This window comes from Urocitellus parryii, chromosome 4 (assembly GCF_045843805.1).
Source record: "Urocitellus parryii isolate mUroPar1 chromosome 4, mUroPar1.hap1, whole genome shotgun sequence".
Classification (NCBI taxonomy): Eukaryota; Metazoa; Chordata; class Mammalia; order Rodentia; family Sciuridae; genus Urocitellus; species Urocitellus parryii.
Window position 1 is genome coordinate 65,267,697 of NC_135534.1, and position 281,845 is coordinate 65,549,541.

At 40.4% G+C, this 281,845-nt stretch overlaps 5 protein-coding genes across 8 annotated transcripts; 2 read left to right on the forward strand and 3 right to left on the reverse strand.

Annotated features, from left to right (window-relative positions):
• Window positions 1–9,770: 9,770 nt before the first annotated feature.
• Window positions 9,771–40,686, reverse strand: Chrdl2 (chordin like 2). The gene is made up of 11 exons (XM_026387339.2): window positions 40,325–40,686; window positions 30,382–30,494; window positions 26,290–26,383; window positions 23,496–23,638; window positions 21,119–21,212; window positions 18,716–18,771; window positions 16,608–16,776; window positions 15,536–15,730; window positions 15,037–15,210; window positions 10,504–10,596; window positions 9,771–9,850 (listed from the first exon to the last, which is right to left on the reverse strand). Exons 1-11 carry the CDS (start codon window positions 40,404–40,406, stop codon window positions 9,771–9,773), a joined length of 1,293 nt encoding a protein of 430 aa, XP_026243124.2. The 5' UTR covers window positions 40,407–40,686.
• Window positions 40,687–58,068: 17,382 nt separating this feature from the next.
• Window positions 58,069–178,690, forward strand: Rnf169 (ring finger protein 169). The gene is made up of 6 exons (XM_026387297.2): window positions 58,069–58,552; window positions 105,252–105,325; window positions 131,807–131,953; window positions 138,896–139,014; window positions 171,341–171,440; window positions 171,872–178,690. The coding sequence occupies exons 1-6, from the start codon at window positions 58,069–58,071 to the stop codon at window positions 173,051–173,053; spliced, it is 2,106 nt and encodes a 701-aa protein (XP_026243082.2). The 3' UTR covers window positions 173,054–178,690.
• Window positions 126,716–128,199, reverse strand: LOC113181689 (protein AF1q-like). Its single transcript, XM_026387302.2, has 2 exons — window positions 128,179–128,199; window positions 126,716–127,101 (listed from the first exon to the last, which is right to left on the reverse strand). The coding sequence occupies exons 1-2, from the start codon at window positions 128,197–128,199 to the stop codon at window positions 126,832–126,834; spliced, it is 291 nt and encodes a 96-aa protein (XP_026243087.1). The 3' UTR covers window positions 126,716–126,831.
• Window positions 178,691–181,744: 3,054 nt separating the features above from the next.
• Xrra1 (X-ray radiation resistance associated 1) lies at window positions 181,745–238,963 on the reverse strand. 4 transcript variants are annotated; one of them, XM_026387351.2, is made up of 17 exons: window positions 238,870–238,963; window positions 233,105–233,289; window positions 229,661–229,708; window positions 227,847–227,919; window positions 224,631–224,728; window positions 219,436–219,569; window positions 205,090–205,218; window positions 204,164–204,381; window positions 197,172–197,212; window positions 193,323–193,448; window positions 190,428–190,521; window positions 189,628–189,743; window positions 186,359–186,700; window positions 183,493–183,691; window positions 182,660–182,775; window positions 182,371–182,476; window positions 181,745–181,998 (listed from the first exon to the last, which is right to left on the reverse strand). In XM_026387351.2, exons 1-17 carry the CDS (start codon window positions 238,961–238,963, stop codon window positions 181,745–181,747), a joined length of 2,373 nt encoding a protein of 790 aa, XP_026243136.1. The 4 variants fall into 4 exon arrangements, with proteins under 4 accessions (XP_026243136.1, XP_077653745.1, XP_026243135.1 ...); XM_077797619.1 differs by having other exon boundaries at window positions 190,473–190,521; window positions 229,637–229,708; XM_026387350.2 differs by having other exon boundaries at window positions 229,637–229,708.
• Window positions 238,964–247,511: 8,548 nt separating this feature from the next.
• On the forward strand, window positions 247,512–270,962 carry Spcs2 (signal peptidase complex subunit 2). Its single transcript, XM_077797621.1, has 5 exons — window positions 247,512–247,632; window positions 261,995–262,078; window positions 262,781–262,940; window positions 265,920–266,055; window positions 270,761–270,962. Exons 1-5 carry the CDS (start codon window positions 247,522–247,524, stop codon window positions 270,945–270,947), a joined length of 678 nt encoding a protein of 225 aa, XP_077653747.1. The 5' UTR covers window positions 247,512–247,521; the 3' UTR covers window positions 270,948–270,962.
• The last annotated feature ends 10,883 nt before the right edge of the window (window positions 270,963–281,845 follow it).

Here is a 281,845-nt window from a genome sequence, read left to right on the forward strand (position 1 = left end):
TCTATTCCTGTCAAAATGCTGGCTACCTTCTATACTGGCTAAGACCTTGGGCTTTGAAATCTGATAAGCCTGATTTGTTGCTCTCATTCCACTATAACCCTAACTGGTGCCTGGATAGCAGCCTGGTAAGACCCTGAAGCAGAGACATGTCCTCAGACTTCTGACCTACAGAAATTGTGAAACAATAAAAGTATTTTAAGATGCTAAATTTGCAGCAATTTGTTACTCAGTATAGAAAACTAATATAAGCAGTATCCACCACATAGGTTTAATCTAGTGAAAATTTAAAGAGGTCACTGAGGTAGTATTGGCCTAGTGCCACTTAAGATGCTCAGTAATGGGGTAGTAATTAACTGTCTTTGTTATTATGTTTAGGATATAGAACTTTACTAAAATATATTTTCAATCATCAGCTTATTGATTTAGCAAGACCATAGAAGGCCAGGCATGGTGGTTTAAGCCTATAATTTCAGTGACTGAGGAGGCAGAGGCAGGAAGATTGCAGGTTCAAGGCTGACCTCAGCCCTTTAGCAAGAGCCTGTCTCAATATTTAAAAAATGAAAGGGATTGAAGACTGTAGCTCTGTGGCAAAGCACCCTTGGATTCAATCCCCAGTACTACAAATAAATAAATAAATAAACCCCAAACTGAAGCAAAACAGGATTCTCAGGCAGCAAACCTAGGTAGATATGAACAAACTTGCCATGGGAATTTGCCCTGCTGGGCCTGTGTCCTTTAGGATGCTCTGAGCGGCAGGTATAGAAAACCTGGCTAATGGTGGCTCTTAGGTTGGGGTTCCCAGGAGAAGTTGAGATGAGGAGTCATGTGAAAGTGATGTGTTGGAAAGTAACACATTTGAAGACAAATCCATAGTAGGGGAGTGGAGGAGAGGGGACGGCAGGAAAAAGGGAAGAAGGCAAGGCAAGAGCATGATTCAGGGCAAGTCCCATAAAGGGGAATTTGGCTCAGTTTTAGAGGTGCACAAAGGACAGTTTAAATTACCCCTCAGTTGTCCACAAGGGAGCTGGGGGATTAATGATTTTGCACTATCAGACACTGGTTAAGGGCCACAGGGGTGGTGGTGGGGTCTGGGGAGTGGGAGCTGTGGATTCCCAGGTTCTTCTGGTTTTCCAGGCTCAAACATGCAAACCAGGTTCCAGCGGTGAGGACAGTTCTTTTACAAGAAGTAGATGCTGGCCTGGATATTGGGAGTGAAATATCCGGCACTGAGAGCCCAAAAATCTGAAAATGGCAAAGGGATGAGAGACACTGGGTGGGTCACTTCTAAAGCTCTTCTATGGTAATATAAGCTATAAGGACATCTTGTTTTCTTTTTTTGTAATTGTATGCTTTATCTATTTTTATATGGTGCCGAGGATTGAACCCAGTGCCTCACATGTGCTAGGCAAGTGCTCTACCACTGAGCCAGAATCACAGCCCCCTTGTTTTCTTAATAAGAAATGTGGAGGTAGACTCCTAGGTTGGTCCAATGGGGCTCATGGATGTCTTTGAAGACTCAGCTCCCTACAGTCTTCCTCAGCATTGTTGGCTTTCATCATTCCTCATGGTCACAATATGGCTACTGCAGCACCATGTCTCACATCCTTAACTAATACCATATGAAACAAGAAGCAAAATTGCTTTTGTGACTCCCTCCTGTGAGGAGGAAAATCTGCCCTCCAGTGGCACTAGATCATATACCTAGCCCTAGGTCATTCACCAACAGAGGAGAATTGGATTACTAGCACTGGCTTAGGTCAGTCATGGTTCACCCCAGGTGCTGAGCATCCATCCAAATTGGGTTCTATTAGAAAAGAGAAAGACAGTGATTGCTGGGTGGGCAGCTAACAGCATCTGCCACAGGGCATCAATTTCCCTCATTTGCAAAACTGGAATATTGATACCTGCATCTGAGATTGCTAGTGAGGATTAAGTGAGATCACCTGCAAAACAGTGATTGTAATTGCTATTCATGAGCTCGCTATTGCATGGTGAGCTTCTTGAAGGTAGGGGTCATGTCTGACTCACCCTGGCTTCTTTTGATTCTAAATAACTCACAAACCCGTCCACTTCTTTATCTCTGTGTCTGTGCCCTAGTCCAGACTCCCACCACATCTGCCATGTCTGACAATGAGCGCTGTGATAATTTACCAAGAGATTGTTCTACTCCCATTTTTTACTCCCTCCCAGCCCTCTCCCACAGAAGCCTGACTGGTCTTTGTAAAGCACAAATCTGACTGAGCCACTCCACTGCTACAAATCCTTCCAGGCTCAAAAATAGGGGAGATATTTAAAGTAACTGCTGGTTTGGAAGAGGCCCTGGGGCATCAGGATAGGCTCTGGGTATTGGCAACCATGCCAGCCCCATTCTGAAAGAATGGAAAAGCTGGCCCCTGCTCCCTCTCCAGGCTTCTTTTTACACACTGTGCCCCTCACCACTGCTCCACTGCCCAAAGCTCTTCTCTTGCCTGGCTGGACTTCTTGCAGGTTCCCAAGATGTCCACACTCCTGCTTGTCGCAGAGCCTCTGGCCATACTGTTTCCTAGAACTGGAACAATATTTCTCTATCCCCTGCCACCTGGGGTAACTTTCCCCAGGGCCATTCCTTAAGGTCTCTACTTGGATGGTCCCTCTTCTAGGAAGATTTCTCTGACTACCTTCTCCCCCAGCTGCCAGCCATGGTTTCTTACAGCCCGCCTGAGACTTCTATCTGGTGCTTGTCACGCTCTTTTGATACTATTTATGTCTCTTTCTCCTTCACCACACTGGGGACTTTTGAGGACACGGCTGGGATGCAGAGAATATTTGCATCACCTGTGCTGGTAGTAGTAGGTGTTGATGGTGGCGGTGGAGAGCAGGACCACCTTTAGACTCAGAAACAGGGACTCCCCATTCACCCATAGCCAGGTCTCTAAAGGGCCCCATGTAGGCCCTCTTCCAGCTGCTCCTCCACCCCTATCAGTAGCACAAGGAGTCCATGAGATCAGGGGAATGCACACCCCCACCTCCTTGTAGAATACACTCAGAATCCCAGAATCCTGAACTTCTCTGTCCAAACAGCCAAATCCAGTTACAGACCTGCACATATTCCTGAGGGATTGTTTACCACTAAAGGGGTCAGGCCAGCTGTGGGTGAAATTCGAATCTGTTCTACTTATTTTTGCTGCATAACAAATTATCCCCAAAATTCAGCACCTTAAAACAACTGTTTAGAATGCTCATGAATTCTGTGTGTCAGGAACTTGGGCAGGGAGGAACAGGATGCTTTATCTCTGCTCCATGATGTCTGGGGTTTCAGCTGGGAAGACTCAATAGCTGGAGACTGAAATCACCTGGAGAAGTTTTTATGTATATGATCTGGTTGTAGCTTCCAATAGCTGGCCTGGAGCTCAGCTAGAGCTGTAACTGGAGCATCTATGTGTGGCCTCTCCAGGTGGCCTGGGCTTCCTCATAGCATGGTAGCCTCAGGTGGTTGGATTTCAAATCTAGCAATGTTGGGTTCCAAAAGCTGATCCTCAGCACCACATAAAAATAAAATAAACAAAGCAGAAGTCGAATTGTTTGTTCTGGTCTAGCATTGGAAGTCACCCAGCCTAATTTCTGCTTCATTCTTCTGGTACCAATGAGTCAAGTCTACCCAGATTTAAGGGAAAAGACATGGGCCACACCTTACAGTGAGGGGAGTATAAAAGCATTTATGGAGGTATTCTAAAACCATCACAGATATGCACACTGGAGTGTCCAGCATGTATATGTATAAGACCCCTCTCAGTACAGGACAGAGCTAGAATAAAAAATAAGAGTGGTAAGCTAAGGGCTGAAAACTCCCTATTCTGCTACCATATTCTGGCAAAGAATTCAGAGAAGTCAGGAAACTTCATATTTGAACATGAACATCAAGGTCATTAAGTAATAAGTTATAATTGTCAAAGTGGGAAGATAGTGATGGGGTTTGTGGCTCTTATTATTCCAGTTTATCCTCAAGATGTCCTCGGAGAAGCCAGCCCTGGTCTTCCCTGCTGCCTGGCGCTATAGGCCCTTCTGCAGTGGAAATTATTCTTTTTGACTTCAATGATTGACTTTTGAGCCTTTCTGCTACTGGACAGTGGGCTTCTTAAACAAGAGAGCAACTGGTGCAAACTGGAATAATAAGAGCAGAAAATAGGGAAAGGCTTTCCAGAAAGAGAGAATAGCCTGTAAAAGGCATGGAAGAAAAGACACATAGGGCTGGGGTTGTGGCTCAGAGGAAAAGCGCTCGCCTAGTATGTGTGAGGCACTGGTTTTGATCCTCAGCACCACATAAAAATAAAATAAAGATATTGTGCCACCTACAACTAAAAAATAATTTTAAAAAAGCACTCAAGTCCAATAAATGGTGCAAATTATAGTCGTAGCAGTCTGAGAACAAGGATCTCTTTGGTGACCATGTGTTTGCTTTACCCACCTTATTTGGGGCACTGCTCTTCCCCACTCCAGTCATATGATAGCACCTAGGGTTATTGATATGTCACCCAAGGAGGACTGATCAGAGTCTCCCACAAGAATATTTCTTCGAGAGGAGGACCCTTCGTATCTGGTCTGCTTGTGAGCTGTGAGGGTACTCAGTAGTGCATGGTGTGTTGTCTACTTCTAAGAAGAGTTGGTTAAAAAGTGCTGACATTCGGGGCAACAGAATTGAGAATGGAGAGAGAACGTTTCTGAGGGTGTCAGAGTCTGATTCCTGTCTTCCCGGAGCCCAGATCCATCCCAACTTGACCAGGTGGTGCAACACACTGGACACTGGGGTGCTACTGGGAGACAAAGCAGGGGATTTGGTTGAATCGGCAACAGGTGAAAGACCAGGAAGGGTCAGGAGAGGGAGCTTGGCATTAACCTGAGGGCAGTGGAAAGTCATGCACAGAGGGCCTTGATGAGGGAGAGACATGGTCAAATCTATGTTTTTGAAAGGTCATTCTAGAGAATAGTCTGGTGGCAGAGGAGCTGGTGAGAAGGCTGGTTTCCTCATCCTTGGGACAGGTGTCATGTGACAGGGGAGGCCCAGACATTCAGTTGCTGTTTGAACTTTCATTTATGTCAGAAGGAGATAAAAGTGAGACCAGGGAGAGAAATTAGACTTCATGTGGCCATTAAACCAGTCTGGAGCTGCGATCCAAAGATCCAGGTTCTCATTCTAGAGGGTCTGAGAAAACATATACATAGAAAGACCTGTACATAGAAACTCCACCACCCTTGCCCCTTCCAATCTGAGCCAACCTCCTACATCAATTCCTGCTCATCTTCCATGAACTGACTGTGAAGGAGAAGGCAGGCAGGGGAGACTTCCAAGGACCAGGGTGAAGGAAGAAGGATTGCTGAGCCAGCCCTAGAAAGAGATGCCATTGTCCTGGTGGGGCCCCAGGCCTTCCCTTACCCCCAGGCCAGCTCCAAACCACAGGCCACGTCCTGTTTCTCAGAAATACTGCCATTTCCCAGAGCCCTGTGTTCTTGGGGGGATGGGAGGACATGGCTTCACAGCTGCTGCAGGAAGAGGAGGAGGAAGCCTCCCCAGGAAACCTGGAGGCCAGGTCTGGCACTGTAATAGGATGATACAGTTTGGGGGTCAGGAGGGTCAAGTGGGAGAGAGGTTCTGAGCCCAGGTGTGCTGCACCTGATTCAGCCCAGGATCTGGCCCCCTCTAGTGCTCTGGGATTTTTAAGGATACTGTATCATAGTCCTCAGTTGGAACCAAACTCCTCCATTTTCTTTTATGTGGTCGCTTTCCCTGAGCCTAATGTCCTCATCTCTATGATATTGTTAACAAGCCCCACCTCACTGGGTTGTCCTTGGGATCAGAAAAGACAATGAATATGAGACTGCTTTGTTTATTAATGGCCATTTATGTGGAAAGGGATGTTACTGGTCACCAGGAAGGATAGTGGATATATGGGACTCCCTGCTGGACCCTTGGGGAGCCCCAGGAGAGGAAGAGCTGGGCAGCCCTGGAGACTACCTCTCCTGTCTCCCCCATCTCTGTCAAGGGAGACAAGTCAGGGTTACACAGCAATTCTGCAGCCAAGAAAAATGGGTTTTAGGGGCTGGGGATGTGGCTCAAGCGGTAGCGTGCTCGCCTGGCATGCGTGCGGTCCGGGTTCGATCCTCAGCACCACATACAAACAAAGAAGTTGTGTCCGCCGAGAACTAAAAAATAAATATTAAAAATTCTCTCTCTCTCTCTCTCTCTCTCTCTCTCTCTCTCTCTCTCTCTCCCTCTCTCTCACTCTCTCTTTAAAAAAAAAAAGAAAAAGAAAAATGGGTTTTAGTTTGTCCTTGAACCTCATCTTCCTCCCTCCTACTTCTGTTTTTTTTTTCTTCTTTTTCTTCTCATCACTGAGACTGGCTTGAATCTCCCATAGAAAACCCTTCTTCCATCTCATGTGCACAGCCAACCACTCTTTTGCCTCTCTCCTTTATAGCCAAATTTATTTTATTATTTATTTGTTTATTTACTCTCTTGCTTGCTTACTTGCTTAGTTTTTGGTACTGGGGATTGAACCCAGGAGAGCTTTACCACTGAGTTACATCCCTAGCCCTTTTTATTTTGAGACAGAGGCTTTGTAAATTGCTGAGTGTCTCCCTAAATTCTGATCCTGGCTTCGAACTTAAAATTCTGATCCTGTCTCAGCCTCCCAATCTTTAATACCAGATTCCTTAAAAGACTTTTCAGTTTCCTCCCCAGATACCACCGCAACCCCACCCGACAAACCCCAGCATCTCCCTGTCAACAATCCTGACATTGCTGATTGCCATGGTCACCAGAGCCCTCTTGTCCTCACAGAGGGCTCTTTAAGACCTCATCTAGCAGACTTCTCGACCTCCATTCCTCCTGCTTTCCCTCTGGCCTTTGCAGTTGTTCCCTTGTTGATGTTTGAAGGCTCTGTCCTTGTCCCCCTTCTCGTTTCATTCTTTAATCACTCCGCTGGCTTTAGTTACCACCACAGGCCAACAGTGACCACCCCCATCTCTGGCCCTGCCTTCTCTCCTGTTCCCTAATATGCCCAAAGAGCTATGGCTGTCTCTGGAGACTCCAGGTGTGCCCAGCTGAAATTTCTGGGTCCTTTTCCCTGTTGTCACCAGGTGAGACTCCAGGAACACATGGACTCCTCCCTCTCCTTCACTCCTACATCCAGTCAGTTGGTCTTCCTCTCTGCCTCCCCATAACCTCCCTCCTACCAGGCCATTGTCATCATCCCTCATTTGGATTCCCACAACTACCTCCTACCTGGTCTCAGCCTCTTTCTCCCAACCTCTAAGCCCCTTCCGGTTTTCTAAACCACACATCCAACCACAATGCTACCCAGGCTCCCCAGTGCTCTAGAATGAAGTCAGAGACTCAGCCAGACAGGCAACCTCACTTCCCTTTGCCCATTGCTTCAAAATTGTCTCACAACAGTGAGCTATTTGTGATTCTCCCTATTTTTCATCTTCCACGGAGTTTTCTCTACATAGGCTATCACCAGCCCTCCTCTCTCTTCATCTTCCTCTTTTTCCTTTTTTTTTTTGGGGGGGGGGACTGGGGATTGAATCAAGGGGTGCTTTACCACTGAGCCACATCCCCAGACCTTTTTCTTTTTTATTTGAGACAAGATCTCAATAAGTTGCTTAGGGTTTCACTGAGGCTGGCCTTGCTCAATTGCTGAGGCTTACCTTGAACTTGGGATCTTCCTGCCTCAGCCTCCCAAGTCACTGGTATTACAGGTGTGCACCCCATCACCTGGCACCCCCACCCCTTTCCCACCTCCTCATCCTTTAGCGCCATCTTGTACTTCCTCAGTTTTGGCAGGGCACTGTACTCCCCACAGTCCCTGCCAACACCACCCTCAGCACTCAGGTGTCACAACACTTTCATCTCCCCCATCTCCTCAGGACTTGGGGCTTCCTCAGGATGGGAAGGGCAATTTTGACCCCTTGCTCTGTGTCAAAGGTTTAGCACAGGGCCTAGGCAGAGTGGCTCAGAAAATGTTTCATGAACAATGGTGTGAGCTTCTTAGATTAACACCACTGTGTTCGAACACTGAGAAAGGCCCAGACTGATTTAAGGAGGGGTTGATGTGCCCCTACAGTGGTGGAACATGGGATTCACAGCATAGGCTTCAGATAAGTGATAAGCCCATTAAAGCAACCAAGATGACAGATTGGCTTGCAACAGCAGGATAACTATACAGGGGAAGCCATTCCTGTCCGGGGACCCTGAGGTAAACACCTCCAAGACCACTCTCTAGCAGAGGGGGAGGGGCCTGGCACCAGGGCAGGGCTGGGGATGGTGTCAGGGAAAGCTTCACTAGAAGAACACATCCAAGCTAGCTTGAAAGAGGACCAAAGGTCACCACGTGAATGGCTGGGCCTTGCAGTTCCTGTGCTACTTTAAATATGGGATGCTCAGAGCCCATTCTGAGTTCCAGGTTAAGCCTGTGTGGGAACAAGGCAGGCTGAAGTAAAGAGTCTTCTTCAGGAGGGACATGCAGAGGCTACGGGGGAAGGAGATAAATGTCTTTTGACTCAGGGGATGAGGGTAAGGCTCTGGTCCTATTTCTCAATTCCCAGTATCTCAAACCAGGGGCCCCAGATCTGGCAAAGGGAGCTTGAGGAAGTTGGACACCCATCCTTGCTCAGTGGGGGTGACATTGGTGGGCTACTTCGATGTCTTTCTGGACCTCAGGAACCCTAGATTGGAGGCCAAGACTACGAGAACAGTTGTCAGGCCCTCTAAGTGGCTGCATAAGTGTCCTCTCCACCTTTTCTCCAGGGCTTTCAACCAGTCCTAGGCAAGGTGTCCAAGGCAGGAAGTTGAGACCAACTGTACCAGAGCCTCTGGTCCTGCTTCAACACTCCAAATGCTTGAGGCACTGGGGAAGACAACGCCTTTCTGAGCCTCCCATTCCTCCTCTCTACAAAGGGGATAAATCCTATACTACTAACCTTAAGGAAATTGTGGACCTTAAAACATTTTTGATATTGCAAGGACTTGTGCATGTGGACAGAATCAATTATTGATCTGTCTTTCGTTATATGTGTTAGTCCTTCTTCTCATGACGCCAAGTTGGCCATCTGACTGCAAAGCCTTGGAACGCCTCAGAGGTGAGAATATTTGGGCTTCTAACACTAGTCCCAGCATGGAGCTGGGGAAGGAGTGCCAGCCTGAGCACAGCCCTGGCTTCCAGTTCTACCTTTGCTACTAACCAGCTCTGTGCCTTCTGGCAAATGCTGCTTACGCTCCTTAAACTCAGTTTTGTCTCTATCAAGGGCCTGAAAATGGTGAGGGCCCCTGACTCCTGGGGAAGGGCTTTGGGGCTCCATTCTCTACACTGCTGGCTAAATGAGTCAGTGCCCCTTCTTGGGCTCAGTGCCACTTAGGTGAGGCCAGGAGGGTTGGGGTGGGGGAAGAAACTGCTCGTAAAAGCAGGAGCTGCTTTAGTGGGGGGCTTGGGGATAGAAGAAGTGCCGGGCAGAGGACAAGGGCACTGTAGCAGACAAGGGCCTGGGCTATGAGGCTGGAGGAACTCTCCCTGGCTCCAGTGGCAATCCACCATGAGGATGAGGACTCCTTTCTGCCCCTTCTGGATTTCACCCCTGTAAAATACGGATAACTGGGCTAACTTGCAGAGCCCTGGAAGAGCACACATGGGACTGGATTAATTGCAGCACACAGGGTTGAGGGGTAATACAAGTTCTTATTTATTAATATATAATAACAAAAATGATAAAGCTCACATCTGCAATTGCTTAGATCTTTGTTATAAGGTCTTGGTCACTTTGTCTGGACTGGCTGTGACCTTCAGTTCTGGAGTCTGGGCTAGGAAGACGTTCCAGTGACCTGTATAGAGGGAGGCAGAAGAGAGAAAAGGGCATATGTGTGAGCACGCGTACAACAGAGGCAGTGACTGGGGACGGGGAAAGCTGAGGGTAGGAGGAGCTGCATAGCTGGGGCTGGAGGATAGAGGTGGCATCCTCATCATAACAGTTTTGGTCCATGACCCAGCCTTCAGACAATGTGTGTTTGGGGACTGGGATGGTTCCTGACTCCTGTTGGTAATACTTGCATCTGTGCCCTGCCCTCCCCTACCCCTACCTGGGCCCATTTTCCTAAAAGTAATGCAGAACAAATTAAGGGTACTAAGGACAGTGAGTAGGAGGGTTTCAATGGGAAATGTTCCAGTAGAGACGGAGTGGGTAGCACCAGGGTTTGGAGGCTTAAACCTCCCTCCTACAGCTCTGTCCTCTCACCCCCACCCCCAACACCAAGACCAAAGCCAGCCAGCTCTGCTTCACCTTCCCTCTCTGGCTTCCAAGTTGAGAAATCTGGCCCAGCCGCCCACTGGATTCCTGTGCTGGGAACTGACGTCTGTGGCTGACACCCCCCCCTTGACAGCCCCTCCTCCTGGCACTAGCAGCCTGGGAACTCCCCAAGAGGTCCTGCCTCCATCCCTGCTCTCCTCTGAGGCCCCATTTCTCAGCCCAAGGTCCCACCTTCCTGGGTGCTGGTGAGCAGCCGGAAGTTCTGTGCCTCTTTCTGGAAGTCTTGCTTCCTGACTTTCTTGATCTGAATCAAGTGGAAGATTCCTGAGGGCAGAGACAAGGGCATGAGCAGGAAAAGCAGGACCTTACCGTCAGTGACTTAGACTTCAAACCAACCCAGCCACCTCCTCCCCTTTCCCCATTCTAATCAGTCACCAAATCCTGTGGAATAAATCTGAATATTTCCATCTGCTCTCCTGTCTCACTGCCATTGTCCTCAGTCAGGCCCCCACTGCCCTGCCCCACTCACTATTCTAGAGCCTAGCTCCTCCCACTGCCCCTCTAACTGTAATCCTAATGGTGGCCATTTAACATGTGTATGGAACCCTGCCATTCCCCTTCCATGACCTTCACTCCACCTTCAAGACAAGGTCCATACTCCATAATCTCTTTTCTCTGCTGACCCTGCTCCTGTCACTAGCACCATCTGCTTTCACACAGCTACCTGGCCACAGTTCCAGAACAGAGAGAGGGAAGGAGGGAGTGGAGGTGGGTGGCTGGCCCATATAGACTGGCCAAGCATTCTTCTGGGCAGAGAATATATGGTAAAGACCAATAGCTGTGCTTACTCAGTCACTAAAGAACTCAGAATGGTAGTACCTTGCATGTGGTCCAGCTCTAAGCAAACACCTGAAGTTCCCTGAGGGGCCTTCCAATGCCAGCCCCTTTACTGGAACACCTTCTCTGCTCCTTCTACTCTCCCATTGCCAGGTGAACTGACCATTTCACCAAGCTTGGCTGTTGTGTCTTCCCTAATCCACCCCTGAGATAGTGAGAACTTCCTCCTTGGGACAACCATAGCATTTGGCTTTTGCCATTGTACCCATTTCTAAGGTGCTACTGTTATGTATAGTCCAATGTCCCTGCCAGACTTCCACTTCTAGAGGGCTTTCCTCTTTGGATCCAGAGCTTGGCCCATATCAGGCATGTAGAATGAATGAATCCCTGGATGGATGGATGGATGGATGGATGGATGGATGGATAGGAGAATGGGTGGATGGATGGATGGGAGGGTGGGTAGAAGGATGGATGGGAGGATGGATGGATGGGAGGATGGGAAGATGGATGGATGGACAGGAGGATAGGAGGATGGATGGATGGATGAGAGAATGGATGGATGGAGAAATGGATGGGATGATGGGAGGATGGATGAATGGATGGATGGATGGATGAGATAAATGGGTGAGAGGATGAACAAATACATATGTGCCCAGGCTAGGTTTTGCTCTGAGGAGGAATGAAGTATGGCTAGATCCCCTGAGGTTTGTAGCTCATGGGGATCTGGCCCCTGGCAACACACATGAGACTAGGCCCTGAGCACAGTGACATCGTACCAGCTGTTACCCACCAAGGCCTCTGGCCAAAAAGAACAGATGTAACCAGCAAGACCTCTGTTAAGCCAGCACCGCCTTCAAGAAAACCAAGAACTAAACAGGTTTATGGGAATCGGAGTGGGACCCCATCAAGGGGAACAGAAAATACTGAGTTTTTGGAACTGAGTTTTAGGAACCAGGAAACTGTCCCCAGTGCCATTTCCACTGACACCTAGCACTGTCCTTGGTACCCCCAGCCCAGAGGCCAAGGACCAGGATATAACTCTAAAAGTGCAGGGCTACATCACAGTTACAAGCATGAGATGAGGAAGGGACTTGTTCCTTACACAGGCCTGCCCCTGGAGAGGGAGTGACAGGAATGAGGGAGAGGGTCCTCACTATAGTCTCTAAAGCATAATGGGAAGACTGGGCTCTTGACCTGGAATCAAGAGCTGGCCTGAGGGCCATGGTAATGTCTCTTGTCCTTTGAAGGACTGTGAAGATTTGAGGGTAACTGGGCCTTGTGGTCCCCAAGGGCAGAACTGGCTTTGGTAGATGAAAGAGGACAGGTTCCATTTATTGTGAAGATGAACTATGCCTGGGCTGAACCATTCACAGTATTGGAACTGAGTCACTTGGGGGCATGTACACACTGGACCAGAGACCATCAGGAGGCTGCAGGGACATTTCTTTCCCAGACAGGGCTTAGGATTGAGATCTCTGAGGTCTTCCCTACCCTGAAGCTCCAGAATATCCAAGGTCCTTTCCCTTAGGCCAGCTCTCTCTTGGGTTCCGGTGCCTGGGGCTGGCCCTCTGTGGGGAGGCCTCACTAGCACAAGTCCCAGCACCCACCTGCCTGCTATTTTCACTCCTCTGTGAGGACAGTGAGTGGTGTCCCCTGACAATAAGCCCTAGGAATGCTCATTTTGACTCTCCTGGTCTGGGACAGGGAAGGACTGAGGAAGCTGATCCAACATTTATGCAGTTCAGGGGTCAGACCATGGCCTGGCATTGGGAAGGTGAAGAGTCCCACACATAGTTCATTTTTTCACTGTGGGGCCTGGTGTGATTGGCAGTGAGCTACAGCCCTGCTGTGCCATCCTGGCACAGCTTAGCCTTCCTCAAGTGGCTCCCTAAAAACATAAAGCACCTCTATGGAGGTGGCACAGGGGACATCAGACCTGGGTTTGAATCCTTGCTTTACTGTTTAAACTGTGTGACTTTGAGCAAGTTGTTTGATTTCTCAGGCTCAGTTTTCTTATCTACAAAATGGGCATTCATACATACCCCTTAGGTTTCTCACGAGGATTAGATGAGGTGCGTGTTACATAGTGCCTGCTACATGCAGGTCACAGAGCACAGGGAATGTGATCGCAGGCTTTGGAGCAGAAGTTTGAGGCTGTCGCTACCATTCTGCCAGCAAAGCACCCCTTTGAAGTCCCTCTCAGCCCCCTACATTGGGGAGGCCCATCTCTGGGAGCCTTTCCTGGCCAGCTCAGCCCCCCCCCCCCCCCCCCGCGACAGCTCTCACTGAACTTGGGTCACTAAGCCATGCATTCCTGAGGACAGAACCTGGGGCTTATTACTTTCCATGGCCCCAGCACCTGCTTGGAGAGTGTGGATTCTGGGGAGGCCTAGAGTAAACATGCAGCCAGCACCAGCCCAGGGACTGACAGAATCTTAAGACTCAAAACAATGGAAAGGACAGACCTCCCAGCCTTGCTCACACACCACTCCTAAGCAGGGCTTGTTCCCTCCCTCCTCTGTAGGAAGGCTCTGGTTATGAGAAAGTTCCTCTCATTGATAGGAATCCTGCCTCTCTGCAATTCTTACCAACCCATGGGTGGGAGGAGGAAACTGACATTTGCAGTATGTTTATAGGTTAGGGGTTATCCTTATATCATTTCATTTAATCTTACAAAACCCCTCTTCCCCGATTAACAGAAGAGAAAACTGAGGTCCAGAGAGGTCGAGTGATTGCCCAAGTTCATACAGCTAAGAAAGAGCAGAATCAGGATTTGAAGTGGCAGAGGTGGGATTCGAACCCAGGTCTGCCTTATTCCAAAGCCCATGCTTGTGGTCTGACCCTTGTGATCACTCAGAACATGGCTGTTCCCTCTGCCTGGGGCAGCCCTTCAGAACCATGAAGCCAGCAGTCCTGGCCCCCTGAGTCTTCTCTTCTCCAGGCTGAACAGCTCCACTTTCTTCGTCCATTCCTCCTACGACAGGGGGCAGAGTAGAGCAGGGAAAGAGCCGCATCTGACGTCACAAGACATGGGCTCTAGCTCCCGTCCTCTACTTACTGGCTGTGTGGCCTTGGGCCAGGTACTTCACCTCTCTGAGCCTCAGTTTCCTCATCTGTAAAATGGGGATAATAATATCTAACTCTCAGGATCGTTGAGGATCAAATGAGATAGTGAATGTGGAAGCACTTTATAAAGTGCGACACACATTGGTTGTCATGGTCATTCATCATTCTTAACATCATTCCCTCTTCCTCTTCCACCCCACTCCCCCGGCCAAACCCATCAGTGGAGAAAAGTAACCTTATCAGTAATTCACACTTAAAGAGTTTAGTTTGAATTGTGGTTTAATGTTTCACTCTACCCAAGAGACTTATGTTTTTTAGGAAAAGCCATAGAAACCAAATGCTCAGCAACCCCCTTATCAGTGAAAACTCCCCCTGATCTTCACTTGGTAATAGGAGCAGCCTATTAAATAGGGCAATTTTCTCACAGAATTCTGACACCAACTTACCTTGAAGTGATAGGATCCACCACTGAGAAAAGGCTGAGTGAAACTAGCCTCAAGGCCTAGTGCTTTGGGGATGCTGTCCTGCCTGGGAAGATCTGCCTCAGGGGCCACTGAAATCCTGCCATTAAACGTCTCTCAGTTCCATCAGGGTAGGTTCCTTGCAAGATGCAATAACCCCTTCCCCCCAGGAGAGGGAGCACTTCAAGGCCTTGGCATCTCAGAGTGAGGGAATTTATCAGAACTGTCAAGAGAATCACAGACCAAGTTGGTCTCCCTGCTTCTTGGAATCAGGGACTCTTACACCTGAGAGGGCATTCAGAAGCACCTGATCAACAAAACACGCCTAAGGCCCCGGGGGGTCTGGAGGACAGGAAGGGGAAAGGCCAGAGGTATCCCCAGCCCAGAGTGAGCTGCTCACCTTTTACCAGCTTCCAGAGGTAGATCTCCACCTGATCAGAGGCTTCGTGCTCAAGGGCAAAGCGATGCAGGGTGTCTGGGCTTGGGGATACTGACGTGTGGACGAGAACCCGGCTGGGTGCTGTGGGACATCTGGTGGAACTGATCTCACTGTGGCTAGGGTCTGCCTTGTCCTCTGGATGAGATAAGGAACTCGTGAAGTATTCAATCAGCAATGGCTATTCTTGAAAGTTCTAAGGTTCTAAGATTTTATGACTTGATGGAGTCCAGACATTATATGAGTTTACATCTTTGTCAGGCACCTGATTCTATTACTGTAACATTTGATCGTTCCATTACGGTCTGACATTTTCCCCTCCTGTGCTCCTACAGTCCATGCGTCTATAAACCCTGCATCCTGTGGCTCTGAGTGTGTGCACCTCCAGGTCTGAGATATTCCAAGTGTCTGTGGCCCTGGGGAGAGTGTCTGTGCCCTCCCTGCTCCCAGCACCTCCTTGTACCTGGGCAAATCTTGCAGCACTTGCCAGCCACTTTCTCAGGGTGATGGCATGGATACTCGGTAGGGCAGGTCACACGCTGGCAGTCCTGGTGGCCATCCTGACAAGTACATAGGATGCAGGGCAGGGGGCCAAAGGAGCGGAAGGCAGGGTGCCACACCTCCCCATGGGAGTATGTCTTCCCTCCATGCACGCAGGCTAGATGAGGACAGGAAGAGTGAAGGGTCAGTGCCCCAGGCCCAGCCAGATTCTCTGGGCAGCAGCAGATGGGATGGGCCCTGGAGGAGCTCCCTCCCCGCAACAGTGTGACCTGCAAAGCACAGGCCAGGGTGTAACACCTGTCCTCTGACACTCCCCCATCTCAGCACCCAGGGCTGAGATGCCCCAGTAGGGGACTAGCTGAAGATGGAGAGCCCTCCCCTAGCTTAGGGAGTAAGGAGAGGGCTGGCCTGGGGGTAGGAGAACTGAGATCAACTTGACACCTGTTGATCGCATGAGCTCTGGCAAGTCCCTTTCCCCTTCCCCACCTCAGAGTCCTATCTGTGCAATGGGCTGGGATTTGGTAGCCACATGGCTCTCCATCACCACCAGTGGGGGATCCCTGCAGTGAGGCCCAGACCCTTATGCAGCCCTGGCTTCCCCGACTCCATCCCGACGGTCTCTCTGCAGCCCAGCTCCCTTCTTCCTTTGTGAAAAATTTCTTCAGCACTGCTTGATATTAATTTATTCATCTTTCTCCCCAGCTAGCCCATGAACCACTTGAGGGCAGAGACCATTCTTCACCTCTCTGTTCTGTCTCTTCCATTTACTAGAAAAGACACGACAGAGACTCAAAAAATATTGCTGTACTGTTCTAGGACTGGTTCTATCTCTGACTCAATGCTGTGCCCTTCAAGGTCCTGTCAAATGGGGGTTAGACCCCTTGACCTCCAAGGGCACTTTCAGTTTTGATATTCTATGAGATTACAAGCTCATGGCCAAGTTGAGTTCGGGGGAACCAGAAGAAGGGGTACAGGAGGTAGCACAGTTGGGTCCCCTGTACCCATCAACAGATTGGAGGAGGGTCCAGCCCCACCTTTCTTATGTTTCTCCTTCAGGACAATCTTGACAGTTGTGCTGCCTGCCTCCTTTGGTCGGAAGTGACGAGGGATGAAGCCCCGAGGGGAGCTGGGGCCAGTGGGGGCTGGGGTGCCAGGGCCTTTCTTTCTCCCGCCATTGCCTGAACATGGATCCTGGGAACGTCTCTGCAAATGGCAAGAAGAACACGGCTCACTCTCTGAGTTCCACAGTCTACTGCTGGGGGAGGAGCCATGGGCAAGGCTGCAGCAAGAGGCCTGAGGGTGAACACCACAGATTTCCCAGTGAAGAGAGGGCATAGGCTCCAGATAGAAAGATCTAGATGGGGTCTAGGATGATCTCAGTGGATCTTTAAAAAACTCTCAGAGCATAGTGATTTGAAAATCCAGTCTCCATCAAACCTTTCCAGGCCTCGTCAGAGCCAGGACCTTGGGGCTGGAGTGAGTAGAAGCTGCTGAGGTTTTGATCTGGGAGACATAACTGACGAAATATGTGGAGAACTTAAGTGAGAAACAGAAAGTGAAGACGGTGTGCAGGCCTAGCAACTCAGGATGCTGAGGCAGGAGGATTGCAAGTTCAAGGCCAGCCTCAGCAACTTAGAAATGCAGCATCTTAGCAAGATTCTGTGTCAAATTTTTATTTAAAAATAAATAAAGTTAAAAGGGCTGGTGATGTAGCTCAGTGGTAAAATGCTCCTGTTCAATCTCCAGTGCAAAAAAAAAAAAAAAAAAGAAAGAAAAGAAAAAAGAAGGTGAGTACATAGTAAGAGTACGAACAAGGAATTTTCTTTTGTGTGAGAAGAGTTAGTTGGTATGAAAAAAGGATGGGCCTCTGAAGATCTCAGTAGGTCCCCAAATCCTATGGGGCAGAAGACTAAGATCAGGCTGCATGCAGAGACAAAAGTCTTCAAGCTCAAAAGTCTTTTCCTGAGCTCAAGAGCCCAAGGTGCTGCCCCTTCAGATCAGATCTGGGCTAGTAATGATTGCAAAGGGTGGGAAGCGAGGGCAGTTTATGGGCTTTGCAGTTCAGTTTGGGAACTGGGAAGCTCCAGGCCATGGGAGAGGAGCAAGTGGACAGGGGACAGAGCCTAGTACTGCCCTCTCCACCCAGAGTCACATCCCTTCTTCTAAAGCCCATTCCTGCCCGTACAGTCTCTGAGTCACTTCTTTCGTAGGCCAGAGACTGAGCTCACAAGAGGTCCCAGTGTAGAAACTGTCCCAGACCCTAGCACAGGCCCAGGTACACAGAAAACTTCCAGGAAATGCTTTTTGAGTGGAATTGAAGTAAGAAGGACTTAGGGAGTCCACTCCCCATGTGGTGACTTGCCCAATTCATCCAGCAAGTCAGTAAGTTGCTGCCCTGGGCCTGGAACTAAGCTTGGGTGGGCTTGAAGTTACACTGCCTCCTAGGGAGAGGATAGAATGGCTCAGGTCCTGTGGCACAGGCCTCCCCTTGAGAAGGTCCAGCCTGTAAAAAGAGGATGACCTGGCAGAGAAGGAGAGGTCATGAGCACTCCTGAGGATCTCTGAGAAGAGGAACCCAGCCTCCAGTGCCCCAGGATTCAGGAGACCCAGGCTGAAAGAGCAGGTGAGATTGTTCCTACTGTAGACCTAGCATAGAGGATCAATGGGAGACTCGAGTCAGTGTCTGGCCCTTTCTTCCACCTCCTTCCTCTCAGAGCAGCAAGAGAGCAGTTCAGCCCATCTTAATTGCAGACTGGACTGGGAAGGGAAAACAGAGAGGTAGATCCCAAAGAACCAGTGTCCCAAGAACTGGATGGGGGGGGGGGCTGACTCAAACCAGAGGTCATTCCCTTAGGAGAACATGTTCCTGGAGGCAGCCTGAGGACAGGCCGGATGGAACAGTGACAAAGAGATCCCCAAGAGGGAAGTAAGGAAGTTTAGGTCCTGCTCCTAGCCTGTGTGGATATCTGTTTTCTCCCAGGCTCCTCCTGGCCCATCAGCCATGATGGGAGTGCAGCGAGAGGAAGCGGGGAGGTGGGGTAGCGGGGAGGTGGCCCAAGGCACTAATGATCCATGAGTCATGTGGACTTAGGCCCAGATACAGCCTCTCTATCCTCCCTACTAGGGTAAGCTACATACTTACCATCCCACTGTGTGTTTGCAAGGGATCCTCTTCAGCTGATGTCTCACCTGCTCCATCTGAAAACTCAAAAGGAAGATAGGTCAGCCTCCAGTTCCTCAGCCCTGCTAGCCGGCCCTGAGGCTTCCACCCACAGACTCTGCCCTTTCCAGAGTCTAGTGCATTTCCACAGCCCCAGCCTACCAGCAGGCTCCTCTGCCCAGGGGTAACTCATCCCACTTTCCATTTCAGCCTTCCCTCATCCTGGATTTCTTCCTTGTTTTCCCCACAATGACCTCCTGGTCACCATTAAGACTGAACTGCTTGACCAGGCCACAGCATCGTGTTCATCTTGGTTTTTTTTTGTTGTTGTTGTTGTTTGTTTGTTTTTTTGTACTAGGGATTAAACCCAGAGGTGCTTAACCACTGAGCTACATCCCCAACTCTTTTTTTATTTTTTTATTTAGAGACAGGGTCTTGCTGAATTGCTTATGGCCTTCCTATGTTGCTGAGGCTAGCCTTGAACTTGTGATCTGCCTGCATCAACCTCCCAAGTCTCTAAATCAGGCACAGTGGTGCCCACTTATAGTCTTACTAGTTGAGAAAATAAGGCAGGAGGGTTCCTTTGAGCCCAGGAGTTCAAGAGTAGCCTAGACAACATAGCAAGATTCTGTCTCAAGAAAATAAAAACAAAACCAAATCACGCGGGGCATGGTGGCACATGCCTGTAATCCCAGCGGCTTGTGAGGCTGAGATGGCAGAATTGCAAGTTCAAAGCAGCCTCAGCAATTTAGGAAGACCCTAAGCAACTCAGTGAGACCCCGTTTCTAAATAAAATATAGGGCTGGGGATGTGGCTAAGTGGTTGAGTGCCTCTGAGTTCAATCCCAGGTACCAAAAAAAAAGACAAATCTCCTCTCTGGGATACTGAGCCATCATGGATGTCCAAGGACCCAGAATCCCACTCCTGTAGCCAGTTTAGCTACAGTGTCCTGGACAGCCACCCCTCTTACCTACAGCTGCACTGAAGTATGAGGCCTTGGTTTTCACCACACACTCCCAGGTCCCAACCCTCCAGCCCCTCGGCCCCTCCAGTTGAACACTGCAGGACCGTCTAGCTTCCACTCCCCTAGGGAACCAGCTCACAGAGCCCTGTGGAGACCCACAGTTTCCTATAGCTCTGAGTGCCATCTCTCTCCTAGGCCGGCCTCTACTGTCTAGCTCCCACTGAGCTTTCCTGCTTCCCAGAATCAGACATTGGAGTTAATATCTGTAGGAAATCACAGGCCAACTCTGTGGGCACAATTGATGCCCAGAGAAGGCAAGAAATTTGTGGCGTTAGCTTCAAGAACCGGGACTACACTTGAGTCACTCCTGGTCCAGTGCAACTTCCAAAATGCCACCATCTGAAGCATTCCCTTGCCCTGAGTGCTGCCTCCTCCAGAAAGTTGTCCTTGACCACCCAGCACACAGGGAACAGCCTGGCTACTTCCTTCTGCTCAAGCCCAGCCTGCCCTTCACGAGCCTGTGTGTGGGCCTCTCTTTCATCCAGAGATTCTACAGCCATGTTCTGAACCCCGGTGAGCCAAATCCTGTGCCCCACCCTGCCACGAGGAAGACAGGAAGAGACATGGTCCCATCCTGGGTTAGTCCTTGCTCTTGTGCCATTTCGCCCCTTTGAGCCTCTTCTGATCTAGGGACATGTCCACTGGCACACTATAGCAGTACCGCTTCTGCTCCAGCCAACAGGTCCTTAACCTAGCAGCACCCCTCCTGTGCCTGCACCTCCTGTTCATGGCCAGTGTCCTGACTTCTTACCTCACTCCACTCCTGCCTGCCACTCCCAGTGCTACCCAGCACCCAGTACCCAGCACCCAGCACCAACACGAATGCATGGCAGGGAAGCATAAAGGAATTCCCCACCCTTGGGGTGAACATTTGACCATGGGTGGATAAATTCTTACCTCTTCCTCTACCACCCCCATAGTTTTCTATCTATCTTTCTTTCCCTTCCTTTCTTTCTTTTTTCCCTGGTGCTGGGGATTGAAACCAGGCCTGTGCATAGGTAGCCACTATGCTATACCCCAGCCCCACCCTGGGCTTTTCTAAGAAGATCACTTAGAACACAAGATCCCCTGGTTTGCCAAGCAGAGGCCAGACCCCAAACGCATCCCTGTGTTACTTCTCTCTCCTGCTCTGCCCCACTCTCCCTTTCCCTGCTTCCGGGGTTGCGATGATAATGTAAATGGCACGTTGGTCTCTGCAATGGGCTCTATTTTCCAGTAGGGGTCCAGGCCAAGCCACCTTTGCCCTGGAGGAATGGTCACCATATGCTGGGTGTACCGGGGGTTCCTCCTAGCTCTGACACTTCATGGTTAGTCCACAGAGGAGGGGCCGGGGTGGCTGGCGGATCTAGGTACAGACTCACCTTTGCAGGCCTGGCAGCAGGAGGCAGGCAGCGGGAGGGGTGCGGGGCAGCCGGGTTCAGGGCAGGTGGCGAGGCCACAGTAGATCTGGCCCTCCTAACACACAGAACAAATGGCCGCTGAAAGGAGCTCTGAAGAGGACCAGCCTAGGAGCTAGGAGAGCCCTGGTCCCTGAGAGCAAATGCGCTGGAGGTCTCCCCTGAGGTGTGGGGAGGAGAGCACGTGGCTCCTGGGCGAGGTCCAGCCAGCTTGGGGTGATGGGCAGGGGGATGTCCCCTGTGCCCTTTCCACTCCCCCCATGGCCCCTGAAGGTGATATCATCTTTTTCTAAAGCCTTTTCACACCTAGTCTTCCCTGGGCTCTCACAGCAACCTGTGGAGTGGGGTTCTCCCCACCCGCAGATGAGAGGACCCCTGAGGAGGGCCTGTTTCATGGAGTCACAGAGACAGTTGGGGCAGAATGGACTGAAGCCCAGCCCTTAGACTTTTCCTACTAAAATCAAGATCTCCTGGCCTGGAACAGGGGCCCCAGCATGGGTGGAGGTCCAGATGAGTGACACCTGGGGCTTATCTTGATCTTACTTAAAAGTCCTTGGCCTCCGACTTTGGTACCAGCCTTGAAAGACAAGACCACAGGGCAAAGGGCCCTCTGAGAGGAAGGAGGCCAAATGACATTGGTGAGGGCTCCTGTTTTCTGGGCTTAATTTTCCCCTTCTGTAAAATGGGGGCACACCCATCTAGGTTGTGGATCAACCAAGGGAATGGTTACAAAAACCAACTGTGAGGCTAATGTTCCCAGAGAAAGTGATGTGACCTGGAGTGCTCCTCCTGCTCCTCCCAATGAGGCTAAGAAGAAAGAATCTCTATCCCTCAGATGAAGCCAGGAATTGAGCCGGTCTCATAAGCAGGGAGGAGAAGAAGTGGGGACTCTAGTATCCAATTAGAATGGACAAAAGTATCACTAGAATGTTCTCACCAGCCTACTACCATCATTTCTGCCTCTTCCCCCACACCTGTACTAATCCAGGCCCTCCTTACACAAGAAGCAATGTGACACAGGGAAAAGAATGTGAGCTTTTTGGAGTGACCTAGCCCTACATCTGCAATATGGCTCTGCCACTTACTAGCTGTGTGACCTTAGGCAAATCACTTGACTGATCTTAGCTCTGGTTTCCTAAAGAATAGGAATAATGAACTGGGGTTGTAGGTTCAATGGTAGAGCATTTGCCTAACACCTTTGAGGCACTGGGTTCAATCCTCAGCACCACATAAAAAAAAAGTTATAAAAAATATATTTTAAAAAATAATAGGAATAGTGATATACTCCTTCTATTTCCTATATAGGTAGATATATATGGCATTTCTATGAGTCTAGTGGTACAATGTCCTACACTACTGAGAGAGGCCCAGGCCACTTGCAAGGTTGTTTCATAGTCACTCCAGGTATTTATAAGTTGTTTGCTCTGCAGCAGCAGATTGGATTCAGACTGATGGGGCTTTCACTGAAGAAATGGGGAGGCAGGCCTGAGAGAAATGACCTGCCCAAAGTCACACAAGGAACCAGGGCAGAACTGGAGCTCAAACCTCATCTCCCCTAGGGAGACTTCCCCTAGAGAGGACAGCACCAAGTCAGACTCCCTCTTAGAGGAACTATGGCTAGAGAAACTGGATGATCAGCTAGCAAGGAGGTCAAAAGAGCAGAGATTTCTCTAGATGCAAAAGAGAGCCCCATCTAGAGGGCTCTGAGCAAGAGGGCAAAGACTTTCTAGGCCAAGCCATTCCAGGCCATTCTCTGTTCTCTGGTAATATTGCCAAGTCCACCCTGCCTATCCCTGACCACAGGCAGGGAGAATTGAAGCAGTTTCAGATTAAATTCCATTTGCTACCATCTGGCCTTCTCTCTGTACCCCAGGACTGATGAACAATCATTCACTCATTCATTCTGCAATTCTCCTAAGCATCTTCTGCATGCCACGTCCTGGGCTGAGAGCAGCAGAGACATAGAAACAAAATGGGTGTGTTCAGGGCTCAGTGGTATAGTGGTTGCTGAGTGTATGTAAGGCCCTGGGTTCCATCCTCAGCACTGCTCCGCCTCCAAAAAAAGTTATATTCCCTCTTCTTAAGGACTATAGTGCCCACTGAGGGAAGCAGAAATGGGCTACTCAGTACCAGTGATCAGTGCTGTAACAGGAAGACTAGGAGGGTGTGGAAGCCCAGAAAGGTCACCTGACTCAGATAAGGCAGGATATTCCAGACCCTGGAGGTTCCCTTCCCTCTAAGCTCTTCCGTTTTAAGACCAGGGAAAAAATGCTTCCCACCCTCATCCATACTGCTGTGCTCTTTCCAGGCCTGGACACCAGAGGGACAGTAAAGGTCTTACGGTACAGCTGCAGAGGACACACTGGTTGGGCAGGCGGGTGGGGAACAGCTCCCGGGCAGTGAAGATCTCTCCATGTTGGTACATGGTCCCGTTGTGCTGGCAGGACTTTGGTGGGGCACGGAGCCCAGAGGGGGTATGAGGTTCTGCAGGTGGGGAGGGTCAGGAGGAAGAAGAAAATGAGGCTTTATGTGGACCTATGATTTTTTGCTAGAATTAAACAGTCCACTCTTCTGAAGATTTTGCATATTATCCTTTCTTGACATTTAAACGGAACCCTGTTGTCTGCCTTCCCAGCCATTCCCCACGTCAGCCCGCTGAGGGGTCCTGCTGACACCTACAGCTGACCACGTTCCTCCCTCACCCTCCACCACAGCCTTGCAGCCCCTCAGCATCTGAGCTGGTCCTGACCAGAGCGAGAAGGAAAGCCCAGAAGCCTCAGCCCCACCGAGGTGCACAGTGCTCACGCAGCAGCTCCTGGTGCCAAGACCTGTTCTAGGTGCCAAGGGCCACAGCTGGGAGGAAAAAAGTCCCCATCCTCAGAGAGCTATGTTCTCAGAGTCAGCTGGAATGATCTCCACTGCCCCTGTAATGGGGTAAACTTCCACCATTCACTGGGGGCCAGGACCCCCACCCCATCACCTGCCAATAAGTCAGTCTTCCTGCTGGGCAGAGGACTGCGCCTAAGACAACTCATTCATTCAAGAACCTTCACCAAGCACCTTCCCTGGACCAGGCACCATGCAAGACATTGGGAATGGAGTGAAGACCAAGATTCCTCCAGATCCTACCATCAGAAGTCCCACAATGTAAATGGGGGAGAGAGACAAGCCACAGGCAACAGAACTGCAGAATGGTGAGGGCTGGGGCTGCTGGAAGGACAGAAATGGCTGCAAAGAGGAGAAAGCTTCCCAAGGGGGCTGATGGCTAAATGGAGTCTTGAAGAACAAGGAGAAGCTAAGCCCAGTGACCCATCCCAGCGACTTGAGAGATGAGGCAGGGTATTGCAAGTTCAAGGCCAGCCAGCCTGGGCAACTTAGTGGGCAACTCAAAATAAAAAAAAAGAAAAAGGGCTAGGGATGTGGCTCAGTGGTCCAATGCCCCTGGGTTCAAGCCTAGTACCAAAAAAATAGAAGAACAAATGGAGCTAAGCAGGTGGAGGGGCAGAGGGTGGGGAGAGGCAGTAAAAAACTTGGAGTAGGGAGGGACCTAGGCCAAGGCACAGAAAAACCCACAGTCAGCCAGGAGAGGTGGGGGCCCTGGAGTCAGCACAGACACAGAAGGGGCATGATGCCCTCAGAGAAGGTGATGCTGAGAGCCTCTGCTCCCTAAGGAACCCGAAGCCAGGGATCTCTGTGACTCATGTTAGGGCCCTCCTGGGCTCCCATTTAGAAAATGGGCACCTCTCCACACGGACCTCCCTGCAGCTCACAGGAGAGCCCAGAATGAGGTCTCCATAGGGAACCCCTTCCTTGTCACCTTCTTGATGTTTCTGAACATTGATTCTCTTCTGAGCATCTCACTGGTCCTTCTAAGTTGGTCTCTCCTAGTCTACTTGGTTGTGCCATTTGTTCTCAAGCCATCTCTCTTCTCTCTTGCCTTTACTTCCTAGTATCCTAGTCTCAGAGGCTCTTAGTCTTAAAGCCATGGAATCACAGACATTTAGCATTAGGACAAATAGAGTCACCTAATTTCAGCATTGGAGGAATCTTGGAGTATAGGCACCAACTCCTTTGCTCCCTCCCAGCCCCAAGAAAGTCATCATGGGGGCTCCCCTACAGGACTACTGTGGTTTTGGATACAATTTGACTGTGTCCCCCAGAGGTTCATGAGCTGGAAGTTTGAGCTTGGGAAATGGCCTGACCTTTAAGAGGTGGGGCCTAGTGGAATCGATTAGGTCATGAGGAGCGTTCTTAGAGGAGAAAAATGTAATTCTCACAGGACCTAGTTAGTTCCTATGAGTGAGTTGTTATTAAGCAAGTCTGCCAGGCAGGCATGGTGGTGCACACCTTTAATCTTAGTAACTTGGAAGGCTGAGGCAGGAGGGTCATAAGTTTAAGGCCAACCTCAACAACTTAGTGAGGCCCTTTGTAACGAAGTGAGACCCTGTCTCAAAATAAAAAAATAAAAAGACCTGGGGATGTGACTCAGTGATAAAGCACCCTAAATTCAATCCCTGGTACCAAACCAATAAATCAACACAGTGAGTCACCTGTGCTCTTGCCTCTGCACACAGTTAAGTCAGTTCTCTGTTTCTATGTTATGTTGTGACCCCATTGAGAGGGACCCCACCAAAAGCCAAACTGAGGAGGCTGCAAGATTTTGGACTTTCAACCTTCAGAACTGTAAGCTAAATAATCTTTTAAGTACTCAGCTTCAGGTATTTTGTTACAGAAACAGAGCCCATATAAGAGCCTTCCAGCCCACGATCACTCGCCGTCACTTCCCACAATGTGTCCACTTCCCCCAACCCTGGCCAGCTAGAGAGAGATTGGAGCCCAAGTGTGCCAGTCAACAGGCCAAGCAAGCCCCTATCTCCTCCAGTTATTTTTTTTACTTTTTCTACCTCCTCCTGCCAGGCACACCTACTTAAGAATGAGAAGTTAGCTGCTACCCCAGCCCTGCATGGGGATCCGTGTTTCCTCCTCTAAGATTCTCTGTTTCTCAGTGCCTTAGTGGGCAGAGACTGCTGCTCTCCTTCCGAGGGCTCTGCTCTGCTGGAAACTGCATCAGGAGTAAGGTGAAGGGCAGTAGGCAGTGAGGATGTTGGTGCAAGGGGAAGAGCGAGGCTACTTACCCACACACCTGGGACAGCACTGCTGTGGCTCCGTCACAGGCTGGGGGCAGTGGACAGGTGGGCAGTGGAGGCGGTAACAACTCACCTGGGCAGTCTAAAGGGGACACAGGGGTCAACCCTGGCTCTGAAGAACCATGCCTCTCTCCTGCACTGGTGGTCCTTTCCCCAAACCTCCACCCCAACTAGGGAACTCTCTGCCTCATTTTAAGCCTGTGACGGGATCAAAACCAATGAACTCCAGTGGGCCCAGTCCCTCCCCACCCCTGCCCACTGTGGGGATCTCACTTGGCCACTCATCCGCATCCCCCTCCCACCCTGGAGAAGGGCAGACCTGCTTGTGAATTTGCCCAGATGTTGTGTCCCTTCATAGTGTGTGAGAAATACAAGTAATAGCCTTGAGTTATTTTGACATTGATCTGGGTGCTTTGACACTGCTATCTTTAACTTAGGGCTTTTAACTCTGACCCTGAGCCTTCCTGTCAAGGGAGGAATGTAACACCTGAGGGCAGGTGACCAGGATGGGGACAAGACTAAATACCTGATGTGGAGAAGACTCAGGGTACTAAGTAAGATTCCATCCCCTGAATCTCCGGAGGTCCAAGAAATCCTGGACAGAGCCTTTGGAGTTAGTTAGCACCAGAGAAGGAGGGACCCAAAGTTCTTTTACTTTTTCAGGTATAGCACATGAGAGAGAATCAGGCAGTGAAACACAAACATACACACACAGAGAGACCAGCAGAAACTGCAAGAAAGGCCACCACCCCTTTTGGAGATTTTTCCAGTTCACTAGGCAGCCTCCCAGCCCCTCCTCAGCCTTCCCACCTCTCACTCTCCCCTCATTACAGGTTCACTGCACTGTGTGGCCAGAAGCCATCAATATCTGTCTCACCTATTCAACCATGAACCCAAAGGAATGATCAGCACAGGGCCTTGCTCTGAGTGCCTACTCAAGTCCCAGTGAACAAATGAGTGAGTGATGGATGAGAGGGGGCACAAGGAGAGGAGGCACAGATGATCTCTCTCAGATGAATAGTAGGCTTTGTTCAAAACTGTGGAGTTGGTAACTTGTTTCCAGGTCCCATATCCTGGTCCTTCCTACTGCCATTTTCTCCGCAGAGGTCCCTGACAGTATTTTCCCCAGAGGCCGCCTCTTGCCCCATGGAAGACCTGAGACAGGTCTTAGCCCCTCTGAGGTCACTGCTGCTCAAGATGGCCAGAGATAATTACCAGGACTGACTAATCTCCATGTTGAGGAGCATCCCTGAGTCCACAGGGACTGCTGAGCTCTAATAGGGGTCTTCCAGAAGCCCAGCACACATGAGTGCTTAATCAACATCAGGAGGGTAAACTGATCCCCTCAGATGACAAACTAGGTGGAGTGTGAAGGACTGTGTGGCCTAAGGAGTTAGAGTGTCTCTGCTGACTGTGGCCTTGGAGGAGCCATGGGTTGGAGATGACCAGCAGCAGGCAGCAGGAAATGAGGTGAAGACAGGCTGGGCAAAGCCTTTTGAGACCAAAAGGAACCTCTCAGATAAGTCACAGCCACTATGTATTGAGTGGCTACTAGGCAGGGACTTTGCATTATACATACATATACATATGCATTCATAGATTATTTCATTTCCTCTCCCGAACAACAAACAGACAGGTAAGTACTACTATTCCCACTTTTGAAATGAGAAGAGTATCCCAGAGGTGAAGTGCCTGAGATCACAGAGCAGGTAAATACCATCGCCAGGGACCCTGCACTGTCCAGGAGCTTGAGCTGCCTAGGGTGGATGGGGCCTAGACTTCCTCAATCAATGTGTGCTACATGTCTATGGGAGCCAGGCCCTCTTCTGAGCACTAGGAACACAGCAGAGTAAGATGACATGCTTTCTGTTCTCACCAAGCTCACATTCTAGCAGTTGGAGTTAGACTAGAAAAATGTAATCAGGTGGGAACAAGAGAATTCCCAATGTTAAAGTTGTGACTTGATAAAGCAGTGTAAAGTTTAGGTGACAAGGTTGACTACTTTAGAAATGGCTGTAAGGGAAGGCCTCATGAGAAGGTAACATTCATGTTAAGAACTGGAAGAGAGAAAGAGCCATTCATGAAATCCAGGGAAGAACATTCTAGGTGGAGCAAATACATGGGAAAGTTTCAAGCCAGTGTTGCTGCCCCAGAGAGAGCAGGCATAAGGTGAAGTTGGAGAATCAGACAGACATGGGATCACACAGAGCTCGCAGCAGAGAGAATTTTATTGTAGGTGCAACAAAAGCCATTGGAGGGTTTTAAGAGTGCAATGACATGATCAATTTCATGTTCATGAAAGATCATTCTAATTGCTGTGTGGATGATGGATTTGGGGAGGTGAACAGAGAGACTGTTAGGAGGCTGGTGTAGCAGCTCAAGTAAGAGATGAAGATGACTTAGGTCAGAGGAAGTGATGGTGGTGGGAAGTGGAGGCACTCCAAACACGTTGGAGATGCCACAGGACTATTTTCGCAACAGTCTTTTGGATTGAAGAAACTGCGTGTGTGAATTCTGGGGAAGGAGAGAGCTCCATTGGATCACAAAACTTGGACTTTGTCAACTGGACCACATGATATGTCTGGAATTTTCTGTTATGGTTTAGTTTTGTTCTCTGGCTACATTTCATAAAATTCTTCTTGAAAAGGTTGACTGGCCTCAGATGTGCTAAGGAAAACCACAGGGAGGCAGCCATAAGGGAGCTGTGTTCCTGTCTGTGTCAACAATCTACCTGAGAAACAGTGGAAGCAAGGGAGAATCAGGAAAAGACCAGTAGGAAGGAGCCCCTGGGTGAATCAGCCGAGGGCTGGCCCACCTGCTCCTTCACCCTGGGTCTCCTCAGGAACTCTTCCTTTTTTTGTCTTACCTAGGAAGGCTCTGCTTTCCACTCTTGATCTGTGCAGGGTTACAGAGGGGCAGACGGCTGGCTCCAGCTAGGAGCTAAGCTACACTTTCCTGCCCAAGCACCAACACCCAGGCAGAGAGCTGGGACATCTGGACTGGGCACCCAGTGACTGAGCCAAAGCCAAGGGTTTTTCAAGCCTCCTAAGCCACTCCCTCATCTCCTACCTTTCCAACCTCACACCTCACCTGAGACTCTGGATCACAAGGGGGTGTCATTTGTTCTACCTAATTGATTTTACAAGGCCCTGTGGAGACACTGGGTTGGTGTTATTATTTGGATGTTAAATATTACCTAGAGGCCCATGGGTTAAAGGATTAGTCCCCAGGGTGGTGTTCTGAGGAGATGCTGTGGACCTGTAGGAGGTGGGGTCTTGTGAGAGGCCCTTAGATCATTTCAAGTATGCCCTTGAAAGGGATTATGGGACTCTGGCTTCTTTCTCCCTTTTGCTTCCTGGCCACACAGTGAGAGGTTTTGCTTTGCCATACATTCTTGCTATGATGTGTTACCTTGCCACAGGCCCAAAGCAATGAGTTGATTTATCATAGACTAGAACTTCCAAAACCACGAGTCAAAACAAGCCTTTTCTCTTTATAAACTGATTATCTCGGTATTTTTTCATAGTGACAGAAAGTTGACGAATACAGTTGGGGTGGGTGAGAGGAGACAAGTGAGAACAAATTTGTGGTCTCTGCTTCAGTTGGCTCAGCCTTTGGCAGGGCATCACACTGGACACCTGTGAGGGTCCAGCAAGACCTGTTCTTGAGGACTCAATTTGGAGGTACAGTAACTGACAGATGCAAATAAACTATGAATAGAAAATAAGTAAAAGGAACAAAGAAACTTGTGTGGGATCCCAGAAGGAAAAACTACTTTCAGGCAGTCGTCATCTGCCCTTTTGGGCAGTCTTGAGGAAAACAAATATTTGGGCCAGTAGAGTTGGGGGAATGCATCCTGGGGCAGGGCAGGAGAGGTGGCTGGAGGGAGTCATATGGGAAAGTAAAGAATGGGAGGGAAGGTCAGAAAGGCTCTGACTTCGGCTGTGTGGGAGGCAGACGATGGCACCAGCACCAGCTGGAAAGAAGCCCCTGACCCACTGTGACCTAGCTCTGGGAGGCACCCAGGGACCTCTACTCCTATGTATTGAGAACTCGGTGTGGGTGGCCAGAGGAACCTACCTCAGAGCAGGTGCAGCGCAGGCAGTACATCAGGCCTTGTGGCTCCAAATAGGGGTGCCAGCTGTCACCAGGGGAGTACTTCTTCCCGTGGAAAAGGCAGAACATGTCTGGGCCTGACAAACCAACAATCGCCATTAGTCCCAGGAGGTACCAGCCCCAAGACCCACCTCATCCTTTCTCCTTCCTAACTTTAGGAACAATGTCATCTGAGCTCCTTCAGATGGTCTCCTCTCTTCAGGCAGAAGAGATCCACTGAAACTGCTCTCCCAGTCAGGGGACCAGAATGTCCGAGTTTGGATCTCATCTTGACCACACATTTGCTATGCGACATCGGTCATGTTTCTGCCCCTCCCTGAGCTTTAACAGTTATCTTACAGGGCAGTGAGGGGATGGAGCAGTAAAAATGCTTTACAGCCAGGTGAGGTGGTGCAGGCCTGTAATCCCAGTCACTCAGGAGGTTGAGGCAGGAGGATGGAAAGTTCAAGTCCAGCCTCAGCTACTTAGCAAGACTCTGGATCAGTGGTAAAGTGCCCCTGGGTTCAATTCTCAGTATTCTCCCCACAAAAAAAAAAAAAAAAAAAAAAAAAAAAGCTTTACATATTTAAGTAGTGGTATAAATGGTAGATGGGTAGTATGTAGTATGAGGCCCAGAGAGGATAAATTATATTACTTAGTGCATCAGAGCAAGTCAGTCATCAAGCAGGGACAAGAGGAGCCTAAGTCTCCTGACTCTCTGTCCAGTGCTCCTTTTGCTCTCACAATAACTGTTTTCCTTTTCCTTTGTCCCCTTCACCTCTCATAACCAATCCACTCCTGCCCCTTCTTTTACCCCTCCCTACCTAGTCCTGGTCAGGCTTCCCCATCCAACACTGTACCCTCTGCTGACCACTCTGCCTCTTGCCCTGTCTCCATCAGCCATCCTCCATGGATGAGCTTCATCCCAAAAGGGATGTTTTCATTCCTTTGAGAAAACTCTCCATTATCCAACGCAAGCTGAGTACCAGCAAAAGCGTGCTGAATTAAATGAAAATGAAAACTAGAGAACAAAAACATTTATTGACTTCTCTGTGTTACACTTTTTCTGTAAGTTAATGATCTCAACATTCTGTCTTGAGAATTAAATAGGATAATACTTGAAAAGTGCTTACTGAGCCCAGTTCCCAATTCTTAGTTGAGTGTTACTCTTATGATTACAGCATTGATCACAAAAATTTTATTTTGGGGCCCTATCTCTAAATAAAATACAAAATAGGGCTGGGGATGTAGCTCAGTGTGAGTGCCCCTGAGTTCAATCCCCGGTAACCTCCCCCCCCCACACACACACACACAAACACAAAACAAGAAATCTGGACTGGAATGATAATATCTATCCTACTGTGGCTTTCTGATAGTTATCTTAATTATGAGAAGGCTAGATTAGAAAATAAATGCTCAGAGAGACAAGTGAAATGCCTGAAGTCCTCCAGCTAGTGGTCTGAACCCAGGGCTCCAGGCTCCAAGCTCCTCTGGGCTCAACCCATCACTTTGGCTTTAACCCAACTCCAGGCCTAAAACTTCACTTGTCTCTGCTGCACCAGCCACCATCCCCCATTCCCTGTTTTTGTCTCCTAAACCTCTGTTGGTCTAGAATCTAGATGTTGCCTTTTATAACTCCCCCTTCCCACTTTATAGTGTCAGAAATGTGGACTCACACTTTCTAAATCACTTCTCTTAGTGTTCAAGCTTAGGAAGTGGCAGAGCATGGCAGCAGCAACTAGTTGGGTGGGGTGGGGCTCATACCGGGCTGCAGGGAATCCCCCTAACCATTGATGGTGGGCTGGAGCACAGGAACAGGAACTCATAGGCCATCTAAACCTAGGAATGTTGTCTCTGTAAGAAGCTGATATAAAGCCAGGTGTGGTGGCACACCTATCATCCCAGTGACTTGGGAGGCTGAGGTAGGTTGGATCACCTCAGCAATGTAGCCAGGCCCTAAGCAACTCAGTGAGACCCAGTCTCTAAATAAAAATATTAAAAAGGGCCAGGGATGTGGCTCAGTGGTTAAGCACCCATGGATTCAATCCTCAGTACAAAAGAAAAAAGAAAGAGAAGCTGATATTGGGCTCCTCACACTGCTCCTGCTCAGTCCTTTTGGGCCTCCTTCCCAGGGCAAAGATTTAAGGCCACTGTCAAGGTGCTTTTGTTTGCTTTAGTGGGCCACCAAAGACCCCAGAAACACATAGCTTAGTTCTCTCCCTACCCCCATACCAGCACCCCACAGTGCAGGGAGTGACCCATTTGCAGATCCCTTTCCCCAGTAAGGCCTAGCTGGCTGTCTGGTCGGCCGTATCAAATGGGCTGTGTTTATCTCTGGGCCTCCACTGGCAGAGGATGGAACACAGGCCCAGCTGGGACGCTGGTCAGAGCCAGCCCAACCCTCCAAGGACTGAATAATGTCTTTCTTCCTCAGTCCCCTCCCCCCACAAGGGAGGGGATGATTGCAACACTGTGGCCACCTTAGGTCTCAGCCCCTTGCTGAAGAAACCCTGTCCTACCTTCCTTGGGGCAGCCCTACAGTCTGGGCCCCTGTGCCAATTGGCACCCCTTCACCACCTGGCCTGCTCAGATGGTGAAGACTGGGAGTGTCTCAGCCAATACTCAGGCCAGGAGGCCCCTTTCCCCACCAAGAGAAGACTGAAAACATGGGGGGCCTGGCAGGAGGCTTCCTGTGGCCAAAGCCCCACCGTGCCATACCCCTTAAGGTGAGAGGCCTAAGAAGGTGACAGTGCCTGGAGCGCTCTTCCTCTGGGGAGGTGAGTGCCCGAGGCCATGCCAAAACCAGATGGGAAGAGGACCTGCAGGCCCAGCACCCTCCATTCCTGAGGCCCTGGCAGCAGCCCCAGTCCTTGCATATGGCTGGTGGAAACAGCTCTAAACTGTACTATGTGACATCCAGGGAAGGGTCTTTCTTCCCTTCTGTGAGCCTGTTTCCTGTCCAAATTAGGGGAGTGGGGTATGATCTTCAAAGGGTTTTTACATAGTTACAAACCCACAATTTCAGATGCAAAGACTCTAAAGTTCTGGGTTTCTAAGATTCAAAATTTGACAATGCCATGTTTCCGAGAGCCTAAATTTCATTAGAACACACAGTTTTTAGAATTGTATGATGCCGTGGTTCTAAGATTTGATCATTCCAAGATTCCATGTTCTTGGAAGTGTTTCCACCTATCTAGGCTCTCAGGGCCTCCAAGGTGGATTAGAGTGAGGTTCTAGGAGCCACTAGAGCCAATCCTGAGTGACACTGTGAAGGAGGCAGTTGGTGACTCCCCTCCCCCTCCCTTCCTATCTACTTGGTTCATACCTCAGGCTTCTCACTGCTATCCTGGCTCTAGGCCTCCCAGCTTCCTCTCTCACCCTCCACCATTTGTCATCCCAGCCATCTATGCTCAGGTCAAGGGTGTCTTCTCTCAAGGATCTTCTGGAGTCAGATAGACCAAGGTTCAAATGATGGATTTAGCTTTTATTTGCAGCCTGAGTTAAGATAAACTAACCATTCCAGGACTGTTTCCACAGCTGTTAAAAGAGACTAGTAATAATCTCTACCTCTTGGGGTTATTATAGAGTTAAATCAGATAATATATGTAATATTCCTAGTGTCTGATACATATTAGATACTCATTTAAATAGTAAGAACAAACAGACAGACAAAAACCAGATCTGGTGCTGTTAATTTCCTTAACAGTGTGTTTTTCAGAGCATAAATATTGTTGAGGTCAAATCTCCCAGGTCCCACAGCCACACCCACCCTCTTTCCTGTGGCTCTCTGCACTCTTCTAGCCAAGTTTTCCTCAACAACACCCCATGCCCACACAAACCTCGGGCTGGGATTCAGAGATCAAAATGGCTTCAAAGGTTGGTGCAGAGAATGAGAAGGCAGGAAGGAGAGGCAGAGGCTCACAAAGGACCGTAGGAACATGGAGGAAAAAGGAAAGCTGTGGAAAAGCCTTACCCTGGAGAGGCATGTGATGAGGTTTGCATTTTAGAATTGTGGTCTATGAGGCAAGCCTGCGGGCAGAGGCTGGGGAGAGGCTAGGCTGTTACAGTCACCTGTTTGAGCTAATGCTGCACCTGGACCTAGGGCCTGGGCCGAAATGGACCCAGTACTAATGGACACAAATACGGATTTGAGGAACATGTCATAGGTACAGGGAAGACGGATAGGATATAGTAGAGAGGGTGAAGGAGCCAGTCAAGAATGAGATGGAGGTTTGGAGCTACCCTGAATCTGATGTCAAGGTGACCCAAAGCATCTCCTTTGCAGAGAACTGTAAGCCAACACAGTAGCCTTTAGCTTCTGGTGGCTGAAAGTGGAGATGAGGGTGGTGCAAGGTGACCACAGTGGTGGCAACTTCTGGGCAAGGATCAGAAAATAAAGCATAGTGAATGTGGGACACTTAACAGAAGAGGCACAGACGAGTGAAGGAGCTGGGTGGAGTGGTGGAGAAAACCCAGCAAGAGGAGGGGAGGCTGAAAACAGGCCACCACAAAAAAATTTTGGCTGCAAAAGCAGGTGGAAGCCTGCACCGTGCAGTTTCCTTGCCTGGAATGAGATTCCCTGTCTCCAGTTTCATCAATTCCTCCTCACCCTTCCAAAGACAGCCACTGTCTCTAGCTGCCCCAACTTTGCCATACCCTGGCTTCTCCTTTGGGACTGGATTCAGTCCTCTGTTAAAATTCTCATTGCGATGAAACAAAAGTACTTGTTAACTGAGTGTGTCTTCCTCACGACACTGTGAGCTTTTTGAAAGAAAGGACCAGATCTCATTTTGTGCTCTGTGCTCAATTAATTAATGAATGAAGAAAGAATGGAGTTAACAGAGAGGGAGCAACTCTGGAAGAGGAGCCAACTGACAGTTCTTAATCCTGGAAACCTCTTTCTTTAACAAGAATTGCATTGTACGGAAGGACAGCCAAGTCCCTCTCAGCACGTTTACCTTGCCACCTAATAGGAATTAGCCTTTGACCTTCCCTTCGGGCTCCCTGCCATTTGACTCCCAAACCACCTGCCAAACCAAAGAACACCATGTACAAAAAGGTCAGGAGCCTGGGGCAGATAAAGGGATAAGAGATTCCATGATCTTCATGAGTAATCCAAACTGTCCCCATCCAAATGTGTCCTGCGATCTGACTTGAAATTCTTGTGCTATGATAAAGGTCTCACAGTGTGTCACTTAAGAGTGGGTAGTGAAGTTGGAAACTCTTTCAAGACAACCAGAAAGAAGCTAGGCTGGAGGTGAGGCTGATTTAAGGCCATGAAAATGCACCAGGAGGGCCTGGGGTGAGAGAAGAGGTCTGGAATCATGGCTGGCCTGTCCCCAGCCTGCAACAACTCAGGAAGCCTGAGTGAGCCAGGCTGCTCAGGAATGTGAGAACGTTTACATCTCTTCCCTCACACCCACGCAGCCATATTTCTCTATTTATTTATAGTCCCCTCTTCACACAAACAAACTTGCTCCCCTCTGAGACATCAGCTCTACTCGGGGCTCTGGCACAGGATGGGGGAAGCCTCTTAAGGGAATCAGAAGAAAAACCTATGTACCTCAGTGTCTGAGCTGTGAAACCTAGAAAAAGGGACCCACTTTTCTGCAACTGACTCCTTTTACCTGGCACACAACAGATGTACAGGACCTCAGAAGGATCTCAGGGAAGACAGTGGTCAAGTCAGGAAAGGCATCTCTGTTACTGATTGCGGGCAGGGCAGGAGTACAACTGTTTGCCTTCTGTTATGCCTTGAATATCCACACTTACATTCATAGAGTTCTAGAAGGTGAGGGGCTGAGCTGACATTCAATTCCTTCATTCTACATATCTATATAGGGGCCTGCCTGAGACCACTTGCTGATTCATACCAGCACAAATTACAAAGCCAGTCGGAAGATCAGGAGATGTTTACAGGAATATCCATCCTCTAAGGGACAGGTAAGAAATGGCTTTAACTTAGAAACAAAAGGACTCAGGCAAGACATAATAAAGATTCTGTATATAAGAATAGACAACAGAAGCTGGGGAACAGCCTTCTTTGGGATGGAGTCCTGTCCAAAGGCAGGGGGATGCCTGAATGATCTCTGAGCTGCACTTCCCAGGAACTCTCCTCTCACGCCGGTTCTTCTTTTTGGGAATCGGAGGGATTCCAAGGCTCTCTCCCAGAGCTGATGCCTTGGCCCGCGGCTAGGGGAACTTGAGAGGCCAGTCCTGAAACAGGTGTAACAGCTGGAGCAACTGCGCAGCTGTCTCTGGCGGGCTCAGAGCCGGCAAGCCAGGGAGTGAGGCAGAGACCTCTACTGGTGGGAGAGAGGAGGTGCAGAATCTCGGAGCAAAAGACCCAGATGGAGTTGCCTAGAGAGCTGGACTTCAGACCTTCACTCAGTGCCCCCCTGCCTCATACCCATCTAGACAGTTGCTTGGGGATGCCACGAAGCTTAACAGAAAGGCAGGACCTCTTCTGGTGGGTGCTGCACTTCTCCCAGTGCCCCAGGCCCTCCGGGCATTGTTTCCTGACATCTAAGGATCTGTGTGTCCACTCCTTCCTGTACCTACACTGCCCCAGCTCCTTCTTCTTTCCAAATGTCAGAGTGGACTCAGAACCAAGGCAATCTTTGGATCTTAGAGACTTAGAATGTTGGGTTGTTAAAGCTGGAATGGTCCTCAGTGATCAGCCACTTCACAGATAGGAAAACTGAGAGACAGATAAAGGCCACTGTGGGAGTCAGTGGAAGAGCCAGGACTGGAGCCCTGAACTGATTCCAAATTTTCCCTCTGCACCACTTCACACCGTGGAGAGCTCCCTTCCTGCCCCAGGCCTGCTTCTAGGGTCTGGGATTCTGAACCAAAGCTTCAATTCCCATCATGCACAAACCCTTGAAGAAAGAATAGAACGGTTGATGTTGTTATGTGGTAACTGACTCTCCTGCACAGCACTGGGTGGAGGGAGGGAAGATAAAATAAGATAAAGCAGAAGCATATCTAAAAGGGACACTTACCAAGGGACAAGCACAAAGGAGGGAAGCCAATGTAGGGAAAAGAACATTGGAAAAGGAGTGAAAAAATAGGTCACTTCTGGGTCCTAGAGGGGATGAAGGACCAGAATAGAGTGGCTAATATTACACATGGCTGTGGCTCAGCCTGGGGTCAATACCAGTGAGTGACAAGGTCAGGGACCCAGCCTATGTAAGGGTTCCAGCCTAAGGTAGAATTGGGATTCAGTCAGTGAGCAGGGTTGGAGGATTGGTGCTCAGCCTGTAGCTGGAGTTAAAACTCAGGCCGGATTGCTTTGGGGCTCAATCTACAGTTGGAAATGGAACCAGAGAGAAAATAATCTTTGCTGAGCAGTCTTCAACTTTAACAGAGGAACACACCAGAAGCCCAGTTCACAGGGCCTGTTCACAGGTCCTCAGCGTTCTGCAGGGCGTGGCCACCTCAGGAGTCTGACACCATTCAGACCTCAGAATTCCCATCTGTTGGCACTACTTCTTAAAACATCTAGAATGTCAGCAGGAGATTCCTGCTACCCACAGCAGGCTTGAGATCTCACTTAAATTAAGATGAGGCCCTTCAGAAGAGACCTTTAAATCAGAGCCTGGGAAATGACTACAGGATGATTTCATAGACAGTCAACACTAGACAACAAGATTCAGAGAAGGGAAGTGATTCGTCCCAATTCACAAGCCAGTAAGTGACAAATCAATCCTCTGTTCTTTAAAAAAAAAGTTGTCGATGGACATTTATTTATTTATATGTGGTGCTGAGAATCGAACCCAGTGCCTCACACACGCTAGGCAAGCACTCTACCACTGAGTCACGACCCCAGCCCCTGTTCTTCTCTTTAAAAAATTCACTGTGCTAGGTTGTGACAAATAATTCCCCCTTTCTGGGCTTCAGTTTAAGTCATTTGATGAGCAGAAGCAGATGAGAAGGCTCTTCCAGCTCCAACACCAAGAAACTTAACACTCCTCCCTGAATGACAGTCCATTTCACCTTAACCCACTGAGTTGGCTCCAAGTCTTTCTCTCTCAAGTCTGGAGCCCTGGATTTACAAGGCTGTAGGGAGATGGAATACTGGCAGGACCTCGGGAGAGGTATGGACTTAAAGGCCAGTGGAGGCACAGAGGAGGGGGAGGCAGAGTGGATCAGGTCACCAGGGAGAGTTTGCTGGAAGAGATGACCAAAGTGAGGCTGTGACAGGCTGACAAGACATAGAATACCAGGAATAGGACATGAACAATCCTGCAGTGATCTGATTCTAGGACATCTTTCCAGTGTAGGCCAAGGGCAATGGCAACTGGAGTAAAACCAAGGGGGCTGAGAATGAGAGGTCAAGTGGAAAGCAGTCAGACAGGGAGGGCCTCCTGGGCTTCTCTTTCAAGGAACAGGCAGGGACAGATAGGTGTTAGGAGGAAATCTGCAGGGTTCAAGGAGGGGAAGGAGACATTTACAGGGGAGTATTTGGACACATTACATCCTTCAATCCTTACCAGGACCCTCAGTTTCCAGGTTTTTATCTCTTTTAAGTGGATGAAGAAATTGGGGCTCAGAGAAATTGTGACTTAGGAAGAGTCACACAACTCTAAGAGGCAGAGCCAGCACTTGAAACCAATACCAAACCCTCTTCATTAGTTGTTTCCAAGGACTTCTGAGTCTCGTGTGCTACTGGCAGGCCAGGGGCATTGGAAAGACATGCAGGCTTTACTTCACGAGCAGAGACAAGACTGAAACAAAATCCAGCAACACGAGTGCCAGAAAGTCACGTGCAAAAGAAAGGCATGGAAAGGAGAGCTGAGAGGTGGAGAAGAAAGAGCATCAGGCTGGGCATTGGGCAACTGGGCTATTAATCCTAGGCTCTGTCCTGTGTGACCTGAAGCAAGGCACTATTCCTCGTTTGCCTTGGTTTCATTATCGGGTATTTCAGGGTCTGTACTAAGCTCCTTCCTCCTCATTAAGCGAATCTTTGCTTTGATTTTGCATACTCACAGCATTCTAAGAGATTGGCAGGGTATGCAGAGGGGGTCCACCAGCCTATTGGGACAGTACCAGAGAGATTATATAACCTGTTTGAAGTTACACTGTTTCATAAGTAGAAAAGTGTGAATTAGGCAACTGATTTTTTTTTTTTTTGAGGAGCTACCATGTACCACCCTTGTGCTAGCTCCTTTACTAATTCCTATAATTTAATCTTCATAACAGTCTTGGAATGTTTTTACTCTCATTCTATAGATTAGAAAACTAAGCTCAGAGAGGTTCCCTCCCTACCTGCCTCACACCCATTGGTATTCAGTGGGGGCTGAGATGATGAAGACCCTGGTCTATTTCACTATGCCCTGCTGCCTCCCAGTGTCACAACTCCTAATCAGGGTCCCTTCCAGACACTGTGGGGCAGGGTTTGGAATTAGAGTTCTGTCTTTGGATGGTTTACTAACTGTAAACTCCAGCAAGTTCCTTCTCTTTGCTCAACCTGTTTGCTCATCTGTAAAATGTAAATGCCACTACCCAGGGCACAGGAGTTTGGGATCAAAAGAGATAAGGGACTAGAAAGGTCATTCTACTTAGTTCTTTCCTTCCAAGGGCAGTACCCTTTGCATCTTCAGCACAGCGGCTTTTTGTAGTCAAACATACCCCACTCTACTAAGTCCCTTTCCCCAAAGCACAGCGTCCTGCCCTCTGGCTCCTGCTGTCAGTCCTCACATCCTCAGGTCCATGGCAGCAGCTCCCTCAGCTCTGACTCTTGTCAACATCCCCTTTCCTCCAGACTCACCAGCCCAGGTCCGCAGAGGAGTCTCCACCCCTCCGGCACAGGTGCTGCCCGAATAGCTGTCACAACAGTTAGGGGTCCCAAATCTTGGTGTTTTCCCGCACATCCCTGGGGCCCCGCATCCCTCCTCGACACTCCCAGGTTCCCACTTCTACTTACGCGCTCGAGCGTGGGAGTCCAAGGGGAACCAGAGCAGCGCGAGTCCTAGCAAGGTGGAGAGGACCCTCACCTGGGGAACCATCCTTCCTTCCCCAGGGTCCGGCCACCCGGCACTGAGCAGGAAGGGGAGCCGGGAGGAAGTGAGATGGGAGGGAAACTGAGGCTCAGGGGCACAAATCACTCTACAGACCCAGAGAGGGCTGCTGCTGGAGGAGAGTCGGGGAAGGGTCTAGAGGAAAAAAGGAGGACAGAAAGGAAGGTCTAAGGCGTGAAGAGGGGAAAGGTGGGCAGAGGACAAGGGGCAAGGAGGGAAAGAGATGGAGAGATACAGGAGGGAAAGGCAATCAAAGATCTGGAGAAGGTGAGAGGGCGAGGAGAAGAAAGAGGGGCGAGGACAGGGGACTGCCGGGAGCGCGGCGCTGGGCGAGGCGCCCGGGACCAGCGGTGTTCTGGGCACGCGGGCTGGAGGCGGCCGGCGCCCCCTGCTCGGTGGGCTGGGGGTCAGGCCTCGGGGGGCCTGGGTCCCGGCGGGGCGGCGGTCCCAGCTGCGGCGGCGGCGCTGCGGCCGTGGGGGAGGCAGAGCGCGGGCGGGCTGTGCACGCCAAGGGCGCCAGGCGCCGTGCTCGGGAGCATTTGTACTTTGCCGCGGGAAGCAGGCTGCCCCGGCCTGGCGCTGGCCTAGCGCTGGCGCCTCCTCTGGGGCACCGCGGGCTCGTGGATTGGCCACTCGAGAAACAGGCCCACTTTCCCCCCTCCTTTCTCGTGCCGGTCTCAGGGACCGACGCTCCAGGCGCCGCGCCGAGTGAGGCGAGGGGGCTGGGGAGGGGGAAGGGGCCACCCGGGCCACGGGTTTTAACCCCTGACTCCCCGCGATGCCCAGAGTGCAGGCGAGCGGAGCCGGTTAGACTTCGGGTGGAACTTTCAGGTGGCAAAGGATGAGATGTCGGGGTCGAGGTGGGGAAGTGTACTAGCTGGAAAGGGAAAGCTCCAGGCAGGGTGCTTAGTGATGCATGCACAGAACTCAGCATCTGGATGGAGTCAGGACACTTGCCATTCTTAATTGAGTTGCATGCCACCTGAGTCCGTTCCCCCAGCTCTAAAATGGGAGTTTTAATTTTTTTTAAATATATTTAATATCTTCCCACAATTGTTGTGAAAATCATGAGATAATGAACGTTGAAGCACTCAAACCTCATTGAGAAGCTGTCATAATTGCAGGTGCTTAGGATTCCAGTTGCTCTCCATCCCTGCCTTTACAAACCCTGTTTGCCATGCCTTGGCTGAAAGGGAGCCCAGTGGAATCCTTTGACTTTTCCCTGGGTCTTTACCTCCCACTCCTAAAACAATATGATCTTTCTTTTGCCTGAGCAGTTGAGGCCCACACATATGTCCCTTAAAGAAATGGCATCCTCAGTTGTTAAAGTTGTCAAAAGTGTTGTCTTTCCCACCAGAAGGTGAGCTCCCTGAGAGCAGAGCTTTACACCAGCCCAGGTTTGTGTACCACGTTTTGTGTGAACTAAGTTAATGAGGACTGAGCTAAAGAAACACCCAAACCCTGTTATGGTTTGAATATGAGATGGCTCTGGAACAGCTCATGTGGTAATTCAGGAATGTTCAGAAGTGAAATGATTAGATTATAGAACTGTAGCCTCATCAGTGGGTTAGTCCAGTTGATGGATTAATAATTTAAATGGATCACTGAGTGGTAACTGTGGGGAGGTAGAGTGTGGCTGGAGGAAGTAGGTCACTAGGGGCATGCCTTTGGAGACAATATTTTATCTCTGGCTCCTCACTCTTCTTTCCTTGTTTCCTGGATGCTATGAACTGGGCAGCTTTCTTTTGCTATAACAATCCATCATGATGTTCTGCCTCATCTCGGGCCTAGAGCAATGGAGTGGGCCAACCATGGACTGAACCTTTGAAATCATGAGTCAAAATAAAAATGTTCTTGTCAGGTATTTTGGTCACAGAAACAAAAAGCCAATACTCTGTAATCAAAAAGGCAAAGTCATTGTCCTGGCTCTATCCCTAACTTGCTGGGCCACTTTAGGTAAATACATCCATCCTTGCTTTTGACTGTGACTTTCTCCCCATCTTCTCTTGCAGAGGCACTGGAGGCTGTGGTGACTGCTAGAGGGAGAACAAATGGGAGGAGAAAGCACTGAAAATGGATTCCTACCAAGGCAGGTTTCCAGGTTCAAACATTTCTGACTGCCTGTCTGTAAAGATACCATCCTGGGCCAGTGTTGGGCTGCCTGTTCCACTGTGCTGCTGGCCACTCATTGCCCAATAGTGAGCAGTAGGAGGAACCAGTGACCCCAGAAATAGCCTTTCCCACTCTCAGAATCAGGGGCAAACATGATATGGCCCCAGTGCCCTTCCACTTGCCTTCTCTCCCCCCCCCCCCCCCCGCCCTCCTGGAATCTGGCCAATCATGTTCTCCCATAAAGGTACAACACTTTAAAAGTGAGAGCTATGTGTGTCATCATATTTCCCTTCTTGCCTTGGCTTTCAGGGAACTCTGAGTTAAATTTAGTGCTTCATGCCTTAGGTGTAAGAGGTGAATTACGATTGGTTTCCCTGCATCCTTCTCATTTCATGTCACAAAGTGTGTCTATCAAATCAACTCTCCTCTCCATCTTCATTATCCCCATAATTAAGACCATCATAATTTCTTCTTTTTTAAAAAAATATTTTTTAGTTATACATGGACACAATACCTTTATTTATTTTTATGTGGTGCTGAGGATTGAACCCAGTGCCTCATGCAGGCTAGGCAAGAGTTCTACCACTGAGCCACAACCCCAGGCTCCCATCATCATTTTTGTTGGACTTTTCCAACAGCCTCTTTTTGAAATTTTTTAATTTTATTTTTTGTAGTTGTACACAATAACTTTATTTTATTTTATTTATTTATTTATTTTTACATGGTGCTGAGGATCAAACCCAGAGCCTTGCATGTGCAAGGTGAATGCTCTATCCCCCAGCACTCCAACAGCCTCTTAATGGGGTCTCCTGCCCTTAGTGTGGGCCCCTCCAGTGTATTTTTCTCACATCTCCCATAAAGAGGTATGCTGATCATTTCTACTACAAATCTGAGTGCATTATTTTCACATTATGGTTTTCCTATCATTTACATATTAAAATTCAACAATTTCAACATTAGATTCAAGACCATACTTATTTTATCTCCTGTCATTGCTGCCTGCTTTATTTACACTTTCACCTACTACTCACCTTCCAAAAGTGGCCATGTATTTTCATGTCTCCATATCTTTGCAAATATTCTCCTTCTGCCTCGACAATATTTTTCTTCCTCTTTCTAGTGAATTCCTCTTATCAAAAGTTAGTTGAGGTGGGCACTGTGGCTCATGCCTGAAATTCCAGTGACTTGGAGGCTAAGGCAGGAGGATCACAAGTTCAAAGCTAGCCTCAACAATTTAGTGAGGCCCGAGTAACTCAGTGAGACCCTGTCTCTAAATAGAATACAAAAAAAGGGCTGGGGATATATATTAGTGATTGAGTGTCCCTGGGTTCAATCCCCAATACCAAAAAAATAAATAAATAGAGTCAGCTGAATCACTTCCCCTCTGAGGCCATCCCTGATTCCTTCAAAGAATAATTTTGAATCCTGTATGTCTCACAACACTTGGTATTGTAGCTACTGGAGTCCAAATATTTAACTGCATTTCTACCCTGCTCTGTGGGAGTGGATGCCTTTTTTTTCATTTGTATCTGTTTTCAGCACTTAGCAAAGTCTCTGACACACAAAGATACTGAATAAATAGTTAGTGTAGGAAGGGCTGAAGACCTCAGTGATTTGAAAAGACATCATTCTTTCATGGGAGTGCCATTAGCACCGCTGTTAACCTCAGTGTTCATCAATAAGAAGCATAAGAAACAAGCTCTTGGCTGGGGACTTAGCACTGAGTGGTTGAGTGCTTATCTAGCTTGTAGGCTGATCCCCAGCATTGCAAAACCAAAACCAAAATACAAGCACTTGAGGAAAATTTCTGGGTCTTCTATAGTAATACTATTGAAGATAGATGTCCATCTATTATTTAATCTCCTTTAGAAAAGGAGATTTGATAAATTCTTCCGAAATCTGCTTAGGAGGGAAATTCATCTACCCATAGTGATTTCTTGCACCAAGAATTCATCAGACTGTACTTGCTTCCTTGCTAGGAATAGCCCATTGCTTCCAAGGCAGCCCATTTCACTGTTGGACAGCTCTGTTGTGAAGTTCTTGATATAAAACTGGAATCTAATTCTCGGTGACCCCCTACATTGTGCCTAGCTCTGCTCTTACAGCTCTGTATAATGCTTGTCTTTTGAAAGCTCTGCAGAGATTTGAAGCAGAGAATCCTTCTTTCATGCTTTAACCTTTACCAGTTCTGGGCCTTGGACCCCAGGCCACATTAAACTTTGTCCTTATATGCTTAGCTCTTTTCCCTTCATGCCTCTGCACATACTGTTCCTTCCTTCCTTCCTTCCTTCCTTCCTTCCTTCCTTCCTTCCTTCCTTCCTTCCTTCCTTCCTTCCTTCCTTTTTTCTTTCTTTTCTTTCTTTTTTTTTTTTTTGATGGGTACTGGGGATAGAATCCAGGGGCACTCTACCACTGAGTGACACCCCCAACCTTTTAAAAAATTTTTTACTTTGACACAGGGTCTCATTAAGTAGCTGAGGCTGCCCTCCAACTTGTGATCTTCCTGCCTTAGCCTTCCAAATAGCTGGGATTACAGGCATGCCCGGTTTACATATTCTGTTTCTTCTGCTTGGGGTGCTCTTCCTGTACCTGCTCTTTTCTGTCTGGTAAGCTTACGTATTTTTCAAAGATCAATGCCATTGATATCTACTTCCTTCATGCAACAATTATTGAGTGGCAATTCTGTGCCAGGCAGTGTGCCAGGTGCTAGGGACACAACAGAGAACAAGACAGATACTGATGTGTAGGGTCCAGGATCTCTTTGAAGTCTCTTTGATCATCTCTGAGTTAGCTTCTCCACACTTCTGTTTCTCTAGTATGGCACTGACCACATTGTGTTATCCACAGGTTTTGTATAACCTGTTTACAGTGAATTCCTTGAGAATATAAACTACTGTTCATCTCATATCTCCCCCAGCCTTCAGCACATATCTTTGCCTATAGTAGCTGCTAAATGAAAGTTATATCCTTATTCCTTCAAAGTCTTCTTACAACATGTTATTTGTGGCTTAAAAGTTTCCTCCTAGGCTGCAGATTGTTTAATTATGTAAAATTAGCCTAGCAGTATGAATCATAGAGATCAGAGTCAAGGAAAGACTTCTCAAACTAGTCCACTTAATTCTATCAATAAAATTCTAAAAGAAGATTTACCACAAGGCAGTAAATATAAGAGACCTACATACTAGAGACTACACTGGTGTTTTTCTGGTAAATGTGTAACAACCAACTCTCTAGTAGAAAAAAAAGTTCTGAAGTTTTTCTTTCTTTCTTTTCTTTTTTTTTTTTTTTGGTACAGAGAATTGAACCCTGGGGCACTTTACCACTGAGATGACATCCCCAGCCCTTTTTTTATTTTTTATTTTGACACAGGGTCTCATTAAGTAGCTGAGATATATCCTCAGTCCTTTTTATATTTTATTTTGAGACAAGGTCTCACTAAGTTGTTGACCTTGAACTTGCAATCTTTCTGCTTCATCCTCCCCGAGTCCCTGGAATTACAGTTTTGTACCACTCACTGCCCCTTGCAAAGCTCTGAATTTTACAGTTGCTATTTTCATGGTGGTATAACCACTCCCACTATGATGAATTGAAACTATTTATGTGACGTCACTGAACAGTTGAGAAGAGATGCGCAGTAGGACACTATTATACAGTATTTCTTCTATATAGACACAAGAGATGTTATAGCCTCCAGGGCATGATAGTAGTAGTGTTTGAGTATTTACTACCTCTGTTTTAAATATAACTTATTTAATTGTAGGTTTTGTAATTTAATTTTTGGTACTAATTGTGTTTAGTCATTAGGTTGCAAAATGTCTGAAAATTTAACACTTGGCTCTCCTGAGCTGACTGTAGCACAGTTGCCCTTCCTAGCTATGGATTTAGCATCCAGAAATTCACTCACTGTGATTCTAAAATATTCAGAAAAAAAAACATTGTCTGGACTGAACATGTACAGACATTTTTTGGTTGTTACTCCCCAAACAATACAGTCAACTATTTACATTGCATTTACATTGTATTAGCTATCATAGGTAATCTAGAGATGACTTAAAGTCTGCATACAGGAGGAGTGTGTGTATTCCTCCTGCCTCAACCTCCTGAGTTATTGGGATTACTGGCATGTACCATCACAGCTGGCTAAATTGGTTCTTTAAAGCTGGGACCAATTTATATGTTATGAGGAAAATCTTATTCAAGGAGCTTATTCAATAATTAATTTGTACAGTGAATAATCCTCATCCTACTCCCAACTTCCCAATCAAGTACATATTTATTCAAAACTCACCATTACTGTATGACATGTTCATTTGAATATCCAGATATTTTGCATTTAGCTGACCTAAGTAAATGTTTGTAGAAGGGATGAATGAATCCTCAACACCCAAATTATGACCAGTGCATTGAGTGCTCAATAAATATCTATGCGAATGAGTGAGTGGATCTTCTTAAAGTGAGGCTCACTTTACTTATCTGTGTGGGATTGGGCGGGTAGGGTGGGGGAGAGGTATCAGGGATTGAACTCAGGGGCACTCACCCACTGAGCCACATCCCCAGCCTTATTTTGTATTTTATTTAGAGACAGGAGTTTCTTAAACTTGAGTTGCTTAAAGCCTTGCTAAGTAAGTGAGGCTGGCTTTGAACTCAAAATCCTCCTGCCTCAGCCTCCGAGCAGCTGAGATATAGGTATGCACCACCAGCCCATCTCTCTATGGTTTTTATGGGACTATGTAAACATTCCTAGGTGGTTTTCCTCCCTCCATGGGATTTCTCTTCCAGGACAATCCAAGTGTGGTCAAGGTTGTGTCAAGGAACCACAGTGGAAGAACACATAAATAGCCCTTAATTTTGAAGAGCCCTTTGAGGAGGGGAATGGGGTGGGGACAAAGGTCTTTAACAGCATCCATGAAGTGGGATTTTCCTACCTTAGTGGGCCAGGTCTTAAGCTCTGCCACCCCCCAGGACCTCCTCTACTGCAGGCATTATCATTAGAACTATGGAGCAGGAACCTTCTGCTCCCACTTTCTCCACACTCAGAGGGACTTTAGAAAAGCAGTTTGTCCTCAGGCTTCTTTCAGTAGGTCTGTAAAGATGTAGCTAGAGTGCCTGATAATGGTACCATATGACTCAGGTCACACAGCCAAAGCGAGACTAAGGAGCCCAAAGGTGAGACTGAGGAGCCATCAGAGTTATCTTTTAAAAATGTAAATATGATAGGGCTGGGGATGTGGCTCAAGTGGTAGTGCGCTCGCCTGGCATGCGTGCGGCCTGGGTTTGATCCTCAGCACTACATACAAAGAAAGATGTTGTATCCTCCAAGAACTAATAAATAAATAAATATTTAAAAATTCTCTCTCTCTCTCTCTTTAAAAAAATGTAAATATGATAAACCTTAAACCTCTGGATGGCAGGTAGAACACCTTCCAGATCTTTCACTACTATTTGTAAATCCCTCCAGGACCTACCCCTTCCTGACCTCCCATTTCAGTTCTCTCTCCCCTGTGCTGCAGCACACTGGCCTTTCTACTATCCCCTTGGATACGCCAAGTCACCCAGTTCCTCTTCACGGGCTTTGCCTTTGCTCTTTATCCTGCTTGGAATACTCCTCCCTCTGCTTTTTCCACAGCTGATACTTCAGTCAACTCAACTGTCACATCTTCAGTGAGGTTTCCTGGTCTAACCTCTCTAACAATGTCTGTCTTCCTGTCATTTTCTGTCATATTGCCTTGTTTTTTCTCCTCTGTGTCATTTTTTATTTGAAGCCTATTTTTTCACTTATATATGATCTCTCTCCCCCATAAGCATGAAAGCTCCATGACAGGCTGGACCTTAATTCATGTTTTTTTTGTTTTTTTTTTTTTTTTGGACTAGAGATTGAACCAGGAACACTTAACCACTGAGCCACATCCCAGACCTTTTTATGTTTTATTTTGACACAGCGTCTCACTAAGTTGCTGAGGCTGACTTCGAACTTAGGATCTTTTCTGCCTCAACCTCCCAAGCTACTGGGATTACAAGTGTGTGCCATTGTGCCCAGCTAGACCTTAATTCTTGATCATTGCTATATCTTTAGCAACTTGAAAAGGAACTAGCACATAGTAGGGGTTTACTGATTGTGTGTGTGTGTGTGTGTGTGTGTGTGTGTGTGTACCTCATGATTTTATTGTCTTCAAAATAAAATGAAAAATGTACCAAGTGTGGTGGCACATGACGTAATCCCATGCTATGGTTATTAATCCATTTGATGGATTAATAATTTGAATGGACTACCTGGGTAGTAACTGTGGGCAGGTGGAGTGTAGGTAGAGTGTAGCTGGAGGAAGTAGCACACTGGTGCATGCCTTCGGGAGGATATTGTGTTTCTGGCTCCTGCTGTCTTTCTCTGCTTCCATGAACTTGCCATGAGTTTGAGCTGTGCTCCCATGATGTGCTCTTCCCCTTGGGCCCAGAGCGATGAAGTCTACCAGCCATAAACTGGCCTTCTGAATCCATGAGCCCAAATTAACTTCTTCTTCTGGAAGTTGTTCTTAGAGAAGTTGTTCTCTATTTGTTCTTAGTTTGATCACAGCAACAAAAAGCTGGCTAACACATCTCATGTATTGGGGAGGCTGAAGCAGTAGGATTGACAGTTCAAGGCCAGCCGGAGCAACTCAGAAAATTCTTAAAAAACAAACAAAAAAGGAGGCTGGGATTGTGACTCAGCAGTAGAGCGCACACCTAGCACGTGCGAGGTCCTGGGTTCGATCCTCAACACAACATAAAAATAAATAAATAAAATGGAGGTATTATGTGCAACTACAACCAAAATATAAATATTTAAAAAAAGGATGGGGGGTGTAACTCTGTGGTAGAGGAGTTCCCTTACATGTGTGAGGTTCAATTCCCAGTACTTGAAAAAATAACTAATAAATTAAAAATTAAATTAAACAAAAAATAAAGCTCAGAATTGGATCACGCATCCCTCTCTCCTTTTATCTCCTCCTAATTCAACATGCGTGCATCTCATGGGCTGGGGATGCAACTCAGTGGTAGAGCATTTGCCTAGCTTTGGGTTTGACTCCCAGCACCACAATAATACAAAACCCAAACAAACAAACAAAACCCCAATGCTTGCATCTCTCAATAGCCAGCCTTACTTCCTAGGTCTGCAGCTGGACTAATGCAACCACGTTTCAGCCCAATCTTCATTGTCCTGAGAAATCAAGTTAGTCTGCCCACCCTAGTCACTCTGCTTCCTGTCATAACTCCAGTCTCTCTGGACACACAGAGAATCCTTGACCTCTTTGTACTGTGTCACTTTGTGAGGCTGGACTTGCCACATTTTTCATGGAAAGTTCAGTGGATTTTAGGAACATTCATCATATATGTGGAAGCAATGCAACAGGAAAAGTGAATTAAAAATAAAATAAACAGAAGGTAGAACACTGATTTGTGTTATATGACTCATATGAGGCTTAAATCCCAGATTCAAGACCATAGTATTTTTCTCATTATTATTACTATCCTCACTTTTTTATTATCATTCCCCACTATCATTCTCAACAACAGTGCTGTTTGCACACGGGAGTACTTAATGCCTATTGAATGATGAATGAAGAGTGAACAACAACTTTACAGTTGATTGCAAACTTGTTTTGTCGTCTTATTTACTCCTCCTCCACCCCCGGAGCAGCTTTTTACACATAGTATGCTCTGGCTGCTCAGACCCAGCCATTTTCGCCCGACACACCATATTCTCATTTCTCTGTGTTGACTTCCTCTGCTGCTACTTCTGTTTAAATTTCCTTTCCCCTTTTTCGATGAGTTCTCATTGACTCAATTCTATATCTATTCAGTAGTTGGTCACTTCCTTTTCTGTGCTTCTATATTGTTTATACTACTATTCACCTCTCCTCTCCTGAACTCACATCTGTATTCCTTCTTAGTAATTGAGCTTTTTGAGTGCAGGGATGGTATATTTTTAAATCTGTGTGTTCAGGAACCATTGCTGAACCTGTCACATAGAAATTTCACAGTGTTTGTTGAAATCTTCCATCTTGTATTGAGCACAGGCTTCCCAAAGAGCAATGTAACAGGTGCTGGAGGGAAGATGTACAGTGTTGATCCCATGTTCTTAAAATCAAATTCGGTAGACAAGTCCTTTCATAGAGAACATATTAAAAACCAGTATATTCAGGCATGTAATCACAGAGACTTGGAAGGCTGAGGCTGGAGGATCGCAAGTTCCAGACCAGCCTCAGGAACTTATCGAGGACCTATACAACTTAGTAAGACCCCATCTCAAAATTTAAAAAAATAAAAAATAAAAGGGCTGGGGATATAGCTCAGTGGTAGAACATCTCTGGGTTCAATTCCCAGTATGTCCTGCCCCATCCTCCCCCTAAAAAAAACTCAGTGTATCCTAGAATTAAATATGAGACAGGAGAAAGCTTAGTGTGTTGGAACATGTATAGAATTGGAGTAGTCAGAAGACTTGGTTTCTAGTTCCTACAACTCACTATATAGCTTTGACAAATTATTTCCCCTATTTAAACCTTAGTTGCTTCCCCCACTCCATCTCTGTAAACAAAGAGGTTTGATCAGAAGCCTCAGAATATTTCTAAAGCTGATTCCAGCCATTCTGAGTTTAGCTCCATGGAAACTGGGTGGAAGAGGCTGTGTAGTCTCTGTTTGCCCCCTAGTGGTCACTAGGTGACATCACAGACTTGGGACATCTGTTCCCAAGGATGGGATAGAGGAGCTCAGAGCCTGGCAAACAAAGAACTGTGGGACAATGACCATTCTAGAACAGAATCAGCCAGATTCCTCACTGATTACTGGTAAATTGGTATAGAATCCTGTCTCCCTCCAGAGCAAAGGAACATGGGAGATTATGCTATTCTCAGCCTTCATTGGAACTCATTTTGTATCTGTTTCTTTCCAAATTAGAGAAGGTCAAGCTCTGAGAGGCTCTTTTGTAGCTCCCCTGATGTTTTCTTTTGAGGCAAATTCTTCATTCTGCTCCATATAATTATCCACCCATTTATTAATGACAAAATGGGGTTTCAATGACTCTCTTTTCTTGGAGTAGGACCATGACTCACTTTTTGCTTGGGGACTTGGTCTGGGCAAAGTGAAGGTAGTAGAAGGATTTCTTGGTGACATTGGGAAAAGAGACAGACTTAAAATAGGACATGTGATTTACACCAGAAAAAGGTGATCAATACGAGCAGACAGAGCTTTGTCTTTTAGATGTTTCACTCTGAAATGCAGTTGGGGAGAGCTGGTTGTCCACTTCCCCTTTTATTCTCTATATCATGAATCTTAAAGAACTTATTTTCCCCCTCTGTATTGGGAATTGAACCTGGGGGCACTTTACTAATAAAATAATAAAAAATCCCCAGTATTTTTTATTTTATTATTAATATTATTTATTCATTTATTTATTTTTAGGTATCAGGGACTAAAGTCAGGGGGCTTAACCACTGAGCCACATCCCCAGCCCCTTTTTTTTAATTTTGAGACAGAGTCTCACTAAGTTGCTGAGGCTGGCCTTGAACTTGTGATCACCCTGTCTTAGCCTTCTGAGTGGCTGGAATTACAGTTAGGCACTACCATGCCTGGCCTTTTAATTTGACTTTGAGACAGGTTCTCACCTAGGTTTGGCCTGAACTTGCAATCCTCCTTCTGACTCAGCCTCCAGAGTAGCTGGGATTATAGGCATATGCCACCACATGCAGCTGCTAAAGGACTTCTTAAAGTCACCTCTATCTACTCTGCTAAAAGAACAACTATACATCATACATATATAGAGTTTTTACTAATCATTTAATTTTTTTTTTAAAAAAAGAACAACTAAATTGAAGAGGTAATTGGTTGCTTGGAATCATTGGCCAGAGTGTACAGGAAGAAGAACACTCTGAGAGAAAGACTGATGGGATGGGAAGGAGATGCAGAGAAAGTGAGACCAGCTGCAATTCTAAGTGGATTTATAGTATCTGAATAGGAAATTCAGAGACATAAAAGAACTATTTTGTGCCATCACTGTGCTTGTTGGTTAAATAGAATTTTGTTTCTATGCACTGTATTTTGAAATTCATTAATGGCATGACTAAGGGGATAATATCCAATCATTCCACATCATTGGGAATGTTCCAAATACCATGTGTAAAGTGGACCCCACCCAAACTGGTTCAGCATCCATACTTTGCCTTCCTTGTTTGCTGCTGAATTCTCAGCAGCTATATTATCCTGTCATTTCATAGGTGCTCAAAAGATATTTGTTGAATGAATGAATGTTAGCTACATCATGCTTTCTCCAATGATATCTTGACTCTATGAGGTGGAATGAAGTTTGATGATTTTTATTCCTCACTGATGATTATAGAATGAACAATTAACCTGATAAAATATAGATAATACTCCCTTGGTCCATATACTGAATCTTTCACTGTTTCCCAAGGTCCCAACTCAGTAAAATCGAGTTAATATTATACCCACCTTGCCGGGCATGATGGTGCATGCCTGTAATCCCAGCAGTTCAGGAGGCTGAAGCAGGAGGATCATGGGTTCAAAGTCAGCCTCAGCAACTTAGTGAGGCCCTAAGTAATTCAGTGAGACCTGTCTCTAAATAAAATACATAAAAGGGCTGGGGATGTGGCTCAGTGGTTAAGCACCCCTGGGTTCAATCCCTGGTATGTATATATGTGTGTATGTGTGTGTGTGTGTGTGTGTGTATACACACACACACATATCCACACACTCACTTTATGGGCTTAAATCATAGGTATATTATTGCTTAGTATGATACCTGTCACATAGTAATTACTCAATAAATTTTCTCCCATTTTCTAGCTTCATAATCCAACCCAATGTTCTAGCACATTGAATTCCTTAATCCCATATAGACCCCAAACTTTTATACATTTGTATCTTATTATTTTCTCTCCACCTGAAATACTTTTCTCTGTCTCTACCTGGTGAATACCTCTTTTTCCTTCAAAACAACTTGAATCTCCCCTCCTCTGTGAAACCTTCTCCCATACCCCCACCTTTGCTCTCAGCTTCTGTAACATCTCATATACATCTGTTATAGCCCTTGAAAGTCTGCTATAGTTACTTATATTTTTGCCTCTCTATTAGCTATGATTTTGAGGAGGCAGAGATCAAGTCTTATTTGTATTCATACAGCATTAGGAAAGGGTCTGGAAGAGGCTGGGAAAATGATGTGAGAATCATGGTTAGAGGGATTCATTTTGCATAAAAGGACAAATTCTTCCTCCGAAACAAAAGGGAAAGAACTGTAGATGTCTGATAGTAAGAATGTAGGAATCATTTTTTTTTATTTTCACTTGTTGACGGGCCTTTATTTTATTTACTTTTATGTGGTGCTGAGAATTAACCCAGTGCCTCACATGTGTTAGACAAGTGCTCTATCACCTTTAAACCCAAAAGGAAGGGGTGAACTCTCAAGGGGAAATCTGGTTTGAGGGAGGAAGACCTCAGGAAGAAGAGGCTACCTGAAGAGATAAGGGGAGTGAAGGAGAAGTGGCACATGGTGTGGTCTGACCCCTTTTCTTCATAGATGTGTGAGGTCTCAGAATGTAGCCAGCAATGCTTGGGCTGGCCAGAAGGGTTCTTGGTCCTGCAAAGAGAAAAAGCCCTTTCCACCTGGAACTAGACTGATTGCCTTGATTCACATCAGATTCTGTCAATTTGGGAGAGAGAAGCTAGAGCCACCAGCTGCAGGGAAGAGAAAAGATTTGCAGTGATGTAGAGGAGAAGTGATGAAGGGTTAGTGGTGGTATGGAACCATGGAGAGCTATTTGGGTAGAGGCACTGTGGGAAGGATGGCAGGGAATTCTGGCAGCAATGCAATTCTCAGAAAGTATGGCAAGGGTAGCAGACTGAAAGCAGTTGGAGGAATCACTGGTACATGTGACTGCACTGCCATTTGTTCTAGTTGGCATCCTGCACTAAAGCGAGTCTGTGAGTCCCACTTCTGGTGGCCTGTGGTACAAGTGGGGCTGAAAAAAAGAGCAACACATGCTATTTGGACTTCTGCTCTAGACTGTTGGCCCAAGCTTCTTGTGTCATTTTATAATATACAAAGCATCCTAACAAGCATTTTCAGATGACACTTCAAAAACAACAAGCCAATATCTTGCTCAGAGTACTGCAATGCAAATGAAGAAACTGTGAATGATTTAAGAAAAAAGTGGGGGCTGAGGGTGTAGCTCAATGGCAGAGCTCCTGCCTAGCATGTTCAAAGCTCTGGGTTCAATCCCCAGTATGGGGATGAGGGATGTAGAGAAGGCATTTACTAAAAGGATACAGAGTTGACAGAAAGCCTGGAGAGTCAGATATGCAATGGGGCAATAATCTAGGAAGGCCCAGGCAGCAGGCAGCAGGCATCACAACCCTATCCTTGCCTCAGGAACAATCTGGCATGCCACCATCACCACGATAGGAATACCACCCCTTACCCCAACCCCCACCTGAGAGTCACTGCTGTTGAACACCTACTGTCTCTGTTGCTATGACAAATTCTAAAATCATCTCTTTTTTTTCTTTTTTCTTTTTGTGGTGCTGGGAATCAAACCCAGGGCCTCATGCAAGTGAGGCAAGCACTCCCTGGGTTATGCTTCTAGCCCTTATTTCTGTGTATCATTTGCTGAAGATTCTATTTGCTGAACATTCAAGAGTGATGGGGTGGGGGGGGTTGTTTCTGAGCCTAGGCCCTGTGTCATGTTCTAGCTGCTGGGAACAGGGAGAGACAGTAGCCCCCTGCTCCAGCTTCCCTCATGGCATCGATACTACATAGAAAGGGGTATTCCCCAAATAGGAAGGAGTTTAGATCTGGTGATAAACAAAACAAAATGTCCACCGTGTCCCATTTTTCCTCTTCTTTCATATTGCTCTTTCTTGGTAGTTCCTTTTTTTTTTTTTTTGCCGATTGTCAATTGTGATCACAATCCCAGGCTCCTAGGTTAAAGCTTTAGACTCATCCTCATCTCCTTTGTTTTCTCATCAGGATTTGCCTTGCTTTCTTACCACTACTGATTTAGTAACATTACTTTAGCAACTGCTAAAGCATAGAGGAATAAGAAATCAGGGGTCAGAATTCTAGAGTGTTAGAGCTCGGATAGACCTTTGAACTTAACAAAGTGGTATTTCAGGGCTGGGGATGTGGCTCAAGTGGTAGCGCACTCGCCTGGCATGTGCGGGTGCTGGGTTCCGTCCTCAACCCCACATAAAAATAAAATATATTGTGTCCATCTAAAACTAAAAAATAAATATTTAAAAAATGGTATTTCATAGGAGTAAGTATTAGAATTTTTATAGCACATCCTGGCCCTCCCCATCTGTTTTTTTGGGTTCAGTCGATCTGAGGTAGGATCTTGGGAGGCTGGGAGAAACAGACAGACAGTGTGTGTGTATTTATGTGTCTGAATTGTTTTAAAGATGAGGAGACTGAGGTAGCTGTTTGAAATCACACCATCAGTTAATGAAAAGGGTCAGAAGCAAGCACAGATCTCCTGGCATCTGGTCTAGTGCTACTCAGGCCTCTTGCTATTCCGTTCTGCAAAAGAAAATTTCCTGGTTTCATTCGTATTGAAGAAAGTATGCTACACTGTCGTGGCTCAGTTCCTCCAACAATAAACAGGTCCTTCAGATTAAGAGGCCCAAGACATCAAGAATGAATAGTCCACATGAAGGGCCTGTGTCTAATGGTTGTCAGCTTGATCTCTGAACCACAGGTCTTCCTTGGTAGAACTGGGGAAAATGTCTTTAAGAACCTTAAGTGGGGAAGAAAGTGAGGAAGTCCCCCAGCCAAGGCCACACTTCTGTGTCTGGCAGGATTGTCTCTGGGCCTTTGTGCACACAATATTTGTTTCAATTATTCACTGACCCTTCTTCAATTCTTGAGTGTCCTTTAGCCATCTGGTTCTCATCATGAGAATCCATCTTTTATTTCTGCTCTCTGACTTTGACCAATCACTTCATTGGACTGATTTACCACCAGCTCTGGGCAATCTCATGGAAACCCAGGGCCTCTGATGCCTTCTATTAATTACATTAAGTTGCTTTTTTTGATTTTGCTCTCTTTACTAAACTTCTGCTTTTCTATAAAGATTCCCAACAGGAAATGCCATTTATATAATGTCTTCCTGCTGCAAAATCTGTGTTAGGGCAAAGAAAGCAAAGAGTGGGAGCTCTGCTGTAGAACTCTATCAGAGGGGAGCCATTTTCCCCATACCCTTTGCATCCAGAAAGGGAACTGACATCAAAGTCTGAGCATCTCACCCTAGCCCAAGCAGGAATGGCATGGTTAGAGCTGGCTTTTAGGAAGCAACTTTTAAGAGCTATGGAGGATGGATTAGAAGAAAGGAAGCTATGGGAAGGGAGTCTATCAATAGAAGCTACTGCAATAATCTAGGGGACAGATGATGATTGGGTAGTGGGAGTGGGATGAAGAGGAGGGAATAGGTGGGAAAATAGTTATTTTAGTGGGAAACTGACAGGACTAAGTAACTAAAAAGATATGGGAGATGAGGATGAAGTTAAAGATGAGAAGGTTTAGAGCTTGAGGACCTGGGAGGATGGGACTTTTAACAGAATGAGGGAAATAAGGGCTGTTTTGAAAGGAGGGTGGAAGACAGTGACATTAGTTTTGTACATGAAGGATGCAGACCTCCAAGTATATTTCCATCAGGCAGCTGAGTATGCAGGGTTGGACTCAGAGTCCGGGCTGCAGATAACAGTTTGTGAATTTCAGGAGAAAGGGGCAAGGTAAACCAGGGGAGTTTGCAGAGTGAGAAGGGGTGGAGTCCTGAGCCTGGAGGAACATTTGCATTTAAGCTGGGGGGGGGGATAAGAAGAGGGAGATAGAGATATATAGAGATTACTCAAGGAAGGAGAGGAGCTAAAGGTGTGTGTGTGTGTGTGTGTGTGTTGGGGGGGGGTGATGGAAAAGTATAGTTTTGCCAGTCAAGGGAGGAGAGTTTAAGGGAAGATGAGATGAGGGCTGACAAGAGGTTGTTACTCTCTGCAATCAGTTACTGAATTGAAGACAATTCAATGGTAGGCCTCATTTTGGTCACAAATCAACATAATCCTTAAGGGAAAGCACAGGCCCTCACATCAAATGAAGTACTAAGGCAGGTTTCTGGATACTTCACAGGCTCCCCACTCACTTTAACCTGTTATCAGGGTATTGAAGAACAAGTGTAATTCCTTCAGAAAGTTTAGAATTTCCAAATAAATCCATTGTCTAGAATTTCCAAATAAATCCCTCCAACTCTCATCCTCATCGAGTTCAGTAGTAGGAAACTGCCAAGATTATGGAAGGCGAGGCTAAAGCCCGGATATATAAAGAATGACTAATAAATATTAATAAGGTATCCCCTCCGACCAACCAGGTCGGGGGAGAACCTTTTCCTGGCCCATTGGAGCCCCGCCCCTCTCATGAATATGCAGATAGCGCTGCCCGCCGCGCATTGCCCCGCCCTCTACTCTTCTCCCTCGCAACGGACTCTCCCTTCAAACGGGAAACAAGATGGCGGCGGCAGGTCCGAGTACTCGGGCCTCTTCCGCGGCGGCAGCGGCGGCTCTAAGTCGGCGGGGCCGGCGGGGCCGCTGTGACGAGATGGCGGCAACGAAGAGTGGGGCCCCGGGTCAGGGATCTGGCCCTGCGTTGTTGGTGTTGCCACCGCCACCGCCGCTGCCGGAGGAGTCGAGCTGCGCCGGGTGCCTGGAGACCCCAGGGGAAGTGGCGGCCCTGCCGTGCGGCCACTCGCTGTGCCGAGGCTGCGCCCAACGCGCCGCCGACGCGGCGGGCCCAGGCTGCCCGCGCTGCCGCGCCCGCGGCCCGGGCTGGGCCCGTCGTCGAGCCCGCGACGACGGCCAGGCCGACGCGGAGGTGCTGGGCGAGCGCGCCCGCCGCGGCCAGCCAGAGCGCTGCCGCCCGCGCCGGGACGGGGGCGCGGCCGCTGCGGGGCCCAGGCAGGAGCAGGAACCTCGCGCCGCGCCCGCGGAGTCAGGTGGAGCTTCCCCTCCTTCCCTAGGGGTCGGGAGAACTGCCCGGCTGTTGTGGCCTGGCCTGGTTAGGGGGTGGTGAGTCCCGGGCCCCACTCGGGCTGCTGTGGAGAGTTCTTATGGAGTTGCAACTGGGCTCTGCCCAGGTGTAGTATGTGTTTCTGAATTTTGAACTTTGGAATGAACTACGGACAAGTTGGATTTAGAGGGGCAGTGAGGAGACCTCGCGTCTTACGTACGTCATAAGTTTGGAGGGAAACAATTCTTGGAACAAGTTAGGGACAGGTTGGAATTAGTGTGTGGAGGGGAGGGGCTCTGGAGAATCGCAGAAGCACTTGGTTTTAGTGGTGGATCAACAGCTTGGGGTCTTGCTGCTTGGAGGGATGTGGGTCTTGGGCCTGAGTTGTTCGGCCAGGGGTGTGGAGTAGCTGGAGTTTAGGGGACAGGTTGAATTTGGGGATGTGAAAGAAGAATTTTAGATTTGAGAGCAGAGTGTGTTGGAGAATAAACCCACGTGCAGTTTTTCATAACATCTCGAAAAGTGCATGCTTAGCACAAGAGCGTGGCGTATAATGAGGGAGTGATAATTGACAGCTATTTATATTTATGCTAATTATAACAATAAGAACCAGTAGTGCTTCACAAAAAAGCTGGGTGGGGTTTAAGGTTTGGAAGTGAAGATTGGTTGGCCGCGGGGCCGCTGCTAATTCTTTAGCAATGTGTGTTTCCTCCTGTTAACCTGGCACTTGGAAAGTTTGTTGCAGGACCCTTGCCTCAACTTCTTTCCTTTCTTATCAATAGCCTACCAATCATTGGTGCTGAGCTTTGAGATAGAACCTGCGCCCCGTTTAAAGCACAAACCAAGATTTGTGTTTAACCTAGGACTCTTTTGGAGACACACCCAGTCAACATATCTACAGCTCTGTTTGATTAAAAAAAATACTTATCAAGGAAGAGAGTTTTCAAGAAACATAAATCAAAAAGGATCAGATATTTGCTCCTTATATGTTAGGAATTTTGCTAAGTATTATTTTAAGTAGGGAAAGGGAAGCATTGTGTATGAAAGAGCAGCCCCTAGAAATTACGGGTTCCTAAAAGCAGTCTGTTTCAGGAACCCGTCAGAAACACCTCCCACGGTTCTAGGAAACCTTGCCTTGATTTCTTGGGTTGAAGGGGATCTACATCTTATATTATTTTATTTTTTTAATATTTATTTTTTAGTTTTCGGCGGACACAACATCTTTGTTTGATGTGGTGCTGAGGATCGAACCGGCCGCATGCATGCCAGGCGAGCGCGCTAACGTTTGAGCCATATCCCCAGCCCTACATCTTATTTTCAATGCTCCTTGTTATTCCTTTTAAATGTTATAACAGCCCTATAAGATAGGTACTTTTATTTCCATTGTATAAATGAAACTGAGGTCCAGAGAAGTTGAGTAACTTACCTAATGATGAAAATTCAGATCCATCTAATTCCTGCTCAATTAATTTGCTTCAGATTTTGAGATTAGGGTCAAAATATAAGATAGTACTTTTTTGGTCTTCTATCAGAACTATTGACTGTGGTATGGTCAAATAGGTTAGATTTTTTTTTTTTTTTTTTTTGGGAGGGGGAGATACCAGGGATTGAACTCAGGGACTTAACCACTGAGCCACATCTCCAGCCCCTTTTTAAATATTTTATTTAGACAGGGTCTCACTAAGCTGCTTAGGTTCTTGCTAAGTTGCTGAGGCTGGCTTTGATTTTGATTTTCCTGCCTCAGCCTCCATAGTCGCTGGGATTGTAGATGTGGGCCACCATGCGGGCAGTTAGAAATTTTTAATTTTATTTTCTAAGCCTGGAAATCACTACAGAAGTATCAGGTCTGAAATTTGAATCACTTAAAGGAAGTATAGTATGGTTTGCTAATTTGTGCAAATTTATTGTCTTTAAAAAATTGTCATAAAGGATTGAAATATATTCCTGAATGAGGTTTGGGGATTATCTTTTAGCTTCAGTGGGTTGCGTGAATATACTGAAGTTCTTCCTATACAGTATCTTTTTTTTTTTTTTTTTAAAGAGAGAGTGAGAGAGGAAGAGAGAGAGAGAGAGAGAGAGAGAGAGAGAGAGAGAGAGAATTTTTTTTTTTTTAATATTTATTTTTTAGTTCTCGGCGGACACAACATCTTTGTTGGTATGTGGTGCTGAGGATCGAACCCGGGCCGCACGCATGCCAGGCGAGCGCGCTACCGCTGAGCCACATCTCCAGCCCCCTATACAGTATCTTTTAAAAAAATTGTTTTTTAGTTGTAGATGGTCACAATACCTTTATTTGATAGGTTTATTTTTATGTCATGCTGAGGATCAAACCCAGTGCTTCACATATGCTAGGCAGGTGCTCCACCACTGAGTTACAACTCCAGCCCTATATAGTATTTTTTTAATTAAAAAATTTAATTTAAAATAATATGCATTCACATGATTCAAATAAAAGTATGAGAAAGTACACAATAAAAGATATCCTCCTACCCCTTACTTCCCACTTCCATCAAAGATTCTTCTTTAATTTTCTACAGAAAATGCAAGAATAACTGATTTTTGTCCCTGTTAGATAAAAGGTTGTATTTACATACTCTGTGAATTGCTTTTTTTGCGTAACAATACATGATGAAAATCTTTACATATCAGTATATAGAAAATGTTTTCATTCTTACAGTGAATGGAATTTCATTGAGTAGATCTAACTTAAGGATCTATTTGTAGACATTTAGGTTGATTCGTACCTTTTGCTGTTATAAATAATTTTTCATAAAATTTTATGTGTTTGCATTTTTATGAGTAGGTCATTTGTAGCTTTCAACTGATTCTCCTAATTTTTAAATGTTGAGTGCTGGGGATATAGCTCGGTAGAGAACTTGCCTCACATGCACAAGGCCATGGGTTCAATCCCCAGCACCACAAATAAATAAATAAATAAAAATTGAGAACTACTGTTTTAATCCAGGTCCCTCATTATATAGAAGGGAAAACTTGTGACACCACAACAGAGAAGAAAGTTACTAATTACAGGTTTTTGTGAGTGGGTAAACAAGGGCTGAAAGAGTAATCCTATAAAAAGGGCTGAAACACAGCTTAATTCACAGTGAAGTTTCATGATGGCTTTTTACAGAGAAAACTACAAGTACCAATTTCCTAAATATTTACATTGCACTTGTATGAATAACAAACAGCAACAGTATAGCAATTTTAGGAATATTCTGAAGTATATAGCTTATTGGTATTTTGGCATAGTTACATCAACTGATAAGGGAAAGTTAGAGCTTTATAATACTGGGAAAAATGAAATTTTGTAGTAAATGCACTGATGTTTATATTGAAATTCTTAATTTTTAAAAATTTTTTGGTACTGGGCATTGAATTTAGGGCTGTTTTATCTCTGAGGTATATCCCCAGATCCCCAGTCCTTTTTTATTTTTTATTTCGAGACAAGTGTCTTGCTGAGTTGTCCAGGCTGGTTTGTAACTTATCATCCTCCTGCCTCAGCCTCTAGTCTCGGGGATCACAGGTGTGTGACATTGTGCCTTGCATTTTTTTTTTTTTTTTTGAAAAAGGTTTCACTGTATTGCCCAAGCTGGTCTTGAACTCCTGGGTTCAAGTGATCCTCCTGCCTCAGCCTCCTGAGTAGCGAAGACTTCAGACATCCACCACTATTACACTTGACTTAATTAAACTTAATTAATTAAACAAACAAGGAAAACTTTATTTTTTTTTTTTTTTTTAACATCCAGTGTTTTGGAATTGGTTTGTCTGGAAAAAGTGCAAGAGTTTGTCCTTGCTGAAAAGTTTGGTTGTGCTGATGATTTTTGTGTTGTGCTAACTTCTTGGTAAGCTTTAAGGTTTTTTTTTTTTTTTTTGGTACCAAGGATTGAACTCAAGGGCATTCAACCACTGAGCCACAACCCCAGTCCTATTTTGTATTTTATTTAGAGAGAGGGTCTCAATGAGTTGCTTAGCACCTCGCTTTTGCTGAGGCTGGCTTTGATCCTCAGGCTCCTGAGCCGTGAGATTACAGGTATGCACCACTGCGCCCAGCAGCTTTAATTTTTTTTTTTTTTTTTGGTAGTTCTGGGGATTGAACCCAAGGCCTTGTACATGCAAAGCAGGCACTTTACCAACTGAGCTATATCCCAGCCCAGCTTTAAGGTTTTGAAACCTTAATGACCCTTGTGTAAATGGTTTATTTCTTAATATGTATGTCAGTTTGATTGTATAGATATAAGTTTTTGTTGATTTATGAAAACATTTTTGTGAAGGCTATGTCAGTGATCATGTCAAAATGTCAAAAAACTTCATCTTCTTTGAGTATCTGCTGCACATCATTATATTGATATATTAAAGTATTTGGACCATCTTGAGCAGTATTCAGTGATGTTACAATGAGTGCTTATTCTGTGCCAGGCACTATACTAGGTCCTTGGGAAACATTATTGAATGAAATATTAAAGATAACTCTCTCATGGAACTTGCATTCTAAATTTAGAGACAGTCCTGATCTATTGATTTTTAAAAACATTTACCACACAGGCATACACAGGTTGATTTTGAATTATACATAACAGCTGCACTGAAGCTTCATTGAAAATGATTCGTGGGTTTAGGACAGTTCTTTTCTTTTACCATAGGTAATGATAGAAAAGCTGGACAAAGCCTGATGAATCTTTTAAATTGACAGTTTGGCGGGGCATGGTTGGTAGTGCATGTTTATAATCACAATAGCTTGGGAGGCTGAGACAGGAGGATTTCAAGTTCAAAGCCAGCCTCCGAAATTTAATGAGGCCTTAAGCAACTCAGTGAGACTCTGTCTCTAAATAAAATATAAAAAAGAGCTGAGAATGTGGCTCAGTGGTTAAGCACCCCTGGGTTCAATCCCTGGTACCAAAAAAAAAAAAAATCGACAGTTTTTTTTCCCCCTACTTCTGTGTCAAAGTACATTTCAAAATGGAATAGATCAAGGGCTCAGTGGTAGAGTGCTGTCTTAGCATGGGGAGGCCCTGGGTTCAATCCTCAGCACCACATAAAAATAAATAAATTAATTAAAGATATTGTGTCAAACTACAATTAAAAAATAAATATTTTTAAAAAATGGAATAGGTTTAAAAAAATTGAATAGTGCCTCATTTATTCTTTTTCTTTAACCTAGCCTCCCTGTTCACTTAGTATTAACATACATTTAAAAAATTTCCTCTTTCTATGTCATGCAGAGAGTTCTGTTTATTACTCAATTGACAGAAAGTGTTTGCTATGTGTGTACCCTAAATTGCATTTAGGACTAATGAATAATGAAACCTTCTGATTGTAGTGTAAAAGGACAGGAATTTCCCTGGTCTGTAAGGATTTGTTTCAAAATGTATAAAATGACTCATCCTTTTATTTTTAATGACACGTATTCTAGAATTTGAGAATGTCCTTATGTATTATACTAATGCTGGAAACATGTGCCTTGTGTTTGCTTATGTTTTTCAAAACTCATGCTTAGATTACCTCACCATATATTTTGTGACTTAGAATAATTAACATTGAAGGAATTGTTCTAGTTTATAGAATTTAGGATTGAACAGTAGGAATTTAAGAGGTGTTTTCTTTTTTAATTGTTGTTTATTCATTCATATTTCCATTCCCTAACTTCCAGTTAATCTTGAATTACCCACCTTGAATTTATATCTGAGTTTTCTTAAATACCTGATATAATATCTATTAGGCAAATTTCATTGCATTAATTTAATGAGCACTTTTGGCATACACTGTTACAAAGATTAGTAAGACATGTCTTAACTAATTTTACTCTTTTATATTTTACTTACTCTTTTTTACTTAGAGACAGGATCTCATGCTGAGTTCCTTAGGACCTCACTAAATTGCTGAGGCTGGCTTTGAACTTGAAATCTTCATTCCTTAGCCTCAGGCATGTGCCAATGTCTGGCTGGTTCCTGTTCTTTAAGACTCTATATTGGGGAAATACACAGTCAGATAATTATGAGTGGTAAATGAAGTAAATACATAATGCTAATGGTATTGTAATGGGTGAATAGTGTAGAGGAAACCTGAGAAAGGCATTTGAACTGCATGTTGAAGAAAGAATAGGGCTTCACTGGGTGAAAGAGAAGGGATGGCTATTTCAAGCATAAAAGCTTTCATAGCCAAAGACAGAAGGCTGTTGTATTCACAAACTGCAAGGAGTTAAATAAAGGTGGAGTATGAGACTGGAGTCGGGAAGAGAGGAGACTACAGAAATTAGATGGTGAAGGGCATTGTGGGTGATGCTAAGAGAATTTTAGACTTTATCCTATATAGAGTATAGAACCCTTAAAGATTTGTAAGTAGTGAATGATATGATCATAATATGCTTGAGAAAGACAGTATTTGTTGGAGAAGGAAAGCTGTGAGTTGAAACTGAAGGGAGGGAGTCTCAGTGGAGTATTTTAGTAGTTCAGGCAAGAGATGAAGAGGGACTAGACTAAAATTGTGGTTGTGGAGATGTTACTTTCAGTCATTTATTGATTTAGTAACCATTTGAGGGCCTTCTTTGTACTTGGCATTTGAGCTACAAACAGATAAAACCATGATTCTATCTCTTAAAGTATAGTTGGAAAGATTGGCATGTAAATGTGCATGTAAAATATAAGTACAATAATATCTGTAATATAAGATATAATTATAGAAAGCAATGTAATATAAATTAATAGAATAGGTTAGCAGAAGGGGGTATGGAGACAGCTCTCTGGGTTCAAATTTCAGCTCTGCCACTTTTAGCTGCATGTTATTGGACATATTGCTTAACTTCTCTGTATCTTGTTTCCTCATTTGGAAGACAGGGATAGTAATAACAGCAAAATTGTAAGGTTGTTGTTAACACTAAGTTGTTACAATGCTTGGCATATAAAGAGCTCAATAAATGTTACTTATTTTTACAAAGGAGAACTCAGATGGGTCAGGTATAATTTCAGTGAAAGACATTTCACCATGAGTGTTCAGTAGGTGGATGAGAGCAGGATAAAGATGAGAGAGAGAAATCAGTACATTTAAAGACAGAAGCAGGGGCTGGGGATGTGGCTCAAGTGGTAAAGCGCTCGCCTGGCATGCGTGGAGCGCTGGGTTTGATCCTCAGCACCACATAAAAATAAAATAGATGTTGTGTCCACTGAAAACTAAAAAATAAGTATTAAAAAATTTTTCTCTCTCTCTCTCAAAAAAATAAAATCTAAAAAAAAAAGCATGAAACAACAAGGAGAGTTCTAGGAATTGTAAATAGGAGTGGTTAGAACATAAGAGTGTGCATGAGAGAGTAGAAGTAAAAGGATTTGCAGGAGCTGGGCAATAGTTGATTTTTAATACTATGCCAGAGACGATCTGTTGAAGAGTTTTACACTTTAGAGAGATCACTTTCACAGGGTTAATGTAACAAATGGATTGGAGAGCAAATTTTATTTGCATGATAAGCTGAAAGTGCCTCTGCTACAAATATCCAGAAAAACTGGATAATATATTAGTCTTTTAAATGCATTCCTGAACTTGCAGGAATGACAGAGTTCTCTCTAGTTCCAGAAACAGAACTAAAATCAAAACTATAAACTATTGAACCCTTGGAGCAGGCTGAAGCACCAGAAGTGAGGGTTTTCTGAATGAGGAGTAATATTCTGGTTTTCTGTTTTTAGGGGTTTGAGTTTTAGCTATGTGTAAAAAGAAACAGATGACTTTTGTACATAAAGCTGGAGAGAGAGAGAGAGGGAGAGTGTGTGTGTGTATTGGGGATTGAACCCAGGGCTTTGCACTTTCTAGGCAAATACTCTATACACTGACCTATGCCCACGACCCTATAAACTAGGATTTGCCTGGGTTCTATGCAAAGAAGAGATGGGGGAAACAAAAAAGTTTTCCTGAGAAATTGAAGCACAAGGTATGTGAGAAATTGCTCGAATTTGAGATCTTAGATATCCTTATGCCAAGAAATTAATATAAAAATTGACTCCACACTATTGACAAACCTGAGTCACCTAGAGAGAGAAAAATAAGACTCTGATGGGTATTCCCATACCTTAACTAAATGGGATTCTTTGCAGAAGAAATAAGTCTAACTGAAGATGAACTTATAATAATAAAAAAAAATGACAGCATGGGAGCAAACAGTTTTATGCCATACATGAGAACAGAAATATCAAGGAGGACTAGGATAGTAGAATTGGCAAATAAGTTAAAAGATAAGTTAAAGATAATTGAAAGATAAGTTAAATTAACATATTTAAGTGACATATTTAGTCACTTAAATATGTTAATTGACATTCCAATGAATGAATAAGATTATGAAATGGGCACTTTTGAAAAATAACTAAACACGAAAACATGAAGTTAAAAAGCTCAGTAAGTAAAAGAGTTTACATAGGAAAAAATCAGTAGGTGGTAAATAATGAGAATAAAAAACAGTAAATTAAAGGAAAATATGAAAGAGAAGCGAAAAGGAATGATCAAGAAGTTCCAACATACAGTATTAATTCCAGGAGGAAGTAGATAAAATGAGGGAGTTATGGAATTTAAAAAGAAGATGGGGGCTGGGGATGTGGCTCAAGTGGTAGCGCGCTCGCCTGGCATGCCTGCCGCCTGGGTTCAATCCTCAGCACCACATACAAAGATACTGTGTCTGCCAAAAACTAAAAAATAAATATTAAAAAAATTCCCTCTTTAAAAAAAAATAAAGAGAAGATGACTTGAGAAATTTTCAGAATTAATAAAAAAAGACCTGAATTTTTAGGTTTAAGACTCAGGAGACCTTAGCAAGAATTTAAAAGTAAGCAAACAGCAGCAGCAACAACAAAAATCCCCACAATTAAATGCATTGTAGTGAAACTACATAATATCAAAGATATTTTTTTTCTTTCCATAATTTTTATTGATGCATTATAGTTGTACATAGTGACCGGATTGTTACATATTTATACATGCACGTGATATAACAATGTAATTTGGCTAACATTACTCCCAGCACTCCTTCCCCCTCCCCCAACAACTGCTGCCTTTCCTTTATTGATCTCCCTTTAACTTTAGTGAGATCTGCCTGCCCATTCTTTCTAATTTCCACATGAGAGAAAATATATGACCCTTGACCTGAGGGTCAAGGCTGATTCTGCTTAACATGATGATTTCAAGTTTTATCCATTTTCTTTCAAATGACATAATTTTTACTTTATGGCTGAGTAAAAACTCCATTGTGTGTATATATACCACATTTTCTTTATCTCTTCATCCATTGATGGGCATCTAGGTTGGTTCCATAGTTTGGCTATATGGAATATAAGCATCGGTATGCATGTGTCACTGTAGTAAGATGATTAATTCTTTAGAATAAATACCTAGGGGTGGTATAGCTGGATCATATGGTGCTTCCATTGATTAGTCTTTTTTTTAACCTGTATTTATTTATTCATGCGGTGCTGGGGATTGAACCCAGTGCCTCATGCACTCTACCACTGAGCCACAACCCCAGCCCTCATGGCTAGTCTTTTGAGGACCCTCCATACTTGAGTTCCATAGTGGTTATTAAATGCATTGTAAATTGTAAATTTCTAATTTACAATCCCACCAACAGTATAAAAGTCTTCCTTTTTCTCTACATCCTCTCCAGTATTTATTATTGTTTGTGTTCTTGATGGCTGCCTTTCTGACTGGTATAAGATGAAATTTCAGTGTAGTTTTGATTTGCATTTTCGTAATTGTCAATGATGTTGAACATTTTTTCATGTATTTATTGGCCATTTGTGTTTTTTTTTTTTGAGAGGTGTTTGTTTAATTCACTTGCCCATTTATTAATTGGGCTATTTGATGTTAAGTTTTTTGAGTTCTTTATATATTCTAAATATTAATCCTCTGTCAGAAGAGTAGATAGTAAAGATTTTCTCCTATTCTGTAGATTCTCTCTTCACATTCCTAATCGTTTCCTTTGCTGTGTAGAAATTTTTTAATTTGATGCCATCCCATTTATTAACTCTTGGCATTATTTCCTGAGCTTTTAGGGGTCCTATTGAGAAAGTTGTTGCCTGTGCCTATATGCTGGAGTGTTGACCCTTTCGTTTTCTAAGAATTTTTGGTCTAATTCCTATGTCTTTGAGTTAATTTTTATTCAGGGTGAGAGATAAAGGTCTAGTTTCATTCTATATATGGGTAATCAGTTTCCTTAGCACCATTTGTTAAAAAGGCTTTTTTTTTTTTCTCCAGTGTTTTTAGCACCATTTGTTAAAAAGGCTGTTTTTTTCTCCAGTGTTTTTGTAGTTATGTGGTTTGTCTCTTGTCTTCTATTCTGTACCTTTGATCTGTTTTTTGCTAGTACCATGCAGTTTTTGTTACTGTAGCTCTGTAGAATTATTTGAAGTCAGGTATTGTGATGCCTCCAGCATTTTTTTGGCTTAGAATTACTTTGGCTATTCTGGATCTTTTCTTTCAAATAGTCTTTTAGGACTTTTTCCTATTTTTGTGAAGAATGTCATTGGTATTTTGATGGGAATTGCATTGAATTTGTATATTGCTTATGTAATTTGGTCATTTAAAAAATATTAAGTCTGCTTATCCATGAACATGGGAGGTCTTTCCATGTTCTTCAGTTTCTTTTTTTTTAGTGTTTTATTGTTTTCATTGTAGAGGTCTTTGACCCCTTGGTTAGATTTATTTCTAGGTGTTGTGGTTTTGTTTTTCTTTTTTTGAGGCTATTGTGAATGAAATTGTTTTCTTGATTTCTTTTTCAGCAGATTCATTGTTGGTATATAGGAAAGCTTTTGCTTTTTGTATGTTGATTTTATAACCTGTTCTAGCAGTGTTTTGGTTTAGGTTTTTTGGATCTTCCGAGTATCAGGCTGGGGAGATAGCTCAGTTGATAGAGTGCTTGCCTTGCATGCACAAGACCCTGGGTTCAATCCCTAGCACCACAAACAAAACAAAACAAAACAACAAGAAAAAACACAAGTACAGCATTATATCTATAAATAGTGATAATTTGACTTCTTCCTTTCCTGTTTTTATCCCTTTTATTTCCTTCTCTTGCCTAATTGCTCTGGATACAATTTTTAATATTCTGTTAAATAGGAGTGGTCAGAGTGGACATCCTTGTCTTTTCTCTATTTTAAAAGACATTCTTTCAGCTTTTTCCCATTTACTATAAAGTTGGCTTTGGATATTTCATATATAGTCTTTATGATGTTGAGGTAGGTTTCTTTTGTCTCTAGTGTCTTCAGTGATTTTATTATGAATGAGTACTGAGTTTTGTTGAAGGCCTTCTCTGCATCTATTGAGATGACTATGTGATTTTTGTCTCTAATTCTATTTATGTGATGGATTACATTTATTGATTTGTGTTTATTAAACTTTCATCTTGTATCTCTGGAATAAAACCAACTTGATCATGGTGTATAGTCTTCTTAATATGTTGTTGAACATGATTTGCTAATATTTTAATTAGGATTTTTGCATCTAAGTTCATCAGGGATATTGGTCTGTAGTTTTCTTTTATTTTTAATATTTATTTTTTAGTTTTACACCGACACAATGTCTTTATTTTTATGTGAGGATTGTGCCTCACACGTGCTCAGTGAACACTCTACCACTGAGCCACAACCCCAGCCCCATTTCTTTCTTTAATGTATTGTTATCTGGTTTTGTTATGACCAAAGATACTTTTTATTTATTTATTTTTATTGGTTTTATTTTTCTAAATACATGACAGCGGAATGCATACAATTCTTATTACACATATATAGAATATATAAAGTATGTTCATTACCAATTCATGTATGTACTTTAGATAATGATATTCATCACATTCCTGCATCATTGCTAACTCCCTGCCCCCTCCCCTGCCCTCCCCTCCTCTGCCCTATCTAGAGTTTATCAATTCCTCCCATTCTCCCTCTCCCTACCCAACTATGAGTAAGTCACCTTATATCAGAGAAAACATTCGCTGTTTGTTGTTTTGGGGATTGGCTAACTTCACTTAGCATTATCTACTCCAGCTGCATCCATTTACCACAAATGCCATGATTTTATTCCTTTTTATTGCTGAGTAATATTCCATTTTGTATATATGCCACATTTTTTAATCCATTCATCTACTGAAGGGCATTTAGGTTGGTTCCACAGTTTAGCTATTGTGAATTGTGCTGCTATAAACATTGATGTGGCTGTGTCCCTGTAGGACCAAAGATACTTTTAAATGCAACTAAATAGGAACAACAATCAGATTGAGAGCAGAGCTCTCTTAATCATAGAGAAATTGATCATAGAGCACAGAAATTGAATACTATCTTCAAAGTGTTGTGAGAAACCTGAATTTCATATTCAGGTACTTAAGTTGTCATTTAAGAGTGAGGGCAAGATAAAAATATTTTTCAGACAAAAATGTAGAAAATTTACTGCACTGTTTCTAAAAGAACTGTTAATACTAAATAATGTCCTGCAGAAGAAACGAAATGTATCCCAGGGGAGAATATAGGATGTAAGTAGTTATTTGGACAAAGAAGTCAGTAGGTAAACTAAGCCAACATTGACTATATAAAGAAAAAATAATTATGACTAATTTGTAAGGGGTTATAACCAAGGTGGAAATAAAATACTAGGCAAGGATAAAATGTAAATGGGGAAGAAAAGTGGTCATTATTAATGGGTTCTAAAGTTCTGTATATAGGTCAGTAAGATAATAGAGATAGTGATTAACTTTAGACTTTAAGGTTAGCTGGATTTAGTGAATGCCTGTGATTCTAGTGATTCAAGAGGCTGAGACAGTGTTGCAATGAGCAAAGGTGCAACTTATACAATAGAAGGTGAGAAATAAAGAATGTCCACACGCTTCTGCCCTTTCCAATGCTTTATTCACTCAAATCACTCAATACAATTTTACCTTATAAGTTCTTAATCAAGAAATTGACAATCCTGAATGCTAGGCACTGCAATAGACACAATCAATTCACAGCAAACAATTCTAGATTAACTCTAAGAACTGTAAACATACTTACTCATGATAGGCTTATGACAGACATTCCCTCTGCATGCTAAGCCCAAGTGTCAGATCAAAAGTCTCAAGCCTTAGACTCCAGCAGATAGATGCACACTCACTCAGACTGTGGTGATCAGATCAGGAACCAAGGCAGGCTTCTCCTGGGATGGAGCTGATGGCTGGCTGAGAAGGCGGTCATAAGGAGAAGTTCTTTTCTTACCAGAGTCAAGAGATTGCTGTAGAGTTTGAGAGCTGTGTGAGAACAACGTAGAGGATCAGGCGGATGAAAAGAATTGGGATTTCAGTCCAGGTCTTCATCAGGCTCTCAGGCTTGTGTAGCAGTGTTGGTTGGTCCATCATTTATACTAAATTTGGGGGCTTCTGACCACCCTTTCAGTCCCTAATAGCTGCTACTGTATTTCTCAGTGATGTCATTTGCCCTGGGGTTAAAGCATCTGGTCTGATTTTCCCATCCTGATTTTTTTGCTTCTCCCCCCTTATGGACAGAGACTCCATTCTGAACTTGTCAGGGTGGGGAGAAGTGACTTGTTTGTGCCTGAGGGCCATATTGGAGGGCCCTGTAGGTGTGCCTGGTGAGACTGCAGGTTTCAAAGTGGAGTTTTTAAAATGGATTTGCTTAGGCTAAGGCCTAAGGCCATCCTTACAGACAGGAGGATTTCAAGTTTGAGGTTAATCGCAACAATTTAGCAAGGCTATGTCTCAAAATAAAACATAAAAGAGGGCTGAGTTCATTGGTAAAAAATCCTTGTGTTCAATCCCCAGTATAGTACTGGGGAAAAAAAAATAGTAGATAACTTGATTTACTCTCTCTCTATAGAACCATATACTATCCAAATTAAGAAGTGTACAAGCAAATGTGGACCATGTAATTTAAACAACACATCATGGTTTTCCAACATGTTACCTTTTTAAGACTCATAATTAGGCATGAAGAAAGTTTCAACAGATATGAAATAGTAATACCAGATGTTCACTTATTTACAATGGTTTGACAAGATTTTTTGACCTTATGATGAAAGTAAAACATATTCAGCGGAAACCATACTTCGAATTTTGATTTTTTTCCAAAGCTAGTGATATGTGTAATGCCAGATTCGTGGGACCCCAATAGACCTCCAGGAGCTGAATCTGATGCAATCACACAAGAGTCTTTATTGCAAGCTCGAGCCTGGACTCACAACCATTCCCGCCTCAGCGGTCCCAGGGAGTGAGTCCCGGTCCTTTATTCAGTAAGATTTTTATAGTTTTGGGGGTATACTCTATGCATCACAACATCACACAGCAAATCATTCCATACCAAGGGAAAGTCAAAACAACAATTCTTAACATTGATTAGCACATTCACTGGCGGGAACAAGTTGGGTAGGGATGATTGGTTAGTACATGAGAGGGATTCCTTTGAACTGATTGGTTTAAACCACGAGTGGTGTACGTGCTAAACTACATGGTTTTCCAACATGTTATCAACCACTGTAAACTACTGGGGGGTCATCTGGCGCCCCAGGTATTTTCCCTGTTTCATGCTGATTGGTGGTTGCTAGGGGGTTGCTATGGGTCTTCACCTAGCCTAACTGAGTGAGGGACACCTGGCACCACAGTTCTCTCCTGTTATTTGCAGACAAACAATTCAGCAGGTAGGGATGTGCTTAGGAGTGCTCTGTGGGTTTTTCCCAGACAAGGGTCACGCCCCCTTCCATAGGACAGGCCTTGAGGTAGAAGCTGGTTTCTCAAAAATGGAGTCACATCAGTTTCTCTTATGCAGTATGATACACTCTTGCAATGCTAGGCAGTGGTAGCAAGCTGCACCTCCCACTCAGCCATGCCATCACAACAGTAAAAAAAAATGGTTACTCTTCAGTGCATTTTGTGGCTGTGATGTTCAGTAGATTAGGTGTATTAAATATATGTTTGACTTATTTTAGCTCACAATGGGTTTATTGAGATACAACCCCATTATAAGTTGAGCAGTTATAGAAACCACATCATCTGATCCCAGTATGATACAATTAGATATTAATAAGTGAAATATAAGCAGTTTCTTTTTCCTCCAATCCATGTTTGGAATTTTTGTTTTTAAAGCCAACTTCGAAGTAACATGTTAAAGAACAAAACCAAGTGGTCAACCAGAGAAGTTAGAAAAGTAACATCAAATTAACCCCAAAGGAAGTAAGAAATAGGAAAGAATTAAGATATGAGCAGAAATCAATGGAATAGAAAACAGAAGAGGATTAACAAGTCCAAAATTGAATTCATTGGAAATATTGATTATATCTAGTAAAATTGAAGAGATACATTCCTTACCCTGCAGCAATTTCATTGATAGATATTTGACCTAGGGAAGCTTGTATGTACGCCCCTCCCAATTGCATATGACAGCACTGAAGTACTGGAAAAAGAAACAGTTGTCCTTGATAGAAGGAATGAACTACAGATCCTAGAATTATTACAATGAGTGAATTAGGTCCTTATGTAATAACATGGATAAGTCTTGAAAAAATGTTAAGTGAAAAAGTTGCCAAAGGATATGTACCACTTTATATCATTTCTATAAATAAAACAGGTACACAAAATACCTGTTTCTTTTTTGGTATTTTTTATTGGTGCTTTATAATTATTTGTAATGGGATTTGTTACATAGGTGTACATGCATTTTCATTTATAAAGGGCTATTGTACTTACCCTTTTACTACTGGTCTCCCTTCTGTTTTCCTGAGACAACTCCCTACCTACTTTTTTCCTTTTTCCCTTCAGTTTCTAAATAGAAAAAACAGGACCTTTCAGTTTCTGAGTTTAGCTTATTTTACTTACCGTAATGCTCTCCAAGTTCCATCTATTTTCCTCCAATGACATAATCTCATTCTCTTCATTGTGTATATATACTAAATTTTCTTTATTGTTCATCAATTTATGGACACTTAGACTGATTCTATAATTTGGCTATTGTGAATTGTGCTGCTATAAACAGGAGTATGCATGTATCATTGCAGAATGCTGACTTTAATTCTTCAGGGTAGACATCAGGGAGTGGTATAGTTGGATCATATGGTGATACCATTCCTAGTCTTTTGAGGAACTTCCATAAAATAATCACAATATGTTAAGAAGTGAAAAATGAAGGGAAAAATCAGCCAACATATTCTTTCAAGGATTTTGATAGTGAAAGGAAGGAAATAGAGTGCTTGAAGGGGGAGGAAAAATACAGTTGTACAGAATCAAGGGCAGAACAAATTTTACTCAGAATTTGGATTTAAGGTACTTTTGGAGAGCCGCATTCCTGGAGTTTGAGCAGAACTTGAAAATATTCAAGTGATAGAAGTTATATTTCTTGAAAGGCAGCAGAATACAACAGACATGAGTATATCAATATGTAAATCAATGGAAGTGTAACTGATGTGATTCTGCAAGCTGTATATGGGGTAAAATGGGAGTTCATAACCCGCTTGAATCAAAATGTGAAATATGATATATCAAGAACTATGTAATGTTTTGAACAACCAACAATAATAGAAAAAGAAGTTATATTTCTTTTTAGCTATATACTGAAGGAACAACAATAACTACAAGTTTGGGTATAAGTTGTCTAGTTTTTCTAGACACTGGAGATAATTATCTTGGTAGAAAGCAGATAATAGATATGAGTTATAATTCACTGCAGAAGGTCAGAACTGGGTCTAAAACTCTTGAAGCTGTCTGAAATTCATTTTAGCTGTAGATATGGAAGATGCACTCCCAAATTGTTAAATGATATGAATACATGGTTATTGGCATCATAACATACCCACCAGTAGCTGTTTGTTGTGGAATAACTACTTGTAGTTCCTGCATGAATAATGTACATGAATATGTTTATTTGCTGTTTTAGATAGCACCTAGATAAATGACTAGAAAGAACCGAATTTTGTTAACAAGTCACTTAAATCAGTAAACTCTAATATTACAATTGTATGTTTCTTTCATCCATTTTTCTGCCTGCTTGGGGACATATTGTCTGCTTTTTTGGTATTTAGCCATATTAACATAAAATTTACTTGTTAGGGAAATGACCACATGTTTGTTTTGATATTACTTAGTGTTGAATGTAGATTCACTACTACCTCAGTCCTGGGGAATGAACCTTGGAGGTACTCCACCACCAAGATACATTCCCAACCCTCTTCTTATGTTTGAGACAAGTTTTTTTTTTTTTTTTTTTTTAAGGGGGATGGGGGTTGGTACTGGGGGTTGAACTCTAGGGCACTTGACCACTGAGCCGCATCCCCAGCATTTTATTTAGAGACATGGTCTCACTGAGTTGCTTAGCACTTCGCTTTTTTTGAGGCTGGCTTTGAACTGATGATCCTCCTGCCTCAGTCTCCTGAGCCGCTGGCATTACTGGCATGTGCCACTGGGCCTGGCTGAGACAGGGTTTTTGCTAAATTTCCCAGACTAGCCTCAAACTTGTGATCTTTCTGCCTTCCTTCCTGTGTAGTGGATTTTGGAGTTTTTATAAAAGTGTCTGAAACTTTTGTAAGCCCCTTGCTTGTTTTTGAGATATTTGCTCTGCCTACTTTCAGCATTATGAAAAATGCTTCTGTAATGTATAAACTAATTTGGAAAACATAAAAAGATTTTTCTGGTCAAATTTTTGTAAATTTATAAAACTCAAAGCTTTATAAATTATTTTCTTACCTAATCTAAGGGAAAGTCTTTTTTTTTTTTCATGGAATTCACTTTTATTTCTTCAAGTCATGTGTTTTAGGGAAGAGAAGTAGATTTGAAGTCAGAAAACCTGGATTTGAATCTCAGCGTTGCTATGATTTTCTGATTGACCCTTTTATTATTGTCATTAGTAATTCAAGATCATAAGTCCAAGGCCAGCCTCAGCAACTTGAGTACCCTGTCTCAAAAATAAAATAGGGCTGGGGGTATAGTTCAGTGGTAGAGTGCCCTGGCATTCAACACAGTGTAGGGGGTGGGGAGGGAAGGAATAGAATACAAATAGTATGATTTGTTTGAGTTTTATGTGTGTGTTTGGGTATAAACTAAGGAATAATATAAAATGTATTTCTTTTTTTTTTAAAGAGAGAGAGAAAGAGAGAGAGAGAGAGAGAGAGAGAGAGAGAGAGAATTTTTTTTAATATATATTTTTTATTTTTTGGCAGACACAACATCTTTGTTTGTATGTGGTGCTGAGGATTGAATCCGGGCCGCATGCATGCCAGGCGAGCGCACTACCGCTTGAGCCACATCCCCAGCCCTAAAATGTATTTCATATTGTGGATTGTGTTCAAAATGTTTGAAAGCTACTAGCTGGCAGTTCATACTATGACATGAGTAAATGTTAATGACAATAGTAATTTTTAAATCTGTAAGGGATATGTACTATCAAATAAAATAGATATGTATTGGTTTGGGAACCAGTTGCACAGATTTTTATAACATTTGCCAATGAAAAATAATTTTTAAAAACAACTTATAAACACTTAAACTGAGCTTTTGTTGAATAGAGGATTTAACCTGAAATGCTAAGACCAGGATGGGATTTGGGGAGGATGGCCTTGATTTCTGTGGTGCTGCAGTACCTGACATATTGTAGATTCTTTTTTTTTTTTTTTCATACTAGGGATTGAACCCAAGTGTGCTCAACCACTGAGCACAGCTCTTTTTCTTTTAATTTTTTTAAAAAATTATTGTTTGACCTTTTTTTTTTTTAACCTTTTTTCCCCCATTTATTTATTTTTATATGGTGCTGAGGATCAAACCCAGGGCCTCGCAAGCGCTAGGTTAGTGCCCTACCGCTGAGCCACAACCCCAGCCCTTTATTTATTTATTTATTTTAATTTTTTTCTTTTAATTTTTATTTTTTATTAGTTGCTTGAGACAATACAATGATCTTGACATATCATACACTTGATTCAAATAGGGTATGAATTCTCATTTTTCCATGTGTATAGATTGCAGGTTCACATTGGTTATACAGCCACATATATACATATGGCAATACTTTAGTGTCTGTTGTATTCTGCTGCCCTCCCTATCCCCACCTCCCCTCCCCTCCCCTTCCCTCCTCTCCCATCACCTCTCTCTACCCAATCTACTGTGACACATTTCTCTCTCTCTCTGTCTTTCTTCCCCCTCACACCATCATGTATGTATTTTGTATAACGATGAGGGTCTCTCCTTCCATCTTCCGTGCAATTCCCCTTCTCCCTCCCTTTCCCTCCTTCCTCTTTTCCTTGTTTCGTGGTAATCTTTTTGTCATGCTCTTCCTCCCTACTCTGTTTTGAGTTACCCCCCTTATATTAGAGAAGACATTCGGCATTTGTTTTTTAGGGATTGGCTAACTTCACTTAGCATAATCTGCTCTAATGCCATCCTTTTCCTTGCAAATGCCATGATCTTGTTATTTTTTAGTGCTGAGTAATATTCCATTGTGTATAAATGCCATATTTCTTTTTTATCAATTCATCTATTGAATTGCATCTAGGTTGGTTCCAAGTCTAGCTATTGTGAATTGTGCTGCTATGAACATTGATGTAGCTGTGTCCCTGTAGTATGCTCTTTTTAGGTCTTTTGGGTATAGGCCAAGAAGGGGAATAGCTGGGTCAAATGGTGGTTCCATTCCCAGCTTTCCAGTGAATCTCCATACTGCCCTCCAAATTGGCTGCTCCAATTTGCAGCCCCACCAGCAATTTATGAGTGTACCTTTTCCCCCACATCTTCTCCAGCACTTGTTGTTGTTTGACTTCATAATGGCTGCCATTCTTACTGGAATGAGATGATATTTTAGAGTAGTTTTAATTTGCATTTTCTCTTGATTGCTAGCGATGGTGAGCATTTTTTCGTGTATTTGTTAATTGATTGTATATCCTCTTCTAAGAAGTGTCTGTTCAGGTCCTTGGCCCATTTGTTGATTGGGTTATTTGTTTTTTTGTTGTTTAACTTTTTGAGTTCTTTGTATACTCTGGATATTAGGGCTCTATCTGAAGTGTGAGGGTAAAAATTTGTTCCCAGGATGTAGGCTCACTATTTATCTCACTTATTATTTCTCTTGCTGAGAAAAAATTTTTTAGTTTGAATATGTCCCATTTGTCGATTCTTGATTTTAACTCTTATGCTATAGGTGTCCTATTAAGGAATTTGGAGCCCGACCCCACGAGATGGAGATTAGGGCCAATTTTTTCTTCTATTAGACGCAGAGTCTCTGGTTTGATTCCTAGATCCTTGATCCATTTTTGAGTTAACTTTTGTGCATGGTGAGAGAAAGGGATTCGATTTCATTTTGTTGCATATGGATTTCCAGTTCTCCCAGCACCAGTTGAAGATGCTTCCTTTCTCCATTGCATGCTTTTAGCACCCTTGTCTAATATAAGGTAGTTGTAATTTTGTGGATTGGTCTCTTGTGTCCTCTATTCTTTACCATTGGTCTACCAGCCTGTTTTGGTGCCAGTACCATGCTGTTTTTGTTACTATTGCTGTGTAGTATAATTTAAGATCTGGTATAGCTATACCACCTGTTTCACTCTTCCTGCTTAGAAGTGCTTTAGCTATTCTAGGTCTCTTATTTTTCCATATTAATTTTATAATTGCTTTTTCTGTTTCTGTGAGGAATGCCATTGGGATTTTTATCAGAATTGTGTTGAATCTGTAGAGTGCTTTTGGTAATATGGCCATTTTAATAATATTAATTCTGCCTATCCATGAGCAAGATATATCTTTCCATCTTCTAAGGTCTTCTTCTATTTCTCTCTTTAGGATTCTATAGTTTTCATTGTATAGATCTTTCACCTCTTTTGTTAAGTTGATTCCCAAGTTTTTTTTTTTTTTTGAGGATATTGTGAATGGGGTAGTTTTTTGAGGATATTGTGAATGGGGTAGTTTTTCTCATTTCCATTTCAGAGGATTTGTCACTGATATACAGGAAAGCCTTTGATTTATATCCTGCCACTTTGCTGAATTCATTTACTAGTTCAAGAAGTTTCTTGGTAGAACTTTTTGGACCTGCTAGGTATAGGATCATATCATCAACAAATTGTGCTAGTTTAAGTTCTTCTTTTCCTATATTTATGCCTTTAATTTCTTTCGTCTAATTGCTCTGGCTAGTGTTTCAAGAACTATGTTGAATAGAAGTGGTGAGAGAGGGAGTCTCTGTCTTGTTCCAGATTTTAGAGGGAATGCCTTCAATTTTTCTCCGTTTAGAATGATGTTGGCCTGAGGCTTAGCGTAGATAGCTTTACAATGTTGAGGTAAGTTCCTGTTATCCCTAGTTTTTCTAGTGTTTTGAACATAAAGGGATGCTGTATTTTGTCGAATGCTTTTTCTGCATCTATCGAGATGATCATATGGTTCTTTAAGTCTAATGATGTGGTGGATTACATTTATTGATTTCCGTATATTGAACCAGCCTTGCATCCTGGGGATGAAACCCACTTGATCATGCTGTACGATCTTTTTGATATGTTTTTGTATCCGATTTGCCAGAATTTTATTGAGGATTTTTGCATCTATGTTCATTAGAGATATTGGTCTGTAGTTTTCTTTCTTTGAAGTGTCTTTGTCTGGTTTAGGAATCAGGGTGATGTTGGCCTCATAGAATGAATTTGGAAGTACTCCCTCTTTTTCTATTTCCTGAAATAGCTTGAAAAGTATTGGTATTAGTTCTTCTTTAAAGGTTTTGTAAAACTCTGCTGTATACCCATCCAGTCCTGGGCTTTTCTTGGTTGGTAGTCTTTTGTGGCTTCTTCTATTTCCTCAATTGATATTGGTCTGTTTAAGTTGTGTATATCCTCCTGGCTCAATCTGGGCAGATCATATGACTTAAGAAATTTATCTATGCCTTCACTATCTTCTATTTTATTGGAGTTTAAGGTTTCAAACTAATTTCTAATAATCTTCTGTATTTCTGTAGTGTCTGTTGTGATATTGCCTTTTTCATCCCGTATGCTAGTAATTTGAGTTCTCTCTCTCCTTCTCTTCGTTAGCATGGCTAAGGGTCTGTCGATCTTATTTATTTTTTCAAAGAACCAACTTTTAGTTTTGTCAATTTTTTCAATTGTTTCTTTTATTTCAATTTCATTGATTTCAGCTCTGATTTTAATTATTTCTTGCCTTCTACTGCGTTTGCTGTTGTTTTGCTCTTCTTTTTCTAGGGCTTTTAGATGAAGTATGAGATGATTTATTTGTTGGTTTTGAGGAATGAATTCCAAGCAATGAATTTTCCTCTTAGAACTGCTTTCATTGTGTCCCATAGATTTCGATATGTTGTGTCTGTGTTTTCATTTAACTCTAAGAATTTTTTAATTTCCTCCTTTATGTCTTCTGTAACCCATTGATCATTCAGTAACATATTGTTCATTCTCCAAGTGATGTAAGGATTTTTTCTTCCTTTAATCGTTGATTTCCAGTTTCATTCCATTATGATCAGATAAAATGCATGGTATTATCTCAACTCCTTTATTATTGCTAAGAGTTGCCTTATGGCATAGTATATGGTCTATATTTGAGAAGGATCCATGTGCTGCTGAGAAAAAAGTATACCCGCTTGATGATAGTTGATATATTCTATATATGTCAGTTAAGTCTAGGTTATTAATTGTGTTATTAAGTTCTATAGTTTCTTTATTCAACTTTTGTTTGGAAGATCTATCCAGTGGTGAGAGAGGTGTGTTAAAGTCACCCATGATTATTGTGTTGTGGTCTATTTGTCTCTTGAACTTTCGAAGAGTTTGCTTGATGAACATAGCTGCATCATTGTTTGGGGCATATATATTAATGATTGTTATATCTTGTTGGTGAATGGTTCCCTTTAGCAGTATGTAGTGTCTTTCTTTGGCTTTTGATTAACTTTGATTAATCCCTTTTGATTAACTTTGGCTTGAAGTCTATTTTATTTGATATGAGAATGGATAACCCTGCTTGCTTCTGAGGTCCATGTGAGTGGTAATATTTTTTCCCAACTTTTCACCCTCAGTCTGTGTAGGTCTTTTCCTGTCAGATGAGTCTCCTGTAGGCAGCATATTGTTGGATATTTTTTTAATCCAGTCTACTAGCCTATGTCTTTTGATTGGTGAGTTTAAGCCATTAACATTTAGGGTTACTATTGAGATAATGGTTTGTACTTCCAGCCATGTTTTTTGTTTGTTTGTTTGTTTGTTTTTTGTTATTCAACTTGATTTGTTTTTCCTCTTTGATTAGTTTTTCTCCTTACTGTACTACTTCCCACTGTTGATTTTCATTTCCTCTTCGTGTAATGTTTTGTCCAAGATGCTTTGCAGAGCCAGTTTTCTAGCTGCGAATTCTTTTATTTTTTGTTTATCATGGAAGGTTTTTATTTCATTGTCAAACCTGAAGCTTAATTTAGCTGGATACAAGATTCTTGGTTGGAACCCCTTATCTTTCAGCGTTTGAAATATGTTGTTCCAGGATCTTCTAGCTTTCAGCATCTGTGTTTAAAGTCAGCTGTTAACCTAATTGGTTTACCCCTAAATGTAATCTGCCTCCTTTCTCTTGTGGCTTTAAAAATTCTCTCCTTGTTCTGTATGTTGGACATTTATAATGTGTCATTATAATGTGTCTTGGCATGGGTCTCTTGTGGTTTTTTACATTCGGCATCCTGTAGGCTTCTAGGATTTGGATTTCTGATTCATTCTTCATGTCTGCAAAGTTTTCTAAAATTATTTCATTGAACAGATTGCTCATTCCTTTGGTTTGGACCTCTATATCTTCCTCTATCCCAATAACTCTTAAATTTGGTCTTTTTATGGTATCCCAGATTTCTTGGATGTTCTGCTTGTGGTTTCTTATCAGCTCTTCTGAGTTGTTTAGGCTCTTTTCGAGATGATATATTTTGTCTTCGTTGTCTGATGTTCTGACTTCTAATTGGTCTACTCTACTGATGATGCTCTCATTTGAATTTTTAATTTGTTTATAATTTCCTTCATTTCCAGAATTTCTGTTTTTTTTATAACCTCTATCTCCCTGTAGAGTTGATCTTTTGCTTCTTTGATTTGTTTATGTAATTCATTGTCAAAGTGAACTTTCATTGACTGCATTTGCTGTCTAATGTCTTCCTTAAGACTCCAGATCATCTGAACCATGGATATCCTGAAATCTTTATCTGACATTCCTTCTACTGCAGATTTTACCTCTTCTAATGTTGACATGTCCTGCATTGTTTGTGGTCCTTTCTTTCCTTGTCTTTTCATATTGCTTACATTTCTTTCCAGCTCTGGTATGACTGTTGTGTTAATATTTTTCCCTCTGTATATTTATATTGCTCTTATATAGTTCCAAAATCTCTCCTTTGTGGAGGAAAATAATGTTAACAGTTCTTAATATCAATAGTACATCATCTATGAGCAAGTTTTCATTATTAATACATTTATAGTTAGACTCTATGTCTACAAATGTTGGTTTCAATTGTTATTTAGAATATAGTCATTAGTTTCATAAGAGGCATACCATTTCTGGTGACATATAGAGAACTTAGGGTCAGGTGTAGGACATAATATTAAGTGGGAAAGGAGTGAGGGTATGGGATTACTCTAACTTAGCAATTTAGAGAAGAACTCTAATGAATAGATAGGGATAATTTACGGAAGAATGTATAACTTCAAATTCCTTTATCTCTATTTAGAACATTACCCTATGTATAAATAGGAAAAGATAGGAGGTTGAAAGTGGGATAGAGGGAGGAAGAAAAAAAAGAAAAAGTAGAAGAAAAGATAAAAAAATAACAAAGACAGAAAGAGAGGGAGAAAGAAAATAAGAAGAAAAAAATAAAATAAAAGGGGGGGGTGAGGTGGGGCCTATGCAATTCCTTTATATTATATTATTCTGGTGATTCAGTCCTTAAGTCTAATTTCATGCAAAGTTCTTGGATTCACATATGTTGAGGTTGTGAGGACCAGAGGGGGAAGGGTAGAGGAGATTGGATGAGAAGAGCGAGAAACAAAAAGAAAGGAAGAAAGAAGTCTCAGAAATCTGTTTTCTTTTCTTGCAGTAGGTGGAGTTGTCTTTTCCTAGCTTGAGTCTCTGCATTCAGGGTGGTGGAGGTAACCAGTGTGAGAGGACTTGAGCTTCTACCTGGAGCCTCCCTTCTCTTAGTCTCTGAGTTGGAAACCAGGTACCTGTACAGTTACTGTTCTGCGTTGATAGCTACAACCCCCAAAAGCTGTGGGAAAACTTTGAGTTATCAAACTGGGGGTGGGGGAGTTGGAAACCCGGTACCTGATCAGCCACAGAACCGCGCTGGTAGCCACACCCACTGATAGATGGAGAGAAAGGTTATCTCAGATGGATTCTGTCTGAGTAGGGTGTTTGGTGATGTGGGGGTGATGGGGTAACCTTGTGCTGTGTCCAGAGCTCGGTCTGGTGACCCGCAAGCAAAGCCTCTGTTCTGCTATGTCTTCTGTTTGCGCTGAGCGAGTGCCGCATGGCTGGGGCTTCCGTCCGCGCTGCGCTGACTGAGGGCTCCAGCCCTTTATTTTTTTATTTTTTATTTTTTTAAAGGTTTATTTATTTATTTAATTTTCGGCGGAAACAACATCTTTGTTTGTATGTGGTGCTGAGGATCGAACCCGGGCCGCACGCATGCCAGGCGAGCGCGCTACCGCTTGAGCCACATCCTCAGCCCTCCAGCCCTTTATTTTTAATTTTAAAAAATATTTTTGGGTACTGGGGCACTCAATTCCAGCCCTGTTTTTTGTATTTTATTTAGAGACAGGGTCTCACTGAGTTGCTTAACATCTTGGTTTTGCTGAGATTGGCTTTGAACTCATGATTCTCCTGCCTCAGCCTCCTGAGCTGCTGGGATTATAGGCATGTGCCACCACACCTGGCTTATTTTTTATTTTGAGACAGAATCTCACTAGGTTGCTTACAGCCTTGCTAAATTGCTGAGGCTGACTTCAATCTGCGATCATCCTGCCTCAGCCTCCCAAGCTGTTGGGATTACAGGCGTGTACTACTATGCTCTGCCCATGTTATAGATTCTTAAATATTTGAAGGAAGGATGAGCTATAAATGACTTTATTATAACCTAAATTCAGAATTTCCCAACTAGTAAATCTTTTTTTTTTTTTAATTTTTTAGTTGTTGATGGACCTTTATTTTATTTATTTGTATGTGGTGCTGAGAATAGAACCCAGTGCTTCACACGTGCTAGGCAAGCGCTCTACCACTGAGTCACAACCCCAACCCCCAATTAGTTTGTTGACTGAGATGCACTGTTTTGTTACAATTTATTTCTCTCATACTACAGGAAGTCCTCTTACATGTGTATCAGCAGAGACAACTTGATTATAATGTTTAGGATAATATAAGATGCTTATTGTACAGTGTAGGCTAAATGTGAAAGAAGGGAGAAGATGGTCATTTCTGCAAATGTATCACCAGGCCAGTTTACTTTTTAAGCTTGCCTCAATATTTCACTTACTGAATTCCCAGTCACAGCGATGTTCTGACATGTTTATAATTTTAGTGAGATCCAAAGAATTGTAAAATACATGCATGATAAATAAGATTTTTTTGTTTAATAATTCAGTATAATAACATTTTGCATTTTAAATAATGGTCTGGAAAGAACACAGGATTGAAAGTTAGTGAATCTGAATTTGAGTCCTGGTTCTACAACTTAGTAAGTGTGTGGCTTTGGATGAGCTGCTTAAACTCTGTGCCTATATTTCTTCGTTTCCTTCCTTCTTTCTTTCTTTTTTTTTTTTTTTTTTGGTACCAGGGATTAAACCCAGGGATGCTTAACCACTGAGCCACATCCCCAGCTTTTTTATATTTTTTTTATTTTAAGACAGGATCTCACTGAGTTACTCAGTGCCTTGCTAAGTTGATGAACCTGGCCTTGAACTTGGAATCCTCTAGCCTCAGCCTCCCTAGCCACTGGGAATACAAATATGCAAAGGCCATATTTTCTAATTTGTTAATATGTGGATAATAGCAACTATGTTGCAGAGTTGTGAGAATTAAATGAGATGATACAGGTAAAGTACTTATAGTGTGAAATGCCTAAGAAATTAGTTCTTATTATATGCATTCATTTTGTACACATTTATGGAGTGCATGTCTCCTGTGCAAAGCACTCTGCTAGGTGATAAGGGGTACAAAGATAAGTAAGTCATGAACTTCTGTGAAAGAATGTTATGAAGTTTATCACCAGGCGCAGTGGTACACCCAGCTACTTGTAAGGCTGAGGCAGGAGGGTCATGAGTTCAAAGCCAGCCTCAGAAATTTAATGAGGCCCTAAGCAATTCAGTGAGACCCTGTCTCTAAATAAAATACAAAAAATGGGCTGGGGGTGTGGCTCTGGCTAAGTATTTTCAATAACTTACATTGGCTAAGTGCCCCTGGGTTCAATCCCTGGTACCAGGAAAATGAACAAACAGCAATGCTTGTTTATGACAATAAGTATGCAAGATGGGTTTATATAAAGCAAATCCAGGATTTAGAGAGGCTTGCTAGTCATTTGGAATTCAATATAGAAAAATTGAACAATAAGGAAAAGCACAGCCAGCCATGGGTGGCGAATACCTGTAATCCCAGCTACTTAAGAGGCTGAGGCAAGAGGATCCCAAGTTTGAGACCAGCCTGGGCAACTTTTAGTGAGACCCTGTCTCAAAAAATAGAAGTGGCTGGGAATTTATACAGCTCAATGGTAGTGCATCCCTGGGTTCAATCCCTAGTACTGCAAAACAAAAGCACAATGAAGTGAAATATTATGTAATATTATCTTACTCCAGAGAACAACCATTGTTAATGATTGTGTTTCCTGTCATACCTTTTTTTTGTGTGTGTGTGTGATACAGGGGATTGCTAGGCAATTCTAGCTCTAAACTCTAGCTCTGAGCTACATCCTCAACTTGCCAGACTTTTAAAATATGCATAAGTATTTAAAATATGTATAAATACTATATATGGCTTTTCAATTATAAAAGTTATTAAAAGAAATGGTTTTACTTTTCTTGTAGGTAGGGTGAGGTTTATGTTTAATATATCACATATGTATTTTGTAGTATCTGAAATTAAATAACTGTAGGTCCCCTATTATTAGGATTCTCTTAAAATGCAGGTACTTCTGACATAGAAATAGATAAACTTGTTCATGTAGAATAAGAAGGATTTATCAGATTGATACATTGTTCTTAAAGGCAGGATAGTTTTGAAGACAGGAGAATTAACATTTATGAAATTTACTTTGTACCCTATGTGCTAGGTTTTATACTAGATTTAATAGACACTTATAGAGTTCTACTACGTGTAAGGCATTAAAGTATGTTCTTTTAAAGGACAGACTTGAAAAGAGTAAGAATGTATAAGAAGGAGGAACATTGAAAGAATAATTATCTTTTGCACTTAATAAGTGTGCTTTAGTCTGTTAGATTACAAATAGTGTTGAGACAGTTGTGATGATTAGAAGCAAAAAACACTTTGTTGATTATTCACACTGATGAAGATAATGCAAAGCTACGAATTTCACCATCTCACTATTCTTTCTTGCTGTTCTTTCACTGGAAGAATTGAATAGTATTATTGTAAAGATAGTTGTATGATAAAGCTGAGCCAACTTATCCCATATTGGTACCTTCAATAGGCTAGCATTATTTTCACTTTAAAAATCCTTAGTTCTGGGGCTGGAGTTGTGGCTCAGTGGTTGACCACTTGTCTCACACTCATGATGCACTGTGTTCAGCACCGCATACAAATAAATAAATATCTTGTGTCCATCTACAACTAAATTTTTTTTAAAAAAATCCTTAGTCCTTAGTTTAAATAAAGAATTCTGTTCACATATGAGATTATAACCATCCATTGAACTCTTTCATGCCTACATATTTTATGTTTACCCTGAAGTAAGGTTAAAATGAAAAGTAGAAACAGTGAATATGTAGATGTCTTCAAAGGAATTTTCTGTAAAGAGGGCAGAGAAATGGCTCTGCAAGGGGACTAGAGCTTAAGAGTGTTTACTTTTAAGATACCTGATATCAACTTGCCGAAAAAGTATGTATTGTATTTGTGTATCATAGAGAGGGAGAAATTGATGGTGCGGCAGAAAGTGGAGAACACTGAGCTAAGTTCTTCAAGAGAAAATGTAATTTGGAACACCAGTGGAGAGAGTGATTATATTCATGAATAGGGATATTTCTCCCATTCTAATGAATTTGTACTTATTGTGCCTCTATTTTTGGACAGTTTTAATTTTGTGGAAGTTTTCTATTTTCTTCCTCCTCCTCTTCCTCTTCTTTTTGTTTGTGTGTTCCTACACACACTGGGGCTTGAACCCAAGGGCACTTCACTCCTGAGCCCCCAAGCCCTTTTTATTATTTTGAGTCAGGTCTCACTAAGTTGCTCAAGCTGGCCTCAAACTTGCAATCCTTCAGTCTCAGCCTCTGGAGTTGCTGGGATTATGGTGTGTACCACCATACACAGTTATATTCATCTTTTAAGACCAAGGTGAAATGTAAGTTATTGAAAATACTTTTTCTCACCCTCATAGGGATTGTTTACTCTTTTACTTGTGCCACGCTTGAGCTTGTGCATCCCTCATTTCATTAGATATCAGTTCATTTTTTCTGTGTCTGTGGCACTACACTGAGGTCCCAGAGGTCAGAGAGTAAGTTTTTGTGAATTTAAGCACTTAATATAGTACCTAGAATGTATTAGACACTTAGTAAATGTTTAATGAAGGAAAGAGATTCCTAAAACTTCTAAAAAAGTTTTTCTTTATATGTCATAATTCCTTTACCATTCTGGTCATCTTTAAACATGCCTCTAAAAAAAGAAAAGCTTTACTGAATTCATCTCTCTCCAGACAACAAATTCTTTAAAAGACTATAGTGCAAAATGGTGCTGGTATTAAAGCAGGCTTTCTCATTGGTTCTCAACAAAATTTCTTTTAAGGACACTGTCTGGCACTGAGATACAGACCTAGAGATCATTCCTGTCTTCAAGTTTAGGGAGTCAGAAACAGATTTAAGTAACTTTAACAATTAAGATAAGTATAAAATGTTGTGAGGGCCTGTAGGAGCCAGTGTAATTCTCTGTGGGTAAGTGGAAAAAAACTTTGCATAGGAGAGGGCATTGAGCAGACTTGTGAAGTATGAACAGGAAATCATATGGTGAAAGGCAGAAAAAGCATTCTGGGAAGAAGTGGCGAATATAGTCAATGGAGATAAGATGTGACATATCTAGGAATAGTGAGGTGTGTGAGGGCTGGGGAGGAAAGGACTGTTAAAGGTGTGTTGAAGATATGGCTGGAGTGGTAGATTGGGTCCTGTTTATAAATCTTGGAGGCATCGGGGAGCCATTAAAATTTATTAAGCAGGAGGGTCATAGGGTCTTGTCTCTTTAGACAGAAGTAGGGCAATAATGTTGAAGATAAAAGGAAAGACAGAGTTTGGGAGATAGGGAGGCCAGGTAAGGTTACCATTTTTTTTTTTTTTAAAGAGAGAGTGAGAGAGGAGAGAGGGGAGAGAGAGAATTTTTAATATCTAATTTATTTAGTTCTCGGCGGACACAACATCTTTGTTGGTATGTGGTGCTGAGGATCGAACCCGGGCCGCACGCATGCGAGGCAAGCGCGCTACCGCTTGAGCTACATCCCCAGCCCCAAGGTTACCATTTAATGGACACAGAAACTGTACCAAATAGTACTGGAGGATTACAGGAGATGAAGAACTCTGTTAGGGTAGGTGTTACTCCCATTTTATGAATGTAGAACCAGTCCTACAAAAGACAAATACTGTTAGGTACATAGCCAGTGGGTAGTAGACTTGAATGCAGTTTGACTGGTTTCAAATACTGCACTCTCTGATTTTTGGTATCATTCTTTCTTATGGACCATTGTAAATGATGCTTTGCTTCAAACAGTAGAAATGAAGTTCAAAGGATTTTGTAACATGTTGGTGATGGATGTGGTGGTAGGGACAGCCACAAGGTTTTTGTCCACGTAGGTAAAAGACCATCAGATCTAAGCCCTTCATCTCAGCAGCATTCTTATACCTCCATTTGATTCTGTGATGTCTTGGATCATGTGTCTCTTGTTGCTTTGGCTGTACTGATCCAGTGCAGATTATCTAACAACAAAGCCTTGATGCTTGGCCATTTTTGGAGTCAACACGACATTTATTTGCTTTGACTCTACTCTTGTGTTATTTGCTTTTGCAAATCCTGTTGATCTTGTCAGTCTTTGCCTTCACTAATTTAGGGATTGGCAAACTATGGCCAGCAGGCTACTAGATCCAGCTTCATCCCATCTTCTAAAAACATTGCTCTCTTTCCCAGCATTGTTCTCTTCCTCCTTTAGATTCTTACTGCAACATTTGTTTTGTAAGATTGATTTGGCAGTCCTTTTATTTGTGAATCTGTCATCTCAATAGTTACTTAAATATATTTTTTTAAAACTTATTATGAAAAACATTGTTATGAATTTGTCTTAGCTAATAAACTACATTATGAACGCTTTGGGGAAAAAGTCTCCTGCCTTGTCTTTGGGTATTTTCTCTTCCCACAACACCTCCTTTCCTAACTGCTCATATTTTCCCTCTGTATTAATCCCTGGTGACTATTTCCATTATTTTTACACACTTACCTATGATGACTTGGTATGTTATCACTATTATTTTGCATTTCTTGCTTTTTGAGTTCTACTATTATATCTTTGTTTCTTTTTCTATTATGTTATTGCCATTTCTATGTTTAATGTTTTTTTCATATTTGAGATTATAAGGCATGTTCAATTTGGCATCTTTCAGTCTAAGTGGCTTCCCATCTTATTAAAGCAATACCTCATTTAAAAATTTCTATATAATTTTAATAACTGAGTAATATCTGAACATTATAGCCTCAATTTTGGATATTGTAGTTATTCTTTTTTTATTTTGCAATTATGAACAGTGTTGCAATGAAAATATTTTTATGTAAAAGTTTTTCTATATTTCAAATTATTTTATTAGATTCTTGTGCATTAAATTATTACATTGAAAGCTACAAAGAGAGCTTGTAAGTTCTTGGTATGTGGGCTGTGACACTTTGGTTTGATTAATTCTTTGCCAAAGGATGATGTAAAACAGTGAAATTTAATGTAGTTGTATTCAAAGGTGTTAATTATGATACTTAGGTAAGCAGTCATAACATTTAATATTAAATTTTATTAGCTTTTAATTTTTTTTCTCTGTGCAGTTCCTGTTCTTCCTAGGTAAACACTCTTGGTATTGCCTACTGTAAATTGTTCTTTGTCTTGGTCAAGTGGGTAAATGAGAAGTTGTATTAGTTTAATACAGCAGTGGATACTCAATTGACATCTTAACCTGGTAGCAGGTTAAGTGGAAACCACTTTAGTTCATTTTGTGGTTCATTTCCTATATTTCTGCCTTCTTCTAAATGATATGCTTACATTAACATTAAAGTTTCTTTGTTTACATATTCCATTTGGCAGTGGTTCTCAGAAGTGTGGTAGATAGTATAAGGTTAACTTGAGACTGATACTGATGATGTCCTTTTGTTTTCTGGGTATCTCAGTATTTAATGCATATTTCATTTTTTAAGAGATATAGTAATCCCCTTTTATCTTCTGGGGATATATTCCTGAATATCACTTGGGTGTGGTGGCACAAGCCTACAATCTCAGTGACTTGGGAGGCTGAGGCAGGAGGATTGCAAATTTGAGGCCAACCTCAGCAATTAGCCAGATTCTATGTTAAAAAAAAAAAAAAAGGGGGCTCAGTGGTAAAGTGCCTCTGGATTCATTCCCCAGTACCATACACACAGAAAGCAAAAACAAACCCAGTAGATGCCTGAAACAATGAACAGTACCAAACCCTGTATTTACCTGTATGTCCATGTCTGTGATAAAGCTGAATTTATAAATTAAGCACAGTAATAGATTATCAACAACAGTAATAAAATAAGGGCTGGGGATATAACTCAGTGATAGAGAACTTGTCTAGCATGTGTCAGGCCCTAGGTTTGTGTTTTAAAAAAAAGTAAACAAAAATAAAAGTAAAACAACTATAACAATATACTGTAGTAAAAATTATTTAAAACTTACAAATTGTTCATTTCTGGAATTTTCCATATGATATTTTCAGACCACAGTCTACCAGGGGTAACTGAAATCATGGCAAGTGAAACTGTGGATAAAGGACAGACCCTTACTAAACTTTGAGTCATTGTCTTTCTTTTGCTGTTGTGTGCCTCTACCTCTTGCTGTGCTATGCGGCAATGAGGTATTTAGTTTTGTAAGGTTTACATTCTGTGATTGTTTTACCTCTTCCCTTGTAATGTTGTAACTATCTTTAGGACTTAGACTACATATGTTCTACTTTTTATAATATTCCTTGACATTCTCAAAGAAATGTTTTCTACTTCTGTATTTTTCTTCATTTCTCATTCCCTCCTTGACCTCTTAATCCTTGGCAATTATTTACATCTTCATAAATGACCTGTTAATAAGAACTTCCTTCTAGTCACATTGATCAATTTCTCTGCTCTAGTTGAGAAACAGTATAATTATTTTTAAGTTTTTAACAGCTCTTCTCCTGTTCTATTCTTTTCTGGTTTATTATCTTACCTGACTTGAAAACCCCATAGGCCTCTTTTTTTTTTCTACTCTTATTATTCCTTTTAGGATTCATCCAATTTTATCTGCTTTTAGAATTTTTGGTAATATGTCTAAGTGAACCTGCCAACATATGTGGCTCTAATCCTCTTAAATTAGTTCCAGTACTTTATTCAGCTGCCACAGGATATTTGTTTTCATCTCTTTTCTCATCAGAATTTCTTTATGGATAAGATCCAAGTAGGCTCTCTTAGCTTCCTCTATTCTATTCTTACTACCACCATTTTAGCCCTTTTAGAGACTACTTCCTCTTCCCATTTCCCCATAGTTCTGTTAGACCTGTTCCTTCCTTCATTCTTCTTACCTTATGTCTTTATTATTACTTTCAATCAATAATGATTGACTGTTGTCCACTCCATTCCATTCTTATTTTTAGATTAATTTTAAAGAAAGGCTTCATCACAAAATGACAATTCTTATACAGTGTAAAAGTGTTCTCTCTTTGGTTCCTGCTTTTCTTGGACAATGTGCCTGTCAGAGATTGATTGTCTAGATGTTAGTAACCATTTTTTTTCAATGTTTATTTTTTAGTTGTAGTTGGACACAATACCTTTATTTTACTTATTTATTTTTATGTGGTGTTGAGGATCGAACCCAGGGTCTGGCACGTGCGAGGCGAGCACTGTACCGCTGAGCCACAACCCCAGCCCAGTAACCATTTTTTAACTGTACACAACTAGGGACATTTTGGCCCTTTTTCTTTTCTGCTTATGATTATAGATCTCATGAACTTTGTTTATGGTTTTAAATCATAACAACAGCCACTTATGTTTTAATATGGTTTTGAACTATAAAAGGTGTACTCAAACCCCAGGAGGGTGTTAAAGGCTGCACACTTGCAGCCTACCCATTGGCTCGCCAGCTGGTGCATCCAGACCACCAACTGGTGAATAAAGTTTCCATTTCCTTCTTTAAAAAAAGAGAAAGAAATAAAGAAAGGTTTCATACTACACCTATACCCTCAGACTTAGGAATATATAAATAATTGTTTTATCTCTGGAATTAATCCTCAGGCTCCAAAGGTAAGCATTTAGGCTTTCTTTTCTGCTTCCACCTCATTTATCCAACATTGCCTCCCACTACTCTCTACCATATTCCACTTCATTCACACACATATCTGCCTTTGCTGAAGCGGTTTTCTTTGGTAGGAATGGCTTTCTTTTCATTGCAGATACTGTTTCTTGATGCTTAACATAATTTTCCTCCTCCAGGAAACCTTGCCTTTATTAAGTCAGCCTTTGTTGATCCTTGATCCTTTTTTTCTTCCTTCAGATTTACTTATGAATGCACATTTGCCTTATGATATGTTTCATCTCATACTTTAAAAATACTTTGCCTGATTTTTGGTTTGTAGTTTCATCATGAAAATCTTTTTCTTCACTGCTTATGAAGTATGTAGATTTTGCTTCTGGCTGCAATAAAGCAGATTCTAGCAGACAAAAACTCCTACTGAGAACAGCTAGAAAAAGCATGATTAAAAAAAAAAAAACTATATGAAAGCACTGTAAGTTGCCAAGGCAGCCAGGATTTTAGACATTTGTGGATTCTTGCCAAATGGAGAGAGCAGCTATTGAAGAGTTAGAAAAGTCAGAAGAGCTTTCTTCATGGAACTGAGATACAAAAATTTTAGTTCAGGGCTGCCAAGGCAACCAGAACCTGAGAGGCCAAGATCCCAGGGATAAAGGATGTGCACCCCTCCACCTGTTTTTTTTTTTTCCCCCCCTGAGGCATTTGTTGGTTTTTAAGTGAATCAGGATATAAGGCTAAGAAGCATCACAGAAAGCTATTGAGGGGTCTGAGGGGGCAGACTTTTAGCAGTTCTTCAGAGTTGAGGAGGAAATAGTTGTTTTTCTGTAGGAAAATAACATCATCCAAAGCCTTTACAACCTTTCAGATTTTTGCCAGGTGAACCAAGAAATCAGACACATTTTAACCAAAATCCTCAGGTAAACCAAGAAACCAGACCTGGAATAAAAACAGATAATATAGAAATAGATCCATGGTGTCCTAGTCATCTAATAATTTATTTAATCAGTCTCTGTTTGAAAATTGTTTAGGTTGTTACTGATCCTGGGTATGAGCAACCTGTGCTAACATTCTTTTTTTTTTTCTTCTATTTCTTTTTTTTTAATTGGTTGTTCAAAACATTACAAAGCTCATGACATATCATCTTTCATACATTTGACTCAAGTGGGTTATGAACTCCCATTTTTACCCCAAATCCAAATTGCAGAATATGTAACATTGGTTACATATTCACATTTTTACATAATGGCATATTAGTGACTGTTGTATTCTGCTACCTTTCCTATCTCCTACTATCCCCCCTCCCCTCCCCTCCCCTCCCCTCCCCTCCCATCTTCCCTCTCTACCTCATCTGCTGTTGTTCAATTCTCTCCCTTGTTTCCACCCCCCTTTCCCCTCACAACCTCTTATATGTAATTTTGTGTAACATTGAGGGTCTCCTACCATTTCCATATGATTTCTCCCTTTCTCTCCCCCCACTCGTCTCTGTTTAATGTTAATCTTTTCCTCATGCTCTTCTTCCCTGTTCTGTTCTTAGTTGCTCTCTTTATATCAAAGAAGACATTTGGCATTTATTTTTTAAGGATTGGCTAGCTTCGCTTAGCATAATCTGCTCTAATGCCATCCATTTCCCTGCAAATTCCATGATTTTGTCATTTTTTAGTGCTGTGTAATACTCCATTGTGTATAAATGCCACATTTTTTTTTTATCCATTCATCTATTGAAGGGCATCTAGGTTGGTTCCACAGTCTAGATATTGTGGATTGTGCTGCTATGAACATTGATGTAGCTGTGTCTCTGTAGGCTGATTTGGAGTGGTTTTCCTCATTTCCATTTCAGAAGTTTTGTTGCTGATATACAGGAATGCCTTTGATTTATGTGTGTTGATTTTATATCCTGCCACTTTGCTGAATTCATTTATTAACTCTAGCAGTTTCTTTGTAGACCCTTTTGGGTCTGTTAGATATATTATCATATCATCCGCAAATAGTGATAATTTAAGTTCTTTTCCTATTTTTATGCCTTTAATTTCTTTTGCCTGTCTAATTGCTCTGGCTAGTATTTCAAGAACTAAATTGAATAGAAATGGTGAGAGAGGGCATCCCTGTCTTGTTCCAGATTTTAGAGGGAATGCCTTCAGTTTTTCTCCATTTAGGATGATGCTAGCCTGAGGTTTAGCATATATAGCTTTTACAATGTTGAGGTAAGTTCCTGTTATCTCTAGTTTTTCTAGTGTTTTGAACATAAAGGGATGCTGTACTTTCTCGAATGCTTTTTCTGCATCTATTGAGATGATCATATGGTTCTTATTTTTAAGTCTATTGATGTGGTGAATAGCATTTATTGATTTCCGTATATTGAACCAGCCTTGCATCCCAGGGATGAATCCTACTTGATCATGGTGCACAATTTTTTTGATATGCTTTTGTATTCGATTCGCCAGGATTTTATTGAGAATTTTTGCATCCAAGTTCATTAGAGATATTGGTCTGTAGTTTTCTTTCTTTGAAGTGTCTTTGTCTGGTTTCAGGATTAGGATGATGTTGGCCTCATGAATGAATTTGGAAGAGCTCCTTCTTTTTCTATTTCTTGAAATAGCTTGAAAAGTATTGGTAGTAATTCTTCTCTGAAGGTTTTGTAGAACTCGGCTGTATACCCATCCAGTCCAGGACTTTTCTTGGTTGGTAGTCTTTTGATGGCTTCTTCTATTTCTTCCTTTGTTATTGGTCTGTTTAAATTGTGTGTGTCTTCCTGACTCAATCTGGGCAGATCGTATGACTTAAGAATTTATCGATATCTTCACTATCTTCTATTTTATTGGAATATAGGGTTTCAAAATACTTTCTAATTATCATCTGTATTTCTGTAGTGTCTGTTGTGATATTGCCTTTTTCATCCTGTATATTAGTAATTTGAGTTCTCTCTCTTCTTCTCTTCCTTAGCAAGGCTAAGGGCCTGTCGATCTTATTTATTTTTTCAAAGAACCAACTTTTTGTTTTATCAATTTTTTCAATGGTTTTTTTTGTTTCAATTTCGTTGATTTCTGCTCTGATTTTAATTATTTCTTGTCTTCTACTACATTTGCTGTTGGCGTTAACATTCTTATACATAAATTTTTTGGTACTGGGGATTGAACTTGGGGGCACTCAATCACTGAGCCACATCCCCAGCCCTATTTTGTATTTTATTTAGAGATAGGGTCTCACTGACTTGCTTAGCGCCTCGCTTTTGCTGAGGCTAACTTTGAATTCCTTTTATCTTCCTCCTTCAGCCTCCTGAGCTGGTGGGATTACATCCAGCTATAATATGTTTTTAAGATGAAAAATATCCTTCCCAGCTCTTTATCAGACTTTTTTTTATCTTTTCTAGATTGGGTTTTAGTCATACCTTTCACTTATAGCAGTGTGGGCTTGGCAATTTAAACTCTGTGTATCTCAATTTCATCATCAAATGGTGATAATAAAAGCACTTCCTTAAAGAGATTATGGAAATTAAATGAGTTAGAAATGGGCCTTGCATACCATAAATGCTATATAACTACCTGCCATCATAAAGATGCTATTGGTGGTAATAGAAATGGAAATTAACCATTTATTATATGTGTGGCAAATACCTTTTCCAGATTATCTTTAGCTTTGTATTATTATTTTATGCTTTGCAGAAATTTAAACTGAGGTTTAAGGATGAGTTGCTTTTAGCCTGGTATGAGGTGGCTGTGGAGAGTAAGGGTCATATCTTCTTCTAAGATATGAGCATTTCAGGAAGAGGTCTGGAGGTAGAAAGATTGGTTTGACCCAGAAACCTTAAACTGTTGATGGAATAGAAAGTAGGGAGGGAATGAAGTGATAGAAAACTGAAGAAGTAGGCAGAGACCTTTTCTTGGATCACTTCTGATGTCATAATGAAATATTAGTGATGCAAAATCAACTTTTATGACTACCAAAAGTTATCCCTATACATTTAAAGAAAATGCATTACTCCCTGGCTGTTTTACAGCAGATATTAGTATAACTGTATGTTTGCATAGCACACTAATAATTCACCATATGCTTCCAGTGTAAAAGCTTTTGAATTTATTAATTTTATCTTGTTCTTGGTTTGAAGATATGGTTGTATTCTTGCCAAATTATAGATGAAGAGATTCAAGTACAAATAGATTTTTTTGTATGTCCAAGGACACATAACTAATAAATGGGAATATTCAAATGAGGATCTAAGATTAAGTAGATTTTAAGACTCAGTAAACATTTCATAGTGGTCCATACCTGTAATCCCATTGACTTGGGAGGCTGAGGCAGAATGATTGCAAATTTGAGGCCAGCCTGGGCAATTTAGTGAGACCCTGTCCCAAAGATAAAAAGTAAAAAGGGCTGGGATGTAGCTCACTAACTCAGTGCTAGAGTACTTGCCTAGCCATGTGGAAACCCCTGGGTTCAATCTCCTGTAACACATATATACACAAAAGACACAATAAGTCCAAAATTCTTTTTCATTCTGATGTACTCATAAGAAATTAAACCTAGGGGGGAATAAAAAATGAAACATATCCAACGTACCAAAAAATGATTTTTTTTTGGGGGGGGATTTGAGAGTTGTTAGCATAGCATCTTCTCAGTATAGTTGAATAAGATTCTTTATCTAATGTCTTGTGTGTATGCTTTGACAATGACATTTAGTGTGTTGTCTGTTTCAAAGTTTGTTTTGTTTGCCTTTATTAATAACTAGTCACCACACCCTAAAGAAAATCCTCTTTTAGGAAGGACCTAAATATGACTGTTCCAACAATTCACATTAGACTTAATGCAATACTTAGTTTAGGTCACTGGCCACAGATGTGTGTCATTCTTAAGGCATTATATCCTTAGAGAGTTTCTCTTCCTGTTAGGTACAGTTGTAGTCAGAGGGATAGGTATTAAGAAAATATTTCAAACTTTGGATTCATTTATGAATGTTAAGATATTCAGCATTTCATGACACCTGTGGTAGTTTCCAATTTTTTTTTTTTTTTTTTTTTTAAAATGTAGAGTCTGGAAAGGGGTAAATTGGCACAAATCCAGAGTCTGGCTTCAGAGCCAATGTTTTGTTTTTGAACCAAAGGGAGCCACATCCCCATTCCCCCCCCCTCCCACTTTTTTTTTGAGACAGGATCTTGCTAATTTGCTTAGCCTTTCTAAATTGATGAGGCTTGCTTTGAACTTGAGATCCTTCTGCCTCAGCCTCCTGAGTCGCTGGGATTATAAACATGTGCCACCAGTCCTGGCTGGAATTTCTTTTCTGTTTTTTTTTTTTTTTTCTTTTGTATTGGGAAAAAACTCAGGGGTGGTTAACCACTGAACCATATCCCCAACCCTATTTTGTATTTTATTTAGAGACAGGGTCTCAGTGAGTTGCATAGGACCTTGCTAAATTGCTGAGACTGGCTTTGAACTCACAATTTTTCTGCCTCAGCCTCCTGAGCCATTGGGATTACAGGCGTGTATCACTGTGCCTGGCTCAGGATTTCTTTTCTTTAAGGAGAAAGAAGCATGAATGATTGTTTCTGTGCTACTGAGACACTTGAAATTACTATAACATCTGGTGGAGGGATTGGACTAAGAAGGTTGTGCTACCTTTTTCTGATTCTAAATTGACATTTAATTGCTCTGTTTTTGTAGTAGCATTGCTAACATTTCAGTCACATTTCCTCTTTGGGGGAGGAGGAAGCTGACATATGATCCTAGGATGGTGAGGAAAGTAAAGAGAATTAAGTCCCACATAAGCTGATATAGACTTTGATTGTAGATGATTGTTCTTTTCTCTATTAAAATTCAGAGAACCTGAAAGGTTAATATTGTCTTAGTATAATTAATAATGTTAAATGCTACATATATATTTTCCATTTGGCTGTAAGAGACATTGTGAAAGACTTTGATTTAAAGGGAGATTTTAACTTTTTCTGGCCATTTTCTGGTCCATTTTCCATACTAATCTAGATGGATTGAAACATTATATAAGGTTTCAAAGAAATTATTTTGATAGTATAACTATTCTTATATAAATTATAGAAATTCTAATATTATTTAACCTATAATATTAAACTCAAATGAGTTTTATAGAATTTAGAGAAATGTATTGAGTAGGAAATATAAGTGAAATAAAAATATTATTACTGAATTATTAACTTTAGAAGTTATCTAATGTGTTGTCTTCATTTCTCAGAAACCAAGATACAAAGAGATTTTTAGTTTATGACATGTGTATGTGTGTATGTTTTGGAAGATCTAGACTACCCATTGTTTCAGTGATTCACTAAGTACTCTTATATGACTCATTACATAGTTGTTAGTTTTTGTTAGTACTGGGTATTGAACCCTGGAGTGCTCTACCACTGAACTATATCCCTGGCCTTTTTATTTTTTATTTTGAGACAGTGTCTCCCTAAGTTGCCGAGGCTGGCTGTGAATTTATGGTCCTCCTGCCTCAGCTTCCTGAGTAGCTGGGATTATATGCCTGAGCCACTGTGCTGGGCTTGGACTCGGTAGTTGTACTCACAGCTTCGATATACTACAGTGAAAGGATATTGAACAGAATCAGCAGAGGAAAAAGGTATGTGGGACAAAGTCTAGGGGAAGCAGGTGTAGGCTTCTAGAGTCCTCTCTCAGTGGAGGCACAACTAGACGATGTGATGGCATGTTCTAAGTGTTGCCAACTAGGAATCCTTGTTAGAGTCTTAGTACCTAGAGTTTTTATAGAAAGCTGATCATATAATACTCTCTGCCTGGCACCTACCAAAATTTCATACTCCTAGCAGGAAAGCAGATGTTCAGCATAAGCTATATTGTTTCTATAAACAGTTTAGGTTTAGTGGACTACTATTGCCACTTAGGGAGGGTAAGAGCCCTCCTGAAATCCATATTTCTTGACACTGGCCAAGGGCCAATTTTATAAGCATTGACTAGGCAGTTAGATATGTTATATCAACTCTTTTTTTCTGCAATGTGTGGGTATGTATAAATGAAACACTTAGCATATAGTGTGCTATCATTAAAGGTTAGCTGTTTTTATTTATTATAGGGATTCTTCATCAATTACCACCACTACTAATACTTTTAATTGTGGTCTCCTGCTTTCTGAAGTAATGTTGGTCAGTATTTTTGTATATGTTGGTCAGTATATTTTGTAATATGTGTATCTATTAAGATGAGGAGACCAAAATAACATTTCTATATTCTTTCACTTAATTGACAGAGCAAGTATCTGAACTTAATATTATCCCCCTTTTCCAAGCCTAAATGGGAAGGAGGAGGGAAAAAGAGGTTATTTTTCCATCTTGGCATTGCTAGAAGGCATTTCTAAAGTGGGAAATAGGATTAAATGTTTAAGTTAATGTCACATTGGATCCATTCACAATTTTTTATGCTTAACTGTTTTGGTATTCAAGAATTACCTTAAGCTATCTATTCTTAAGCTTTTTGTTTTTCCATTTAATGTAGTATAATCTTGTTGGGGCAAAAATGATCTTGACTATTTAGCACTTTATATTCTAACCCAAGATTATTTATATTGTTACTAATTCTTGTGAGTATAAATTGGTATCCTACCCTTACCCCCCTGTCCATTACATTTTTTTAAAAAAATTATTATAGTTGTAGATATTGTAGACAGTGCCTTTATTTTATTTGTTTATTTTTATGTGATGCTGGGGATCGAACCCAGTGTCTCACGCATGCTAGGCAAAGCGCTCTGCTGCTGAGCTACAGCCTCAGCCCATCCTTTACCTTTTGATCTCACATCAGAGGCATAATGAGATTTCAGTCAATATGCTTAGTTTCTACATAGCATTATATAAACTTTGATGTTTCTTAGTAACTGTCCCAAAGTGAATTTAAGTTTTCTTGTAATATGTGTATCAAAGCAGTTAGATCATTATCTTTGTTTCTTATAAATTGTACATGCAAATAAATCAAACCAAATCACAATTTAAAGAGAATGATCCCACTAACACCAGAGACAAGTTTATGCCTAATAGATTATGCTGTATGTCACTCTGCTTGCTAAAATAGTTTACAGAATGTTTTCACTCTTATAATATCCTGTCATAATATTATTAATCAGAATTATTTTCAATATTATTCTGATTTTTAAAAGAGGTAAGTTGAAACCGACTTATCCAAGGCTCTGAACCTTATATTCTGGGGTTCAGGTTTTTAACTTTATTTTATTTACATTATATAACAGATGATGCTGGGACAGTTGCATGCCTATAATCCCAGCATCTCTGGAGGCTGAGGCAGGAGGATTGTGAGTTCAAAGCCAGCCTCAGCAAAAGTGAGGCACTAAGCAACTCATTGAGACCCTGTCTCTAAATAAAATACAAAATAGGGCTGGGGATGTGGCTCAGTGGTTGAGTGCTACTAAGTTCAATCCCTGGTACCCCTCCCCCCCAAAAAAAAAGATGAATATAATTCAAGAGCACTGGGATTAGAGGTGTGCAGCGCTGCGCTGGGAAAGATATTAAGCTCTTGAGACATTTTGTACTAAAACTCAGCTAGAGACTTTTTTTTTTTTTTTTTAAAGAACTGGAGATCGAACCCAGGGGTGCTCTACCCCTAAGCTACATCCTCAGCCCTTTTTATTTTTTATTTTGAGAAAAGATCTTGTTAAGATGCTTAGGGTTTTGCTGAGGCTGGCATTGCTAAGTTGCTGAGGCTGGCTTTGAATTTATGATCCTCCTGTGTCACCTTCCAGTTGCTGGGATTACAGGCATGTACTGCAATGCCTGCCAAGAACCATTTTAGAGCAAATTCTTTAACAGTTAAAAATTATCATTTTTTTTAGAGAGAGAAGAGAGAGAGAAAGAGAGAGAATTTTTAAATATTTATTTTTCAGTTTTCAGTAGACACAACATCTTTATTTTATTTTTATGTAGTGCTGAGGATCGAACCCAGCGCCCCGCGCATGCCAGATCCCTAGCCCTAAAAAATCATCATTTTTTGCAAGGATATCTCTACAATATTTTTGGTTTCTTATGTTGGATAGTAGACTTATTTACAAGCCAGAATAAGATTATTCTCCTTGTGTTGCTCCCCAAATGAAAATAAAAATTTAGTTTTTTTTAAAGGTAGATCTGAGTTGAATCTTACGGTTTGTACCAAAAGAAACTATGGCAAAATTTATTATATTGTGACCTGAAAAAGGTCATTGTAAATATGATACAAAATGCAGAAGACATAAAAGAAAAGTTTGAATAATGTAACTACAAAAAAAAAAAACCTCTAAGAAAAGTCAAGACAATTGATACAGTAGGAAAAGCACTTCTGTTCATGTAACAAAGAACTAATTTTCCTAATATAGAGCGCTGTAACAAATCAAGAAGAAACAGTTAATAGAATAAAGGATGAAAGGTACTCAGTTTCACTCACAAAATTAAATAAATGATTTCACATTTTAGATTGACAAAGTTAAAATTTTCAATACAGTTGTTTTGGAAAAGATGTGAAGAAAAGGTACTCTCATATATTGCTAGTGGGATTAATTGATAAAGGTTTTAGTAAGGAAAATTGGGTATTGTCTGTTAAAAAGCACATTATTTTTTGACCCAGTGATCTTGATTCCAGCACTCTCTATATGGATGTATTTGCAGACATGCAAAATGATCTATATATAATATCACTCATTACAGCATTGTTTTAATAATCTCTGAAGAAGTGTCTGTATATAAGTCCTTCTTTTTGTTTTGAGTATTTTATTTTCTCTCAGTTTTTTTTTCTTTTATCAGTTTTTCTAAATTCTGTTTACTGGTTATTTCAAAGTACCAAGTAAAAAATTGGATCAGCCAAAATTGTTAGACAGAAATCTGCTCTGAAAGTTTAATAATACAAATCATTTATTGAGGGGCTGGGGCTGTAGTTCAGTAGTAGAGCACTTGCCTAGCTGTGTGAGGCACTGGATTTGATCCTCAGCACCACATAAAAATAAGTGGATAAAATAAAGGTATTGGGTCCATCTACAACTAAACATATTTCTAAAAATAATTTATTGAGAAAGAATATTGTATAATATAGTCACCAACTAGATAGTTAGAAATCGAGGCATGGGAAATATTTTGGCAGCCAGGATCAAAGATCAAAGATCAAAATCTGAATAGTGTGAATTCTTTGAAATTGTTTGAAATAGCTTTGTGACTTAGTGTATCATCAGCATTTTAAATTGTTTCTTTTTTGCTTTAAGGAATATGTATTCTATTTGTTGGGTAAAAAATGTGTATACATATGTGTATGTATGTATAAATATACATGATTAAATTTGTTGATTTTATTGTCCCAGTTTTTGTATATTTTTACTTACTTGATTTGCCTAATTTATTAATTGTGATATGTTGAAACTTCCTACCATAATTTTGGATTAATTTCTTATAATCTTATTTGTTTTTCTGTGTTGTGAATTTGTATAAATTCATGAATATTATTTTTATGAGTTGCCTTCCTTTTTTCCCCTAAAGATAATACAGAAGACTCCTCCTCCTCCTCCTCTTCTTAATCTAATGGTTCTGAGTGTCTTCTGCATTCTTTTTTTTTAAATGTCTTTATTTTTTTTTTGTTTACTTTTTATGTGGTGCTGAGGATCGAACCCAGTGTCTCACATGTGCGAGGCAAGTGCTCTGCCATTGAGCCCCAGCCCCAGCCCCAGCCTTCTTCAGTATACTACTGAAATACTTTCTAAAATAATTGAGACAAATGAAAAAAGACAAAAGGCAACATTTTGAGGAGCTTATATTTCTAGAGCAAACATTTCTCAATCTCAATGGATATAGAATTATCAGGAAGTCTTAAAATTATGACTATAGTTAGATAATTAAATATATAGAAATGATGTAATACCTGATTAGGGAGAGAAAGGTGTGTGCTTTCTTCTCCTTTTTGATAGCATTTTTTATTCCTATTCTACAGTTTGGTTTTTACCATATATTTAACTATGTATGCTATCTATAGACCTAATGGCTCAGATTTAAAATTATCTAGAGAAGGAGAGAAGACAACTACAACTGAGAAAACAACATAAAAATTTAACAGTATATATATATATATATATATATATATATATATATATATATATTAGATAGTCAAGGGTTGAGAGAAAACAGTATTTTGGAAAGAATTAGTAATCAGTCTGTGGAGAACCTTGAAGGATATATTGAGAGATTTTGACTTTATTTTGAAGTCTGATCAAAACCACTGAAAGCTTTAAGGATAAAAAAATATCAGGTAACATACTGAAAATATATACAAGATTGTATACAGGTTATATGCAGGAAAATACTTTGGCAGTGTTGAGAAAGAAATACAAAAATACAAGGTTCTGAGTAAAACTTTAGCTCATTTAAAATGCTACTTGGTAACACTGAACCTAAGAACTTTATTTTATTTTATTTTTAGTTCATTACTACATTCTCAGTCCTTATTTTTTGAGACATATTCTCGCTAAAGTTACTCAGGGTTATTAAATTTCTGAGGCTATCTTTGAACTTGAGATCTTCCCACCTCAGCCTCCCAAGTAGCTGGAATTACAGACGTGCATTACTGTGTACTGCTAAACTAAGAGCTTTAAATATAGTTTTTCTTTGAGGTCTTTTAACATGTTACTTTTATCAGTGAGCTCCTATTAGACTGCTCTATATGAAACAACTTTTTCCTTGCACCCTACGTTTATTTTTTTTCCCATAGCATTTACTCTCTGTGTGTGAATGTGTATATGTGTATACACACGTACACACACACACACATACATACATACATACATACTTGTTTGTTATCTGTTTCTACCATGAGGTTGTAAGCTCTATAAGAGCAAAGATTATATTTGCTGAGTACTTCTTCCAGTGTTTAGAAGAGCATTTGATTTATAACCTTTAATAAATATTTGTTAAATGAATGAATTAATATTCAAATTAAGATGATCACAATTTTTTATGTAATTTATAATGTGGGTGTAACAGTATGACAAGGTCTTGGTTCCTTCCTAGAAAATCCTATTTAAAAGTATTTTTATTTTCCTTTCACCTTTAGAATTTATATTCAGAGCACCAATCAAAATAAGCAAGCCTGGGGAACTTCGTGAGGAATATGAATGCTTGAGAAAGGTATAGTATACATATTATCATGACATTTATTTTCCTTTTTAATATTTATTTATTTATTCATTTTTAGTTGTAATTGTCAATACCTTTATTTTTTTACGTGGTGCTGAGAATTGAACCCAGGATCTCGCACGCTCTAGGCAAGTGCTCTACCACTGAGCCACAACTCCAGCCCCGTGACATTAATTTTCATAAGAGTAAATCAAAATAATGACATTAAAGATTGTTTAATGAGAGTATGGTTAACTAGTTTTTAAAAATTTACAATGCAGAACCTGTCTTCCTTCATAATATTTATTCTAGCCTGGTTAGATTTGGAGCTCTAATAGAAATAAACTTTAAGAACAACTTTTCAGTTGTCTTTTTAAAAATGGAAGTGTAGCTTATAGGGCCTATCACACACCTGCAACAGTAACAGGCTACCAAACAAACAAACAAACAAAAAACCCCCAACATATATTTGTGTGTATGTGTTTTTTTTTTTTTCTTGGCATCTTTAACAATTCTCTTTGCTAATACTCACTTTGATTATTTTTTCTTATCTTGTAAGGTTACTCTAATTACATGTAGCTAATACTGTCTTTTTATTGCTTTTATTCTATTAAGTACTCCAAAAGAATTATAATGGAGACCAGTATGGGTAGTTAAATAATTTCTTAATTAGAAAATGTTTTATATTGAGGAAGCTTTTGGCTGTATTCACATAAATCTTTATTTTTGTTGTTTTCAAACTAACTGGGAACCACCTGTAGAAGACAGACTTCGGAAAGTCTAGGAATAAGATGTATGTTGCTGCATTTGTATAGCTCTTTCCCTGCACTACTACTGCTCATCTAGCTTTATAATTGATTAGATAATCATTCTACTTAATGTTTTAAATAATTCATTAACCTGAATTAGGCAACATAAATCAGGTGAGACAATAATGATACTGTAGCATTTTCAAAAGGATTGAATTAAAAAATATGTAATAAGATCATGCAAAAGAGAAAATAGTGGAAAACTGTGCTTGATTACTATATTTTCTTTGATATTCTCTTAAATGAGAGTGCCAAGTATTGATTTGATCCTTATGATTTTTTAATATTTTTACTGTGAGGTTTTAGATCATAATTTTTTTTCTATGTAGGAAGAAAGTATTTACAAGTATCACACATCTGAAGACCAACAGATTGTCTTAAAGTTCCAAAATATGTAGATATTTACTTCTAATATGTCTTTTCAGAAACTTTGATAATATGGACATTTTAAAGCTAATAGTTTGAAGATAATCTTAAAGAGAGAGAAAACAAGGAGTTGGGGGTAGAAACCAGAGGCATAGTAAGAGTCATAGGAGAGAAACTATCCTTTTGTTTTTGTCTTGAGAAAGGGACAGGGCAGGCATATTAAAAACATCATACCCGATGGTATGATGTTGAGTGAAGCTAGGACAATCTTATTCTGTGTAAACTGGATTGGTTTTGAGAAACACTCACCTATGTTATTTTGGGTTAGTTACAAGTTAGCTCTAGCTGGGTGTGGCAGCACATACCTATAATCCCAGTGGTTTAGGAGGCTGAGACAGGAGGATCACAAGTTCAAGGCCAGACTCAGCAATTTAGGCTCTAAGCAAATTAGGAAGACCCTGTTTCAAACTGACAACTCCCAAAAGGGCTGGGAATGTAGCTCAGTGGTAAAGTGCCTCTTGGTTAAATTTCTGGTCCCCCCCCCCCAAAAAAAAAAAACACACTCAAACAAAACCAAAAAACCTCTGGGACCCTATCTCCTACTCTAATTATTTAAGTTATCTTGCATCCATTGTACAACTTGGAAAATAAACATTAAAATCATAAGCTCTAAGGGCACTTATATGGCACATCCACACAAAGGAGTACTGTTCAGCAATATTAAGGAATGAATCACTGATACATGGTACAATGTGGATGATCCTCAAAAAGATGCTAAATGAAAGAAGTCAGATCCAAGAAATCATATAGTGTATGATTCTATTTATAGAAAATGTCCAGAGTAGACAGATATATAGAGACAGGTGATAGATTAGTGATTGATTGGAACAGGGGGTGGGAACAAAAATTAGTAGTAAATAAACATGAAGAATATTATTGGAGCGATAAAAATCTCTAAAACTGACTTGTGATATGTTCCACGACTTAGTAAATTTACAAAAAATTGCTGAATTGTATACTTGAAATAGATGAATTATATGATATGTAAGATATCATATAATAAAGTTGTAAAAATATTAAAAGGCACTAAATTTGGGTGGAGAACTAGATAGAGAAAAAAGATGTCTCTTAGGATGCATATTTTATGAACAAAGCAGTAATTATCAAGATGAATTCTCTGGAGAGGAACACCTTTGAATGTTTCTACTGAGCATGGGATAGTAAGTGGATGGTAATTATTTCTATAAAACTCATTATTAATTTGATATGTAACAAACTACTAATATACTTTTTATTGAGCTAGAGCTGTGGCTTAGTGGTAGAGTGCTTGCCTAGCATGCGTGAGGCACTGGGTTTGATCTTCAGCACCACATAAAAATGAACAAAATAAAGGCATTCTGTCCATCTACAACTACAAAAAATTTAAAAAAATATATATATACTTTTTATTTAGTAGACTTTGTTTTTAAGTGACAATAAAAACTTTTATGAGGGTTATAAGAAGTTTAACAAGAAATTTTATTCCTATAATTCTAGTTTGCTTAAAGGGCATTAATTTTATTTGATAATCTATTACTCATGGGAGATTTGGGGAAAACAAGCTTGGAATGAGTGGACTACTATGGAATGAAAGTGATTCTTTTCAGACACTGAAGCAGGTTCTAGGTGCTTACTATATAGATAGAGAGGTGGGTTTCTCAATGTTCTTTCTAACCAAGGACCTTTGAGTTTTATGCTTACTGAAGTTAGTATGAGTTTCTAAATTTTAAGATCCTAAAGATAGGTTTGTATTTCTAAATATGTTAATTTTTCTTTTCTTCCTGTTATGTGTTGTACTTAATTTTGCCTTTTTTAAAAATAAATTCAGAAATATGCAAAGTGTGAAAGTCCCTCTTTACTTTTCTTCCCACTCTCTTCCCCAAGGTTATTGGTATTAATATTGTATATCTTAGACTGTTTATGTGTTATACACATGCACACACACATTTAGTCTTCTTTAGTTTAAATGAGATCATTATGTATACTCATTTATTAATCAGATTTTTGTAATTAATCAGGATATAGTGCTGAAGAAAACATTGTTCCTTTACCTCAGTGAGATTCTTTCTAGGGACAAAGAAAATAAATAAGCAAACAAATATTTAACATATAAAAATTAGGGACAAAGACAGAAAATAAATAAGCAAACAAATATTTAACATATAAAAATAAAGCAGGGTAAGAAGAATTGTAAGAGACTGGGAGGAGACACAAAAAGTCAGTTTCATATAAAAAGTTAGAAGTCTCTTGGAGAAGACACATTTGAGTTGAGATGTGAAAGAAGAAGTGAGGGAAGAGCATTCCAGGCAAAGGAAGCAGCAAATGCAAAGGTTCTGTTATAGTTTAGATCTAGAATGTCCTTCAGAGCCTTATGTGTTGAAGGCTTGATTCCCAGTGCAGAAGTATTTAGAGGTGAGCCTCTTTGGGGGAAGTGATTGAATCATGAGGGCTCTACCCTCATCATGGATTCATCAATCCATTGATGAATTCACAATTTGATGGCATTATTAAGAGCTGGTAGAAACTTTAGGAGGTGGGGCCTAGTTAGAGGAAGTAGGTCACTAGGAGAATGTCCTTGAAGGGTATATCATGTCCCTGGCCTCTTCTTTTTTCCCCCATTTCCTGATTGCCATGAATTAAGTAGCTGTGCTCTGCTGTGTGTTCCCTGCCATCATGTTCTGCCTTACCACAGGCCCATAGCAATGGGCCCAAGTGGCCTTGGACTAAAACCTTGAGCAACTAAACCTTTCTCAAGTATTTTATCACAGAAGCTGACTAACACAGGCTCTGAGACACAAAAAGTTTGGCTTGTTCAAGTGTTAAAAGAGTTTCAGTATGTCTGGAGCTGAATAGTGGAAGCAGAATTGTGGTGGGATTTAGAAAGAGATCAGTTGGGAGAGATTGAAGGACCAGGTCAGAGAAGGCCTAGTTTATCTTTTAAAGGACCTCAATTTAATTTAGGTGTGATGGGAAGCAGGCAATACAATCTCACTTATAATTTTAAAAGATTTTATGTTGCTATGAGAGAAAAACATATAGTGAGCCTAGGAGTCAGAATTTGTATTTACTGTAAATAGCAGAGATCTCCAAATAATTTGAGATTCCTGCTAAGTGAGTAGATTTTAGCTACTTTAGCCAAAATAAATAAATAAATAAAAATAAAAAAGGATAACTATGTGAAATAATGGATATGTTAACTTGCTTACTATAATAAAAGTTTTACTATTTGTATGTATCCCATAATGTCATGTTGTATACCTTAAATATGCACAATAAATTTATTTCAAAACAACAACAAATGAGGGTTTTATTTTCATCAAGTGTAAGAATATGAGAAGTAGGCAATGTAGGGCTGATAAGACAGCTCAGTGACATCAGAAATTTGAACTTGCCAGGTGTAATCCCAGCAGTTAGGGTGGCTGAGACAAGAGGACCTCGAGTTCAAAGCCAGCCTCAGCAAAAGCGAGGCACTAAGCAACTCAGTGAGACTCTGTCTCTAATTTTAAAAAATGCAAAATAGGGCTGGGGTTGTGGCTCAGTGGTCAAGTGCCCCTGAGTTCAATCCCCAGTATCCAAAAAAAAAAAAAAAAATTATAATTTGAATTTTTGTTTTTCTGTTGAGACATTTTCAAGAGTGCCTGTCTCCTTGTGAGAGATGGCTGATTGTTCTCTAGAAGCACATCCAGGCTGTAGGCAGAAGTCAGCTGAATTGTTAATTCAAGTTTAATTTAATTTAAAGGAACTCAAATTTAAGTTCATTCATTTCCTAAAAACCCCCTGCCTTTACCTAAATTTTTTTGTGTTTGTCCAATGTCACAAACTCCCTTTTGCTGTTAAGGAGGCTGGGAAACATAGTGTTAAATGAGGAACATTATCTTCCTGACTAAATAAAGTCCTTACTGTGGGTAGTAAGGAAAGACAAAATAGATGCGAGCTAAGTAACTAGCAGTTTCTATATTGTGGAACAACAATATAAATAAGACCAGTTAGGATATTTGGGGGATAAAGAATATGCTAAGATTAACTAGTTTTGTCAGAAGTATGACACAGATACAGAGAAATTGAAGATGTATATAAGAGAGTTATAGTTTTGGTTCATGAATCCAGGTTATTTAAGGAGGGGATTGAGACCAGTTGATGGGAAGTATTGATGGTGAGAAAGAATTGCAAAAGGAAGACCACTACTGAACAAATAAAACTGGAAAACTAGGAAGTGGTGGTTTAAATGTGAGAGGCTTAAATGGGAAGTAGTTAAATTGGGAGGTGTTATGTTATTGCATATCATGCACAAGGTTAAAGGTATGAAAGTAGGAGTAAATAGGTGAAGTAGATAGAGTAAAAGGTTTAAGGAAGAGGTGAAGGAACTGATAAAGAAGTTTTCAGGAATGACCACTGTAATACTGTACTGAACAGAGACTAAAATTTAGGTGAAATATAGTTTTTCTCTGAATGAGGGGAGAATGACAAAAAGGGGTCATGGGTATTATGATGGTAAATAGTTCACAGGAGCTAGGATTTTTGACGAATATTATGATCTGTAACTTGCTGTTTTTGTTTAACAATTTAAAAAAAACACAGTTTTTATCCTGCATGATTTTTCATAGTATAGGTGAGGCATAATTCACTTAACCATTTCATTAAAAAGACTTTTTCAAACTATTCTTTCACTAACACTGAAGATAATTCTTTTCCCTCAAATCTTTGCCAGACTTTTTTTCATTGTTTTTGATACTGTTATTAAAAAACAAGGGAACTCACCCTGGAACCCCCCCTACCTTGTGGTAGCTCCAGTTCCTTTTTATTTCAAAAATAAGTTCTGTTACTTTGCTCTTAAAAAGAAAAGAAAAATGATACATCTATTTTTGTCTAGGATTTCTTGTTTATTACATTTAGATGTGAAAACCATTTCTGTATTTGTGATCTTGATTTCTGATGGCATGGTTTTGTTTTTCTGTGTGTGTGAGGTTTTTTGTTTTTGTTTTTGTTTTTTTGTTATCAGGGATTGAACCCAGGGGTGCTTAACCTCTGAGCCACCTCCCCAGCCCTTTTTTATGTTTTATGTGGAGACAGAGTCTGAGTTACTTAGGGCCTCACTGAGTTCCTAAGGTTGGCTTTGAACTCAAAATCCTCCTGCCTCAGCCTCCCAAACTGCTGGGATTACTGGTGTATGCCACCACACTTGGCTGTTTTTCTGTTTTTATTATATTATTAAAAGAAGTTTTCTGACATTTTTGGGTGCTCTAAGTGGAAGGAGAGTATTAACACATGCTCAGTCCTCCATCTTGACACATTGATTAAGGGAAAGAATTTTGTTGTATTCATTTTTGTTACATAAAGGATTAATAAATGGTTAGATTAGCTTATTGCTTATACCATTATTTCTTCTGCTTATTCAGCTTGTGAGATGCTTGATTTCGACCATATGGTTACATAATAATTTCTTTACATTGGAGTTGGGAAACATGTAATCCAGTATGTTCTTGTTTGTCTTCTTTGAATTACTGGACTCTGAGAAATTGAATGTAGCGGGGGAAATACCCCCAAACCAGTCTTTTTATGCATATCTCCCTGGTTTCTGTAGTGAAAAAGATAGAACTGCTTTTTAGAATTCTGTGCTTCACATGAATGGTATAGGCTTTCTCTTAATTGGTTTGGTTTTTTTCCCCTCTCCCCTTGTTTTTGAGAAATATTTTCTCCCCACTGTTGACTATATTATTTAAGTAGTAAACATGCCATTTATAGCCCCTACCCAGAGAACAAGAGTAATAAGATACAGTCAGCTTGCTGAAGTGAATAAATAGCGTGATAAGGGAGTCATTACCTTTTGTGAAGAGTTTTTTTTTTAAAAAAAGAATGTAAAGTTTAAAAAAAAAAGAATGTAAAGTTTTAGGGTCTAATTGAAATTATATTAAAAAAATTTTTATTATCTTTCTGCCTTGAACGTAAAATAAGTTGTACTTGATTAAAACTTGAACATTTCGCTTAAATCTGTTTGGCTGTGCAATGTATCTTAAATCTGTTTGTCTATGCCAGAATGTTCAACTAACGTCCCCTTTTTTCTCTTGTTTATGTATTTTAAAATAAGCTTATATTTACCTAGAAAGTTTAAAATATGTTTGTCACACTAAAGAAGAAAGCACGTTGTGGGTTTATGTAAACATGTCTTTTTCTATTAGATTGTAAAATCTTTCAAGAGGGATCTATTTTTTTAGTCTCTTTATCTCGACCACATCTAATATCTTCCATATAAGTGTTCATCAAATGTTTATTAAATTGTTGATCATCTAATTTTGAAGCCTCATCTTTTATGACAAATGATTTATGTATAGATGTACAGCTGGTTCATGATAGAGCTTGATGCATTTTAAGATTTCTAAGGTTTTTGTTGCTACACTATTTGCTATTTTTTTCTTCTCTCCTCTAAAATGTTACATAATATTTGAAGAAATGCCCACTTTTGGCATGTGTTGGCATGCTTCTTTCTAGAATCAGAAAATAGTTCCAGGATCTCATATCTTTAAAAACAGATAAAATATGTGGAACCATGGAGAAAGAAAAACTCTCAATATTAAAAATTTTAATTTTGACTCCACAAGGGAAAAACGGTTAGCTATAGGATGCTCAAAATCTGAAGAATGTTAATCATTTTTGCATTCACAGCTACCCAGATGGGGAAAAACAGATTTATCAAGTAATGAGCTTTTTTAAAAAAAAAAATCCATACTTGGAAAATTCAAAACATGATCCTAATAAATTTAATTAGAGGAGAAAGTTTTTTAGGTTATTTTTATACTGTGCTATTTATCCTTGTTACTTTTATATTTATGAGGAAGATCAGCAGTTATACATTTAAGTAAATTATTATAACTGTTTTCAAGGTTTAGAGAATAATTTAAATAAAGCCACTTGATTTCTATATGGAAACCAAACTAAGGAATCTTCTAGAAGTAGCTGCAACTATCCTCTTATAAAAAATAAAATATTTTGTTAAAATTTCCAATTAGTGAGTCTTTTAATAAACAAAATAGCTTTATTTTTCATACTTACAAAAGAATTGTTAAAAAAACCCACAAAAATATCAGTTTATTAAAAAGGTTTAAAAGAAAAATTACCAGTAATCCTGATACCTGATAACCATACTTAAATGTCTTAAATTTAAGCTTAAGACCTTTAAAAAAAAAGATTTAGGATCAGCTATACATGCTATTTTTATTGCCCCCTTTTAATTTAGCTTTCTATATAGATCTATGTCAACATTTTAAAGGTTGTATAGAATTATAGAAAATATTGTGATATATATATATGCATGTGTTTTCTTTAAAGCCAAAACCATTCAGGAATCAGGAATAACTTTTAAAAAGAATATATACACACACACACAGACACACACACTGGGGCTGGGGCTCAGTGGTGGAGCACTTGCCTGGCATGTGAGATGAACTGGGTTCGATTCTCAGCACCATATATAAATAAATAAAATAAAGGTCATCGACAACTAAAAAATATTAAAAAAATAAAAAGACAATATATAAAAATATTCCACAGGTAAATTGATTTTTCATATCCCATCTCTAGCCAAATTGTGTAAAAACTTCATAAGTAATCTACTTTAGGTATTGATTACTCTGAATTGGGACTTCATTATATTTTTTCTAGATTTAAGTGAGAGTTTAAAGACTTATTTACTGTTTATATCTGAGAATGATTTTTTTTGTTTATCTAAGACTTTAAAAACAAATTGAAGTGCTTAATAAATCACAATAGAGATTATGTGGTTGTTTTACCCTAAGGTAAGAGGCAGTATTATAGTAAATAAGAGCTGACTGCCTGTATTAAAATCCCTACAACTGTCACTTCCTTGTACATGAAGTGGGACATTTACTCTTGCCATGTCTCAGCTTTCTGGTCTCTAAAATGTATTCCATAGTAGCTTGCTTGTTAAGGTTATTGTGAAATAGTGCTGGCACATAGAAATGTTAAGTATTAATTATTATTACTTGGAATTCTAAAAAATCTACTACAAAGTAACCCTCACCATTGGTGCTATAAATATATTTGGATAAAAAATGGAAGATTGACAAAAGATTGTAGTTGGAAGCTGAAAAGTTAGGGATGTGAAGCACAAATGGATTCCCAATTTCCTTGAACTTTGAGGAGTGAAGGCCTGTCTTTGCCTTTTAATGATCAACAACTTAGAACTCTTAATACTTGACCTAAGTGTCTTCCTCATTTTTTAACCTTTTAGATTGGCAGCTGAACATATGAGTTATACAGTAATTGCTGGTTCAATTTATGAGTAAACTTAAACACCTACAATTAATTTAATATGCATTTTTTCATAATGTATGTAAGAATCTAAAACTGGTACTGAGATAATTTTAAATGCCTTATTCATTACATAAATGAGAAAATTAGAAAAATGTTATTTTAGCTTAATTGTTTCAGATATGCTTAATTCTAACATTTAAATATGAAGGTGTTCGAGAATTTAAAGGAAAGAGAATCATCAGTGTGGTGTCTTTAAAATTTTGTAAGAATCATAAGAACAAATCATTTGCTTTGATGCTCTTTATGTGATTGTTCAAGTAAAAGTCATGGCTTTACCATGTGTGCCAGAGAGCATTTACTAGAATTTGAGGATACTGTGAAATTGAAGCTGAGAATAGTCCTAGTTCACCCATAGTACATTGTTTTTGTGGACAACATCAACAGTAGTCAGCTATTAGACCCAGTAGAAATGGTAGTTGTTGGTGTCAAATGAGAGCCTAGGAACCAGACAGAGGATACAAAGTATTGATTGCTTTAGATACCAAAGTAAATTGAAATATTCTGATGCTTATTTGATTATCTAATAATTTCATTATATTGTGAAGCATGATTTTGAAGTAGTAGACCCCAATTCTTTTTTTGTACTGGAGATTGAACTCAGGGGTGCTTACCCACTGAACCACATCCCCAGTGCTTTTTATTTTTTATTTTGAGACAGGGTCTCACTAAATTGTTGAGGTTGGCCTTGAATTTGCAATCCTCCTGTCACACCCTCCTGAGTTGCTGGGGATTATAGGCATGTGCCTACACACCCAGCTCCCACCTCTTTTTATTTTTTAAACCAGTTTGTATTCTCCTTTTAAAATATATATATATATTTTAGTTGTCAATGTACCTTTATTTTATTTATTGATACATGGTGTTGAGAATCAAATCCAGTGCCTCACACATGCTAGGCAAGCACTCTGCTATTGAGCCACAACCCTAGCCCTATATTATTTTTATAAAATCCCTGTATGAATTTAAAATACTTAAAAATATCTTCTACTGAGAATAAGCCCTAGAAATCAATAAAAAATGTATTAAATCTGTTTATTGAGATGGTGATGTTTAGTGGGTACAATCTTATGGAATATAAGCATATTATTTGTTATATTTTCCAAAAATATATTGAAAATTAACTTAAAGCTTCCCAAATACTCTCTTTGTAAAGCACCCTAGGTGTCTGGAGTCCCAGTTTGAGAAGTATTGGCCCAGAGATGACTAGAGAGGGAGATGTGCATAACTCATAATTTACTGAATGTTTTCACATCATATTTTTCTAAGAAAAATCTGATATCATTTATTAGAGGAAAATTAAACAACATGGAGCTATATGAGCCTACAGTTCTCATAAGATAGTTTAGTATCATAGGTAGTAGACTATTTTACTAATTCAGATGAGAAAATGATTAGTGATCTTCTAGTCTCTAATTGCCATTGGGTAGCACTCCTCCACCAACCCTGGACTCAGGGCTCATAGTCAGATTGGTTACCTTTTATAGTGGAATTGATAGTGTCATGTAATTTTTTTTGTCTGTTCAATTTCATCATTCACTTCAATAGCATTCTACTAGAATATAAGCCCTATGTGAACAACTTCAGCTTCTTTGATCAGAGCTATACCCTCAGTACTGAAATTTGCCAGACACACACATTCTGGTGCTCTGTAAATATTTGTGAAACTAAATTTATTGTACACCCAGTATCTGGAAATAAAGGGTCCCTGATCAAAAGAAGCTCACAGAGTCTGGGAGAATAGAGATTTGGAAACAAAGTAACTGAACACAGATAGTGTTATCCATGATAAATAAGTGGAAGCTAGAGAAGAAAACGGAAAAGAAAGGTGGGGATAGGGATCTCATAAAAATCAAAGGGTGATCAGTAGAATAGAGGAAAGGAACCTGGGGAGGTAAGAGGGAAGGGAAAGGGGAAATAGTGAGGAATGATATTGAAATTATATTATTATGTTGTGTTCATGTATAAATATGTAGCAACAAATCCCACCATTATGTACAACTAAATACATCAATAGAAAATGTGAGGAAAAGAAAGTCCACGATAGGTCAATGTTCTGGGTACTATTAAATGTATTTTAAGATTGGGTCTCATTTGAAATAGTGGTGTGTGTGTATGTCTGTGTGTCTCTGGAGATGCTGGGGATGTGTTTACACACACACACACACACACACACACACTCACTCTGAAGTCCACACTTAGCATTCAAAAGACCATAATCAGGACTTGTATTTCATTGGCTAAGTCCTTCAGTTATTTTTGTTATCAGCCAGCTTGTGAGGCTTGTTAATTAGCATAATAAATATTATAAATAATTTCTAAATTTTTAATTTTTGTAATATTTAAACAAATGTAAAAATGAGAATAAAATGAACTTCCATGTATCTATAACCTAGATTCAGATTCATAATCATTTGACAAACAATAATTTTTATTGTGAATTGAACATTATTCCAGATTCATGAGTTGTCTAGAAGTATTATATAGGTATCCATGCTCTTGTATGAACAGAGATTAAGAAAAACAGTGAATTTGGACCATTAAACCTTGTACAAAAATTAACTCAAAATGAGTAAAGACCTAAAACTATAAATAAGACAAAAACATACAGCAAAACTTCATGACATAGGATTTGGTAGTGATTTCTTTGATAGGGCATTAAAAGTACAGTCAACAAAAGAAAAATTTGACAAATTGGACTTCCCCAAAATTGTTAAAATACATCAAAAGACATTATCAACAAAGTAAAAAGAAAACCTACAAAATGAGAGAAAATATTTGCAATCCTAATATGATAAGGGATTATCTAGAATATATAAAGAACTCTTAAAATTCAGTAACAAAAAACCCAACCTGATTCAAAGATGGACAAAGGACTTAAATAGACATTTCTCTAAAGATATCAAAAAGCCAAAAGACATAAAAAGATGCTCAACATCACCAATATTGAGGAAATATAAGTTAAAAACTACAGTGAAATGCCAACTTCACACCCTTTAAGTTGTCTACTTGTAAACCCCGAAAATAACAAGTGCTGGTAGGGACGTGAAGTAATTGGAACTCTTGTGTACTGTTGTTGGAAATATAAAATCCATGTGGAAAATAATGTGGTGGCTTATTATATGATCCAGCAATTGTCTTTCTTATTATATACCCAGAAGGACTGAAAGCAGGGACTTGAAGTGGTAACTGTGTGGTACACCTGTTGTATATACTACCTATTAGGGTAGCGAGGTTTACTGAAGAGGCCAGAGAGAGAGAGAGAGAGAGAGAGAGAGAGAGAGAGAGAGAGAAGGAGGGATAGAACACACCAGAAAGTGGACTTTTATTGGGAAACAAAAAATTCTGGGGAAAATCCCATCCAATGAAGATTAAGGGGGGCAGTGTCCCAAGGTCAGGTGCAATGATTGGGTCTTCAGGGGTAGTGGCCAAACACGCCTCCACACCGACAAGCCCTCGGACCTGAGAAGGGTGGGAAAAGCTCTGGACACAAGGATGTGTCTTAAGCGCCTCTCGCCCAGCCAGGGAGGTAACTCAAATCATGTGTGAGGACGACCTCCCACAGTACACAGCTAAAGTGTGGAAGCAACCCAAGTGTCAATGGGTGAGCAAAATGTAAACAATGGTGGATTATTCAGTTTTTAAAAGGAATGAAATCTTGGGCTGGGATGTAGCTCAGTGGCAAAGCATCTGCCTGCATTTTTAAAGCCCTGGATTCAACCTCCAGTTCCAAAATAAAATAGGAAAGACACATGGCACAACATGGAAGAATTTTGAGGACATTATGCTAAGTGAAATAGCCAGTCATAAGAAATCAAATACTATGTGATTTCCATATAATGAGGTATTCAGAGTAGTCAAATTCAGAGAAACAGAATGAGAAATGTGGTTGAAAAGGTTGGGGAAGGGGACAATAGGAGGTATTATTTAATTAATGGGTATAGTTTTAGTTATACAAATGAAAAAGAGTTCTGGAGATGTTGCTGATGGCTGTACAACATAAAGAATATCAATAATAGTTAATGTGGTTACATTTGGGTATTTTTTCACAATAAAAAACTAGAAAAAGTAATTTAGTGAGCACAGACTTATTCTGTGTTTGGCTGTTAGTGGAAAATTCAACTAGCTGATTACAACTAGAAAATCAGTTGAATTCAGTTACTAAAATATTGCCTTAATGAACCTATCATGCAAAATGTTTATTGTAGTGTTTAAAAGAATAGAAAGCTGATAGTGAGTTGATGATACTTATAGAACAGATTGTATGACACTTGAAAATTTAAGTGTGCTGTTAAAAAAAAAATATATATATATAAACAAAAATACTTGTCATATATAAAGTTGCTGTTTTCTGCTTTTTGGTTATAGTTATCCTAGTGGGTATGAAATGGCATCTCATTGGTTTTAATTTACATTTCCCTAAATGACTAATAATTTGAGCATATTTTCATGTTTATTTGTCTTCTGTTTGTTTTCTTAGATGTTATGTCTGTTTAAATCTTTTGCATGTTTTTAAATTGGATTACTTTCTTGCTGTTAAATTTTGAGATATCTTTTGTGTATTCTAGGTATGAGTGGATATGAGTTTTTAAAAATTTTTTTGTTATTTTTAAAAATTTAAATGAATTTGTTATATGATAGCAGAATACATTTCAATTCATAGTACACATATAAAGCACAATTTTTCATATCTCTGGTTGTATACAACAAAGAGTCACACTATTTGTGTCTTCATACATGTACTTAGAGTAATGAAGTCCATCTCATGCCACCGTCTTTTCCTACCCCTATACCCCCTCCCTTCCCCTTCCTCCCCTTTGCCCCATCTAGAGTTTATCTATTACTTCCATGCCCCGCTCCATTCCTATTATGAATCAGCATCCTTATATCAGAAAAATCATTTGGCATTTGTTTTTTTGGGATTGGCTTACTTCATTTAGCATTATATTCTTGAACTCTATCCATTTACCTGCAAATGCCATGATTTTATTCTCTTTTAATGCTGAATAATATTCCATTGTGTATATTTTCCACAGTTTGTCTTTATCCATCATGAGAACTGCACTTTTGTATCCTAATTACCTCCCAAAGGCCCCAACCTCCTAATATGATGACATTGGGGGTTAGGTTTTCAAAATAGGAATTTTGGGGAGACAGAAACTTACAGTATATAACAGTGGTCAGCTGGTATTCACAAAGACACAAAAATACTTCAATAGTAAAGAAAAGACTTTCAACAATAGTGCTGGAATAAACTGAACATCTTATGAATAAGTAAAAGTGAATCTTGATCTCTATACCATATGTAAAAGATGATTTTAAAAATTCAATGTAAAAGCTAAAACTATGCAGAAGAAACCATAAAATAAAAAGAATTTTTTTGACATTGAGATAGGCAAAGATTTTCTAGAAGGAACATGGACTTTCTAGACTTTATAATCATAGAAAGAAAAAAATTATATATTGGACTTTGTCATAGTTAAAAAACAATCTGTTAAGGAAATAAAAACAGCAAAGACTAGAAAAAAATATTTGGAAAATGTGTATCTTATCAGAATATTTCAAGAACTCTTGTAGGGCTGGAGTTGTAGCTCAGTGGTAGAGTGCCTGCCTAGCATATGTGAGGCCCTGGGTTTGATCCTCAGCACCACATAAAGATAAATAAATAAAGGTAGTGGGTCCATCTACAATTAAAAAATATGTAAATTTTTTTTTAGAAAAGAACTCTTGTAACTATTGATAAGGTAATAAATAAATAATGAATGAATAGTAAAATGGCAAAAGGTTTGAACAGACATTTCACAAAAGAAGATATAATAGTAAGCCCATGAAAAGTCAGTGAACATAATTAGCCATCAGGAAATGCTAATTAAGACCGTAGGGACATTGCCTTATATCCTCTACAATGGCTAATATTAAAAGACTAACAGTTGCCATGTGTGACAAGAAAATGTGAGAATGTGGATCAGCTGGAGCTTTTACATATTGGTAGTGGGAGCCTAAAATGGTATAAGTGGCAGTTGCTTTATACATTTAAACATAGTTACTATGTGATCCAGCAATTAAACTTGCAGCTGTTAGGCCAACCAAAACAAAAACATTGGTCCATGAAGAGAGATGAATGTTCATAGCTTTATTTATAATAGCCCCAAATGAAAAAACAACCCAATTGTTCAATACTTGGATGGATAAAAAAAATTTTTTTTGGTATATTCCTACAATGAAGTATATCTCATCCATATAAAGGGATATCTTAATAAAGTGAACAAATCTCAAAAAATATGCTGAGTGAATGAAATGTGACACAAAGGAATACATGTTATATAATTTTATAATAGGCAAAACTAGTCTGTAGTCATTAGATTGGTGGTTGCCTAGTGCTGAGTGGGTTAGGAGATTGATTACTGATGTGCTCAGAGGGACTTTTTTGGGTGGTAATAATTATTCTATATCTTGATTAGGCAAATATTTACATGGATATATACATTTGTCAAAAGCCATTGAATTATACATTCCATGTGTTCATTTTAGCATATGTAGATTATATGCCTTAACATAGCTGAATTTAAAAAGTTAATTCTTTTTTTTTTTCATTGTCTCAATAGTTCTCTTTTTATTTTTTATTTATTTATTTATTTTTATTGGTCGTTCATAACATTACATAGTTCTTAATACATCATATTACACGGTTTGATTCAAGTGGATTATGAACTCCCGCTTTTACCCCGTATACAAATTGCTGTATCACATCAGTTACCCTTCCATTGATTGACATATTGCCTTTCTAGTGTCTGATGTATTCTGCTGTCTGTCCTATTGTCTACTATCCCCCCTCCCCTCCCCTCCCCTCCCCTCCCCTTTTCTCTCTCTACCCCTTCTACTGTAAATCATGTCTTCCATTTGTATTCTCTTGACTTACCCCTCCTTACCTCTTATATGACATTTTGTATAACCCTGAGGATCGCCTTCCATTTCCATGCAATTTCCCTTCTCACTCCCTTTCCCTCCCACCTCTCATCCCTGTTTCATGTTAATCTTCTTCTCAAGCTCTTCTTCCCTACCCTGTCCTTGTTTACACCCCTTATATCAAAGGAGTCATTTGGTATTTGTTTTTTAAAGATTGACTAGCTTCACTTAGCATAATCTGCTCTAATGCCATCCATTTCCCTCCAAATTCTATAATTTTGTCATTTTTTAATGCAGAGTAATACTCCATAGTGTATAAATGCCACATTTTTTTTATCCATTCATCTATTGAAGGGCATCTAGGCTGGTTCCACAGTCTTGCTATCGTGAATTGAGCTGCTATGAACATCGATGTAGCAGTGTCCCTGTAGCATGCTCTTGTTAGGGCTTTAGGGAATAGACCGAGAAGGGGAATAGCTGGGTCAAATGGTGGTTCCATTCCCAGCTTTCCGAGAAATCTCCATACTGCTTTCCAAATTGCCTGCACCAATTTGCAGTCCCACCAGCAATGAACAAGAGTGCCCTTTTCCCCGCATCCTCTCCAGCACTTATTGTTGTTTGACTTCCTAATGGCTGCCAGTCTTACTGGAGTGAGATGGTATCTTAGGGTAGTTTTGATTTGCATTTCTCTGACTGCTAGCGATGGTGAGCATTTTTTCATGTACTTGTTGATTGATTGTATGTCCTCCTCTGAGAAGTGTCTGTTCAGGTCCTTGGCCCATTTATTGATTGGGTTATTTGTTATCTTATTGTCTAATTTTTTGAGTTCTTTGTATATTCTGGTTATTAGGGCTCTATCTGAAGTGTGTGGAGTAAAGATTTGTTCCCAGGATGTAGGCTCCCTATTTATCTCTCTTATTGTTTCTTTTGCTGAGAAAAAACTTTTTAGTTTGAGTAAGTCCCATTTGTTGATTCTATTTGTTAACTCTAGCGCTATGGGTGTCCTATTGAGGAATTTGGAGCCCGATCCCACAGCGTGTAGATCATAACCAACTTTTTCTTCTATCAGATGCCGTGTCTCTGATTTAATATCAAGCTCCTTGATCCATTTTGAGTTAACTTTTGTGCACGGCGAGAGATAGGGATTCAGATTCATTTAATGTCATATAATAAACTCCTTAAAGATAACATGGGAGAATATTCTCATGGAAAGCAAAATTTCTTAAATGGTGTATAAAGAGCACTAACCATAATATAAAAGATTAATAAATTTTGTATCCGCCGAGAACTGAAAAATAAATATTAAAATTCTCTCTCTCTCTCTCTCTCTTAAAAAAAAGATTAATAAATTTAACTGCATTAAAACCTGGAATTTCCTATCTTCAAAAGATGGTACCAAACTAGGTATGGTGGTTACTCCTGTAGTCCCATCTACTCAAGAGGCTGAGGCAGGAGGATCCAAGTGTGAGGCCAGTCTCAGCAACTTAGTGAGACTCATCTGAAAAATTATTTTTAAAATAAAAAATTAGAAATGACAACCATTGTCCAGTGGTAAAGTGCCCCTTGATTCAATCCCCAGTACCAAGGGCGTGGGTGGAGAAGATAGTACTAAGAGTGAAAAAGGTAAATTTCTATGTGAAAGGGGGGGGAGATATATATATATACACACACACACACACATATACATACATGTGTGTGTCTTCATTTTTAGTCCATTTTCTCTTGCTATAATAAAATATCTGAGACTGGGTATTTATAAAGAATAGAAATTTATTTGGCTTTTGGCTCTGGAGACTGCAAAGTCTTAGAGCATGGTGTTGGCATCTGCCTGTTATTTTGTGAGGACCTTCTTGCTGTGTCACAGTGTGACATAGGGCATGACATGGTGAGACAGTAAGTATGCTATCTCTCTTCCTTTTATAAAGCCAGTTATGATACTCCACCCTTAGGACCTCATCTAATCCTAATCTCTCAAAGGCCCTGCCTCCAAATACTATTAACATATGAATTTGATTAAGTTTCCAACACTTGGACTTTTGAGGAACACCTTTAAATTGTAGCATACTTACATATCTTACATGTCTGTGTATTTTTCCTGACAATTGACTCATATCCAAAGAATAAAACTTAAACTTACTAAAAGGAAAAAAACCCAAACATCTAAGAAAGCGAAGATATGAATAGCCATTTCATAAAAGGGGATTTCCAAGTAGTAAATTTAAGATTGTTCTGTACCTTTAGTTTTTAGAGAAATGCAGATTAAAATAATGCAGTACCAACCCACTGGAATGGCTAAAATAGACAGTATTGGGTGTTAGTAAAGCTGGAAGCACCTCTTGTTCTTCTACACTAGAAGGTGGGAGTATGTAACTTGTATGTTCAATTTGAAAACTGTGGCAGCATGCCTACATCTTATGTCTTAGCAGTTTCTTTTTTAGACACTGTTCCATAGTGCACATACGCCTGGATACATACATACTGAAGGATGTTATGTATCCTTTAGCATATGTTGAGTATGTACTTTAACATAACTGAATTTAAAAAGTCAATTCCAAGTAAATTGTAGATTAAAATGTTATATAATAACAAATATAATAAATCCTTATATAATCCATATAATAAATCCTTATTTATTTATAGATAGCCCAAAACTAGAAACTATGAATTCATATTTGTCACCAACAGAATGGTTAAATTGTTTGTATACAATAATAGAATACAATAAAACAAAATGGGAAGGTATAAGCTACTGTTTTGAGTAGGTTAATTATGGATTAATCATACAAGTAGAATATTGTGTGATATAAGATAGTAAACATAAAACTTCATTTATGTAAAATTCAGAAATATCTAAAATGATTTTAGAGTGTTAGAAGCCAGAATCATGGTTACTTTTGAGTGAAGAAGAGGCGCAAAGGGGTACTAGTATTAAGCTATTTCTTTATCTGGGTGTTGGCTATGTATGTATATTTATTTTGTATAATTTTTAATGCCTTACATTTATGATTTGTGTGCTTTTCTGTGTGTATATTATATTTTGATTTTTAATACAGTTTTTAAAAATATTTATTTTTTTAGTTGTAGTTGGACATAATAACTTTATTTTCAAGTGGTGCTGAGGATCGAACCCAGGGCCTCTCACGTGCTAGGCAAGCGTTCTACCACTGAGCCACAACCCCAGCCTCATATTTTGATTTTTTTAAAGTTTAATTTTTAGCTGGGTGTGGTGATGCATGCCTATAATCCCAGCACTCTGGAGGCTGAGTTAGAAAGACTGAACATTTGAGACTCTGTCTCAAAATAAAAAACAAAAAGGCTAAGGATCTAACTCAGTGATGAAGCACCTCTGGGTTCAGTCCCTAGTTTTTGCAAAAATAAATTAATTTATTAATAATAAGTAAATTTTAAAAATAGGCAAAGATATTTTCAGGAAATGTATGATATTCTTTTAAAAAAAATTTGTAGTTGATTTTTATGCAATGCTAAGGATCAAACCCAGTGCTTCACACATGACTGAGCCACAATGCAACCCCTAGTATTCTTGATAGTGTGGCTGAGTATGAGATTAACATATAGAAGTAAACTTTTTCTCTGGTAATTGGCACCTGTAAATAGAAGTTATAAAAATAATTCCATTTATAGTAGTGAGCAGCTACATTATATCTTCTTGTTTAGGTTCCTACTGCTTACATCTTATTTCTAGCTCCAGGACTTCTCTGTTATCCCTGCTACTGGACCCATCATGGGAACTGACTCAGGCTATACAAGTTACTCTGAGGGATACTTAACATTCCTTGGAGTGAACTTTGATCGGTGGGATGTGGGAGCCAATAGATATATGCTTCTCTTTTTTGGTGGGTGGGGAGGATTGAATGTCTTTATTAAATAAATGAGTAAATAGCACAAATCAGCAGCAATAATTTTGGAAGGAGTGGGAACATGGTGTAGGAGCAGAATGTAATTGTTCATATTATGGTCTTAAGGTAGCTTTAGAACTATGCATCAGGCTCATTGATTAGTAGTATTATATATTGCAAATGAGGAAGGGGCAAGACTAAATACTTAGGACCAAACCTTATGCTTTTTAGAAGACTGAATCAGAACCTTGCAAATTATCCTAATAGCAAGGTTTCTTCTTAAGATTTGAAATCTGATTTTTCTCAGCTAGAATTATCAATCCATAATTAGCAAAGTTGTGAGTAAGCTGAAGAACATCCTTTTGGACTTTGGAGGCTGACAAAAGGATCACAAGTTCAAGGCCAGCAACTTAGACCCTACCCCTACCCTGTCTCAAAATTTAAAAAATAAAATGGGCTAGGATGTAGTTCAGTGGTAGACTGCCCCTGGGTTGGATCCCCAGTACTGCAGAAAACAAAGAATGCTTTTTAGAAGGAAAGAGCTTCAACTATTTCTGCAATGATTTAGTGCTTTTCCATATTTTCATAATGTATTGTTTCCTTGTTTTATACTTTTACCCCAATTTCTCTGGAGAAAAGAATGTATTATAAGAAGAAGCAGGATTAAAAAAGAAGATTGTCACCTTACATTTTGAAAATCATTCTGTTGTGGCAAATCATCTTAAAAATTAGAAGGTTTTCATTAACCCTGGGAAAAAATACTTAAATTTACAAAAGTTTGAGCAATCTTTTTCTTTTTTGTGGTGCTAGGGATCAAACCCCAAGGTTTCACATATACCAAGCAAGTGCTCTACCCTCTGGTTTGAGCAATCTTTGAAGCTGATTAAAAATGGAATCAAAACTGTCTTCCATTTTGTACTCCTCTACTACTCCCTGATGTCTCCACAAAGCCTGTTTTCTGGGGTTAATAATCCAGGGGGTGGGGGTGGGATTTCTGTGATCCTATACTCCATTGCTTGAACCTTTTACTTTGGTTTGAGGGTTTTTGAGAGAAACAGTAGATAGATAGATAAATAAAACTCAATTGGCAGACTCATCAGCACTATCAACACAATAGAGGGAAGAGAACAAGATTAATTTGGGAAAGGAATGAGAAAGAAGAGGCTTGAAAGAGAAGACAATAAGGGCAAGGTGGTGGGAAAGAGAAGTCTTGGCCTTAGAGCAAGTCCAATTCCAAGGAGTGGGTGTTGGCAATGGGAGCTCTCCAGAAGTTGAAGGTGCTGTACTCTAGGAGGGTATCCTTTTTCTCATGTTCTACTCCTGTTGCTTGCCAGATCATTTTGCCAACACTGCTGTCCTTGATCTTGTAGGTGGGTGTATCTGACAGACCCAGGCCTTCCAGCTCCAACAGATCCACTTCTGGTATAGGCGTCCTCCAGAAAAGAAAGGAGCAGTACTGGCTACTCACAGGGTCCCTCTTAGTTTCCTGTTATTACCAGCGTGTTCCTAAGATGGAGAGAGGGCCTCAGGGGCTCTGGGGTCTGCTTGGGGAAGGAGGAAAAGGAAGCTGCTGAGGTTCGGAAGGCTTTGTCCCCTCACTCCCTCTCCCTCTGCCCTCTCCGCCCTCTCTGCCCTCTCCGCCCTCTCCGCCCTCTTGGCTAATTTGAATGATTATGCTTATCTTTTTTTTTTTTTTTTGACCATCTTGTAATGAATTTCCTACAGTTTCTCATATTGTCCCTGATGGCTGAGCCAACTGTTGGTGCCACTTTGTTTTGGCTCTCTCTTTCCCTTTTATGCTACTACATCCTCAAGTCCTGTTTCCCAAAAAAGTATTAATGTATAAAATACCTTCTCAGACTGCTCAGGTCCCACCATAGAAATCACCTAAATCAAAATGTCAGTAGCTCTGAAGTTGAGTATCTGAAGTCAAGAGGTTTACTTTAAAATCCAAGGTCTTCAGTATTCAGTCTCTGTAACTTTGGAAATAACCACAGAGTCAACTTTTCAGGTATATAAAATGGTAATTATAAATAGATACAAATACAGTCCATAAACATTAAATAAGATAAGCTTTATAAACTTAATTCCTGGAACAGAGAAGATTTCAGTAAATAGTAGCTATTGATAATTCTTATTCATGTTTATTATGCTACTTTCTGACCCTCCCTGAGAAGTTTTCAGTGTAAAAATACTTTCCTAGAGCCCAAGTTTTCATATCATTTGTTGGGGGTAGGGGTTGTACTGGAAATTGAACCGAGGAACACTTAGCCATTGAGTCACATCCCCAGCCCTTTTTGTATTTAATATAGAGACAGGGTCTCACTAAGTTGCTTAGGGCCTTGCTAAGTTGCTGAGGCTGGCTTTGAACTTGCCATCCTCCTGCTTCAGCCTCTCGAGCTGCTGGGATTATAGGTGTACACTACCATGGCTAGCAAAGTTCTCATATCTTTATAAATGACCACCAAGGAACAAAAAACTCACCTTCTACAGAACTGGGTTATGAGGATATAGTGAAAACAAACCTCCAACTCAGATTTGTTTTTTCCTGCTACACTCTCACAGCATAGATCACTTCTGACATCAAGCCTGTGACACTTTTCCAGTCACCAAGCAAGTAATCAGTTCTACAGTGAATACCAGCTGGGTGTCCCCTAATTTATTTATATTTTGACAGAGTCTACTTGGAGATAGTGTCAGATTCCATATGTTCAGGGATCGATCCCCATGGATGCCTCTGGTTGGTTTGCCTATGCTTCTAATTGATCAGCTGTAAATTGCAGTTCCCAAAACTCCCTCCTAAAATAGTTTGATTATTTTGCTAGGGTGATTCATAGGACTCACGGAAATACTTACGTTAACCAGTTTATTCGAAAGGATATCATAGGGGGCTGGAGTTGCAGCTCAGTGGTAGAGCACTTGCCTAGCATGTTCGAGGCACTGGGTTCAATCATTGGCACCACATTAAAATAAATAAATAAATAAAATGCATTGTGTCCATCTATGACTTAAAAAAATTTAAGAAGCAGAAAGGATATCACAAAGGATATAAAAATGAAGAGATACATAGGGCCAATCATGTGGAAAGGAATGTGGAGCTTCCATGCCCTCTCAGATATCCTATCCCACAGGAGCCTTCCTGTGCTTAGCTATTCAGAAGTTCTCTGTACTCTGTACTTTCAGGTTTTTTCAATCATGCTCATGTGGAGCATGATTGAAACATGGACAATTGTGTTCAAATGTGAGTGGGCAAAAAGGGATGACGTAATGCTATTACACTACTTGGGGAAACTTAGCGAGGCCTGTTTGTTCATTCTTCTTGGCATTTCTGTGTAGCCTTTCTGGGTATAGGTAGGACCCCTCCTGAAATGGAGAGGTCTTTGTGTGGTCTACTATTAGACAAAGTAGGCAAGAGAATTTCTTTAGGGTCAGGTCCAACAGAGAAAAGGTGACAGGTGGAGTGTATGGGGGGCAGGAGAAGGTCAGAGAAAAAGCGATTTTGATTTCTTGAGGCCTGAAATGCCCCAACATTATTCTAGTTACTTAGGAAATAACAAGGACTATTAGAGTTAAGAGTCAGAAAAGGACAAACCAAAAAAATATATATCTTAGTATCTCACCCATATAGAAGAAAACACCAACATTATTCATGTGATGATTTAAATGGAGGGCTGGAGTTGTAGCTCAGTGATAGAGCACTTGCCTAGCATGTGTGAGGCACTGGGTTTGATCCTCAGCACCACATAAAAATAAGTAAATAAAGGTATTATGTCCGTCTACAACTAAAAATATATAAAATTTTTTTGAAAGAATAAATTCCAATGATCTCTACAAAAATTTTTTAAAAGATTTAAATGGATGAATGACTTTCACTTTTGTAAACTGTTAGCTTTGTTAAGATGATGACTTCTTAGCAGTGATTCTCCATTGCAATGAAGACTATGTTTTGCCAACAAGTCTATTGTTAAAAATTTGGAGCAGCAATACAAATTATTAGGGGGCAAAAATATACATCCTTAAACACTAAACAAAATCATACTAAAATGTATAAAACTAAATTTAGTACTTAGAAGATTGTTTATTGTGGGAGGAGACTAACTTGTGCATCTAGGATGTTTAGCAACAATCCCTGTCCACCAGATGCTAGTAGTCCACTCCTCCAGTAATGACAACAAAAAGTTTCTGCAGACAAATGTTCCCTTGGGGGCAAAAATCATCCTTGGTTGAGAACCATTGAGACAGATCTAGAGTTGAATTCTAGGGCCTTTTGGTGAATCAATTTGAACACATTATCTGACTCTTAGATAATGTGTGTGTGTGTGTGTGTGTGTGTGTGTGTATACACACACACATGTATCATGCTGAACTTAGCATTTGACACATAAGAGTTTATTAAATAATAAAATTATTATGATGGTAAAACCCAATTTCTTTTGTGCTGTTCTGCTTATCTTATGAAGTAAAATGCCCGTTAGTGTAGCATTTGGTCAAATTGTTGAACAAGAACTTCTAAGATCTTAAAAGACATTGATTCCTTTATGTGAGCAACACAGGCTTTTGTTTTGTTTTCTCCCCAGCTATGGCTTTATTTTATTTTTCCTTCCCTTGTGTTCTTGTTTGATTTGGGCAGAGATTCATTTGAATCTTTTCCTGTCATAGCTTTGTGCATGGTGTGCTTTGCATACTCATAACTTTTTTTTGGGGGGGGGGTACTGGGGATTGAATTCAGAGTCACTTAACCACTGATCCATATCCCCAGCTCTTTTTTAAAAATGTTTTTATTTTGAGACAGTGTCTCACTAAGTCAGTCCTTAAGGCCTCACTAATTTGCTAAGGCTCATCTTGAACTTGCAGTCCTCCTACTTCAGCCTCTGGAGTTGCTGGGATTTCAGTGTGAGCCATCGCACCTCTTGAATTAGACTCAGTGTCTTAAAAACGAGTTCATGCTTACAGGAATCAGGCCTAAAGAAATTTACCTAAAGAAAGTAAAGAAAAAAAAAAAAAGAAAGAAATTGGAAAGATAAAACTAAGGTTCTATTGTTATTTATTATTATGGTGTTTTTGTTGTTGTTAACCTTGAGGCAACAGCCTATCAGGATTTTTTTTTGCAAGAATGGTTGAAATTATTAATATCCTATAATTGACTTGATATATATTATCATTTAAATTTTGTTGAAGCCCTTGATTCATGATGCACCGCAAGGAACTATATTAAATACTATGTTTTATGCTATTTCATTTACTCCTTCCAGCAAGCTCTGCAAAGAAAAAAGCATTATCCCTACTTTGGAGTAAGAAAATGGTGATTCATTTGCCTCAATATCACCCAGATTTTTATTCCAAACCCATGTTATTTTCATAAATGCCATGCTACCTCCCCCAAATGAGGAACATATGTCTTTGCTTTAAATTTCTTTGTAGAGCCTGTGTCCTTTTTTGGCACTAAAGATTGAACTCAGGGACATCCTGCCATTGAGCTACACCCCATCCCTTTTTATTTTTATTTTAATTTTTGAGACAGGGTCTCTCTCTTAGTTGCCCAGGCTGGCCTTGAACTTTTCAATCCTCCTGCCTCAACCTCCTGAGTAGCTGGGATTATAAGCATGCATCTTAGACCATGGATCTTAATGTATCCTGTAACCATAGGATAAGAGCATAAAATGTAGAACACTGGAACTGTAATAAGTCATGTTTTTGGTGTCGGTAATGAGATTTAGTCCAGTTTCTCTGGTTTTTGGCTGCTTCTGCTCTTGTCCAATATAGTTATACTGGGCTTATAGAAGTGTGGAGAATTTTTAGGTTTACTTTTTTATGTGAGGCTATTTTTTGATTAGCTCTTATGGTTTCATGTTACTTAAAAATGCAGAGCAGGGTTAGGGATATATCTTAATGGTAGAGCTCTAGTATAGCAAGCACAAGACCATAGGTTGAATTTCAATCCCCAGCACTGCCAAAAGAAGAAAAGAAAAGAAAAAAAAATGCAGAGCAGTTAAATCTTTTAAATCATGAAGTATATATTTGGTAAGAGCCAAGTAAAGGCAGATTTACATTTTGAAAATCAAGAAGGCTATATCTGATAAGAAAAGCAGTCTTTAAAACTGCCTTGTGATCTGTTTGTACTCTGTTGACTAAAGAAGTTTTTAAGTCTAGAATTGCTTAAAACTACTGTCTGTGTAATTTGCATTTTTTAGCTGAGAGAAGAAAAGTTGCAAGAGGAAAAAAATTCTGAAGACCAAATCCACAAGCTGTTACCAGAGGACACAGAAACAGGGAAAAGGAAAATGGATGAACAGAAAAAAAGAGATGAGCCATTAGTAATGAAAACAAATCTGGAACATGTAAGTAGATCACCTTCTTGATGGACATCTGCCTCAAAAATCAGCAATTACCCAGGGGAAATGGGTCTGAAAGTTTTACTAGTGAACTATGAGTCCAGTAATGGTCATTATATGCTGTGAATATTGTAGCCTCTGGATGAGAGGTAGAGAAAATAATTTTTGAATGGTACATGAGATCTGGAACAGTGTGGGGACAGGAAATGGTGAGTGAGATGAAAAACCTAGTCTAGTATATATACCATGGTTATGTTTTATATGCATATTGACATTTTAACTTCCATGTTGTTGTTTTTTAATTTTTTTTTAGTTGTAGATGGACACAATACCTTTATTTTGTTAGTTTATTTTTATGTGGTGCTGAGAATTGAGCCCAGAGCCTCACAGGTGCAAGGCAAGTGCTCTTCCGCTGAGCCACAACCCCAGTCCCCCCATGTTGTTCTTTGACATTTAAGTTTTATACTCTTTTTCTTTGCAGTACCAAGAATTAAACCCAGGAATGTTCTCCCATGAGCTACACCCCCAGCCCTTTTTATTTGTCTGTTTTTGTGGTGCTGGGGATTGAATTTAGGGTTTCATGCATCCTAGGCAAGCACTCTGCCACTAGCTACATTCCCAGCCCACCCCCAGCCCTTTTCTTTTCTCTTTCTTTCCTTCTTTCTTCTTTCTTTCTTTCTTTCTTTCTTTCTTTCTTTCTTTCTTTCTTTCTTTCTTTCTTTCTTTCTTTCTTTCTTCCTTCCTTCCTTCCTTCCTTCCTTCCTTCCTTCCTTCCTTCCTTTCTTTCTTTCTTTCTTTCTTTCTTTCTTTCTTTCTTTCTTTCTTTTTATCTTTTCTCTCTTTCTTTTTTTCTTTTTTTTTTTTCTGAGATGGTCTTGCTAAGTTATTGAAGCTGGCCCCAAATTTATGATCTCCTGCCTCAACCTCCTGAGTCATTGGCATTATAGATGTGCCCCACTAAGCTTGGCTCCTCAGTTTTATACATTGTATATCTTCAACTATATTTCCTTAAAGCTTATATTTCACTTGCCTTTATTCTTTATAATACCCTAGATAGAACAATGGTTAGACATAAGGTACATTCTCAATATTAGTTTAAGCTTAATCTAATTATAGATTTGTTTTAGTGAGGTTTTTTGCTGCTTTGACCAAAAGATCTGGCAAAAATAGCATAGAGGAGGAAAAGTTTATTTGGGGCTCATAGTTTCAGAAGTCTCAGTCAATAGATGGCCAACTCCATTGCTTTGGGCCTGAGGAGACATAAACCTTCAAGGCGGAAGAGTGTGTTAGAAGAGAGCAGTTCAAGAGTGTGTTAGAAGAGAGCAGTTCAGGACATGGCAACAAAGAACCAGAAAGAAAGCTTTGCTCTCCACAGACAATATATATATTCCGAAGGCATGCTCCCAATGATCTACCTCCTTCAGCTATCTCTACCATCCAGTTAATACTTCAGGTGGATTAATGTGCTGATTAGGTTAAGGCTCATAACCCAATCAACCCAATTGAGTCAAATCTTGACTGAATCTTTTCACTACTTATTTACCAAGTAAATTACTGGAAAGAGTTGTAAGTTATGAACTTAACTTGTAAAGAAAGCACTTTGCAAAGATCCACTAATTACATTCAAATGGACAATTGCAATCGAGTTAAAAAAAATTTATTTTTAGTTGTAGATGTGCACATACTTTTATTTTATTTATTTATTTTTATGTGATGCTGAGGTTTGGACCCAGTGCCTCACATGTGCTAGGCAAGTGCTTTACCACTGAGCCACAATCCTAGCCCCTACAATAGAGTTTTATTTCTTTAGTAAGTAATATTGGATTGGACATCTGTTGCTTGCTGTACGTACTAAATATATCTTTAGAGTTATAACTTCTAAAATACTTTGATTCACCTTGTTGATATTTTAGTTTATCTTTCTAATGAACTGGAATTATAAAGCTTTAGCATATATAATGACAGGCAATATAGCAGAGTAGAAAAAATAATCTGTGGCCCAGAAGTCTAACTCTTGGATTCCAGCATTATAGTTAAGTGTACAACTTAGGCTAGGTTACTTAATATCTAAGCTTTTAGTTTGATTTTTGTGAAGGTATTTTTCTTGAACTCGAAATATTGAAATTAAGCTTTCTTGGGTCATTGGTATTTGTTGACTGCTACATACAGCAGGGTTTCTGATTCCAATAATAATAACAATAGTAATTATTGTTAAAATAGTTACTTTGATTTTAGAAGATTCCATACTTCTGAAAGATTCAGTTTAACAAGCATGAAGTGCTATGTACTTTTAATGCTCTGTATTGAAGGAACCACAAAGGTCAAAAGACTGCTACTGGGTGAGGATACAGTTTAGTTAGAAAGGCAAGAATAAGATACATGGTGGTTTTATGCATATAGTATGTCTTCTGACCTGTATTCCTGGCTATGATATGTGGTCTCTGAAGACTGCAGCTCCATCTCTTCACTTCATCAGGACCATATGTAGAGCCCTTAGGCAAAACAACCCAGAAGTGCCTTTCTTTTTAGGACAAACCAGCTTTGATAGAGTTATTCTTCACCATAGTCCTCTGACAGAAAGAGCTCACTGTGCCTGGCCTGCCAGATTCAGCTTTTCTCTAGGAACTGATCTAATATTAATGCATGCCAAGACTGGGAATTTGCTCTAATTATTTTCTTTTACCACTACTATTTTTCATTTAGAAAGCCAGTGCATCAACCTAATTGAAATCTTAAAAGGAATAAGAAAGTACAAATTCTCAGATTCCTTTATTGGTAGTAGCCAGCTTCACAAAATTTTCCTTGCAAAACCACAATGAATAAAATCTAACCTATGAACACTTAATGTTTTAGATTTTTGCCTTTTTTCCTGTTTACTTTTATATTTTTGAGGACTTTTAAATGATCCTAATTGTACTTTAAATATGTTTTAAAGAGTTTTGGTATTGGGTAAATAATTTCATTTAGTTAGCCAAGGCTATATTCGAATTGGAACCCAAGAGAATCTCCAGTGGTCCCAGAGGAAAGCTAGCCTGAATGATTCAGTGATTCTTTTTTTATATAGGTAGTATTCTGATTAGAGCTGGACTGATCATATCACTCTGCTAATCAGAACCTCAGTGACTTCATTTTTTCCATGGAATTAAATGAGAATTTTTCACCCCAGTATTTAGGTCCTTCTTTAACTATGATTCTAGATTATCTTTCCATCCTTGATTATTTCCCAAAACTCTAGGGAACAGAGGTATTTGCTTTCTCCAAAATATATATGCTGTGCTTTCTCTCTTCAAGGTGCATTGTCACCATCCTACCTGTTGAAAGGCTATTCAACTCCCTGTGTCCTGTTCAAAAGTAGTCCCTTCATGGAAGCTAAAGGGATTCCTCACCTGTTTCTCCAATTCTGTCATCCACCCTTCCTTCTTTGCCCCCACACTTTGTAACATACAGAAAGTATTTCATTCTCCCTTGCATTGTGTTTTTTTGTGTGTGTTTTTGTATTTCTCGTGGGACCACAAATTTGTTGGAATATGTCTTACCAGGTTTTAAATCTCCTAAAGTACCTTGTACATGACAAGATTTTGATAATATGTTTATGCAATACAACTTAGATGGAGAGAGAAAGAGTTTTTTCTCAAAGCAGAGATTATCATGTGGTGTTATTTTTTTTCAGAATGGTAGACACAATGTTTATTATAATTTGTTATGGTGAAGCTAATCCAATAATAGTATGAGTTGTTGGAAAAAGATTCAGTATAGGTACAGTTATACTAAAGATCATAAAGCAAAAGTGAAAATCACTATGTATAACCTAGAAGTAATCCTTATAAACATTTGGTAAATATCTGTTCAGAACTCTTTTCTGCATGCATGATATACATACTATATGTTATTGCCTTTCCAGAAAATGCAGCCCTTTTATAACCTATTTTTAGTTAACTATGAATTGTAGACATCTTTCCCTGTAAATTAAGAATCCACATCATTATTTAATGATCTCCTAGTATTCTTTTTTTATGTGTGTGTGATTCTGGAGATTTAACCCTCTCCTAGTATTCTTGACTGTAGAGTTTATTTAACTAAACTAATCTGTTAATATTTTGCTATCTTAAATACCATTGTGATGAAATCCATTTGTCTTATTAGTACCTTAGAAATAAATGGCCAGAAGTAAAATGACCAGGTCAAAGGAAATATACTTTTTAACGTTTTTAATATTTATTACTCATTTGGCCTCTAGACTAGTTTGTATATAATTACACTACTTCCAGTAGTACAGGAGAGTATTAAACTAATTTCCTCACTCCTTGTCTACTCAGGGTGCTTCACCCCTGAGCCATATCCTCTGCCTTTCTTATTTTTTTATTTTTATTTTGAGACAAAGTCTTTATAACTTGCTTAGGGCCTGGATAAGTTGCTGAGGTTGGCTTTGAACTCATAATTCTGCCTCAGCTTCCTAGCCACTGGGATCATGGGCATGTGCCACTGTGCCTGGCTCAGTCTCTTAATTTTTTTAGGTTCAACATTTTTTTACATGTTGCTGCAGGAGTTCCATTTATGCATGCTTTGTACCCTTTTAAGAATCCACAGTGCTTTATACAATAACTTTCTGTCATTGCTTTTCTCCTCTCCATTTCTTACTGGAACTCCATGAACTCTAGCACAACTAAACAACTTTCCACTCTTTACATGTACCAGAGCTTTCAAAACTGTTCTTTTGGACAGGCTATTACTTTTGTCTAAAATTCCTATCTTCATTCTCTGCCTATAAACTATTCATTGACCTTTCAGAGTCATATTAAAGGTCACTTTCTCTGTAAACTCCCCTTCCCCAAAATTAACTTTTATCTAAGGAAAAGATGAGAGGTAAATATTTTCTTCTCTCAAGGTTCAAGGTGTTTGGTTGTAGAAATGTGTAGGGGTAGCATAGCTTTTGACTAAATAGATACTTATTTATAATAATTAAATTTATTTTCAACAATTAAAATAAACTTGAATATTTGCTATAAAGCTAAAATTTTAAAAATATTAATAGTACTTAAATAAATAAATAAATATCTTTTTCTAGTATTTGTTTGCTAATGTATGAGGTACTTTTATTGGCTTATCAGAAACTAAGTAGAACAATCTTAATTTTATACATGAGGAAACTGAGGCTCAGAAAGATAAAACACCTAACCTACATTGATGGGGATAGCAAGTAATAGAGCCAAGATTTGAAGTTTTTAATTTAGTACTGATCTGATTACAAAGAGATGCCCAAATAGGAATTGCCATTATTTATTCCCTGTTGAGTCTCTTGGTATCAAAGCTTTTTCTTTTTTCCAAAGAGGACAATATCATATCAAATTTGATAATGGGTCAGTGCTGTTAAAGTTTCTTCAGTGAATATTTTGGGCAGTAGAGTTCTCTAAGGAGTTATATCCTTTGAAACTGAAAGGCCTCTCTGTGAGTTGTAATCCTTCAACTCTTCTCTCAAAGGCCACAGTTAGGAGACGTAGCCTATTGTGTATACCAGACTAGAGAGTAACAGTGTATTTAAGGAATGCAGAGCACTGTGACCCACATGTTGCCTGGCATACCTATGCGTGTAACTTTCACTTTGGTAATCATTTGATCAGAGGGAGTTAATCATTAGATGATTAGATTTTTTTGATTACCTACTATATAGTAGTATAGGAAATTTTTTGAAAAGGTGATCACTTGCTCTTACAGTTTATTGTCTAATGAAGAATGACTCCTAAATAAGAAGCTACAATTCAGTGTAATTAGTTGCTACTCATGAAAAGAGTCTCATGAAATCATGACATACAACCTCACTATATGTTGTATGCAGAAGGTGTATTTAAAAATAAAATAATTCAAATGTGAATTGAAAAAGTCTAAAAAAGGACTACAAAGGAAAATGAAGATAAATGAATGAATATAGACAAAGTAGATAAAACCAAGTCTAGAGGAATTTGAGAGCCTTTGTAGAGAAAGTAGCCTTTCAGATGACTCTGAAAGACCGATAAGTATTTTTATTGACAAAGAATGCAGATAGGGAATTTTAGGAAAAGGAAATATAAAACAATAGTTTTGAAAGGCCATGGTACATATAGCAGTTTGATTGGACTGGAGTTCATGGAGTTTCTTTTTTTTTCTTTTTTTTTTTTTTTGGAGTTCATGGAGTTTCATATGAGGAAGTGGTGGGGAAAAAATGTGAAAGAATGTTGGGTCTAGATTATGAACGTTATTGAATCATGCTGAGTGTTTAGCCTTCATCCTGAGATCACCAACAGTTAAGCAAGGGTGTGAGAGAATTCTCTTCGTGCTGGAAGGATAATTCTTGGTAGTATGAAGAGTGTTCAAGGAAAGAAAACCTGAAGGAAGTGAGACCAGTAAATACATTATTGTAATAGTTGAAGCAAAGATTGATGATGATAAGGTAGGGCAATGCCAGTCTGTATAAATGGAAGGAGTTAAATTTGAGAGACATTTTAGTAATAGAGTATAAATTGCTCAGAGACTGTTGCTTTGAATTTAGGAACCTTTTTTAGCCATTCATAAACTGTATAATCCTAATCTAGGCAAATTAGCTACTCTGACCTTGTTAGCCATCAGTGACATCTGTTTTAATGGGACTGATATAAATAATTAATAAAATAAATATTTAGAAGTATTGGAATACCAAAACCTTTATACACGTTATTATGACTTAGAAGTAAGGGAAATAAAAGAATCATATATGGGATTGAGGTTTATTAGATGGATTGGTGGTGGGGAAAACCGTGATTTTGATGTTGGATCTTTTGAATTTAAGCTACATTTGAGATTGGGATCCTTAGGAGGCATTTGGAAAACACATTGAAACTTAAAGAGACGTAGAGAACAAGAGCTTTGAAACAAAGCGAGGTTAGGTTACATAGGAACCCCACATGGACTCCCTTGTCTCCCTTGTCTCCTTGACAGTGTCCTGCACGTCTCTCAGATTCAGAGAATGAAGAACCTTCTGGAGGCCAGATGATCCAGACACATCGCTCGGCATTTGTTTCCAAGAACAACTCCTACTCCTTGGCTTTCCTGGCAGGGTAAGAAACTGATACTGAATTCAGTCAGGATTCTTCCATTTTGGGGTGTGAGACAAAAGGAACTGGGAGAGCAAATGTATTTGTTGTAGCTATTTTGTGGGGAGGTGGAAGGGGTAAAAAGAGGGGGAAATTGGATTTTTAAATATGAATCAGAAAGGGTCGATCTGAATTTTCAAAGAAAAATAATATTTACCCATTTGTCACATCTTTAAGGTAGAATTATGCTAATTTCTCCTGCAAAGTTTAAATCTTTTATCCTGGGAAAATACAATAACAAAATCTTATTCACTCTGAAAATAGCCATGGATTCTCCCTCTGAACTTAAAAAACTCAGTAGGAAATGAATTCAGAGTTGATTTTATTTTTCAATTTCTAGGTCTAACTGTATTTTCATGGATTTCAGGAAAGTGGACTGAAAAGTTTTAAGACCCTTATTAAAACCTCTTGATACTTTAAATTTCGCAGGTCCTAGGGAGAAACTGAATGGATGCTGGATGCTAGATGCTGGAGGGATAATGAAGGGCTAGATGGAAAGGATGGAAGGAAGTAATCATTTATTCAGTAGATGTTTTGGAAACAGCAGATACTATGTGCCATACTCTGTTTTAAAAAAGGAAATGCAAAGGCACAATCTTTAGTTTGTTGTCTTTTTTTTGTTTAAAGCTGGCATTGCTTACCTTCATCCCTAGGGTTCAGCTCCTCCTTCCTATCAGCACAATGTAGTAGCTCTCTCTTTCTTGCTACCTCTGTGAACACACAACTGGACCCTTTCTATCCTAAAAATTTTACTGCTAGTCACTCACAAATAAGACATTAAAAAGCTACCAAAGTTTAAGAATTTTATGGAATGCTTACTACCATGATCTGTGATGTAGTATATATTTCTGAACATTTTGTGGATGTTCTTTTGGAGCAATTTTTCTCTTTTAAAGATTTCCAAGTATAAATTCACCAGATCTCTCTTTCTCTGAGATGCCTCCCCTTCTCTAGGTAATGGCAGCTCCTTCTCCATGAAGGCCCCTCCCAGAATATTTATTCACTTGTTTGACATTTGTTTAATGGGCACTGTTAACCATAACCATTAAGGCTTAATTGATATAATCTGGACCTAGTAGGTGGGTAAGCCAGCATCCTTTCCATATGTGATGAAGATGGGACTTTAACATTGTGTGTATGAGCTTAACTATAGATGCCCTCCAAAGTTAAAAAACTGAAGATTGCTTGACTACAAATTGTCACTTACTGATTATGAATATCCCCCCCAACCGTTTATAACAGGCATGTCTTAATGATTATAAAAGGGGTCTGCTGAAAAGTGAAGAAAAGCAAATCATTCATTTCAATCAAGTCAAAATAAATTCTCTTTGAAGCTAATAAATGTTGCCTTATGAAACCTGTGACTAATATATTGTAATTTGAAATAACTTAGAAAAGATAAATTTATATTAAAATCCAAATATGATACTAAGGTAAAACCATCTCAGTTATTTGAGTAGATATTTGAATGGGTTAATTATTTATCTGTATTTCCTGTCTCTACCCTTGTACTCTTATAATTCATTCTTTTAAAGGGTGGTAGCAAATTGATATATCATTACATAAAATGCTCTGCAGAGTCTTCTCTAAAGGGTACAATTGTAAAGCCTACTCAGAGGAGTGTGCTTTTGATTATGTGTGTCTCTGGAATATCTGTCATATATCTTCTTTTGCTTCTTTTAGCCCATCCTTGCCCTTACTGTGTATCATTGAGCCAGTTAATAAAGGAAGATATTCACTTTTGACTTTAAGAAAGTTTGTGATCAGTATTATACATATATATGGAATTGTTAGTGCTGACATTTCTGGATTCAGAATTCATTTTCTTCCATATGTTCAGGTTGGGTTGAGTTCAATTGGGTCCTTTCTGCCTGTTGACATCCTCAGGAAAAATCATTAGAGTCTGTCTTCCCAGTGCCATCATATCTTCTCCTACAGAACCTGAATAGCTATTGTGATTAAGGGAGAATACTCAAAGACTGTGTGGTAACGTGAGATCCAAACACCAAGTGCTTTAGGGGTTTGGGATTTGTCACTCAGATACTGTGGAGGAGATGGATGCATAAGGTATATGGAAAAGATTAGAACTAAAGAGGGCTGTCTCAAGAGAAGACCAGGTGCCCACTTGGCTGTGGAGATCTTTCTTGGTAGCATTAAAGAAGATGCAGAAGAAAATCACCTGAGAAATTATTTTGAACTGTTTGGGAAATTGAAGTGATTGAAATCATGACTGACCAAGGCAGTGGCAAGAAGGGGGAGCCTTGCTTTTGTAATCTTTGATGGTGGATAAGATTGTCATTTAGAAACATCATACTGTGAATTGCCACATCTATGAGTAGAGGAACACCCTGTCAAAGCAAGAGATGATGAGTGTTTTGTCCAGTCAAAGACGTTGAAGTCATTCTAGAAACTTTGGTGATGGCTGTGGAGGTGGTTTCATTGATAATGACAACTTGGTTTTGAGGAAATTGCAGTGATCCTGTGGCTTTGGTGACAGCCATGGTGGTGGTGTATATAATGTCAGTGGAGGTGGCTACAGTGAATTTGGTAATGATAGAAGCAATTTTGGAGCTGGTGGTAGCTACCGTGATTTGGTAGTTAACAACAATCAGTCTGAATTTTGGACCCATGAGGGAGGAAACTTTGACTGCAGAAGCTCTAGCCCCTATTGTGGTGGAGGCCAAAAAGTACTTTGTCAAATCCTGAAACCAACGTGGCTGTAGCAGTTCCAGCAACCGCAGTAGCCATCCATGGTAGTGGCAGAAAGTCTTAATTTTTCTGACTCAAAGCTTAGGGGGAGAGGAGAGCCAGAGAAGTGACAGGGAAGCAAGAGGTTACAGCCAGTTGTTCAACTCAGCCAGGCACCATGGTGGTAGGGCTTAACTGCTACTAGGAAGACACGTTTTAGACAAAACTCATGTGTGTAGGCAAATAACCTTCAAGGACTGTGTTTAGGACTAATTGTATAACAGATTATTTTAGTTTCTGTTCTGTGGAACATGTAAAGCTTTCCAGCAAAGGGTTTTGATGTAGGGGTTTTTTTGGCACCCTTGCTGTTGATTGCTAAATTTAATATCCTGATTATATGCTGAATAAACATGGCTTTAAAAAAATAGCTGAATTTAGTTGGTAGAGTTATCCTTTAGTGAAATAGTTTGCTGATGTCATAGAAACCTTAGGTGGGAAAATCAATTATGGTAATACTATAAATTATATCTCTTATTTATAATGTACTTTTTACTTAGATAAGAAAATGTTAAGTTTCAGTTACAAATTATTTTTAGGAGAACAATATGGAATTGTTAGTGCTGACAAGAAAATCCAGCATTATAGACAGATTTAAAAATAATTCAATTGCTGGTGGTTATACAATAATGTAATTATAACTTTAAAATAGTTAAAATGGTAAATTTTATGTGTATTTTACCACAATAAAAGTTAAGCACTGTTCATAGTTTTTAATATTTCAAATATATTTTTTTTCTGTTAAGCAACAACCAAAGAATAAGTTTTCTCTGCAAGTTTTTTTCTGAAAAGAGATCATATGTAAAAAACTTAAGTTTTTAATAAGTGTATTTGAATCAAATGAATCTGCCATTTAAAAAAATTTTTTTGTAGTTGTAAATGGACAGAATGCCTTTATTTGTTTATTTAGTGCTCTACACTAAACTACAGCCCCAATCCCTACCATTTGTTTTTTATACCTACTTTATGAACTTTTCTTAAGCATAAAAGCATGAGGGTAATAGTGAATAGGCATGAATGATAGGAATATTATTTTGAAAAAATACATCAGTAGATTCTGGCTGTGAGTCTTGCCAGCAGATCAGCTAATTTTTACTTTAAAAATTCAAAGAGGGCTTTGTAGTCACTTGATAAAGTTCTGTAGCCCTTTGAAAAGGAAACTTATTTTAAATAGGCCAATAGAATTATAGTTAATCCAGGATCAATTCTAGGTTAATCTCAAAATATTTGTTAGTTGAAAAAATTAATTTGAATAGTAAATGGTTGTATAATTGTAAAATTAAATTTTCATTTTAGCTAACTGAAAACTGGTTTAGCTTATTAAGTCATTTCAAAAAATTTATTTCCCTTCTTGCCTCATTCCTATCTTCTCAACCAGAATCAAACTAAAACCAAGAGGGCAAATTCTTCTTAAGGCTCAGCCTGGAAAATCTTTTTGAGTTACTGTTTTTCTATTCCACAAGAGCTTCATATCCAGTTGCATTTTTCTCATTGCTTTGGCTGTCAACTTAGTATTGGGATTAGTTCAGTCACTGTGGCTTTCCAACACGGCCTGCAATTTTTTAAAAAATGTATTTTTTTATGTACCCTTTTTACATTTGCTAAGTGGTCTCTGTTACTCCACTGAGATTTAGTCTTTATAGATCTTTTACTTTAAATAGATTCAAATTGTTCTTAGACATATGGTGTAACCATAAAAAGAAATATAGTCAAATCTGCCATCTTCTTTCTAGTTTGAAAAACAAGTGATACAGAAATGACAATATTGCCACACAAAAAGTGTATCATAAGTAAATGGTACCTAGCAAGATTTCTGGCACAAGATAAACCTTTAGTATTATTGCTGGTGCTGCTGCTATTTTTTGTCATTTTTTGAAAAATGGATTCATGACATATCAAAAAGGATCTGACATATAATCTTTTTCAACCTTTTTTGTAGTTATGAATGGACAGAATGCCTTTATTTTGTTTTTATTTTTATTCGGTGCTAAGGATCGAGCTCTGTGCCTCACACATGCTAGGCAAGCACTTTGCCACTGAGCTACAGCCCCAGCCCTTATCAACCTCTTTTTTGTTATTTGTTTTAGATGGGAAGACTAAAGCCCAAAGAGAGAACATGGTTTGCCAATCTTAGACTGCTGGAATAGTAGGAAACTGAGTTAAAACTGAGGCTTCTTGTTGTTGAGTGTCCTTTCCACTGCACTCCATTGTGCCCAAACCTTCTTGTGTAGGTCCCTGTGCTGCCTCTGCTTATCTCCCCAACTAATCTTTAAACTCTTTGCAGGCAGAACAACATCTTTTCCATCATTATAATTCCAGTATTAGTATAGTGGCTGGCATATAGTTGGGATCCTCAAAAATATTTGTGGAATGTTTGAGTGAGCTAGGTAGGCCTTGAGTTTCTGGGTAGGCTAAACTGGGACTTTGTCAGAACTGATTGTCGAAGTTGTAGCATAGGGCTTCTAGGAGAAGAGCTCTGGGAACATGGAAAGAAGGATTGGCTAGTGGCTGTTTTCTAGATTCAGTTTTATAGGAGTAATATGGGGTGGGAGGGGGAGTCTAGTGACCACATTGATAAAACTTTTATATTGTGAAGTTGCTTATAGCCTTCTAATGCATTAGCAGTGGTTTTGATGATACTTTTTATAGTCTTATAAAAATGATTTGTATTCCACTTAGCAGAAATTAACTATAGCTGTACCATTTTGTTTTCTAATATCTATATACTCTAAGCCTGAGCCTGTGCTTCACAGTGTGGCAATATGAGAGCTGGAGGAGCTGTACTTTCTATAAATTGTGTGTATAAGGAGAAAAACAGAGACTGAGAATCTTAGTGATACTAAATGCATACCCAGTCAGTGCTGAAGTGCATTAAAATATGCACACCCTCTTGGAAGTATATCTTGCTTCCTTAAAATGAACAAATGGAATACAGAAGCTTTCAGGTAGCACAAAACAAGCAGATGTGGAAGTGGTATGATTTTTGAAGAACCATCTGTAGAATTGATAAAAACAAGCAAAGCCAGAGTTGGTAAGGGGCTCGGGTATGTTGGCCTAGGGGAGGTTATGGAAGATGTAGCAGCAGGACCCTGAATGAAATCAGTTGACTTTCTGTCTCATTTATGTAAAATGTAGGTTGTTATGACCTACCTGCAAGCTAAGTTGATGGTTTTATTCAGTGATTTCTTTCCTGTCATCTCCAAAATCAAAATGTCTATAGGTAACTGTTTTGGTCAGTTTTTTTCACTTCTGTGACCAAAAGACCTGATAAGAATAATTAGAGAGGGCAAGTTCATTTTGGGACTCAACTGTTTCAGAGGACTCAGTCCATAGACAGCAGACTCCATTGCTCTGTGCTCAAGGTGAAGCAGAGCATGATGGTGGAAGGGTGTGGCGGAAGAAAGCAGCTCAGAACATGACAGTTAGGAAGCAGAAAGAGAGATTCTGTGTACCAGAAACAAATTATATACCCCAAAGTCATGCCTCCAGCAACCCATCTCCTCCAGCCAAACCCTACCCATTTGTTACCATCCAGTTAATTCTTTCAATTAATTAATCATTTCACCTCTGAACATTCTTGTATTGTCTCATAGATGAGCTTTTGGGAGATACTTCATATCTAAACCTTAACAGTGACTTAGAGCACAGTTTTAAAGGATGTAGGGAGTGAGGCCAGGGTATGAATAAATCCTTTTGCATTATGCTAGGAATTTTGGAATAGAGCTATAAAAACAGAGTTTTTCGGTCCACAAGGAGAATGCAGTAGACCCCCTACCCTTGCCTGCTGGGGATAAATCCCAAGATCCCCAGTAGATGCTTAAAACTGTGGATAGTACTGAATGCTATATATGCTGTTTTTCTTTTCTATACATAACATACCTATGATAAAGCTTAAATTAGACACAGCAAAAGATTAACAAAAAATAACAATAAAATAAACAATTAGCAATATACTATAATAAGAGTTATGTGAATGTGGTCTCTGTCTCTCAAAGCATCTTATTATACTGTTTACTTTCATTCTTCTCATGAAGATGTGAGAAGAAGCAATGCCTACGTGACAACACAGAATGAGATGAATGGCACAGGCATTGTGATGTGCATTAGGGTAGTGCATAACAGTTTTCTGAACAAAAGCGCTGTTTTACCCCAGTAGTCAATCTGATAACCGAGACAGCTACAAAGTGACTTATAGGAAGTTTTTTAGTCACTTCTTTCACTGCTGTGACTAAAAACCTGACAAGAATAATTGTAGAGTGCCGCAGTCTGGCTGGGCACAAATCAAGCCACCGAAGCAAGAACAGACTTTATTTTTTTACTGCAAGAAAGAAACCTCACACACGCTCCCGGGGAATCCTCCCGACAAGCCACGAGGCTCCTCCAGGAACCCCCAGCCGGAAAATCTCTCCGGGAAAACCCTCCTCCTGCACTTCGCCAACCAATGGGAACTCCCGGGGAATCCCCGTGAGAACTAAAAATAGCGCGAGAACTCAAAATTAGCGCTAGAACTCAAAAGTAGCGGCAGAGGCGGATATTAACGCCTTGCCTGTCAATCAATACTGTTGGCAAAATGCCAGGGGCCATACAGACTCGGCTGTGGCTCTCAGCATCTCCCCCCTTCTGTTTAAATAAACAACAAGTAATGTGGCTTAGGGACCGTGCCTGTTAGGTAGTCCAATTCAACATATGGTCCTTACCCGTCATCGGATGAACTGACCTCTAGGCGTCAGCCTCCTGTCTTAGGTTGGTACCACTGCAATCGGATCATACCCGTCACTGACTACCGGTCCAGCATACAGCCATACTTGTGGATAGGCCTTTGCACCAGTGGGGGGGGTGAGGTTCTTTGCCTCACCTTTGTTGGCCCCCAAACTTGTCCTTGGTGCCAATGGGGGGGTGAGGTTCTTTGCCTCACCTCTGTTGGCCCCCAAATTTTAGACCATCACTAGTAGAAGGGAGGAGGATGAAAAATGCCATGACACCAAGCCAATTGAGGGCTCCTTTGAAAAATTGTACCACCGGTGACACCATCAGCAAAGATGTCAGCATTACCACAATTCGCTGCACCAACAGATAGTTCACAATGCATACAAGTGATACATAGTCCAGGCAAGTTCTGCAAGCAGTTCAAAGTAGAGGAATCTGTCAATATGTCCATTTCTTCCCAAAGTAAATCTACTCCTTGATTGAGCATTACTTGTTGAGTTATTATTCACTGATGCATCAGTTTATACAGTTTGTTGATAGCTACCGAAGAAGCTGTAGTTTGGTTTTATCTTTGTCTTCACCGGCACTGGGATGAAGATAGGAATTCTGGCAATGATGCTAGGAAAAAAATTATGTAACATTCCAACAGGCATTAAGAAAATAATTTTTTGAACAATTTACATTATCCTGAACAGAATTATTAAATATAATGAGAAGGAAAGGTGAAAGCAAACAAACAGATCTGTTAACCTCCTTATTTGTTCACATATTAAAACAATTTTCAACAGCTGTTTACCCAATCTAAATTAAACCATTAAAATCACGTGAATAAAAAAAAATTCGGATCCATTTATTCATGAGCGCTCCTCATATAAGATATATGGACATGCACACATACAGACATACAACACAAAACAGAAGTGTGCGCACATAACATACAACATATAAGACAATAATAAAGGCCTTGTAGCTTTACCTAGGTGAAATCTCCATTGCAATGTTTAAAAACTCCACAGTCAAAAAATAAAACACAGTCAAAAAACAAAACTGATCAGAAAAACATTAACCTAGGTTTGTATGAGCTCAAAAAATAAAATAGAACTTTATGATGTGGGAAAAATGCAATAATAAAATAGATATTGAAAAAAGGCACCGTGGTTAATCACTGTCGCAGATGTAAGAATAGCCAAGCTGGAGCTCTGGATATCAGCTGTTATGGATTTCAGTCAAATCATCTTCTTTTTCTGTAGAAATTGTTTTGGTTAACCTCTCTGGAATCCAAATCGGCTGCTGTTCTCCCTGTGGGAACACACAAACGGAACCCCTACTCCAGACAATAACTGGGTCGGGACCTTTCCATTGTCCTGTTAGAATATCTTTCCAAAGTACCTTAGGCTTATGTACATTTTTCGGATACATATGTCTTTCCGCAGCACTAAGTCCTGATGAATCCAAATTTAGAAAGTTTAGAGTAAAAAGGGTTATTTTAAGTTTATCTTTGGGGGATATATACCCCTTTCCAATTCCCTCTTTTTGCTTTAATAAGTACGTTTTAATAGTTTGATGAGCTCTTTCAACTATGCCTTGCCCCTGTGGATTGTATGGGATTCCTGTTATATGAGTAATACCAAAAGATGAGCAAAATTGTTTAAAAGAGTTAGAAGTGTAACCAGGACCATTATCAGTTTTTAACTGTTTAGGAACACCCACAGTGGCAAAATTTTGTAAGCAATGAGCTATAACATCTTTAGTTTTTTCTCCGGCATGAAGGGAGCCCATCAAAAATCCGGAAGAAGTATCAACTGTAACATGTAAATATTTTAATTTTCCAAATTCTGGCAAGTGTGTGACGTCCATCTGCCAAATATGGTTAGGTATCAGTCCTCTAGGATTGACTCCAAGATTAACTTGTGGTAAAAAGGTCACACAATTTTGACATTGTTTTATTATATGTCTGGCTTGTTCCTTAGTTATTTTAAAACACTTTTGTAAAGTATTAGCATTAACGTGAAACCTTTTATGAAAATTTGTAGCTTCTTCTACAGTAGAAAAAATATGTATATCATGTGTAGTTTTATCTGCTAAATCATTGCCCAAACTAAGGGCTCCAGGCAATCCTGTATGTGCCCTGATATGTCCTATAAAGAATGGATCTTTTCTATCCCAGATTAGACTTTGTATAGTGGAAAACAAAGAGAAAACAGTAGAGGAAGGGGAAATCCTACCAGCATCTTCAAGGGATATTATAGCATTAACTATATACTGACTATCAGAAAATAAATTAAATACAGAATCTTTAAACATCACAAAAGCTTGTAAAACTGCATTGAGCTCTACCTTTTGAGCTGATTGTTTGGGAACTAAAAATGTAAAAGTTTGATCAGGGGTAACTACTGCTGCTGTACCATTATTAGACCCATCAGTGAATATATTTGGAGCATTCACGATAGGTGTTTTTCTTGTCATTTTAGGAAAAACTACAGGATGCTTAGACCAAAAAGACAACAAAGGATTAGATGGTAAATGATTATCAAATGAAACATTTGATTTACACATGATTATTGCCCATGTATTTAACTCATTAGCTAACTCATCAATTTGCTCCATAGTATATGGAGTAATAATTTTATTGGGAGAAATTCCAAACACTCCCTTTGCTGCTTTTATTCCTTTCAGTATTAATTGTCCTACAGCCTCAGGATACCTAGTAAGAATAGTGTTAGGAGAGTAAGATAAATGTATCCACAATAATGGACCTTCTTGCCAAAATACTCCTGTAGGAATATTTTTTGTTGGTATTACAATGAATAATAAAGGCAAACTTATATCAATTCTGTCCAAATGCATATTTTCCATATATGTTTCAATAATTTTTAATGCCTTTCTTGCTTCAGGAGTTAATATGCGGGGTGAATTTGGATCTGATGGACCTTTTAGGATATCAAATAAAGGTCCCAACTCTCCTGTTGGTATGCCTAGATAAGGCCTTATCCAATTTATATCTCCCAACAACTTTTGAAAGTCATTAAGCGATTTGAGTTGATCTACTCGTATTTGAATTTTAGGTGGACGGACCATGGTTGAGGATAATAGAACTCCTAAATAATTAATTGGAAAATTTAATTGTACTTTATCTATTGCTATCTCTAGATTATAATTTTTTAACAAATTTGTAAGTGTGGCATAAGATTCCAACAATGTGTTTTTATCTTTGTGTGCTAACAATACATCATCCATATAGTGAAATATTTGTAGTTCAGGATTTTGATTTCTAAGTGGCTGGATTGCTTTATTAACATAAATTTGACACATAGTTGGGCTGTTAGCCATCCCTTGAGGGAGCACTTTCCATTCATATCTCTGATCAGGACCTTCATGATTCAGTGCAGGGATAGTAAATGCAAAATGTGGACTATCCTCAGGATGAATTGGAATTGAAAAGAAACAATCTTTAATATCTATAGCTAAAACATACCAGGTTTTTGGTAAAGCAGACAATTGAGGAATCCCTGATTGAGCAGGTCCCATAATAACCATCTCATTATTAATGGCTCTTAAATCTTGTAATAATCTCCATTTACCAGATTTCTTTTTAATGACAAAAATGGGAGTATTATAGGGAGATACAGAAGGTTGTATATGTCCCTCTGCTAATTGTTGTTTGACCAGGTCATGGGCTGCTTGTATCTTTTCTTTAGTCAGGGGCCACTGAGAAACCCATACTGGTCTATCTGATTTCCAAGTGATTTTTATTGCCTCAGTGACCCCTTCTGAAAACCCAGTCCATGTCTATTTATTCTTTGATCTATTTGTATTGGTGCTGCTATACCTTGTTCTTGTTTTTCTAATCTTTTTCCTTTCCTAAAACCTTGTCTAGCCATAATAGTGGGTGCATTTTGATTGATATTATTTGTTAATGTCAAACCTAATTGATCTAAGACATCTCGTCCCCATAAATTTACGGGAAGATGATCCAATACATATGGCTGTATAGTTCCTTCACATCCTTCAGGATCCTTCCAATCTAAGACCATTGCACTTCTATGGGGATTAGTTGCCACTCCTAGGCCTCGAAGCGTTTGAGTGGCTTGTTGTAATGGCCAATGTTTTGGCCATTCTTGACGAGATATGATGCTAAGGTCTGCACCTGTATCCAGTAGCCCATTAAATTCATGTCCTTGAATATTTAGTTTTAGCATTGGGCGAGAATCTAAATTCAAAGACAGCATAGCCCAATCTACACCTGTGGAGCCTAATCCCCTGGAACCTCTTTCCATAGTAGTACTGGAAAATTTATCATGTAGGCTGGATATTATTAATAACTGTGCTATTCTATCTCCTGGTGAAATTACTGATATACCCTTTGGAGAACTAGCTATAATTTTTATTTCACCTTCATAATCGGGATCAATTACCCCGGGACTTATCATAAGTCCTTTTAGCGTAGAAGAACTACGTCCTAACAATAAGCCTACTGTTCCTTTGGGAAGAGGTCCTTTTACTCCTGTGGGAATGATTTGAACTCCCATCTCTGGAGTTAGTACTGCTCTGGCGGAGGCGCAGATGTCCAACCCTGCGCTCCCTCTGGTTCGTCTGATGAGAGATCGGATGGATAATGTGTCCTGGGTACTACCCTGATGGGGTTGCTGGGTTCCTCCATGGTTTTTCTGGGTTCCTCCAGTGCCCCGTACATTTGTGGTCGTGGGCCCCGGAGCATTGGGCCCCCCTGTCCGTTTTTTGGCAATGGAGCCTGATGCCTTTCTCCACGATATCGTGGGTAACCACCTGGTCCTTGTCCATTTTTTGATAATGGAGTACCCTCTATGGTGGTTTGAGAACGGCATTCATTAGCCCAGTGTCTCCCTCTACGGCATCGTGGGCAAATATCTGGTGTTCTATTCCTTTGATACCTAACTTTGTTATACCTTCCTCCTATGGGGCAACTCCTTTTAAAATGTCCTGTTTGTTCACAATTGTAGCATGTTTTTGGCCTGGCATCTAAAGCCTGTTGTACTGCTGCCAAGACTTGTCCTTGTTCATTAATGTCTCTACATAATTTAATATATGTGTTTAAATCTTCATGTTTCCATGGTCTAATGACCTCTCTGCAGCAACGATTTGCTTGGTCATAAGCCAGTTGTTTTATAAATGGCATTGCTTGTTCTGTGTCACCAAAAATTTTGGAGGCTGTTTGAATAAGCCTATCTACAAAGTCAGCGTAAGGTTCATTAGGTCTCTGTATTACCTTAGATAGCTGACCTTGTAAATCTCCCTGTCCTTGTAAAGTCTTCCATGCCCTAACTGCGTCTGCAGCAATCTGTGCATATACAGCACAGAATTTGTTGCCGCTGACCCTCATAAGGTCCTTTTCCTAGCAACATCTCTAGACTTCTTTGAGGGTAACCGGCTGCTGCATTTCGTCTAGCTGTCTCCCTGCAAAATTCCTCATTGGCAACCTTCCATAACAAATATTGTCCTCCATTTAGCACAGATCTACACATGCTAGCCCAATCTGCTGGAGTCATGTCCAAGTTAGTAATGGATTCGACCATGCTTACAGTGAAGGGTGCATGAGGACCATAGGTTGTTACAGCCTCCTTTAATTGCTTCACTGTTTTGAACTCTAACTCACGGTGAATTCGCTGCCCTCCTGCCTGCTCAAGTACAGGGCATGCTAATCTTTGAGGTCCTGTCTCAGGATCCCATCTATCAACTACGGGGGTTGAGGGGGTTGAGGGCCACTCAGCTATCTCCATAGGTGGAGCTGTTGGCTGAATTACGCCCTCTGGTGATAGATCGGTGTTAGTAGCAGCCTCCTGTTGTTGCTTCCCCCCTGATAGCTGTTTCTCCTCTAAGCTTTCTTCCTTTAAATTTTCTTCCTCTGTCTGACTAGCTTGAGAGACCTTCTCTTTTGCTTGATCTAAATTGTCTTTCTCCATGGTTTGAACCTCTAACAATTTATTTAACACTCTTTCAGTTTGTTTTTTACTAATTTCTAATCTGTTACAAAGATAACGCAACCCAAAAAGATAACACAAAACAAGACCGAAACAGAATGAAACAAAAATGGAACAAAAAATCGTTGTATCAATTTTCCTATTTTCTGGACATGTGCATTTGTGGTCTATTTCTATCTCTTCCTCAGGGGCAAACAACTTCAAACCTTGAGCCAACCATTTTTCCCAGTCTGCCTGAGGAAATTCTAGGGATAGGCAGCTTGAAACAAAACCAAAACAAATCAAAGCAAGAACATATTGTTTTTTAAAATGGTCACCCATTCTCTTGCCTTCCCTTAGGGGTAAGCAATTTCACTTACCCCGAAGCTTCAGACGTTCCCCGTCCGGGCCGCCAAATGCCGCAGTCTGGCTGGGCACAAATCAAGCCACCGAAGCAAGAACAGACTTTATTTTTTTACTGCAAGAAAGAAACCTCACACACGCTCCCGGGGAATCCTCCCGACAAGCCACGAGGCTCCTCCAGGAACCCCCAGCCGGAAAATCTCTCCGGGAAAACCCTCCTCCTGCACTTCGCCAACCAATGGGAACTCCCGGGGAATCCCCGTGAGAACTAAAAATAGCGCGAGAACTCAAAATTAGCGCTAGAACTCAAAAGTAGCGGCAGAGGCGGATATTAACGCCTTGCCTGTCAATCAATACTGTTGGCAAAATGCCAGGGGCCATACAGACTCGGCTGTGGCTCTCAGCAGTAGAGAAGGAAAAATTTATTTTGAAGCTCACAATTTCAGAGGTCTCAGTCCATAGATAGCCAGCTTTATTCCTTGGGGCTTGAGGTGAGGCAGATCATGGCAGAAGAGTTTGGTGGAGAAAAGTGGCTGAGGACATGACATTCAACAAGCAGAGAAAGAACTGTGGTCAACAAGGACAAATATAAACTCCAAAGGCATGCAACCTCTTCCAGTCACACTCCACCTACCTAAGGTCACCACCAAATTAATCCCTACCAGGGATTAATGCACTGATTAGGTTAAACCTCTTATAACCATATCATTTCATCTCTAAACATTCTTATATTATCTCACCCATAAGTTTTTTGGGGAATACCTAATATCTAAACCATAACAGGAGGATAATATATACAGTATGAATATGCTAACCAATGGGACAGTTCATATCCCAGGTGGTATGGAGCTGGAGGGCATGAGATTTTAAACAAAATCTTAAATTGCTGCCACTAGAATGGCAGCAATTTAAAATTTACTGTTTTTTCTTGGAATTTCCTATTTATTATTTTTGGACTGAAGTTGACCACATTGTAATTGAAACCTTGGAAAGCAAAGCCATGGATAAGGGGGGACTACTATATTAGTGCATTCCCAGAATAGGCAAATTTATATAAGTTATAAAATAGATTAATGATTGCTTAAGGTTGGAGGAGGGGAATTTGGGGGCAATAATTAAAGGTTATAGGCTCTCTTTTTGAGGTCAGGGAAATATTTTCAGATTGTTGTGATTGTTAAAAGAATTCTATGGAGGGGCTGGGGTTGTAGCTCAGTGGCAGAGCACTTACCTAGTATGTGTGAGGCACTGGGTTCAATTTGCAGCACCACATAAAAATAAATAAAATAAAGGTATTGTATCCATTTACAACTAAAAAAATTTAAAAAAAATAACTCTATGGAGGTACTAAAAGCCATTAAATTGTACACTTGTAAGAAAAAATGGTAATATGGACAAAGCAGGTAAACCAGATGATATATATACAGGGAAGGATTATAACAGAATCTCACCCATTTCTGCCACGTACCCAGAAATGGGTGAGATTCTGTTATAATCCTTCCATATAACACACGTTCATTTGTGTGTATGTGTCCCCTCAAGATATGATTAAGAAGCTAATGTAGCGTAAGTATGTGAGAGACAGAGTAATAAATAGGCAATCAAGAGCATAAGCCAAATTTTATATCATGTATTATCATTTGAAACCCTTTTAACAGTGTTTTATAACTACTAAAACTTCTAGCTTTCCAGATGATTGTTTATACTGACTGGTCCTCTTTTCTTTGTAAGTCAGACTTATTGAAATTGTGGGGTTTTTTTAGCCTCACTAGACATCCCAGAAAACCATCTTGGAACTGGGCACAGTGTCACATGCCTATAGTCCCAATGGCTCAGGAGGCTGAGGCAGGAGGACTGTAAGTTCAAAACTAGCCTCAGAAAAAAGTGAGGTGCTAAGCAACTCAGTGAGACCTTGTCTCTATAAAATACAAAATAGGGCTGGGGATGTGACTCAGTGGTTGAGTGTCCCTGAGTTCAATCCCTGGTACCCCTCAAAAAAAAAAAAAATTAGAAAACCCTCTTGGCCTCTTAGCAGTGGAAATTTTAAGCCAGTTGACTTTCCTACAGTGCTGCTTTTTCTTGTTTATGACTCATTTTGTGTTCAAATAGAAAGAGCTTTCCTAGATGTGTTTGGTCTGTTCTATGACAGAGCAGAGTAAAAATGTTAGGTCAGTATGCTGTGGCAGTAAGAACACAGGACTTGGAATCAGATATTGTGGGTTTAAATATTTGTTTCAGTTATGTGTGTACTAAAGGGAAGATTATGTCTCTCATTTTCCTTTCTATAAATTGGGGATGATGATACCTATCTCATAGAGTTTCAGTATGGATTAAATGCAGTACAATATATTTAAAACACTTAGCAATGTGCCTGACAGATAACAGGGTATGATTAATGTTAAAGTATTTCCCAAGGGGAGAGAGACATTTCTGCACATATTTTTAATCATTTATAAGAAATTTATTGAATATATTCATTGTGAATATATTTTGGGTTTGGGGATACAAAATGAATGTAACAAATGACAGTAGTAGTTATTGTTCTTTTATGTGTGTGGTGCTGAGGATTGAACCCAGGGCCTTGTGCATGCAAGGCAAGAACTCTACCAACTGAACTATATCTCCGGCCCTCCCTCAGTTTTTAGTGAGGCTGTTATTTGAGCTCTTTGAATCCTAGGAAAATTGAGTTTACTGTTCTTGACTATTTGAGCCAGCATTTTGAAGATTCTGATCTAACCAAATGCTCCAACAATAATAGTATTAATAGTTATAATATTACAAATAATATACTGATGTTACCTGTAAAATATGTTTCTGTTTTATATAGTGTTTCTACATTCTTTATTTTAGAGAGTTTTAGTGTCAGAATTCACATCCCCATATCTGTAGAAGTACTTCTTGGGTTTCAGAGCAGTGCCATGGTAATACCTCTTTCTTACCCTATAATTCTCTCATCTGTATCTTAAAAGATAATATGTGGGGCTGGGGTCATGGCTCAGTGGTAGAGCGCTTACCTCGCACAATCAAGGCCCTGGGTTCAATCTTCAGAAGAAGGAAGGAAGGAAGGGAGGGAGGGAGGGAGGAAGGAAGGAAGGAAGGAAGGAATTGTGTCCAACTACCACTATAAAAATAAATATAAATTTTTTTAATATTTATTTTTTAGTTGTAGTTGGAAACAACACCTTTATTTCATTTATTTATTTTTTTATGTGGTGCTGAAGATCGAACCCAGGGTCTTGCACATGCAAAGCAAGCATTCTACTGCTGAGCCACAATCCCAGCCCCATAAAAATTTTTTTTAAAAAAGATACTTTTCTTGGTGATATTAACAAAAATGACAGAATAGAGAACTCCAGAAGCCTATCCCTTTTGGCAGAAACAGTCAAAATTAACTTTTTTTTTTTTTTATTGTTGGTCGTTCAAAACATTACATAGTTCTTAATATATCATATTTCACAGTTTGATTCAAGTGGGTTATGAACTCCCAATTTTACCCCGTATACAGATTGCTGTATCATATCAGTTACCCTTCCATTGATTTACATATTGCTGTTCTAGTGACTGATGTATTCTGCTGTCTATCCTATTCTCTACTATCCCCCTCCCCTCCCCTCCCCTCCCCTTTTCTCTCTCTACCCCCTCTACTGTAAATCATTTCTTCCACTTGTATTATCTTGTCTTACCCCTCCTTTCCTCTTATATGTAATTTTGTATAACCCTGAGGACCACCTTCCATTTCCATGCTATTTCTCTTCTCACTCCCTTTCCCTCCCACCTCTCATCCCTGTTTCATGTTAATCTTCTTCTCAAGCTCTTCGTCCCTACACTGTTCTTGGTTACTCCCCTTAAATCAAAGGAGTCATTTGGCATTTGTGTTTTAAAGATTGGCTAGCTTCACTTAGCATAATCTGCTCTAATGCCATCCATTTCCCTCCAAATTCTATGATTTTGTCATTTTTTAATGCAGAGTAATACTCCATTGTGTATAAATGCCACATTTTTTTTATCCATTCATCTATTGAAGGGCATCTAGGTTGGTTCCACAATCTTGCTATCGTGAATTGTGCTGCTATGAACATCGATGTAGCAGTGTCCCTGTAGCATGCTCTTATTAGGTCTTTAGGGAATAGACCGAGAAGGGGAATAGCTGGGTCAAATGGTGGTTCCATTCCCAGCTTTCCAAGAAATCTCCATACTGCTTTCCAAATTGGCTGCACCAATTTGCAGTCCCACCAACAATGAACAAGTGTACCCTTTTCCCCACATCCTCTCCAGCACTTGTTGTTGTTGGACTTCATGATGGCTGCCAATCTTACTGGAGTGAGATGGTATCTTAGGGTGGTTTTGATTTGCATTTCTCTGACTGCTAGCGATGGTGAGCATTTTTTCATGTACTTATTGATTGATTGTATGTCCTCCTCTGAGAAGTGTCTGTTCAGGTCCTTGGCCCATTTGTTGATTGGGTTATTTGTTATCTTATTGTCTAATTTTTTGAGTTCTTTGTATACTCTGGATGTTAGGGCTCTATCTGAAGTGTGTTGAGTAAAGATTTGTTCCCAGGATGTAGGCTCCCTATTTATCTCTCTTATTGTTTCTTTTGCTGAGAAAAAACTTTTTAGTTTGAGTAAGTCCCATTTGTTGATTCTAGTTGTTAACTCTTGTGCTATGGGTGTCCTATTGAGGAATTTGGAGCCCGACCCCACAGTATGTAGATCATAGCCAACTTTTTCTTCTATCAAACGCCGTGTCTCTGATTTAATATCAAGCTCCTTGATCCATTTTGAGTTAACTTTTGTGCATGGCGAGAGAAAGGGATTCAGATTCATTTTGATGCAAATGGATTTCCAATTTTCCCAGCACCATTTGTTGAAGATGCTATCCTTCCTCCATTGCATGCTTTTAGCCCCTTTATCAAATATAAGATAGTTGTAGTTTTGTGGGTTGGTTTCTGTGTCCTCTATTCTGTACCATTGGTCCACCCACCTGTTTTGGTACCAGTACCATGCTGTTTTTGTTACTATTGCTCTGTAGTATAGTTTGAAGTCTGGTATCGCTATACCACCTGATTCACACTTCCTGCTTAGCATTGTTTTTGCTATTCTGGGTCTTTTATTATTCCATATGAATTTCATGATTGTTTTATCTATTTCTACAAAAAATGCTGTTGGGATTTTGATTGGCATTGCATTGAACTTATAGAGGACTTTTGGTAATATCGCCATTTTGATGATGTTAGTTCTGCCTATCCATGAACAGGGTATATTTTTCCATCTTCTAAGGTCTTCTTCAATATCTCTCTTTAGGGTTCTGTAGTTTTCATTGTATAAGTCTTTCACCTCTTTTGTTAGGTTGATTCCCGAGTATTTTATTTTTGGGGGGGATATTGTGAATGGAGTAGTTGTCCTCATTTCCATTTCAGAGGATTTGTCGCTGATATACAGGAATGCATTTGATTTATGCGTGTTGATCTTATATCCTGCCACTTTGCTGAATTCATTTATTAGTCTAATAGTTTCTTTGTAGACCCTTTTGGGTCTGCTAGGTATAGAATCATGTCATCTGCAAATAGTGATAATTTAAGTTCTTCTTTTCCTATTTTTATGCCTTTAATTTCTTTAGTCTGTCTAATTGCTCTGGCCAGTGTTTTGAGGACTATGTTGAACAGAAGTGGTGAGAGAGGGCATCCCTGTCTTGTACCAGATCTTAGAGGGAATGCCTTCAATTTTTCTCCATTCAGAATGATGTTGGCCTGTGGCTTATCGTAGATTGCTTTTACAATGTTGAGGTATGATCCTGTTATCCCTAATTTTTCTAGAGTTTTAAACATAAAGGGATGCTGTACTTTGTCGAATGCTTTTTCTGCATCTATCGAGATGATCATATGGTTCTTATTTTTAAGTCTATTGATGTGGTGAATAACATTTATTGATTTCCATATATTGAACCAGCCTTGCATCCCAGGGATGAATCCTACTTGATCATGGTATATAATTTTTTTGATATGTTTTTGAATCCGATTTGCCAGAATTTTATTGAGGATTTTTGCATCTAGGTTCATTAGAGATATTGGTCTGTAGTTTTCTTTCTTAGAAGTGTCTTTGTCTGGTTTAGGCATCAGGGTGATGTTGGCCTCGTAGAATGTATTTGGAAGTTCTCCCTCTTTTTCTATTTCCTGAAATAGCTTGAAAAGTATTGGTGTTAGTTCCTCTTTAAAGGTTTTGTAAAACTCTGCTGTATACCCATCCGGTCCTGGGCTTTTCTTAGTTGGTAGTCTTTTGATGGTTTCTTCTATTTCCTCTATTGTTATTGGTCTGTTTAGGTTGTTTATATCCTCCTGACTCAATCTGGGCAGATCATAAGACTTAAGAAATTTATCTATGCCTTCACTATTTTCTATTTTATTGGAGTATAAGGATTCAAAATAATTTCTGATTATCTTCTGTGTTTCTGAAGTGTCTGTTGTGATATTGCATTTTTCATCTCGTATGCTAGTAATTTGGGTTCTCTCTCTTCTTCTCTTTGTTAGCATGGCTAAGGGTCTGTCGATTTTATTTATTTTTTCAAAGAACCAACTTTTAGTTTTGTCAATTTTTTCAATTGTTTCTTGTTTCGATTTCATTAATTTCAGCTCTGATTTTAATTATTTCTTGCCTTCTACTTCTTTTGCTGTTGTTTTGCTCTTCTTTTTCTAGGATTTTGAGATGAAGTATGAGATCATTTATTTGTTGGTTTTTTTCTTTTTTTAAGGAATGAACTCCAAGCAATGAAGTTTCCTCTTAGAACTGCTTTCAATGTGTCCCATAGATTCCGATATGTTGTGTCTGTGTTTTCATTTAACTCTAAGAAGTTTTTAATGTCCTCCTTGATGTCTTCTAAAACCCATTGATCATTCAGTAACCTATTGTTCATTCTCCACGTGACGCATGATTTTTCCTTCCTTCTTTTATCATTGATTTTCAGTTTTATTCCATTATGATCAGATAAGATGCATGGTATTATCTCTACTCCTTTATATTATCTAAGAGTTGCTCTGTGACATAATATATGATCTATTTTTGAGAAGGTTCCATGTGCTGCTGAGAAAAAAGTGTAGCTACTTGATGTTGGGTGGTATAGTCTATATATGTCAATTAAGTCTAGGTTGTTAATTGTGTTATTGAGTTCTATAGTTTCCTTATTTAACTTTTGTTTGGAAGATCTGTCCAGTGGTGAGAGAGGTGTGTTGAAGTCTCCCATGATTATTGTATGGTGGTCTATTAGACTCTTGAACTTGAGAAGAGTTTGCTTGATGAACATAGCTGCACCATTATTTGGGGCATATATATTTATGATTGTTATGTCTTTTTTTTTTTTTTAAAGAGAGAGTGAGAGAGGAGAGAGAGAGAGAGAGAGAATTTTTAATATTTATTTTTTAGTTCTCGGCGGACACAACATCTTTGTTGGTATGTGGTGCTGAGGATCGAACCCGGGCCGCACGCATGCCGGGCGAGCGCGCTACCGCTGAGCCACATCTCCAGCCCTGATTGTTATGTCTTGTTGGTGTATGGTTCCCTTAAGCGGTATGAAGTGTCCTTCTTTATCCCTTTTGGTTAACTTTGGCTTGAAATCTATTTTATTAGATATGAGTTTGGACACTTCTGCTTGTTTCCACAGTCCATATGAGTGGTATGATTTTTCCCAACCTTTCACCTTCAGTCTATGTATATCTTTTCCTATCAGATGCGTGTGTTGAAGTCTCCCATGATTATTGTATGGTGGTCTGTTAGACTCTTGAACTTGAGAAGAGTTTGCTTGACGAACATAGCTGCACCATTATTTGGGGCATATATATTTATGATTGTTATGTCTTGTTGGTGTATGGTTCCCTTAAGCGGTATGAAGTGTCCTTCTTTATCCCTTTTGATTAACTTTGGCTTGAAATCTATTTTATTAGATATGAGTATGGACACTCCTGCTTGTTTCCACAGTCCATATGAGTGGTATGATTTTTCCCAACCTTTCACCTTCAGTCTATGTATATCTTTTCCTATCAGATGCGTCTCCTGTAGGCAGCATATTGTTGGGTCTTGTTTTGTGATCCATTCAACTAGCCTGTGTCTCTTAATTGGTGAGTTTAAGCCATTCACATTTAGGGTTATTATTGAGATATGGTTTGTTCTTCCAGCCATATTTGTTTATTAATGTTACTAAACCTGATTTGTTTTCCTCTTTGATTACTTTCCCCCCTTTACTGTCCTACCTCCCACTGTTGGTTTTCAATGTTATTTTCTATTTCCTCTTCCTGTAATGTTTTGCCAAGGATTTTTTGAAGAGATGGTTTTCTAGCTGCAAATTCTTTTAACTTTTGTTTATCGTGGAAGGTTTTAATTTCATCTTCCATCCTGAAGCTTAATTTCGCTGGATACACGATTCTTGGTTGGAACCCATTTTCTTTCAGTGTTTGAAATATGTTATTCCAGGATCTTCTAGCTTTCAGAGTCTGTGTTGAGAGATCAGCTGTTATACTGATTGGTTTACCCCTAAATGTAATCTGCTTCCTTTCTCTTGTAGCTTTTAAAATTCTCTCCTTATTCTGTATGTTGGACATCTTCATTATAATGTGTCTAGGTGTGGATCTCTTATGATTTTGCACATTCGGCGTCCTGTAGGCTTCTAGGATTTGGGATTCTGTCTCATTCTTCAAGTCTGGGAAGTTTTCTCGTATTATTTCACTGAATAGATTGTTTATTCCTTTGGTTTGGAGCTCTGTGCCTTCCTGTATCCCAATGACTCTTAAGTTTGGTCTTTTAATATTATCCCATAATTCTTGGATGTTCTGCTCATGGTTTCTTAGCAGACTTGCTGAGCTGTCTATGTTCTTTTCAAGTTGAAATACTTTGTCTTCATTGTCTGATGTTCTATCTTCTAAGTGATCTACTCTGCTGGTAGTATTCTCAATTGAGTTTTTAAGTTGGTTTATTGCTTCCTGCATTTCTAGGATTTCTATTTGTTTGTTTTTTATTACCTCTATCTCCCTGTGAAATTGATCTTTTACTTCCTGTATTTGTTTATATAGTTCCTTGTCAATGTGATCTTTCATTGTCTGATTTTGCTGTCTCATGTCTTCCTTGAGACTCCAGATCATCTGAAGTATGTATATCCTGAACTCTTTATCTGACATTCCATCTGTTGCAGCTATTACCTCTTCTAAAGTTGAGTTGACCTGCATTGCTTGTGGTCCTTTCTTTCCTTGTCTTTTCATACTGCTCGCGTTTCTTTCTGCTTGGTGAAACTGTTGTGTTTTTGAAATTTACCCCCTATTTATTTGTATTGCTCTTGTATAGTTGGGAAGTCTTCCTTGCAAGGCGAGTAGTGGCTGTGCTCCTCCTCTAATTAGGGTGGTCTGTCTACCACGCTGGTCGGTCGCAGGTCTGCCCCCCCCCCGCGGGCGCGGGTGGCGGCTCTGCTCTGCCCCCACTCCAATTGTGGTGACCTAACTACCACGCCCTCAGGTCGTTTTTGGTCCTGATCTGGATGTGGGCGGCGGCTCTGCCCACTCCAATTGGTGTGACGTGTCTACCACGCTGGCAGACCTCTAGACCTGTTCCGCCAGTGGGTCGCAGGTCTTCCCACCCTGCGGGCTCCGGTGGCAGTTCTGCACAGCCCCCACTCCCAATGGGGGTACCTGACTGCCTCTCCAACGGGTCGCTGAGCCCCCTCCGGACACGCCCGTGTCCGGAGGGGGCTCAGCGACCCTGCTCCACCTCCACTCCAACCAGTGTGACGTGACTGCCTCGGTGCTACGTGTCCCCCACGCTGGCAGGCTACCGGGCCTGTCCTGCTAGTGGGTCGCAGGTCTGCCTACCTTGCAGGCTCAGACGGTGGCTCTGCACAGCCCCTACTCCAAATGGAGTTACTTGACTACCGTGCCGTCGGGTCGCTGGTCCTATTCTAGGCGTGGGCGGCTACTCTCTTCGGCCCCAGCTGCAATTGGGGTGTCGTGATACCACGCCGGCGGGTCACTTGGCCTGCTCTGAGCGCAGGCGGCAGCTCCACTCTGCCCCACCCCCCCCCGGCCCCCACAGCACCCAGCAGGACCCTGACCGAGAAGCAGTCACCGCAGGTTCCCCAGCCCTGGGCCGAAGCAGCTTCGGGAGCCAGAACCCGGCCTCTTCGATCCCGATGCACACTCTGCTGGGGGCTGGCTCCAAGGAGCGCCCCCCTGCAGGTTCCCCAACCCAGGCCAAAGCAGCTCTGGGAGCCAGAGCCCGGCCGCTCCCAGCTCTCCAAACTCGGTGCACGCTCCGTTGGGTGCAGGCTCAAAGACGCAGTCCCCGCGGGCTTCCCAGCCCCGGGCCAAAACTGTTCCGGGAGTCAGAACCCAGCCACCCCGAGCTCAGCGCACGCTCCACTTGGAGCTGGCCTCCACACGCAGTCTCTGCAGGTTCCCCAACCCTGGGCCAAGGCAGCCCCGGGGACCAGAATCCGGCAGCTCTGAGCGCGGCGCACGCCTTGCCAGGAACGAGCCCCCAGGAGTATTCTCCACAGGTTCTCCAGTCCCTAGCCTGAGCTATCTGTCTGAGAGACGCAGGCAAATACCAGCCTGAAATCACCTGTTCCGTAGCTGAATGCGCTGAGATCAGTAGAAAACAGGGATGATTACATCATCTCTCCAAGATGGCGGCTGCTGTCCTCCTCCGTGGTCCGACCGGTGTCGGGAACCGAACTGGACGGCTTCTCTCCTCTGTCTCAAAGCTGGAACTCAGCACTAAGCGCGGCCATTGTACCACTGGCGGGAGCCCCAGAATCTGCATCGCTGCACCCCCGCTCCGGCACCTCGCTGCTTCCCCGCGCACGCCGCAGACTCCAGCTGCGGGGCGTTCCGCCGATCAGGCAATGCGACCCTCCGTGCGGAGAAATCGGGGAGAAATCGCCCTCGACCGGGCTCCCGCAGCCGAACCTCGCTCGATGGAAATCCGTCCACTAGATTCTGGAGCACCTCAATTTCACTGGAAATTCCCAACAAGATAGCCTTCAGCTGTTTCACCTCGTCTTTCTCCCACTCAGTGACGCGGCGCACTGGGGTGATGCACTCCCTTTGCTGCCATCTTCCTCTCTCCAAAATTAACTTTTGTGGGACTCTTGAAATTAATCAAAAGTTGATAGCAAATAAGTCATGTTTAAGCAAAAAAAATGCAGATCTTGGCATTTTGACATTTAAAGGATAGATCATATAAAATCAGTTTTTAAAATATTAGTAAACAAGCAAACAACAACAGCATACAGCAACAACAAACTCAGGGAAGGGGAAAGAGTCTGATTTTCATAGTTGCCATGTTATGATGTAGTCATGCAATGTACAGTTTACATTTTAGTCAACAATGGACCACATGTATGACTGTATTTTCCATATAGCCCTAGGTTTGTATTAGGCTATATACCATCTAGATTTGGGTTAGCACACTCATGATGTTTTGCAGTGATGAAATTGCATAATAATACATTTCTCAGATTATACCCCTGTCATTAAATAATGCATAACTATTCAGAATATTAAGTTTTAAACAAAAAATAATGAGGCATGATAAGAAAAATGTGTGGCTCATATGTAGAACAAAAAATGGATAGAAACACTTCCTGAAGGAAGCCCAGGTATTTGATTTTCCAATACAGACTTTAGATTGTATGCTCAAATGCTAAAGGAACTCATGAACAAAGAACTGAAGAAAACTCTGAGAGCAATAGAGAATTTCAAACTATAAAAATGAACCAAATAGAAATTCGGGACATGAAAAGTACAATGACAGAGTAGATTTGAGCAAGCAAAAGTTCAAAAAACATGAAGATAGGTCAATTGAGATGGTCTGGTCTGAGAAACAGAAAGAAAAATGAATGAATAAAAATGAACAGAGCTTAAGAAATCTGAGGAATACCATTAAGTATACCAATACACACAAAATGGGATTCCCAGAAGGAAAAGAGAGAAAAAGAAGCAAAAGAATACTTGAAGAAATAATGACCAAACACAGATTTGATAAAAGACATAGATCTACACATCCAAGAAGCTCAACGACCCCTAAAGTAGGATAAAGACATTTATATCAACATACATCATAATCAAACTGTTGAAAGCCAAACAGAATCCTGGAAACAGCAAGAGAGAAACAAATCGTCACCTATTAGTGAGCTTCAATAAGCTAAACAGCAGATTTCTTACCAGAAACTGTGGATGCAAAAAGGCAGTGGTATGATATCTTCAAAGGACTGAAAGAAAAAAATGTCAACCAAGAATTCTGTATTCAGACTAACTATCCTTCAAATTTAAGAAGAAATAGCTAGATATGGTAGCACATGCTTCTAATTCCTGCTACTAAGGAGACTGAAGTAGAAATATTGCAAGTTTGGGACCAGCCTGAGCAACTTAGCAGGAGCCTGTCACAAATAAAAAAGGCTGGGGGTGTAGTTTAGTGGAGAGCATTTGCCTAGTGTATATGAGGCCCTGGGCTCATTCCCTAGTGCCAGACCCCCCCCAAAAAAATTAAGGAAAAATTAAAATATTTCCAAATAAACAAAAATTAAGAGATTGTCATGAGTAGACTTGCCTACAAGAAATACAAAAGGAAATCCTTCAGTGAAATATTATAAATATATTAATCTACTCTTGGCATGTAACTCTTTTTCTTTTCTTTTCTGTACTGGGGATTGAACTCAGGGGCACTCGACTACTGAGCCACATCCCCAGCCCTGTTTTGTATTTAATTTAGATATAGGGTTTCCCTGAGTTGCTTAGTGCTTCGCTGTTGCTGAGGCTGGCTTTAAACTTGAGATCCTCCTGCTTCAGCCTCCCGAGCTGCTAGGGTTACAGGCATGTGTCACTACACCTGGCAGTATGTAACTTTAAAAAAAAAAAAAAAACAACTATTATTGGCTGGTCTTAATGTCTTTCTTCTTTCTGTGTCAGTACTGCCTGTAGCAAGATGTTTTTAGGAAATGCCAAAGTTGGGCTCCCATCCCCTAACTTCAAAGTCACAACTGTTATCCCAGATGGTCAGTTCAAAGATATCAGTCAAATTGGTGTGATAGTGCACATCTGTAATTCCAGGAATGGCTGAGGTAGGAGGATCAGAAGTTTGAGGCCAACCTTGGCAATTTACTGAGATCTATCTCAAAATAAAATATAGAAAGAAGTAAAAGCACCCTCATTTCCGTCCTCAGTTCTCCAATCCTCCCCCCACTAGGAAGGAAGGAAAGAAGGAAGGAAGGAGGGGGGAGGGAGGGAAGGGGGGAAGGAGGAAAAACAAGAGAAAGATGTCAGCCACTGGGGGTGTAGCTCAGTGGTAGAGCATTTGCCTAGCATTTTCAGTCCTCAGCATCCCCAAAACAACAACACACCATCCCCAGGATATCAGCCTAACTACAGAGCAAAGTATGGTGTATGTTTTACACTCTTGACTTCACCTGTGTATACCTCCCACTGATCATTAGTTTCAATGATAGGGCAGGTGAATTTAAGAAACTCAGCTTTTAAGTAATTATTGTTTCTGTGAATTCTCATCTCTAACATCTGGTCTGCTTTTAACACACCCAAGCAAGAAACAAGGAGGACTGAGACCAATGAATATTCCCATAGTATCAGACACAAAATGCACTCTTGTTCAAGATTATGGGGTTTTTAGAAGCTGATGAAGGCATCTCATTCAGGTGCCTCTTTGACATTGATAATAAGGATATTCTTTAGCAGATCAATGTAAATGACCTTCATGTGGACCACTCTGTGGATAAGACTCAGGCTTTCCAGTTCACTGACAAATATGAGAAAGTGTACCTGGCTAGCTGAAAGCCTAGCAGTGATATCAATCAAGCCAGATGACCAAAAGAGCAAAGCATATTTCTCCAAGCAGAAGTGAGTGCTAGATTATTTTAGTGCCAGGCTGCAGTGGGTGGCCAAGGGAACAAAACACCCTTTTGTACTTTGTTCATGTTTAAAACACAAGATGCAGTGGGGATCAAAACATGCCTTTCCTACAGGGATTGGGAGGCCAGGTTTTTTTCCATTGGTGGGAATAGCCTGAGCTGTGTTGTGGAGCAAGCCATCTGATGTGTAGGATGTACAAGTAGTGGGGCATCAACCCAATGATCTTTTGTACTATCGTAAATTTGAACTGAGGGGGGAAAAAGACAACTACATATGCATAAATAGTGATTATAGTGGTTTTTTTATTGGCTGTTCAAAACATTACAAAGCTCTTGACATATCATATTTCATACATTGGATTCAAGTGGGTTTTGAACTCCCATTTTTACCCCAAATTCAGATTGCAGAATCACATCGGTTACACATCCACATTTTTACATAATGCCATATTAGTAACTGTTGTATTCTGCTACCTTTCCTATCCTCTACTATCCCCCTGATTATAGTGTTGATAGGTACAGTTTATAAGTTGGTGGCAATAACAACATGAAGAAGGCATAGTTCTGTAGGAGCAAAGTTTTTGTGTACTATTGAAACCAAGTTAGTATTCAAGATAGATTGTTATAAATTAAGATGTTAATTATAGTTCCCAAGAAAATATAAAAGCATTTGTAATAAAAGAGTCAAAATGGTACATTAGGAAATAATCTAACAAAAAAGAAGGCACTAATGGAGGAATTCAGGAACAAAAAAGTATAATAGCAAACAGACATGAGGGATTGGCTAGTGCTTGCCTAGTATGTATAAGGCCCTGAGTTTGGTCCACAACACAAAAAGAAAAATGCAAAATAACAGAATGGGAGAAGCCCTTCCTTATCAGTAATTGTGTTAAATGTAAATTGAATAACTTCACCAATTAGGAGGCAGAGATATAAGGAGGAAAGATTTATTGAGCTCATAGTTTCAGAGGTTCAGAGATTTCTTTCCTCCCCACTACCCCTTCTTTTCTCATTCTCTCCCCCTTACCTCTACCTCTCTCTTCCTTCCTTCCTTCAGTCTCTCTGTCCATCCTTCCTTCCACTGGAGGATTGAGCCCAGAGGTACTCTACTCTGGAGCTACATCCCTAACCCCTTTGTTTAATTTTTAATTTTGAGACAGGGTCTTGCTAAGTTGCTGAGGCTAGCCTTGAATTTGCGATCCTTGTTCCTCAGCCTCTGAGTCACTGGGATTATAGGGGTGTGCTATGATTTCAGAGGTTTCAGTCTGTGGTTTGGCCCTGTTCCTTGGATGCATCACAGAAAACTCAGTTGCATTTCTATACATTAGCAGTGAACAATCCAAAACTGTAATTAAAAATATAATTTTAGTATCAAAAAAGTAGAATGTTTAAAAAAAAAAAAGTAGAATGTTTGCAAATAAGCTTAACCATGGAGTTGCAAGACTTGAACATTAAAAACTACAAAACATTGTTGAAAGAATGTAAGATGAAAATGAAGGGAAAGACCTCCTGTGTTCATGGATTGGTATATTTAATTCTTTCAAGATGGCAGCACTCCCCAAAACGTTTTACAGATTCAATGTGATGTGTATTAAAATTCTGATGGGCCTTTTTTTTTCCAGAAATCAGTAAACTAATGCTTAAATTTATGTATGAAATTTGCATGGATCCCAAATATGCAAAGTGATCTTGAAAAAGGTGGAAGACTCATACTATTTTATTTCAAAATTTACTGCAAAGTGGTAACAGTCAAAACAGTGTGATACTAGAATAAGGGTAGACATATAGATTAATGGAATCGAATTGAATCTGGAAATAAATTATATATTTGTGGTCAATTGATTTTCAGCAAGGGTAGCAAGACCATTCATTGGGGGGTAGAAATAGCTTTTCACATATGGTCCTGGGACAACTGGATATCAGCATTCAAAAGAATGAAATTGGACTACAACCTTGCACCATAGACAAAAAGGAATTCAAGATAGATCAAAGACCTAAATATAAGAGCTAAAACTCGATAAAACTCTTAAGAGAAAATACCTGGAGAGGTTAGCTATATGTGTTATCTGTGTCCTTTTTGTAGCTCTTATAGTGTAGTAGATTTCAGTGATTCATGCTCCTCTGGGTCAAGATTATCTTCTCATCAACCTCTATATTTTTGTATAGAATTGGTGCTCTGTAAAGTGTGTTAACCAAATGAATGGAAGAGACAGTGATAATGTGTGCTGTACTAAGGTTTACCAAAAAGATTTTTGAAACTCTTTGGGTGTCCTCAGTGTGTGCTTGGTCACTGTAAGTGTGAGTTTGGGTCTTTTCTTTCACCACAGTGAAGTTTAGGAGGCATGTGAACAGGTTCTCCCAGCTACTATTAGTTGTCATTTGTGTATCCAATAGCTTGGGCATGGAACCAGTGGCTTTTACCTTCTTACCTTTGACAAGATAGACTCATAAATTATATTAAGTTCTTAAAAATTATATTAATTTAGTTCTTAATTATGGAGTATTTGAAACTTAAGGTTAGGTCCATCCTCAGCTGGAACATCTCTTTGATGGAGTCAAGCCCAGTATCTGCTGGGATAGCAGTCAGTCTGATTATAAAAATTACAAAGATATTTCTTACATTGATCAGAAAATCTCTTCTTCATATTGTGTACTTGATTTTCCATGGGATTTACACCAAAAACTCATATGTTTGAAATAATGCTGCCTGTCTCAAGCTCTATATCCCTTTCTCCTGACCAGAAATATATATTTCACCATAGTATTTTAATATGTCATCCAGTTTACTTTTTCGTTGCTTACACAGCTGGCAATTAGTGTGACTTCTAGGAATGCAAATGAATTTTAATATTTTTCTAAGTGAAATACCCATCAGGCTGACTTCTAAGCAGCTGCCTTCATAGGATGACATTGAAAATTTCCATCTGCTTCAAATGTACCTCCCATTAGTAGTACAATTTTCATATTAGTCATTTGGGTTGGGTTAAGTGTTGAACTTGGTGACGCATGGCCCTCCCTTTCTCTTGACAATATCATGTGGCCATGAGACATAGGATGGGAGGATTTTGAATGGAAGGAACATCACAGAGATGTTGGAATAGAAGCCATTGTGGGTAGGTATAGCTGACTTTGACTAGAGATGCAAGAGAGGAGAGGAACTCTATAGAGTTATTCCTTACTTCCTTCATAAGTTTTTTCCTGAGCTAATCCTGACATAGTAAAAATTTAAAAGCAGATATTTTGCTACATAAGATGCAATTCATTCCAAAGCTGAATAGAGTCACTTGAGGAGACAATTTGTGTTTTGGGATCATCTCTTGACTTACAGCAAACACTTATCCAACAGAATGCACATGCTACAGAAAGGCTTTTCCAACTTTGTTCTTACTCCATCATAGGTTATTAATAACCTTCTCTTTTATGCCATTTCTGCCCCTCAAGCATACTTTTTCTCTGTGTGTGTATTGTATTCCCGTTTACTGTATTGTATTCCCTTATTTAATCATCTGCCCCACTGAACTTTGATTCTTTGAAGTTTTAGACTGTGACTTGTTATTTTCTGCATTCCCAGTGCCTGGATAGTGCTCATCAGTGCCTGGCATATAGTAAGTATATGACAAAAGCTTGATGAGCAGACATTAGGGAGGAGTTGGAGAAGGTAAGCAATTATAGTCTGTGGGGCAGGTGACAGTTATTTGAAAGTGATTCTAAGAGTAAAATTCATATATAGTGCTGGGTATGAAGGTAGACCCCACTCTCACACTATATACAAAATTTAGTGTTGTAGACTTCAGTATACAATACAGGTACTGTGGAGTTTGATTTGTGTTGTAAAGTCATGATGTAATATATAAGAGAATAATTATCCGTTCTTAGCCAGGTGTAGTGGTACACACCTGTAATTGCAACTACACTGGAAGCTGAGGCAGAAGAATTGCAAATCTGAGGGCCTATCTGGGCGATTTAGAGACTATCTCAGAATTTAAAAACAAACAAACAAAAAAGCGCCGGAGCTGTAGCTCAGTCATAGAGAGCCCTTGCCTAACATGTGTGAGGCTGTGGGGTTCAGTCCCTAATGCTACAAAAAAGAAAGGAAGGAAGGAAGGAAATAAGAAAGAAAATCATGTGTTCTTGAAGTCTATTAAGTCACTAGAAAACTCAATGTAAAAGGGTTGAGGGAGGGACTACATTTAATTTTGACTCCCTACATAAAAATATAGTGTGCTGCTCTGCATTTTTATAAATGTTTCAATATTTATTTCTTGGCTGATTTAGATTGCTTGACAAGGGGTTTGGGTCTAATAAAAAGAAACTTTGTTTGTAAAGGTGGTTTAATGCTGAATGCAGCATGTTAAGGAAAGTATCCCTACATGTCTCTAAAATAGCCATTGGTCTTGCCTCATTTAGGCAGGGTCTAATTTAGAAACAAAAGCTTGAACCAGATGTACTCTGTGGAGCATTCCTTCTCTTTTGATAGGTTTATTTTTGGAATGTGTTTTGTTAATAAATTAACTCATTTTCTATTGTAGCTGCCCAAGAGATTTGTCTTTCTTGGTGAGTGGTTTAGAATGCACAAAAGAGATTGTCATCTTTTTTCCTAAACTAGTGTGAACTAATTTTCACTTTTTGTCTTTTCTTTATTTTCTTAGAAAGCTAAACTGCAAGGTGCAGAGGAGTCAGAGCTGTAGTGACACAGCTCAGGACAGAGTGAAGAACAGACTCAGAGCAGCTCCAACCATCAAAGCCAAGGTACAATCACAGCCACAGGCTGTTGAGGCTCTCTAGTCCTTCTCTCTAGCATCCTCTGCATGTGGAAGAAACAATTTCTTTGAGAATAGGCAGAATGGGGAATGGGTCCCAGGCATATTATATTAGTTATGTTGGAAACTTCTACACACAGATGTGAAAGAAGGTTTCAATTAATAGCCACATGAGTGATATCAGAACCATTAGAGAAGCATTTTAAAAGCTCTAGATGTTTCTTTACTTCAGATTTTTAATGTTATTAATTGATCCAAGTGCATAGAAGTTTCTGTTAAATAGAATGCACTTTTCTTGGTCTCACATCACTCTTTCTTGGTTTTCTTTTTATTTCCTTCTCTGTCCCTGTTCTCTGCTGTCCTGAAAAAATTATGTGGAAAAAAAATACATGTCTCTGTAATTTTTAAAATATTTTTCAGGTCACAACTATGACTCCATCCTCCAACCCCATCATTGGTGTCCTCTTGTCCACTCAAAATAACCGCTGTCTCTCAGCCCCTGACTTAACCATCGAAAAGCGTCTGCCCTTCAGCTCCCTATCTTCTTTGGCTTCCCTACATAAGCCAGAGCGCTCTATCAGTCCTGAGAGCAATGACAGCATCTCTGAAGAACTGAACCATTTCAAGCCCATTGTCTGCTCACCATGTACTCCTCCTAAGAGACTCCCTGATGGCCGTGTGCTAAGTCCCCTCATCATCAAGTCAACACCTCGCAACCTAAACAGAAGCCTGCAGAAGCAGACTTCTTATGAGGCTAGTCCCCGGATCCTCAAAAAGTGGGAACAGATCTTTCAAGAGCGGCAAATCAAAAAGACCCTTTCAAAGGCCACTCTAACTTCCCTGGCATCTGAAACAGGCGAAGACTTACTAAGTTCTGAAATTATCCATTTTAGCAAGGAAAAGCCACTTCTGGATTCAAATACAAGACTCCGCAGTGGGCAGGTTCTCTCTGAGGAGACTGGACCCACTGCCACTGACCTTGAGTATTTCCCCTCAGTTAGCCAAACAAAAGCTGAAGAGGACAGTGATGGTAAAAGGAACACTGAGATCCCACTGGAAAACTGCTATTCCTCAGAACTCAAAGGGGGAGCCAGTGGGACTTTGGAGGGGGAACAGTTTGAGGGGTCAGGGTCAATCCCAGATACCAGGTTAGACAAAACTTACATAAGCACAGCCGTGAAAATCTCAACAGTTAATTCATTGCTACCCAAAAACAATGTTTTGGGTGGAGTCCTCAAAACAAAGAAACAGCTGAAGACATTAAATCATTTTGATCTGGCTAATGGTGTTCTGGTAGACAGCCTGGGTGAAGAGCCACTTCCTTCCTTGCGGCGAGGTCGAAAAAGACGCTGTAAGACCAAACACTTGGAACAAAATGGCTCCCTTAAGAAACTGCGACAAACCAGCAGTGAGGTGGGTCTGGCCCCAACAGACCCAGCACTTCGAGAGATGGAGCAGAAATTACAGCAGGAGGAAGAGGACCGACAGCTGGCTCTGCAGTTGCAACGCATGTTTGACAGTGAGAGGCGGACTGTGAGTCGTCGAAAAGGAAGCGTGGATCAGTATCTCCTGCGGTCCAGCAGCATGGCTGGGGCCAAGTAGCACTTAATGAACAGTGTTACCTATTTTTAAGAGGTCTTTGACCTTGATCATTTATCCAGAAGAGCTGAGTGTTCTCATTTGGGTTTCTTTTATGGCAAAACACTGTCTAATATGGTTCTGAGAGGGTCCAGGACCTTGGTAGTCAAAGTACAAGGGAACTGTGTCTGTTTCTCTGGGACCCAGACCAGAAGCACTCCTCACCGCCAAACCATCCCCATTGAAGTGACCACCTCTGAGGGCTTCTGGGCCAAATCTAACAGCACCCACTTGGAGTGAGATTTGGAATGGCCTCATTTAGGAGCATAATTGACACAGTTAGAAATGGTAGAGGAAAGAGGAGATACCTTCTCAAGCTGATAGACCTCCTGACTTCTTTCAACAGGGTGTTGTTTTAAATCAATCTTGCAGATAAAAATTAATTCCATGTCTTTCAAAGAAGTGGAGCAGTGTAGTACTTTGGAAGACCCAAAATCATATTGCTATATCCCTCTTTCTCTGTGCTTTTGCTACAAGTACCTTTACCTACCTAAATCAGTTGAGCATGTGCTTCTACAAAAATTAATTTATGTTCTCTTTTTTAAAAAATAATGTGATTAATGCTGCATGGTTGACATTTCCAAACAGCTTAATTTGGTCTTCCTAAGAGACCTAACTCAAAAGTGGTACCTTTTTTCAGATAATGAAACTGAAGTGCAGATGTTCATATTCTCTCAACAACTAAGTGGCATTGCCCAGACTGACCACAAGTCCCATGGGTATTCTATACTAACAGGTTGTCCAAACAGACTGCAACCCAGGGGCACCTAAGAAAAGCAGGCTGCGCACTGAACATTGAAAAATCCATATGCAAGTAATTAAGTTGACAGGATGTGCCATTATCCTCTCCTTCCCCCGGTTTGGTTTACATGTTGTGTTTTCATAGGGGTTTCAGCCCGTGAGACCAACTGTAGTGAGGCCTCATTAACACTTTCCTCATGGCCAGTGATTATCTGCAATGTTGATCTAAAATCCTAAATTCCCTGAAGTCAGGTAAAGAATGATGCTGAAACTCCATACTATGGAAACAAGGTATCTAGCTGGATTCAGCTGGTAAATTCAGTCCCATGGACCTTTGGGGTTTATTTTCCTTAGCAGCTGACACCATGTGTCTTTTGCATCCCTGGTGGTGCTTGGTGCTTCTGCCCATCTGGGCTCATTGAGAATAGAGATAAAGAAAATTTTAGGGAATCTCAGATGAGCTGGCATTCCCTGTGTATGTATGAGCTGTTACTATAGTCACATGACTGGCATTTTAACAAACCTTCCAGAGCTTATATATTCCCATATATGATATCTCCTTTGACTAGCCCCCACAGCATATGCATCATTTTTCCAATGATGTTGTCTTTGGTGAAACATTTCTGAAAACTGTCTTCAAAGTCTAGAAATTTCTAGAGACATAGATTCACTCCCAAAATGTGAGAACTGGAAGGCACCTTAATGATCATGTATTCCAGCCTCCTTCTACTAAGGCAAAAGATGGGGTCCAGATCAGACTCACTGTTGAAGGAAGTACTTTATAGTACTTTCTTCTCAGGACAGATCCTAAATCTTTTGGAGTTACAGGAGAGAGAATTTTAAGTTTGAAACTAGCCAGAAGCTATTTGAAGCCTCTGGGAAAGAAAATTTATGAATAGGGTTTGGAGTCATAAATGAGGTACCACTGAAAAACAGAGCCATTTTCTTGTGCAGCTCACAGTTCCCAAATAGTTCCCAAAGAGAAATTCCAGAGATGACTGAAGCATTATGGTCATTACTGATATATATGGGACCTCTTCAGTGACAACTCTGGTGGGGAGCATCTCACCCGAATGTATGTATTCTGCATGTGCGCACATGTGCAGATGTATGTTTAAAAAACATACATCAATCTCGTGACTTTATATTCACACCCCTTCAGTTCTAGGTCCTGCGTAACTTGTGGAATTAGTGCCCAAAATAAAAGAGCTGGCACTGGTCTGCAGAGGACAGGGACGGTGACCTTACTAAATGCCCATAGAGAAAACTTTTCAGTTACTGCCATTTGATGTATTTCCTCTTTGATCTTCATAAATATTATTGGAAAGGCTAGTCTTATTGGTAGTGGTAAAGATACTTATTTTTCCACTTCCCACCTTTTTCTATAGCACCAATAATTTGAAAAACATTTTCAGTTTGAATTGATTTTTGTTTTTGGTAAAAAAGATAAATATTTTTAATAGATGAAAAATATATATTTTAAATATTTCCCCAAGTTAATACTTTGATTTTAAGAACTTGCATAGCAGTAGCAACAAGTTTAGACTTCAGATGAAGAGTAAAAAACTATTTCTTGTTAGGCGGATATTCCAGTCCCAGTTTCTGACCACCCCCGTGCACCTACTGTGATGCCAAGGATGGTATGACAGCTGCCTTGTACACTTCTGCTGAGCACTAGTCCTTTAAATGTAGGCATAGCAGGTTAGGTTAGGGAGGGAAGAGACTTATTAATTTTTCATCTGCTTGGCTTTGGAGGAGGAAAAAAAAAAACCACTAAGGTATTATCTGTATTTTAAGATGCTTCACATACTTAAACTAAAATCTGAACACTTTTTCTTTCTGAAAAAAAAATTCATTTCTTATTGCCTATGAAGTTGGTCACAAATAGAGTCGTTGACATGAATTCTTTGGGGGACAGAAGTGAGAGAAAAAGACAAGGAAGGAGAATAGAATGATCGGGCAATGAACTTGAATGAGACACACAGTATTTCAGAAAACATATGTTCTTACTATTGAAGTCCAACTCATACAGATTTCCCACATCCTACCAATGTGTTCCTGTGTATAGGCTTTCTGTTTTTTCTTATTAAGGGTAAGTTATGAGAGGTGGGAGAGTAGGTGTCATTCTGACGGGAAATCCAAGAAATGTGGCCCCCTCAGAAGAGGGCTCTCAGCCTGTTTCTGCAGAGAAGGAAAGACTGGGAACATGTTCTACAACCATTGATTGTATCAAGTAGTAGAAGTCATCTGGGTCTATTGGGTTGGTAACAGATCAAAGGATTACGTACCCAGCCTGTGGTCCCTTTCCTTTTATTCTTTCTTTTTGAAAACTGGTAAGTCTTAGCTGAGGCTTGCCCAGGAAACCTTTCCTAAGTGGCTTCCTTTATTTTTACAATTTTTAATTTTTAAATTTTTGCCTGGAGGAAGAATTAATCATAAATAATGCCTTGTAGGTTTCTATTCTTTTTTACCTAAAGGAAAAAATGCCTCTGGGAGGTTAAAAGCTGCTTAATTAATTGCTGTCTTATTATAAACTGGCAAATTGCCTAAATGGGAAGCTGCCACTATGCTTGTCTGGTGAAGGCTGTGCTCTTCATCCTTTCTGCTCATTTGACAGATGCTTCTGGAACTCTTAAACTTGTGCCAACCCTGTGCTGGAAATACAATGATGGACAGTCTCTGCTCTTGAGGAGTTCAACGTCCAGTGGAATGTATTTGAATGTGTGTGTGGCTGGAGACTATGTTAATGGTCTTATGAAAGGCTCTTTTTTTCTTTTCCTTTTTTTTAATAGCAGTGCTCTTCAAAGGTCTCATTAGGATGTTCAGCACCCAGCAGGCTGCCTTGAACTTTTAGAGATCGTCAGATTCATGAATTTGATTGTAACACTACTTTCCATTTCCTAAGTAATTTTACCAGGGGAGAATGAATCATCTTTGTTGTGATTATAGAACAATAGCCTCTCTTCACTAGTAGCTTTTAGCTCAGGAGCCAAGAAATGAGGCAGGTTGTGGATCACTGATGTGGTCAAAAGTGGCCCACCCCTCGCTTCAGTAACATCCTAATGTCTTCCCAGCCCAACCTCTCATCAAGAGCTGATGGCAACTTGGGATTCTTTTTTTTCCTACCTGGCTTCTCACTAAAGTGGAGGGCCAGCAGGAGAGCACCGGGGTGGGGGTGGGGGGTGGATCATAATTCTAAAATGTGGTTGGAGTAGGCATGCAAATCAAGTTAAAGCCCCCCACCCCTTTTTTTCTTAACAAATGAGGATTCAGTGCCCTATATACTATTTTATCCTCTAGTTTTCTAGGACCTGAATAAATAACCCTTAAAATTACACACAGATGTCTATGCACACATAATTCAGGAATGAGGAGGATACTCCAATGATGTGGAAAGTTATAATAGTTTTTTGTTTTGATGTTTTCAGTTAAAATGAAAATGTTCCTATATCTCCTGAATACATACTAGGTAGGGAAAACTTTCCCACAGTGTACTGAGTAATATAAATGGGGAATCTTGGGAAGTAATATGTTTTGGTTGGGATGATTGTCATTTTAATTACTAAGGGTTAAAAGCTAACCAGCCCTTCATTTGTCTTTCAAAATCAGAAGTTCCTTAGAGTCTTAGATCTTTTTTAGTTATCCATCAACCCACAGAGTGATCTTTTGGCCAGGTCATTAGCTCTAGCATAGCTGGTTATGAATTCTTGTGGTGATGAGAAAGTAGGCCTGTGGGGGACAGGTTCTAGGGAAAGAGGCAGCGGAACTGATTTTCTTCTGAAGATGATCCAGAAGTGCATCTTTGCACAATTATTATCCACTGTAGCTTTCTGAGGAAAATTGTTCTATAGAAAAGAGACTTAGATATATGCAGAGGTCATCAGTTTAGTGATTAGTCATATTGGATGACAAGGAAAAGTGCCAAGACTGAATGTGCAGACTGCTCTATGTATTACAGTATTTTATTTTCCTTTCCTTTCTAGGGGGCACCCCTTGTTGAGTAAATACTTTCTTAATGGCTTGGAAAGTGGTAACTCTTAGTGAGAGGCAACCTCAAACTCTGGCCAGGCTCTCTCCCTACCTTTTCCTGTGTCTTAAGACACCAGAAAAAGCCAAGGTCAAGGCTTGTTTATTTTTCTTTCCTTTCATTTAATGAGACCCAGACAATGCACTCTTCAAATATCATGCTGTTAGAGCTCAAGAGTAGCTATTGAGGCTGGTTCCAAATTAACATGGTGGCAGCCAGATTTCTCCCTGGTTGGCACCACCCATCTACCAAGCCATAATGCCAGATGGGAATAGAGCTGTCCCTCAGAGTCAAGTCTGAATCAAACCGGGCATCACTAACCCTGAGCTCCCAGCAGAGCAGTTAAAGTTGGAATAACAGAGTAGGTATTATGCAAAGGGGGGAAAATATTATCTTAAATGCCAACCAATGGGTTTTCTTTTTGCAACTGCTGTGCTGTTTAACTGTTCAAATACAATTGCCCTAAGGGCCTTTTCCCCTCCGACCTAAAAATAGGAAATGCATTGTCTATTGATTCTATTCAACCTGCTGTGGCTCCCTGGTGGTCCAGTGATTATAATTTATTCAACCTGCTGTCTACAATTGGAGAGGGAACCTGGATCCTTGTGGACTGCTACTGCTGGCTGTTCCCCCTCCAACTCATCATAAACAGCATTTTGACAAAGAGGACTCAAACAGGGCATATCCCATCAGGGATGCTTCTGCCACAACAAAATGGTGTGGAATCAAGTGGGATGATGTGTTTATTTACACAGTACCAAAGTGCATCTTTCAATGTATGTATGCTTAAGGCAAGACCCAAGCTAAGACTACAGTAAAAAAAATTCATGAAATTGAGTATTCTGTTGTAATCAAAGTCTTGTCTCTGGAGAGTAATCTCAGGCAAACATGGGCCATGCTTAGACCACGTGTTGTTTGATTTTTGTTGCTGCCTTTGCAAAGGGAGATACCTTATGTTAGAATGTTCTGTGCTGGCCATTCACAATGATGGGGAGATTAGGAGCTGGGATGGGACTTCCATGGTACTATATCTTCGGATGTAACTCATGATGTAGTTATCACCAATTTACAATTTACTGTCATTCTCACATTCATACTCCTAATGAAGGCACCAAGAAAAAGTGTGAGTAAAGAAAGAATGTATGGGATGACACTGTCATATTAGGACTGTACTTACAAATCTGATTTTTTAAAATACCCCATTTTTGGAATTTTTGTTCAGGAATTTATCAGTTTCTTTTCCAACAGTGAACAAACGTATCCTGTTTCATTTCTTCCAGTTTGGAAGACTGTTGGAAGAATTGGTGTCATACATGATTAAATCAGCATGTGAGGGATTTTTTAAATTATCTGGCCAAGACCTTCAAAAGTAGGATGGTTAAAATGAACAGTATAGCTAGTTGTAGCTAGGAAACAGGACTCACATATCTATTGGCCCATCGAGTAACAAATGCTCTACACACCACTCATTAATTCCTTGATAGCCAGGTGTGGCAGGCAGGGAGGTCTTCAGTTACACATGAAAACTGGCCCTGACAGCATCTCAGTCCAAAGCTACCAATTTGTTTTTCTGCCACCTTAAGGCATTGCCACCTTCTACCTCTAGCCTTAACTTGTGTTACTGGTTGCTTTCTGGGATAGGTGTCCCCTCCTCTGGATTGGAACTGGCAGGGCTAGAGACCAGGCTGTTTTCCCTTTACACCCCCACTTTAGGAGGCAACATGAGATGTGAAGCATGATCTGTACCTACTTTAGTTCTCTTTCGGCCACATCTGACTCCCATGGCGCTCACTGGCAACTTGGACAAGTGACTAGAAAAATAGTTCATGCTGAAGCTGAAAGGATGAGTTAAAAATATGAGCTGCCATATGGTCTTACTAGAGGGATAGCAGTCACTGTACTGCATGGTGGCCCCCCTTTCTGGGGGACACTCTTGATGACATTTGGGTACATGTGAGGGAGAAGGAGCCAGTTCTCTACTATTGGCTAAAAATTCTCCAAGATGGGGAAGCTAATCAGATCAGGAATTCAGAATGATCGTCAAAAATTTAGCACAGTCTAGGAGAGGTGACAGTCGTTAACTGAAAAGTTAATTGTTTGGCCCACCTAGGTGTCACCTTTTCAGGATTTTCTCATATAAATGAAGGGTTGGTCTGGGAGGGCAGAGAGCAGATATACTCTTAGCCAAAAAGCAGAGGGGCTGCCAGGCACAGTGGCGCATTCCTGTATTCCCTCTGCTTGTGAGGCTGAGGCAGGAGGATCGTGAGTTTAAAGCCAGCCTCAGCAACATAGCAAGGCCCTAAGCAACTCAGTGAGACCTTTCTCTCGATAAAATTTAAAAAAAAAAAAAAAAAAGGCTGGGGACCTGGCTCTGATTAAGCACCCCTGGGTTCAATCCCCAGGACCAAGGAAAAAAAAAAAAGGCAGAGGGACTTAGATAGCATAGTCAGGTGCTAGAACTGACCAACAGCCTTCCCGAGAAAGAAGGGTCACCCTTTGGAGGACACAACTCCCTATCACTAGATATGCAAACAGGAGCTTGGTTATTGGGGAGACTGCAAAAAGCTGTTGGTATGGGTGTTGTGACAGAGACGTGCCTATAGGCCTTTTAGGCCCAAGAGCCTATGACTTTATGGGATTTCTGACTGAAGGAAGTAGTCCAGGTGGAACCAGTGAAGTTGACAGTGTGACTGTTGGGGTGGATTCTCCTAACAATAGAGGAAGGGTGATTTGGGGGCAGGAGATCCAAGCTGGTGAGTCAGCACTATGCCCCAGTACAAGACTGCGGTGGGTCACAGTGTGTTTGCATTCAGATCTGTTCAGATGTTTGTGTGAATGGTCAAGATGCAGGTCACTTGGCGTGACCTGTATAGTATGCTGTGATGATGAGTGTGTGTATCTGGATATGACCACAGCTGAGAGTAAACAGTTGGCCACTTGTGTTAAGACTGTGCAGTTGAGTGTGATAGTATGTAAATATTTAGCTGCAGTTTAGGTTATGGGAATCTGCCTTGCTGAAGCTATTAATCCTTATAACTGCTTCCCAGGTCCTGGAAACCCCCTGTTACCCATGTCTGAATCGTAGGCATCCCGGGGGGGGGGGGGGAAGGATTGCCCAGGGGATTATGTTACACCCAGCATTTATCCCAGATGTGCATCCTGCAATCCAGCCCAGGGGGGCCCTCTCCAGATGCTCCTCTGTACCCATCAAGAATGGGGCAACCCACAGGGTACCTTGCCAGAGCGTTACTTTACCAGGAGCCCAGTGATTGCATAGCCCCAGTATGTATTTTGGAGCCATAGCTCCATGTTTTTGTATTCGTGCCTTCAACTTGTGCTCTGGATTAAAGAACCTTGGGAAACTCCATGTAAACCCTCCCTCCCGGCTCATCCCACCTCTGTAATCATAGCCATCTAATAAAGGAACACAATCTTCTGTACCCTGCCCCTACACAACGGGAAAAGCTGCCCAACAGAAAAAGCACATAATTTGGGATTTAGAGACCTTGGTGTTGGCCCCTCTGCCTTGTATTGGTAGTGGACAGGAGAGTTAACTTCTGTTTCAACACTCGCACTTTCTGTCCTAGCACCAATCATAGCTGCTGGGATGCATGAACCAACGGATTTTTTTCCAGTGGGACCACACTGCTGTGACCCTGGGCCAGCTTCCAAGGAAGAAAGCCTGGCATCCACTCGATTGCTCTATGTGCCCACTCTTTATTACTGCTGAGCTAGGCATCAGGTCCTGCCTGGCCTGAGGCGGGAGGTTCCCGCGAGCTCCCGGCTCTGAGACCAGCGAGGGCAAGTCAAGGCCCCAGGCCTGCGCCCTACCCAGCAGCCTAGGCAATCCGGAGCGCAGAGCCCTCGGGATGGGCCCGTGCGCAGCCCTAGCCTTTTAAGTCACTGGCCGTGGATTCCTGGCAGAACTCATCCATGAACTCAAGGAAACGGCCAAACTTGGGCTGGCTCTCTTGCAGCGCCGGGGGTTCCTGGGGCGGCGGGGTGGCCCGGAACACTTTACGCAGCGAGCCGCGCACAAGCTGCCGGTAGCGCGCGCGGTATTCCTTCAGCAGCCGCTTGGCCTCCAGGTACTGCTTCTGGTTCACCAGGCGCTGGTCTGCGCGCCGGCGCAACACAGCGCCTGCGGGGGCAAAAGCAGTGATCAGCGCCCAGCTCGCAGGCTTCTCATCCCGGGGTGCCCCGACGAGAGCGGGGGAGAGGAGGTTAAAGGGACTGAAAATGGTCTCTGCAGCCTGGGGCAGTGGGAAGTCAGTGGCATCCCCCACCCCCACCCCCACTCTATCTCAAGCCTTGGTTCAGGTCCTTGTCACACTATGTGACTTTGAGAAACTCCCCGCCTCAGGCCGCTTCTCTGTTTCTCCATCTGCACACAGAATGGTTGGCGCAGATGCCCTCCAAGAGCCCTTCTGGCTCTGACATAAGCTCGCTCTCTGCCTCACACCAGCAGATGAGCAACTGCTAACTGGGTGCTGGCAGCTGAGGAGAGCCATACCTAGTGGAGCCTCCGTAACGTTCCGGGGATCCCGCATGCGAATGAGGATGTCGTCCAACATCTGGGTTCGAGTCTTCCGTTGGGCTGGGATTGGGATCCTCTGAGCCTGCCAGAAGGTAGTCAGGAGGCTTATCTCAGGCTCAGGCACAGGGTCTCCTGGCCTCACCTCATGCTATCACAGCACCAGGCAGGGAGTACTGGGGCCTCAGAGGATCCCAAGTGACAGCAACATCTGTGCCTGTGGGGGTCCTCCGGGATCATGCACATATTCAGTAGGCTGAATGTTTACCCGCTTCTCCTTAGGGACATAGTGTTTCTGAATAGTGTCCAGCTTGGGCTTGGAGGGGTGGCAGAGGAGAGGGTGCTTCAGCATGTGCTGCAGGGCCTGTGCGTTCTTCTGGATGCCTAGGGCAAAAAGGGGAGACAGAGACACAGCTCCTGACTCCTGCCTTCCCCAACCTCAGAGCAGTCATTGGTAAAAGGACTCAAGAGTCCCCAATATGAAAGCTCTACTCCCAGACCTCCCTCATCTTGTTCCAACTTCTGAAGTTCCATCATTCAGTTGGTAAATATGTCCCCTATGAGTACAGATCCTAATGGAAACACTGCATTAGTGTGGAGGAAAGGCCACCCCAGTGGACCCCATTAACCTCAAGCATCACACTGTGGGGGCTGATACCCAAGAGCCATTCCTTTAGAAGCACAGATATTCTAACACAGCAGACTGAAATAAGGGGCTCAGGGAGGGAGCTGCTTCCCTTGCCTCAAAGCAACCAGGGAGGATTTGGGATGTTCATTTTTTAATTTAAGGGGGCTGGGACAAGCTCAGGAATCTGACAGTCTGGGTGTTTGTTCCTGAAGCCCTTCCTGAGGAAAGACTTCCTACCAGAGCAGCTGGGCCAACCTGGCTGGAATTTCCCAATGAGTAGTGTCTTCCCCAAGCCAGTGAAAGCCCAATAAAGGACAGGGGTTGTGACATGCAGGGCTGCAAGCCAAGACACCCTGAGGAGCCTCTGACATTTAGACAGAGGACAGCACCAGGCTGAGAAAAGAAGGCTTGGCACCAGTCCTGCTTTGGCCATGCCTTCTCTGGGCAGTGAAGAAGGCCCGACCCTCACATACCCTTTGGCTCGATGAAGGCTGAATCCGGCTGAGCTGTCAGCAGATCCTCATAGCCATGGTACTTGCTGGGGATGGAGGTAGAGGGGAGCTTCCTCCGAGTCCTCTTCATCTCTCTGGGTGCTGTGGCTGGTCTCCTTTGGTCTTTCTCCTTCACTTGTAAATCACCCCTGTGGGTCATGTGGGAAGGCAGCTCACTCACCTGTGCCAGGAAGAAAACACACTCACTCACTCCCTGGATGCTTCCAAGCTCCGTGTTGTGCTGGGCCTGTGTGACAGGCAAGACTAAGACACAGGTGGAGGAGGCAGATAGGAAAAGAGGTGAGGACCAAACAGCTTCATAACCGCTGTTAACAGAGGGGTGAATGGTGGTTTTGGGTGATCCTAGAGGAGGCGGTAACACAGCCAGGAAGCTTGCTGGAGAAGTAATTCCTTAGCCTGAGCTAAGTCTTAAGCCAGAAGGGGGGGTCTCCAGGCAAGGTTGAGGAAAAGGATGGACGATAGGTGACAAAAAGGATGAATGTAGCAGGCCAGGAGCAGCATGTCAAGGTGCAGAGGGAGGACACATCACAGTGCATTTAGGGGAATGGAAGGTGGGTCCAGTGGGAGAACAATGGAGAGCGACAGACTATAGTGGTAAGCAGGGCTCAGACTGCTCAGGACTTTTCAATCCCACATTGAGGGTATTTGCTTTGCTTTGCATGTTCTTTTTCTTCACTCCGTAGCAAGCTATGGAGGATTTGAGCCTTCCCCACTGGTCTTATAAGACAGAACCTGTACTTGATGTGGGGATGTAGTTACACCCCCTGCTGAAATCTGAATAGCCCTATAATAACTTAAAAGGTTGAATTAATGATTTAAAAACTTCCCACAAGCTAGGTTCACTGGTAAGTCAAACACTGAAAGAATTAACACCAAACCTTCACAAACACTTCCAAGCAATTAGAAGAGAGAACACACATCAACTCATACAGTATTACCCTTAAACCCAGACTACAGAAAGACATCGCAAGAAAATAAATCAGATGGTATCATCAATTATTAATATCAATGCCAAAATCCTCAAAAATACACTAGCAAATCAAACTCAGCAACATGTAAAAAGGATTAAACACCATGACAACAGGATTTATCCCAGGTATGCAAGGGTTACTTAATGCCTGGTAATCAATTAATACAATACATTGTATCAATAGGATAAAAGATAAACACCATATGATTACTTCAATAGCTCATACAAAAACAAAATTCGTGATCAAAAAATACGCAATAAACTAGAAATAGAAAGAAACTTCCTAAACCCAATCAAGGGCATCTACTGTCCTAATTAATGGTGAGAAACTGAATGCTTTCTCCCTAAAATCAGGAAGAAGACAAGGATATCTGCTTCTGCCACTTCTACCCAACATTGAACTGGAGAAAATAGCCATGGAAATTAGGCAAAGAAAAAGTTAAGACTTTTTTTTTTTTTTTTAACAACATGTTGACTCAGGTGATTGTATTGCTCTGGCTGCTAGGAAGCTCAGAACTGCCTTTTGGTAATACCCATACTATGAGAGCAGGGTAGGAAGTGTATGTTTGAGTGATGGTTACCATTGGACTATTTCCTTTCCTGTCCATATTTTCCTTTCCTCTAAACTAGGTGGTTTATTTTTTTAATACTATTTGATTATAGTCTGAGTTGTAGTACTTTTATGCTGAATGAATTTACACATCCTGTGTGGAGTAAAGAAAGAGGCAGGTGAGAATGAGATATGAATGTATGGATGAATATGTACTTGAAAAGATCTGGCAGTGGGTATGTTAGAGGGGCAAGACTGGAGCCAGGGAGATCGGAGAAATTTATGTAATAATAACAGAGTTTAAGGGGACCCTGACCTCTTCCAGCCTTACCCAGGTTGAGCATCCCTTCTCTGAAATGCTTGGGGCCTGAAGTGTTTTGAATTGGGGCATATTTGCGTATACACAATAACATATGTTGGGGATGTAATCTGAGTCTAAACAAAAAATTTATTAACATTTCTTAAACACCTTATATACACAGCCTGAAGGCAACTTGGTACAATATTTGAAATGATTTTATGCATGAAACGAAGTTCCACAGTATGGAATTTTACACTTGTGATCATGTCAACACTTGAAAGTTTCAAATTTTGGAGCATGATGGAGTTCAGTTTGGGGTCAGGGGTGCTCAACCTGTAATTCCCTTCCCCTACACACTCCCCTTCTGCATCTGTGACACTGAACACTCATGCTTCCTACCCCTTCCATTCCAATCTCTCTCCTCTCTACCCTGTTCCTGCCGTTCCCTCTGCCTAAAATGCCCTTGCTAACCACTCAGCCTGCACAACTCAGCTCATTTTCCCCTCCTCCAGGAAGCCCTCCTGTCTGGGGCAGAGGCATCCCTCCTTCCTCCAGCTCCAGGCCCTGGGTCTCCCCAGGTCTCAGCACTGATCACAGGTATTGTCCCTGTCCATCTTTCCCATTAGACTGTGAACGCCTCAAGGGCAGGACCTACATCTGGGCCATCTGCCCAGGCAGGATCCAGAGGCATAACAGAAGTGAGAGGACTTCAAGCAGGGAGTCAGAGGCAGGGACAAAGCGCTCTAAAAACTGGACAGCAGCACTCCCCAGCCAGATCCCAGATACTGTCTGGGCCACAGGGTCTTCACATGTCTCCCAGGCTGTCCCCACCAGTAGCCTCAGATCAATGGATCTCCCAGAGGAGGCTTGGGGCCCTGCCAACCATGCTGCCCTCTGGTTTCTAGTCCCCCCTGTGCTTGCCCCCACTGCCCGCAGCCGTCCAGCCAGTTGAGGGCTGTGCAGGAGCCTGTGGTGCTGTTGACAATAGGCAGCTGGACACAGGCACCTGGGTCAGGAAGATGGACTCTGTGCTCTTGGTGTCCTCTTCTGACAGGTGACTTGGGCTGGGATGGCTGGCTACATCGCTCACGTGGGACCTCGTGTCATCACTATGCAGAGTGGAGTCAGAGCAGATGGGAGGCAGAGGCACAAAAGTCCGACAGGGCAGGTTGGGGCCTTCCAGCCCCTCCATGGCTATCTGTGCCTTCAGAGAGGTGCTCCTGGCGGGGTGCAGCTCTTCCGGCAGCTCTGCCTCAGGTGTGTCCCTTGAGAGAGACTTGATTGTAGTCAAAGGTTGGTGACGGGGCACCAGAGGCTGCTTTGGCACCTTGGGGATTTGGGTTTTCACCTGCCGAGGGAGAAAGACTGGGTTGGATTTGCTCTGCAAGTGAGGAGTCTCTGCTCCTGAGCGTCGCCAGCCTCTGGCCACTACACAAGTGGCCAGAGCACCGGGTAAGGGCTCAGGAAGGTGGTGGGGGTCACACTTATTGGGCATCTGCTGCATGCCCAAAAATGTACCCCTCAAAACCACCCAGGGAATAATTATCCTCATTTTATAGATCAGGAAGCTGGAACGCAGAGGCGAAATGACTTGGCCAAGGTCACAGAGTGACGAGTGGCCAGCTTGACTAATTCCAGCCTGGCTCCAGGCCTTGTGCATCCCTGCCCTCAGCAGCCTTACTCTTCAAATCAACATTTACCACCATGTCCTTGACTTTCTTCAGGGAATCCCAGGTGGGGTTTGAGGGGTGGCCTGCATTTTCTGGAAGGTGGCAGCACCAGACCTGTGTACCTTATGTAAAGATCCAAAAGGCAAATCTATCGCAGGGCTTAGGACCAAAATAATTTCCTTCTTGTTGAACTGCTCCCTTTCCTTAACCAGCAAAAGCCTGTCACCGTCCTCTCCTCCTCTGACTCCAAGCTGAGGCCCCTGTGCTCCTCCCTTCCCTGTAACATGGTAGGTTGTTTACATTCTTTTTCAAAGGTATCTGGTGCACTTATATGTATACCTTTACAGTCTGAGTAGTGTGGTGGAAAGATCCCAAGCACTCAAGTCAGGAACATTGGTGCTGGAGTATAGCTCTACCCTTTGTACTTCCACTTCCTCTCATGAAGGAGAGACAGATCCCATACTGCCCAAATTTCAGAGTCCTCCCAAGTAGGATGATGTATGCAAGGCTACTCAACAGACAGGAGTATGATGGATGTCATTTTAATAAATTTCTCTTTAAAGAAAATATCTTGATGCACACCTGTAATCCCAGTGACTCAGAAGACTGAGGTAGGAGGATCATAAGTTGGAGGCCAGCCTCAGCAACTTAGCAAGACCCTCAGCAACTTGGCAAGATCCAGTCTTAAAATAAAAAATGTAAAAAAAGGACTGGGGTGGGTAGGGATCTAGTTCAGCATCCTGGGTTCAATCCCTGGTGCGAAAAATTTTTTTTTCTTTTTGAAAATATATAAAACCTCAATGAAGTCTAAGGCATGCAGAGTCAAAAAAAAAAAATACTCATCTCTCTCTCCTGGACTGGGGAGGAGTGTAGGATGGTGCACTCTCTATCCCTCCACTACTCCCAGCCCACGGCTACAGGAAGAATGGATACTGTAATTGGTCAGAGGCTGACAGTCTCTGGCCTGGCATCGTGCTGGGCTAGACTGCCTGACATTAACAGCAGCTGTTCCATCTTCCACTTCTGTTCTCACTAGCAAAGGGTCCACGCCACTTCTGGACTGCAGGCCTGCCCCAGCAGGTTCTCCATTTTCCCCTGACCTGCTCATGCCTAGGTCCAAGGAGATGGCCTAGCATGGTGGGGAAGACAGGTATGCCTAGGTGGGCCCCAGCTTAAGCCAGGTCTGTAGTCCAGCCTAGAGGCTGTTTGTCCAAAGTAAAAAAGCACTGATTTGTTTCCCATTTGGCCATTGAAGTTTGTGTTTATCTAACTCTACTATTCAGAACCTTAGATGGGAGGAGAGGTCTCTGGATCCCAATACTATCTATCTATCCATCCATCCATCCATTCATCTATCATCTATTTAGTTATTGGTACTGGAGATTTAACCCAGGGGCACTTTACCACTGAGCCATATCCCAACCCTTTTGTTTTTATTTTGAGATAGTCTCTCACTAAGTTTCTTAGGGCCTCACTAAGTTGCTGAGAATTGCAAGAGAACTTGCAATTCTCTTGCCTCAGCCTCCCTAGCCGCTGCCAGTACTAACATTTAACGAGTAGTTTAGCATACCTTTTTGAATCTTTCCTTAAGGGCTGAGTATCATGTGACAGCATGTGTGCAAGTGCTCAGCAGAGTGCTGGGCTGGGTGCTCTGTAAAGTGGGGAGAGGATTGTGTACTCAGCACTCAGCTCTCTTGGATTCTTCCTCCTTCCCAGCTGGTGGATGGGCTGGGAGGTAAGAAATCCTTAGAGAAGGCAAGAGTTGGGGGAAGATTATGGAAATCCTTGGAATTTGTCTGTTTCTGACTTTAAATGCTTGCTCTTGTCCTCTCAGGACAAGACGTGGCTGGACAGAGAAAGGGTGTGGGGCAGGGCAAGGGCCAACTGTATGTAGCTTTGGGAATCAGCAAACTAGTCCAGCTTTTGGCTGTATAAAAGCTAAAGTTCAGGAGGGAGGAGCATTTCACAGAACTTTTTGAGATTCTTCAGATGAAAGAGAGATCTGACTGACTTCATGGCACCCTAGAAGGCAAGCCTAAGAGCCCTGGCTACACCTGCAGAGGAAGCGGCTGACCTGGACAGTGGACGTGGGCAGGAGAGGCACTCTGGTCCTGGAGCAGCTGGAGGGACGTGACTTGCATGGGGATGAGTCTGGGGAGTCTATAATATGGTTTCATGTCTGTGTTTCATCCAGTCCTCTCAGAAACTCTGGGAGGTTTCAGAGTTGAGAAACCTGAAGCTCAGAGTTTGCAACTGTCGCCCAGGATCAGGTAGCTGCGGGAGGTGTCGGAGCCAGACCCTGGGTTTTCCAACTTCAAGGCAGGTTCCTCCCCGCTTCTTCTCTGGGCCTTACTTTTTCTGTAAAACTAGGGAGTCACTGACTCAATAGTCTCCGAGGCTCCTGCCTACATTTTGGGGTTTTTCTTGACCGTCTTCTCTTTCCTGATTCTATCCTATTCATCAGAGCAGGGCAGGGAGGAGGCAATCCTGTATCTAGTGGAGGGGTTCAGGCATGGGGGGGGGGGTTTCTGCTGCCAGGCAAGTCCGCAGGCATTAAAACAGGCTACGCCTCCCCTGGGGCTGGGTCCTGTCCTAGAAGACTTACCTTCCGCGTTTCCTTCCGAGGCATCAAAATGTGATGCTTAGCCTTTACTACCTTCTTTCGAATTAAGTGGATCCCCAGTCGCTCCTGGAGGAAGCTCTTTAGCAGTGGAGGGACGCCTGGTGCCATGATGGGAAAATAAGATGACTATTAGCTGGCATCTCCTGGGGACTGCCATGTGCCAGGCTGTTCAACTGCTTCATGTGTGTTAATGTAACTTACTTCATTCTCTTATCTAGGAGGTAGGTACCATATCATTCCCATTCAATAGTTAAGGAAACTGAGGCACAGAATAGTCCCAGGGTAACAGTGTGGAGCAAGGATTAGGACTGCCCAGGTGTCACTCCAGGCCCAAGACCGCATGTCTCCAGCTGACACATCTTGGACAGTGGTGTCCCCTATGACACAGCACTGCGGCATTCAGTGTACTGTGGGAGGGGAGAGCACTGCGGTTTGGCCCACTCCCCTCCCTAGAAGGGAAGTAAGAAATGAGGCCACACAGACCTGCTCTGCAAAGCAGGGTGTAGCTTAGAGAGCTAATGCAGGGCCGGGGATCCTCCAGTATTGGATTCCCAACTCTTTCTTGCTGTGTGACCCTGGGCAGATCATGAACCTTCCTAGGCTTCAGTTTCCACCAAAGTCCATGGGGACAATAATGACAGCATCACACAGTTGCTGGATATGCCAGTAGACAGCAGCATAGCTATGTATTTTCTCCATTTCCTAACACACTGAGCAGAGCCCGGGCCTGGCCTCCACTGCTCCTTAATACTGAGTTGGGGGCAAGTGTGCAGGCCTCATACCTCGTGTGTGGGCCACCAGAGGGTTGTTATGAAAGATGAGCTCACAGAGAGATGGAAAGAGAGCTACTGGCAGAATGGCATCCTCCCTTGCGATCTGTAACAAATGCAGGAGAGACCATTAGGTGGACCAGTTCCTCACCTCCACCCAGGGATACAGGGGATAGGCCCTGCTTTGCAGGGACAGAAGGGGGCAGAGTCAGGAGGAGACACCGCCGTGCTTGGACCTCACTCTGGAAGTGCCTGTCCTTGCACTATCAGCCGCTCATGCTCAGAACACCTTGCCCTCCGTCTCAAAGTTCCACCTTGCCCTCCATCTCATGTTTTAGAGTTATGAATGTTCCCTCTTCATCATACTGGATATGTAGCCCATGACAAGTCTTAGGGATGACAGTGACAAATAATAAGAACACACACAGAGTACTTGTCTCACAGAATCCAGAAGGACAAGGGCACTGACTTTGATTTCAGTATACAACCTGACATTTCACCTTCCGCAAGGCAGACCTCCACCCCCTACCCCCCACCCCACCCAGCCTGTCAATAGCACTCCCAAGGGCTTCTTTCCTGAGGCCAGTCCTAGGTACTGCTCTGGGGAGGGCAGAGGGCAGGCTGTCAGGGAATCTACCCAATCTAAGGGATAAGCAGAGCCAGTATGAGGGACATCTCATGGCTGTCTGGGGCCCAGAGGTTGCTCTACTCCGAAGAAGGTGCTTTTTGGCCAAACCAGCCTTGAAGACAAAAATTACACACTCCTTTTTGAGCAGAGTGATTGGAACACTTGGGGACTACCTCGGGGAAGCTATCTACCAGCACTGGAGCAGTAATGGGGCAATGGATATCAAAGGGGCCAGGAGTGGAGCAGTGGCTTCTCAGGCCCCTGGACATACTGCAAGGTGCTGGGTGGGGCGCAGGATCCATCGAAGGTACTAAGGTTCCAAGGGCAGGAAAGAGAGCATGCCTGAGCTGGACTCCTCCGGAGCCTCACTGGATGACCCTGAATTTCCATGGGGCAATTAACTTATATGTTCATGTCCATTTTTATTCATTCAACCAACATATATTTACTGAATACTTACCGTGTGCCAAGCACCGTGCTCCCAGTGAGTGAGACAGCAAGGAAGCCTGTTGTCAAAGAGCGCTGTGTACTGAGAAACCAGCGCGGGAGGAACAGTAACACAAAGGAGAGTGGCCTGACTACTGTGATGGTGCCGCAAAAGAGAGGGGCACCAAGTGCTAGGGCCATTCGACCCAGCCAGAGGGTAAGAGAAGGCGACCCTGAGATCTGAAGGAGGGCGGGAGGTCACTAGTGAGTGCAGTGGAGGATGGAGTGCATCACGGAGACACATCTGCATCAAAACCATTTCTGGGCCACCAGCCCACAGCAGCTAGCTTCTGGGGCCCCTCGGTGTGGTCATGTGACTCAGCTGTGGTCAGTGCAATGTGGACACAAGTCAGGCACAGCCCACACCCAAACCTCCCGCAGAGCCTCTGCTCTCTCACCACACTCCCACCACTGACCATCTACCTACCAGATACACAGGACCAGGAAGGGACTCTTAAGACCCCACATGATGACACAGCCATAGCCAGAGGGACCTGGGTCTCTGGATAATCGTATGGAAGGCCACCACCTGCCAACCAGGATTATCCACAGTGGACTTTGTAAAGGCAAGAGATAAACTTTTATTGCGTTACATTATGTGATGGAGATGTTAAGTCTGTTGCATCAGATAGTGTTACTGTAACACAGGCAAGAAGAATGGCATGTGGGAGGCCCACATTTGGCTGAGGAATTGAAAGAAGGCTATTGCGACTAACATCAGAGAGAAAGCAGGTTCTGGGTATGAGCTGAGATGAGATGCAAGGAGAGCCAAACTAACAACCAGAGACTTTAACACTCTCCTCAGCACAGAAGATCTGAGCCACACCAGCCGCCCCTCGACTGACATTCACCAATGTTTTCCCCTCACACTGCACAAGACACAGTTTTTCTAAATGCATATGGGACAGTCACCATAAAGAGGAACACAAAGCAATTTAAATAGATGTCAAAAGAAAGAAATCTTACAGATTATGTTATCTGACTGCAAGAGAATTAAATCAAAGAAATCAACAAATCTAAGATGTTAAAATTAAACAAGTGACTTCTAAACAACACATAGGTCAAAGACAAAATCACAAGAAAAACTGAAAATATTTTAATTAAATTAAAATAAAAACATGGATCAGGCATGTACCTGAGTGATAGAGCATGTGATTAGCATGTACAAGGTCCTGAATCTGATTTCCAGTACCCCCAAATTAATGAATAAGTGGAATTTTACAGAAAAACAAGTAGGCTATGAATATTGGGAAAAATACAGGAAAAACTTGTGATATCTGTCCCAGCGATTTATATCTGCTGTTCCTAACCTCTTCACTTGACTATACTTATTGATTCAGATCGTAGCTCAAACACCATTTTTCCTTGAGAAAATTCCCTGATGCCAAATATGAGGTTGCCCTCCCTCATCATATGACTGGGAATTTCTTTATAACACTAAGCATGTTTATGTTGATGATTATAATGACTGACTGTCCAGTACCCATCTTCCCCTCAGTTGATAAGCTCCAAAAGATCAGAGGTCAAGACTTTGTTTTCACAGCTGTATCCCTAATGCCTAGCTCAGGGCATGGCACATGGGAAGCGCTAAGTATACATCCATGACTGGATAGAGGGATTCCTGCCCTGGCTGCACTCTGTCTACTTTCCCCACCTTGAGAATTCCTGGGAATTGAAGGACTGTGGAATTGAAGGAACCAGGGAATGGAAGGATTCGCCCTCAGGCCATAATGCTCTCCATCCCACCTCCCATCTATGCCCCTAAGGAAGTAGGTAGAGAAACAGAGAGTCACCTTGTTGTAGGCCAGGCTAAGGTACCTCAGCTCCGGGAAGGGTGGGGCCAGTGTCTGGTTCCTGGCCTTCAGTGACTTCACTGGAAGAATCTCGAATATGGGTGGAAGTGAACATACCTTGGTTGTCTTAGAAGGAAAAAAAAAAGTCAAGGTCAAAGTGCCCTAATGATAAGGAAGTAGAGGCTGCCAATGGCCAAAGACCTTCCTATTGAGTGAGGTAAAAAGAACAACCTTCCTAGAGAGGCTTGGCCATAGACACATCTAGGGTCACAAGGGCAGATGTCACCAAGGGCCTAGAATTCTGGCTCTGAGTTCTCTGAGATCACACGTGGAAAACTCTCAACACCCAGTTCAAAGTTCTCTGGGGCCACAGGACACTAGCGAACCCCTGCAGACCTCATTAGCACTCTGCCTCATGCCCACCCTCTGACGACAGCAGTTGATCCTGAATTGGCCTTTCTATGCAGCTGGGCTCATATTTTGGAGAAGCCCCTTGCATTGTTAAGGGACCTTTTTCTTAGTAGAGAGAGGGAGAGCCGGAGTGAGCAGCCTTGACACTTGTCTGACAGGCCAGTCCCAACCCCCAGTGGAGGTTCTTCATTCAAGGATGAAACAACAGTTAAATCCTGAATGACTTGAGTCAGGCCTTAGGGTCTGAATGTGGCCTGGTCCATCTGAGTCACCTGAGGGCATGGTCTCTCATACAACTCAGATTGCCTCAGGGCCAACATATTTATTTGATAAGCAGAAAAATGAAACTGCTAGATTAATCATGCCTACTAACTCAGTTCATTCACTGATGCCCTGAATTATATGAGACCAAAAGACATTACAGGATAAATTTTGGGCTGATGGTAAGGTTAGAAGGAACTAAATACTGTCCTGAGCTCCATTAACCACTGTATAATCCTGGGCAAATTTTCAGTTTTCATTTGTTCATTCAATAAGTGTTTGTGGAGTACCCACTTTGGGACAAATATTTTTCTGTCCTTCTGAGTCAATTTGTGAAGCCATACAATTGAGATATCAGTCATGGGCTAAAGAGTAAAATTAATGATACTGTTTGGAAATGTACATGACTCCCCTGACCAGGTGATCCCAACATGAAGCCCTGAGAGAGCGACTGTGGTGACAGTCTGCTCATGTGAGAGTGGCCGCCTCCCTGTGCCCTTCTGCAAGGCTGTTTCCTCTCCCTGGTCCTTTTGAGTGTGTTATACCCTGCCTTTCCCCAGCATTCTCAATTCTCAATTCTTAATTCTTAAAAGGTTAATAAGATGTTAACTTATAAATCATCTTTCTTTAAATTTACAGAACCCAGAACATCTGGTGACCTTTGTCACCCCCTCCTTAATCTTTACTTGTATACATCAACTAACACAAAGCATGCAAATTACTGTGAGGTTTAACTTGCAGGAAAATATATCTGTTTTAAGAAAATATAGACTCTGAGGTCCACTGTGACGTTCTGACTAATGGAAAAAATAAAATGGCCCGGAGGATGAATACCCTGCTCAGCACACAGCCTTCTGCCCCCTGTCTCCCTGGATCTCATTTCCCTCCCAGAGTTCCTCAAGATGGAGCTTTGAGGATGACACCCCTCCCAATCTTCCGAGGTGCCAGCCACTGAAAAAAACCTGATTCCTTCCTACCAACTCTTCTCTCCTGAATACTGGCCTTCAAGTGGCAAGCAGCCCAGACCTGAATCCAGTAACAATAAGGCAGCCAGCTCCATGCGACTCCCTGCTTAGAGGGAACTGGGTGAGCTAAAGGTGGGCAAGTCCGACTAGAGCACAGAAAAAGAAAAGCCGGAGTTTCCCAACATGAGGGCATGACTGGCCTCCCGAGGACAGAGAGGGCCCTGTCCTGGACCTCTCTGATGCAACCATCTAACTCATCCTCCAGATTCTCAGATCCAGACAGCTGGGATCTAATCACTGAACAATCCTACCAATTTTCAGTTTCCATGGGAGACAGTTCAGCGTTCACAAGCCCCTCATCCCCAGATGCGTGACCTTTTTGCAGTGTGGTTTTGCTGCTCCTCTCATTCAAAGGGAAATCCATATCTCTACCCCCTTGACTGGTGACTATATATAAATAATTTGTCTGATCTTTGTGATAGGTTCCTGGGACATAGTTTCTAGAACCACTGGAATTTCCTAAGTGACAGGAATGCCTCTGTTATTTATCACACCAGAATTTGATGAGATGACTCAGGATGGGGGCTAACCAGTCTTGAAAGAACAACCTGCAAGGAAAACGGAGCTCGAGGTTGAGTTCAAGCATGAAGTCAACGGGCCCCACAAGGTCGGTCCCCTCCCACCCCCCGCCTCCCATCTCATCCCATGCTACCTCGCCCTCATCAGTGTATCTCAACCACACTGACCTTCTTTCTGACTTTGCAACATGCAAGCTCTTTCTAGCCTCAGAGTTATTAGAGTCCATTCTGAGCAGAAAGCTAACCAGCTGTCTTAGAAGAGAGAAACATACATAATATAAATAAAAGCCCTGGCTCAGGCTCAGGTGCCCTTCCTGGTTGGTGGGAACATCCATGTGCTGGGAGGGTGAGGTGTCCTGATTCCATGGGAGAGAGTGTAGAAGCTCTGTATTTTTGCCCTTCTAAATCTCACTTCATGTGTCTTTTTATTCAGCTCATCTGTGGACAGCTTGGGGACCCCCAAATTTGTAGCTGGTATGTAAAGTGAGAGCAGTTACTAATTCTGTACTAATTCTGATACAGTCAGTGTCAGAATTGTATTGTATGTAATCTTATTATATTGCCAAGAGAACGTGGTAAAGTGACATTCTTTGAATTTCAGAATCTTGAAATTTTCTTGTGTACTCCTGAAACCCAGTTGCCACCATGCTATAAGGAAAAGACCACATGGAAAGGCCAAGCCACGTCATCTGTCCACCTGAGTGAGTCCAGCTCCCCACTAAGCTACCTGCTGAATGTAGCTGCATGAATGAGCTGGTGAAACCAGTAAAACCACCCAACTCACTCACATAATTGTGAGAAATAACAAATGCCTTCAAACTGATTGTTTGAAGTCAGTAATTTTGGGTATCTTATGCAGCAATAGTTAATAGTTAATATTTCTATTCTAGAAACTGGTACAATCTCTCACATACTTTTTTTAAAAAATCTGTGTGGGGAGGCAGTGTACTGAGCTGCCTCTCAAGGAACTAGCTGGGTAAATGTAGAGTTGTACTTCTTATTTTAAGTGAACAAATCAATATTTAGTTTATGTACATGAGTCTCCATGAGCTTGGTCTGTGAACATCTGCCCTGAAAGAAAAACCAATTTTCTGTGCTGACAAAAATCAACATTCCAAGCCTTTGACAACGAGGATTGGATCCGGGTAGTGGTATATTTGGCAAGAACTTTTCCAGCTCTTGGAGATTCTTGTTAGAGACCTTCTGGGCTTCATGCTGGTGGCAGCCGCATTTCAGCAAGCTTTGTCACTTGAAGCAGCCACTGTTAGTATGTTATGCTGAATGGCATCTGAGGACAGCGAAAGCTAGACTGTGGGCCCACAAGGTCAGGGCCTGTCTGCTCAGCTCACCACTGCCCTTCTAGGGGCCAGCATGGTGCCTCGTACCTAGCACACATCTGTTCAACGAATGGCCTTTCTCAGTGTGGTCTATAGTAATGCCCCTCAGGAACCAAAAAACATTTTTTTCGTTTCCTTTTATTTTTTTAACATTTTTTTCCTATTAAAATTAATGTTCCTCGCCTAGGGATGTAGCTCAGTGGAGGAGTGCTTACTTAGCATATGTGAGACTGTAATTAAATAAATAGAAATGCTGTTCTAACTCAAGTATGCAAATATAAATTAGGCAGTTCCTACCTCTGAGGTTGAAAATCCTGGGTAAGATGAGAACACAACCTCTGAAACAAAAGAGAAATAGAGTGAAGGTTGGTAAGAGCACAGAGTGACTCCCAGAGAGGCCAGGGTCTACATCTGCCCCCCACTACATCAGCAGGATACCCTCTAGATCAGTTCCAGTGCTAACTGGGAAAAGGAACAGCTGTAATATCCATCAGGAAATAAGTCCCCTTGCACTAGGACTTCATCAGGCCTGGGAAGCCCCAAACTCCTTCACCAGGCCTGGGAGGCCCCACAAGGTCGGTCCCCACCCTGCCTCCCATCTCATACCATGCTACCTCGCCCTCATCACTGTATCTCAACCACACTGACCTTCTTTCTGACTTTGCAACATGCAAGCTCTTTCTAGCCTCAGAGGTATTAGAGTCCACACTGAGCAAAAAGCTAACCAGCTGTTTTAGGAGAGAGAAATATATATGTATAAAAATCCTGGCAGAGGATTTGAAAATACTCTTTGTCATTTTAGCAGAAATAGAATGTGTTAAAGTCAGTGAATTCAGGAGAGACAGCCAGCACAGTCAGCCACATGGGCCAAAAGAGGAGGATGTGGAAAGATTTCTTTCTTGGGACCATCTGACTAAGATGTGCCAATAAATAGCTGAGTTCACCCTAACAAATGATCACTGAGACTGGGTCCTGTGTAGATGTCACTTGCCTTCACCCGGGTGAAGGAGACCCCTTCCCCACATTAATGATATTATAATGAGAAATGTCACATATAAATAAATAGTAAGAAGTAAAACAATGCCTGCCATAGATGAGGGTCTGTGAGCCATGTGGGAAAGGTCTGCACAATGAACAAAGTTGGGAGTTTGTAGGTGGATGGGCCATGGTGGCAAGTGTGGGTCCTGAGCAATAATCCCTTGATAAACAGAGAGCACCTCCTTCTAGAAAGGTGGGCTACACCATGCCTACATACAAGCCTGTCCCTTCCCACAATCGTCAAGAGTGACTCTGGATGTCAGAACCTGCATTCTAAGCTTCTGATTGGGGAGTCTTATGTGAAAAAAGGAACAATCAAGAATCTCCAAATATTTCATGAAAATTTACCTTGAGAACAAAGTCATGAAATATAGATGAAATTAGCACTGGAAAAAAAAACAGATAGTTTAACAAAAAGAGTAAAAACTTTAATATAGAATAATCAGCATCCTCTGAGAAATTTGAAAAGCTATTTCATTTCTAAAATAAAAGTAGGTTATTGTGAAAGTGAATCTACTAACACTTTCATAAATTTAAAATATGGTAATGCAATAAAGGACTGAATAAATATGCTGGATATAAGAACAGACCCAGCTAAAGAGCTAATTCACAAAGTCAAAGATGGACCTGAGGACTCTCTCAGAATACAGTACAAAATGCAAAGAAATTCAAAGCATGAGAAAAAACAGTAGCTGAAGATAGGCCAAAACTTGTGGAATCCGAGAGAATTTCAGAGGAAGACCATATAGAGAATATCAAGAGGGAAATAAAAAGATTTTCTCCAAGATGAAGGAAACCACACATTTTTTTTCTGTTTTTCCCCCCACATTATTTTATTGGTGCATGATATGATTTGTTCTATACATTCATACATGCACACAATATAACAATATAATTTGGACACTATCATTCCCCAGCACTTCCCCTCTCCCTCCCCATTTCCTGCCCCTGGTCCTTTTCCTCTACTGATCTCCCCTTAATTTCCTCTCCAGCTCCCACATATGAAAAAAAAAAAAGGACCCTTTACCTTCTGAGTTTGACTTATTTCACTAAACATATGGTCTATAGTTCCAATCATTTTTCTGCAAAGGATATAATTTGATTTTTGAGAATTCTTTCAAAGATGTGTGGTTTCACTATGAAAATCCATATGGAGGTTCCTCACAAGACTAGGCATGGAACCGGGCATGGTGGTGCACGCCCATAATCCCAGCGGCTCGGGAGGCTGAGAATGGAGAATCAAGTGTTCAAAGCCAGCCTCAGCAATGGCTATCCAACTCACTAAGCAATTCAGTGAGACCCTGTCTCTAAACAAAATACAAAATAGGGCTGGGGATGTGGCTCCATGGTTGAGTGCCCCTGATTTCAATCTCCAGTCCTAAAAAAAAAAAAAAAAAAAAAGGACTAGGCACCATATGACCCAACTGTACCACTCCTCAGTATTTGTCCTAAAGAATTAAAGTCAGCATACTGTAGTGACACAGGCATACTCATGTCTATAATAGCAGCACAATTCACAACAGCCCAACTATGAAACCAGCCTAGGTGTCCATCAACAGATTAATAGATAAGTGTAGTGTATATACACAATGGAGTTTTATTCAGCCATAAAGACTCAACTTTGCACCTAAGTTATACACACAATAAAGAATCTAACAAAGAGGAAGCTTTGAGATACAAACAGTGGGGTAAGAACGAAGTAAAACTAACAGTTCAATATCTCAACTAAAGAATAGTTGATATATAATTAAAAAATCAAAACCAATCTAAATTATTATTAGAGTTTATTACATTATGGGAAGCAACAGGGGTGGGGTTTAGCAGATAAAAGCACATTAAGATTTTCTTCTTATTAAAGGGAAGACTTACTTTTGGTTGATTCTAGTTATTGACAGACAAAGGTAAGTTTGAATATATAAATAGGATCTTAGGATAACCACTAAAAATACAGAAATGAAATGTATTACCTTTAACAATTTGAGGAAAAATGGAATTAAAAGAAGAGTTAATGCTCACAAAAAGGCACAAAAGAAGAAAAAAACTTAGATACATAGAAACATATACTAAAGACCAATAGAATCAGATTTGGTGTGAACACCTGTAATTCCAGCAATTTGGAAGACTTAGGCAGGAAGATTGAAAGTTCAAGGTCAGCCTGGGCAATGTAGACAGACCCTTCTCAAAAAAAAAAAAATTTTTTAAAAGAGGGTGGGGGGGGCGCTGGGAATGTAGCTTAATGATAAAGTGCCCCTGAGTGTGCAATGCCATATTGTTTTTGAGATACATTAACACAGGTATTCATATCAAATAAAAAGCCAAGTCAAGGCCAAAAAAGATAAGGTGTGACACTTTACAGTGATTAAAAGGCACAAACTACTGAGATAAAAGCTGCAAACCTAATAACAGATAACTAACTTCATGGTAAAAAATGCCAGAAATTCAAAGAGAGATTGACAATCCATATTAGTGGTGAGAAACTTTATTTATTTATTTATTTAGGTACTGGGGATTGAACTCAGGAGCTCACTGGGCCACATCCCCTGCCCCCTTCCCATTTTTTGGGACTGGGGAGTGAATCCAGAGGTGCTTAGCCACTGAGCCATATCCCCAGCCCTTTTTTGTATTTTATTTAGAGACATGATCTCACTGAGTTGTTTAGGGCCTCACTAAATTGCCGAGGCTGACTTTGAATTCTCCATCCTCCTGCCTCAGCCTCTCAAGCTGCTGGGATTACAGGCATGCACCACCACGTCCAGCATCCCCAGCCCTTTAAAAAATATTTTTTTATTTTGAGACAGGATCTTGTTGAGGCTGGCTCTGAATTTGTAATCCTCCTTCCTCTGCCTCCCAAATTGCTGGGATTGTAAGTGTACACCACTGTGCCTCGCTGGTGAGAGACTTTAATATGCCTGTTTCCAAAGTTAACAAACCAAGTAGGCTGAAAAATTTTATTGGAAAACTCATTGAATAACATAATCATGTCAATTATTAATTTCCAAGTTTGACTTGCAAATCAACTCTTCTCTATTCTGCTTTGGGATGCTGGAGCTGGGGCTTAGAAAACCTGAAAGCCAGGCTTTTGCCAGTTGGTTTCCTGTTAGACTCTGACAATAGGGTGGTTGGAGAGGAAGACTGCAGAGTTAGAAGAGGAAGGACTGGCTTCCTCCTTTGCTTCCCATGCGCTTCCTGACTGCTGGCAGTTCCTATGAATGCTGGTGGAGTCATGCTTCTACCCCAGCAGCACCTGAGTCCACCTGGCATGTTTCTCACTTTTATAAATCAGTCTGATTTTGACCTACTAGCCAGTATTCTGTCCTCAGAGACCTGGTTCTCAGCTCCCATGATATCAGCAGTCAAGCAACACCAGGACCTCATACATGCTAAGCAAGTACTCTACCACTGAGCTAAAGTCTCAGTCCCAGAAAAAGCATTTGACAAAATTCAATACCCATTCACAATAAAAAAAAAAAACCTCTCTAGGAATGCAAGAAAATTTCTTTAATATTCATTATCATCACTTCTATTTGACATTTTTTTGGAGGCAGGGGATACCAGGGACTGAATCCAGGGGGTGCTCTACCAATGAGCTACATTTATTTATTAATTTATTTATAGACAGGGTCTCACTAAGTTGCTGAGAGTATTGCTGGTCTTGAACTTGTGATTCTCCTACCTCAACCTCCCAAGTCAGGCGTGTGCCACTATGCCCTGTACTTCAATTCAACATTGTACTGGAAGTCTTAACCAGCAAAATAAGGCATTAAACAGGTATAGAGGTATTAAGATTGGCAAAGAGAAGACATAAAATGATCATCATTTGTAGAGATCATGGTTGTGAACACAGATAATCCATAAAAACCTACAAATGATTAGAAAAAATAAATAATGAATTTAGAAAGGTTACTGGATACAAATTCAGTCTTTCTATGTACTAGCAATAAATATGTGGAAATAAAATGTTAAAAAAGTAATATCAATGACAACAGTATAAACAAAACAACTACCCAGGAATAAATCTAATTAAAGATATGTACAATCTCACCATTGAATAATATAAAGTATTGTTGAGAAAAGACCTAAAAACTCCTGGGATATGTTATTTAATGAGTTAGAAAACTCCAGGTAGCAAAGATGTTGAGTCTTTCCAAATTGACTTAAAAGGTAGTGAAATTTCAATCAAATTCCAGCAGAATTTTATATGGGGACTGAAAAGCTGATTCTGAAATTTATGTGAAAATGCAAAAGCCTTATAGTATGCACAGCAATTCTGAAGGACAATGATCTAGCTGAAAGACTTTACTACTAAGTATCAAAATTTGTTTATAGTGAGATGTGGGCACATGCCTGTAATCCCAGTGGCTCCAGAGGCTGAGGCAGGAGGATCCCAAATTCAAAACCAGCCTCAGCAATTTAGCAAGGCTTTCAGTAACTTAGGAGACCCTCTCTAAATAAAAAATAAAAAGGGTTAGAAATGTTGCTCAATGGTTAAGCACCCCTGGGTTCAATCTCTAGTACCAAACAAACAAACAAAAACAAATACAAACAAAAAACCTCTTAAATGGGAAAGGAAAAGCACTAACCACAAAATAAAAGACTGATAAATTTTACTTCATTAAAATTAAAACTTATGTTCACTAAAAGTCGCTATTAACTTAGGTGTGGTGGCATCTACCTAGTCCCAGCAACTTGAGAGGTTGAAGCAAGAGGATTGCAAGTTTGGGGGCAGCCTTGGCAACTTAGCAAGATCCTGTCTCAAAATAAAAATTAAAAAGGTTTGGGGTATAATTCAATGGTAGAATGCCCCTGGGTTCAATTTCCAGTACCCTCCACTTCACACACAATCACCATTAAGAATATGAAAAAACAAGTCACACACTGGAAGAGTTTTATAATATACACATCTATGAAAAACTTGTGTCCAGGATATATAAAGAACCCAATAAATCAACATGAAAAAGACAGACTACTCAATATGTATATAGAAATCCTTGAACAGTCAATTCCAAGAAAGGGTGCCAAAGTGACCAATGAACACATGACAAGGTAGTCAGTATCATTAGTTATTTGAGATGTAAATTAAAACCACAACAAAATACTATTATATAGCCACCAAGACAGCTACAATTACAAAGACTGAATTACCAAGCATTTGTGAGGATTTGGAGTAATTGGAAATATCTTTGATCAATGTGGGAGTAAACACGGGCACAACTTTGGGAAAGCATTTGGCAGTATCTACTAATGCTCAACATACTTTTATAGTCCATGACCCACTAATTTGGTGCTTATGTCTACCAAAGGATATGAAGAGGATGCTCCAGCAGCTTTACCATAATAGCAAAAACAGAAATAGCCAGAATGTCTGTCAACAGTAAAAAGGGTCATTAAATTGTGGAATAAACAAGAACAATGAAAAAAGACTGTACTACCTATATATACAGCAACATTAATGAATCCCACAGATAAAATACTGAGTGAAATAGATCAGACATAAAAGAGCACATGCCATACAATTCCATATACATGAATTTAAAATCAGGGGAAATTAATCTATGGTGCTAGAAGTCAGAATGGTGGCTATTCTTGGAGGAGGTACTGATTGGAAGGGACACTGGAAATGTTCTGTACTGTAATATGGGGAGTAGAAAAAGGATATATGTAAAAATTCAAGCCCTGCACAATATTTCTGTATTTTACCTAAAGTGAATTATGTTCTCAATTTAGAAGAGATATAAAAAATCAAACAGCATGGTAGTGGTGCAATAACATATAACTAGATCAGTGGAACAAAACATATAATCCAGAAATATATTCCTACATTAAAGGGATTTTGGTTTATAATACAGGTAACATTTCTTTTTGCTGCCTTTGAATGCTGCTATGTGGGTGTGATTCTTGGGACTGTGGTAGCCACCTTGAGACCTCAATGGAAACAAGGCTAAAAGAAAGAACAACTGGGCAGGCTGAGGATGGCAGAGAAGGTACGAGTTCTATGAGGACACTGACACACCATAGAATTAACCATCTCTGGAAAGCCTTCCTTCTGAGTTCTTGTTACTTCAGATTTCAAAGAAATTATTCACTTTTCACTGGATTTCAAAAGCACCTTATCCGACAGAACCAGTTGGGGAGTCATCAACTAGTTCAGTTTAAATGCAGCAGTTCCCCAGGAAACCACAGACTTTCAGGATAAACTCCCAGACATTTACTCCCATTATGGGGCTAGCGACTGGAACAGGGGCATCACTCACCTGTCCGGTCAACATCCTTTTTCATGGGCAGTATGGTATAGTCCGGTTGCTCATCTGAGGGCTCATAGATCCACGATTTGGGCTGCAGTGTGCACTGGGACTCTTTCTGGGGACTTATATGGCTTCCAACCCAGTCCCCTGACCCATCACGGAGCTGAACCTGCTGTAGGTACGGGATCCGGAAAATCCTGTTTTGGTCCAGGCTTAACTTCTTCAGTCTTCAATTAAGGAAAGTGAATACAGAATCACAGCAGTAATGACACCTCAGGGATATGCACCGAGCAACTTAGGGAAAGCAGGGAATCCATCTTGGATACCTCCTTCTCTTGTGTGACCTTGGGCCAGTGACTTCTCCTCTTTGGGTCTCAATATCCCTCTCTCTAAATGGGGAGAATACTTCTAACCTTCCAAGGTTCTTGTGAAGATTAAATGAGATAATATGTAAGTGTCCTGGCACAAAGTCAGAAAATTTCCTGAATCCAAAGGAAATTTTTAAGGATCTAAAACTTAGCCATTTAAATGCTAGACTTTTCTTTACTTCAACCAAATACATAGAATTCAGCAGTTATACTTCTCTTTCTGATTTGATGTTGTTGTTATCCTTCTCTTCCTTGGGTCAGGATGCTGTCTTGGGTAATACCTCCTCCTACCCTCCTTTCTCTCTGCTGCTTCTCATCCAGTCACATGATCATAAATGTTCTTACTGATGCTATATATATATATATATATATATATATATATATATATATTTTATGATGAGCTAAAGCTCAGAGGGGAGAAATCACTTACCCATGGCCACACAGCAGAGATAAGTGGAGGAGCTGGGCCTTAAACCAGGCCATTGGGTTTGCAGAGCAGCACTCAGAGCATGAGCATGGCTGGGGTGAGAGAGGGCGGGCCCTAAGGAGGCAGGCTTGTGGCTTTACCTCCTGAGCCCTGCCAGGCTGGCAAAGCAATTGGGGTTGGAGAGTTTGTTGTCATCCAGCATCAGTGTCTCCAGTGCCGGGAACCTCAGGATATACTTCTTGCTTGTCAGCGATGTTATGGGTGCTTCCCTGTGAGTGTAAAGATCTTGGGTACTGAGCAGAGCAGGGGACACATGCTCTACCATCCCCAGGAAGAAATGGAGGACAAGGAATCACCTGGGAGGACTAACCAGCTTGGGGACTTCTCTAGTTCCCAAGAGAGGTCCCTGTAGAGATAGACAGGTGAGATTCCTCCCCACTGACCCCTTTCCCAAGCCCCACTTGTACACAAAATCTTCTGTGTGGAGAAAGTTTACACACATCATGAGGCCAGGCTGGGGAAGGGTAAGGGGCACTGGTGGTGCTCTTGGAAGATACCTGGGTCAGCAAGGTATGGATAGCCAAGGAGTGGGAAGCATCCTGCAGGTAGAACACTGCACAATTGTGGCTCAGAGCTGACTCCTGGGAATGCTGTGTCACCCCAAGGACTGGTAACCATATAAGCACCAGGAGACAATGCCTTTAGTATTGGTATGGACCACAGCTTTGCCACCAAGTCGGGTTAAGGGAGTCTGGATAAAGGACACTGTGCCTGGCTGTAGTGAGGATCTCCTCTGGAGTGACTGTATAAAATGTACATGTTAGTAGATGAGAAGTGTCTTTTTAAACTCAACTCTCAGAGGATTCCAGAAAAACCTAAGAATGATATTTAAGAGGCTGAGGTCCTGAATTACACAGGCAGGCATTTTAGGTACAACTATTAATATGATCTTGTGTTCCAGCTGAATGAGGCCTGGGTAACTCGATGTAACTCGATTTGCAGTTGACTCAAATCCCATTTTCATTCCTTCTTCCAGATTCCATCCTGTCCACACACCAAGATAAAAACATCCATAGACATGAGACAAGGCACAAACATATATATATATATATATATATATATATATATATATATATATGCCACAATCACAAATACAAGAAGAAGAAGGGAAACAAACAGTCCTTCAGAGCTTGCTATATTCCTGGCATTGTGTTAGATGTTATGTGTTATCACAGAATCTTGGTGGGGAGGATGAATATTGTTCTTCTGCTTTTCAGATCAGGAAACATAAGCTCAGAGTGACATGCTGAAAGTCTCAGAGCTAGAAAGTGGTAGAATGAAAACTAGAATCTAGTTTTCCCTGACTCCAAAACCCAGCCTCTTTCCATTCCTGCTGTCCACTTATCACAGTTGCAAATCTTCAAACCGCATGTGGGTTTAAAGGGTGTAGATATGGAGGGGTGGCTGTTGCCTGGGCTAGATAAGAGTGAGTTTAACAAAGGTAGACAGTGTTCAAAACCCAGCACAGGAACATACACAGAAATCAAGAGAGTTCACTGATAAAGGGGAACAGAAATCATTCATTCATTTATTCATTCATTCACACTCATGAGTCTCTTTAACATACATTTGTACAGCCAGGTACTAAAAATACAAGAAGAAAAATAATATATTATTCCCCTTAGGGTGCTTACAGTCTCATGAGGAGACAGATACGCTGCACATAGTGGGACAAGTGCTTTAACAGAAGCAGGTGGGGAAGGCTCAGGGAAGGCAATACTTAAGCCAGACCATAAAGAATGAGAGGGAATCTGCCATGCTCTTAACCACTGTGAAAAAGAATGAAGAGAAAATCACCTCTTTATGGCTGGATCTGTAACATAATTAGAAGTGCTAGGCAGGCATCTTTCCTACCATGGGGCTCAGAAGTACAAACACATCCCAGCAATGAGGTGAAACGGGGCAAGTTACAGAAAAGAACAGATATGAGATTGAGAGACAGGACTTCCAGGCTGCTCCACAGTACTTAGGACCTACGTTCTCTAAATATGTCTCTCATACATGGCTGTGAGATTCCCCAGTGTTTTTATAAGGAATTTCCCTTTCTGTAAAACTTTCTGACTTCTATAGATGATAAACATGATAGATCTAACTCAAAAAAAGGGGCAGGGCGGAAAAGGATTCAGGAAAAGCCCTGGCAGCAGTGTGGGAAATAGGCTTGAAGTCCAAGGACAGAAACACTCAACAGGGAAGGCAGGAGCCTTTGGTTCATGGTATTTCAAGGCCACAGGTGAGCTTTTCCCCTTCCTGGAAGGACCAACTTTTAATACTGAATTTTAAATCTCTGCCTGAGAACAAGAACAGAACACTGTGCAGCAGCTCTGTAGATTTATGATAGTTGGCCAATCTTTATTTTACTCCAATGAAACAGCAAAGAGATAAGATTAAAAAAAATTCCTCTTGAACTCTATGATGGAGATGCTAGCTCTGTCTTGTCTCTGTGATAAGTTACACTGCCTTGCTTTTTGGAAGTTCTGCCCTAATTATAACATTGGAAAGGTTCATTTTTGTCTATAAAATAGGTGTCTTAAAAGAACGAGGCTGCGGGCTTCAGAGGCTCTCCTTCAGCAGCCTCTTGCAAGAAGAACTCTTTGAAGTGACAGGGCCTGCCAGGTGGAGAAGCTGATGTTTCCAGTTGTTCAGAGGGATAGATTTTTATTATCCCTTCTCTCAGCAAACAGAATTAATACCAATTAAAATGTGACAGATTTAACATAATGTTTTGGTTTTTTTTAGAAGCTAAGAGTATATCCAGTGGTTGGATCCAGCAAGGGGAATTTGTATGTCACATGAGAAGAAGCATGGCAATGGGGATCAGGGGCCTTGAGCTCTGGCTCTGGTGCTGCTGCTGCTTTGCTTGCTGCATGACTTCTAGCTGGTGCTGAGCATCTCTGGGCTCAGATCCTCTATGTACATGGCAAAGGGGATTTTTTAAAATTTTACATTCTCAAAGTTTGAATTAGGTAAAATATTTGGCTTAATGAACCGAGCTAAGCACTGCAGAAAGCAAAACGAAACTGAGAAACCTCTAATATCAGTATAAATGTGTGAAGATACAGAAAACCAGGATGCAAACACAGGACAACGAAACAGAGCATAACAAACTATTTGCATAAAAGAGGACTCATGATGTGGCTGCTAAAAAGCCAATGCTGTTTATGTGGCATTATTAGGAATAGAATGATTAGAAAAGAGGAGGTAACAATTTCCTTCCACTCTGTACTGGTCACTCCCAAGAATCTTACATGGTCCAAGGCAGAAAGGCAATAGGCCTACTGGGAGAGCAGATTTGGGCTCAAAACAAGGAGTAGAGCAGTCTAAAGATGGAGTGGGTCAGATACGATTCCCCTAACCCACGCAGACAAGGATGATAGCATGATTTAAGGTCAAGAAACTTGCAAAGAGTTCAGAACAGATGAGTTTTAGCTTAAATTAGTGAAGAGAAAGGAAGATAAAAGAGGCAGGCCATGAAAAGCTGTGTGAGCAATGTTAATGGAGTTTAGGATATTGGGAAGCTGCTGAAGGACCCTAAACAGGGGCATTTTAGAAAGCTCACCCTGGCTGATAGGAGGAAGGATGGGTTGAGAAGTGAAAAGCTAGAGACTGAGATCAATCAGGAGGATAACAGAAATGAACAGGCTCCAGAAACATGAAGTTCATTTCACAGTATCTGGTGACGAAATGCATGTTGGGGGGAGAGAGGGCAGTGCTCAAGTGGATTCCCAGGTTTCTAGCCTGGACAATGGCATAGTAGATAAGACAGCAGTGCCAGGTACTAGGGCCAGGGAGGGACGAGGAAGAGATTTGGGTGTGGGGGTGTGTATGATGAGCCTGGTATAAGTAGGCAATATGGGCTTAGAGTTCAGAAGACAGAAGTGAAGTAGAAAAATAACCCATATACCTGCAAAGGATGAGAAAAATTACTTTTAAAAAGTAGAGGTAAAGGTAGAAACTGCAGAGCACTAATATACAAGAGGCTGGCAGAAGAAGAGAAATTCAGAGCATGTTGAGCAAGGACAGGTGGCTGTGAAGAAAACAATGACAATGAAACTTGCCTTCAAAGCACAATGAGCTCAGTTGATACTCTGTGTAGACAGAAGCATGTTTATTCTCCCCATCTTTACACAAGGAAATAGAAGTTCAGGGTGGTGGAGACTTGCCCCACTTTATGCAACAAGGCTACCTACTGACAACAACTAGAACAATGAATAAAATTTAAAAAGATGTAAGAGATATGAAGGCAGCAAGAAGGAGTATGCCAGAGAGAAAAAGGCATAGGAAGTCAGCTGGGCCTCAGAGGAATTTGCTGATCCTATTGAAATTGAACTGTGTCTTAATAGTCTAGTGGAGCCAAAGAATGAAAGCCCCGGGGCACAAAGATGGTAGGGCATCTAATCAGAGACGACCAACATGAATCTGGGATCTTAAAGCAATAAACCTCAGGATGGCATAAACCAGAACTGAATCCATTCCCCTTAACCCACAGCTAGGAAAAACTATCTTAGAGTGAACAGAGAAGGGGAGTTGGGGAGACTGGTCCTCTTGCAAAACTGTAGCCCAAATGTGTCAGAATGATCACCAAAACACTAGTCAGAAATTTAGTTTGTGAGTGCCCCTAAACACCTGGCCAAAATAAATGGAAAGGTTTATGATACTACAGACTACAAAATGTGGGCTAACTCTCCCCTGAATAAAAATGAGAAAAACCAGGCAAAATATATTCTTTAAAGCAATATGCTCTAAGATTACCTGGGAAATAATGAGCTATGAAGAATTATGGGACCAAGATTTGAAAGGAGGAGGAGATCCAAAGGAGTTTGTGTCACATTTGTGCCACTTTTCCCTAGGGCTGTCTGCTGTCTCAAGAAGTGGCAGAGAGGCTGAGAAGTTGAGCAAAGATTCTAACAACTTTACTAGTCCAAGGGCCAAAAACAGAAGTCCAAGGTATGCCACAGAATGGAAGCATTATAAAATGGCCATGCTCTCAGGGGACTGAAGGACATACCCTGGGAGGAAGTGTGCACTAGAAACTGCAGTCCTTTCAGAAGCTGAAGGCAACCTTCAAACAATTTCTTTTTTTTATACCTTTATTTTATTCATATATTTTTATGTGGTGCTGAGGATCGAACCCAGGGTCTCGCATGTGCAAGGTGAGTGCTCTAGCACTGAGCCCCAACCCCAGCCCCAACAATTTCAATCTCTATAACTTAATTATAGAGATTAAGAGGACTTGGAGTTATTAGAACACCAGAAATTCTCAATCTGGTGAGGAAAAAAGTAATCCAAGTTGCCCACAAGGAGAGGCCTCTCAGTCACTTTCCTTTTTACATTAAAATTAAACCAATTAAGATGAAATAAAATTGAAAATTTAGCTCCTCCCTCACACTAACCACTTTTTACACAATGTGGCAAGTAGCTACCACGTTGAACAATGTCTGTATAGAACATTTCCAATGTTGCAGAAAGTTCCACTGAGCAGTGCTAAACTAGGATTATAAAATTTACTAGAAAATATCTGCAAATTGGTACTAATGTCTGGGGATATGAATGGCATGGTGGTCCATCACTCAAAGCGGGGGATGAAGGTCAGACAAAAGAACAGAAGTTTAGCCTGAGTCAGTTTCACAATAGACCCAGTGAAGCCATAAACCTTCTTTGTAATTATTTCTCAGTTCCTAAATGAATAATTGAAACAGACATACTAAACAACCGGTAGAATACCTGTATTTGTTTATTGACCAACGAAGTAAGAGAGGTAGAAGAAAGTGTCAATTGAAACCCCAGGGACTTTTCTTCCCCAACAGTAAACCAAAAATAATACTATAGCCCCTAGATAACTACAGAGATGACTACAAGCACTAAAGATTAGAAAGATGACTGGGGCTATAGCTTAGTTGGTAGAGGCCCTGGGTTCAATCCCTAGCACACAATAAATAAATAAATAAAGATGGAAGGATAGTGATTCCTCTGATATTCCTGTTTAATACCCAGTGTTTATTTAACTTGTGCAAACTTTTGGTTTTTGGTACCAGGGATTGAGCCCAGGGGTGCTGAAACACTGAGCCACATGTCCAGCCCTTTATTTATTTATTCATTTATTTTTTAAAATTTTGAGAGAGGGTCTTGCTACATTGCTTAGTCTTGGTAGTTGCTAAGGCTGGCTTTGAACTTGAGATCCTCTGCCTCAGCCTCCCAAGCTGCTGAGATCACAGGCATACACCATCACATCTGGCAGAAGACAAGTCTTATAGAATACTTGTAGATTTCTACGAAGTTAATCATGCACTAATTCCAATTTTAGCTGCTGTTTCAGAAGTGGATTTTTTTCCTCTTCTGCTGGGGATCAAACTTAGGGCTTCATGCATACTAGACAATGCTCTACCAGTGAATTATATCCCCAGTCCTGGAATCTTTTTTTTTAAATAGTTTTTAGTTGTAGTTGGACACAATACCTTTATTTTATTTTTATATGGTGCTGATGATTGAACCCAGCATCTCGTGCGTGCTAGGCGAGCACTCTACCACTGAGCCACAACCCCAGTCCCCTGGAATCTTTTTACTGTAGTAAATCAACACAGTTCTTGGCACTTGGGATACAGCTAAGAATCTGTCAGACGTATTCTCTTTATCAATGAGCAAAAACTATCAGAAATACCCTGCTTTCACCTGAAAGGCACCTTTGTCCTCTTCCCTCAGGGCTACATCAACTCTTAAACACTACCATAATCTGTTACACAGGGATCTTGATTATTTTGATATCCTACAGACCATCATGCTGATTGAACCTAGTGATACGAAAAGTCACACATACTCTATATATCTTAGTAAGAAACATATGTGGCACAGGATGGAGGGAAACCCCACACAAATTCAGGGCACTGCCATCTTGTTTAATTTTCTTGGTGTCCAGGTGTCTGCATTGGAATATAACTCCAATGTGAAATACAAAGTCCTGCACCTTCTGAAATATTTTTGGATTTCACATAAAACATTTGGGTTGTTCTGTTCCATTTACTAAGCATCCTGTAAGGTTATCAGTTTTCATTGTAACCCACAGCAAGATTAGGTTCAGACTGCAGCACAAGTTGCTCCTCCATTGGGATTACCACTCTACTGATCCAACTGGACTATAGCAAATAGGTGTACAGGACAGTCTGCTTTTCAAGGACAGTTTGAGTTTTCACCTGTTATTCCAAAATAGTTATCAATAGTGTCATTTTTCCCTCTGAAATATGTTCTGGCTTGGATGATAAATGGCAAGATGATATGAATAGAATCTTTTGTAGGTACCAAGAGGATAAATAATTTTTGAGCAAAATTATGTGCTATTATGATAATTGTTTTCTTTTTTGAAAAGTTTCTGGCTTACAACTGCATGTTGGTACAGACTAATCATTTGGCCATGGGACACTAAGTGACCATGTGACCTGAGACACTCATCATGAATTGAATGTGCAACAGAACTACCTTATCAAGTGAAAGCAATATTTTAAATTTTTTTCCAGTGGACATATAAAAATGTACATATTAATGGGGTATCATGTGATGTTTTGATACATATATACATTGCATAATATTTAAATATGGATAAGCAGAGCTATCTCCTCAAATCTGGCTTTCAGGAACATATAGAACACATTTACGATCTATAATCACCCTACTGTGAAATAGAACCCAGAACTTACTTCTCCTATCCACCTATAACTCAGTACCCATTGGTCCACCTTTCCTTATCCCTTTCATCCCCCTTATCTCCCAAGCCTCTGTTCTATTCTACTCTCAACTTCTATGAGATTAACATATTCACATATGGTGAGATTACATACTATTTGTTTTTGTAAATAGAGAAAACATTATTTGAGATCAGTCTCCAGCAAGTCTGGAAAAGTTTTGAGAATACATGACTCAAATTCCAGTGGCACCTATCATTATTTTGCATGATATGCTGACATCAACCAAAAGTGAACTACTGAATTATTATAGCCCCACACAGTAGCAACCTAAAAGACAGGGTAAGATAAATCCTCCAGGTAGGCAAAACTTAGAGCAGTATATATCTGACTGTTATATTTGTTGGTTGGAGAAATAGCCAGAAGCACAGATCTGTGCTGATTCATGGGCAGTGACATAATAGTTTAGTTGAATAGTGAAAGCTTGGAAAAAATGAAAAATGCTAACAGGGAGGTCTGGAGAAAACTTACATGAATGGACTCTCAGAATGAAGAGAGAATATGAAGATTTAATTGTATGCCATATGAATGTATCTACTATATATGACTCTCAATGATTAGGTAGAAAGGTGACCCATTAAATGAATGTCACTTCATTTTCTCCTGGATATTCAGGACTGAAAATGACCTTAGCAGTACAGATAAAGGCTATGCACTTGTCCTCACCAAAGCTAATCTGGTTATCACCTCTACTGAAAACTCGATCTGGCAGTAGCAGAAGCGATTGCTCACCATTTTGGGGATAGTGAGTAGCTTAATAGTACAAAATTGACTGCCATAGATATCTTTCTTCAAAAAATAGCAGCAATTATTTTTTCTTAATGGAATAATTACACATGTATTTTTTGGATACAGATTGTTCTTTTCTGCCCATAATATTTAAAATGTGGAATTACAAACTGCTGTTACAATAATACTAGTTTTTAAAATTGCCCATGTATTTACCTTTACTGATATTATTCTTACTTTTTGAAAATTTGATGCATTAAATTTATACATAGGGCTGGGGATATAGCTCAATTGGTAGAGTGCTTGCCTTGCATGCACAAGGCCCTGGGTTCAATCCTCAGCACAAAAAAATAAAAAAAACAACAGAAAAAAGTTATACATAAAAGTCTACATATGTATCATTGTGATATATTTGTACATTCACAGTACATAATTTGGTTAATTTCATTCCTTTGTAATACCCTTTCCCTCCTCTCCACCCTTCCCTTGCTACCATTCCTTTGCTCTACTGGTCTCCCTTTTATTTTTGTAAGATCCATCTTTTTCTCTCCCTTCTATTTTTGTGAGATCCTTCTTTTTCCCTCTAGTTTCCATATATAAGAGAAGATATACTACACATGACTTTCTGTGTCTTATTTCACTTACAATGATGTTTCTTATAGGTCTGAATTACTGTCTAGTATAATTTCCTTCCTATCTGCAGGACTCCTTTTAGCATTTCCTGCAGAGCAGATCTAAAAGTAATGAATTCCCTTAGCTTCTCCTAGCTTTTATTTATCTGAGGATGTCTTAATTTCTCCCTCACTGCTGAAGAACAGTTTTGCTGGATATAGTATTCTTAGTTGACAATACTTATTTATTTTTGCCCTTTGAATATATCAGCCTAATGCCCCTGGCCTTCAAAGTTTTGATGAAAAAATCTGCTGATAGTCTTATTGAGAATCCCTTCTTTGTGACAAGTCACTTCTCTTGCACTGCTTTCAAGATTTTTCTCTTTGTCTTTTGACAGTTTGATTATAATGTGGCTCTACAAGAATATCTTTTGAGTTCATCCTACTTGGAGTTCATTCAGTTTCATGGATGCTTTTATTCATGTAAACCTAGGATATTTCGGCCATTATTTTTTTAAAGCATATCTCTGCTCTTTTTTCTCTCTTTCCTCCTCTGGGGTTTTCACAATAAATAGGTTGATTTGCTTGATGGTGTCCCACATGTCCCTTACTCTCCATTCAAGTCAACCTTTTTTTCTTTTTGTTCCTTGGACTTGATAAATTATCTTTGAATTCACTGATTCTTTCTTCTGTCTTTTCAAATCTACCTTTGAATCTTTCTGGTGAATTTTTCATTTCAGTTATTATAATCAGCTTTAGAATTTAGTTTTGATTTCTTTTTAGTTTTTCTATCTTGTTACTTCCATTTTGTTTGTATATCATCTTGTAGACCATCTTCATGCCCTCTGTTAGTTTTTTGGGCATCTTATTTTGACCTATCTGAGGGATATTCCTGTTGGTTTATTTATTTTACTTTGAATGTCCTATGCTTTCTTATATCTTTCTATGCCTTGTGATTTTTTGCTAAAAACTGGGTATTTGAATCTATTAATATGGTAACTCTGAAGTCAGATTCTCCCCTTTCACCAAGATTGGCTGTCTTCTGTTTTTGTTTTTGACTGTTGTAGGTTGTTTCCATGCCAAGAATCATTCCAAGATAAAAACCTAAGGTCTTAGGTCTCTTCTAAATCTGTGCCTTTCCTTCGATATTTGTGGTAACTTTCTATTTTATTTCATACATGATGTTGTTTTTGATTGTCTTAGACTTTAATGTCTGGCTCCCAAGGGTGAGGGGACAAATGAAGGTGGATAAAGAAAACTGGTCAGTTCTTTAAATTCTCTGGAAGTGCCTTCAGCTGGGAAAGAAGGGGCCTACAACAGCTGTGCATGTGTGTCCCAATGGCTGCCCAACCTGTGTCTGCACCTAATGATCACAAGTAGCAATCAATGATCAGAACATAGATCCACAACAATTAGAGAAGAGAGACATTTCTTTCCACCTGTTTCCACAAGCTGCACATGAATTACCTCAAGAATACATGCATGATTACCTGCCATGTGACTGGGCTTAGGGGATAAGCTACAAACTGAAATTATCTTCAGTTTGCTGTCCAAGGATTCCTTTGGAAGATGTAATCCTTAAGTAGACTCATCAGACAGATTCTACCAATGCATTTGTTGTTTAGGTCAAGAGACAGATTTCTGGTGCTTCCTACTTCACCATCTTCCCAGAATCTTCTGGTGAAATAGCCTTTGATAATTTATTTACTACACCAAGTATCTATAATGGGGAAGTTGGGGCCCTGACAGATAGAATAGTGCATCACATAAACCAGCAACCAATACTGATGCTGTTTTTCTTATAGCAAGGACTTAGGAGTTAATTAAGAAAAGTGCAAGTGGCTCCTCTTACAATTATATCTAATAATCCACTTGGAGAATTTTTGCTTTTCATTTCTGCAACTTAAGGCATTTCTAATTTAAAAGTCTTAATTTACAAGAGGAGAGTTCCAAGGGACACAAGAATGGTTCCCTGAACTGGAAATTGAGATTGTTACTGGACACTTAGGTCTCTTATTTCACTAAACCAACAGTCAGGCAAAGAAGGGCTTACTGTATTTGCTGGGTGATTGATACATATTCCTAAAGTAAACATGATTGTTGTTATACACTGAGGAAGGTTATATATATATATATATATATATATATATATATATATATATATATATCTGAAATCTAGGGAATTATCTGGTGCTCACCTTCAATTCCATGTCCTTTACTAAAAGTAAAGAGGCATAAGCAACCCAATAAAAGCAGGACTCCCTTCAGGAGTGAAGGTTTAGAATACTAAACCAGTAAAAAAACCCTAATCAGCTGAGGTGGTAGGTGAAAGCAAAGGAGCATTGAATGGGTGATGGAAGGCTTCACCAATATCCATTGTGGTTTCCTGATCAATTAAGAAGAAACTATTGCAATAAGTATGAATATTTTCATATGCATTTCTTCTTTTTTAGTTTTATTGTAAGCAAGTATGTGCATATGGATAAATACTGCATATATAAATTGTTAGTGGTGATTGATTTTACAACTTAGTTTTTAGGTTATAAAATAACCATAAATTTATTTGGAAGAGAACATAATGTCATCCAGAGATGAATACAGTAACTGATGAAACCTTGTCTCATCCCTTTTTAGAGAGGTCTTTAGTATTAGAGGAAAAGTTTCTTTAGGTTAGGTCAAAGCACATTGTGGTTACTATTGTTGTGTGGAAATTAAAGATGGAGAAAAGGAGAGTGGATGTTAGGATTCCTAGGGGTCAGTGGTGCTAGTCATCAGACTATATGCTCTCAGCCATTACCCCTTCCTCTATGTTCTGCTATGTATATGGAGATACCCCCTAACTATACTTCCCAGACTGACTTTCCAATTGGTTTCCAGTTAGGTATTGTCAATGGAAGGGACAGGAGAGAGACTGGAAGGCAGAGCAGCGGAGAGGCATCTCTTCCTGTAAAACCCCAGTGGTAGTACTGAAGTGGCAACTGTGTTGGCAGAGGTCAAGGCAGCACATCTTCAGTATATCTAGAATTAAAGCAATGACCTCTCTAGAAGCACAGCAGCAGGTACAGACTTGTGGGCTCCAATTCAACAGTGTTAGTGGCTTCTGATCTCTAGGTATCAATCCTTCTTTCTTTTTGTTCATCCATGCCCCTCTTCTCTAATTGCTTGTCCAGACCTTCTAACACTAAGTAACCAACTCCCTCCTTTATCATTTGTGATGCTTTAGGTGAAATAAAGATTCACTGGGTGTGATTTTTAAAAAAATATTTATTTTTTAGTTGTAGTTGAACACAATACCTTTATTTTTATGTGGTGCTGAGGATTGAACCCAGGGCCTCACATGTGCAAGGCGAGTGCTCTACAGCTGAGCCACAATCCAAACCCCACTGGGTATGATTTTTAAAAGAGCCCTTATCTTTTAGGGACATCTGCTAGAGCATTTATACACAAAATTATATTAATCTACTGATTCATTTATGGCTGAATTCATTTTTAGCTGGATTCATTTATGGCTTGTTACATTCCAGATTTTTCTTAAGAATAATCTAGACTGAGTTATGATGGGGCATAGATAAAACAAGATTGGCTATGACTTCATAACTATCAAGTGATGCTCACTGGGTGATAGGTACATGGGAATTCATTTTACTATTAACTCTACTTTTATATATGTTTGAATTTTTCATATTAAAATATCAACTATTATCTCTCTCCTTAAGAAAGCAGAAATCCCTCTATTTGTAATACCTTAAGTGGTAGAATCTGACTGAGACATGTCTTGTCAGGGAGAAAGCTTGCTTGAAAATAGAGCCAACACAAAGGAAAACAAAAACTTGTTCATTTGTGTGAGAGAGCAGGTGACAGATTGAAAGAAGTTGCACATATGACCAAGAAATAGACAAGAGATGTACATAGAGTCCTGACAACATTCTGTCCACTCATATCTAGCTAAATGAATTCAGCAGGTTCATTTTAGGACTTTTCAGATACTAACCAATAATTCCCTTCTGTTTACACTAGTTAGAATTGGACTCATGTCACTTGAAAACAAAAGAATGAATCTAATGAAATCCGAATATAATGATCCCAACCCCCTTTAAGCAACTAACCAGCCACCATTATCACTATCATCTCCATCAAATTTTCCATTGTGGCTATGAATATTAACACTACATGACTTTCACTATCAACATCAGCATTCACTGGCTAGCTACTATGTGCACTGGATTTGTACCTAGGAGCTGAATACCAGAGATAGCAAGACAGAGCCCCTGCCCTTGAAGAACTCCTAACCTTCTTGGGGAGGCTATATATACCATCCATACATCTATCTAGTAGAAAGATACATAGATGGGCACTTGCCTTACACATGTATAGTACTGGGTTCCATCCTCAGCACCACGTAAAAAATAAATAAAATAAAGGCATGCTGTCCATCTACAACTACAAAATTTTTTTTTAAAAAGATACACACACATTTATGAAACATAAATCACAAAAGAGCATGCTCAGGACTAGACTAATTGGGAAAACACTGAATTCACCTGATACTTAGAGAAGGGAAGAAGTGGCAAGGGCTGAAGCAATCAGAAAAGGCTTCTGGCAAGGAAAGTAGGAGAATCTGAGCTGGGCTTTGGAATATGAACAGAATTTACATAAGAGAAGGGCTGGCAGGGGGCCATCTAGCACAGTGGTAGTATATTGCCTAGCATGCACATGGCTCTGGGTTCTATCCCCAATACTGAAAAAATAAAGAGAGAATCTGGAGTCAGATGAATTTAATTCAAATCCTGATTCTGTCACTGACTAACTTTGTAGCTTTGGGGAAATCATTTAACTTGTCTGTGCTTCAATCTCCAAATCTAAAAAATGAGGATGACAATAGTACACGTACCTTATAGTCACTATGAGGATAAAATGGTTTAACATATGTAAAGTGCTGAGGATAGTGTCTGGCACATAGCAAGCACCTCATATGTGTTATTATTAAGAGAGGAAGGTCCAGTACATTGTAGCCAGAAGGAATGTCTTCAACAAAGGTGCAAAGTAGGAACATACAAAGCTTATTTAGAAACTAGTAAATAGACTTACTCAGCTGGAGCTCATTAAGGGGACGTGTCTGGCAAGAATAATATCTACAGTTTACAAATGACCAGCAGAGGCAAAGGAAGCAGCTCACCAAACACCTGGGTCTCTCTTAACATTACACAGGAAAGAGGAGGAACCTATCCAAGTCCTTCCCTGGGAGCTTCAGTAAGTGGCCTTCCCTGTTTTGAGCATTCATGGCCTGTCTTTTGGCACTTCCAAGACAAAGGCTCCTGAGGGAACACACAGATAGACTCAAGGGTATAGAACTTACTGTTCGGTAACAGCCAAATTGGGTGGCAGGGAGGTGAGCCCATTGCCTGTGAGGAGCAGGACACGGAGGCGTGGCAGAATCCCCAGATCACAGATGGCCTCTGAAGTCAGGCTGTTGAAGGAAAGGTCCAAGAACTACCATGTGAAGACAAAAGGTGGGGGGAAAGAAGCACTGCGCGTGACCATAATGTTCTTACATGAGGTGAGAGCTGGCTACATTTTTTCCCTTTCTGGAAAGCACTATTACCACCCACAAGATCAAAAGCATCTCTGGATTAATGTTCAAAGCCTACTAGAGCCAGTTCCCAGTCTCTTTTCCGGCCTTACCTGTGACTGCAAACCTTTGTTTATCCTATGGTGCAGGCCAGATTGATCCCTCCCTGTTCTTTGCCCCACCTATCCCACCTACAGCTCCTGGCTTGTGCTTTTCACCGAAACCTCCATGTATCCAAACCCCAGCCCCAACTGAAAACTGCCTCCTTACGTAAAATTAAAAAAACAAAACAAAAACCTTTCCTAATTCCTCAACTAGATGGCATCTCTTCCTCCCCTGATTCTGAGTGTTTTATCTGAACTGCTCCAGTTATTTATCAAAGTTGGCCCTCTGAGACAGCTGAATATATGTATGGGGAATAATGATACAATTATACATTGTATAATAGGAATATTTTATACTATAGACATATGGATGTGCCATATATAATGTCTAGCACATAGTGGTAGACTAGAAACCCTTTGAAGTCAAGGATCAGGCCACTGGATCACTGTATTCTTGTGATCTAGCACAGGACTTGGCACAAAGTAGATAAATACTTAAAATTATTTGAAATTGTTTTATAAAGATAAAGTCCCCAAATGGTCACCCCAGTAGCAACTGCCTTCTAACTGCCCACCTCCAGTCATAATATGGTTGCCTGGGGTCCAGGGGCCAGTCGGGAAGCTATTTCTCTCCACGGAGATAAAGGCTAGTAGGATAAATGACATGTGCCCAATCTCTGTTCTCTCTCCTGAGCCTCTCTAGATACTTACTTCAGCTCTAGAAGAGCTGAAGCTTGCTTCCTTCCTTCCACCCCTTTTCTTGTGCTCATCCCTGTATGGCCCCTCCACATTGAAGCCTATGGAATGGGCTGTTTTGGTGTCTTATGCAACTGGAGCACAAGAAAGGTCTCTAATCAGCCTCATCAGTGTCACATAGTCAGTCAGACATACACATGCTGCAGGTCACTGGGTTTGGTCTGATTCTGCTGTAGTAATTGACTGATTGGCTCTGAAAATCAAGGTGTAAGTCATGTCCATGTGAGTTGAACAAATTACATAACCTGTAATTCCTAGCTATATAGTGGAAATAAGTGGTTCTTGAGTAGTTGTAGCCTGTATCCTGGAGTCTAATACATAGTAAGTGCTTAATTAATGTTGGCTTGCATCATCATCCCTTCAAAGGTCAACTATATGCTGAAGGCTTCCTTCAGACCACTCCCTGCCCTCTGGGAGCACTCAGATGGCTTGAGCAGCTATACACACGCACACGTCTGTTAAGTAGCAATGCTGCTGAGACAGATGTCTGGACACAGACTCATAGGGCACAAGGAAAGAATGGTCAGGTCTATCAGGGATCAGGGCAGGTGTCACAGAGCTGGTGTCACCGGAGCTATCATCAGAGACTAGTAGGTATTCACTATATTGTAAAGGGCAGAAAGACATTTGGATTGGGAAGCAGCATAAAGCAGGAGGCCGCCTGGCTTGCTCTGAGAGCTGCAGTGGTTGAGGTATGACAGGAGCTACTAGGATGAGACAAGGCTCAATAAGATACATCAGGCCATGGAAAGCACCAAGCACCCTCATCAGCAAATTGAACATTTGAGGGTTCACACAAGAGGCCTTTCCCACTCGGCTGAAGCAAAGAGAGGAGGAAGGCCTGGAAAGCTGGCTCAGATCAGCCCAGGTAAAAGTGAGGGAATTTCTCTCCCTCATAACTCATATGTGAAGTCATCAAGACCTGTGGATTTTATCAACTGCCTTAAGATCCCTCCCACTTGTTCCCTCTAATTCTTCCTAGAACAGAGTCAGAATGGTTTTTCCTAAAATACAGTTCTAACCATGCCACTCCTCAGCTTAAAACTCTCCAATGGGTCCCTATTATCCATAAGGTCTTAGCTCCTTAGCAAGGTTTCCAATGTTCTCCACAGTCTCTCTTCTGCCACCTCTCCAGGCACTTCTGTCATTACACTACACTGTGTCTCACTCTTCATTCCAACCAGGCTGAGCTGTTCCATCAGTGTTCCAGGTCAAAAGGAGCTGGCAAGCCAACACCTATGAGCCAAATCCAGCCTGATGCCTGTTTGCATGGCATAAGTTAAGAATGATTTTTACATTTAAAAAATTAAAATAAGGAAGAGCCGTGTGTTACATGTAGAAATTATGTGAAATTCAAATTTCAGCATCATAAATAAAGTTTTTGAAAGATGGCCATGGTCTTTGTGTACCTATCATCTGTGTCTGCTTTCCTTCTACAACAGCAGAACTGACTAGATATGACAGGTATGACTATGTATGCTTAGTTATGACCACATGGACCACAAAGCCTAAAATATTTTTCTATCTGGCCTCATACATAAAAGGTTTGTGGACTCCTGTTCTAGTTGCTTTGGTGATTTAAATTTGGATCCAAATTTGCTCTCCATGAAATTAAGGGCAGCTCAAAGAAATGAACATTTTTAAAATCACAGGTCATGGAATTTCAGAGCTGACCCAGAATAGTTCTGGAGAAGGTGAGTTACTTGGTCAAGAAGGCATGTCAAAATACTGGCAGAACTGATTAGAAACAAGGTCTTCTCACTGCCTGGGGAGGGATCCACCTGCACTGTTTTCAGATATGTCAGCAGAGAATCAAATCATGGTGAAGTTGAGTTTTTCTAAATTAACTCCTGAATGGGCTGGGGTTGTGGCTCAGCGGTAGAGCGCTTGTCTCACACGTGGAAGACCTGGGTTCGATCCTCAGCACCACATAAAAATAAATAAGTGAAATAAAGGTACTGTGTCCAACTATAACTGAAAAAAAAAAAAAAGAAATCTACTCTGGGCTCTTCCTCCTGGGCAGCCTTTCTGACAAACAAGGACAGAAGATTCCTAACTTGGCTAGTGTATCTGCTGAGTCACATCAAGTTTTATTATACATCAAAGTATTCATTACTGTGAGCTGCAAATTCATGATATATGACAGGTTTATCCTTTTTTCTTGGGGAGCTCTTGCAAATCATACAGAGAAGAAAACAAATGACTAATCTGGAGATTTCCTTTTCTCATTTGTATTCTATACCCTAACTTTGGTCTATTCTCTCGTAAATAAACGCCCTTGGGTAAGGTTGGATCTGCTAGCTGAATAATCTTCATCAACTCAACCATGAGCAACTATTAGATCCCAAACTAGCCAGTTGCAGAGCCTGTGGTTGTGTCCCCCACTCTGGCCAATGGCACTTCAAACAAGGGTTTGGGATGGTGGGATGAAGGAAGGCATGATGCTTGGCATAATAACCATCACATAAGAGCTCACTGACTATTCTCTGAAAAAGTAAAACACATAAATGAAAAGTCTTAAGAGGCCCCCAGGCCTAAAGTGCTAGAAATAGCTTCCTGTATCTTTAGAGCATCTAGGACCCATTTCCCATTCTACACTAAAATCTACCATGAATTTTTTTTTAACATAGCACCAAACTGCATAAGTTGTTGTAAATTTATTTTCTCTTGATTTTTTTGGACTTTCCAGAGCTTGACTTCCAGGACAAGTCTGAGGGCCACTCCTGTCTCAACACATAGTCAATCACTGCTATCTTAAATGTGGCTTGAAGTCATGGGGGAGAAGTTACCATTACATTCAATATAGCATTCTTTAAGAATGCAGCCAGGCATGGTGGCACATGCCTGTAATCCTAGCTCTTTGGGAGGCTAATTGCAAGCTTCAGACCAGTCTCAGCAACTTAGCACAACCCTGTCTCAAAATAAAATGGAAAAAAAAAAAAAAAAGCGGGGCTACGAATGTAACTCAGTGGTTAAAATTCAACTTAGGAGATGGCCATTTCAAGAGATCAAAACTTTTAAAAAACTCTGGCATATAAAGGCCATCAACTGAAAAAAGTCAGTCTTGTGGAAGGTGAAAGGTCCTTCTCTCTGATAAGAACAAGGTAAGTGAGACTTGTGTATATAATTGACCCTTGATGATTTCAGGTTAAATCATTGAAATTACCAATTCCTAGGTGAACACTAAGATCATGACATGCAGGCAGTTTCTAAGGTGTGAACTGGCAATGCTTTATCATGAGGTCAGCATGTGGGGAAGAGGCCACTCAGTGAGTGAGAATGAGCCTGGCCAGGTGCCCGGCCCTAATCCTGGCTCTTGCTCTTAATTTTCTATGTGCGGTGACCAACAGGTAGTTACAAAAATTGAATTCCTTCATGAAAAGTGGCCCTCGTGACTCTGTGAAAGTTGAAAAGCAATTAACTTGAAGTATGATGACATGCATGAAAAATGTCTTACTATGGGAATTTAATTTAGGAAAAAAAACAAGAGTAGAAACAAAATTTTCTATATTTTTGATGTGGGGTTTAGAGAATAGTTGCAGATGTGCATATGTCTAGAGTCTGCTGCAGAACTCACAGGAGTCCTATTTTGTTTCATTCTTATCTCTGGGCCTATGAACCAGGCCTACAGACTGCTCTACCCCAGGCCACTATGATCCAGCTCACTCAGCCCAGGATGGGTCTTTGACATCAGTCCATAATATCACCATTTTAACTGGTCCAATATGTTGCACCTAGCTTTTAACTTCTATGGCTCTTCAACTCTTGCTGGATCCAGATCTCCCCTCAAACTCCTCCTCCTATGATACTTGGTTTAAATTCACTTTACTGCACAGACTCTCTTGAACATGAACGACCCTTAGCATTTATTTTCTAGGACCACACACTAATGGCCATAGGTATCATCCATCTTCCTCACTGCTATCACCACTACCATATCATCACCACCACACCTATAGCCTCACCATCACCACCATCATCTCTGGATGCCAGCCATGAAGCAAAGGTCTGGATGTAAAGGCCCAGAGAGTCTCTTTGCAAAGCTGTAACTAGTAGAGAACCCCATATTCATACCTTACAAGGAAATAGGTGGACACCAAAATCTCCCTACCTCCAACTTACTTCTAATAACTTAAAGTCTCCATATTTCACGTAGACTCTCTTGATGCCATTAAATGCGAGCTCCAGTTCCTTTAAGGCTGGAAATGAGTGAAATGCCTCTACATGGGAGAAAAGAAAGAGAGAATCTGCAGCTTGTAAAGGACTTAGGAGAAATGTATTAGTAATGACCATTCACTGGGTTCCCCCTGGATCAGATCAAGCACTGTGGAAGGTGCTTTATGTATATAACCTCTAAATCTCTAATAACCCTCATAATCTCTAATAAGGGATTATTACTTCCATTCTATGGCTGAGGAAATGGAGACTCAGACAAGATAAATAATTTTCTAGAAATGGAATTGGTGGTAAATGGAAAAAACAAGAATTGAATCTAAGTCTATCCATTTAAAATTTTTTTTATTTACCTATTTTTATAGTGCTGAGGATCAAACCCAGGACCTTGTGCATGCCAATCAAGTGCTCTACCACTGAGCCCATCTCTATTATTTGATTACAGAAGTTAAACATGTCTACCCAAAGTAGTCAAACATCACAGAAAAACAAAAGTTCCCTTTAATCCCAATACCCAGAGATAATGATTAAAAGTTTCATGTATAATACACCACTTTTTCATGTATAATACACATACTTTTTCTCATGCATATATTAAAATACATACACTTCTTAAGCTGGGATTGTAGCTCAGTGGTAGAGCACTTGCCTAGCATGTGTGAGGTACTGGGTTTGATCCTTATCAGCACATAAATACAAACAAATAAAGACATTCTGTTCATCTACAACTACCAAAAAAAATACACACACTTCTTTTTACAAAAATGGAATCATACCATACACATTGTATTCTGATGTTTTTTTCTCCTTAATAGTACGATGTGAACATTATTCCACATTAAAATATATAGATCTATCTAATGCTTTAATTATTTTCTGTAATTCCCCTATTGATAGGCTTTAGGCTATGTGGTTAAAAGATAATTAAGCTTTTCTCCCTCTGCATGAGAACTGGACCTTGGGTTAATTTTCTGCCCGTTTCTCTGGTAACGTGAAACAAATGCTATGGTAACTGTGTTACTAGGCAATAATGCTTTGGTAAAAATGCCTCCAGATTGGTATATTGCATCTGAAGCAGGAGAGACTATGAATAAACTATAAATACCTGAAAAAGATGCTTCCCTGTATGTGGTGACTTCTGTAACATATCCTTTGTGTGTGTGTGTGTGGGGGGGGGGTCTAGCTATGCCTATGGAGTATCACAAGGAATATTTTGACTCCTGTAGGCAATTAGCTAGCTAGCTTTCTCTCTATCTCTCTCCCACTCCCTCCCTTTCTCCCTCTCCCTCTTTCTCTCCTCTATTGGAGTTACATCCAGGGATGCTCTCCCACTGAGGTACATCTCCAGCCCTTTTTATTTATTAATTTTTTATTCCAAGACAAGATCTCATGAAGTTTCCCAGGCTGGCTTCAAACTTTGGATCCTCCTGCCTCAGCCTCCTGGGTAGGTGGAATTATAGGTGTGTGCCACTGCACCCAGGGGTAATGAGGTTTCTAAGCCAGGATGACCCCTGCATCCACCCAATAAAAATCTCATTGTCTCATACCTGAAGTGATACCTGGGGCAGGCCTTAGAGAATGACTCATGGATGGCCATGGGGACAGCTTCATGGATGGCCACAAGGATTCCACAACAGAGAACTACACAACTGTGTAGTATTATTTTGAGCCTTCTAAGTGAGCTTAGTGTCCAGGGTGGCCTACAATAGGCTTGTGAGTCAAAAGGTTCAGTAAGGCCTAATAAATGACTGCTCTATGGGTATTTCAATGAACTTCCTTGCACAAGAGTGATTCTATTGAATAAATTCCTGGAACTGAACTATTCCATTAAAGCAATGCCTACTTATAATTTTGAGTGACACTGGAAAACTACCTCCAGAATGTCATGACAATGTACTATATTTCTACCAGTTGAATATACAAATATCCATTTCCATACCAACATGGGTTGTGAGTCCTTTTCATTTTTGCCAGTATATGATGGGCAGAAAATAGCATCTTGGAGTTGTTTTGATTATCAGCCTTACTGATAATCACATGCCTGTTGGTCTTTTTACTTTAAGCCCACACTTTGTAAGTCAAGAGACCACACTGTCTCCTCAAGGGCAGGGATCTCATTAGGTGTTTTGTTAAAATACCCTTCAAACTCAATGCAACAAAACGGACTCATCCTATGTCCTCCTAATCTGCCTCCCCCAAGTATGCTATCTCAGTGAGTATCCCCTTGATCCCTCCTTCCTCTCACACTCCCACTGCCTGTCAAGTCCTATAATTTCTGCTTCCTCCTGAGTCTTTCTCTTTCAATTCCCTTCACTCCTCTTGCCATACCCTGGCTCAGGTCTCATCTCTCAGGTTTCCTGGCCTTCATATTCTATTCTTGTAGTCCATCCTGCTAACAGCCACCAAGAGCTTCTCTGTTTAAAAGTCTACCAAGACTGTCTTTCACCTGCTAGATTAAGTCCGAGTCACTCAAGGCTCTTGAGGATAGAGTCCCTGCCACCTTCTTAAGTCTTCAAATTCCTAAGTCACTCTTATTGCCCTTTCTTTTTTCCTTTCCTTTTTTTTCCCCCTTCTGTTTGTCTTAGTTCAGGTTCATTTGTATTAATTCATATAGCCCTAATTCATTCTTCCTCTTCTCAGAAGTTCCTCCTAACTCTCCAGCCTGGGTTAAGTCCCACTTATATGCTTGTGTAGCATTTCCTGATTCCCTCTATCATTGCTTATATGTATCCTGCTCTGGCTATATTTAAGCCCATGTCTCCCACCAGACAAGTTCATTGGAATAGAAACTCGCTCCCTTCTAAAGGCCAAGCACTCACCAGCAGGGGTCACTGTGGATTTGCTAAATAACTAAGAAGGCTTTCTGTTTCTCTAGGAGCACTTACAGGCTGAAACATCTATCTCATCTCAGTCTGCAAGGTAGCCTGCAAAGGGAGGAAGAAGGGAATTATCCCCATTTACAGAGAGAGAGGCAGCAGCTCACAGAGAAATGCACCGATATGGGGCTGCCCTCGAGGTCTGTGTGCTCTCCCCGCACCCAGAATGTTGCATTCCACAAAACAGACAAGTGGCCAATCATGGATGGATGGACACAAATCTTAACACAAGTGACTGACTGTGCTAGCCAGGAGGTAGGAGACAGTTTTTCAAGAAGAAAGAGCTCACCGAGAGGGAGCAGGTTTTCTGAGGCATTGATATAAATCACAGAAGTAAAGTGCTTGAAGTCCTTTTCCTTCACCTGTAGGAAGACATTTCAGGAAAAACACAACATTAGTTCCCTAAAGAGAACCTTGTTGAAGCTTCAAAGCTGCTGTCAGAATGAACAAAGACCTAAAGGGACAAGAGCCACCCTTAGCACAGAGCAGCTATGTGTTAAGGGCTGTGAGGGCTTTTCTGCTATGCTTTTTCTATTCTGAAATATTTCAAATGTAAGAAAAGCATAGTGACGGATACTCCAAAGACCTATGTAACCTTATCCAGTTTTAATAAACATGAATTTTTTGCTTGAAATTTCTTTAAAGATAGAAAACATTACAGAGGGTGACTATCGCCATCATAACCTCCCTCCAAGTTTCCCTCCCCAATCCCATAATAGCAATTTTGAATTGATGATCATCATTCCCATTCCTGTTGTATTATGTATAAATACCCAAATATGGGGGTAGATTCAGCAACCATAAATAGTGTTGTTTTCATGCTTTTTTTTTTTTGTACCAGGGATTGAACACAGGGGCATTCGACCACTGATCCACATTCCTATCCCTATTTTATTTAGAGACAGGGTCTCACTGAGTTGCTTAGTGTTTTGCTGTTGCTGAGGCTGGCTTTGAACTCACGATCCTCTTGCCTCAGCCTCCTAGGCCGCTGGGATTACTGTTTTCATGCTTTAAAACTTTCTATTAAGTAAATTATATGGTAGATATCTGTTCTGCAACCTGCCTTTTCACTCACTGATACGTTTTTGAGATTGACTTGTATTGATACATGTGGCTTTTTTTTAAGAGAGAGAGAGAGAGACACAGAGAGAGAGAGAGAGAGAGAGAGAGGGAGAGAGAGAGAGAGAGAGAGAATTTTTTAATATTTATTTTTAGTTTTCGGCGGACACAACATCTTTATTTGTATGTGGTGCTGAGGATCGAACCCAGGCCATACACATGCCAGGCGAGCACGCTACCACTTGAGCCACATCCCCAGCCCTACAGGTGGCTTTTTTGACATTATTTGTGTTGATACATGTAGCCCTAGTCCATCCATCTAAATTCCTTGATAGTGTTCCATTATTTGAGTATGTTAAAAGCTATCCTTTCCCAATGGATGCACATTTAATGTATTTCTAATTTTTCATTATTACAATAATTGTTTCTCTAATAACTGTTTTCTCTAATGACATACTCATATCAGATTGCAGGCTCTTGTGTTGGAAACTCAGTGTTATACAAGGAATTGCACTGGATCAAAATTCTACAGGGCAAACTCAAAACCAGATTCATAAGGTAAGTTCCTTTAATTCATATCAAATGAGACAATGACAATACTGAATTGATAGCAAACAAAAAATTTGTTTCTGGATGGGTGCCATGCATGGTGCACACCTGTGATCCCAGGGGCTTAGGATGCTGAGACAGGTGGATCGCGAGTTCAAAGCCAGCCTCAGTAATAGTAAGGTGCTAAGCAACTCAGTGAGACCCTATCTCTAAATAAAATACAAAATAGGGCTGGGGATGTGGCTCAATGGTCGAGTGCCCCTAAGTTCAATCCTCATTACCCCCCACCCCCAAAAAAGTTTGTTTCTGAGTACTGTTTTCATTCATTGAGTCTTTGCTGGCCTTTTCTGCCCTCCTTCCACATGACCATATTTTCAGCCCCCAGGGACTTCGGAGGCATAACAAATAAAACTAGAATAGCAAGTGCCACTTCAGATCTGGCTCACCCAACATCTTTGCTGCTGGCCTCACCTGGGATAACTTCAATCCACTCACGTTGATGCTGCACAGGTCTGATGGTTTCCTCACATGGTGGTGCTTCAGCTGGGACACAGGACAGAGAGTCAGCTCTTGAGGCCACAATAAAATGTAATTAATTAAGCTATTTTTGTTCCGTGTTGTCTTATTTGGGAAAATCCCATAGTCTATCATAATTTGCTTATTAGTTTGTTCATTCATTCATTATTTTTAAAAATATTTTTCTTAAGTTATAGATGGACACAATGACTTTATTTATTTTTATGTGGTGCTGAATATAAAACCCAATGCCACACACATGCTAGGCGAGCGCTCTACTATAAAAATTCTTTATTTATCTATTCATTCACCAAATATTTATTTAGCACTACTTTGGGCCATATCCTATGCTAAATATATTAACAAACTTTCTTCTAATCCTAACCAAACCCTTTGACATAGGTAGCATTATCTTCCTTTTTAAATGAGGTTAAGAGATGTAAAGTGTCTTGCCTAAGATCCTACAGCTACTAATTGATAGATCTATGATTTGAATCCAAATCTGTAATCTTTAAATACTATGCTCTGTTGCCTACCACATCACACTACATAATTAAAGAGTTAGAAGTAAATCCCAGCTTTGGAACTTCTGTATGTGTTTAATGGAACCTCCAACCTTTGTTCTGTTAATTATGATACCTCTTTGTTATATTTAGTCTCTGAACTAAGTATTGGGAAGACAATGGAGAAAAAGCAGGAACATGTCATGACTTCATGGAGCTTACAATCTCTTGGGAAGCAAAGTAGCAAGCAAGCATTTATCAATGTGATAAATATTTTAAAGGAAAAATTCAGGATCCTATGGGAGACAGTAACAGGAGGTCCTAACTTCAGCCTGAAAATGAGGAAATACTTACTTAAGAAAGTAAAATTCAGCTGAGACTTAAAAGCTAAATAGGAGTTGGCCCTATGAGAGTGGGTGGTAGGGATTGGCAAGAGAAAGTGAGGTGCTTTTGAGAGGATGAAAACCACAACAAAGTTAGAGAGGCAGTCCTTAGATCATGTGGGTCCATGTTGGCTCTGTGAAGGAGTGTGGGTTTTATTCAATAACCAATAGAAAGCTGTCAGAGATTTTTTTTGGCAGGGACTTATAGTAGTTTTATAAAAATTGGTAAGTCTGATACACATTGAAAAGGAAAAAAAGTCTGATACACATTGAAAGGATGAAAGAACAGGAAACATCACTGTTGCAGGCGCTGTTACCTTCCCAGTAATCACTTTTCTATATCTTCCTTATTACAAACACCAATGTTATTCACATTTCTCCAAGTGGATATGTTCTTAAGCCCCAGCTGCAAGGGATAAGTTTTAATCTGTCTAAGCCAATCACAGAGGTCTCATTCCTCTAATGGATAACTGTGATATAGGTCTGGCCAATGAGATACTGGCTGCTAAGTGTAGGGGTGGGTAACCAGAAAAATACTTCTAAAAATAGACATAAAGCAATGACCATCCCTTCTCTACTCTGAATATTATCCTCTATATGTAATGACTGGAATTGCTGCAGCCATTTTGGGACCATGAAGTCAATTAGCCCAAAGGACATATCAATGTCCTGAGATTGGCAGAGCAGAAAGATGGAAGGAACATGATTCTTGGAAGATGTTATGAAACCAGTAAATTAGTCTACACTAAACAATGTCTCTGGCTTGTTTTTATATGGAAAAAAAGCATCACAATTGGTTCAAACTAGTTAGGAAGTTACTGGATTATCCTAATAATAGATGATGGTGACCAAGTTAAGGATAATGACAGCAGAGATGAAAACACAGACTGATAACTCCTTATTAACTGCCAGGACTTGGATAGGAAGGAGAGGCCAGGATAAAGTGAAACCCTAGGTTATTGGCTTGGTAACTTGAGTAGACAGTAGTGCCAAAATAGAGATAGTATAGTAAATAATGGAAAAAGCAATTTCCTGGACTTGGAGTAGGACAATTGTGTGGTAGTTCAATATGAATTGCCAGTGAAAAACTCAAGTGAAACAATCCAATAGGTAGTGTGGATACCTCATTACTTTAAAAAGCATTGATGTTGCTTCTGCCACCCAAAGTGGCAACTCAGGTAGCAAGCTATACTGATTAAATGTGGAAATGTATATGTATAGTCGTCCCTCAGTATCTGCTACATATTGGTTCCAGGACCTCCCTTGGAAACCAAAACATATGGATGTTAAAGTCCCTTAAATAAAATGGTACAATATTCATACATAATGTATGCACATCCTCCTGCATACTTGAAGCATCTTTAGATTACTTATAGTATCTAGTACAATGTAAATGATAGATGAATAGTTTATACTGTACTTTTTAGGGAATAATGATAAGGAAAAAATTTGCATATGTTCTATACAGACAACGTTTTTGTTTTGTTTTTTGTTTTTATGTTTTGAATCTGTGGATGTGGAAACTATTGACATGCAGGGCAAACTATATTTGGATATGAGGAGGGGAAAGACCACTATGGAAAGTGTTTGTCCCTCCTCAGTACTGCTGTTTCAGTCTTCCTCATTCTCAATGAGAAATGGAAATAATGAAACAAATTCCATACGTTCTGCAAAGAACTGGTATTACCCAACTGAGGAAAGACAAAACCAACAAAATCTCTTTCAACCTCTGATCTATGCAGACACCCATCTCTTGGGAACCGTAAGTAGAATCTAGGAACAAAGTTGCTGTCGGAGAGTTCTTCTCAGGGAGCCTTGAGTGTTGGATTGGCCATTAATATTGACATACAAAATGTGTCTTTCTTTGTAACTCCACTGAGGCATTGCAGAAAGCAGATGTGAAGTTACCTGCTCGTCTCCCATACAGCCTCCCTGCTGTCTTCATAAAGCCTGGCCCAGGCTTCAAGTAATACCTAGTCAACTCTTAGCTTTCAGCAAGACATGAAAGCCAAAGACAATGACTGGGAAAGGAGGCCCTCCCAATCCCATTTGGTCCTGATGAAATCACTGTATGTCAGAACAGAACAGGAATCTTTCTACCTATTAGGTGTGGAATGGGATTCTCAGTGGACTCCTTCCCTGTGAACAACTTACTCCTTTGTCTCTCCAACTCAAACAAGAGATTTTATTTTAGAGTGTATAGGCCAGATTTCTAATCTTGGCCCAGCTACTTACAGGCCATAGTATCTCAGCAATAGCAATTTACCTCTTGGGGCCTTAGTTTTCTCATCTACCCAATGACAACAATAATAGGGATGACAATACTGTGTCTATCTCATGGGGTGAACATAAAGAAGGCTTCCCATCTAAAGAAGTTTTGGGTCCCTCCATCATTCAGGCTGTATTTGCCAACACTACTCTCATAATTTGGAATAGGCTGTGGGTAGCTGTACCAGAGCAGAGCAACTCCTTGCCCCCAACTCCACCCTCTTCCTCAGCTGATGCTGCCAGCCACTCCAGGATGTGTTTGCTCTCACCAGAAAAGCACGATCCAGGAGATGTCCAGGAACGTCCCCTTGACTTTCCCGCTGAATCCTTTTCTTCCCCACACCATCAAAAGAAACCTTCTTTGGGCATTCCTGACCTTCAGTGGGTGCCTCAACCATTCCCTTGGGCTTCTTCTTGAGGTTACCTTTCCGAGTCACTAACCAATGTCCTAGTCCTGTTGGGAAGATCAGTTCAGTGAGAAGGGGTACACTCCTCCGAAGCTGTGAGTGCAATTATAAGATAGTTATCTGTAACACTAAAATAAAAATTAGCTCTTGATTACATAATATGCACCAGACTCTGCACCACTGCTGGGTAGGGGTGTTTACATATTTATCTCATTTAACTGGCACACAAGCCCAGTGAGGGACATATTACTGCCCTTATTTCAAAGATGAAAGGGCTTAGACTAAAAGAGGTAGAATAAACTGCCCAACTCTTTACGTAATGTGTTTTATATCCAAACTCTACTGTTTCTTTGAGACCCAAGATCAAGTATTTCTTGTTCTGTAAAGTCTTCCCAATCCCCTCTTAGGAAAACAGGTCCCAGTTACTCCTCCATTGTCATCTCTTAGGTAAAACCAATGTGTGACCTTAATGGTGTCCATCTTCCCAGACCATCATGAAAGACTGTGTAAGGAACTCAAAATAGGAAAATGACAGGGTAGTTGGCATTTAAAACAAACAAGCAAATAAACAATAAATGTTCATTATCAAAAGAAGTGGAAAATTTATGTATGCAAAAAGAAGAGTATGAAGTTTACTGGTAAGACCACCTACCAGAAACCTGCTTTCTCTTATATTAGCAGTTTATTTACTGACGGCTTTCATTGCAATTTGTGATTGTTTTATTTATTGCTTATTAGTATCCATCTCTCCTCCCAGAGTGGAAGCTCTGTAACAGCAGAGACTTAATCGGATTCCCTCATCTCAGTATTCCTGAGGCCTGCATAGCGCTTATCATGTTGTGACTGTTGCTGAATGAGTGTCTTAATGAACTCTTGAGACATAGCAATACAATACAATAATCTATTTATACCTTTTCTGGGCATCTACATTATTTTGGAAGCTGGAGTTATATGAATAAATAAAACAGAAGCCCTGACCCCCCAAAACTCAATAATATATTAGGTGCTCTGGAAGCCCAGAAAATAAGCAGAATCTAGTAAATTGAAAGTAGTTCACTAATGGAGATTTAAAAAAAAAAAAAAACAACAGGCGGTCTAGGCAGAGCGAAAAGAATAAGAAATAACTAGAGGTAGGAAAGATCAGAACAGCATAGCTATGGAAAACAGTGTGGTGCCTCTAACACCAGCTGTTTTCTGAAGCAGCCCCTACCTTGCCTCAGGGGCTCCCTCCCCAATCTGATCACTGGTGCCAATCCTGCTTCTTATGTGAGTCACTCTGGGCCTGGCAGTCCAAGTAACCAGTTTTACAAGCTGCCCCTAAAGTCCTGGACTTTGATTCTCCCTTACCCTATCCTCATATCCTTGACTCCTGGAGACTTTTAAGTTGGTGCCAAAATTCTCAATGTGGCCAAAAGGTAAGGCCTGAAGTGTGTCAGGAGATCAACATGAGGAAAAAGAAATGAGGCTGGAGAGGTCAGCAGAGTCATGAAAAGTCCCCTAAGCCAGGTAAAAGGTTGTAATGGGGTGGCTTCTAGCAGAAAGGGGATCCAGAGAGAGGCTTTTTTGATTTGTTTGTTCCTCTGTAATTTTTCATTTTGAGATAATCTTAGACTTCCAGAAAAGTTTCTAAAACAATACAGTGTTCCCTTGCAGGCTTTACCCAGTTTCCCTAATGTTTACACCCCTAATGTTTTCATAACACAGATAATGAAACCAAGTGCTAAGATTTTGATATGAGATGTCCCCCGAAAGTTTCTGTGTTTCTGAAGGAACATTCAGAAGTGAAATGGCTGGACTATGTGAACTATAACCTAATCAGTCCACCCAGTTTGAATGGACTGGTGGTAACTATAGGCAGGCAGGGTGTGGTTGAAAGAGGTAGGTTACTTGGGGCATCTTCCCTGTGGCTCCTTCCCCACCCTCTCTGCTTCCTGACTCTGCCTGTGAGCTGAGAAGCTTTCCTCCACTGCTGCTCTTTTTTCACGATATTCTGCTTCCTCTTGGATCCAGACCAATGGAATCAGCAACCTACGGACTGAGGCCTCTGACACCATGAGCCAAAATAAACGTTTCCTCTACTGTTATTGTTGTCAGGTATATTGGTCACAGCAATAAAAGAGCTGACTCAAACAGAAATTGATTCTGAGAAGCAGGGTTAATGCTGAGACTAACATGACCATGTGGTACAAAAGCCTTTGGAAATTGTTTGAGGGATGAATTTGGAAAAGTTTGGAAATGCAGGCTGGAAAAGCCTCAGCACACTGTAGACAGAGCTTAATGGGCAATCCCTATGGTTGTACAGAAGACCAAAATGCCAACAGGAATACAGACTCTGCTCATGGAGTTTCAGAGGGAAATGAGGATTCTCTTGGGAATTGAACTCGAGGCCATTTGTATTACATTTGGCAAAGAACTTATCTACATTGAGTTTCAGAGGAGACTTTGGACTTGGGCTTTGGGCAATGCTGACACTGTTAATCCCTGTGGGACTCTTGGGGTCTAAATGCATTTGCATTTTGAGATAGACTGAGATTGGGGGGCAGGGGCAGAATGTTATGGTTTTGAAATGAGGTGTCCCCCCAAAGCTCCTGTGTTTCTGCAGGAATATTCAGAGGTAAAATGAGTGGACTGTGTGGTAATTGCAGGCAGATGGGGTATGGCCTGGAAGAAGGAATCTTCCCTGTGAGCACTTCCACCCCCAGCCCTTCCCCTGCTTCCTGGCTGTCATGAGAGGAGCAGCTTTCTTTGCCATGCCCTTTCTCCATTATGTTCTATCTTACTCTGAACCCACAACATTAGAGTCAGTCATCTGTAAACCTTTGATACCATGAATGAAAATAAATTTTTCCTCCTATAAGTTTTTCTTGTTGGGTATTTTGGTCATAGCAATGTAAAAGATGACTAAACACCAAGTAATTAACATTGGTACAGTATTGTTACTAATCTGAGCCTTTCTTTGACTTTTGCCAGTTTTCTCACTAATGTCCTTCATCAGCTTTTCCAGGATCTCACATTGCATTTGGCTGTCATGGCTCCTTACTCTGTCTAATTCATGACAATTCCCCAGTCTTTCTTTTTCCTGTGTAATCTTGACACTTATGAAGAGTACTTGTCAAATATTTTTGTAAAATGTCTCTCAGTTTGTACTTGTTTGATGTTTTTTTCCCCCAAGATTAGATTAAGGCTTTGCACTTGGCAAAGCTACCACAGAAGCAAAGTTGTGCCTTTCTCAGAGCATCATTTCAGAGAGTTCATAAGGTCACTGAACCCTATTTCTGGTGATGTTAATTTTGATCAGTTAAAGTGGTCTCTGCCTGGTCTCTCTACTGAGAAGTTACTATCTTTCCCTTCAAAATTAACTAATATACATTAAGGTTATTCAAATGTCCTATTTCTCATCAAACTTACTTTATCATTTGCGATAGTTATATGTCAGCTTCACTAGGGTATAATATACAGTTATTCAGTCAAACACCAATCTAGGTATTGCTGTGATGATATTTTGTAGGTGTAACTAATATCTACAATCACTTGGTATTTAGTAAGAGACTGTACTTGATAGTGGAGGTGGCTATCACTCAATCCATTGAAAGACCCTATGAGCAAAAGCTGGGGTTTCTCCTTCAAGTTTTCCTGGAAGAAAAAGAAATCTTAACTCAAAACTATAGCATTAGCTCTTCCTCAGAGGTTCTCCATATCTCTTTCTCCCCCCCCGCCCAACTAGTCCTGATTCTCTGAGAACTCTGAGACAACATCCATGGTTGTTACCTGCAAAAAATTACTATGATGTTTGAATAGTGATTTCCTATTTCATTTATTCTACATTTATTAATTGGATTATATTGTAAGGAAGGGCTTTTCCTTCTCCCCCATTTACTTATTCAAATACTTATTTGCATCAGTATGGACTCATGAATATTTATTTATCCTATGGTTTACAATTCACTCCTACCGTTATTTATTTCATTGCCCAGATTGTTCCAGCTTTGGCCATAAGCTCTCTTGTTTGGTTCCTGTGTCCTTTCAACCTGCTCCTGTCATTTTTCTGAGTACTTCTTTATTTTCTGGCATCACAAGCTGTTCCAGGCTCAACTTGTATTTTTTCCTGCCCCAGCCCTGCAAACATCGTTTTCTCTGAGGATCCCTTGTTCCTTTCAGCGCAGACAATATTTAGAAACCATGATCTAAGCAATAGTTACGTTCTTCACTACTGAGGTGTTGTTGCTCTCAGTGGACAAACATATCTATACAACACACACAGATATATGCCTATATTTATTTCTGTATCTCTCCATCTGTAGTGAGTGTGTGTGTGTGTTGTGCGTGTGTGTGTGTGAAAGAGAGAGAGAGAGAGAGACCAACCATGAATTTATACTGATAAGCTCCATTGGAAGCGGGGGCCAGGGAAGGTTCCTATGTGAAAAATAAAATATTCAAGAGAAGTGGGGAGAAAAGAATGGAGAAGAAAGTTCTTCCAACATTCTATGTAAGTTGTTTCCCCTTGTCTAAGGTTTCTGTGGTTTCAGTTACTGGCAATCAATAGCATTCTGAAAATATTATATAGAAAATTCCAGAAATAAATAATTCACAAGTTTTAAACAACTTTTAGTATACTATATTGTTAAAATTGTTCTGTATGACAATTATAACAATATATACGTTAATCTCATACTATATCTAATTTTTATAAACCAAACTAGGGTTTGGGCTTTCCACAGTTTCAGGTATCTACTGAGGTCTTGGAACATATCCCCCACAGATAAGAGAGAACTACTTTCTACTTATAGTGACTAATAAGTCACTACTCTGGCATAAACAAGATGTACTTCTCTCTTGTCCTACCCTTTCAAAGCAACAAATATAATTCATTTATATGACCATGGTCCATCTACAGGTTTCTGCTCACTGTTAGGAAGAGTTCCTGCTCCATGGGGAGCTTTTAACTACATAAACATTTGAAACTCTATTCAGCAGAAGTCAAGCTTAAGCCACTTTATTTAGAAACTGGGTAGAATATCATCAATAAGAGACAAAGGCAGAAAGATACACACAAGAAAGAATGAAGGCCGGGATAGTCAGATAACTTACTGGAAAAAGTAGGAGAAGGGTGGTGCTTCATGGATGGAAAGAGTTTGGCTAATTGGAATGAAGGCTAGAACATTCAGGGAAAATAAAAAAGCTACATGAAAATAGCACTGTGGAATAGGGTATGGGAATGGGGTCATAGAAGACAGTAAGGGCAGGTTATGCTGGGAATGACAGAATACCTGCTAAAGGAGTCAGGCAAGAAAGCCACTGAACAAAAGTGGGCACTGTAGTTAAATACACACTGTAGAAGTCTCACTAGGAAAGATGGGATAGGAGGGGCTGGGACTGGGGATCAGTGGTAGAGCACTTGCCTAGCATGTGTGAGGCACTGGATTAGATCCTCAGCACCACATAAAAACAAATAAAAGAAAGTTCATTGACAACTAAAAAATATTTTTAAAAAAGATGGATGAAAGGGTATAGGCTGGCGGGGAGGGGCAGGAGGGAGTAAAAAGACTGGAAAGGAGGACATGATATGAGGAGCAGTGTGAAGCAGGAGCGGATGTGAGGAAAAGGTACCAATTTGAGAGACACCTGACCTTCCTCTGGTATCCGAAGTAGACTTTTGGCTGGAAAGCAGTTGCTGACGTAAGGCTTCCCTTCATCCAGCTTGTAGACTCCAGAGGAGGCCATCTCCCTGAGGGCCAGCAAGGACAGTGAGGAGTCAGAAGAGCAAGAAGGAGCAGCAGAGCTCTCTCACCCCAACGTAGCTTATGAGCCCACCACCATGTCTTCCCTCTAAGGCCCAGGAGGCCCACTGCCCTGCTCTAGAAATGGCCTGGCCATTTAGATGAAGAGGGAGACAAGGCCCTGGGTTCCCAGCTCAAATCAGTCCCAATACAGATAGTTGAAAGAGCATTGCCTTTAGGCTCAGACAGACCTGGTTTGATTCCCAGCTCTGTCTTAACCTTATTATGACTGAGCAAGTTACTCTTATCCTTCTGCACCTCAGTTTCCTCACCTGTAAAACAAGGGTGATAATCCTACCTTAATAGAGATATGACAGGGTCAAGTAAGAAAGGTGCCTAACACATTTTAAGTCATCACTAGAACTTATCTATGTTTTAACAGAGTTGAGAGAAAAGGGGGCTCATATTATAATAACAGATGATATGTTCATGGGATTTGAAACAAATACATAGGATTTGAGGAATGAATTGAGTTTACTGATAGAAAGATAAATATTCCAAACAGAAAGATCCATATGATGGACAGAATGGTGGTGTGCAGTAAAGAAACAACCAATATCAGGAAGGGCAAGGATGTGTTTGGGAGTCTTGGACAGTAAGGCTGGACAGAAAGGATTGTGCCTGCTCCTGACAGGCATTTATGTCAGGCTAAGAGCTCAGGCTTTATCCTGTAGGTGACTGAGAGCCATGAATTATTTCTGAGCTGAATAGAGCCATGACTCAAGCTGTGCTTTTAGAAAAAAAGGACTGACAAAAATAGTAGAAAAGTGGCAACTGTGACTGCAGATAGGGGAGGATTATGGCAACTCCGGGGTGAGCTGAGGAGGGTCCATGTAGACAACTGAAGAATTAAAGAAAGAAAAAGAAAAAAAAAGGAAGGAAGAGAGGGAAAGGAAAAAGAGGAATAAGACCAACTGGAAGTATGAGCACTAAGGAGGAACAATCCCTGGAGGATTCTGAAAAAATTTTTAGAGAAGTAGAAGGACCTAGAGGTAGAAGGTGGGCAGGGAGCAGTCAGATAAATGAAAGGAAGTGAAGAGCTAAGAAGCTGGGTAAGGTGAGGCCGTGAGGATGTAGGAGGTCAGTTTTCAGGGAAGGATAGAATTAAAGTCTGACTTTCACTATGTATGGAAGAGTAAGTAGAAGGTGAAGAAGTGCACAAAGTGAGTGTAAGTTTTCCAAGAAGGTTGACTCTGAGAGAGAGAGAAAAGATTCAGCTGGGAAGGAAGGCAAAGTCAAGAGATGGGTAGACAGCAGGGCAAGACAGGGGAAGTGAATGAGGTGCCTTGGGAGCCTTTAAGGAGGCACTTGCTTTCTCTCAGAGGGGATAAACACAATGTCAGCACTTGCCTCCACCCTTGTCCTGGCCAGCACCACTACAGAGCATGGACTCTGGCATCACACTACACAGGTTCGAATCTAGCTACACCACTTAACTAGCTGTGTGGCCTTGGGCATGTCACTTAACTCTTCTATGCCTTTGAAATGTAAACAATAAGTAAACCGACTTCATAAGGCTATTTTGATGATTAAATGAGAAAATGCTTGTGAAAGGACTTAGAATAGTAACTTGCACATAGCTAGCACATATTGATAATTTTTTATTATGATGGTTATTAACAGTCTACATCTATAGACTGAGAAGAAGAAGTGGTAAGGGAGGAAATATTCAGAGTATAGGGGAAAGATGGGCAAGCCTATGGAGCCATCCCTGAAGGAGAAGGAGGAAAGGGAGGGGTACCTCCACTGGTGGCAGGGAGGGAGGTGAGGCTCCCTCAGGGACAGTGTGATGGGGAATAGATTTCAAATATCCCATTTGCCCTATTTCCTTACACCTCAAGAATAAAAAGGGCACAAAGGAAATAACTTTTCACTTCCTATCTGCTATGTATGCATGTGCCCACATGTACATGCACAGAAGTTGAGAAGAGAGTATGGTTCTGACTCTAGGGCCTGACTCAAGCTTTTCTTCATTAAATATTCTTCTCTTTAAAAAGAGTTGGATACAAAAATAATTCTTCAAAGAAGTAAATACCCCCAAACATAATTATATTTATCATTTGTCATTTAAGGATTCTGAAGTCAATAAATTTGTTAAGAAAAAATTTAACTTTGCTACAGATTGTGAGTTTATTTTATTGGTGTGTTATAATTATACATTATAGTGAGGTTAATTATGCCATGTTTGTACATGCACATGACATAACTTGATCAATCTCATTCCCTTTTCCCTTTCTTTCCCTTTCTCCTTCCCCTCAACAATCTAATATCAGATCTCACAAAACCCTACATTTAGAGGAGTTAGCCAGGCCACAAGAAAAGTGATGAAAGCTGGATGTGGGAGAAGGGAGGGAAAGTGGGGAAGTGGGAGTGAGTGTGCACATGCCTAGAAGAAGCTACTGTTCAGCTGGCACCAATGGTCGCCATGCAAAAATGTAAGTCAATGTTAACAGATCTTCCCATTTTTTCCAGAGACATCTGCCTTTTATGTGATACCGCTTGATTATTTGAGTGTCCACAACTAATCTGCCATTTGAAACAACATGCAGCCAAACCAAACATATCTGGGAATGAGATTCAACTCACTTTGTTTTTTCTAATTGAAGGTTTTTTGTCTTCATAGTGTGGGAATTAAACGATGTCTTATTTAAAAAAAAAAAAAAAAAAAAACCTCCCATTACTTGGCTTTTCAAATTTAGTAACAAACATTTCCTTTTGTTTGTAAATGCACACTTGGGCACTATCCAGGGCAGCCTGGACATCATCCTAGACCTAGCGCCTGGCTTTTTTATCCCATACATTTAACTGGTCATTGAGCTGTTGTCATGTTCTACTCTTCTCCATCTTCACGTTCAGCTTATCCAACTAGACTACTGCAACTGTCTTCTGACTGGGTGCCCACTGGGTAGAAGGGAAGATCCCTAAGCCTTCCCCCTGGCCCCCCAATACTGGAGATTAAGCTCAGGGTCTCATGCAGCTAGGCATGTACTCTACTATGTAGTTACACCCCCTTCTGAGCCTAGTCTTGAAGGTCCCTGGTGTCCAGAGTCCTAACACTTTCAGTTCCTGTCAGTCCTGCCCAATTCGGGCTTATGAGGTCATTCTCTTTTTCTTTTTTTTTTACATATTTATTTTTTAGTTGGACACAATATCTTTATTTATTTATTTTTATGTGGTGCTAAGGATCGAACCCAGGGCCTTGCATGTGCTAGGTGAGCGTTCTACCGCCTGAGCCACAACCCCAGCCCCTATGAGGTCATTTTCAATATCCAAAGCACACCATTCACATTTGGTCTTCACAGTTTTTGTTCTTGATGTTTGTTCAGCCTTAAAATCCTTTTCCTTCTTATCCACTTGGCTTATCCTTTCTTTTAACATTCAGTACCAGTGCTACCTTCAAAAACCTAAGTTTCTTAAACTTTGAGCTCTTACAGTTTTCTCTTTAGAGGGTTCTAGCCATTCCCAAATCTGTTGTGGGACATCTTCAGACAATTTGAGATAGCAAAGATTTAGAAATCTGCAAGTTCCTGGCTGGGGTAAGGGAGGCCATATGAAAAATGTAGGATCATGAAATGGAGGATTTGGGATTATTAGTTCAGTACAAGGCAGGAGCATGGTGGAAAAGTGGGATCAAGGTGTCCTGAGAAAAAGTTTCCTGGAAGTGACTGATATGAAAAGTTAACTGGTGCAGTAGGAAGCTTAAGTTGGAATCTAGTTTCCAAGGCTAAGTTCAATGAATTGGGAAAATCATTTTACCTCTTTGTACCTCAGATGAGAATAAAAATTCTGTGTCTCAGAGAATTGTAATAAGAATTAAATGAAATAATGAATAACATGCATAGAAAAAAGCATATTTCTATACCCAGTTCAGTTGTCATCCTTTCCATAAAGCTTTCACTGACATTTCTAGCAGGAAATAATTGTGCTTTTGCTAAGCTCTGGAGTTATTTCTTCAGTTTACTTATTGTTCACATTTCATAGACGGGGAGATTTACATATCATAAGATTAATAAAATTCACAAGGAGGTCCTTCAAGGACTACAAACCAAGTTTGGAAACATGTCCAAACATGTCCAATGATCTCTCTTCACCCTTGGAACCTAGTTTATAAAAAGTACCCAATAGATATGTGTGAACCAAATGAAGAATAGGATGGGATTCATAGGTATATGCATAACTGATCTCTCTAATTAGACTCTAAGCTCCTTAATGGAAAGGACAACATATATATGGTATTCAATAATCTATCCCTAATACAGCATCTGGCACATAACATATTCCATAACTACCTATGGAAGAAATGAATAAAGGTTGGTATTTCCTTTGGTTTACTATGGGGCACTATAAAATTTCTAATCCCTAACCTCCCTTGCAAAGGGTTGGAGGCTCTTCTCATGTGTTCTTTTTTTTTTTTTTTTTAAGAGAGAGAAGGGGGGAGAGGGGAGAGAGAGAGAGAGAGAGAGAGAGAGAGAGAGAGAGAGAGAGAGAATTTTAGTATTTTTATTTTTTAGTTTTCGGCAGACACAACATCTTTGTTTGTATGTGGTGCTGAGGATCGAATCCAGGCCACACACATGCCAGGCAAGCGCGCTACCGCTTGAGCCACATCCCCAGCCCCTTCTCATGTGTTCTTATGATATCCCATACTTCTACTAGTATATATGGTACTTATTACTTTATTGTAATTGTTTACTCCCCTCATCAATTTCCCACTTGTTTATGGGGACTTTAATTACTTATTAACCTATGTCATTCTGGTACCTGGCAGAACCTAGAACTCACACAAAATATGTTGGGAAGATTAATGGGTAGGTGGATGGATAGGAATAGATTCAGATTCAATCTGTCTTTCAGGAAATCTCTCTAGTGACCAACTACACCTATCTGCTAGAAAGATAAATGAAAAGAATGAATGAGTAAATCACTGGCCAAGAAATGTTAAAGATAATGACTGCTAGAGAAGTTTCCAGTAACTTATAGAATATTGAACCTGGCTTCAGGTCTACACAGTACTTACTTGATCTTTGACTTTGGGAATAGCCCTTTGACTTCTTTTTTTTTGTGCTTCTTGACCTGTTTCTTTACCTGTAAAATAGATATTATAATTCCTCTTAGTCTGTCATTCAGAATTTTTTTAGAGAAAGAGAAAGAGAGAGGGAGGGAGGGAGGGAGGGGGAGAGAGAGAGAGAGAGAGAATTTTAATATTTATTTTTTAGTTTTTGGCAGACACAACGTCTTCTTTTGTATGTGGTGCTGAGGATCGAATCCGGGCCGCACACATGCCAGGCGAGCATGCTACCACTTGAGCCACATCCCAGCCCTGTCATTCAGAATTTTTGAACTTTGTTATAAATTATATCCTACTGTGAGCCTTCTGGTCCAAAATTTGTCTTGCAAGGGCCTAGGGGAAAAACCATAAGATAAAAGATCCAAGAAATAGCTGGATATAGATATAGACAGAGACAGAGGCACAGATGGGAAGAGGAATAGAAAGATAGTTTTTAATGACAATGAAGTATGGCTGGGTTGTTTAAATAAGATATAAAAAGCACAAAGGAAAGGAAGGGATCATTTACATGATCATTTAAATGAAATAAATTTCTATAAGATAAAAATAGTGAAGTCTCCCTCAAGGGTAGGGACTAACTGCTTTTGTTGCTAATGTGTTCCCAGTAGCCAGCACAATGGTTGTTTCATAGTAGGCACTCAATAAAACAGGTGTTAAGTGAATGAACATTTCAGTAACAGCACTTTCACTGTACTCTGATGTTAGGTCCTTGAATAAAGTCCCAGTTTTCTCTTGAATTAAAAAAAATAGTGAAGTCAAAGTTGAAAGATAAGATTTGGTCTGGGAAAAGATACTATTATGCATATAATGCAAAGGAAAATCAAACTCAAGCATACAGACCCAGATATAACTAATAAAAATTCCAATTTCCTATAAGGACTATTAGGTGAGAAGGTGTGGATCTATAACTAATGGGCCAAGAGGGGACAGAACTCCCAGGTGAGATTTGCTAGAAAGTAATACTAAGGGAAGTGTGAACTTTATGATAGAAAACCAAAAGTTTCTGACTTGAGGCTGCCTGTCTGGTTAAAGTCAGTTATCTCCAGTCTCTATCTCAAACTTGAAACTCATGCTAATCTGACTGTAGTACCTCCTGTCTTCAAAACATAAATATATATTCTCTTTCTCTTCCTTGTGCAGGTATATGTGCACACATATACAAAGAGGCAGGAATGTTCTCATCTGCTTCTGCACATATGTTCTTGTTTCATTTCTTTGGGACATCACACTTCTGTGCTTATTTTTTTGTCCAGCTCATAGACAACTTTCGTGTACCTCCTAGGTCTCAGGTTGACCCTTCTCTGTGCTACCACCTCAGGCCCACTTCTTAAGGAAGAACAGGATGGCACCCATTGGATGGGACTCTGCCACACTGTAATCTTAGCTGTAAGCAATATTGCATGTAGAATTCACATTTTCAGAGTGACAAATGTTTGCCAGTGTACCGCCTCAAGCCCACTTCTTAAGGAAGAATAGGGTGGGACCCATAGGATGGGACTCTGCCACACTGTATTATAACAGCCTGCTTCCTTGACTGTTCCTCTCCCCCAACCTCAGGCTGAGTCCTTCCAAAACCTGGCCTGGGTCCTACTTATCTCTATTCCCAGAACTTCATACAAGATTTGGCCTACAAAGGAGTCTAAATGAGTGTTAACTGTACTTAACTGAGCCACAAACAAAATGCTATAGGAGCACTTCATTCTATACGTAAAAAAGGAAAAACAAAGGTCAGGAAAGATTTCACAGAGCAAGTGACATTAGAGTTGGATATTTAAAAATGAGAAATGACATCATATGTGGAAGTTAGAAAGAAAAAGGGAAAAGAAATGTGGGGCGGGACCTCATGAAAATTTAAGGGAGATCAGTAGACTAAAGGAAATGGGGGGAGGGAAAGGGGAAATAGTGGGGAATTACATTGGCCAAATTATTCATATTGTATGCATGCACGAATATGTAAAAACAAATCACACTGTTATGTACAATTATATTGCACTGAAATAAATGTGAAAAAATGAGAAATTACAAAAGATGAACATCAACAACAAAGAGCTACAGGAGAATCCATCCACGTGGCCTTCCTCTCCCAACAGAGGTGAAGAAATCTAATCTGATATTATTTAATGGTCATTATTTTCATATGAATGTTAACTTTTTCAAGACAGGTTTTTGTCCATTTTATTCAGAGATGTATCCTGACTGACTAGAACAGGGCATGCTCCATATTAAACAATTCATTAAGAATTTGTTCCATTTGGATACTTACGACAGGGTCACAGGGATTAAAAAAAAAGGCACAATGAAATGTAACAGAGTAGAGTATAATGTAATACTACTGTGTGATAACTCTAGGTCTCTAGAGTAGTAATTGATTTTATCCCTCCCTTCCTCCCTTCCTTCCTTTTGTATTGTGGATTGAATCCAGGGACCTTTTACCACTGAGCTACATCTCCAATTCTTTTTTGTTTTATTTTTTTTTTGAGACGAGCTTTTGCCAAGTTGCTGAGGGTCCCCCTAAGTTGTTGAGGATGGCCTTTACTTGTGATCCTCCTGCTTCAACCTCCTGAGTCACTGGAATTACAGGTGTGTGTCACCAAACTGGCTCAACCAGGTGTATTTTGTTCCCTTTGTATTCTTTAGTACAATGCCAGGTAATATTGGTGCTCAATAAATATTTGTGAAAAACCTTTGTGGAAAAACAAATTGATAATTGATTAAAATCTAGAATATGACTATATCCTAAAATTGTAAAAGCTCTTATATAACAAAACACAACAACAACAACAACAAAAAACCTGGCTTCAAACTGGGTTTTGATACATACTATCTGGCCTTGGGTAAGTTCCTTAGTTTCTTCATCTGACAGGGTGGTTCTGGCCTGGCAAACATTTATCACTCCGAAATGTGAATTCTACATGCAACATTGCTTACAGCTAAAATGACAGTCGCTTGAGAGAATAATTGGTTAAGTGCCCTAACAGGTAGGAAAGGATGAAGGATAGCTCTACCCTCGCTCCTTTGGAGACTCCACATCTGGGGCGGGAAGACTAAGTTACGCAAATGAAGTTTCCAGCCGCACCTGCCTCCGCCGTCGCTTCCGCCTTCGAGGGGTCCGCGGAGGCGACGACAGGGTCAGGCGGGACGCGCGCCTGCGAGGCTCGCGGAAATCTCGGAGCTGCTCCACGGTGGCGCTTGCCACTACCTTCCTTACTCCTTAGTAACCGCGACGCCGCGGCTGGCCGTGTAGGCAGCAACCGGTGGCCGGAGCTTCTAACTACAAGTCCCGGCAAGCTCCGCGGTCACTTCCGCTTATAACCTCGCGTCATCTCGCCCCGAACTACGGATCCCGGAGGACTCCGAGCGGCGCGTCACGCCGGCAAATTCAGCCAATCGGCTTCGGACAAGTCGGAGGGGAGGGAGACGCAGAAGCAGACAAGATGGCGGCGGCGGCGGCACAGGGCGGGAGAAGTGGTGGCGGAGGGAGTAGTGGGGCTAGTGGTGGCCCTAGCTGCGGGACAGGCAGCAGCCGCAGTGGCTTGTTAGATAAGGTAAGGAGTCAGTTCCTGGGGACAGTCATATCCTGGGGAGCCTTGGGGAGCGGCGAGACCACCTTCCCATCCCCGCCCCCTTATTTTTGCGGCCTCTTGAGGAAAACCCTCGTCTAGCCCACCGACACGGGCTTGTAGCCCGCACGTTCCCCACTTCAAGCCCGAACTTTCACCTCTTCAGGGCTTCTTTGTCAGAAATGTCCCTGGTCCTTAATGCTGGCCACCACAGCTTTTCATAATTTGATTATTCCCACACATCAACGTGGCCATCACTTTTCCCTTGTTCTGGTGTCCACCGTACAAAGTGCCCTTCACAGACAGGGAAAACTGAAGCCCAAAGAAATTAAGGAATCTACTCGAAGTTGGTAAACCGAAACTCCTCACTACATCACCCTTGTGTGCTGCTGCAGATTCCAAACGCTCCTTCTGTCTTTGCTGAAGTTTCTGGGCATTTTTATCACGCTAATAATGAAAACATTTAAGTGTTGACTTAACCTGCTGGGCTGAAAAGAAACCTTAAAGATTTTTCCCTTCATGTCTTCTTTACCCTCTGCCCTCTTTTCTCTGCCTGTTTGCAAGCGAGTGCACTACTGTATACTACTGCTTGCCTCTTTCCTTCTGTGCCCGCCCAGTTGTTTGTTTGGGTTTTTAATTGTTGTTTATTTTTTTAACCGCACACTCAGTAACAAGGGTTTAAGGGAAAAAGGGGGGGGGGCAGGTAGAACTGTTCCTGGGTTGTCTTTTCTTAGTCTTTGTACAGTATGCAGGAAGAAATAGTTTCAGGGAAGCAAGAGTCCTAGTATTGGTTCTGCGTTTAGCTCAGTGACCTTGATACACGCTTGCTCTTCCTACGTTTATTCTTCTGCAAAATGAGGAATTTAACCTAAATGTACCCTAGGGTCTCTTTCATCTAGTAAACAAGATTTTTTACTTTCATTGGGAACAACAACTGTCAGATTTTCCTGTGCCTAATATATAGTATGTGCTTAAGAAATGAATACATGATGGTGTGGAGAGGCTCAGATCCAGATCTTTTTGTCTTTTTGAGTTTCCAGGTTTGAATTACATGGTTCTAACACTTTTAACCCTTAAAGACAGGAATGCATTCTGGAGGCCTGCACGGTAAATTTTTCCAAGACATGTGAGAGCATTGGGAATTGATGGACAGTTTTATATACAAATTCTGAGTACCTCACAGCTGGTGATTGTTTCCCCCCCTCCCCACTAGCCTTCCTCTACCTTCCAGTTGTATCATCAAATATTAAGCATGGGCCTTCTGCTGAGGCAGAGATTACTGAATAAGGTGTCCCTTTGTGTGTGCTGGGATTTGGTTCCAGGAGCCCCTGTGGATTTTGATAACTGGAGGATGCTCAAGTCCCTTAGGTAAAATGGTGTGGTATTTATATATGAGCTGCACATCTCTAATATGCTTTAAATTACCCGTAGATTACTTATAGTGTATAATGTAAGTGGTATGTAAATAGTTGCTGTGCTGTATTTTTTAGGAAATAATGACAAGAAAAGAAGTATACCTGTTCAGGACAGGTTTTTTTTTAGAATGTTTTTCTTTCATGGTTGGTTAATCTGTGAATCTAGAGTCTGGATTTGGAGGGCCAGCTGGGTACTACATGGCATCATTATGTTATGGGAAGAACCTGGATTGAAGTATATCTGCTCCTTGGAAATAATATGAAGACTGGCAAGCCAGTTAATCTCACTAAGTTTCTTTTCTCCATCAGAAATATTAGGTCTCTGGCACCTACATTACAGATTGTTTTGGGAGAATTAAATATGACAATATACATTAATAATCTCTGATTTCTGTCATGTCCAGTACAGATGTGTGATGGTGGAGGAATAAATACATCAACAATACTATTTCTGTGGTGCACTCCTGTTATCCCAGTGGGTTAGGAGGTTGAGACAGGAGGATTGCAAGTTCAAAGCCAACCTTAGCAACTTAGTTAGGCCCTAAGCAACTTTGAAAGACCCTCTCTCAAAATAAATAAAAAGGGATGAGGATATGGCTCAAGCGCTTATGGATTCAATCCCTGATATCAAAAAAAAAAAAAAGAGAGAGAGAGAGAGAGAATACTAAATAACTGAATGTAAGAGATGAGGTAGTCAAAATGTTAAATATATTTAAGAAATATATGGTGTATTCAAATGTATACTTTCTTTTTGGTACTGGTGATTGAACTCTGGGATACTCGACCACTGAGCCACATCCCCAGCCCTATTTTGTATTTTATTTAGAGACCATCTCACTGAGTTGCTTAGCATCTTGCTTTTGCTGAGGCAGGTTTTGAACTCACTATCCTCCCATCTCAGCCTCCTGAGCTGCTGGATTATAGCTATGCACCGCTGCGTCCGGCCTCAAATGTATACCTTTTGCAGAAATTTAAGTGAGAAAGAATAGTCCTTAGATCTAATTGATAAGGGTGAGGGCTCTAGAGGAAGGCCTCTTAGGTCTGAGAGTGGAGATCAGACCTTAATTTGAGGGAGAGAGGAAAAGCATATCAGCTAAGAAAGTCTCCTTGAGCGAAGATGATCAGAATGTGAGGGTCCCTTAGGTTTCTCAGGTAGTAAGTTAACTGGAAGGTTCTCCAAGGGGATTATAGTGACAAGTAAAATCAGATTGGGGTGGGCATGGTTTGCTTGAAGTTGGAGTAGAAGTTGTTGATGGTCTTTGAGACTGTATAAAGTGATTTAAAAGGAAGTTATTCACATTGTTTGGAGAGGTAGAAATTAGAAGTTTTCTAACAAAGGACCTATGCCATACTAGTGATTTCATGGAAAGAAAGGTAAGTTTGAATTCTTGGGTAGCATGCTAAAAGCCACATAGCCTTAGATAAGGAAATTCAAGTTCAGTAATATATAACTTATCACAATAAGTATTGTGGATGTACATAGTCTTGTAAAGATTAAATTATATAATATTGATAAGTGTTCTTTATAAAGGGCTACATAAAAAGTGATGAGAAACAAAAGTGATGAGAACGCCAACTTGAGTAGTAGAAATAGATAAAAAGGCCTCACACAGGAGCACTTGAAAGTTTTAACCAATAAGCGAGGGACAGAAGAGAGAGAGTACTCAGGAACTGTTTAAGTGCTTTTTCTTGGAAAATTTCATTTCAGCCTTACATTGAATTCTAAATTTTGCTGACTCTTACTGCACATGGGAATTAAGCTGTCACCTAGTATGTCATACTGTATTGTATTTCTTCACTCATTTTGTTTTTGTTCAGTTTCCTTTGAAGGATTCTCTATAGTGCTCAAGACAGTAACTACTTACAGCATTGATTTTAGCAGAGAAAAAAACTACGTAAGTGTTCAGAAACAGCTTAGAGGATGGTGTATTTAATTGTATGAAAACTGAGGGAACTGAGGGTACTGTGGGAGAGAGCATGAGAAAATTGCTTTCAGTGGAGCAGGATTGGAATGAATAGAGAAGCTTTTGGTTTGAGGGAACAAGAGGCTGGTACCTTTAATAGTCCTTTATTTTGATGTATCTTGATTTTGTGGGGGAGGGTTTTGATTTCTGCAGCTGAAGTTTCATTTGCCATAAAGAATTGTCATAAAGTGAGGCACATGCTTCTAGTTTTCTCTTAAACAGATGTGAATTTCTGTTCTTCTGAAACTGTTTTTAAGAATACAACAATTCTTGTTTCCTGATTTTAAAATAAGTATGCAAATCTAGTCTTCCAGTGCCCTTTACATAATGACTTGACTTAGTTAATTGCACAAAGTTGCTTCACCCAAAATACATCAAGGCGTTTTGTTCTGAGTGGCAGCTGTAAATAAAAACTGCTTGCATAATTTGTTTTGGCTATTAACGTTGATTTGTTAAACTATGCTTTCCTGAAGCTGTATCCAGGCTTTTTTAACCTCATATTTATATGAGTCTGTCTTTGGCTGAGCTGTCAGCCTGATTTTCTATCTTAGTGGAGAGCTTAATTTCTGGAGCTAAACTTGTCTGTTTAGCTTTGAATTCTGGCTCTGCCACCTACCAGATGTGCTTCTTGGGCAAGTTAATAAATCTCTCTGTATCTCAGTTTCCTCACCTGTAAAATGGGGATAATAATAATATTTGCCTTAAAAGTTAGTATTTGGCACAAAGTAAGCACTCAAGAAAAAAGTACACATGTACAAATATATATAATTCCCACTTATAGCTGGTTCTTCTGGGTTTCAGCTTCCTTAGATAAATAAACATCACAGTGTGAGGTCTGGTTACATAAAATTCCCTTGGGTATTAGTTAGGAATAATAGATTTCTGGACCTTTTCTCACATGAATTTGATCCTGTTGAGTCAAGGCCTGGACATTGCATTTTTCACACATATCTTGTATTTATTCTGCATTTTAACAGTGTTCTTCATGTTGAGAAATACTGGTCAGATTCTGGGTATATTTTGAATGTATGGCCAAAAATATATAAGGATGGTAAGAGTGTATAATACAAGGCAGAGAAAAGAATCAAGGATAACATGTTTTTGTTCCATAAACTGGATGAGTAGAGATGTCTTTTATTGAAATGAGAATGACTGGGAGAAAAACACTTTTGAGGGATAAGCAGAAATCAAGAATTTGATTCTCCCTGGTACAGTGACACACACCTGCAATCCCAGCTATTCAGGAGGCTGAGACAGGAGGATTGTAAGTTTGAGACCAGTCTGGACAACTTACTGAGACCCTGTCTCAAAAGAAAACATTTTAAAAGTCTGGGGATGTAACTCAATGGTAGAGTGCTTGCCTAGAGTGTCTGAGGCCCCAATCCATCCCCAGTACCAGCAAAATAAAAGAATTGGACTCTGGCTATTTAAGTGGAGAGGGCAAATGATGTATAGGAGATGTCCAGTTTGGAAATGTGGAAGTTATCCACCTGTACATGGTACTTAAGCCCTAACACTTGGTATCACCTTCGGATGAGTATAGGCAGAGAAAAGGACCTAAAATGAGCTTAGGAGCTTGCCAATATTTATAGATCAGGAAGAAGACAAAAATCAAATAAAGAAGACAGACCTCAGTGAGAGGAAGGCAAGTCGTGTCCTAGAAGCTAAAGTCCACCTTTTTTTTTGTTTTATGTTTTAGTATACTCAACAAGGTTATGCAACCATTACTACTATCTAATTTCAGAATATTTTTATTTATTTATTTTTGCAGTACTGAGGTACAGGGGAGCTCTATCATTGAGCTATATTCCCCAAATTCCTTAACCCCCCCACCCCTGCCTTTTTATTTTTAATTTGAGACAAGATCTTGCTAAGTTGCCAAGGCAGGCCTCAAACTTGGGGGCCTACTGCCTCAGTCTCTTGAGTAGCTGAGATTATAGGTGTGTGCCACTAACCATAGCTCTCAGAATATTTTTATAATCCCCCCAAAGAAACCCTATACTCTAGCAAGCATACCTTGTTCCTTCCTTCAGCCTCAGGCAGCCACAGGTCTGATTTTTTTTTTTTTTAAGTTGTCAATGGACCTTTGTTTTATTTATTTATATGTGGTGCTAAGAATCGAACCCAGTGCCTCACACTTGCTAGGCAAGCGCTCTACCACTGAGCCACAACCCCAGCTCCAGTTCTGATTTTTTATTAAGTGATGCTGGGTGTTGAACACATGGCCTCACACATGCTAAGTAAGCACTTTGCCGCTAAGTAAGCACTTTGCCACTAAGTAAGCACTTTGCCACTAAGTTCTACCTCCCAGCCCCTACAGAACTTTTTTGTTTGTTTATTTCCAGGGATTTGTCTATTCTGGGCATTTCATATAAGTGGAATTATAAAATATTTGGCCTTTTGTGGCTTTCTTCTTTCACTTAGCACATTTTCAGGATTCATGCATATTGTATCATATATTATTATTTCATTCTTTTTTTATGGCTAAATTATAATGCATTATGCAGATGTACCATATTTTGTTTACCCATTTATGAACTGACTTTTAAAAAATACCTTTGTTTTATTTATTTTTGTGTGGTACTGAGGCTTGAACCTAGTGCCTCACATGTGCTAGGCAAGCGCTATACCACTGAGCTACAACCCCAGCCCCTTATCAACTGACTTTTGAGTTGTTTCTACCTTCTGGCTATTTTGATTACTGTGCTGTAGACATTTGTGTGGCTATATGTTTTCTATTCTCTTGATAATAAACCTATGAGTAAAATTACTGAGTCTAAAGATAACTGTGTTGAAAGCAGCTGTCAAAGTGTTTTCCCTTGTTTTGGCTCAACCATTTTACATTCCCAGTAGGAATGGTTGGGTTTTTCCCCCCTACTAGGAATGTTTGAAGGAATTTACAATACAGCTACATTTTTCTGAACAGATTACATTTTGTTCTTGGAACATATGATCTGCCCCCTCTATAAAATAAGGACTCATCTCACACCCTTACTGTAGTTGTTTCACTTTGAGTCATTTTTAGTCTTAGACCTCACATATACTGGAATCAGTGGTGAGATGTTTAAACCATGGATTCAGTATCTGGAGCTGGCTCTCAAAGAACTGTAGTAGTATAGGCTTGTTAAGTTACGGTCAGGCTGGTGTAGAAGCAGCCTGGTCATTGCTAATATAGTTTGTGGCAGAGCAGAGAAATGAAAAAAATCTGAGTCAGTTTCTCTGGACTTGCCACTAATGTGTATGTTCATAATTTAATTGCCACATGGTAATTTTAACTTCCAACTAATTATAATCATAAATGCAACCACTAATAAGCACTAGTAAGCCAGTGATTTCCTTTGCTGTACTATTTTTTGGCCATTTTTTATTTAAAAAAAAAAGATTGAAATTGAAGATTTTGGTGTGTTGCTCAGAGCTATAATCGCTTTGTTGGGTTATCATGACATTTTCTGAATTGAGATCTAAATTAGGTGACTGCACATCTTCAAGATAGACATTTTCTTCCCAAATGTAACATTTTTTTCTTTTTAAAAATTTTTCTTAGTTGTAGATGGATACAATATCTTTATTTTTATTTATTTTTATGTGGTGCTGAAGATGAGGCAAGTCCTTGCCAACAACTTACTACTACTGATCTTTTCTTGTTAAATGTGGGCATGTGAAGGGGGTAGGGATTCATATATATTTATAGCTCAAAATAGTACTACTACTGATCTTTTCTTGTTAAATGTGGGCATGTGAAGGGGGTAGGGATTCATATATATTTATAGCTCAAAATAGTAATCTCGGCTTCTGAGACTACTTTTAGTTAGTTTTCATTATCTCCTTATGAGATCAAAAGGAAGAAAAATATAAGTTAAAGCATCTCAAGTTCCATATATAGAAAGGGATAGTTATCCTTTTTCTTCCTATGTTCCTTTTCCTGGAAAATGACACATGACTCAGACAAGTCATCCAGGCCCTAATTCTTAATAGGTGGTCATCTGTTTCTCTTTCACGTTCCTTATAACTGTTCTGTTACTAAGCTTTGCCAGTTCTACATTGTAAGTATTCCCTTTTTGTCCCCCTGCTGCTATTTGTTGAGCATTCAGGTTTTGTACTTACATCAGGCACCATTGTCTGTGTTGGTTACTCCTCTGAAGACCATCTGCCAGGTTGAAAGTCACTTAAATGACTTTTTAAAAAAACAAGTTTGTCATTTCCGTGCTTAAAATACTGTCCATTGCCTGCTTCAGAATAAAGTTCAAATTGTTCAGCCTTGTAAATAATACTGTGTAGAAGAATATGGTCTCTCTCTCATGTGCCCCATTTCCTACTACTTTTCCCTCTTGTAGTTTATATCCATTTCTGAAATGGGTAGACCAAAGAAGGGAAGAGGAAAAGTTTATTTCTCTTAGAGCCGTGCACATTTCTTTAAATCAGAGTGGGGTCCTTTCATGACCACTCATTCTTGCCCCCATTCTTTACCTCTCCTGTGTGAATTGTGGAATTCTTTGAGTTTTACTACTGATGTCAAGCAAAGAAAATTTATGAAACAGTCCACTGAGGTCCTTGATATCACTACAGAACTTCTGTTTTCACTGTTATTAAAATAAGAATAGAAAGTGTAAATGCTGTTATGTTAAATTCAAGACAATTTGCTGGGCATGCTCTAATACCAAGATTTTGTCTGTCTCCCCCACCCCCAGATCTTTTAAAGCCAAAAGGTGCATGGGGAATAGGAGAAAGCAGTAATCTCCAAATCAGTTAATTCAGAAAATGACTTCCTGCATTATTTATGTATCCTTTAAGCCTGGGTTGCATTTAACATCCTTCTCAAGCACTTAAAAAATGAAATTCTTTTGTGGGGTGGGGGTACTGGGGATTGAACTTAGGGTCACTCGACCACTGAGCCACACCATGTGCATATATCACCTTGGTACAAATAATGACTAAGCACTATTTGTGTGTGTGTGTGTGTGTGTGTGTGTGTGTGTGTGTGTGTGTGTGTGTTTTAGAAACAGGGTCTCACTGAGTTGCTTAGCGCCTCGCTGTTGCTGAGGCTGGCTTTGAACTCAGTTTTTCTTGCCTCAGCCTCCTGTGCTGCTGGGATTACAGGTGTGTGCCACTGTGCAAAAAATAAATAAATAAATAACTTTAAAAAAACATGACTATTTCTCTTTATTTACCAGATTTAACAATATTTAGTTGTTTTATAACTATCTTTCAAAGGGATTATTTTATTTAGGATAAATGCAACTCAGTGTTAATACATAGATGGTAGATTTTAATGTATTCTAGTCATTGTCCTATCAAATGTTAGAATGTTTTATCTTTTTAAAATTTGCTCTAATTAGTTATATATGATATATGAGAATGCATTTTGACACATTGTACACAAATGGAGCACAACTTCTCATTCCTCTGGCTGTACATGGTGCAGAGTCACACCAGCAGTGTAATCATATTTTATATATATATATACACACACACACACACACACACACACAGGCATGTATGTAGGGTAATAATGTCTGTCTCATTCTACTGTCCTTCCCATCCCCACAGCCCCACCTTCCCCTTACTCCCCTCTGCACAATCCAGAGTTTCTTCATTCTTCCCTACTACCCTTACCCCCCAAAGGATCAGCATCTGCTTTTCAGAGAAAACATCCACCTTTTGGTTTTTTGGGATTTGCTTATTTCACTTAAAGTGATAATCTATATTCCATCCATTTACCTGCAAATGCCATCGTTTCATTCTTCTTTAAGGCTGAGTAATAATCCATTGTGTATATAAACTGATTCTCTTTACCCATTCATCTGTTGAGGGACATCTAGGTTGGTTCCACAATTTAGCTATTGTGAATTGAGCATGGCTGTGTCACTGTAGTATGCTGATTTTAAGTCCTTTGAGTATATAGCTGGGTCAAATGTGATGGTTCCATTCCAGGTTTGCTGCAGAATCTCCATACTGCTTTCCATAATGGTTACACCAACTTGCAGTCCCACCAGCAATGTATGAATGTACCTTTTTTCCCACATCCTTGCCAACACTAATTATGCTTGTATTCTTGATAATTGCCATTCTAACTGGAGTGAGATGAAATCTTAGTTTTGATTTATGTGCAGTTTTTTAAAGAGAAATAATTTTTTATTTTTCAAGTGTAGAGGGTAGAAGAGACATTTTCAGATACATACTTTATTTCCATTATGCATTTTTAAGGAAACCACTAGATTTGTGCTTCACCAAATCAAGGGAATAGTGAACCAAGGAAAGAGTAAGATATAATAAGAAAAGGCAATCCAGTCCAAGAGAGATTAAGGAAAACCCCAGTGTCATAGTAAAGGGAGAGTCCAGGATGATAGTTATGCAGCAGGTTGAAGAGCAGCATCATTTAGATTGAAGCAAGTCTGAAGTCTCCAAGAATTTTCTCGAAGAAGAGGAAATTCATAAAGTGCTGAATCTATTTGCATATATTGTGGGGTTATTTTAAACAGTTGGCATAGAATTAAAGAATAAATTGTTGATAAATATATTGTATAGTAAAAACAAAAAACTAGCGAAAAATAAAACAAGCTATGCAGGAAATAAAAAGTAAATCTAGTATTCTATATGACTCATTTGTTAATAGCATTTATGGTTGTAAACTCTGAGTTCATGATCTGCCAAAAATTAAGGTGTTATATAAGACCAAATCTATATTGATCTATGACTGTATCAAAAAGATGGTGGGAAGGGGCAGGAAGAATAACTGTAGCAAGGGGCTAAATTTCATTTTTCGTAGTGAGAAATCAGTAGATATAATGCCAAAAAAACTGAAAAATTTAGTAGCAATATCCCACCCACATCTGGCACAGGCAGTTGGATCCGAGTTCCTCCATGTGGGGTGAACTGCCTGCAAAATAAGGCTGAGAAAAAGAAGGTGACGAAAAGACCACAAGACAGGGAAGTAACTTTGAAAAGCAAGGGTGGGACGGCTCTGTCATTAGGGGTCCAGCTTCCACAATGGAAAAAGAGAGTGGGAGCCCAAGTTTGGTTTATTTATACAAAGGAACTTCAAAGGTGTTCTACAGAATGTTCTTTGCCAAATAAGGCAGGAGGTGGGCTGTCCCATTGGTAGAGCAAGGGAAGAGATCTCACGCCTTGGGCATTCTACATGTGGGAATGCCAGGGATTGTCCCCAAGGGGAGACCTAAGTCCCCCATGGCTCAGTACCCAGTAAAAGACCACTCAAGTAGCTTCACAGGTGGTGCACCACAGTGATATGTTTTGAAAGGATATTAGAGGTAAAACCCAAAATATCAACTATAGGAGATGAGAATAGTTGTGTCTCTTTGGAAAGTAGGAAATGACTATGGACTCTTAGTCCTTAAACCATGTGCATATATCATATCACCTTGGTACAAATAATGGCTAAGTAAATACATTTGATCATTGGTTATGCCCAGTATGCATGTATCTATTATATACTGGAGGTAATGAGGGAAGAGGAATTGTGTATGAAGCACAACATCCAATTTGTCTTTTAGGTGACACAGGACAGTATTGTCTCCATCAGAGGTTCACAAGACTACCCTGATTGGTGATTTGCTAGAAGCACTAATAGGACTCAGTACATACTGCTACTCAGGAAAGATTAATACAGCAAAAGGATTCAAAGCAAAATCAGCAGAGGAAGAAAAGCTGCACAAATGAAATGCAGAGGAAAGCAAGCACAGGATTGAGAGTCCTCTGCTGTTGGAGTCCCATAGGACATGCTTACTTCCTCTAGCAGCGAGATGGCAACAGTACCTGTGAAGTAGTGTCAGCACCGAAAGTTTATTAGGGATTCTGTCTGGGTTTCTTTTATTAGGGCTGATTAAGTAGGCAACCCTCAGCCTGGTGTTTGCCAAATTCCCAGAAGGAAAAGTGTTCAGCATAGTTGAATTATTTATATAAATAGTTTATGTACAACAAGCCACTCTTATTTGGGGAATGTTTTATATTACTGTAGGGACTATTATCAGATGCCATTCCAAGACCAACTTTGCAAACAGACCTTTCTAAGGGTGGCAGGCTCATTCTTATGCTCTTTTCTGCATACTGTCCTCCACTAATTTATCCTCTGAGGTCATATGTGAGTGTTTTCCTTTTTTAAATGTTTTTTAGTTGTCAGTGGACTTTTATTTTGTTTATTTATATGTGGTGCTGAGAATTGAACCCAGTGCCTCACTCACGCTAGGCAAGCACTATACCACTGAGCCACAATCCCAACTTGAGTTTTTCCCTTTTTATTGCAGTTTTAACTTAGTGTGAAGGAAGACAAGAGTGAAGAAAAGTGATTCTAAAATAACTCTGAATAGCAGCAGAGAGATCAGGGAGAATACCATATATTTTAGTCTTAAGAGTAGTTTTGAGAATGATGGAAAATAACAATCAGAAAAATAAGCATCTTGAAGTCACTGCCTTCTTTATTTACTTTGAAATGGACTAAGTTTTTCAGGCATACAAAATGGCTGATGCTACCATCTCTTCAGAAATCAAATTATAATCTTTCTTTAACTTATGCCATTTACTGGAAATATTACTGTTTTGCTTGTTTCCAGGTACCAGACAGTGGAATTAGTGCTGAGGCTATTTCAGCACATGCTGAAATGGCTGCTTTTCTTCCTTCCTTCCTTCCTCCCTCCCTCCCTCCCTCCCTCCCTTCCTTCCTGGCACTGGGGGATTAGACCGAAGTGTGGTCTACCACTGAGCCACATCCCCAACCCTTTTAAATTTTATAAATTTTGAGACAGGATCTTACTAAGTTGCTGAGGCGGGCTCTGAACTTGGCATTCTCCTGCCTCAGCCTCCCAAGTAGCTGGGATTACAGCTGTGTGCTGCAGCACTCCTGCTTCTGTATGTTATCCCTGAACATTGTTAAGAAATTATCCTATGAATTGTAGAGGCAAGTTTCTCTTCTGGGATGTACTGCAGGCAATGATATTGTCTTTTAGTTGACAGTACAGGGTCTGTTGGTCTCTTATTTATTTATTTTTATGTGATGCTGAGGATTGAACCCAGCGCCTCGCATGTACTAGGTGAGCACTCTACTGCTGAGCCACAACCCCAGCCCTACTTAAAACTTTTAAATGATTTTATTTCATAAATTTTATTTTGAATTTTTATTGTGAATTTGCAAGGTCTTTCTTTTGCTTGTGGTTATCAAAATGAGATTTACTTGACTGAGTGCATGTGATCTAGCTATGTAGCTAGAAAACCCTATAATTCATGATTCAATTGGTATTTTTAGAATTTGATACTGTGTATGATTTGTAGGTTGGAAGGTTGTAAGAATCAGTATTGCAGCATGCTATCATGAGTAATGTTCTGAAAGAAAAATTTTGTTTTTATAAGGCACCAGAGGGAAAATTTTTGATTGACTTAATCACTTTTAAGCATGACTGTTCTAGTTCATGGGTTTTTTTCCCTCAACAAGTTTTATAGAACAGTTCTTTTTGTGTACTAGTGTATAGAATCACAGTCCAATTTTAAAAAGTTGATGAGATATAAATGTTTTCTGTTCTTCAGTAAACTAATCCATTCTGAAGCCAAATCAATTTCGAATTTTTATGAAATACAATATTTGTTCACTCTATCTAAAGTAAGAGTTGCTAATAAAAAATGGAAAAAAGAATAAATATTGACTAATGTGATCTATCCAAGATTTCTCATTATTTATAAACGCTCTGTTTCACCTAAGTTGCATTCACTTAATCAGTTGAATTTTGAGATTTTTTTTTAACCATATACTACATTCACATGTTTTTAAAAGTTTTAGTGGCTCACTCTTCACCCGTTTCCCTCTCTCTACCCAAGTAGGATATCTGGATGTACCATAGTTGGTTTAATCAGCCCCTTTAGATAAGTACTTGAGTTACTTCTAGGTTTTTTTCCTACTATGAGAAAAATATATAATATTTACATTATATATATGAAAAATATATAATATTTATATATAATACTTATATTTATATATTTATATATAATATAAAATATATTATTTATATTATATATAAATAATATATAAAGCTATATATTATAATGTTGCCGTGAGTAGCTTTATATATTATTTCATATGTGTGTAGTTATAGAAAAATTTCCAGAAGTGGATGTTGAGTCCAGGTAGCTAAATTCACTTGTAGATCTTATAATATTTTTAACATCTGCTCACAACATGTGAGAAATCAGTTATCTCTGAATAGCAAGCAGTATGTGGGAAACTTTTCTAAACCTCTGTTGATAACGAAATTAAAGCAGGTTTGTCCGAAGTCACATAACTAATTGATGTTGGGACTGGGTCAGGGACTTGGTTTGTGATTGAAAATTTAGTGCTCTAACAGATTGTACTAGATTACTGTATATGCTGTAAAATTAAAATTAAGACATCCTGTTAAAATGTAAAAGTTGTTAGTGGACAACTAATGGGGGTTTTTTGTTGTTTATTTTTTACTTGTTTTTGTCTATATTTTGTGATGGTGTTGGGAATTGAACCCAGGGCTTTGTACATGCTAGGCAAGTACTACCACCCCTGACAAAGAAGTATTTATTAAAGGAAACCCAGCCCATTCTGTTTACTGTATAAATTCCTGCATGTGTTTTCTGAGTTTTGTGGTTACAGAATGAAAGGATGAACAAATGGGGATGGAGAATATGAGTACACACTCACAGAGACTAGCCTGTGTAAGTGTTCTGGTTCTGGACTTGTACAAGATTTTGACTTCTCTGCTTAGAGTCTGTTAACATCACATGAGTGTTAGAAGTACTGACTGATTCTAATGGCCTAGTCTCCTCTTCTTCAACCTCTTTTTTTTGTTTGTTTTGTTTTGTATTTTAGCTCTCCATCATCAAAAGGCAAAGAATAAATGTTATGTATACTTGAGGATACTCTTAAGAAAGCAGCCTGTTTTATTTTAATTGAGATGTCGGGTTTCTTGATGAACAATTTTTCTCTTTGTTTTACAGTGGAAAATTGATGATAAGCCTGTAAAAATTGACAAATGGGATGGATCAGCTGTGAAAAACTCTTTGGATGATTCTGCCAAAAAGGTATTTTCTTGAGGGTCCATGAGCATGTATACAGATGATAGCCCATTTCCTGAAGATCTTTTTACTCTGTTAACTTGAAGTATCCTTAATTTTCAATGTTAGAAAATAAGGCATACAGCAGTTTCCAGAACTCTTACAGAATAATTGGGGATGGGGGTGTATGTTAAAATGTAAATGTTGGGGCTGGGGCTGTGTCTCAGTGGTAGAGCACTTGCCTGGCATGTGTGAGGCACTGGGTTTGATTTTCAGCACCACATATAAATAAATAAAGGTATGTAATGTCCATCAACAACTAAAAAAATTTTTTAAAAATCTAAATGTTGGCTAGCTCAGAAAAGTTGGTAATTTATTGTTTTTGAGATTAATTCCCTTAGAGCACAAAAGATTGAGAGAAGATTGGTCATTTATCCATGGTTAGTCATTTCTCCATTTGAAAAGGGAAAAGAAAAGTTTTAACTGTATCCTATGGGGAAAGTTGAGGATTTAAAAAATATATATATTGTAAGGAGTTAATGGACTTTTTTCCTAGGATCCTGTATAAATGTCTTAAGTTGTCTTTGTTTAGAATGGTAAAATACCTGTTGGAGAGAACTTTTTGTTAATTCATATAATTTTTAACAACTTTTTCATAGAAATCAAGAATAAAAGCACATAGCATGAAGAAAACATTCCTGGTAGCTTGATTCCTTTTCTTCTCACTAGGTACTTCTGGAAAAGTACAAGTATGTGGAGAATTTTGGGCTAATTGACGGTCGCCTCACCATCTGTACCATCTCCTGTTTTTTTGCCATAGTGGCTTTGATTTGGGATTATATGCACCCCTTTCCAGAGTCCAAGCCAGTTTTAGCCCTGTGCGTCATATCATATCCTTTACTTATCAGGTTTGTTTTCTACTAACGGTCTTTACATATGGCTTTATAACAGTCTTTACATATTACAGAGAGATAGTCCTCTCTGTTCCCCATAAAAACTTTCCTTCTTGGTACCTGCTTATGTTAGAATTTAAAATAATAAGCTGTGGGCATTTAAATTTGTTTAGCGTCTTTGATATTTTAGGTTTAATATATTGTTTTATCTGTAATTCATTTTAGTTATTAATGTAGAAATTCTTATAATTGTAATATAAGCACTTAATAGCAGTACATACAGGAATAATGAGACCCAGCTTGTCTCACTTCTAGCCCAAAACTTTCCCCATTAGACTAGGCTGCTTTAAGCCACTTCACAGAATATTAGACAAGCATCAGAGTTTGAAGAGTCAGAAGTCAGGTTTCCTTGAAGTTGAGGGGCTGGACTGGGAGCTACTGACTATGGTATAAGCTTGACTTGTGTTACAGTAGAGTTAAGAACCTGGGGGGAACTGCAGAATATAATTCGAAATCTTATGTGTGTGAAGTCTTGTGATAATAAGAAATTAAATTTTTGATACTGAATTTATCTCACTTATGGTTAATATTCAGAATTATGAAAATTAAATGAGAGATTTTATAATTGACTTGGTATGGAATACAGATAGTTGCTAACTTAAATGGTCCAATCTAAGATTTTCCTTTTTTTCTTAATTATTTTCAGTTGTAGATGGACACAATACCTTTATTTTATTTATTTATTTATTTATTTTTATGTAGTGCTGAGGATTGAAACCAGTGCCTCGCATATGCTAGGCAAGAGCTCTACCACTGAGCTACAACCCCAGCCTGCAATCTAAGATTTTCTGACTTTTCAAGTTATAGCTGAAACAAACAGCAAAAAAGAAAGGATTTTTTTTAAGGTTTCAGTACAGTATTCAGTAAATTACCCAAGATACTCATCATTTTATTACAAAATGGGCTTTGTGTTTGATGATTTTGCCTAGCTGCAGGCTAACATAAGTGTTCTGAGCAAATTTAAGGTAGACTAGGCTGAGCTAGGGTGTTTGGTAGGTTAGGGATATTAAATGCATTTTTGACCTAACAGTGTTTCCATAATTCCATCGTCAGTTGAGGAGCATTTCCCCTCTCCTTTTTAATAGTAAGTTTAGAATTATGGTTGTGACCTTACCTACCCAGCTTGATTATTTCTCAGAGGTTGAAAACAAAGAAATTTTATTGTGCTGTTACTGCTACTACAAAAGTTATATTCATGAAACGTTTTTTTTTTTTTTTATATATGGTCCCCTCACCCAAACCATCTGTGTATTTGTTCTATACTTTATTTTTTAACTTAAGAAAAGTATAGTGGACATCTTTCCATGTTAGTACATGCATCTCTATATCTTTTTTTTTTTTTTTTTGCATTGGGTAAGTGAATCCATGGGCACTTAACCATTGACCACAAACCTTTTTTGTATTTTATTTAGAGACAGGGTCTCACTGAGTTCCTTAAGGGCTCACTAAGTTTCGAGGCTGGCTTTGAACTCGTAATCCTTCTGCCTCAGTCTCCTGAGCCTCTGGGATTATAGGCATGTGCCACCACTCCTATCTTTACATGATTTTTAATTGTCACTGTGTGTCTGCTGTGTGCTATCATTGTACTAGTTCAAACAAATTATTAAACACTGTTGCCATTACCTGAAATATTTTAAAAGGTTCTACCCCCACAGGTAGTTAGCAAGCCATATATTATAAGCAGGCCCTGATCAAAAATGGTATTATTATAATTGGTGTCAAATGATAGTCCGAAGAATTGGCACTATGTGATCCCTGACCCCTTTTAGTAACCAGATCAATCATCTCGATATGAATTTTGTTTTTTATTATTGCTCAGTCTTTTTTTTTAATTTGTTTAAATTGGTTACATATGACAGTATGATGATCTCGATATGAGTTTTTGACTATTAAGGCAGTTCAAAAGAATTATGACTCAGGCTCTGTAGACAGTTCCTAAGGGAACTCCAAAGAAGTTTGAACAGTGACAGAAATGTTACAAATATATGGTCTTCCAGGAGAGTTGTTTTGATGCTACTTTGGTTATATTTGTTTAAAACAAAGCAAGATCAAGTCAGTTTTATATATAATAGTAGTAACTACTATTATAAGTATCTTCTGTTTGCTAGATGCAATATATATGTATATATTTATGCATAAACTTCATGACAGTTTGAAAAAGTCACTATTATCCCCATTTTAAAAGAGGTGAGAATACTTGGGGAAGAAAAAATAATTTATCACAGTTATGTTTGTTGAAGGCCTTCAAGATTCACATCTTAGGATCACCTCACTCTAGAGTCTATATGCTTTGCACTATACTTTCATGACTCCTGTGTTTGAAATTTTAATTACAATGCACACAAAACTCTTGGGCCAGGTATAGCAAGTACCTGTCAGATATGATGGGCAATGCTGTTAACTGAATGTAATAGTAATTGTACAGTGTAACTAATTTGAAGTCACTTTTATTCTAGTTACCTTTGAGATTGGTGGAACCTGGTCAAGTCCATTGTGATTATTGTGTTTTTTTTAAATACAGAAATAGCACAAATTATGACAAAGTCTTGACAGACTTTGAGATGTTTGGAGGATTTATCAGAGAATGCCTTGCATCTCTTTGTACATAACATAGGATGAAAATGAAATAGGTATATTTTAAGTGTTTTTGCAGTAAGGCAAAATCGACCATCTTCTTTAAGACTATCATGAGGGACTGGGACTGTAGTAGCTCAGTGGCAGGGCACATGTAAGGCATACTGGCTTTGATCCTCAGTACCACATAAAAATAAACAAGCAAAATGATGGCATGCTGTTCATTTACAGCTACAAAAAAAAATTTTTTTAAAAACTATCATGAAAGTTTTTGTGTTCTTGCTTGTCAGTTTGTGTTACTTCTCTTTTGTTTGTGTATTTTCCCCTTAACTTTATTTGAACCTATTTCGTGATGATGGGGATTCTGACCATTTATACCTCATATAAGGAGAAGAGCATCTTTCTTGTGGCTCACAGGAAAGATCCTACTGGGATGGATCCTGATGATATTTGGCAACTGTCCTCCAGTCTCAAAAGGTAATGATGGTCCTTATAAATTCTTAAATCCTGGTGTTGTATTTGCCCCATGGTGTCATCATTATTAACAACAAATATTGTATGTGTGTTCTATGCAGATCATGCATAGTGCTGGTGATGTAAAATGAAGAAAGGGATGTGAATGATCTAAAAGGTTTTTCCTAACATTGCAGTTCTGAGATTGGGTTATCACAGAAATCCTCTGAGGATAAACTAAGAAAATACTTTAGTGAAAGGATAAAGAATTTTATCCTTTGTGACAAGTTAACAAATGACAAAGGTATGAAATCAGTTATCTTTGGAAAAACCTCTGTTTAGTTTTTGTGCCTTCTATGATCCTGACTCCACTCTAAATGCTGTCAAGAATCTCTGGAACATTGCTCTGTGTGACTTTATAAAATACAGTCCAGAGTCCATGTAAGTACCCAGAATGGAGTCCATGTGCCAGCTCAGTCTGTTTCTCAATGTATGACTTTTGATAAATCATATAAACGATGTGCCTTTAGTGAAGTCAAAAAGGACTCTTTTAGAGTTGTTGGGAAGATATGATAGCAGTTATAATAATAGCAAATGTCTATTATACCAGTCACCATAATAGCAAATGTCTATTAAACATTCATTGTTTTTCAGGTATTGTGCTAAATAAATAGACTTTAGAACATATGTTTATAGATAAGAACACAGGTCCAAAGGTTACATTAATTCTTCTAGCATCATGTAATCCAGAAGTCATGCCTTTGTCATTAACTAAAAATACATGGTATACTTCCTAAAAGTAGGTCCTGAAGTTACAATTATTCACATATATGAAAATAACATAGCATCAGCACCAAATAAATGCTCTATTTCATTGCTGATTTGTGAAGATGTCTATGAAGAAGGGGAGCAGACCTTCATTCTGATGTTATAGCTGAGTTCTTGCTTATCCTTGGAGCAGGGCTTCTAGCTCTTTTTTTACTCAGCTGTTGTGAATCTTAACTTCTTCCCAGGCCACTGAAGAAGAGTTGCATAATTTTAGAATCTGGCAACATCTTGATTTCATTATTTTTATTCTGACATGTTTTTTTTTAACAGCCTTATTGAGATATACTTCACCTCCATACAGTTCACCCAAAGTGTACATTTTATTAGTTTATAGGGTATTTACAATTATTTGCTGCCACAGTCTGGCTGGACACAATTCAGGAGCCAAATGCCTCAGTCTGGCTGGGCACAATTCAGGAGCCACTTGTCAAAAGAAACTAACTTTATTTTTAGAACTACAAATGCCAAGCAAAACAGCTCCTCAGGAAAAGAAACCCTCAGAGCCCAACTGCCACCACCGGCTTCCACAAGCCTCTCCCCCCACAAACCTCACCACCTCCCACAATCCTCCTGCTCTTGAGGCCAATTGGCTGGGTCGCGTGGGCGGAGCCAAAGAAGTCCCCCAATGAGCAGTTCCGTAGTCTGAAGGGCAGGGAAACAGCCCAATGAACATCACCGCAGAGGAGCCAATCAGCTAGATGTTGCTGGGGCCGCTGTGAGCCAATCATCAGCTGGCAGCTGGAAGTTTGCTGGGGCCCCTTTGGCTGTGGCTCTCAACAATTTGCAATCATTACCATAGTCAACCCTAGAACATTTTCATTACCTCAAACAAAATCCTGTAACTTTTAGCTATTATCTCCTTTTTCTCCATTTCCCCCCAACCTTAAGCAATATCCAATTACTTACTTACTATGTAAATATTTTCTATGAACATCTAATGTGAATTAAATTTTAGAATGTATAGCCTGTGTGGCCTTTTGTGACTATTTTCTTTCATTTAGCATAATGTTTTCAAGGTTTAGCCACATTGTAGCATTCTTCAGTACTTCATTCCTTTTTAAAGGTTGAATAATATCCCATTGCAAAGATATATCACATTTTGTTTACCCGTTCATCAATTAATGGTGACATTTAGGTTGTCAGCACCTTTGGGCTATCGTGAATATTCTGCTGTAAAATCTGTGTACAAATTTTTGTGTGAATATGCTTTCATTTCTGTTGGAGAGGAATTACTGAATCATATAGTAATTCTTTAACTGTTGGAGGAATTGCCAACCTGTTTAACAAAGTAACTGCACCATTTTACAGTCCCACTAGCACTATATTAAGGTTCTGATTTTTCTGTACTCCCTTCTCATTTTTGCCAGTTGCCATATTGTTGGTGGAGAACATTCTTCTGTCCTCCCAACTCTTCTTCTAGTAGTTTAATAGTTCCTGGTTCTGACATCTTGTTCCATAACTGCCCTATGGAATGGCAGTGAAAGGTTTCACAGACCACCATTTGCCATCTTCAAATTTATACAAGCTTTGTGACTTGTGTAAGAATTCTGCAGTTTACTTGCTTCTCAGCACATTTATTAAATACCCTGAACTCCATTAGCATGTGCAGTCTTTCAGCATCTGTCCTTCATGATATCTTTTTGTGCCCCTCTCAAAACATGTATTTTTACTCTAGCAATATCATGGAGTTTTTAATTTGCTGAGTTTTCCAGTTGACCCTGTGCCTTCAATCAAGATTGTTTTCTCTGGGTTGATTATCTGTCACCTGCCTCCTACTTGTTATCCTCCTAAGGAGTCTTCCCTGACATAGCTTAGTCTGGGTTAGGTACACCTAGGTATTCTTGAGTGTCTTACGCTTATCTCTGTTACCCTGGTCATTTGGAGCTATATTACTTATCTTTGTCTCCTCCTAGGCCCTCCTCCTTTGCAGTGTGAGCCCCTTTACCATTCACTACATACTAGATACTTAAGCCAAGGCAGGGATTGTCTCAACTTTAGGTCCTCGGAGCTAGCTTAGGGCCTAGCACACTTTAGATGTATAGAAAGCTTTATTGTGTGAATGACTGAAATGTACTTGAACTAGTCAAACTGATCCATCTGAAATGTCAGATCACCTTAGTCTTCAGCTCAAAACTTTTATGCAGGGAAAAAGCTAACTTTCTAACTGTGGTTTAGAAGTTAATATGTATCTATTGTCTGTACCCCTAATCAATGGTTGTCATTCTCTCCCACTTCATTCTGTTCATCAAGACCCTTTTCTACTCTTTATTCCAGATATGTTCTGTCTAAGGGCCTTTGCACTTACTTCCTCTGCACGGGATATCAATTTCTCTGATAGTTCATTCTCTTGCCTTCTTTGGGCTCTGCTCAAACATTTGCCTAATGAAACTTCCTGCCCTGTTATATTTAAAAGAACATCTTTTTTTTTTTTTTTTTTTTGGTCCCCTCACACACACTGTAATGAAAATCCCCAAAAGGCAGAGGTTTATATATATTGTTCATTGCTGTATATTTTTAGTATCTAAAACTAGGTAGTGTTCAATAAATGTTTGAGTTAAGGATAGCTATTTCTAAGATGCATCAGGTTACAACTCATCAGATCATGTCCTGCCATCAAAGGAATGTAACTGCTAATAAAACAGGGCCCAGAAGTCAAAAAATTACTGTGATTCAGTTAACAACAAGTGAATAGAGCTTGAGAAAAATCTTTTGAGGTGATTAAAATAGTTCAAGGGCCTTCACTAGTCATTATCCAAGTTGGGATAACGTCCAACGACTTATTGAAGACTTATGCTTTTGGGAGGCTATGGTCAAACAGTAGGTACCATTCTGACTATGATAGTAATCCTTAAAGTAAGTGGAAGTGTTTCTGTTTTAAGCATGCAGAAATAGGTGTATAAGAAACTTCTTCACCTAAGGATAATACCTGCATGATAATCCACTGAATGTGCCCTAATAAGTGGACAGAAGCAGGTGGTGAGGGGGTGTCAGCCTACCAGAAAATGGTATCATTAAATCCTCTTAATGGGTGGAAATAGTAAAGACCTTCCTGGTACCTTAAAGTATAACAGGAATCTCTGGAGTTCATGTAGTAAAGCAGTGGGTATGGAGTCAGTAGAACCTAGAGCTCAATTTTTACAGATTGCAAGGGTTAAGCACCCTAGAATTGGGGAGCCTCCTTGATAGCAAGGGTTTTTTATTCAGAAAAATGTGGTTGCCTATCCAAGTGCCATGCTGATAGTAAGCAGTTAAGACAAAAATCCTTGCCCTCAGGAATCTCCCAGTCTAGTGAAAAACACAAATACACATTTCAGTACAGATAATTTTGTTGAAAGCATGGAAGCTATCTTTAAAACTGAATATCATAGGCATTTAGTATTTGAATTGAATATTAATTGATGGTGCTGTGGAAGAAGAAGGAGACACGTGTAACCCAGATGAGGGTTTGAGAAGGCTTTCCCAGAATAGTTTTGGGCCCAAGTATAAAGTATTTGCATGTTCCCTATATCACCAGTGCCCACCTTGTTCTTTCAGAAATACTTGGTGCTCTATTATTACTGGTTGCATCTGTGCTCTTGTTTGTTTTTCCCTTTCTCTTTAATTTTAAAGCTTTTTATTATACAGGTTTTTAAATATATAGAAAAGTCAAAATAACACAATTCCCATGTGCTTATTTCCCAGTTGTGGTAACTGTCTGCATTTTCCAGTCTTGTGACATAAGCACGTAGCATTTTTTTCTGTTACTGAAATATTTTGAAACAAATCCTGGATATCATAATCAGTCATCCACAAATAACTTTAGGAAAATACTACCATCACACTTAGAAGTATGCATAATATTTTATAATATCTTCTAAAATGTGTTTGTTTTTGATATTCTGTCTTTTGCCCTGATGCTTAGGTTTGATGATAAATATACACTGAAACTGACCTTCATCAGTGGGAGAACAAAGCAGCAGCGGGAAGCCGAATTCACTAAGTCTATCGCCAAGTTTTTTGACCACAGCGGGACACTGGTCATGGATGCATACGAGCCTGAAATATCCAGGCTCCATGACAGTCTTGCCACAGAAAGAAAAATAAAATAGCCAATTCTAAAAGCAGCCCTCTTTCTGCTGGATCATGCTGAATTACTGGATGGGTGGGGGAAGAAACAGAACTTAAAATGGGTAAAGTAAGAAATGTTTAAAATGTCCCTTTTTTTGTCCTGAAATTTTAGTCTCTTCTGGAAAAATAGGATTTTCTAGCACAGATACGAGAAGTTGTAGCTCTTATTTCTAGCTGTAGCTTCCTTGGTCTGCTGATTGTGTTGTTTTGACTTGCTTTGGAAAAGCATTCTTGCTAAAAGCTGTATAAAACTTTTTTTTTTTTTTTATGTAGTAGTACTTTCTATAGTATAGCTTTGTGCCATGCAGCATTTGAAGACTCAGTTTTAAAAAATTGTTAACCTGTTGCTGACTTCATGTTAATTTCTGTTTCAACAACTGTTTCCTGAAGAATTCAGGATACAACTTCTTGTGTATGACAGCTTTCCTCACACACCATTTTTGTGGGTGTGTATATATCTGACTTGGGGAAACTACAAAAAACCCCACAAAATATAGCTTTTAAATTTGTCTAAAAAGACCTGCCTGTTAAACATTTTGTGTTCTTAATCAATTGAAGAAGCCAGTGGCATTTTTAATTTTATATTGTCTGTTTTCCATAGTATATCCCTGTTGATTTGTTTGCAACCTTTATTAATTGCCATTTTCTAAAATTTTTTTCAATAAAAGGAAAGAAGATGTGAAAAAATGAGTCATAGTCTTGATGGAAGGACCAGAGCAGCAAGTGTTATTAGTTTCTCTACTACTGTAGGTTTTTTTTTCATTTACAGGCTGTTTAACTGTTCATAGAGCCCTGAAAACCCATAACTGAGAAACTCGTAGCTCTCTGGTAAGAATAATAAGGACACTCATTACTTGGTCCCAGGAAGTGTTCCAAGTACCTTACATGTATTAACTCACTAAAGCCCATGGTACTTCTAAGAGGTAGGTACTTTTATTATCTCTGTTTTGTAGATGAGGAAGCTGAGACATAAAACTTGAATTATTTGTCACACAACACTTAATAGATCCCATTGTAGCACCAGAGTTTGTGTTTCTACTGTAACAAAAAAGCATCACCAGGGAGTATTGATGCATGCCTGTAATCCCAGCTACTTGGGATGCTAAGGCAGGAGGATGGCAAATCTGAGATCGACCTGGGCCATTTAGTGAGGCTCTGTCACAAAATAAAAAGGCTCGGTGCTAGAGCACTTGCCTAGCATGTGTGAGGTCCTGGGTTTGATTCTCCATCATACACATACACACACACACACAAAACAAATTTTTTTGCAGTATTTCTGTAGCCTAGTTCGAGAAGAGTTCAGCCTTGCCTAGATCCTATGACCTTTAGGAATATTGTTCCTCCAGCTTTATAAAAGTGCAGTTCCAACTACACTTAGTACCACTAAGGAGAGGGTCACCAGTGTTTTTCGTTATTTACAAATTTCAGTTACTAATGCATATTTAGTGTTTGTAATATTTTTGTTTATTTTTTAGAAACAGTATTTTCTGCTTCAGAAAAGCCTTGGGAAATAAAAGATGCAGATTCTATTTGCATACACACAAAGTTGTATTTCTTTTGAACTGAGTTCCTTCTCCGGTTAGAGCCCTCTCACCAACTCTACCTTATATCCACCCAGACTAACCACATTGTACATCCCATTGTCTCCTTGATGGAAATCATCTGAGAAAGCTGCATTGTCACTGATTTTATAGAATATATCCTGTCCCCATTATCAATCATCTCTGCTATTAAATAGAAAACCCAGCTGAAAGAACATTATGTGCAGGTAGCTCCTCTGATGTCCATGCTACTTTAAAAATCAACCGGGATTCTTATAAACTTTTTTTAATGCCATGGATCTTCTTGATATTCTTTTCTATGGTCCACTTATCAGACTGATGTTTTGAATGCTTAAATTTAACATTGCATGTTAATGAGGAATTAGAGAACTGGTTACTGGCTGAATAGTGGGAAATAACTTGAGAGATCGCTCTGATTTGGATCTGAAATGTTCGCTGAAGGCTCATGTGTTGAAGGCTTGCTCCCCAACCTATATTACTATTATTGGAAGGTGGTGGAACTTTTAGGAGGTGGTGCCTACTGGCAGGAAGTTAGGCTATTAGGCTATTACAGAGGCCATTCCTCTGTATTCTTTTGGCAGTAAACTACTTTGTGATTAATTGGAGGGGATACTGGACCCTGCCCCAAACTTGTAAAGAAGTTTGCTCCCTCGGTTCCCTTCCCATGGTTTTCTGCCTTGCCACAGACCTAAAGCAGCAGTGTCAAGTGACCATGAACTAACACCTCTGAAACTGAGCCAAAATAAATATTTCCTTCTTTAAGTTTGACTTATCAGTTATTTTATCACAACACAGAAAACTATCAAAGATAATTGCTCAAAAGATGCCCCTTTTTGTTGTTATTTGTTTTTAACTCCTCTGGTTAGGAGGACTTCCTGATTAATCTGGCAACCAGCCTCATTTCTGCCCCATTTTAACTAGTTACATATATAGAGAGAGAGGAAAAAGACAGATGCAGACATGCACTTAGCATTTACATGAGCCTAAGAAGAAGGGAAGAAACTAGGTATGTAAGAAAGAATGGCAACTTTGAGCTGTCTTACAGCCAGCTTCCTACAGTCTATCATGCCAGCCTCAGACCTGTGCAGACACAATAGTAAAGGCCTCAGAATTTTTGGCAGTGGATCTTGGTTGACATGAAGGAGCTTTGGGCCTTACAGGGAGATTTCTCTGAAACAGACTTTTCTGGGAAATCACTGATGAGGAGTGAGTAGTATTTGGTCACCAAATACTGGATTATGTGACCTTGGAGAAAAAGGAACTGGGAAAGGTAATGCATCAGGCCTGAATGTCCCTGAAGAGTCTTGCTTTGTATGAAAGCAACATGTGTCACTGTCTTCCTAGGCCATTCCTCTGTATTCTGTTGGCAGTAAACTACTTTGTGAGCAGGGTTTTGCACTGTTTACTATAAAAGGGTTGAGTCTACAACATCAGGGTCTGCCCGTAGAGGAATTCATCTAGGCCCATCTGTGGCACTTTTGGGAATGGGAGTCATGGGGAACTGGCACAAACATTATGTTCATGTTTCTTATTGTACTATAAGTAATAAAGTTTTTTTTGGTCTGATCCAGGAGTCTCTTGTCTTCTGCTAATATCATGAAAGAATAGCAGTCTAACTTACTAGCTTGCAAGTAGGATAAAATTCTAGACCCTTTATAACCTCTGAAAGTTTTATTAACAAGAGTGGTATCTGGCTGGTTAGTGGCACATGCCTGTAATCCCAGTTGCTTGGGAGGCTGAGGCAGGAGGATCGCAAGTTCAAAGCCAACCCATCTCAGCAACAGCAAGGCACTAAGCAACTCAGTGAGACCCTGTCTTTATATAAAAAACAAAATGGGGCTGGGGATGTGGCTCAGTAGTCAAGTGCCCTGAGTTGAATTCCTGGCACACTTCCCCATTCCCCCACAAAATGGTATCAGAACATGTGGTTTTCAAAAGGAGAAAGGACAAGTGTCTTCATGGGCCAGGTTAGGGGATATAAGGATTTTTGGGATCTGGTAGCATATGCTGTCAAGTGAAGGGAGCAGTAAGAACCACCCCCCCCCTTCCCGCATTGTCCAATTACTCTCTTGAGGCTAAGCAGAAAGAGGTAGGACTGAAACACTCCCCAAATAGTACTTATGTTGTTCAGCCTTCTTCCCCAGCTTCTGGGCAGGAGGTGGAAAGAATGTTCTGATAGTGAGGCAGCAAGCCCAAGGGCCCAGCTGAAAGGCCTGTGCTAATAAGTAAAGTGTTACCCAAAGTGAAGTAAATGATTGCCTCAATAAGGATTTAGAGCTCCGGACCAAAAACATGAGACAGTTGAGTCCAAGCAGGTAATACAGGGCCTTGCCTACTGATGAAATTATTCTCTCCCTTTGTATCTCTGATCCCTTTTTCTGTTGTTTTTTTTTGGGGGGGGTGGAGACTTCACTCCTTTTATAGCTCTGTCTGTTGAATATAATTGTTCAAGTCACCATATTACTTGATCTCATGGGGGTAGGAAGCCCTGTGCATTGGGGAGATTAAAAAAAAAATGCCAACAACTATAGGGCAGATGCTCAGTGTGTCATGCGGGAGAACAAAAAACAAAAGGAGCCTCTGAGGTCTTTGTTTCAGGTACAAAACAGGAAGAGGCAGCACTGGCCTTCCCATTAGCACAACCATCCCCTACAGGCTAGCCCTCCTATCCCTTGATGTGCCCCCTTACCTGGCTGGGGCCTCCAGCATACCTATTGTCAGTTTCTTGATTTAGGTTCCCATGCTGGAGAAACACCTCAATTCAATGATAGATTTTCTAAACTTGATCAGTTTGTAATAGGAAGGGAAATTAAAATGACTTGTGCCTAGAGTCACCAAACTGATTAATGTACTGCTGGTTTATGGCTTTTGTATCAAAGTGTGCTATTGATATCAATTATACATTTGATGGAATGCTTTCAGTTTCCATTCAGAGACTACTGCACAAAGGTTGGTGTAGTCTACTGGAAACAATATAGAATCCCAAGAGGAAAAGAGAAAAATCAAACTTAGTTGAAAACTCAGCCACTCCTGCAGTACTCAAATCTTTCACAATATGGAGGGGCTACTTGGTGCTTTGCAGTCACTACATAAGCCTTTTAAGAAAGGTTGCTATTGAGCTTTTGTTGAGACAACATCTAACCTTGTAACTCTGGTCTAACATCCCTATTTTGGGCCAGGCTAATGCAGACTTTAATCAAAAGATCCAGCAGGCTTCCCTAGTCAAATGAAAATGGTGTATGTGGGGATATAGTTAGCCTGGTCATTTTAGTTTTTCTTGAAAAAGTAACAAGCTGGGCATGGTGGTACATATCTACAGTTCCAGCTACTAGGGAGGCTGAGAGCAAGAATGGCTTGAGTCTGAAGAGTTGGAGGTCAGCCTGGGCAACATAAACCTCATCTCCAAAGATAAAAACCAAAATTTAAACCATGTGCAGAACATGCCCATTATCTCAGCTACTGAGAAGCCCAAGGCAACAGGAGGATCACAAGTCTGAGGCTATCCTGGGCAACATTGTGAGGTCCTGACTCAGAAGAAGTGACAGCTACTCCTTTGGAAAAAACATGTATTTCCCAATCTGTCATCCATGGTAAAACCACTGACAAAACAGAGCCCTCAGTTTACAGAAACTTCTCTAACCAAATAACTTGGTCTGGTTCACTAATGGTCCAGATAAGTTAAAAGCCAATGGTGTCCTGTGACAATTTGCAAGACCAGCCATGATAATAACATAAGCACAATGGGCTAAATTAAAAGCTGCTATCCTTGCCTTAGTATTCCTAGGGACCAGATCGGTTTTGTTTTTATTGACTCTTGGGCCATTGCCAGTGGTTTAATCTTATTTGCTACTTGGAAGACTAAAAAGACTGTCAAAGACAATTCTTTTTTTTTTGGATCCACACACTGGAAATGAATTTCAGCTGTTAACTGAAACGTCTAGGTCTCATGTAGATACCTACAGAGAGGCCTCATTCTCAGAGCAAGATTCATGAAAATGATTTGAGTACAAATGGTCTATGAGATATGCAGGGAGCCCCATAAGGAAGTGAAAAAGTGAGAGGGAAGAGAAGATGGTCAATAATGGGAACATTATCAAGCAAATTTACCACTATGAGGAACTGGATCTCAATTTTGCTGGAGAGTTGTACAAAAATATTTCAAGATTATCAGACTTGAGGAAGCTGGTGTGATCAGATGCTCAAATTCCTGAGAGACACTGGATCAGTACCACTGGTGGATATGATTTCTTCAGCATTTTCAGTTGCATTTATAGTTGTCAAATTCATGGTGATTCTGTTTAGATGCAAACATCTGACAGTATCATGTTTCTAATGTAGTCATGGTGAAGAATTTACATTTTGAAATTGTATATTATCATAATTGACACTTATTCCCCATTTGTTATTTCTTTGATAAAATATATAGACTCTTATTTTTAATATTTGCTTTTTTTAGTTTCATGCGGACACAATATCTTTATTTTTATGTGGTGCTGAGAATCCAACCCAGTGCCTCACGCATGCTAGGCGAGCACGCTACCACTTGAGCCACATCCCCAGCCCTGGTAGACTCTTATTTATGAATTTCATTTCAGGATAGTAAAATGGTTGTTAAAATATAAGAATAATCTATAAGAGACTGACAAAGTTGTTTTACTTTTAGGGGACCAGCAATGTCTCGGGCATCTGTGGCTTCAGCCCTTATCATTTCTTATTTCCTGTTTGTTTCACTTCCTGCCCACTGGGGATTTTCCTCTCTTTCAACCTAAGTTGTGATCTTTAGTATGAGAACAACAGGCAGATTGTTGCAGAACTTTAATAGGTTTGAGCCTTCAGTTTTAGTGTATGCAACCCCAGGGCTGCAAACATCCCAGAATACTGTTTACCAATTCCAGTGACAGAACTTGGAGAATACAATGAAAAGGTTTTGGATATTTCATTACTCACTCCTTGATGGCAGTGGGCCAGGATACAAAATATTTGAATGAAGATTATCAGACTTGAGGAAGCTGGTGTGATCAGATGCTTAAATTCCTATGAGACACTGGATCAGCACCGCTGGTGGATATGATTTCCTCAGCATTTTCAGTTGCATTTTCATGTTATGCTTACAAGCAGGGGGAATATATAGGACAGGTTGCATGCCCACTGCACAGGTGGATTCTTCAGATATTTTATGAGTATATTATTTTACTTTACAATCAAAGTCATTGTTTAGATCCTTTCTTAAAGATTGGAGAGAAGGAAAATGGCCAGCTCCACCTTTTCATTTTCTTATCACATTCTTTTAGAGATCTTATTTCACTGCAAGCTTTGATAGGCACCAATTAGTGTTTACCCTTGGAAGCCCCTTCATGTCCCTCACAATCCCAGACCATCCCATGTCTTTCACAAGGACAGGGCTCTGGAGGCACATTTTATCCACATCTTACAACAGAAGTACAAAGAGCAAGAACCTACCAGCAAGCATGCTCAGGTAATTAAGAAAGTATTAATTTGTTTAGACACTTGGCATAGATAAGAGATCTTGTTTTAGTCCAGTTCTGTTTTATCCAAGTCCATTCCATCTCATTTCCAGTTCAAACTACCAGGGAAGTCTTTGCACTGCAGTCACCGGGAGTTCTCTGTAGAACCAATAATCAATCTAGTTGGTATGATGTGCAACTTCTGTTGCCCAATTCAGGGTACTTGTTGCTAACATTTGGAGAATACGACAAATGTCTAATAGACAAAAATAATGGCAGATCAGCTCTATGAGGCAGTACATAGGCTATTGTATGATCTTGTATTAGTAAAGCAGCCTGCACAATAGGCTTGCCAAGGCAAGTGTACCCTACCATTCTATTTGTTTGCTCTTTAGGGGAAATATGTAAATGCCATAAACTGATACAAAGTGTTCCTCGGTGATGACACCCTAGGGTAACATCACTTATACTTGTGAGGGCCAGGTTCCCAATACAGTAGGCTTTACTTGTAAATCTAGATATTCCCTCCCTGCAAGGAGTCAATAAGGCATACGACTGGTGGTGTACAGTCAATGGCCAACTAATGACTTCTTGTCTATGATGTGATGTCTCAAGGAGTTGGCAGCAGTAAATTATTCCTTGTGCCCCAGGCTGGTTTAAAAAAAATGTTCAGCAGAAGTGTCCTTTATTTATAATGTTAATGCTGGTGGTCATGGAGGAGATAATAGACATAACTATAGGCTACTGATGTCTGAGTTTCTCATTTAGTGTCCTCTGTGCCTCAGGCAGATGAACAGACATCCCTGCATAGTTATTCTCAATCCTTAACACTTGTTTCAGCAGCCATTCATTCTTTAAATGAATCCAGCTCCTGTTGGATTGCAAGGCATGGAAAATCCATAATATCTCATGGTCTTAAACCCACTTGATGGCCTATAAATGAGTTCCTTGTTCACTCAATTACCTGTGGTCTGCCATACATGGAACTCAGCAAGATCAGTCCCTTAGTAGTTGTCTTCTGATTGGCTCTTTTGCTGGAGAAGACTTGCATCAAACTGTTATCAAAAGCTCAGTCCTTGTCCCTAATGTCAAGTCATGTCAATTTAATAATGAGGACATGGTTTTGAGAAAAAAGGGGAAAGACAGTTTATTGCTTTGCTAGACAAAGGAAAAACAGAGAGCTCCAGTCCCAGATGCTGTAGTTCTGCCCATTAGGGAAAACAGAGGGCTTTTAAAGAAGCTCTTCGAGGGTTGCATTCCAGGTGTGCTCTGGTAGGTAGTCTCAAGGGTGCCCTGATGGCATGTTACACGTTCACTTCTTAGATCCTCTGGCAGATATCTCCTTCCTGTGGTGGGTGCTTTCAAGGAAAAGATAACTAGGGAAAGAAAAGATAACACCATCTCCCTAATCTTGTTGAGGAGGTGGAGAGGAGAGAATCGAGGAAAAAAAAAAAAAAAAGGTCCTTTAAAAAATAAGCCTCAGAGCAACCAGGGCTGTATTCAAAAGGTGAACTACTAATATATTTCTTCATTGTCAATTTTTACATTCCATTTCTATGGAAAAATGGGTGATGAAATCTCCAAGCTGCTTCCTGCTGAAAGAGGGTGAAGTTGCAGGGGAGCTGACCCAAAGTTCTTATTTTCTGTCAGGTGGGAAATGGACAGTTAGGGGTATTCAGCATCACAGTAGTCCAGTGGTCCATGGTAGCAGTTGGCAGGTGACTGAACATGAGTATACCTAATATACCAAGAACTAATAGTTAGCATCACCTTTATACATAGGGCAAAGTTCATGCTAGGACAACAATAAACAAGACAGGAAAGGATTACTTTGTTTTAAACAATTAATACAAAAGCAATTAGTATTTCAACCAGTCTCTGAAACACAGGACAAGCTTGTGTCTCTAAGAGTCTCTTTGTGATAGTTAAATATTAGGCACTCCCATAAACCCCTTTTATTTTTTAAATAATTTTTTGTTTTAGATGGACATAATACCTTTATTTTATTTTTACATGGTGCCAGGCATCGAACCCAGTGCCTCACGCATGCTAGGCAAGTGCCGTACCACTGAGCCACAACCCTGGTCCCTAAATCCCCTTTCTTAACAGTCCCCAGCTTTTCTTACTCTTGGTGGGGCTAATACAAGTGTACATCTTAAGTTACATTAGAATAACTATTGTCTTTCTTTTAAATGTCCAAGGATGGCTGTGTTTTGGTTATAACTATTTTTGCCAAGTGTTTTTAAGATTAAGCTGATCAAATTGACCTAGTTCCTATCTATTGTTAAGAGTCAGCTGAGGGGGCTGGGGTTGTGGCTCAGCAGCAGAATGCTTGCCTAGCACGTGTGAGGCCCTGGATTTGATCCTCAGCACCACATATAAATAAATAAATTAATTAAATAAAGGTATATTTTTTAAAAAGAGAGATAGCTGAGTTCTCTCAGGGGGTCACTCATGGGGAACTTGAGAGCAGCCTCTTAGCTTCTTTAGTGCCATTTGTCAGAATAGGACAAGGGTCTTGCTGACCATGTGGCTTCCCTTGAAAGCATCAGGGATGTGTCCCTTTTCCAATGATATTCCTCTTTTGCAGAATGTGCGCTAGACAGCTTTCTTTTCTCCAGCGTCTCAGTGATCCCCATCATCAGAAGGGCATGTGGCCCAGAGTTGTAAAGCCCTTAGAGCTAAGTCGCCTTATTCCCTAGGTTCAAGCTGACTCAGTAAGAGCCAAATATTGACTATTTTCCCTCTTGACCTTTTTACTTCCTTAACTTTAGTCTCCAAGTTTTGGTCTTAAACATCCAACAAGCCAGTTTTACCAGTTTGTACTATTAAAGTAAGAGTACAGGGTTTTAACTTTAGTCTAGAACTTTACAGTCATTTACTCCTTTTATTTAATTTGGATCTGTATTAGTATCGGGAGTTAGCCTTACATCCTGTCTGTCTATAGATGATGGTTATTATCACAAATTAACTCAGGTGTTATACATTAGAAGTTACACCTTTGTAAGGCACTAACATAATGGTTAAAGTTCACAAGGAACCTAAAATGAAATTAACAAGAGCAAAAACATTCAGTTTATGATCAAAGAAACATAATTTTTCATAATTCCAAATCTTACTTAGTCATATCTCCTGATTATTTTTTAAATATTTTTAGTTGTAGATGGACACAATACCTTTATTTATTTGTTTGTTTGTTTGTTTTTACGTGGTGCTGTATATCATACCCAGTGCCTCACATGTGCTAGGCAAGCATTCTACCTCTGAGCTGCAACCCTAGTTCTCTCCTGTTTATTTTTCGATAACACAATACAACATTATATCTGCAACATGAATCAGAAAAAAGCTAAGAGAACTTTTAACTTCTTTTTGTGGGAAAGTGCCAAATGTTTCCATGTTTCATAATATTAACCTTTAAACAAATCAAACTCTCATTATCTTTCAAAAAATACATTTAAATTTCCACCCTAGTGTAAAAAGTAACATAAAATTGTACGTACATCTTATTGATAATAGATCCAGTTACAGAATATTAATGAGTAAATAAATCCCCAATTAAATTTGCTGTTTCTATAAATCTAAAATTATCATTACAGACAACTTTAGTTTGGAGAACACCAGCTTGGTAAAGTCCTCATCCAAGTTTTATATTTTAAAACATGATTACACAGATATCCCCATACCAACCAGGTTTAATATTCACAGTAAAATTTAGAATCCACAGATAATTACAGGGTTGCAGAGTTTAGCAGTACTAGCAAAAATCAAGGATAGCTTTAAATTTCTTATACATTTAGGGAACAGTATTAATGATCAGCACTAGACTTAGTTAAAGCAGACAGATATAAGCCA

What these genes read in the sequence shown, in the direction of transcription:
- Chrdl2 (XM_026387339.2), bottom strand. Translation starts at nt 40,406, where the DNA reads ATGGTTCCCCAGGTGAGGGTCCTCTCCACCTTGCTAGGACTCGCGCTG. An exon ending in TGCGCTGCACCTGCTCTGAG is followed by an intron (nt 26,384 to 30,381) that starts GTAGGTTCCTCT and finishes TGTCCCCTTTAG; the next exon opens with ACTGCCCAGGTGAGTTGTTA. An exon ending in GCTCACCAGCACCCAGGAAG is followed by an intron (nt 9,851 to 10,503) that starts GTGGGACCTTGG and finishes CCCTCTATACAG; the next exon opens with GTCACTGGAACGTCTTCCTA.
- Spcs2 (XM_077797621.1), top strand. Translation starts at nt 247,522, where the DNA reads ATGGCGGCGGCGGCGGCACAGGGCGGGAGAAGTGGTGGCGGAGGGAGT. An exon ending in TTTAGCCCTGTGCGTCATAT is followed by an intron (nt 262,941 to 265,919) that starts CATATCCTTTAC and finishes ACTTTATTTGAA; the next exon opens with CCTATTTCGTGATGATGGGG. An exon ending in CTGTCCTCCAGTCTCAAAAG is followed by an intron (nt 266,056 to 270,760) that starts GTAATGATGGTC and finishes CCTGATGCTTAG; the next exon opens with GTTTGATGATAAATATACAC.
- Xrra1 (XM_026387350.2), bottom strand. Translation starts at nt 238,963, where the DNA reads ATGGCCTCCTCTGGAGTCTACAAGCTGGATGAAGGGAAGCCTTACGTC. An exon ending in AGAAAACCTGCTCCCTCTCG is followed by an intron (nt 224,729 to 227,846) that starts GTGAGCTCTTTC and finishes TCTCCCATGTAG; the next exon opens with AGGCATTTCACTCATTTCCA. An exon ending in GAGACTTTAAGTTATTAGAA is followed by an intron (nt 219,570 to 224,630) that starts GTAAGTTGGAGG and finishes TTCACATGGTAG; the next exon opens with TTCTTGGACCTTTCCTTCAA.
- LOC113181689 (XM_026387302.2), bottom strand. Translation starts at nt 128,199, where the DNA reads ATGTCAGAAGTGATCTATGCT. An exon ending in TGTCAGAAGTGATCTATGCT is followed by an intron (nt 127,102 to 128,178) that starts GTGAGAGTGTAG and finishes TGGTAATAACAG; the next exon opens with GAAACTAAGAGGGACCCTGT.
- Rnf169 (XM_026387297.2), top strand. Translation starts at nt 58,069, where the DNA reads ATGGCGGCGGCAGGTCCGAGTACTCGGGCCTCTTCCGCGGCGGCAGCG. An exon ending in CGCCGCGCCCGCGGAGTCAG is followed by an intron (nt 58,553 to 105,251) that starts GTGGAGCTTCCC and finishes TTTCACCTTTAG; the next exon opens with AATTTATATTCAGAGCACCA. An exon ending in AATATGAATGCTTGAGAAAG is followed by an intron (nt 105,326 to 131,806) that starts GTATAGTATACA and finishes TGCATTTTTTAG; the next exon opens with CTGAGAGAAGAAAAGTTGCA.